This window comes from Aspergillus luchuensis, chromosome 6 (genome assembly GCF_016861625.1).
Source record: "Aspergillus luchuensis IFO 4308 DNA, chromosome 6, nearly complete sequence".
Classification (NCBI taxonomy): Eukaryota; Fungi; Ascomycota; class Eurotiomycetes; order Eurotiales; family Aspergillaceae; genus Aspergillus; species Aspergillus luchuensis.
The window spans coordinates 1,649,623-1,914,996 of NC_054854.1; the positions used below are offsets into that span (position 1 = coordinate 1,649,623).

The 265,374-nt window shown below is 50.9% G+C and overlaps 97 protein-coding genes across 97 annotated transcripts in view; 48 read left to right on the forward strand and 49 right to left on the reverse strand.

Annotated features, from left to right (window-relative positions):
- Positions 1-1,262: 1,262 nt before the first annotated feature.
- AKAW2_60584S (uncharacterized protein) lies at positions 1,263-2,174 on the forward strand (the record flags this gene model as incomplete). Its single annotated transcript, XM_041692726.1, has 1 exon — positions 1,263-2,174. The coding sequence occupies one exon, from the start codon at positions 1,263-1,265 to the stop codon at positions 2,172-2,174; it is 912 nt and encodes a 303-aa protein (XP_041546082.1).
- Positions 2,175-3,199: 1,025 nt separating this feature from the next.
- Positions 3,200-4,756, forward strand: AKAW2_60585S (cardiolipin synthase; the record flags this gene model as incomplete). The annotated part of the gene is made up of 5 exons (XM_041692727.1): positions 3,200-3,375; positions 3,444-3,554; positions 3,659-3,963; positions 4,029-4,293; positions 4,627-4,756. 5 exons carry the CDS (start codon positions 3,200-3,202, stop codon positions 4,754-4,756), a joined length of 987 nt encoding a protein of 328 aa, XP_041546083.1.
- Positions 4,757-5,698: 942 nt separating this feature from the next.
- On the reverse strand, positions 5,699-7,872 carry MTO1 (tRNA modification protein MTO1; the record flags this gene model as incomplete). Its single annotated transcript, XM_041692728.1, has 2 exons — positions 5,699-7,667; positions 7,757-7,872. 2 exons carry the CDS (start codon positions 7,870-7,872, stop codon positions 5,699-5,701), a joined length of 2,085 nt encoding a protein of 694 aa, XP_041546084.1.
- A 1,399-nt stretch (positions 7,873-9,271) lies between these two features.
- mmm1 (ERMES complex subunit MMM1) lies at positions 9,272-10,849 on the reverse strand (the record flags this gene model as incomplete). The annotated part of the gene is made up of 3 exons (XM_041692729.1): positions 9,272-10,679; positions 10,743-10,773; positions 10,834-10,849. 3 exons carry the CDS (start codon positions 10,847-10,849, stop codon positions 9,272-9,274), a joined length of 1,455 nt encoding a protein of 484 aa, XP_041546085.1.
- A 423-nt stretch (positions 10,850-11,272) lies between these two features.
- On the forward strand, positions 11,273-12,199 carry AKAW2_60588S (DUF1183 domain protein; the record flags this gene model as incomplete). Its single annotated transcript, XM_041692730.1, has 1 exon — positions 11,273-12,199. One exon carries the CDS (start codon positions 11,273-11,275, stop codon positions 12,197-12,199), a length of 927 nt encoding a protein of 308 aa, XP_041546086.1.
- Positions 12,200-12,553: 354 nt separating this feature from the next.
- BDP1 (transcription factor TFIIIB subunit BDP1) lies at positions 12,554-14,371 on the reverse strand (the record flags this gene model as incomplete). The annotated part of the gene is made up of 2 exons (XM_041692731.1): positions 12,554-14,265; positions 14,344-14,371. 2 exons carry the CDS (start codon positions 14,369-14,371, stop codon positions 12,554-12,556), a joined length of 1,740 nt encoding a protein of 579 aa, XP_041546087.1.
- A 495-nt stretch (positions 14,372-14,866) lies between these two features.
- Positions 14,867-17,412, forward strand: BRE1 (E3 ubiquitin-protein ligase BRE1; the record flags this gene model as incomplete). Its single annotated transcript, XM_041692732.1, has 6 exons — positions 14,867-15,055; positions 15,181-15,324; positions 15,381-15,432; positions 15,490-16,037; positions 16,094-17,167; positions 17,239-17,412. 6 exons carry the CDS (start codon positions 14,867-14,869, stop codon positions 17,410-17,412), a joined length of 2,181 nt encoding a protein of 726 aa, XP_041546088.1.
- A 604-nt stretch (positions 17,413-18,016) lies between these two features.
- Positions 18,017-19,026, reverse strand: AKAW2_60591A (urease accessory protein UreF; the record flags this gene model as incomplete). Its single annotated transcript, XM_041692733.1, has 2 exons — positions 18,017-18,783; positions 18,888-19,026. The coding sequence occupies 2 exons, from the start codon at positions 19,024-19,026 to the stop codon at positions 18,017-18,019; spliced, it is 906 nt and encodes a 301-aa protein (XP_041546089.1).
- Positions 19,027-19,329: 303 nt separating this feature from the next.
- Positions 19,330-21,593, forward strand: AKAW2_60592S (protein kinase COQ8; the record flags this gene model as incomplete). The annotated part of the gene is made up of 3 exons (XM_041692735.1): positions 19,330-20,097; positions 20,154-20,436; positions 20,488-21,593. The coding sequence occupies 3 exons, from the start codon at positions 19,330-19,332 to the stop codon at positions 21,591-21,593; spliced, it is 2,157 nt and encodes a 718-aa protein (XP_041546090.1).
- A 569-nt stretch (positions 21,594-22,162) lies between these two features.
- On the reverse strand, positions 22,163-23,638 carry AKAW2_60593A (alpha-mannosyltransferase; the record flags this gene model as incomplete). The annotated part of the gene is made up of 1 exon (XM_041692736.1): positions 22,163-23,638. One exon carries the CDS (start codon positions 23,636-23,638, stop codon positions 22,163-22,165), a length of 1,476 nt encoding a protein of 491 aa, XP_041546091.1.
- Positions 23,639-24,873: 1,235 nt separating this feature from the next.
- AKAW2_60594A (uncharacterized protein) lies at positions 24,874-25,354 on the reverse strand (the record flags this gene model as incomplete). Its single annotated transcript, XM_041692737.1, has 2 exons — positions 24,874-25,101; positions 25,181-25,354. The coding sequence occupies 2 exons, from the start codon at positions 25,352-25,354 to the stop codon at positions 24,874-24,876; spliced, it is 402 nt and encodes a 133-aa protein (XP_041546092.1).
- Positions 25,355-26,254: 900 nt separating this feature from the next.
- On the forward strand, positions 26,255-27,781 carry AKAW2_60595S (putative Snf1 kinase complex beta-subunit Gal83; the record flags this gene model as incomplete). Its single annotated transcript, XM_041692738.1, has 3 exons — positions 26,255-26,997; positions 27,099-27,684; positions 27,734-27,781. 3 exons carry the CDS (start codon positions 26,255-26,257, stop codon positions 27,779-27,781), a joined length of 1,377 nt encoding a protein of 458 aa, XP_041546093.1.
- An 800-nt stretch (positions 27,782-28,581) lies between these two features.
- On the reverse strand, positions 28,582-29,824 carry kae1 (O-sialoglycoprotein endopeptidase; the record flags this gene model as incomplete). The annotated part of the gene is made up of 2 exons (XM_041692739.1): positions 28,582-29,315; positions 29,473-29,824. The coding sequence occupies 2 exons, from the start codon at positions 29,822-29,824 to the stop codon at positions 28,582-28,584; spliced, it is 1,086 nt and encodes a 361-aa protein (XP_041546094.1).
- Positions 29,825-30,386: 562 nt separating this feature from the next.
- Positions 30,387-32,084, forward strand: AKAW2_60597S (ribosomal lysine N-methyltransferase; the record flags this gene model as incomplete). Its single annotated transcript, XM_041692740.1, has 4 exons — positions 30,387-30,537; positions 30,646-31,241; positions 31,303-31,530; positions 31,590-32,084. The coding sequence occupies 4 exons, from the start codon at positions 30,387-30,389 to the stop codon at positions 32,082-32,084; spliced, it is 1,470 nt and encodes a 489-aa protein (XP_041546095.1).
- Positions 32,085-32,556: 472 nt separating this feature from the next.
- Positions 32,557-34,564, reverse strand: EPL1 (enhancer of polycomb-like protein 1; the record flags this gene model as incomplete). Its single annotated transcript, XM_041692741.1, has 4 exons — positions 32,557-33,360; positions 33,418-33,714; positions 33,782-34,264; positions 34,406-34,564. The coding sequence occupies 4 exons, from the start codon at positions 34,562-34,564 to the stop codon at positions 32,557-32,559; spliced, it is 1,743 nt and encodes a 580-aa protein (XP_041546096.1).
- A 523-nt stretch (positions 34,565-35,087) lies between these two features.
- Positions 35,088-35,983, forward strand: cnaB (calcineurin regulatory subunit B; the record flags this gene model as incomplete). The annotated part of the gene is made up of 5 exons (XM_041692742.1): positions 35,088-35,196; positions 35,275-35,327; positions 35,410-35,483; positions 35,580-35,914; positions 35,973-35,983. 5 exons carry the CDS (start codon positions 35,088-35,090, stop codon positions 35,981-35,983), a joined length of 582 nt encoding a protein of 193 aa, XP_041546097.1.
- A 1,197-nt stretch (positions 35,984-37,180) lies between these two features.
- On the reverse strand, positions 37,181-38,970 carry AKAW2_60600A (uncharacterized protein; the record flags this gene model as incomplete). The annotated part of the gene is made up of 5 exons (XM_041692743.1): positions 37,181-37,356; positions 37,435-37,675; positions 37,743-38,092; positions 38,148-38,488; positions 38,561-38,970. 5 exons carry the CDS (start codon positions 38,968-38,970, stop codon positions 37,181-37,183), a joined length of 1,518 nt encoding a protein of 505 aa, XP_041546098.1.
- Positions 38,971-39,519: 549 nt separating this feature from the next.
- Positions 39,520-41,503, reverse strand: AKAW2_60601A (SGNH/GDSL hydrolase family protein; the record flags this gene model as incomplete). Its single annotated transcript, XM_041692744.1, has 2 exons — positions 39,520-41,064; positions 41,123-41,503. 2 exons carry the CDS (start codon positions 41,501-41,503, stop codon positions 39,520-39,522), a joined length of 1,926 nt encoding a protein of 641 aa, XP_041546099.1.
- A 433-nt stretch (positions 41,504-41,936) lies between these two features.
- AKAW2_60602S (uncharacterized protein) lies at positions 41,937-43,830 on the forward strand (the record flags this gene model as incomplete). The annotated part of the gene is made up of 6 exons (XM_041692746.1): positions 41,937-42,145; positions 42,206-42,372; positions 42,424-42,543; positions 42,597-43,042; positions 43,090-43,177; positions 43,229-43,830. The coding sequence occupies 6 exons, from the start codon at positions 41,937-41,939 to the stop codon at positions 43,828-43,830; spliced, it is 1,632 nt and encodes a 543-aa protein (XP_041546100.1).
- A 726-nt stretch (positions 43,831-44,556) lies between these two features.
- Positions 44,557-45,543, forward strand: AKAW2_60603S (uncharacterized protein; the record flags this gene model as incomplete). The annotated part of the gene is made up of 1 exon (XM_041692747.1): positions 44,557-45,543. The coding sequence occupies one exon, from the start codon at positions 44,557-44,559 to the stop codon at positions 45,541-45,543; it is 987 nt and encodes a 328-aa protein (XP_041546101.1).
- Positions 45,544-45,904: 361 nt separating this feature from the next.
- AKAW2_60604S (uncharacterized protein) lies at positions 45,905-47,577 on the forward strand (the record flags this gene model as incomplete). Its single annotated transcript, XM_041692748.1, has 4 exons — positions 45,905-46,851; positions 46,905-47,081; positions 47,131-47,248; positions 47,371-47,577. 4 exons carry the CDS (start codon positions 45,905-45,907, stop codon positions 47,575-47,577), a joined length of 1,449 nt encoding a protein of 482 aa, XP_041546102.1.
- A 34-nt stretch (positions 47,578-47,611) lies between these two features.
- Positions 47,612-49,082, forward strand: AKAW2_60605S (LysM peptidoglycan-binding domain-containing protein; the record flags this gene model as incomplete). Its single annotated transcript, XM_041692749.1, has 5 exons — positions 47,612-47,817; positions 47,873-48,110; positions 48,173-48,508; positions 48,614-48,759; positions 48,848-49,082. 5 exons carry the CDS (start codon positions 47,612-47,614, stop codon positions 49,080-49,082), a joined length of 1,161 nt encoding a protein of 386 aa, XP_041546103.1.
- A 288-nt stretch (positions 49,083-49,370) lies between these two features.
- Positions 49,371-51,142, reverse strand: AKAW2_60606A (Zn(II)2Cys6 transcription factor; the record flags this gene model as incomplete). The annotated part of the gene is made up of 3 exons (XM_041692750.1): positions 49,371-50,832; positions 50,906-50,941; positions 50,991-51,142. The coding sequence occupies 3 exons, from the start codon at positions 51,140-51,142 to the stop codon at positions 49,371-49,373; spliced, it is 1,650 nt and encodes a 549-aa protein (XP_041546104.1).
- A 3,737-nt stretch (positions 51,143-54,879) lies between these two features.
- On the reverse strand, positions 54,880-56,320 carry AKAW2_60607A (uncharacterized protein; the record flags this gene model as incomplete). Its single annotated transcript, XM_041692751.1, has 3 exons — positions 54,880-54,950; positions 55,016-55,282; positions 55,489-56,320. 3 exons carry the CDS (start codon positions 56,318-56,320, stop codon positions 54,880-54,882), a joined length of 1,170 nt encoding a protein of 389 aa, XP_041546105.1.
- A 6,335-nt stretch (positions 56,321-62,655) lies between these two features.
- MRPS9 (mitochondrial 37S ribosomal protein uS9m) lies at positions 62,656-63,860 on the reverse strand (the record flags this gene model as incomplete). The annotated part of the gene is made up of 2 exons (XM_041692752.1): positions 62,656-62,747; positions 62,819-63,860. 2 exons carry the CDS (start codon positions 63,858-63,860, stop codon positions 62,656-62,658), a joined length of 1,134 nt encoding a protein of 377 aa, XP_041546106.1.
- Positions 63,861-64,031: 171 nt separating this feature from the next.
- AKAW2_60609S (putative translation elongation factor eEF-1 subunit gamma) lies at positions 64,032-65,597 on the forward strand (the record flags this gene model as incomplete). Its single annotated transcript, XM_041692753.1, has 3 exons — positions 64,032-64,061; positions 64,165-64,366; positions 64,600-65,597. The coding sequence occupies 3 exons, from the start codon at positions 64,032-64,034 to the stop codon at positions 65,595-65,597; spliced, it is 1,230 nt and encodes a 409-aa protein (XP_041546107.1).
- Positions 65,598-66,343: 746 nt separating this feature from the next.
- On the reverse strand, positions 66,344-68,622 carry AKAW2_60610A (NIF domain protein; the record flags this gene model as incomplete). Its single annotated transcript, XM_041692754.1, has 2 exons — positions 66,344-68,446; positions 68,503-68,622. 2 exons carry the CDS (start codon positions 68,620-68,622, stop codon positions 66,344-66,346), a joined length of 2,223 nt encoding a protein of 740 aa, XP_041546108.1.
- A 312-nt stretch (positions 68,623-68,934) lies between these two features.
- On the forward strand, positions 68,935-70,063 carry rrp36 (putative pre-rRNA processing protein; the record flags this gene model as incomplete). The annotated part of the gene is made up of 2 exons (XM_041692755.1): positions 68,935-69,108; positions 69,161-70,063. The coding sequence occupies 2 exons, from the start codon at positions 68,935-68,937 to the stop codon at positions 70,061-70,063; spliced, it is 1,077 nt and encodes a 358-aa protein (XP_041546109.1).
- Positions 70,064-71,029: 966 nt separating this feature from the next.
- AKAW2_60612A (uncharacterized protein) lies at positions 71,030-72,512 on the reverse strand (the record flags this gene model as incomplete). Its single annotated transcript, XM_041692757.1, has 2 exons — positions 71,030-72,242; positions 72,307-72,512. The coding sequence occupies 2 exons, from the start codon at positions 72,510-72,512 to the stop codon at positions 71,030-71,032; spliced, it is 1,419 nt and encodes a 472-aa protein (XP_041546110.1).
- Positions 72,513-79,885: 7,373 nt separating this feature from the next.
- Positions 79,886-80,194, reverse strand: AKAW2_60613A (uncharacterized protein; the record flags this gene model as incomplete). Its single annotated transcript, XM_041692758.1, has 1 exon — positions 79,886-80,194. One exon carries the CDS (start codon positions 80,192-80,194, stop codon positions 79,886-79,888), a length of 309 nt encoding a protein of 102 aa, XP_041546111.1.
- A 674-nt stretch (positions 80,195-80,868) lies between these two features.
- RPC19 (DNA-directed RNA polymerase core subunit RPC19) lies at positions 80,869-81,513 on the forward strand (the record flags this gene model as incomplete). The annotated part of the gene is made up of 4 exons (XM_041692759.1): positions 80,869-80,979; positions 81,048-81,139; positions 81,234-81,310; positions 81,380-81,513. The coding sequence occupies 4 exons, from the start codon at positions 80,869-80,871 to the stop codon at positions 81,511-81,513; spliced, it is 414 nt and encodes a 137-aa protein (XP_041546112.1).
- Positions 81,514-82,150: 637 nt separating this feature from the next.
- On the reverse strand, positions 82,151-82,960 carry AKAW2_60615A (putative NADH-ubiquinone oxidoreductase B14 subunit; the record flags this gene model as incomplete). Its single annotated transcript, XM_041692760.1, has 4 exons — positions 82,151-82,270; positions 82,388-82,534; positions 82,741-82,802; positions 82,918-82,960. The coding sequence occupies 4 exons, from the start codon at positions 82,958-82,960 to the stop codon at positions 82,151-82,153; spliced, it is 372 nt and encodes a 123-aa protein (XP_041546113.1).
- A 467-nt stretch (positions 82,961-83,427) lies between these two features.
- loc1 lies at positions 83,428-84,146 on the forward strand (the record flags this gene model as incomplete). The annotated part of the gene is made up of 3 exons (XM_041692761.1): positions 83,428-83,715; positions 83,782-83,931; positions 84,018-84,146. 3 exons carry the CDS (start codon positions 83,428-83,430, stop codon positions 84,144-84,146), a joined length of 567 nt encoding a protein of 188 aa, XP_041546114.1.
- A 178-nt stretch (positions 84,147-84,324) lies between these two features.
- On the reverse strand, positions 84,325-86,049 carry AKAW2_60617A (putative hydrolase, alpha/beta fold family; the record flags this gene model as incomplete). Its single annotated transcript, XM_041692762.1, has 6 exons — positions 84,325-84,510; positions 84,560-84,688; positions 84,738-84,861; positions 84,920-85,000; positions 85,055-85,215; positions 85,267-86,049. The coding sequence occupies 6 exons, from the start codon at positions 86,047-86,049 to the stop codon at positions 84,325-84,327; spliced, it is 1,464 nt and encodes a 487-aa protein (XP_041546115.1).
- Positions 86,050-87,058: 1,009 nt separating this feature from the next.
- AKAW2_60618S (uncharacterized protein) lies at positions 87,059-88,270 on the forward strand (the record flags this gene model as incomplete). The annotated part of the gene is made up of 1 exon (XM_041692763.1): positions 87,059-88,270. The coding sequence occupies one exon, from the start codon at positions 87,059-87,061 to the stop codon at positions 88,268-88,270; it is 1,212 nt and encodes a 403-aa protein (XP_041546116.1).
- A 584-nt stretch (positions 88,271-88,854) lies between these two features.
- AKAW2_60619S (uncharacterized protein) lies at positions 88,855-91,863 on the forward strand (the record flags this gene model as incomplete). The annotated part of the gene is made up of 6 exons (XM_041692764.1): positions 88,855-89,820; positions 89,887-89,997; positions 90,052-90,069; positions 90,133-90,248; positions 90,299-90,951; positions 91,022-91,863. The coding sequence occupies 6 exons, from the start codon at positions 88,855-88,857 to the stop codon at positions 91,861-91,863; spliced, it is 2,706 nt and encodes a 901-aa protein (XP_041546117.1).
- A 1,090-nt stretch (positions 91,864-92,953) lies between these two features.
- CSE4 (histone H3 family protein) lies at positions 92,954-93,598 on the reverse strand (the record flags this gene model as incomplete). Its single annotated transcript, XM_041692765.1, has 2 exons — positions 92,954-93,300; positions 93,388-93,598. The coding sequence occupies 2 exons, from the start codon at positions 93,596-93,598 to the stop codon at positions 92,954-92,956; spliced, it is 558 nt and encodes a 185-aa protein (XP_041546118.1).
- A 672-nt stretch (positions 93,599-94,270) lies between these two features.
- Positions 94,271-95,082, forward strand: derA (putative ER-associated proteolytic system protein Der1; the record flags this gene model as incomplete). Its single annotated transcript, XM_041692766.1, has 2 exons — positions 94,271-94,459; positions 94,531-95,082. 2 exons carry the CDS (start codon positions 94,271-94,273, stop codon positions 95,080-95,082), a joined length of 741 nt encoding a protein of 246 aa, XP_041546119.1.
- Positions 95,083-101,738: 6,656 nt separating this feature from the next.
- AKAW2_60622S (glycosyltransferase family 32 protein) lies at positions 101,739-102,938 on the forward strand (the record flags this gene model as incomplete). The annotated part of the gene is made up of 3 exons (XM_041692769.1): positions 101,739-102,017; positions 102,086-102,241; positions 102,294-102,938. The coding sequence occupies 3 exons, from the start codon at positions 101,739-101,741 to the stop codon at positions 102,936-102,938; spliced, it is 1,080 nt and encodes a 359-aa protein (XP_041546120.1).
- A 1,110-nt stretch (positions 102,939-104,048) lies between these two features.
- Positions 104,049-104,543, forward strand: AKAW2_60623S (uncharacterized protein; the record flags this gene model as incomplete). Its single annotated transcript, XM_041692770.1, has 1 exon — positions 104,049-104,543. The coding sequence occupies one exon, from the start codon at positions 104,049-104,051 to the stop codon at positions 104,541-104,543; it is 495 nt and encodes a 164-aa protein (XP_041546121.1).
- Positions 104,544-104,899: 356 nt separating this feature from the next.
- Positions 104,900-105,752, reverse strand: his3 (imidazoleglycerol-phosphate dehydratase HIS3; the record flags this gene model as incomplete). Its single annotated transcript, XM_041692771.1, has 2 exons — positions 104,900-105,315; positions 105,431-105,752. The coding sequence occupies 2 exons, from the start codon at positions 105,750-105,752 to the stop codon at positions 104,900-104,902; spliced, it is 738 nt and encodes a 245-aa protein (XP_041546122.1).
- A 457-nt stretch (positions 105,753-106,209) lies between these two features.
- On the forward strand, positions 106,210-106,779 carry AKAW2_60625S (uncharacterized protein; the record flags this gene model as incomplete). Its single annotated transcript, XM_041692772.1, has 2 exons — positions 106,210-106,302; positions 106,402-106,779. 2 exons carry the CDS (start codon positions 106,210-106,212, stop codon positions 106,777-106,779), a joined length of 471 nt encoding a protein of 156 aa, XP_041546123.1.
- A 3,572-nt stretch (positions 106,780-110,351) lies between these two features.
- On the forward strand, positions 110,352-114,284 carry AKAW2_60626S (uncharacterized protein; the record flags this gene model as incomplete). Its single annotated transcript, XM_041692773.1, has 1 exon — positions 110,352-114,284. The coding sequence occupies one exon, from the start codon at positions 110,352-110,354 to the stop codon at positions 114,282-114,284; it is 3,933 nt and encodes a 1,310-aa protein (XP_041546124.1).
- A 1,321-nt stretch (positions 114,285-115,605) lies between these two features.
- On the reverse strand, positions 115,606-118,098 carry AKAW2_60627A (uncharacterized protein; the record flags this gene model as incomplete). Its single annotated transcript, XM_041692774.1, has 5 exons — positions 115,606-117,202; positions 117,272-117,335; positions 117,394-117,484; positions 117,540-117,818; positions 117,910-118,098. The coding sequence occupies 5 exons, from the start codon at positions 118,096-118,098 to the stop codon at positions 115,606-115,608; spliced, it is 2,220 nt and encodes a 739-aa protein (XP_041546125.1).
- A 971-nt stretch (positions 118,099-119,069) lies between these two features.
- On the forward strand, positions 119,070-121,627 carry ade1 (bifunctional aminoimidazole ribotide synthase/glycinamide ribotide synthase; the record flags this gene model as incomplete). Its single annotated transcript, XM_041692775.1, has 3 exons — positions 119,070-119,349; positions 119,419-119,946; positions 120,009-121,627. The coding sequence occupies 3 exons, from the start codon at positions 119,070-119,072 to the stop codon at positions 121,625-121,627; spliced, it is 2,427 nt and encodes an 808-aa protein (XP_041546126.1).
- A 1,372-nt stretch (positions 121,628-122,999) lies between these two features.
- act1 (actin) lies at positions 123,000-124,839 on the reverse strand (the record flags this gene model as incomplete). Its single annotated transcript, XM_041692776.1, has 6 exons — positions 123,000-123,230; positions 123,293-124,064; positions 124,139-124,169; positions 124,356-124,411; positions 124,672-124,702; positions 124,833-124,839. 6 exons carry the CDS (start codon positions 124,837-124,839, stop codon positions 123,000-123,002), a joined length of 1,128 nt encoding a protein of 375 aa, XP_041546127.1.
- Positions 124,840-127,421: 2,582 nt separating this feature from the next.
- On the forward strand, positions 127,422-128,157 carry fes1 (Hsp70 nucleotide exchange factor FES1; the record flags this gene model as incomplete). Its single annotated transcript, XM_041692777.1, has 2 exons — positions 127,422-127,838; positions 127,912-128,157. The coding sequence occupies 2 exons, from the start codon at positions 127,422-127,424 to the stop codon at positions 128,155-128,157; spliced, it is 663 nt and encodes a 220-aa protein (XP_041546128.1).
- A 1,062-nt stretch (positions 128,158-129,219) lies between these two features.
- Positions 129,220-129,997, reverse strand: AKAW2_60631A (UPF0220 family protein; the record flags this gene model as incomplete). The annotated part of the gene is made up of 4 exons (XM_041692778.1): positions 129,220-129,283; positions 129,361-129,458; positions 129,576-129,836; positions 129,899-129,997. 4 exons carry the CDS (start codon positions 129,995-129,997, stop codon positions 129,220-129,222), a joined length of 522 nt encoding a protein of 173 aa, XP_041546129.1.
- Positions 129,998-130,418: 421 nt separating this feature from the next.
- Positions 130,419-131,842, reverse strand: AKAW2_60632A (uncharacterized protein; the record flags this gene model as incomplete). The annotated part of the gene is made up of 2 exons (XM_041692780.1): positions 130,419-131,737; positions 131,791-131,842. The coding sequence occupies 2 exons, from the start codon at positions 131,840-131,842 to the stop codon at positions 130,419-130,421; spliced, it is 1,371 nt and encodes a 456-aa protein (XP_041546130.1).
- Positions 131,843-132,355: 513 nt separating this feature from the next.
- Positions 132,356-132,973, reverse strand: VPS55 (Vps55 family protein; the record flags this gene model as incomplete). Its single annotated transcript, XM_041692781.1, has 3 exons — positions 132,356-132,489; positions 132,642-132,855; positions 132,935-132,973. 3 exons carry the CDS (start codon positions 132,971-132,973, stop codon positions 132,356-132,358), a joined length of 387 nt encoding a protein of 128 aa, XP_041546131.1.
- Positions 132,974-133,479: 506 nt separating this feature from the next.
- pre5 (proteasome core particle subunit alpha 6) lies at positions 133,480-134,424 on the forward strand (the record flags this gene model as incomplete). Its single annotated transcript, XM_041692782.1, has 3 exons — positions 133,480-133,517; positions 133,605-133,716; positions 133,786-134,424. The coding sequence occupies 3 exons, from the start codon at positions 133,480-133,482 to the stop codon at positions 134,422-134,424; spliced, it is 789 nt and encodes a 262-aa protein (XP_041546132.1).
- Positions 134,425-134,582: 158 nt separating this feature from the next.
- Positions 134,583-135,526, reverse strand: AKAW2_60635A (LOG family protein; the record flags this gene model as incomplete). The annotated part of the gene is made up of 2 exons (XM_041692783.1): positions 134,583-135,333; positions 135,483-135,526. 2 exons carry the CDS (start codon positions 135,524-135,526, stop codon positions 134,583-134,585), a joined length of 795 nt encoding a protein of 264 aa, XP_041546133.1.
- Positions 135,527-136,075: 549 nt separating this feature from the next.
- med6 (mediator complex subunit MED6) lies at positions 136,076-137,187 on the reverse strand (the record flags this gene model as incomplete). Its single annotated transcript, XM_041692784.1, has 2 exons — positions 136,076-136,591; positions 136,669-137,187. 2 exons carry the CDS (start codon positions 137,185-137,187, stop codon positions 136,076-136,078), a joined length of 1,035 nt encoding a protein of 344 aa, XP_041546134.1.
- Positions 137,188-137,519: 332 nt separating this feature from the next.
- On the reverse strand, positions 137,520-142,881 carry AKAW2_60637A (histidine kinase-like ATPase domain-containing protein; the record flags this gene model as incomplete). The annotated part of the gene is made up of 3 exons (XM_041692785.1): positions 137,520-137,604; positions 137,675-142,693; positions 142,754-142,881. The coding sequence occupies 3 exons, from the start codon at positions 142,879-142,881 to the stop codon at positions 137,520-137,522; spliced, it is 5,232 nt and encodes a 1,743-aa protein (XP_041546135.1).
- Positions 142,882-143,645: 764 nt separating this feature from the next.
- AKAW2_60638S (TRAPPII-specific subunit TRS120) lies at positions 143,646-148,223 on the forward strand (the record flags this gene model as incomplete). Its single annotated transcript, XM_041692786.1, has 3 exons — positions 143,646-143,811; positions 143,901-144,886; positions 144,939-148,223. The coding sequence occupies 3 exons, from the start codon at positions 143,646-143,648 to the stop codon at positions 148,221-148,223; spliced, it is 4,437 nt and encodes a 1,478-aa protein (XP_041546136.1).
- Positions 148,224-148,872: 649 nt separating this feature from the next.
- On the reverse strand, positions 148,873-150,797 carry AKAW2_60639A (Sec1 family protein; the record flags this gene model as incomplete). The annotated part of the gene is made up of 3 exons (XM_041692787.1): positions 148,873-149,511; positions 149,584-150,609; positions 150,672-150,797. 3 exons carry the CDS (start codon positions 150,795-150,797, stop codon positions 148,873-148,875), a joined length of 1,791 nt encoding a protein of 596 aa, XP_041546137.1.
- A 426-nt stretch (positions 150,798-151,223) lies between these two features.
- Positions 151,224-153,100, forward strand: ALE1 (lysophospholipid acyltransferase; the record flags this gene model as incomplete). The annotated part of the gene is made up of 4 exons (XM_041692788.1): positions 151,224-151,245; positions 151,333-151,377; positions 151,443-152,561; positions 152,619-153,100. The coding sequence occupies 4 exons, from the start codon at positions 151,224-151,226 to the stop codon at positions 153,098-153,100; spliced, it is 1,668 nt and encodes a 555-aa protein (XP_041546138.1).
- Positions 153,101-154,382: 1,282 nt separating this feature from the next.
- AKAW2_60641A (putative serine-rich protein) lies at positions 154,383-156,600 on the reverse strand (the record flags this gene model as incomplete). The annotated part of the gene is made up of 3 exons (XM_041692789.1): positions 154,383-154,421; positions 154,475-154,671; positions 154,734-156,600. 3 exons carry the CDS (start codon positions 156,598-156,600, stop codon positions 154,383-154,385), a joined length of 2,103 nt encoding a protein of 700 aa, XP_041546139.1.
- Positions 156,601-160,945: 4,345 nt separating this feature from the next.
- NAM2 (leucine--tRNA ligase NAM2) lies at positions 160,946-164,046 on the forward strand (the record flags this gene model as incomplete). The annotated part of the gene is made up of 3 exons (XM_041692791.1): positions 160,946-161,470; positions 161,540-161,680; positions 161,737-164,046. The coding sequence occupies 3 exons, from the start codon at positions 160,946-160,948 to the stop codon at positions 164,044-164,046; spliced, it is 2,976 nt and encodes a 991-aa protein (XP_041546140.1).
- Positions 164,047-166,645: 2,599 nt separating this feature from the next.
- On the forward strand, positions 166,646-168,060 carry fdh (formate dehydrogenase (NAD+) FDH1; the record flags this gene model as incomplete). Its single annotated transcript, XM_041692792.1, has 3 exons — positions 166,646-166,834; positions 166,903-167,078; positions 167,169-168,060. The coding sequence occupies 3 exons, from the start codon at positions 166,646-166,648 to the stop codon at positions 168,058-168,060; spliced, it is 1,257 nt and encodes a 418-aa protein (XP_041546141.1).
- A 1,057-nt stretch (positions 168,061-169,117) lies between these two features.
- AKAW2_60644A (uncharacterized protein) lies at positions 169,118-169,622 on the reverse strand (the record flags this gene model as incomplete). Its single annotated transcript, XM_041692793.1, has 2 exons — positions 169,118-169,531; positions 169,596-169,622. 2 exons carry the CDS (start codon positions 169,620-169,622, stop codon positions 169,118-169,120), a joined length of 441 nt encoding a protein of 146 aa, XP_041546142.1.
- Positions 169,623-170,480: 858 nt separating this feature from the next.
- AKAW2_60645S (formin sepA) lies at positions 170,481-175,972 on the forward strand (the record flags this gene model as incomplete). Its single annotated transcript, XM_041692794.1, has 2 exons — positions 170,481-175,085; positions 175,142-175,972. The coding sequence occupies 2 exons, from the start codon at positions 170,481-170,483 to the stop codon at positions 175,970-175,972; spliced, it is 5,436 nt and encodes a 1,811-aa protein (XP_041546143.1).
- An 826-nt stretch (positions 175,973-176,798) lies between these two features.
- On the forward strand, positions 176,799-178,725 carry MSS1 (tRNA modification GTPase; the record flags this gene model as incomplete). Its single annotated transcript, XM_041692795.1, has 2 exons — positions 176,799-177,065; positions 177,145-178,725. The coding sequence occupies 2 exons, from the start codon at positions 176,799-176,801 to the stop codon at positions 178,723-178,725; spliced, it is 1,848 nt and encodes a 615-aa protein (XP_041546144.1).
- Positions 178,726-178,895: 170 nt separating this feature from the next.
- Positions 178,896-179,072, reverse strand: AKAW2_60647A (uncharacterized protein; the record flags this gene model as incomplete). Its single annotated transcript, XM_041692796.1, has 1 exon — positions 178,896-179,072. One exon carries the CDS (start codon positions 179,070-179,072, stop codon positions 178,896-178,898), a length of 177 nt encoding a protein of 58 aa, XP_041546145.1.
- A 1,326-nt stretch (positions 179,073-180,398) lies between these two features.
- AKAW2_60648A (ankyrin repeat protein) lies at positions 180,399-183,675 on the reverse strand (the record flags this gene model as incomplete). Its single annotated transcript, XM_041692797.1, has 2 exons — positions 180,399-183,168; positions 183,230-183,675. 2 exons carry the CDS (start codon positions 183,673-183,675, stop codon positions 180,399-180,401), a joined length of 3,216 nt encoding a protein of 1,071 aa, XP_041546146.1.
- Positions 183,676-183,772: 97 nt separating this feature from the next.
- AKAW2_60649A (uncharacterized protein) lies at positions 183,773-184,183 on the reverse strand (the record flags this gene model as incomplete). Its single annotated transcript, XM_041692798.1, has 1 exon — positions 183,773-184,183. The coding sequence occupies one exon, from the start codon at positions 184,181-184,183 to the stop codon at positions 183,773-183,775; it is 411 nt and encodes a 136-aa protein (XP_041546147.1).
- Positions 184,184-184,483: 300 nt separating this feature from the next.
- On the reverse strand, positions 184,484-186,793 carry lysF (homoaconitase LysF; the record flags this gene model as incomplete). Its single annotated transcript, XM_041692799.1, has 1 exon — positions 184,484-186,793. The coding sequence occupies one exon, from the start codon at positions 186,791-186,793 to the stop codon at positions 184,484-184,486; it is 2,310 nt and encodes a 769-aa protein (XP_041546148.1).
- Positions 186,794-187,052: 259 nt separating this feature from the next.
- On the reverse strand, positions 187,053-188,234 carry CYC2 (cytochrome b5 reductase family protein; the record flags this gene model as incomplete). The annotated part of the gene is made up of 1 exon (XM_041692800.1): positions 187,053-188,234. The coding sequence occupies one exon, from the start codon at positions 188,232-188,234 to the stop codon at positions 187,053-187,055; it is 1,182 nt and encodes a 393-aa protein (XP_041546149.1).
- A 387-nt stretch (positions 188,235-188,621) lies between these two features.
- Positions 188,622-190,500, forward strand: AKAW2_60652S (putative amino acid transporter; the record flags this gene model as incomplete). Its single annotated transcript, XM_041692802.1, has 2 exons — positions 188,622-189,653; positions 189,709-190,500. 2 exons carry the CDS (start codon positions 188,622-188,624, stop codon positions 190,498-190,500), a joined length of 1,824 nt encoding a protein of 607 aa, XP_041546150.1.
- Positions 190,501-191,154: 654 nt separating this feature from the next.
- On the reverse strand, positions 191,155-193,077 carry AKAW2_60653A (glycoside hydrolase family 32 protein; the record flags this gene model as incomplete). The annotated part of the gene is made up of 2 exons (XM_041692803.1): positions 191,155-191,606; positions 191,676-193,077. 2 exons carry the CDS (start codon positions 193,075-193,077, stop codon positions 191,155-191,157), a joined length of 1,854 nt encoding a protein of 617 aa, XP_041546151.1.
- A 949-nt stretch (positions 193,078-194,026) lies between these two features.
- Positions 194,027-195,742, forward strand: AKAW2_60654S (uncharacterized protein; the record flags this gene model as incomplete). Its single annotated transcript, XM_041692804.1, has 3 exons — positions 194,027-194,254; positions 194,325-194,621; positions 194,675-195,742. 3 exons carry the CDS (start codon positions 194,027-194,029, stop codon positions 195,740-195,742), a joined length of 1,593 nt encoding a protein of 530 aa, XP_041546152.1.
- Positions 195,743-196,065: 323 nt separating this feature from the next.
- On the reverse strand, positions 196,066-198,556 carry AKAW2_60655A (CeGAL family transcription factor; the record flags this gene model as incomplete). The annotated part of the gene is made up of 5 exons (XM_041692805.1): positions 196,066-196,341; positions 196,391-196,988; positions 197,046-198,074; positions 198,160-198,251; positions 198,425-198,556. 5 exons carry the CDS (start codon positions 198,554-198,556, stop codon positions 196,066-196,068), a joined length of 2,127 nt encoding a protein of 708 aa, XP_041546153.1.
- An 899-nt stretch (positions 198,557-199,455) lies between these two features.
- AKAW2_60656S (amidase) lies at positions 199,456-201,328 on the forward strand (the record flags this gene model as incomplete). Its single annotated transcript, XM_041692806.1, has 5 exons — positions 199,456-199,709; positions 199,769-199,790; positions 199,852-200,124; positions 200,179-200,373; positions 200,441-201,328. The coding sequence occupies 5 exons, from the start codon at positions 199,456-199,458 to the stop codon at positions 201,326-201,328; spliced, it is 1,632 nt and encodes a 543-aa protein (XP_041546154.1).
- A 619-nt stretch (positions 201,329-201,947) lies between these two features.
- AKAW2_60657S (polysaccharide deacetylase family protein) lies at positions 201,948-203,095 on the forward strand (the record flags this gene model as incomplete). Its single annotated transcript, XM_041692807.1, has 4 exons — positions 201,948-202,053; positions 202,137-202,714; positions 202,795-202,898; positions 202,960-203,095. 4 exons carry the CDS (start codon positions 201,948-201,950, stop codon positions 203,093-203,095), a joined length of 924 nt encoding a protein of 307 aa, XP_041546155.1.
- Positions 203,096-203,321: 226 nt separating this feature from the next.
- On the reverse strand, positions 203,322-204,628 carry RFC4 (replication factor C subunit 4; the record flags this gene model as incomplete). The annotated part of the gene is made up of 5 exons (XM_041692808.1): positions 203,322-203,547; positions 203,608-204,030; positions 204,087-204,186; positions 204,248-204,468; positions 204,540-204,628. 5 exons carry the CDS (start codon positions 204,626-204,628, stop codon positions 203,322-203,324), a joined length of 1,059 nt encoding a protein of 352 aa, XP_041546156.1.
- Positions 204,629-205,330: 702 nt separating this feature from the next.
- Positions 205,331-205,974, forward strand: AKAW2_60659S (uncharacterized protein; the record flags this gene model as incomplete). The annotated part of the gene is made up of 3 exons (XM_041692809.1): positions 205,331-205,685; positions 205,748-205,816; positions 205,877-205,974. The coding sequence occupies 3 exons, from the start codon at positions 205,331-205,333 to the stop codon at positions 205,972-205,974; spliced, it is 522 nt and encodes a 173-aa protein (XP_041546157.1).
- A 102-nt stretch (positions 205,975-206,076) lies between these two features.
- Positions 206,077-207,016, reverse strand: AKAW2_60660A (protein GET4; the record flags this gene model as incomplete). Its single annotated transcript, XM_041692810.1, has 2 exons — positions 206,077-206,666; positions 206,725-207,016. The coding sequence occupies 2 exons, from the start codon at positions 207,014-207,016 to the stop codon at positions 206,077-206,079; spliced, it is 882 nt and encodes a 293-aa protein (XP_041546158.1).
- Positions 207,017-207,937: 921 nt separating this feature from the next.
- On the forward strand, positions 207,938-209,542 carry RAI1 (DXO/RAI1 family decapping nuclease; the record flags this gene model as incomplete). The annotated part of the gene is made up of 9 exons (XM_041692811.1): positions 207,938-208,012; positions 208,074-208,316; positions 208,386-208,417; positions 208,471-208,498; positions 208,548-208,555; positions 208,612-208,715; positions 208,762-208,932; positions 209,016-209,315; positions 209,397-209,542. The coding sequence occupies 9 exons, from the start codon at positions 207,938-207,940 to the stop codon at positions 209,540-209,542; spliced, it is 1,107 nt and encodes a 368-aa protein (XP_041546159.1).
- Positions 209,543-210,076: 534 nt separating this feature from the next.
- On the reverse strand, positions 210,077-211,657 carry AKAW2_60662A (tRNA dimethylallyltransferase; the record flags this gene model as incomplete). The annotated part of the gene is made up of 2 exons (XM_041692813.1): positions 210,077-211,477; positions 211,559-211,657. 2 exons carry the CDS (start codon positions 211,655-211,657, stop codon positions 210,077-210,079), a joined length of 1,500 nt encoding a protein of 499 aa, XP_041546160.1.
- A 425-nt stretch (positions 211,658-212,082) lies between these two features.
- On the forward strand, positions 212,083-212,995 carry CAF16 (putative ABC transporter; the record flags this gene model as incomplete). The annotated part of the gene is made up of 2 exons (XM_041692814.1): positions 212,083-212,215; positions 212,283-212,995. The coding sequence occupies 2 exons, from the start codon at positions 212,083-212,085 to the stop codon at positions 212,993-212,995; spliced, it is 846 nt and encodes a 281-aa protein (XP_041546161.1).
- A 296-nt stretch (positions 212,996-213,291) lies between these two features.
- Positions 213,292-215,799, reverse strand: AKAW2_60664A (Elongator subunit ELP2; the record flags this gene model as incomplete). The annotated part of the gene is made up of 2 exons (XM_041692815.1): positions 213,292-215,583; positions 215,671-215,799. The coding sequence occupies 2 exons, from the start codon at positions 215,797-215,799 to the stop codon at positions 213,292-213,294; spliced, it is 2,421 nt and encodes an 806-aa protein (XP_041546162.1).
- A 368-nt stretch (positions 215,800-216,167) lies between these two features.
- On the forward strand, positions 216,168-216,663 carry URM1 (ubiquitin-related modifier 1; the record flags this gene model as incomplete). The annotated part of the gene is made up of 3 exons (XM_041692816.1): positions 216,168-216,241; positions 216,318-216,482; positions 216,546-216,663. 3 exons carry the CDS (start codon positions 216,168-216,170, stop codon positions 216,661-216,663), a joined length of 357 nt encoding a protein of 118 aa, XP_041546163.1.
- Positions 216,664-216,753: 90 nt separating this feature from the next.
- On the reverse strand, positions 216,754-219,078 carry AKAW2_60666A (bifunctional fructose-2,6-bisphosphate 2-phosphatase/6-phosphofructo-2-kinase; the record flags this gene model as incomplete). Its single annotated transcript, XM_041692817.1, has 11 exons — positions 216,754-216,993; positions 217,053-217,229; positions 217,291-217,665; positions 217,736-217,855; positions 217,909-218,016; positions 218,072-218,152; positions 218,218-218,387; positions 218,488-218,585; positions 218,647-218,682; positions 218,742-218,930; positions 219,065-219,078. 11 exons carry the CDS (start codon positions 219,076-219,078, stop codon positions 216,754-216,756), a joined length of 1,608 nt encoding a protein of 535 aa, XP_041546164.1.
- Positions 219,079-220,175: 1,097 nt separating this feature from the next.
- Positions 220,176-221,394, forward strand: tom40 (TOM complex pore protein TOM40; the record flags this gene model as incomplete). The annotated part of the gene is made up of 3 exons (XM_041692818.1): positions 220,176-220,487; positions 220,568-221,212; positions 221,287-221,394. 3 exons carry the CDS (start codon positions 220,176-220,178, stop codon positions 221,392-221,394), a joined length of 1,065 nt encoding a protein of 354 aa, XP_041546165.1.
- Positions 221,395-231,419: 10,025 nt separating this feature from the next.
- On the forward strand, positions 231,420-233,056 carry RIM11 (GSK family serine/threonine-protein kinase; the record flags this gene model as incomplete). The annotated part of the gene is made up of 7 exons (XM_041692819.1): positions 231,420-231,465; positions 231,558-231,730; positions 231,796-231,879; positions 232,003-232,351; positions 232,406-232,599; positions 232,653-232,857; positions 232,923-233,056. The coding sequence occupies 7 exons, from the start codon at positions 231,420-231,422 to the stop codon at positions 233,054-233,056; spliced, it is 1,185 nt and encodes a 394-aa protein (XP_041546166.1).
- A 1,562-nt stretch (positions 233,057-234,618) lies between these two features.
- Positions 234,619-237,705, forward strand: AKAW2_60669S (NCBP1 family protein; the record flags this gene model as incomplete). The annotated part of the gene is made up of 7 exons (XM_041692820.1): positions 234,619-234,682; positions 234,834-234,925; positions 234,997-235,103; positions 235,192-235,459; positions 235,524-236,470; positions 236,524-236,705; positions 236,816-237,705. The coding sequence occupies 7 exons, from the start codon at positions 234,619-234,621 to the stop codon at positions 237,703-237,705; spliced, it is 2,550 nt and encodes an 849-aa protein (XP_041546167.1).
- Positions 237,706-238,475: 770 nt separating this feature from the next.
- ERG3 (sterol desaturase family protein) lies at positions 238,476-239,634 on the reverse strand (the record flags this gene model as incomplete). The annotated part of the gene is made up of 2 exons (XM_041692821.1): positions 238,476-239,265; positions 239,366-239,634. 2 exons carry the CDS (start codon positions 239,632-239,634, stop codon positions 238,476-238,478), a joined length of 1,059 nt encoding a protein of 352 aa, XP_041546168.1.
- A 1,661-nt stretch (positions 239,635-241,295) lies between these two features.
- On the forward strand, positions 241,296-243,795 carry rcoA (putative transcriptional repressor TupA/RocA; the record flags this gene model as incomplete). The annotated part of the gene is made up of 8 exons (XM_041692822.1): positions 241,296-241,416; positions 241,656-241,737; positions 241,807-242,135; positions 242,208-242,743; positions 242,852-243,322; positions 243,390-243,522; positions 243,594-243,669; positions 243,771-243,795. 8 exons carry the CDS (start codon positions 241,296-241,298, stop codon positions 243,793-243,795), a joined length of 1,773 nt encoding a protein of 590 aa, XP_041546169.1.
- Positions 243,796-246,474: 2,679 nt separating this feature from the next.
- On the reverse strand, positions 246,475-246,960 carry AKAW2_60672A (uncharacterized protein; the record flags this gene model as incomplete). The annotated part of the gene is made up of 2 exons (XM_041692824.1): positions 246,475-246,845; positions 246,903-246,960. The coding sequence occupies 2 exons, from the start codon at positions 246,958-246,960 to the stop codon at positions 246,475-246,477; spliced, it is 429 nt and encodes a 142-aa protein (XP_041546170.1).
- Positions 246,961-253,034: 6,074 nt separating this feature from the next.
- On the forward strand, positions 253,035-254,600 carry AKAW2_60673S (uncharacterized protein; the record flags this gene model as incomplete). The annotated part of the gene is made up of 4 exons (XM_041692825.1): positions 253,035-253,799; positions 253,857-253,910; positions 254,010-254,183; positions 254,250-254,600. 4 exons carry the CDS (start codon positions 253,035-253,037, stop codon positions 254,598-254,600), a joined length of 1,344 nt encoding a protein of 447 aa, XP_041546171.1.
- Positions 254,601-255,148: 548 nt separating this feature from the next.
- AKAW2_60674A (putative mitochondrial folate carrier protein Flx1) lies at positions 255,149-256,622 on the reverse strand (the record flags this gene model as incomplete). Its single annotated transcript, XM_041692826.1, has 3 exons — positions 255,149-255,768; positions 255,888-256,133; positions 256,259-256,622. The coding sequence occupies 3 exons, from the start codon at positions 256,620-256,622 to the stop codon at positions 255,149-255,151; spliced, it is 1,230 nt and encodes a 409-aa protein (XP_041546172.1).
- A 382-nt stretch (positions 256,623-257,004) lies between these two features.
- Positions 257,005-257,462, reverse strand: AKAW2_60675A (mitochondrial import receptor subunit TOM7; the record flags this gene model as incomplete). The annotated part of the gene is made up of 5 exons (XM_041692827.1): positions 257,005-257,026; positions 257,090-257,126; positions 257,209-257,237; positions 257,305-257,351; positions 257,436-257,462. 5 exons carry the CDS (start codon positions 257,460-257,462, stop codon positions 257,005-257,007), a joined length of 162 nt encoding a protein of 53 aa, XP_041546173.1.
- A 417-nt stretch (positions 257,463-257,879) lies between these two features.
- AKAW2_60676S (U2 snRNP complex subunit HSH49) lies at positions 257,880-259,091 on the forward strand (the record flags this gene model as incomplete). The annotated part of the gene is made up of 3 exons (XM_041692828.1): positions 257,880-257,899; positions 257,970-258,345; positions 258,429-259,091. The coding sequence occupies 3 exons, from the start codon at positions 257,880-257,882 to the stop codon at positions 259,089-259,091; spliced, it is 1,059 nt and encodes a 352-aa protein (XP_041546174.1).
- Positions 259,092-259,762: 671 nt separating this feature from the next.
- Positions 259,763-260,204, reverse strand: AKAW2_60677A (DUF2015 domain-containing protein; the record flags this gene model as incomplete). Its single annotated transcript, XM_041692829.1, has 2 exons — positions 259,763-260,082; positions 260,150-260,204. 2 exons carry the CDS (start codon positions 260,202-260,204, stop codon positions 259,763-259,765), a joined length of 375 nt encoding a protein of 124 aa, XP_041546175.1.
- Positions 260,205-260,749: 545 nt separating this feature from the next.
- Positions 260,750-261,528, forward strand: AKAW2_60678S (60S ribosomal protein L28; the record flags this gene model as incomplete). The annotated part of the gene is made up of 5 exons (XM_041692830.1): positions 260,750-260,792; positions 260,896-260,990; positions 261,054-261,077; positions 261,150-261,274; positions 261,354-261,528. The coding sequence occupies 5 exons, from the start codon at positions 260,750-260,752 to the stop codon at positions 261,526-261,528; spliced, it is 462 nt and encodes a 153-aa protein (XP_041546176.1).
- Positions 261,529-263,204: 1,676 nt separating this feature from the next.
- Positions 263,205-264,682, forward strand: AKAW2_60679S (malate dehydrogenase; the record flags this gene model as incomplete). Its single annotated transcript, XM_041692831.1, has 8 exons — positions 263,205-263,217; positions 263,298-263,329; positions 263,432-263,542; positions 263,618-263,705; positions 263,766-264,143; positions 264,199-264,283; positions 264,337-264,481; positions 264,542-264,682. The coding sequence occupies 8 exons, from the start codon at positions 263,205-263,207 to the stop codon at positions 264,680-264,682; spliced, it is 993 nt and encodes a 330-aa protein (XP_041546177.1).
- A 452-nt stretch (positions 264,683-265,134) lies between these two features.
- Positions 265,135-265,374, reverse strand: part of TRS33 (trafficking protein particle complex subunit) — a gene marked incomplete at both ends in the record, with an annotated part of 898 nt that continues 658 nt past the window's right edge. The window contains 2 exons of the mRNA XM_041692832.1: positions 265,135-265,266; positions 265,342-265,374. The exon at positions 265,342-265,374 is cut by the window's right edge and continues 57 nt beyond it. Of these exons, the coding sequence (XP_041546178.1) occupies positions 265,135-265,266; positions 265,342-265,374 (165 nt within the window). The remainder of the gene's footprint in view (positions 265,267-265,341) is intronic.

Sequence of the window (265,374 nt, forward strand, 5' to 3'; positions counted from 1 at the left end):
TTAGGTTAGCTAATAGGCTCAGATAGTTGCAAGACTGCCTGTAGTTGCAGGGTACATAGTTCTCAGGATATAGGAATTAACCTCACTTCACTAAGCAGACCCCAGTTATAGATAGCCCCAAGCAAATGACAAATAGTACTGAGCAAGCGAAGCCATCGACAGGTTTTATTGCCCAGTTGGATCCATCTTTTTCACTTTGTATAGGCCTCTTCCGTTATCTGAGGCTTGCTTTTGTAGAATGGGTATCGGCTCGCGGACTTCGATCGATTCATTTGTCGTCGGCATGGTGACCCACCAGAGATTCTCCGCATAGACAAATCATGGATGCTTCTCGAGGCAGACTGAGAGAAGTGTGACACAGACTCCTATCGACCCGACTCGCGTGAGACAAGGTGCCATCATGAAAATCGAACGCTCCAGTCAGTGGCACCAGGGGTAACTCGTCCGATATAGACACTGGCATCTGGCAATAATCTCGGGGAGAATGAGCTCCAGGATAAAGGCCTCTAGTAAAGAGTCCTGTGTTTGCAAGATACATGCTGCTCGGTGAAAAGGGTGAGGTGTGAGGGTAACAACGAAGGAGTTCGACTAGTTAGCGGGTGACATCCCGATCCCGCTCGTCTCCCCTTCTCGTCTTCGCATACGTCCAACAGCCTGGCCTTGGTCCTGAAAGGTCTGAACTAGCAACATCTGAACCCTACTATTCTATTAATGGCTCTAAATAACATAAATTCTATAGTCTGGCCCACCAGACTTGGTTTATACGAGCTCCGCTTACTACAACAGGGACCAGCCATTTACCGTCTATTCCGGTCCTGGCCGAGTAGATCGATGCTAACCCTGGGTCTTTCACTCTACGAAATCCTGCAATCAATGCAGACTTTAAGCTATCATTGCGCATCATGAGCTCTCGTCAGGTAGTCAAGGTGACAAAGATGAACTTCAAGTGGGGAACTCAGCGGTAGAAGCACCATCAGGGGCAGTTCGTGAAACCTCGTCCATCAGCCCCCGTCGCCTCCTCACAGTTTGTCTCTTCCCCTCTTTCTCTTTGATTCACTCCATTCATTTACACATTGGCGTGAATAGCACATCATCAGCTATCTAATCATTGACGGGCGCCTCGTTTCTGGTCCAGGGGATTTTCATAGGAGCTGCACCACGCTTGTGTGATCTATGAGCATCTGTCGTTTACGAGTTGCATATTCTGGCTCTCTTCAAACATCTAACTGTATACAAGCCATTGTCTGAACTTGAAGGGAGCCATGCTTTCAGCATTCGCCGTCCTCGTGGTCGCCTTTCCTATACTGGCAATGTCAGACACAGTGTACACGTCCACAACGATGAAAACGGAGGTCACAACAGTCACAGATACATATGTTCAAGTTATTGAGGGGCATGGGATGTATTACAACAAATTTCTCGGGTACCTTGCCGGAAGCATCGTGGATGTGAATACCGTGGAGGGCCAGACTACCATCGTGCTGAACTGTACTCAGGGCATATTTGCTAGATGCGACATGGAGGCCAACAGAATCCCCCCTACGATAACCGTAGGTCCTTCAACATACATACACAGCTCAAGCGGCACCACACAAGACCCCCAGAAGTCCACTATCGGTATCGACTCAAGGGCCTGCAGGATTATTTCTTCAACCCAAAGAGCATCATGCGAGACCTATGTGAGCTCCTGGTGGTCTGACCCTACAACGATTATGTCCATGGAAAGAACGAGTACTACAACTTTGGGACCTGCAGATATCACTTACCACCACTTAACAATTACGGCGGGTGCTGAGAAGCTTTCATCACCGGTGACTGCAACGCAGGCCCAGAATAAGACTGCTGTCGCCACTTCCACTGCCTTGACCTCTACAACAACCGCTGCCCCTTCACCTAGCCCAACTCCAGAGACACATTCCTCAAGAGCGTGGATTGCTGGGCCGGTTGCTGGAGCCGTGGCCGGCTGCGGCCTGGTAGTAGCTGTGTTGTACTGGTGTCTGAGGCGGAAAATCCAAGGAGAGCCATCGGCTGATGCTGGACCAATAATCCAGGATCCTTCAGGGGAAATCAAGAGACCCGGCAGCCCTGTTAAGTATATGGCAGCAGAAACTCAAGGAACCCCTGTATCCGAGCTTCCAGCGGATGAGCCTTCATGCGTTCAACATACTACCTAGACTTTCTCGGGGTCTTTCAGGACAGCAATGGACAAAGCGTGAATATTGCATTGGCCGAGATTCGTGCTCGAGCAGTTCTGTTGAACCAAAGTTATGTCGAGCCTGTTAGTGTGGTCCCGGTATCAGTAAGAACTGTGGGGAATATGCATTATCACTGACGATGGTGTGGGTCTTTTCCAATATCTAATCACCTCAAATTGATACAACTTAGGTGCCAAATCCTACTCGGAAATATTCCTCGTATGATTTTGTACAATATAATAGCTGAGCGAGTTGAGCAACTCATACACAACAAGCACTTACACACTTTACCTCCCTGTATTTGTCTCTATATGAGTACTGCCATTCAACCTTGCTATCATGAACTGTTTCTCTCATAGCAACTCTAGTCTGCCATGTCTATATTCAGTCACATGACCTCGGAGGAACCAAAACTCCGTCGGCATTTTCTCCCATCGCGAGCCTCGACCGAGGTCTATACTCTCCTTCTCGTCCCCCTTTCGCTTTCTGTCGAACGTCCGGTGCTTCTCGCGCTTCTTCGTCTCGAGTCATCATCATCCGGCGTCGTGGATGGCAATTACTCCGTCAGTTGGATTGATCGCCGCCTGACCCGAGACTCACGTGCCCAGGAGTCTCGCGGAAGCCGGATAATCTCGCTGTTCAGACAGTAGTATACTTCATTCATTCCAGTCTTGAACAGCCTCTGATCCTTGGTTCCAAGCGACGCCATTGAGTGTTGGTTTCAGGGCTTGTTCTTTCGTTTTCACGATCTCGCCTTCTTTCCTTCCGGCTACTTTTCTCCTGCGTCACGTGGTCATATGGTCAGATTGTTCTATGACATGACTACTTTTGTTGTTTGCTAGTACTCTGCCACCAATTGAATTACATCGGCTGGCTCTATTCTATCTACTGGGCTTCTGGAAAGCATTGTCTGTTGGGAACCATTCTATATTCGCTATATCTGGGCGATACCGCGCGAGCATCATCCGGATCTTTCCATCATCTACCGACTCACCGGCTTTATCATGACAGCGATTGCAATGTTGCCAATGCCTCTACGTGCATCCAAACAATGCGCTCGGCTATTTACATCCCCGCTGGTGAACACTCCCCTCTCCCAGCGAGGATGGCAGATGTCGGTAACAGAAGCACGCAGCTTCTCAGCGATTACTCTGAGCAGTCGCTCAAGGATTCAGGCAAAGTATGATATGATTTGACTAAGTTTGACCAAGCATGGCCATGAGAATAAGTCGCTAAATCAAGATCCAGCACATTACGAAAGAAGGTCGGCCTTTGCGCTATAGAGTCGCAGTTGGTACGAAGTGTTGGCCAACAGAAGCGATACTCCGCACAAAAGCCAACAGATCCAGACTCTTCAAGGTGAGCACTCAACATTACGCCTGTCAGACGTGTAGGGTTATCGAGGGCTGCGCTCTGTTATCAGCCCCTCCCGAGTCCTAACCGTGTCATATCTCTCAAAACAGCCTCAAGAAGTCGCCAATTCTCTCCAAGCTGCCTCGGACTCATGAGAATATCTACACCGTCCCCAACATTCTCACGTTCACCCGTCTACTTGCGGCGCCTATGGTAGGATACTTCCTCGTTCACGACCACCACGTAGCCGCACTGAGTCTGTTCGCATACGCCGGTATCACAGATCTTGTGGACGGCTACATCGCACGGCGGTGGAACTTGCAGACCGTTGTCGGAACGATCATCGACCCGATGGCTGACAAGCTGCTCATGACCATTGGAGTCACCTGCCTGGCCGTGAACGGGTCCATCCCAGGTACGTTGTGTCCCCGAGGCATAAACCAACGACGAACCTTCGGCTCAATTGGCTAACAAACCCAGTCTGGCTCGCTGTAATCATCCTGGGACGGGATGTCGGACTAGCCATTTCTGCAATCTACTACCGATGGATATCCCTGCCACCGCCCAAGACCATGGCCCGGTACTGGGATTTCTCACTCCCCTCGGCCGAAGTGAAGCCCACTACGGTGTCCAAGATCAATACGGCCCTGCAGCTGCTCCTAGTGGGTAGTGCGATTGCGCTTCCTGTACTTCCCGAGACGGTCATCGACGCTTGGAGCCTGAGGGAAGCAATGACCGGATTCCAGTGAGTGGCCCATTTTATTCCCCAGTTATCATTGTTACCCTTGCCCCGTCACTGTTGTAAAAATGTGTGCGCGTAAAGCGGGAAGAGGCCTATGTAAACCCGTTCTGGTGTATGTCTGGTACATACGACCATAGGGTGTGGAAAACAGGGCTTCCCGTCCGCTCAGCCGTACTTAAGCCACACGCCGGGAGGTTAGTAGTTGGGTGGGTGACCACCAGCGAATCCCTTCTGTTGTATGTTTTTCTTTTTTTTTGTCCTTTTTTTTTTTTTTTCATTCGATCGAAACAATTACAGGAAAAACCTCATGATGAGGTTTACTAACAGTAATTGAAGGTACCTCGTCGCCGCAACCACCCTCTGGTCCGGCCTGAGCTATGTCTTCTCCAGGGACGCTGTCAAAATCCTCTCCAAGGAAGAAGTCCAGAAGCGCATTGCCCGCGCCGCGGCGGGTAAGAAGCCTTGATCAAACCCACTCCCCAGCCCATAGTTGTCGCATCATAGATGAAGTCTGTGTGTAGGTGTATGTATGCATGTATGTATATATAAATAGAGCATTGTTGTTTTCGGGTTATTTCGCATTGTATAGTTAGTTGTGGGTTTCGATACTACATCATTCAGTTAAACTTCATCGGTCGCTGGGGTGTGTAGCTGATGTAAATATATATCCGATGATGGTAGTAGTAATACGTATCTGACCTGGACCACCCTCTCCACTACTACTGTACGTCACAATCACGTCGGTACTTATCAATGAGAAAAAGTCACCCACCGAGCAGTTCACATATATCATAAAGATCCAAGTGGTGTGTGTGTGGAGAGTGTAGTACCAAAATTGGATATATTTTATAAAAGTTATCCACGGTTGTGATTAAATAGTTGCCAACAGATATAGATAAGTAAAATATAGTTAAGAAAGAGTCTAGACTAGTTACCAAGCCCATATAAGCCAGCTATTGGTTAATGATTGATATCTGTATATCAGTTTCTTCATAAATATACATTGTACAAAATATTCCTTGATTTAAGCTCCACAGGTCTGAATCCAAGTCTAGAATGTCCAATCTCACCACCAGCCATGCTATTCCATCGGTCGCCTATTCCACAATAGATAGGACAAGAAGAGAGATGAATTGGTATACGCAGTATCCGAGATCCACAAGGCAAAAATTATAATACAAAAAGGCCTCGAAAAGAAAAAGATGAAAGGTATAATAATGATGATAATATACATAAGAGGCCTCTAAACCAAACCATCTTTCAATTTTTTTTTCACAACCCTCGAAATGACACCGATACGCCTAGTCCAGTCGACTCAATTCGCCTGTCGCTGTGATATGCAATAATGTAGTATAGTCGTCGTCCAACACCAGATTCCAATAACCACGTGATCAATGATGGCACCAGTTCACGGCGCCTGGCTGATAACATCATCAGGGGTCTCCTCAAGCCCTTCCGATGCGGGAGCAGTCCTATCCCGACTGGTCCTATGCACGTGCATAAGCACCCTCAGGACACCGGATGGAGTAACGCCCTCAATGCGTCTCGCCATGCCGATACTGACGGGACGGACGCGCTCCAGGGCCTGCTTTTCCTCGATGCTGATGCCTTTCACTGTCGCATAGTCCAGATCAGCGGGGATAGACAAGTTCTCGTCGCGGAGGGATTTCTTGGCTGCGTTTTCCTGGCGGATCACGAAGGGGGCGTAACGGCCTTCGATGGAGACGCGGTTGCGGATCTCCGGAGGGAAAGAAGAGGCGGAGTAGACGGTGCCGGTGGGGGATTCGATGTGCGGGATGAGAGAGTCGATGTCGCTTTCGCGGAGACAGAGGAGGTCGAGGGCGGAGCGTTGAGAGGGGTCGATGCGGGCTTTGAAGCCCTTGCGGGCCCAGGCGTAGGAGGACATCTTGGTGTTCTCGAGGAGGGTTTGAAGCTCGTTGATTTGCGCTTCTGTTTCCGTGAAGTGGCGCCAGCGCTTGTCGGAGACGATTCCGGCCTCGCGGGCCATCCGGGTGAGACGGAGGTCGGCGTTGTCGGAGCGAGTGGTGATGCGGTATTCGCTTCGTGTCGTGAACATGCGGTAGGGCTCGGACACGCCCTTCGTGATCAGGTCGTCGATCATGATGCCGATGAATGCGTCGGACCGGCGGAGAGTGAGCGGTTCCCGACCTTGGGCGGATAATCCTGCGTTGGTACCGGCAATGATGCCCTGTCCGGCGGCTTCTTCGTAGCCGGTGGTGCCATTAATCTGACCGGCGAGGTAGAGACCGCTGATGAGTTTCGTTTCGAGCGTGGGGCGGAGATTGCGTGGGTCAATGTAGTCGTACTCGACTCCGTACCCGGGTTGAAGCATGGTTACGTTCTCGAGACCGTGAACCTTTCGCAACATGGCGTACTGGGCGTCGGCAGGGATAGTCATGGAGATACCGTTGGGGTAGATGACGTCGTTTGGCGCGAATCCCTCTGGCTCAAGCCAGATCAGATGGCGCTTCTTATCGGTGAAGCGGATGATCTTGGACTCGAGCGAAGGACAATATCTGGGACCCCTAACGGTCTCGCGAATGTGAATAGTCTTGTCCAGATTCGCCCGGACAATATCGTGAACGTCGTCATTAGTGTAGGTCATCCAGCAAGTAAGTTGGGCCTCGTCGTCTACCTGAACCCTGCCATTGAGATAAGAGAATGGACTCGGAGGGTGATCACCCTCCTGGACTTCCAACGGCGCAAAGTTGATCGTCTTCCTATCCAACCGCGGGGGTGTCCCCGTCTTCAAACGACCCAGCGTGAACCCGGCATCCCGCAAGGACTTGCTAAGTCCGAACGTAGCAGCCTCACCCATCCGACCAGACGGGTACGCTTCAAGCCCAATATGAATCTCTCCACCCAAGAACGTACCCGTCGTAATGACCACCTTGCCAGTCGGTATAACCTCGCCAGACTCCAGCCTAACACCAACAATCTTGCCCTGCGCTCCGGGAGTATGCTCGACCCCTTCCTTCGACACCACAATATCGGCCACCTTACCCTCGACGATACTCAATCCTTCCGTCCCTTGCAACTCCTCCTGCATGTACTTCTTATACAAATCGCGATCGATCTGAGCACGGGGACCCCAAACCGCCGGGCCCTTGGATCGGTTCAGCGTGCGAAACATAATACCGGCCTTATCGATGATTCGTCCCGCGACACCATCCATCGCATCAACTTCCCGGATCATAGTACCCTTTCCGATTCCACCGAAACTCGGATTACAAGAACAGACACCGATGTTGGATAGCGAAGGCGTGATTAATGCGGTTCGGGCGCCTGAACGAGCAGCCGCGGCACAGGCTTCGGAGCCTGCATGACCTCCTCCAATGACCACCACATCGTAGGCTCTATACACAAGCTAGGGTTAGCACCAAGCCACTGCATACACCCCCCGTATAGGATAGAGAAAAAAAAAAAAAAAAAAAAAAAAACATACCGCGTCCCATCCGACACCGTCGCCAACCCACGTCTCCTACCCAGCACATTCAACTGGGATGATCTCGGCTCCAATCCCCAACGAAGAAGGGCAACGGAGCGAGCCCGAAAAGCCATTTGTGAACGGGATGGCCTAGAGCGTCAAGGAGGGAGGGGGATGTGGAAAGGGGAGAAGCTAGGAAATTCGATGCTTCCGCAACCGGAATCTCACTCACTGCTAAACTAATCCCATAGATTTAATTAACCTTTTTTTGCCCCGGAAAAAAGAACTCATATCCGCATCACGTGCGCGACAAGCCAAGGACCAAAAAGCTTAAATCCGAGTCAAACTCCGAAAGGCGGTGAGATGATGTGCTTTGCTGACGTAATGACGAAATGAGCCGAAGTTTTGCATTGCAGCCAATCACACGTGGGGCTTATTTCACGGCGGCCCCGCGGCGGCTTTATTGGCTTTGGGGTGGACTTATATTCGCCGTTGATCCTCGTTCCTGGTTGTTCGTTCTTGTATTTTGTCGAACTTGTGGATTTTGTGTGCATTTGTATCTATTAGAATTCGTTGAAAATGAAGGCTTACTGGTACGATAACAAGCCGGTGAGTTCGTCCTGTCTATATATCCCGCCTTGCACCCCTCCCCCACCTCGCATGGGTTTCGTCACTTACCCCTCCATTGGTTACCACTATGGCACCGACTGACATTTCATGATTATCAGGGCGACCAGCGCGAACCCCACGACGACGGTCGTCCCGTCGACGAAGCCTACCTCGCGTCCCTGGGTGTTTTTTACAAGTACTGCCCGAAAATCGAGGACGTCGATGCCCTGGCCGCCGAGCGCGGATACAAGAACCGCGATGAGGTCACCGTGTCCCCCAAGACCATGGGCGATGTGTACGAGGAGAAGGTGAAGATGTTCTTCCACGAGCATCTCCACGAGGACGAGGAAATCCGCTACATCCGGGACGGTGAGGGATACTTTGATGTCCGTGGCAAGGAGGACGAGTGGGTGCGCATCAAGTTGGTGAAGGATGATTTGATCATTCTCCCCGCGGGTATCTATCATCGCTTTACGACGGATGAGAAGAACGTAAGTTTGCCATTGGTGTAGCTGTGGAATGGTGTGGTGCTAATGGGTCTGTCTGGGCTTTAGTACGTCAAGGCTATGCGTCTCTTCCAGGAGGAACCCAAGTGGACTCCCTTGAACCGCAGCAACGATCTCGATGAGAACCCGCACCGTGTGTCGTACCTCGGTAGTCTGGGTAAGGCTGCTGTTGCTGCTGTTTAAAATGGGTTGGGGATGGCAATGTAGAGCTTGATGTGACGACTATGTTATATACCATGGCAATGAAATTTTTATCACATTTATTACCTGTTCGTGGATAAACTTTGTGTTTGTATTGTGCACACGGTGATGTTCAATTCCCCTATTTACCTAACTCCGTTCGTTATGTAGGTCGGATACTTTTCTTCAAAACTCGTAGTCATCTATGGTACACGTAACCAAGGAAAGGTAGCTTTGCTCAGCGAGCAGCCGCGCCGGACAAAGAGCCAGGCATCTGAAATTGTTCGCTAAGCGCTCCTGAACTCTCCTCTCGGACCAAGCTGGGACTGCGCAGGTCCCCTGTCTCGACGTTGTAGCTGCTCGTTCGCGAGACGCTATCGAACTGGGGCCGTGAAGCAAGTCCACCCCGGAACCGTAGGCCCTCGGGTTCTCGATCCCCCAAATGATGATCTCCAAGATCAGCCGACATGGCACTCCGAGATGCTGCGTTCGAGCCGGTTTCCGAGTCGTCACCGGTACGGACACCGGTCCGCCCCATGCGGGGCCATAGATCAGGCAGCCCGACTACTTGCACTCGGGGCTCGACCACTCGCTCCTCGAACCACGCGTGCACACGAGCTTCCACTAGCTGAGCCACCTTAGGCACGTCCTGGAGCCTGCTCCGGGAGCCGATGAGGGATCGAACGGAGAGATCCAGCCGGTAATCCGGAAGGAAAGAGAATGCAACATTGCTCTTCGGGCTGGACTTTGGTGGAAGTCCATCAGCTTCCTCGTCGGCCGCTTGTGCGTTGGCGGCTCCGGTTGCCTTGCCGCGCGAGTTCCCATCATCAGCGGTGGGAGGGGATGGGGATGGGGAGGGAGTATGGAGGGGAGGGGTGGACGCGGGAACAAGAGAGATACATAAAGTGCCCGAAAACCGGACAACAGAAACAGAAAGTGCCACAGGGAGAATCGCGGAGCACGGCTTAGGATAATTAAGCAGCAAGGAAGTTTCGATGGCGATTGACAAGTTGTCGTCGCTCAAGTCGACGTCCATCAGGGCTTGGAGTCTCCCGCCATCGGAATTGGGGTCATCGACAGCAATGATACGGCAGTTGCTGAAGATGGGAAATTCTTCACCAAGCGAGATATCTGTGACGTTGATATTGTCTATGAAAGACGGCTTTTTCTCGGGATTGTTGAGGGAGGCATTGAGCGAGCTGAGGATGGACGAGGTCGGAGAGTCCTTCAACGAGTACGCTGTTTGTCTGTATTGAGCAATAGTCTGGGCGATCAACACATTGAACCAGTCCAGAGACTCTGGCTGATGCGACGAATGATGAATCTTATGCCTGCCATGTTTCGAGGGATTTGTAGGAATGGCGCTGTAGTAGGTTTTGCGGAGGATAGAGCGGGTATTCGTCGAGGAGGAAGGCACCGGACGGAGAACGTTCGAATTCGACGGCTTCTCCCTCAATGACCGGTTATTGGCCTCGTTAGGGTTAATTGTATAGATGGAATTGGAACGCCGATGGGTAGAGGCTCGATGTGAAAGGCCGCGGGAGGGCGGCGGAGGAGCTTCGCCGAAAATGAAGAACTTGATGAAGGCTCCGATCAACAGCACCACGGACAGCTGCCCAAGCAAAAACCCCTGCGTGAAAGATAGGCTAGACTAGTTCGTTAGCCCTCTGTTGGAACAACCAAAGGGGATCAGGCCATTAGTGACATACGAGGATTGAGCCGGAACGGGCACCGTTTCACCTGGTTCGTCAGTTAGCTTCAGGCAGTCCTTAGCAGAGGGGGAAATGAGTCCGATCGCACTTTGTTGGAAAGACATTGTCCGCCACTGTAGACCTCAACTTCTGCCCATCGCCCATGACCACCACAGCCGGCGGGATTATATAGAAGGGGCTGAATGAGGGTGTCTTGGAGAAATGACGAAAGAACCGGAAAATGGCGAAAGGTCGAGGTTTCCGCTGCGGTGACGCTAAGCGGTGATCGATCCCTCCTCCACCGCGGGTCCAACACAATCCAGATCGGATGCAAGAACCGCCCCTCAAGCTGGTTGTCTGGGGAGGACACGTTTGAATACTTGCACGTTCCAGAATCCCATATCTACATACTGTACTGATACCACATCGCCTTACCACTGCTTGTGTGCCATCTATCTAGACGCCGCATCCATCGTCGGCAGCATGCTTATGCTCACTCTCCACTGACACACACACCAAAGCTACCCATTCACAAGACACCTCCCACAATGTACTATCTACTCTTCCAACAGCTCCTCCTCTCCCTCCTCCTCCTCTTCCCACACACCGCTCTCTCCGACCGACCGCCAGGGAAAGACGCCATCCTCCTCTCGCGCGTCCGGTCACTCACCCTCCGCGGAAACCGTCTCACCACCTCCAGACGAGTATCTCCAATCCCGCAGCTAAAATGCACCGGCCCATCCAAGCGCATCTGCAATATGTACGAGATCGATACAATGCGATGCACAAACGAAGGCTACGACTACGATGAAGAAGACGTCCAATGGACCTGCACTGCGTCGCTCCCACAGGAATTCAAGCTCGGAGCTACAGACGTAATATGTGAAGGATACCGGAATGCCGACGACAAGTGGATATTGAAAGGGAGCTGTGGAGTCGAATATCGCCTACTGCTGACGGAAGCGGGAGAGGAGAAGTTCGGACACTTGCGCAATGAGAGATCGAGCTCTTCGAGTGATGAGCTTGGTCCCGTAGGCAAAGTGATCTTCTTTGGGTTTATGATCGCCGTTTTTGTGTTTATTCTGGCAGCATTCTTCAACGAGTGTTGTGGGTCGGGAGCGAATCGGCCACAGCGACGACGCCGTGGTGGTGGGGGAGGAGGAGGTGGTGGTGGTTATGGGGATGATGGGCCTCCGCCGCCGTACTCAGCCTCGCCGCCTCCTTATACTCCTTCCTCGGACCCTAGCGAGCGTTGGAGACCTGGGTTTTGGACGGGTGCCATGAGTGGCGGGGCGGCTGGTTATGCGCTGGGAAGAAGAAGCGCTGGGAATCGGTCTAGTTCGTCATCTACTTGGACCCGGCCTTCCTCGTCCAGAAGATATGATGACCCTGGGGAGGGTAGCTCAGGATCGCGCACTCCGCAATTCTCCAGCAGCACCTCAAGTACCGGGTTTGGCTCAACACGCCGCAGGTAATAGCTTACGAGGAGCAGAGACGTGAAACGACAGTCGATACTTTGGGAAGTATGCGCTCGCTATAAGCCTTTGATTCTTTTGATATTCTCGTTGTAATGGCCGACCACTAAGATACACGTAGGACCAAATCGTCGGATAATTACCACTACTCCAGCCGACCACGGTGTAGTAAGCAAATAGAGTAAACAAACAGACATTCATCATCACCGGGGGGCAAAAGAAAAGACGAACAGGAACCCAAGTAAACTCCTGCACCAGGCAGTATAACTGGTCTGGTCTGCAACGCCAAAAACACCTGTATCCCCGCATGGAATTGAAATCGGCCGTAAAAATAAATTTATCGATCCTGTGTACTCAAGGTATATCATCAATGGTGCCCAAAACTTCTTCAGTGCCACCAGCCATGGCTTTCATGGCTTGTTTTCTGTTGTTCCGCTTCGCTTTGACAGGCACGTCGTTGGCTGCAGTGCCGTCGGCACCACCAGCCGCACCGTCAGGATTACGAAGCATCTCTTCCTGCGCTTCCTTCTCTTTAGCGTGCTGTGCCTCAATCCGCTTCCGCTCCTCGTCCAACTCTTGTTGGATCAGCCTGGGGTCGTCATAGACAGTGTTGGTCATCTCCGAGTAGGTACTAATGTCAATGGTCTCCCGCGGGCCCAACAATGTTTCTTTGATCCGCTGTGGGTCACGACGTTCTTCGTTGTTGAACTTGAGCTTGATCTGGCGCCGGGAACGGCCCGGGAACAACTTGCTGATCATCATGAAATCCGTACCAAACATGCGCAAGCCCCGATAGAAAAGGTCGGTCATCTCCTCGTCCCAGGACTCGGTCTTGGAGCGTTTTCCATATGTCGCCTGGTTGATTTTGCGAGTAAACGAGTTTTCGATAACATCCTCGAGGTCCCCAGCATTCCTCGCGGCGTCGGCATGGCGATCCACCTGCAATGAAGCAGTGTCGAGCACAATCTCTCCGTTAACGATCCTCATCACTGGTCCAGCCTGGGCCTTATTGTCTGGGTTCTCATCCTGGTCTCCGGCGGGAGACGCGTCGTTCCCGTTTTCTTTTACCGGTGCCTCGGTATCGCCTTCCTGCTGCGCTTTTTGCTTACGCTCCTGCTCCGCCTGTTCCATGTTGCGCAGCTCAGTCTCACGCTTGGACATTTTACCCGTGCGCAAATCCTTGCACAGCTCCGACATCTTGACCATTGCGGGGGCGATCTCGACAGATTCGGCGCCTTCGGGGGTTGGCTCGCGCTTCTTGCGTGTTCGAGGCTTCCTTTCCTTCTTCTTTGTCGCATTTTCCCCATTGACATCCTTCACTGATTTCCGTCTAGTCCTCGTTGGCTTCCGACCTTGTTCGGCAATAGTAACCTGCGAGTCAGTTCTAGGGCGCGCATCTGTAGTCCCTTCGCTATCTGTGAGTGCCGCCTGCGTTGCTGGAGGAGTAACGAGTTGGGGATTGGCGTCTATCGCAATTGATTCGGTGGTGCGCGTAGTCGTAGCAGGATGAGGAGCAGCAGCAGAAGGGGCGGAAACGCTGGGGACAGCATCGGTGGTAATGGCGGTGGATTCTCCGGTGGTCTTGGGACGTTTGGATGGACGAATCACTGTCGCGTCATTATCGGGGCGGGATATCTGTGTCTCGGGGACAGCAGTCGCAGTATCGCTCACAGTAGCCTGTGTCTGCTCGACTTGGGGTTCTGGCGCGGTAGGTGTAGGCGGGGTAGGTTGAGGAGGGGTTGAGATCTGTTCTAGGGTTCCCGGGGAGACTGCAGACACCGAAGCCTTGCGCTTGGGACGGGGAATTGGAATGGCCGTCGCAGACTGAGTTACGGCGACATTCTCCTTAGGAGAGACTGCTGGCTCCTCTGGGATTGAAGGTGCAGTAGGAATGGAGGGCTGAACAGCGGGGGCCGGTGGGCCGGGTTCGGGAGTTGCTGTCTCTGTTGGAGGTTGGGGAGTCTGAGAGGCAGATGGCTGGGAGGCTACACTAGGTCTTCTGGGGGGAGCGGAGGCTGGAGGACGGCGAGCGGGCGCCTTCGGGGCAAACTTCTTGCCCGACTTATCTGTAGAGGAGGCATGATTAGCAGTTGAACGTATAGAAGGCGGGACGGGACACGGGAAGAGGGGACAAAGGAACGTACTAATGGCCGAACTGGAAAAGGACTTCATTCTGCATGCTGGTCATCGCTGAGGCGAAAGGTAAGGAAGGGATAAAATGAGCAAGGGGAGATAGTAGGGGGCGAACAATGATGATGAACTGATGGTGGTGTAGTTGGTGGTGGTGGTAGTAGGCAGAAGAAGGGACCGAGAGAGTAATAAACCAGCAAAAAGTCTAGATTGGCGGGCGGAAAGAGCTGAACCTGAACCTGAACTCCTGGGGAAAGTGGGCGCGGTCACGTGGGAGGCGCGAAGGGACGCTAAACTGGCAGGCCGAAAATCCTCCTGGCTTCTTCCTGCCTGGGAGTCTTTGCTTATCTCAACTCATTCCCTCTCCATCCCCCTCTTCCACCTCTTCCTCGCTTCCCCCCTTCCACCCGCCTTTTCTTCCACAACAACCACCCCCCGTCACGTCTTTCACGGTCGGAGATTGTTACGGTCCCTGCTTTCGGCCCGTTGCTGCTCAGTGGTGACGGCCTCTTCTGACGTATGCCTCTTTAGCCACTGATGCCGGCCGCCGAAGCATCCCCCGTCGCATCTTCCGATTCCGGTTTTGTCATGATGGAAGACCGGAAGAGAGCCGCTGCCTACGACCATAATGATTCTGCTCCACCGTTGAAAAAGCAAGCGACTTCGGTCAATGGTGGTAGTAAACCCCATCCCGACGCTGATATGCCCTGGAAAGATGACCTGGAGGTAAGTCCCCGATCTGCCCACGTGGGTGCCAACTTATCCCAAGGGTTCCCCTAGACAGGATTGGAACGCCATAGTCGACTTTACCGCTACCCTCCAGGTGACATACTGACGTCTTTTCGTCGCAGCGTTTCCAAAAGGACGCAATATGGCGCCAGATGCAGGAGTACAAACGTGAGAAGGTGTCGCTCGAGGCCAAGCTGAAGGAGATGTCCAAAGCTACCGCCTACCACAATGACCATCTCCGTATCATAGATACCTGGTATAAGCAAGTGAGTAGATCGTTGTATTTTGCTCATCCGGTGCAGATTGTCTGACGAGTCGACAGTTGGTCGACGAGGTCAAATTGCTCATGGGCGCTGCCGAAGAGGATGCCAAGGGTGGGTCCCACTCATGCCGGCCGTTGGTTTACATGGAAACGCTAAACAAAATCCCAGAACGCCCGGCTTTCCAAAGCAGCCTGCTGTTCGATGATGTCGACAAATTCGAGAAGCACTTAAAGTCTCGTTCGGAGGATATCCGCCAGGTCATCTCTAGCTTACTGTCCAAATCCCCCAGGACCACACCCGAGGCTTCAGAGTTACAGACTCAACTCGCCAAAAAACTTGCTGAGGAGAAAGCCACCATCGCAGAATTAGAGAAAGCCTTATCTGAAAAGCAGCAACTCGAAGAAAGTCTCGAAGAAGCCTCTTTACGGTACATGGTAGCCGAGAAAAAGCTCGATCGTGCACGGAGCTTGACGGTTGCCAAATTAGAGAAGCAGTACATTCTAGGAGCCCAACGCCCCGGCGGCGATAGTGCGTCTGCACCCAAGGAAGAGCCTTCCGCGTCCAACGGCGCGACCCCTAGCGGCGAGCGGAGTCCTGCCCTGGAAGAAGCCCACAGCAAACTTGTCGCCGTGTCTGAAAAGCAGAAAGAACAGCTTCAGAAATTGGAGAGTGAAAATGCCAAATTACTGACTCAAATAACGGATCTTAACATCAAGGTACGCCCACCCGGTTGGGTCAGCTAGACTCGCACAGTGCTAACGTGAGACGGCAGCATTCACGACTTACTGACGATGACTACGCGCACACGGACTTGTTCAAGCAATTGAAATCCCAGTACGATGACGTTGTTACTCGGATCAACCACTTAGAAGCGACCAACGTGCAACTGCGAGAAGAAGCGGCAAAATTCCGATCGGAGCGAACCGCCTACCGCAATCAGGTTGATGAAGAGGCACAAAATGCGATCGCTGAGAAGGAGATGCAATTAATGCGGGCAGAAACAGATCTGGCACGGATACGCAACGCGCGCGACGAACTTTTGGCGGACCAGCAAATGCGGAAGGCTGCGCAAGAGCAGGAGAAAACTGCGGCTACAAAGGTGCAAGAACTTGCAGATGCTGGACAGGCTCGGATTACGGCGCTAGAGTCCGAGGTTCAAAGGTTGCGTATGGAACTAGATAAGGAGAAGAGCACATCAAAAGGCGTCGATGAGATTCCGATCGAAGAACTGCGTGCTAAGTTCAGCAACCTGGAACGTCAGTTTTCGATGCTTAATACCGAACTATCCTCGATGCAAGTCGCCTGCAAGAAGTACTCTTCATTGGCATCACAGAAAGTCACCGATTTCAGTGCCTTGGAGGAGAAGGTCGCCCGACTCATCGCGGAGAAGTCCAAGGCCGATCAGAAATATTTCGCTGCAATGAAGAGCAAAGAGGCCAGGGATGTGGAGGTCCGCACCCTGCGCATGCAAAATGCGAAAACTTCGGACATTGTGTCGCAGCTGAAGGAATCCGAGGCAGCTACCCGTTCTCTGCTGGCCAACATGGAAAAGCAAGTTAGCGAGACTAAGGAAGCACTGAATTCGATGATGAATAAGAATTATGCAGCCCAGCAGCAAGTCACAGAGAAAAACATCACAATTGAGGGCTTGAACCGGCAGGTGGCCGAACTCAAGGCGTTGTCAGCTTCCAAGGACTCGACATTGGCTAGCACCTCGAGTGCTTGTCGCCAAGCGGAAACGGAGGTGGAAGGTCTGAAGGTGACCCTGGCGGATACCAAGAAGAGCCTGGAGAACTGGAAGAACAAGAGTTTGGGGAACTCCTCGTCCGAATATGAAATGCTGAGGGTATGGTTATATCCCATCTCTACTACCGTTTTTACGCCATATTGGATCATCCTCACTAACTTGCCCTACAGACTCTGGCACTCTGCACTGTGTGTCGTCGCAACTTCAAGAACACGGCTATCAAGACATGTGGTCACGTGTTCTGCAAAGAATGCGTAGAGGAGCGCCTCACATCTCGGTCCCGAAAGTGTCCCAACTGCAACAAGTCCTTCGGTAACAACGATTACATGCATATCACACTGTGATTTGCTCAGAACCCTCCATCCTGGGTTCATACCCTCAACTTCGTGTACTATAGTCTCTTCCTTCTCTTCTTGCCTTTCTCGCCTTCACCTTTTCACTCACCTACGTCACTTTATTACGGCTTGATTTTTCTTTTACCCATTGCGCTCCATAATCATGGAAAAAGGCTCATGGTGCGGTGTTTTACTGTGGTTTAGCAGGACAGGATATCAGAGGGCCGGCGTTCGATCTAAATCTGTTCCTATTGATCGGATATCTTATTTGCATAGTGGCCGGGTTGTTTGGTCTTCGGGTTACCGGTTTTTCCATATTTGTTTTCCTTTTAATTTTCTTTCTCTCTTCGTTTCTCTTTGCCGCCTTTTATTCCTTTTCTTTTCTTTTCTTTTCCCTTCTCTTTTTATTACCCTCCGGTCCAGAGGAGTTGTTTTTTGGATACCCACGTCAGTGTTCGAGCGGCACCTGGGTGGGACAATACGGTGCATGTTGTAGGATTAACTAGGACGTCACGGCAGAGAGAAAGATGATGAATGCAGCTATATTCATACAGGAATGTCACCTTGGACCAAAAAGAAAAGAATCGAGAGAGCTATCGTGGTGATCTATGTATTATGAGTTGAAGATTCTGCTATATAGAAGTTCATGTCGTCCCACCCAGAGATCAAGAGGTGGGACGATTTGTCCTGCATCTTCGACGGGAGTATCCCACTCCCGCTCTATACGTTGAGTGATCATGCTTTGCAGGCCTTTGCTGGCCAGGATGTTCTGCGCCTGATAAGGGCCCATGACGGACGCACGGACAGCAGCGCTAAGGACTGCCTTGGCATGGTTCAACATAAAGACATAAGCAGTCTGGTGGGCGTCCATGCCCATGGCCAGACATACCACCCCCCACAAAGGCGCAAAGTGACCTTTGGGGCCTAGTTCGTCAGTACCCAGCGAGGTCTTCAGTATGTCGGAGAATTCCTCTACCACCTTCACTGCCTCAGCAGCGTTGGGGTTAGCGTGGAATGGGTTGAACGCATACGTTTTCCGGAAAGCGCGTTCCCAGACCCCGAGCAATGCCCGCCCTTGGGCGAGACTCGCCCGCTGGGCAACTATGCAGGGGGTAGACGCATCAAGGTCATTGTCCAGGGTTTCCAAGTCTTCTGGGCGTCTGTATCCTGCCAGAACGTATGGAAGTGATGTACTTGCCATAGAAGCGATCGAGAGCTTCAGGAAGCGTTGGAAGGATGCAATTGGGGTCACCGAGCGAGGAAGGGGCTTGTTGTGCGCCAGATAGGACTCGAGACCGCTGGAGTAGGCGAACGAGCCCAACGGAAGGGCTGAATCCGAGAGGAGGAGCAGTGCATGACTAGGCACTATTCCCGTAGTATCTGGAGCGGAGGAATGGACGGTTAGTATCTTGTAGATAGGTGGTGGAAGATGCAGTTGCAAAAGAAGAAGTATACGGGGAAGACATCCGCGGGGGCAAACACACCCTCCGGTACCGGTAGATATGAACCCCCGCCCTTGTGCGACGCTGAGGCCGACGCTAGACGAGCACGTGCATTGCGCAGACGGTCCTCGAGATCCACGATCTCTTGCTCGATATCCTGCACGTTGGTCTTCACTGTCATTTGCCCTCACCAAACAAGTTAAGGCGGCCGGTACATGGCGGTGATGAAGAAAGGGAGACCCGCGGGAGGAACATTCGCCTTTAAATACTATTCTTAGTTTTATCCGGTCGGCTGTCTTCCTTATCAGTTGCCTCCGGACCTCTCCGGGGCGCGGTACCGCCCGGCAGAAAACCACCGCGGCTTTTCGAGGTTCAAGATGCTATCCGGTTTGCTCTCGCGCTCCCCCAATTGCTTCAGTTTCCATCATTATGCGAAGACGGTAGTTTGGAGACCAGCCCGGGCTTCTCTGCTACATTATTAATCATGTCGGGCAAGCGTCTGTTGGACGCGATCCAACTTTGCAATGTCGCCAGGTCCGTGGCCGTGAAGCACCTCGAGGTGCGGCAGCGCCAGCTAGACTTATTTACCAGGACTTCGTCCCTCACCAAAGGCATCAAGAGCCAGGTGGATGGCCTCTGCATGACCGCACAAGCTGCGGCAGCCTTAGCAAAGCGGTTCAATGATGATCCTTCTCCCTCCCAACCGGCACCCGCACCGTCACCCCGGGCCCCGAGCTCGTCCCCCATGCACACGAATCTCTCGCCGGATGAGGCCAGGAAAGCACAACGACAGGCAGAGTCGCAGATACCTTCAACGACGGCGGAACATACCGGTTACGGAGCTAGTCAATTGGATGTTAGCCAGCAGCAAGATGTCTTCTATAAACCCTCCAAACAGACGACCCCCGGCTCGTCTGGACTTCCTAGGGTTAAACTACCCAAGACCTCCAGCGACACGCAAACAGGCATCAACACTGAGATAAATGCGGACGTATTCCACTCACCCGTCGGTGCCGAGAAACCTGCGTCGTCAACTCAGCCTACGGAACAACAGGAGGAGATTTCGGAGGATATGATGAAGGAATTATTCCACAGCCCTAAGGTGGCTAAGATGCTGTCTCGGCAAGCTGCTGCGGATCTAAAATACAAAGGAAAGACTCCAATGCCACCACCTGACGCCAAACCCATTGGGAAGGAGGGATTGTCGAAAGAAGAGGCTCAGGCCGTGGAGGACATCGTGTCAACAACAACAGTGAGTGCAAGCAGTCGCAGCCAATCGGACGTTTATATCTAATAAAGTGCCCACAGGTAGAACCTGAGACTGCCGCAGCCATGAAGCAGCAGGCAACATACCAGATGATCGAGTCTCGGGTTCCAGCTTCCCGACTAGGCAGGCTATGGCAATACGGTGGCCTAGCCACATCCATGGCCTTTGGCGCCGTCAGTGAAAGCCTACGACGAGCCACTGGAAGCCAGTCCGAAAGCACCGGATCCCTCATGTTCAGCGCCGGAAACATGGAACGTCTCGTCGCCAAACTCTCCAAGATGCGCGGAGCGGCCCTCAAGTTGGGGCAGATGCTGAGCATCCAAGGTACACACACCATCTACCCCATTAACCAACTCCTCTCTAACACCACACCAGACACCAAAATGCTCCCCGACTCCATCCACGAGGTCCTGCAACGAGTCCAAGACCGCGCAGACTACATGCCCGCCTCACAACGCGACAAAGTCCTAACCGACAACCTCGGCCCCAACTGGCGCGACCTATTCTCCTCCTTCGACGAAATCCCCATGGCAGCCGCCTCCATCGGCCAAGTGCACGGCGCCGTCCTCGCCTCCACGGGCCAACCCGTCGCCGTCAAAATCCAATACCCAGGCGTCGCCGACTCGATCGACTCCGACCTCAACAACCTCTCCATCCTCCTAACCGCCTCCCGCCTCCTCCCACGCGGCCTCTACCTCGACAAAACCATCGCCAACGCCCGCACCGAACTCGCCTGGGAATGCGACTACCACCGCGAAGCCACCTGCGGCGAGCACTTCCGCTCGCTCCTGGCCGACGACCCCGTCTTCCACATCCCCGCCATCATCCCCGAAGCCTCCGGCAAACAAGTCCTTACAATGGAACGCCTCAACGGCATCGCCGTCACCAAAATCCAAAATTTCACCCAATCCCAACGCGACTGGATCGGCACCCAGATCCTCCGTCTCTGTCTTCGCGAAATCACCGAGTTCAAGTACATGCAGACGGACCCCAACTGGACGAACTTCCTCTACAACGCCCAGACCAACAAGCTCGAATTACTCGATTTCGGCGCCTCCCGCGAATACCCCGATGAATTCATCACCAAGTATGTACATACGCTGATCGCGGCAGCGAAGAACGATCGTCAGCGCTGTGCGGAGTTGTCCCGCGAATTAGGGTATCTCACGGGCCATGAGAGTCAAGAGATGGTCGATGCGCACGTTACTTCTGTTACTACTATCGCGGAGCCGTTCATGGAGTCGTCGCCGGATGTGTATGATTTTAGGAACCAGACTATTACGGATCGCGTGAGGGGGTTGATTCCCCTTATGATTCGGGAGAGGTTAACGCCTCCGCCGGAGGAGACGTATAGTCTACACCGGAAGTTGAGTGGTGCGTTTTTGTTGTGCGCGAGGTTGGGATCTAGAGTGCCGTGTAAGGAGATGTTTAGGGAGGCGGTTAGGAAGGCGCAGGTTGCGGGGACAATTGAGAGGGAGTGAGTGTATCCTTTCAGGGACTGTGTGGAGGGGAGGGGGTGTATTATTCTCTTCTCTGGATTTGTATCATTAGCTTAGATTGTATGTATAGAGATTTACATCAATGGGTTTGTATTTATAGTAGTGTATGGGTATTGGTATATGGTACATGAAATAAGTAGCCAAAAGCTGATGGCATGGCATGACATGGCGTGAAGGGAGGTATTTGTGAATATGTGTATGTTATCCAGGATGAGACCCTGAAATTGCCAGTCGTTTGTATTTATAGAAGGTATCCAAGGCTGGTCCAAAGTGTCTTGCAGTGTGGGTCGTGTCTCCTTGATGAGACATGGGGCGTAGATGTGTCGCTCCTATTGCTGTAATATGAGCTGAAGCGTCTTCGTCACTGCGTGTCTCGTTGTGCTGTTGCTCCATTCTGATAGTAACCCGGACACCCACTCAGATATACCCCGAAGATATTGTCTCGTGGGGATCGTTGCACCTCGGTAGGTGATGATACATACTCCCTACACATCTCACGGAGCGACCAGCACCAAGTTAAGGCTGAAATCGGGAAACCGACCGACCCTAACTCAACGAGAATGCCCGATACCGAACATAGCATTCCAATAGTTCTTCACCCCCTTGCAGATGCCCTTCTTATCCTTCCAAGTACTGAACTTATCCTCAAGTTCGCACGCCGTCCAAAGAATCTCATCCCAGAAGCGTTTCTCGATATCAGTGCCAAAGGCCTTGATCACCTCATCGGGAATTGTCCATGCGCGCGTGTAGCTCCCGTCATCCGCGAAAGCTGGGTTCACGGCCTGTTTGTCGAACACCGTGGCCGGGTTGAACTTGGGGAAGTTGGCGTGGATGAAGAATGCTCGGGGGGCGGGCGCCTTCGATCCATGGACTCGCCACTCGCCCTTCTGCGTCAGAGCGTAGTCTTCAATGGGATCGAACTGCACCATCGCGGAGCCGGCCAGACCGCCCTGTGTGCCGTGGCCGATGGCGCAAATTGGCTCCGAGACCTGGTAGTATGGTTCCTGGAGGGTCATGGCGGCTGCGACGAAGGTTTCTTTATCGCCCTCTCCGGCTGCGCCTTGCGAAAGCAATGGGTAATAGAAATCGGGACCCCACATGTTATAGTAGGTGCTGAGAAGAAGGGTTTTGATGTGCGTCTTCTTCGAGATAAGGACCTCTCCGGATTCGCTGGACTGTCGGACTGAGTTCTGGGGAATCGGCTGAGAGGCAATTTCGTAGTAGTAGGACGAGACGGTGGATGCCCAGAAATCGGGCCAAGTGACCATGTTCTTCGAGGGAAAAGGGCCATTGACGAATAGCATTTCCGGTGGGTGAATCGGGAACGCATCGGCGTCTAAGAAGAGGATTTCTTCGAATGACGAGAACAGCATTGCGAGAAGCTTGAACTGGTATTTCTCGACTTTCATATCGCCTGGGACGGCGTCGAGGATTTCCGACAAGAGCACACATTGCGCATTCAGCGATGGCAGGACCACTTCGCAGATGTGCTCTTCATATTCTTCTTCATTTGCGAGGAAAACTTCGACGGGTAACTTTGAGCCCGTTCTGCGAAGCATTCGAAGCGAGATCACCAGCACGGGTAAGTAGGAGCCCCCCGCGGTGGAAACCAAGCCTCGCGTATTCTGTGTATAGTTCAGTTGGGGCGGGTTGGTATTGATCGCATCGACAAATCCGCTGTGCGCATTTTTCATCGTATCCACGTCGAATGGGAGCATGTCCAGCAGCTCCGGGCGGTCTTCCGGGTTCGATTGTTCGAACCTAATTGACGGCGCCGATCCTAATCTCAGAGGTGGCTCGCATTTCGGCTCATGAGCGGTCAGAAGTGGCTGGAATTGACGCCAGAATTGGATGTGGCCTTCGGTATGTCTGTGGTTCAAGGGAGTCGCTTGGTGTGTTTGTATGGATGGGGCTTTCTCGGTCAGAGGATAGCTGCGCCATCGTGAATAGGACCAAGCGAATGTCAATAGGATAAATATCGCAAGTAATAGGGAGCGCACTCGTAAGAACGCTCTGGAGGGGAACATTGTGTTTGGAATGTTGCGACAGGAATGTCAACGGCTGTCAATGGTTTCGTGGTCTCGTTAGGATCGCAAAGTATAGCACGGAGAGTCTGACGTAGTCGTTATATCGGAGAAGACACCGCTAGCGCAGGGGAAAAGGCATTGGGAGGCGTCCGGGGGGGCGTCAGCAAGGCTCGAGAGGAAATGTAACGAGGCTGATAAATGGAGAAGACATGCGTGTCGAGGAAGAAGAAGAAGAAGCTGCAGAGTACCTTTGGAAATAGAATCAAAGGATAGGAAAGAAGAGTGTCGGGGGAATTTGCGAGGGGAGGAATAAAGGACGGAGATGAACAAGCGAAGCGAACCCTGGACAGATTGCAGGATGGTCCGTTCGAGACCGAGGGGTTGTTCTTGTTGATTGATGGTTCGAGAGACCCACAGCACGATGTTCGGTGATAAGCAATCCACTTGCAAAGGTAGTTTGTCCGGAGTTATCGAGTGATAGTATAGTCGCAGGGGTATGATTCATGTCAAGTTGAAACAAACAATCAGGAGTGATGACATCGGTGTTACTGAGTGGACCATGGTTAGAATGGACTGCGGTGTAATGCTTAAGTTGATATTTATACTTTATTTTTTCCCTTCAGTAATTCGTATTGCGGTGAGAAGAGACGGGGAAAAATTAAAAAATAAAATAAAAAAAAAAGAAAAGCAAAATACTTGAATAGATGATAAATGTCTAGGGTAAAAAATAACAAGCAACTGTCCATAGTAGGAATACTACTACTACTAAAATAGTGGGAATTGGGGGCTATCCTAATAGTTTATTAAGATAAGATGAGGGAGAGTCTTCTTTGAGTCTCATGAAAGTATAATTGCAGTGGGGAATTGGATGAGCGGCAGGGTCCATCCAGACTGTCGCGGATTGATTGCGTCAATAAACCCGGAGATTACCAGCCCCGTCCGCCAGCGAGGATCCGTCTGCCTCCGCTAGTATCTGTCATGCATTCGGTCGAACCGCTCAGAGGCGTAATAGTCTACTGCGAAATAAGCTAACACATGCTAATGTCAAAAATATATAGTACAGACGTAATCACTACACTTTCCGCTGACATGCCCACTGTATGCTCATGATTTAGTTTAAAGCGTCCCGTCATTCCTCGGCCCGGCTGCTGTTTTTTCTTCCCCTTCGAGGATCAGGATCGTGTAGACGATGCCCAGGTTCTCATCGGTTTGAGCCTATCCCTCGCGTCGGTCTATCACTCCGGCATATTCTCGTCGGTCGCGTTGGAATCGCTTGGAGAAGTCCCTCTTTTGACTTTATCAAGTAGACGTCCATGGAAACTATTCCGCCTAGGGCGAGCTGGGTCATTCAGTGAACCAAACCATTGATGAATCGCCTCCACAGTAACCGACGACGCATAATGAATTGATATTCCCAGGATTACCCCCATCAATGCGGCTACTGTGAAGTAGCTAAGAATGGCCTAGGTGAACCATAAGTGTTTATTCCTTGGGTTGCGACCAGTACCTGCTAGAAAGGATGGAGAATCTATCCATTCGTACCTCGAATTTGATTAGAAGCCTTAGTGGAGAAAGGAGCACATAGAGGATGGCATGGGCTAGGATCCACATTGGCGAGGCTAGTACACTGAACAGCCCATAGCACCAGGAAGCCAAGTAAGCCAGAGCATAGAGCACGGCACCGAAGCTCGCTGTCAAGGCGGTAACCCAAGCCATTCGCGTGGCTAAAAGTATTCCAGAAGCAGCTGGTTGGTTACTTGGTTACATAAAGCATTCCTTGTGCGTCAGCTGAGGCAATTTATGACACGGCCTTGCTGGGCAATGGGAAGGGATACAGTAGTAGATAGTAAATATAGAGTAAATAATGCTTGGATGGATGATGGCGCTGCCTGTCCGGTAAGCGGTCTGTGATGGCAGAAATGGTAATGGTTGAATGCCTTGTTTTGGTTCATCGATTGTTATTGTTATAAGTATGTACTCCTAGTATTTATTTTATGGGGTGATCAATATTCCTCTTTCATCCATCGGCTTGCCTGAATCTTTCAAATGTGCTTAAATTATTAGCAAAAACGGTGAATATATCTCGCTTATTCCCTCGAAGATGATGCAGTATACTACAGTTGACATACCAAGTCCCCATCGGAGATGACAGCCGACCGACCGTCGGGGAAAACCCAAGGAGGGAAGCCCTAAACCCTAAGGGGAACTTCTCCATGGGACTAGCCCGTCCGGGGTCGACGACATCGACATCATCAACTCTTACTTGATTGCCCATCCGCATTCTTTCTCTTCGATCCTCGCCCGCTGCTCTGTTTATATACTTTTTTCTCACCCCATCCTTGAGCCGGCGCCTTTCCTATTTCCGTCAGCATATTTCCTAGACCCCATCTGCATCCGAAGGCCTTTGTTCACCCGAGATTTTCCCTTCGCCCCGATTCCCTCTTTATTTTCCGTTACCCCTCCGCCTTCCAAACCCCGACACCATCTGATGCTGGCATCCCAACCTTGATCACGGAACCCACAACTCGTCTCTCTTGTCTTCAACACGGCATCGAACCTGCCTGACTCAGTTCCCTTTCCTTCCTACAAGCGCCTCCCACCGGCTCCCTGTTCCAGATGGGCAACAATCCTTCCAAACCCCCTGCCGGAGATGCCCAATCGCCGTCGGCTCCCCCGGCCGCGGCGGGGGACAAGAAAGTAGCTCGTCGGTCATCGATTCATACACCATCGGGCACCACCAAGGCCTCCGCAGCCGACCCCTCCGCCACCAGAGAAACTGCAACCGGCCTTCCGACCTCCCAAGTTCAACCATCCGTCCAGCAGCGTTTACAATCCCGCAATGTCACAGACCTGCCGACGCGGAACCTAGATCGGCCAGACCGCCAGGTTCCAAAGAAGCCAGATGCTCGCTCTAGAGACATTCCTGCGCCTGATCCGTCCAACCCCGTCCAAGTTCCGGGATCCCGGGCGGCTGCAAAACGTGACCCTGTGGCACCCTCTGGCCCCCCTCCCCATGCCTATTACAGTGCCTCTGTTCATCTTCAGCGCCCACCGCGGATGCCCCTGCCCATTGGGGATGCCACGGCCACCCCCGGTTCGCCCATCATTGGTCCGGAGGACTCGTATATGGGATCGGTTGCACCCGACCATCTGCTGGATGAAAACCGCGATTCGAAACAATCTGCCGTAGCTGGCGCCACGGTTGATGACGATGAGGCATTGGATGAACTTCAACCCTATACTCCGAGCGGCGTGGGAAGGGCTGTGCCGACCCTCATAGAGTGGACTGCTCCTGGTGATAAGGTCTACGTTACAGGAACGTTTGTGAACTGGGAGAAGAAATTCCGTTTACATCGGAGGTATGTCATGGTTGTCGCGTCCACTGTCCCATATGTCCGGTCGCATTGCTCGTCATCTGGGCTGTACGTTACCAGAACTAACTGGAACTCCGCATAAACAGTGAGAACAACCCCGGCGTCTTGTCCACGAGATTGAACCTCCGGCCGGGCACGCATCATTTGAAATTTATTGTCGATGGTGAAATGCGCGCTTCAGACAATCTTCCCACGGCAGTCGATTTCACAAATCACCTCGTCAACTACATTGAAATTAGTGCTGATGACGTCAACCGGTCACGGAGAGAGAGCGATAAGGTCCCTGATGGCGTTCGACCTCCGCAGGTCATTCCTGGACCGGTCGGGAATGATCAAGTGGGGTCCACCGTGGAAGAACAGTCAGACAGAGAAGAGCCCGAGGAAATTCCGTTGGGTGACTTCCGTGGTGTTATCCCACAATTTCTGCTTGATCTAGATCGTGAGGAAGAAACACCCGAGTACCAACAAGCTGTGAATATCGTTGGGGATGCGCCTACACCGCCGAGCCTTCCGCTGTTCCTTGGCAAATCAATCCTGAACGGCACCACACCCATGAAGGACGATAGCAGTGTTCTTAACTACCCTAACCACACCGTCCTAAACCATCTCGCCACTAGCAGTATAAAAAATGGTGTGCTTGCCACCAGTGTAACGACCAGATACAAACGGAAGGTAAGATGGCACCTCTTTGTCACGAAACCACGGAATTAACGGTATGCAGTACGTCACAACGATATTGTATAAGCCAACAGATGATATTACAGGTTAGCCTGTCAATGAGATAAGGTGCTCTGCGCGTCCCTCGTGCCTTTTCTCTAGCCACAAGGGGACTGTATTACTTTGGCTGCCTGAGCGGGGCCGAGCATCCCGCATGTCGACCGTATGCTATCTGCGCATCGAACTGGAGGATAAGGCATTGAATGGAGGATAAGACACCGAAGGCCCTTGCAGAACCAGGAGAAATAACAACAGATATCTCCTTTGGGTATATCTTTCGACCTTGCAGAGTTGCACATAGCCGCAACCCAAGCTCAAGTCACTTTGTATGATTCACGTCCCTATGGTTGCTCGATGTCCGACTATTTGCGGCGCAGAAAGCGCGCCACTATTAGACCATTGTTGTTTTTGGTGTTCGGAACGATGCATGGCTAGCGACAATTCTTCGATAGCTAAGCCCTTGTTGTTAACCTTGCTTGCAGCTGAAATGCGCGGCTGTTTTACATAGGCGTTGCTGCTTTCAGTCAGCCAGGAGTGTTGTTGTACGCCCTTAACGCTTGCTTCCACCCGTTGGAGGGACAACTAGTCATGACCGACTTGATATTCTTAATCCCAACCTGTCATCTGTGTCCGTGGCAACTGAGTCAAACTGCGCCAATCGTTTACTCGGTAGAAATAATGCGATCAAGCGGGCTTCAATCAATACCAGCCCTTGCTCCAGTTCGTCTGGATGCACGGATGCACTCCGGGTGCCGAATCCCGTACTATCGGAGACCTTTGCTCATGACTCTATAGATTATATTCATCTCATTCATCTAAATCATCATCATCCAATGGAACAGAGAATAGAAATCAATCCCTCCATTTGACAAAGACATCGTCTGTCCGGAAGCGCTGAGTACAAGTGGAATCCTTCAAGGCCGTTGTGCTACCGGACTTATATGCCAGTAATCCGGCCTGCGCGATCATGATACCGTTATCAATACAGAACCTCTCGTCGGTCGCATGAATGGTACCACCGCGGTCGCGAGCCATGATGCCCATCATTTCCTGCAGGCGCTCATTACAGCCCACTCCACCGACGATCAGGACATCCTTGGAACCGACATGTGCCATGGCGCGCTCTGTGATCTCAACCAACATGGAGTAAACCGTTTCTTGGAGCGAGAAGCATAGATCTGCGCGCGTCGGTTTCGCGTTCTCCAGATCGTCCGATGTAGACGCATTGTTAGCGACATCCTCATCGTCATTCCAATCTCCGTCCAAGCCATACTGCACGGCCAGTCCATCAATGGCTGCCAAAATACCGGACATGGAAATGTCCATTCCCTTGACCGTGTACGGTAGATCGACCAGTTTCCTACCCTTCTTGGCTAATTGTTCGATGTTATATCCGGGGGCGGGGTCGTTGGATATGCGCAGCGTGCGCGCAAAGCGGTCTAAGCAGTTTCCTACTGCAATATCCAAGGTTTCACCAAAGATGCGGTACCGTTGGGAGCTGTATGCGATAACTTGGGTGTTTCCTCCAGAGACATAGAGGACGACGGGGTTTGTAGCACCGGTAATCAATCGACCCATTTCGATATCTATATATACAAGCGAGGCATGGTTAGCGATGGTTTACAATAGGAAGGCTAAGCTAAGCAAGGGATGACACGGGCCAAAGGGTTTCCCCGCACGGTGCAGATAGGATCGGGGACTGATAGATAGATAGAGCAGTGAGGTACTAGGCATAACACATACGTCCAACACAGTGATTCACGCCCACCAATTCCTTGCCCCATAGTAGACTCAACATGCGGGCCGCAATGGCGGCGCTTTGAAGAGGGGCACCCATGCCGGGGCCCTTAGTGAAGCAAATGCAATCCACATCCTTGGGGGAGATCTGAGCTTCGCGAAGAGCCTTCTTGACCAGCTTCACAACCCAGGCGCGGTGATGACGGGCGGTGTCCTTGGGGAGAAATCCTTCACCGGGAGGGGTGACATAGGTGTGCCGAACATTGGCCAGCACCTGCGGGGGCTTGCCATCGTCGGGATGCACCATGATGCCCACGCCCAATTTGTTGGCGGAGCTCTCCAGACCGATGGAGATCATGATGGGCAGGGGGTATCTGGGGGGTATCTGGCTCAATGACGAAAAAAAGGAGGGACCAATATCTCAGAAGGGGTGGTTACAGGCTGGTCAAAATTTCGAGACTGCGGACCTGAGCCAGTCGCGGAGGGGCAAATTCGGTGCTGGTTCGGAAGGTTATCAGGCGTGTTATCGATTGGCCCGATTTGGTCCGCCGCAGCGTTTATCCGACTGTCATTTTGCTGGAACACCAGTTACTGTACCATACTTTCCATACGCCCGTTTGCCTGCCAACTAATTACTACTAATTAGTTACTTTACTTACTACCGGAGGAGCACCGCCTGATCCCCTCAACTTCCCCCCCGTCAATCTCTCACCCTCCCACACCCTCCCCTTTTCTTTCACGACCTGGCTAGCTGTCCCAGCAGCTGCATCTTCTTCTCTTTGTTCGGCTGTCAAACTGCTATCCTTCCCGCTCCTTTCACTCCTGAGCCGTCCTTAACACAGTAGTGGGTGTGGGGTGCCGAATTTCCTTTTTCTTAGGTCGACACTATTCACACAATCTCTCCTCCATCAACCCCCCAAATGTCTTCCACCACCCATTTTCCCGACCCGGGAAACTTCCAGCACCAGTCAAATGAGTTTCTCACTTGGCTGGCTGGCAAGCCCGGTGTCAAAATCAACCCCAAGATCCAAATTGCAGATCTGCGCTCCCACGCTGCTGGCCGAGGTGTCGGTAGGTTCCCATCCCAGACGAGGTTTTATCCCGCTCGTGCTTGTCTCATGAAACCCATTTTTTCTTGGAAGTGACTCCCTCTCTGATGTCCTCGTGTCACTCTACCAGTGGCTCAGTCCGATCTCGACGAAGGTGAAGAGCTTTTTACCATCCCCCGCGCACATGTTCTCTCGGTTCAGAATTCCAATTTGAAGAACCTGCTCTCCCAGAACCTCGAAGATCTTGGCCCTTGGTTGTCTCTCATGGTTGTCATGATCTATGAGTATCTTCAAGGCGATCAGTCTGCTTGGGCTTCATACTTCCGGGTTCTTCCTCGCAATTTTGACACCCTCATGTTCTGGTCCGCTTCCGAGCTCGAGGAGCTTCAGGGCAGCGCTATTGTCGAGAAGATCGGGAAGCAGGGAGCCGAAGGATCCATTATCGAGTCCATTGCTCCTATCGTGCGAGCAAATCCTGCCCTTTTCCCTCCCATCGACGGAGTTGCCTCTTACGATGGAGACGCTGGGACCCAGGCCCTCCTTCACCTCGCACATACTATGGGATCGCTTATCATGGCCTACGCTTTTGACATCGAGAAACCGGAAGATGAAGAGGGTGACCGTGATGGTGAAGACGGTTATTTGACCGATGAAGAAGAAGAACAGTCGTCCAAGGGCATGGTTCCTCTGGCCGATCTGCTCAATGCGGATGCCGATCGCAACAATGTGAGTTCTATTTGTTCTTCGATTCTTGCTACATGATCGCTGACTAAGGTTTTTCATTTAGGCTCGTCTTTTCCAAGAAGAAGAAGTCTTGGTTATGAAGGCTATCAAGCCTATCAAATCGGGCGAGGAGATCTTCAACGACTATGGGGAGATCCCACGTTCTGACCTCCTGAGACGGTACGGTTACGTGACTGACAACTATGCCCAATACGACGTTGTCGAGCTCTCATTGGACCAAATATGCCAGGCTGCTGGCCTTGGAAGTGCCGATATTGAGACCCAACCTCCGGTAAATAACTGACATAAGACCCACCTGGCGCCGGAAACCATATGCTGACTTAACGTTAGCTTCAGTTCCTCGAAGACTTGGAACTTCTTGACGACGGTTATACCATTCCAAGGCCCTCTTCCCCTGAGGATCCGTTGACTGATATTCTTCCGGATGAGCTCTTGCTATTGTTGAAGACTCTAGCGCTCCCGTCCGACCAGTTGGAGAAGCAGCGCTCGAAGAACAAGCCCCCCAAGCCATCCTTCGGTGATGCGGAGGCCGCCATCTTTGCCAAGGCTCTGCAGTTGAACCAGGCTCAGTATGCGACGACCATTCCCCAGGATCAGGAACTCCTCGCCCAGTTGTCGCAGCTTGAAGCATCCGGCCCGGTGGAAGGATCTGTTCGTCGTAAGAAGATGGCGATCCAGGTCCGCCTCGGCGAAAAGGAGATTTTGTACAACCTGTCCTTCATGCTCGACAAGCAGTTCGGGGCCACACTCACGAGCAATCCTCTCAAGCGGGCAGCAAATGGCGACAGCGACGAACCGCAGAGAAATAAAGCTCTGAGGACTTGACGCTTAATCGCGAAACCGAAAAACTGTTTTATTATGATGGATAAGACCAAAAGTTTGATTTTTTTTTTCTCTCCTTTTTCATCTAATTAATATTGATTTTTGTTATCTTCTTCGTCGCTGACCTCATAGCCTCACTATCCGTACACGAGTCTATCGACTGCTCGGCTGAAAGAAAAGAAAAAAGAGGACAAAAACTGGCTATGTACACTAACTTTCGCATAATACCAGGGTCATGTCATAAACAAAGCATCATCCGGCAACATCATCCTGAGGGTCGAACGCTTTGCAGCGCTCCGGAAAGAAAAGAAATTCGGGGTATGGGGTAAAGAATCAGGACGTCCAGGGGGTAAAAGTACAGGTGAGGGTAAGAGAATATGTCGAAAGAACAACGCCGGCCAGATGCGAAACATGGGGTGAAAGATTAAAAACATAATCAGAAGGGAAGAGAGGGGGGAGAAGAACAAAGGCCAGCTTAGGTCTCTGAAGTGGAGGCAATGGCGCCAGGCCCGGGATTAGATCCCATGGTTTGCCCTCCACTTGGTGGATTGGTCGCCGATGTCTGCTCGGCCTGCAATCGCCGTTGAGCCTGAGCTTGAGCCTGAGCTTGTTGAGCCTGCGCCTGCGCATGGGCTTGAGCTGCCGCCGCTGCTTGGTCTCGGGCTTTGGCTGCCATGATGGCCCGATGCTGCATGATCTGGATATCGTACTGGTCTCCTTCAAATTCGAGATCCTCGTCCGAGTCCTCCTGATCATACTTGAACCGATCGGCCTTCCATGGGTCCAGTTCGACTCTACAACGGGACACCAGATTTCGACGATCGATCCACAAACGACCGCCGCGCCCGATACGTCGTCTGAACGAGGGCATCTTGCTGGTGTCCACACTCAATTCCATGGCATGTGGAGCTAATTTATCTCGGAGAGCAATGGCACTCGTGGTATCTAAGGGCGAATCCAGCATATTATCGGACGATTCCGATGATGGCGGCGTGGGCAGTTGAGTGGTGATTGCAGGGCGGAAAGAAGCAGCATCGAAAGTTCGCTCTGGCGACGGGGAGAGTGGTGCTCTTGTAAAGTCCACATAGCCCTCGTTCCACTTGACGTGCTTGGCGATATTCTGCTTGATGTCGCGCTGAATCTCGTTCTCCTTCTCTGCCTGAACATCCTCCAACAGCTGTAGGTCTTCTGCAGCTTGTGTACCAGCCTTGGGGGGCATGCGCAGTTGAGGCGCAGCCGGGCGTTGCACAGCTGGTGCTTCTACAGGCTTCTTCTTCGGCTGTTGCAGATTTATCAGCATGTGAAGCAGACGGTCGCGGGACTGCATAGGGCTCACCTTCTGGTTGATGAGGTCCTCATCATCATCCTTGATGTTGAGCTTCCTCTTCATCTCCTTGACCTCCGATCTCTGCAAGAACACTTGGCGTTCGATGGCCAGCATCTCCTTCCTCGCTAGCTCGCGTTGGCGCACCAAAGCGACCATCTGTCGAGCATCTTCCAGCTCCTTCCTGAGTCTCCTCAGCTTATCGGCACTCTGCGCATCCCTACCACGGGTCTTGCGCGTCTGCCGCACCTCACGCCTACGGAAGCAGACATACGGGTCCGTATCATCGGTGTCTCGACCAGCCTCAACCTGCGATAATCGGTTAGCACTCTGGTGTTGCCAAACCTCATGACTGCCGTTAGCGAGGGAGACTCACCTTCGGTGTAGGTAGTAGGGGCTCGTTGCCGTTGCTGGTCCTCCTGGACTTCCAGTATTCATAGATGTCCTTGGCGAACCGCTTTACACTCTCCTCTACAGCTGGGTCCATCGCTTGTTGGAATTCTTCGAAGCTCATGAGGGGCGAGTTATCTACAAAGGCATATGGTTGCTCCTTTCGCGACGTGAGCTCGAAGAAGCTCATGACCTCTTCGAACTGGTCTTCGGTGCACCGACTACCCGCATCGCGTTTTTGGTTGAAGATCTTGAGGAAGACATCATCTTCCTCGTCCATGCAATACGGGGCTCCGCAACAGTCCTCTACCGTAGCAGAGAAGCGAATGTAGGTCGCAGGTTGCGAGAAGATAGGCGGGTAGAGCTCATCATAGCGCAGGTTACTGAGGACCGTCTCCGGCGTCGGGATATGGGCATCTTTTACTTTCCCCTGCGCAGCCGCATTTATGGCGACCTGGAGATGGAATTCCTATACAAGAACAGGCGTTAGCAGGCGCTGTTGCGGTGTTTCTGCCGAGGTGCGAAATTTTCACGATGGGGTGAGGTCGGGATGATGTCACGTGATATGCACAGGGATGCTCGCAACGGTCGGGGATGAGGCATCACTTACCGATTCCTCGGCCTTTTCCACGCCGGTCTCGATCTGTTGTAGGGCATTTTGGATTTCATCGTCGATAAGATCTATGTCGTGCTCCCGGACTATGGGGATGGAGGCCTTGGAGGTGAGCTTTTTCGGGCGCGTCCTCCCCATTCCCCCGTACCTAGTCATACGAACTTTGGGGCGCGGAAAAGGGCAACGACCATGGGCGAGGGGGGCTAAAATTGGTATCAGGCGATAGGGCCGATCATGCGAAAGCGCGTAGACGTAGTTCCGTGATGAATGTCGATGGTGATGGGATGATATCGACGCGGGAAATCTCGTAGTATTGGCACTGGCGGATGAGTTGACGTTGCAATGTCACCCGGCGGTGGCCTGTTTTGGCCCGGCGCACGGCCTCAGGGGTTCGCTTGCCTGTCCGTTTCCGGTTAGTGCGGGGCTGCCCGATATCAAATTGCCGGCTGGGGGAACCTCGTTGCTTGCAGTGATTGATATCAATCTATCTATTGTTTTCCCTCGTGATTATTCATTCCACCCACCCCCAGAGTTTCACTGTGTATTGAATTGGTGTGGGAAGCTTCCCTTTCCTCTCTCTCTTTCTAAACGATTATTTTCTCCACCTTAGTCTCTGGTTCTTGCCGTTGCCGCTTCTGCTTCTCTCCTTCCCTGTGATCGCCACATTCCGGTCCCCATCATGGATCATTCCAGCGAACCCAACAACGCGGCCCTTTACGATGCCCGGAGACGCAGGGGCTCCGTCGGAACTTCTCAGCTCTTCGAAAACATTGTGTCCGCCTCCAACTGTGGGTAGCGGTCGCGTCTGTAAACAATTATCAATCGGGGTGTCCGGGCTTGCTGACTACATCATCGGAATCTGGCAGTCGATCGCGATGAAGTGGACCGTCTCCGCAAGCGCTTCATGAAGCTTGATAAGGTACTCCCTCCCCCCTTTCTCCACGTTGTACCTCATTTTACCCTACCTGTTCTAAAGCTAATCATTATGCCGATGTATACAGGACAGCTCCGGCACCATCGACCGCGATGAATTCCTCTCCCTTCCTCAAGTCTCCTCCAACCCGCTCGCCACGAGGTACTCCCCCTCTCTTCCCACCCTATACCACCTTTCCAACAATACCACACCGAAAACATGGTTTATGGGAAACATGATAATAACCAAATGAAATAGAATGATCGCCATCTTCGACGAAGACGGCGGCGGCGATGTCGACTTCCAAGAGTTCGTGTCCGGGTTATCAGCCTTTAGCTCCAAGGGCAACAAAGAAGAAAAGCTGCGCTTCGCATTCAAAGTATACGACATCGATCGCGACGGGTACATCTCCAATGGCGAATTGTTCATCGTGCTGAAGATGATGGTCGGAAACAATCTTAAGGATGTGCAGTTGCAGCAGATTGTTGATAAGACCATCATGGAGGCGGATAAGGATGGTGATGGCAAGATTAGCTTCGAGGAGTTCACGGATATGGTTGAGAATACGGATGTTAGTTTGAGTATGACGTTGAGTATGTTCCCTGATATTCTTAGGTTTGGGGTGATGTGGATGCTGACTTTTGTTTGTAGACCAGATCTGAGGGGGGTTTGGAAGTGTGGATGAGGGTATCTACTTGCTGGGTATGGTAGACAGGTTGGATGGATGGATTGGGGGATGAGGAGGGTTTATAATTTCTTACTTATTATCTTATGATTATGATGACAGCCATGACGAAACTGTAGTTTACTTTCCTTTTTCTTTTGCTTCAGGGTCGGATTCGCTACTAGTCTATATTGTTTTAGGTACATAGTGTACGGATTACCATACGTGCTGTGCAGTAATTGTAGTTGAGAGTTGCGAAGCATGTGAAGATCATGGAACATCTATTTCATCATCATCAGCGGAAGCAGCAGTAGTAAACATTCGCAGATATGAGGATACTCACTAAATTATATCGAGTCCTACAGATGTTAAGATAAAGTTCAGCCTCGCGAACCTACAGCCTTGCGGCTGACAACATCATTATGATGATTGTTTACATGATAATATCAAGTTAATAAAGTACTATTCAGATCACATGTAAACTAGTACATCACCAATAATAGCATGACAACTCCAGCAATACTTCATGTTCATGTTACTTGGGGGAAACTAAGTACGTAATAACTACTTGGACAATACCTTGCTATCAGGACTCTCCTTTGAAGCGTGTGACTGATTGATCTGATTGGCTCGTATATTTAGCACGTCACTACTACTACTCCGTACTCCGCTTCGCTAATCTACATTTTATATCATTGATTCTTTCGCGTCATATCAGAGAATATCTAGCTGATTAGCAGGCATATAGATAGCATGAACTAGTTATATGTCTCGATACCAAGACCAAAAGCAGATCATGCGCATCCGCCTTTCTAGAAGAAGATGGATAACATGTTCATGAACTTGAAATGCCAACATTAAATGGCCACAAGTATTACCAAGACACGCATACAACGCGTAGCGAGCCTCACAACTCCACGCAATAATCATGCTGCACATCTTAGTCGCATCCGGTTGATTCTCCAAATTGAGACGAAATCATAGAGAGAATTGTTTGTTATAGTTACCCTTCTGGGATATCTTACCCTGATCGGTCGATAATTGATGGATGCGTGCTTGCTTTACCGTGAGTGCATTTCCCAACCCAACCAACAAGTCGAGGCGATTATATGGAGTTGCTCTTAGAGTTATGCCCTAGTGAGTAACAGACATCTTGTCTGGATTGTAATACTAAGACAGCTCACCCATTCCCCCCTCAATCATTGAGGAAAGGGTGCTCCATCAACTGCCGAGCCGTCTTTCGTTCCTCAGGCAACCAAGTGAGCATCTGTTTGATGAAAGATAGGAAAGCTTCCTTGTCGCTCGCTTCTAGAGATGGGACTGCATCTTCAAGTTTTCGCGCGGGTATCAAATCGTTGTAGAAGAAGTTGCCTACCGTAATATGGATTAGGGTCAGAGATACACGCATATATGCTGTGGAAAAAAAAATAAGGGAAAGGGTATTAATACCTTCTTCATCAAAGAAAGGCCCACCAAAGTATTCCCTATTGTTCTTGAATATCTTACCCCTTTCATCAGTGATAGCTGGTGACCACTCAACCTGTGCCATGGACTCTGACATCACAAGCAATTTCTTAGGCGGGGGCCCAAGCAGGGCTATCATCTGTGCTAGATGTGCTTCTGGGAGGTAAGTTCCCTCCGCATCCTGTACCTGGGTGAACAACTCTGTGCCTTCGAGTATATTCCATATCTGTTGTTGTAGAACGTGAGTACTTTATGATCACCACATACTTTTTTGAATGCATGTATGTTCTTACCATAACACCCAGATTCCATATATCAGCACTATAGCTCCACCCACATCCCAGAATGACCTCAGGTGCGCGATAATAGTCAGGTTGTATAGGACGAGTACCCAGTTGAACGGCGCCATCATCTCCACCAGTGCCGAGTAGAGTCGCGGCGCCAAAATCGGTTATTTGAGGGTAGATGTTGCCTAGTCCACTCGGGTCAAGAGGTCCGAAGTTGTTGTGACAGCGGTAAATGACGCGACCGGTTTCCGAATCCGTCTTGCATTGCATCGACTGAGCCTCTTCTTGTTCTTTGACAAATCTCGGGAGGATGTTCTCATTTTCGAAGGTTATGAGGATATTGTCGAGTTTCAGGTCTGACAATAGTGTATTAGATAATCGAATTTTTTGGTGCCAGGTGGATATACTTGCCAGTATGGACTACCTTGCACACAGAATGTAAGTAATCGAGACCAGCCAGAATGATAAGAATATAGGCTTTAACCATCGGCAGGGTGAACCTGTCGCTTTCGAACCGTCTTTGGTATAACCAGAGAGGCTCCCGCGATGGCTCGTAGGCTAGACAGATATGTTTGCCGATGGGTCCTGCCAATTCAAAGTTTTCAAGGTAACTGCGGATAACCGGACGACCGCGGTGTGAAGGAGTTTGCTTAGCGATGTGTTCTTCAATACGACGCTCATGGTCGGCACCCTTGGGATTGTTGTTGTTGAGGATTTTGAGGGCTACAATGCGTTCAGCCTGCCATCGATATCTACCGAGTGGTTCGAACAGAGGTTAGAAATGCGAACCGTGGCCGCAGTTACGTATGAAAGTCAATACATGCCTTGCGACATCTCGGGCGAGCCACACTGTTGAACCGCTTCCCCATCCAATCTTGACCAGCAATCGATAGTGATCGGCGAGAACCTCCCCGGGCTTTGCAGGATAGTAGTGTTTGGGATCGTAGCCAGGACTGAACTCCTCGTCCACAGGTTCGTATTGGGGAATGGAAGTTGTAGTAGATAGTGAACGCGAGAGCTGGTGAGGTTTGGCGCGAAGAAAGCGTATGCGCTTTAGTGCACGGATTATTGATTGCATTTCGCTTAAGGTAAGGTACTTTGCTTCTAGGTGAAGCTGTAGGGTGAGTAGCAAGCCTTGGCCTGCTATTGATGAGGATGTTAATGAGAACAATATTGCGCGGTTGGCACGAACTGGCACACTTGGCAGTCTTAGACAGTGGTGATGGATGTGCATATACTATTAGACACAACAAATGGGCTTATACAATGGTATTATAATAAGATAAATTGATTAAACTCATGCGATTATAATGTATGAGGTTGCCAGATGTAAAGGAGCGGGAGCGGTTCGCTCAGCTATGTAGATCAGATCACGTGCCAAAGAATGAGGATGACTCCTCCAGTGGTTGGATAGATACAACGTGATATACCTTTAAAAGCTTAGATTTGCATTGCAGCCAGAATGTGCTCACGATAGTCATGAGCTAATCTGCAGAGTTGCTACCATCATCCAATCCTGCACTTTCGGACACCATACCGAGGTTCACTCCACCCCACCTTTAAACATATATTAGCCACTTTACTACTTACTACCTGATGGCATCTCAATAGCTATGATGTACCGATTTCTATGTTGTGGCTTGTGATAGAAGATAGAAGGAAGTACCTCAATAGCAATATCATTAAATAGCTGACAATACTTCAATTAACTAGTTCGCACATACCCACTCACATAAGCAAATCCACATCTCACCCGTAACCCTAATTCATCCCCTCATTGACCTCAAGGATCACGTCGTAACACCCCATGACAACCCCGCGTGAAACCCCCAGCGTTGAACTGCACTCTATTATTATCAAAGCATCTGGGTCCCGTCAGAATTGGCGTATTGAATTTAACCACCCATTCATTTCCATCAGAGTCCGGTTGATCCAAATACTGAAAATCCCATCCCGTAAGTCCGTGTCCCACGCAGCTTATAATAGCCGGCTTCAGCGTATCCTGACCCGCATCCCAAGTTGCCCATCCTCTGCCTCTCATATCATATCTCTGGTACCAAAACTTATAACTGCTATCGCAAAAACCCCCAACTTCTCTCGTCGGCGGCCAAGGTCTCTTGAACGAGTTCGCAATGTTAACTTCATACGTATAGCTCCCGCGAGTCCAGCGACCCCCGAATTTCCAGTTCATCGGATTTTTCGGATCATTGCCGTCGCAGGAGTTGATGATACGTTCGAAGGACTCCATGCAGTGGCCTTGGTCGAAGTGAGTGGCGCCGTCGCTGAGTTGGATGCTGAAGCTGTGCGTTTCCGGGGTGAGTTGGTGGAACCAGCGCTCGTCTTTCCAATTTGCTGTATTCTTCGGGGGTTTTACTTCCTTGCAGTAGGTCTTGTAGTTCTTGTTTAGGAGGTCTGCGCTTGCGTAATCCCTTCGGCCGTCATTTTGCCAGCATCGGAACTCCTCGAAACCGCGCGAGCAGATGGGGTTCCTCTTGCCTAGGAAATCAGCCCGTGCGGCATATATGCCATCTAGCACGAAGGAGGCAATGGTCTTGTGGCCGAGCTCGTTTGGGTGGAAGTATTTGCCCCAGCGGTCGGGGAGCCCGAACCCTATACCTTTGTCATCACCCGGGCAGCCTGGGGGTAAGGTTACGCCGGTGGGATTCAGCTCGTAAAGGGCAGCTGCAGCCGGGTTGGGAGAGCGGTAGAGGATAGAGTCGTAAAAAGATGAAAGGGTGTCATTAGTATCGGCGGAGGAGGAGAAGGAGGTGTCAGTGATGTTGTCACGCTTCGCTTTCAGTTCCGTGTGGCGTTCATAGGTGGTGTCTGGCTTGAAGAAATGCAAGTTCGGCTGCATGGGATCGGGATATTTGCCTGTTGATCCGGGCACGCAGTACTGTCCTTTGAGGCCGTCTTTCATGAAGTCATTCCAATCTGCAGTACGGATATGCACTCTTGGGAAATACTTTCCCTTATCCATGACATAATCCTCGATGGTTTTCTTAATGACCTTGTTTGTGTCAGTAACCAATTGATTGAGTTTCTCGCGACGCTCGCGAGTCAAAGGCAGAGCATCGAATGGAGCAAGACCAGGGAAGGCCCAGTCCTGATTCTTCTCGCAGTCATCGGTTTCCGTGTTGAAGAACTGGCCGTAGAGAGCCCAGACAATGATGCCAAAAGCATTCACCTTGCTCACAGCAACTTCGAGGATCCTGCGAACGTTGTACCCCAGGATAAACTTGATGTTCTCTTGAGCCAACTCAATGACCTTCTGACACTTCTCTTCGCTATTGAAAGGGAGAAAGATGCAGGTGGTGATGATATCGGACTGGCCAGGTAGTCAGTTAGAGGCTCACTATAGTGAGATGAAGGAGAGGCTAGCATACCAAGCACAAGTCGTTTCCTCCACCGGTCAGGACTATGAGGTCGTGTAGTTTATCAAGGTCCTGGGCCTGGGTGTAGATGTCGCTAGTACGAGCGCCACTGCATGCCGTGTATGTGAAATTGGTCACTTGTGGACCCAACACATGCTTCAGAAGTGCTACATACGACTTGTCGTAGCGGGAGCATTTGGTGTCTTCTTTTTTGTCGCTCCACACATCACCGGCACCAATGCCTGCTGTGTAGCTGTCGCCAATGGCTGCCCATTTGCGAACGAAGGTGAGGTCTGTGATGGGGAGATCGGATGAGGGAGGATCATGTGGGGGAGTATTGATGTCAGGGCTGCCAGTGACAAGAATCACCAGCAGGAATATGAGCCAAATCATCCTGGAACGGAGTGCGCGAAGATGAGCCGGGGGATGGGATGGAAGAGAACAGAAAGATGGAGGAGAAGCTGTGGATGAGGAGATTTCCGATTTATATCGAGGGAGCATGCGCCAGGAACTAGACCTAACATCTCAAATCATTCAGGCATATTCACGAGCACACAAGCACACAAGCACGATTCACGAGCACGATCCACCTTGGCAAATATCCATAACAATCCTCCATGACAAATATCTATAAAAATTTCTTCTCTGTTACTGTGAAGTTCAATGAGAAGTGAAAGACATGCAGAATATGAAGTTCCCGTGAACACACGTTGGCCTGAACTCAGGTCAATCACTGTTCCTTTCCTTCATAAAAAGATGGACACGAATCGATATCCCATCTTCAGAGAAACTCTGCTACCAACCTTGTCGAACCACCATTGCTAACATGTCAGTGTTTTCGGCAATTCTGCTCTGCCTGTTCGGTTGGCAACTGACTTCTAGCGCTGTCTTCGCGCACAATCTCGCCTGGGGAGCTCTTCCGTCGAATCTTGACCCTGTCTATCCTTTCCAACTCCTTCCCACTTCCTCTACCAGTGATGATGGGTACAAGTGTGCCAAGGATGAAGGATGTAAAATAGGATGCTGTGGACCCATGTGAGGCACCTACCATATAAACTTTGCATTCGATCTAAACATTACTGACTACTGGAATAGTGACTCCACTGGTTCGGGTTTTTGTGGTTTTGGTCCCGAGTTCTGCGGCAAAAATTGCACCTCGAACTGTGATCGCAAGAGCGAATGCGATCCCGGCTGGGGGAAAGAATGGTCTCAAGCGTCCACTTGTCCGCTAAATGTTTGTTGTAGCAAGTTCGGTTTCTGCGGTGGGTTCCTACTCATCTCTCATCTCAACCTCACCTAATTATCTGCTACAGGAACCACCAAGGACTTCTGTGGCGATGCCACCGTCGTGTCTCCCCAATGCGGTGGCACGAGTGCCAAAAAGCGTACAGTCGGGTATTACGAGGGGTGGAACTTGGAACGCCCATGTGGAAGTGAGTTACTCGAGACTACTCCTTCAACTCATCACTAACACAGCTTCTTACAGAAATGGGACCAGCCGATATCCCTCTCGGCTTCTACACACACATCAACTACGCATTCGCTTCAATTGACCCTCAGTCATTCCGCATCACTGCCATGGACAATCTCACTGCGTCATTGTACCAGGGCGTGACGGCACTCAAGCGCCAACAGAGTGATCTCGAGGTGTGGATTGCCATTGGGGGATGGGCATTCAATGACCCGGGTCCGACTCGAACCACTTTCTCTGATCTGGCCGCTTCCGAGGCCGCTCAGGATACGTTCTTCGGATCCCTGATTAGCTTTATGCAGAATAATCGGTTTGATGGCATTGATATTGACTGGGAATACCCTGTGACTGACGAACGGGGCGGGAAACCCGAGGATTATGTCAATTTTGTGACTTTGGTGAAGAGACTGAGGGAACGGTTGAACCAGACAGGAAGGAAGTATGGCATTTCCATCACTCTGGTAAGTCTGTCTCTCCTTATGATAAGCATGATGTTAACGTCCTGCAGCCGACGTCCTACTGGTATCTGAGGGGATTCGATATTGTCAATCTCGAGCCGCATGTGGATTTCCTTAACGTCATGTCTTATGACATTCGTAAGTGGGCTGCAATTCTGGATCAAATTAGCCTCACTGACCGATTTACAGACGGCACATGGGACTCCACGAATAAGCAGCTTGGACCGTACGCCTTCGCACACACCAATCTAACGGAGATTAACAGCGCCCTAGAGCTTCTCTGGCGCAACAACATCAATCCGGAGAGAGTTAACCTTGGGCTAGGCTTCTATGGCCGCAGCTTCACGATGAAGGATCCCAAGTGCAAGAAGCCTGGCTGTGAGTTCTCTGGAGGGGCGCGGGCAGGCGAATGTACCGGCACACCGGGAGTGCTGGCCACGTATGAGGTCAACAAGATCATTCAAAAGGGCGGGACCGACGTTGTACTCGACAAAGACGCGGCGGTTACCATCGTAACCTGGGAAAATGATCAATGGGTTTCCATAGATAACCAAGAGACACTACGGATGAAAATGGATTATGCTAATAAGCGGTGTCTTGGAGGGACCATGGTCTGGGCAATTGATCTGGATGATGGAACTATGATCGACGCTCTAGGGGGTGCTATGGGAAAGAACAAATCAAGGATTCTCCCTGCTCGGCGCATTCCTGTCCCTGAAGCTGGGAGCAGAGATGTTGATGATGTTCTGGGGTGGAAGAAGTGGTGGAAGGAGCATAGAAATGAACTGTGAAGGACGGCTAGGATCTGAGGGGTGTATGCATGTTATGGGTGGATTTTCAAGATAACTAATGGATAACTGAGACTGTTTAGCTTATGGATGTCATTATCAAATTTGAAACAGCTGTTTAATCCGCTTCATACCCTAGAGAGCGCAAGACCGAACTGTAAATGAAGGCTGGGATATGATGGACCGGGCAAGTTATGCGTGGATGTCCAGACTGTTGGAGAATAATTGTGACTGTGTAGTCTGAATATGTCATTGGCAAGCTTCTGCGAGCTCAAAATGACTAATAACAAGATATTATCTCCAATAAGACCGTGAAGCTGTAGAAGTGATGGAAGGAGCACAGGAATGAACCGTGAATTAGGGTTGGAATACTATGAAAATTTGCATGTTCAATGTGACTTTCCAGACTTCTAAAAGTGATTCACACTGTTTGCTCTACAGATATGATTGACAAATTTGAGAAAGCTCACGTTAATCAACACTTCCAAATATTTATCGAACTATGAGCGATATTAGAAAATAACCAGGCACGTGCATGTCTTGTGAATTGCTTGTAGTGAACCAAGAACCAGTTTTCCAGTATATTGGAGAGACCGAAAGCGGTTTCACATTCTCTATTTATTATGGTTGTCTTCTTCTATACCTTCCGTCTTGCCATTACGCCCCAATATCTCTCTCCTTCTCAAGTTCACCATTTCGAGCCATTCGAACACCATGCCACTTCCAAAAATGTGGGCAATTTTCCTTCCAATCCTCCTTCTTCAACTACTCATTTTCCCCACGGTCAATGCTGGCCATCCTGAGTGGGAGCATGCTCGGTTCATGCTTCCCGAATGGTTGTCAGTCAAGCCAGTAGAGCCCTGGGGCCGCCTCTGGCCCGACAAGACCATCAAGCTGTGCTACGAAAGCGAGGCAACCTGGAGAAAATATCATAAATACTTCCGGAGTGCAATGAGATTATGGTATGCGGCAGGGCTGCCTGAGGATTTCAAAGTGAGGGAGATTGGCGCAGATGGATGCCAGAATATGCCACATGAAAAGTTGCTGGTCATCGATACCCCCGAGTTGTTTGCCACAGATGTTGGCTTGCCCACTCTGTCCTACCTGAACACGAACAATAATCCGAACCCTCAGAGGCCTGCAATGTGGGTATCCTTGTACTACAGGGACTCAGAGGCGTTCCGAGTCGCTACCTTTGCTCACGAGCTCGCACACTCATTTGGGGTCTATCACGAGCACCAAAACCCTTATTACTGGATACCAGGGCGCCAAGTGTTCGCCTTCAACTGTGACCAATTGAAGGGTTTCACAGAATTGACCCAGGGAATGTCACAGGAGCGGATCTGGGGAGAAAATGGTCTCTGCAGAAGTTATACCGCGGCCCGAGCCGTTGGGTTTCCAAGTATGGATTACCTTCCTATGCCGTTTGATGAAGTCATGTCTCCCCATGGAATATGGTCAAACAGAGCCACCGTTGATTTTGACTCTATCATGCTTTACGGTTCTCACCTGGGCGGGCAGTTTGATGTTTCAGTGGTCATATCCTTGGCGGACGGGACAATTTTCCAGGAGACAACAGAACCCAGTGTTGAAGATGTAGATGGCTTGAAGCTTCTCTATACTACTGTGTATGGGATTCCACTAAGGACTCTGTACAACGATCCCAGGAGCCCTTACTTCTCGACATTCAGAATGTACGCCGGCTGTTCGACCTAGAAGCCATTCTTCGCCAATTGGGTGTGGTAGGAGACGGAAAGTGTGGCTTTACATGTTCTTTCACTGTTGAGGGGAAAGGAATTTGGAAGTATGTAGTTTGAGTTAATGTGGGGACTGGCACAAAGAGGTTGTAGTTAAGCAATTTATTACCTGCTAAGCCTGTGATTCTGGCTCAATTTCACCGCTTCACATCATCTATTCACTCTTTCTCACAACTTTCTCTCTGTAAAACTGCCATAAATTCTACTGCTTTTACTCCTCCCTCCCTCTCTTTTGCTTTCCCTCACCACCTTCCTTTCTTCTCTCCTACAGTCCCTACAGATTCTCTCACTACAACACCGACCAGGAACTATCCACCAAAATGGGTACTCTTCCTACATGGCTGTCTGCCCTGCTGCTACTGCTATGGACTGCAGCTGCTCAATCCCCAGCTATCGATGTCGCTGGCATTACAGCAGATTCCACCCCTCATGGCCCAACCATGTCAGGAACCCCAGCTGATTGCAACCGATGGTTCACTATCCAAAAGGGTGATACCTGCTATGAGTTGGAAAAGGCGTTTGGACTCACTCCTCAGCAATTCCAGCAATGGAATCCTGCAGTGTCCCGTGATTGTCTGGTCAACTTCTGGCCGGGCTACGCATACTGTGTGGGCGTTGGACCAGTAGCGATTCCAACATCTGCAGACACTGCTCCTTCTGCTCCGACCATGACTGGTACCGCGGCAAATTGCAACCGTTGGTACACTGCTCAGAAAGGAGACAATTGCTACGCAGTGGAGAAAGCATTCGGGCTCACTCCGCAGCAATTCCAGCAGTGGAATCCCGCCGTCTCCCATGATTGCCTGGTCAACTTTTGGCCGGGTTACGCATACTGCGTGGGAGTTGGACCGGTAGCAATTCCGACATCTGCAGACACTGCTCCTCATGCCCCAACCATGACTGGCATTGCAGCAAATTGTAACCGGTGGTACACTGCCCAAAAAGGAGATTACTGTTATGCAGTAGAGAAAGCATTCGGGCTTACTCCGCAGCAGTTTCAGCAGTGGAATCCCGCTGTCTCTTCGGACTGTCTGGTCAACTTCTGGCCCGGGTATGCTTATTGCGTGGGTGTTGGGCCGGCCGAAAATGGTCCTCATGGCCCTACTATGCCAGGAATTGCCCCAAACTGCATTCAGTTTTATACTGCCAAGAAGGGTGATACTTGCTATGCAGTCGAGAAGGCTTTTGGTATCAGTCCCCAGCAATTTCAACAGTGGAATCCGGCTGTCTCTCTGGACTGCTTGGTCAATTTTTGGGCAGATTATGCGTACTGCGTGGGTGTTGGGCCGGTTGCCCCGACTTCGACTTCGACTGTGACAGCGACAGCGACAGCGACTTCGGCTTCGACGTCAACGAGTTCAACCACTTTGACTACGTCGACCACTTCGACAACTGCCCTTACCACCTCCACCACGTCTACTGCTTGGACTACTGGCACGTCGACCACTTCGACGACCGTCCTTCCTACGTCTACTATTTCAACTACTTGGCCTACTGGTACGTCAACCACTTCGTCGACTGTCCTTCCCACATCTACTACCTCGAGTACGTGGACTACCGGCACGTCGACCACTTCGACTAGTTTGTCACCTACGACTGTTTTCACCACATTCACCACCACGCTCACTTTGACCACAACCTTGACTTCGAATGGTCAGACTACGGTAATAGTTACTACTACTGTGACTACGACTGTTAGCCCGTCTACAACTCTGGGTACTTCAACTACATTGACAACGGCCCTGCCCCCATCGAGCACGTCTAGTCCCACCACTTCTACTTCTAGTGCTTCGACCACGTTGACCACTTCAACCACCTTGGCCACTTCCAAATCTTCTACCACTTCCAGCCCACCCACGTCAACTCCAAGTACTTCCAGAAGTTTGACTACTTTGACCAGTCCAAGTACTCCAAGTACTCATACCACTCCCACCACTCCCAGAACTTCGACCTCAACAACCCCCCGTTCGCCCTCTATCACACCTACTCCTAGCTCACGCCCACCAATTAGCCCCTTCCCCAGCACAATGGTCACGACCAACGCGACCTACTCAACCCGCAACCCCATCACCTCATACAACCAGACCATAACTCCCATTGACACCGCATGGCCTCCGACCAAGACCCATCCCGGCCAGCCCAAAGACTGTGACAAATGGTATTTAGTTGCGCCAGGAGACACCTGCAGGTCAATTTACCAGCGCCACGGCAACAGCATAACCATGGACGAGCTGTAATTATCCCTCCTTCCTGCCCGAGTCAGCCCTAACTAACATGCACAACCACAGACTGGAATGGAACCCCGACCTTAAAGCAGACTGCGACTACCCCATCGCCGGCTACTGGGTGTGCGTGGGTATCAAACGTCCCGCTCTAACCATAATCTATCCCACCACCAACGACACAGTCCCCGATCCCACTCCCTGGACGCCGCGTCCCACTCCAACGGAGACATCCGTCTACCCACCGACCAAAACCCAACCCGGTCTCGCCCCAAGCTGCTCTGCCTTTTACGAAGCTCAGCCTGTAAGTCCTATTCTCCCCACACAAACATACATACACACTAATACTAACCAACAAAACACCAGTCCGACACCTGCGACCAAATCCTCGCCAGCAACCCCATGCTGAAATTTCCTCTCCTGTTGGAATGGAACCCAGCCCTGAAATCAGACTGCTCCGGTATCCTTCCAGGCTACTTCTACTGCATCGCAGCCTACAACGACACCAACCGCCCCGCCCCGCCCACCGTCACTAACCAACCCTATCCGCTAAAGCCAGGCACAGCCAAGAACTGCACGGCCTGGTACAAGAGTGATGATGGTGATACGTGCGACTTGATCGTGGAGATGTTTGGCACGTTCGATAAAGCACAGTTTGTGGCGTGGAATCCCGATATCGGTGTTGAATGCTATGGTTTGGAGGTACGTAATTCATTTCTTTTTTTCCTTCCCTTCTTCCTTTACATTCTACAACCCCCAAATCTATTACTTTGGTACGAACACATGAGCTAAACACAAAATAAATAGAGCGGCTACTACTACTGCGTCGCCGACCCCAGCACTCCCAAGACTCGAACAAGGCCCGTAATTACTGCCATGAGCTTCCCCACGGCCCATCCGCGTCGTCAACCGGGCGTTACTAAGGACTGTAATAAATGGTGGCTTGTGTCGATGTGAGTTACCCTTCTCTCCAAATTCCCACCCTCTCATCCCTATCCCTTGATCCGTATCATGACTAACTAATATAATTTGTATGAACAGTCACGACGACTGCTACGACATCATGCACTTTAACGGCATCACCATGGCAGATCTGTATACCTGGAATCCGGCTCTCTCGGGAAAGAGAAACTGTCTGGAGGGGTTGGTTCCTGATACGGAGGTTTGTGTGGGTGTTATGTCGTCGTCGTCTTCTACTACTGCTGCTCCTTCGAGTACTGTTCCAGATGCTTCTTTTAGGACTGGATTGGTTACAGTTATTGGGGGAAGGGATTGATGGTAGTAGATTTTGGGTATGAAAGAGGATAGAGCATTTATGTGGAGGATGGATAATTTTGTTGATACATTGGTAACATGTAATATTGATTATGTTGCTATGAGATAATACAATTTTTGTATTTTCGTCTCTATTGGTCATTCAGTCATTTCGTGATATGTAGTTACTGCTCAGTAGCATAGTAGGTCTGAATTTGTGCTTACATCCATGCCATCTTCCTCGTCACTCATAGCAGTAGCCTGTGCAGTATGGCGTCTATCTATATTCAGATTCATGAATCAAGAACAATCACCAGTACGTCGTCACAATCTCTCTTCCAGGCTGGCCGTGCAGCAGATCCTCCCGAGTGTGCACCACAGTCCGCGCCTGCCGATCATGAACCAGGAAGAATTGTAGCCAAGTTACTCGGTGGTTCTCACAAATCCAATTCCCACGAGCGCAAGCATTTTCAGGGCTACTCAAACATTCCTCTTCAATTTCCATTACTCTTTCCGCAATCTTCAGGGCTGCCATGCCTTCACAGATGCCTTCACGCCTTGGGTATTGTCTGAGAAGACGGATCGCCTGCCGCCTGATTGTGGGTTCGCGACAGCGGAGTGCAATCAAAAATAATGGCTCCGTCGTGATTGTCTCCAGGTGGAAGCTCATGTTTTGTGACTGGTCTATATCTGCAGGCTGGCTGTCTAAGGGATCCATGGGGTCTCCTAGAATGTCGCCCATCAATCTGAGCATGTATGCATAGTCCTCGACGAAGTCGTCGTGAGCTAGTTCGCCTTCCGTCAGGTCCATGGATAGAGCCACTTGTGCGAGTCTGCGCCGGACATAGAGGAGTTTTAAAGCCTTCCCATTTTCTGGCTGTGGTGTTCTTCCAAGATATTTGTCGAGCCTGGCATCCCATTCAGTAAGACCAAGAAGACACTGTTGTCTCTTGATCTGCATCCCAGCATCTAAACCATCAATATATATGGAATTGTTGGTATATATTTGCATCATTTTGTTGAAATGCACCTCCAAGGCAACACACGCCTCTAGCAGAGACTTGAAGGGGTTGGTAGACGACGACAAAATGATCTGCTTGTCCGTCCATTGAAGGTTATTCGAAAGACTAGGAAGGTAGGGGCGCGCTTGTGAGTCGAGTTGGGTAAACAAGACCAGCAACACATCCAGATCTGAATCCTCATCTCTTTGGTCTTCACCTTTGTCCGCCAATTTCCATTGATGAATCAGCTTCAGTCCGCTATTGATGTGCACGAAAGCCTGCCACAGACGGCCCTGCAGACTTGACATGGTGATGAATAAGATGCAAACACTCAGGATGACCAGTCTGTCGAATTTGGTCAGAACCTGTCCTGACAACAGTTCTTGCAGACTTTGGATGGATTTGTTCCACTGTTGCAACGCCAGCCTCACCTGGGAGCTATCCTGCATCCTTGACATGGTAATCGGCGTGCTGTTGGCTATGAAGTCTCGGTGAATGCAGGCCACCGCCGTCATGGCATGCCACAGGGCCGGGTATCGGTGCGACATTTGGAGCAATCTGCGAGCCCAGCGGCCCTGGTCGAAGAAGCCAGCCAGAGTGGGGATAGTGACTGAGTGAAAGAACCGAAAACTCTCGGTTTCTACAGGGTTACTTGATACTACCTCCCAATAGGAAGGCATCTGTACCACGCTGAGGACCGTAGTGGGCGGCCCTGGGGGGACTGAATTGTAGCCATCGCACTTTCTTCCGGTAGAAGAGCATCGCTGGCAACTGCAGAGTCATAACTGTCAGCGAGATCTGACTATAACATCTTTAATATGATCGGCCAGAGAATCTTACTGACACGGGCTTTGTCTCGTCACATTTCACTCTCCGGATCCTGCCTGTGTCAACAACTCATGTTCCAGCGGCAGAAATATAAGTCTTACCGGCAAGTCATACAACCGGTCTTCACTTTTGGAGCCCAGTGTCTTATGCGAGCCTTTCCTGACCGGTTCAGACGCGAATTGCTCTCTTTGAGTCCACCAATCAGGGAATTAGTAAGGTGTGTATTGTTCTTCGGGGATTGAGGATTCCGCATCTCGACATGGTCAGGATGAAGGGTTCAAAAAGACCTATTTCAGCAGCAGAGCAAATCGCTTAGTGCATCAGATACCACAACAGGTGTCAGAACATTCGAAAGTTATCTAAATGCCTAGGCCACATGTGCGCATGTCGCTGAGTGAGCAAGGATGGGATTATTTAGACCGAAGGATCCCCGCTAACCGGATGTGGTAAAGTGTTTACTACTGCTGGATTGGGAAATCGCAGCCCTCGAAGATGCAGTTTAGGTGCGCCTCTCTATTCGATTAAATGGAGTACCGCGTTCAAATGAGTAAGATACACTTAAAACTTTTTCTAATTCATGTCTTCTAGGTATGTTGGATGTATGTAAGTATGCACTCACGAAAAGCCTAAAGGGACAACCCTATACTGTATCTTCTGAGAACCAACAGTCTTCAATGACCCTATTAGGCCCCGTTCTCAAATAGGAAGATCTCCTGGCCCCGCTGATGTAATCTAAGATGCGGGGATGCTCTTCGTCCTTTGCCAAAGTCATTGTAGTATACAACTTACTATATCACTCCTCTCGGCCTTGCCGAAGCGCCTATACTCTTCCTCGCTTCTCGAAACAGTCATTATGACTCCATCAAGATCCGTTTCTCTTTCTATTTGCACCCTGCCACCTGAGCTGTTGCTACTTGTAGGCGCTTGCCTGGACTGCCCAGCCTTGTGTTCTTTCCGTCTCACCTGCAAAGCCATATATGACTGCACCTTTCCTCTATTTTGCAAATACCTCGAAAACATAACAACAGACCTGTCTCTTACATCACTTCAAAAACTTGACTCGTTATCGCGGAATCAAGAACTGAGTTCCCTTGTCCAAACATTAAGTATCGATGGCACAGAGGAGGATATCATAGGATCGGGACTTACGTGGGAACATCACCGCTCTGGACTCCTTGTTATTCCACAAGAATCTATTCAAAGGTGGCAAGGAGTCTTACTGCGCCTAGTAAATTGCCAGTCTTTTCGTCTGCACAAATGGAATACGCCTGATGGCCCCGACCCATTCGACAAAACAACCCCTGATGATACTATCACAGTCCTGCTCAGCATTCTAATTGCAATAGAGCGTCCAATACGAGAGCTTAGTATACTATTCAAACGGCCAGGTTTCTATTCGCTCGACCATCTCGACTTGTCCCGCGTTCACAACGGCCTCCTCCACGACCCAAAGTTCATCACTACGTGCTGTTCTACTCTGGAAGCCCTCACGTTCAAGTTTGAAGTGGAAGATGAAGGAGGGATTAACTTTGTGGAACATTTCATACACCATGCAAAGAATCGCTTAGAACGACTGACATTTGATTTTTCCTTTGGCGAATGCGTGGCGCCTCTTATGTTTCAATTATCTTTGATGACACGGCCTCCCCTGAGACTACAAGAGCTGCATCTGGTGTGTGGCAATGTAGACTCAGACCAGGATTTGATCAGATTTTTATTCTCTTCCAAGCGGACCTTGGTCAAAATACACCTCGGCTCTTTCACAATTGGTTCTGGGGCGTGGGCAGCCATTTTCAGGACTCTTTCCGAATTCTCATCACTCACCGAAATCTCCGTGAGTTATCTGATGGCACGTAAGCCGCAGAGGCATTATGGAATTATACATTTTCCTGCGTTCCTGCGGGACCCTATCGTTGATCCTGTGCCGGGGACAAAGTTCTCTTATACTGTTAAAGGGCGCCCAGAAAATCCGACGACAGTGGTTGGGGTCCAGTATTCCGGGCGTAGTATGGATATTGCACTACAGAAGTTGGCTGAATATGCAACCTTTTAACGGGGTTGGGACAGCAACTAATCCAGTCCCCCATTGCTGCTGCTCTGGAATTACTACTCCTGCGACGCCACCTACTTCCTCTATGTTTTCTTATCCATGCCCAAGATGACACAAACAACAGAAATAGTAACTAGGTAGAAAACCCTGTCGTCGCCTTATCCTCCTCTTACTATAACCCAGTCCCGACCCCTGCCCAAAACTACGATAATCGGGATGAATTGTAGTAGTACCTGTCAACTCAGCCATACTAGTAAATCCTGGTATCAGATACCTTGTCTACCTCGTACTTCATAAATATATAATTATCCCATAGACTACTAAATACACATAATAATTCAATTCATAACCACCTACTCGTATTCCTAATACCCCCAAAGCACAAGTACCCGTGACCACCTCCTATCCTACCGAACTAAGCACCCCCAAAATCTCACTTCCTGCCCAACCGACAACTACCACCCATCCATCCATACCCATCTCCCCTAATCATCCGTACCCACCAATCCAGCCCCATAGTACCTTTCGATCCCCACCTACCCACCCACCCCAGCTGAACACAACACAAAAGTACATGTAAGTAAATGTACTACATGTATGCATATACCCAGCCCTTAAAGTTTCCCACTACTGCAACTATTCCCTGATTCCCGGGTCCAAATCCTTGCGAATATATGACGAGTATTAATTCTTGACGTTTCCATGAGCGGAAGGGCTGAAGAAGTACCGTGCATGAATAACTACGTAGTATTTGTTACTTTGTTAATTAGATGATGATCTCATGCTGCATATGTATGTATGTTGCCTTGCTTGCTTGCTTGCTTGCTTGCTGGGTGCGTCTGCAGGATCTAATCTTGCGTACTTTTTTTTTCCCTTCTATTATTTCTCTAATCCTTGTCGTTATATTTGATCTCTAGTTTTGGTGTTTTGATGGGATGGTTGGGCTGTGAACTAGACTGGATCACTAATACTAGAGGTTTATTATAACTACTAAGTTGGGTATCTCGAAGACTAAACTAATACAAAGGAAATCAAACAAATGAAAAAGGGACACTATTGTACAAGGAATTGGATCCCATCCGCCTGAACAGTTGAGGTGATTCCGGGCTCTCAATGAAACAGTAGAACAATCGGGAACATCAGCCTGTTTGTCCATCGTCGTCGGGCACCAATTCATCACTCCTCGGGGTTTGACCGAAGATGGAAAGAAGGATGAATCTCTGGTCGCAGGATCCGGTCCGGTTCAGCCGCACTTAAGCCATCACATAGCGTCACACACAGCCACCAACGACCTTTATCCCAACCAAGTAAAGCAGTTCACACCCCCCCGTCCAGGTCTATGTCCTGAAACCCCATTGCGCCCGACCTGATCTTTGCCCCCCTAAATGCGAAACAAAGATGTGGAGTGTTCATAACTCTTCAAACGCCATCTAGGCAGCAAGTAGTGCCCTGTTGGTTTTTCAGCAATTTTTTTTAATTTTGTTTTTCGCCCAGCTCTTTTCCCCATTAGCTGTCATACTCATAATCTCTCCTGCCAATAGGGCGGAATCCTGGCCCGGGATATGATCTGACACGAGGGACGAGCATGAAGTGGGGGCGGTGCCTGAACACGCCCGACGTATCCAAAACTGTGGATAAGACTTTGGGGGTTACCGACGGCCTGGTCAAGGAAACGAAAGAGGAAATAGAAGACCAAGGAAAAGTCGTGAGCCACGAGTCGTGTCGAGGCTTACTCGGACGCCGCGATCTATCAATCGATAGTCCGCGCTGGGCGTCGGGTTGGCTTTGCTCCCATCCACTAGACTAAACTAGTCCCTGCGTTAGGGCCCTAAGCCCGCCACCATCACAAAAGTACGATCCAGCCGAGTCTGCGCTAGGCGTCCGTCCAGCATCCAACCCGGTTATGCGCATCCCCCCAAGGTTAGGATTTTCAATGCCCGTCATCGCGAAGCGGTTTGGGAGCGAAAGACGTCCGGTCGGCCTTCGATAATATCCAGACATTGGCCCATGACTATCAAGCGCGTTAGAAACCGTCCACGGTATGATGGGAAGAAATAGTTCTAGAGAGTCACTAACTGGAAAGAATCTCCTCCTCCCAAATCCCCATTTGGTAATCAACTAGCCCATGGGGCTCCATCCGATCGCAGAGCTGGATCAGCTCCTTACCCATATTGTCCATCGCGTCGCCACTAAGAAGACTAGTTTGGGGCGGCTGACGACCGGTTTGCAGCAGTTCCTGAGCCAAATCTTTCTGCTTCTGGCATACCGCTAGCCAACAAATATTGAAATCATTCCAAAGTTGTAGTCGATCCGCATGTAGCATTTGATCATCCCGAAGGATACCTATTGATAGACTCGAATTAGCCTCAAGGTTCACAATATAGTCGCTCAAACCCCGGTCTCGCCGTGTGCGTCAAGCAGAGTGCGAATCAAGAACCATGCTTTTTTAGGTGCATGCAGGTAGTGTCCGGGCCAGAAGCTAAAGAGGGGGGAGGGTGGGTAAGAAACCCATTGGCGTGGGAATTGGTGAAAACGCTAAGGGGACATACCGAGTTCCCGCGCATTAGTCACAAGCCACTCGGAGATTTCCAAGAGTGATCTACTAGCTTCTACCAATCGGCCGGCGCGCGTACTATCGAATGTCTCTCGTAATGCTCGTTGGAATTGAGCATACGCTTCCTTCAGGCCAGTCGACTCGGACCCCACCCGGGACGGTGTTTGTAGGTGTTGTTGTTGCTGCTGCTGCTGTTGCTGCGACGGCGACGGAGGCTGCTCCAAACGTCCAGACGCTCCCACTGGAGTCAGTTCGGCCATAGCTGCGGGAAAGACGTGCGGAGCGCTCGAGCGTCCAATGGCGCTGGCTTGGTTATAAGCGGACAAAGGGAGCTGCGATGACAGGTAGGGCGGACCCATGGCCGGAACCCCTGTGGCCGTCGGTTCATTTGCTGGGAAATATTGTGGAACACCAAACTGACTAGACAGTGCTTCCATCGCTGCAGATTGCCGTGCCGGGTATGGTGGGACGAGCTCGTACGGGGCTTGTCCCGGGTCCTGCTGGCTGAGGTTGTATACCATCTCGGAGTCGTAAGGAGCTAACGGCTGGTGTACCGGCTGATGCTGGCGCTGTTGGTCGCGCAACGTCGGTGTGTATGATTGCAACTCATCCCCCTGCAGCGAACCGCCCTGAAAGGAAGTGTCGGTGTATCCATAGTCTATGTACGTTGGCACTCGAGGACGCCCGGCAGTCTGAGAGGGATCTCCTCGTGCGGATGGCACCCCAGTCTGTCTGAAGCGATCCGCCGCGCGGCGGGACATGCCAGCTCTGGTCGCAAAGCGGGTTTGAAGATCATGCTGCTTCATGCGCCGGATCTCGCCATCCATACCCCCACGCACTGGATCGAGGTCGAGAGACCAATGCGCGAGTGGGGAGAGTGGCGGGCTCACGTAGGATTCCAGCTTGGCGGGAGGGCGCGATCGGCTGTTTCTAAGGTAGGAGGTGGGATGCCCTAGCTTATTCGCTCGGTGGCTTTTCTTGCTAGCAGGGAATTGAGATCCAAGCCAACAAGAATCGCAGGTAAGCGCGCGGAGGGTCTCACGGTTTCACTTCAGCGCAGGGACGCGGGTACAACCAGCGCACGCGATCTAGATAGTCACCCACCGATCAGTCGTCGCAAACCCACATGAATGCAGAGGTATATCTGCAGGGGGTATTTGTCTACTATGGAGGTTTGCGCACCTTGTAGAAAAGCCAGGAATGTGTCCTAGACGATGGTTTGACCCTGATTTGGGGATGAATCGCACAACCCGGGTTCGATCTATGTGGAAGACTGGGATGGCCGGGGGGGAGGACAAGCGAAAGGAGGGGTATTTCTAACCCACTCAAAGAGAGGAAAGAAAGCCCGATATAGGATGGTCCACAAGGCGAAAATGAAGACTGATAGGGTGATGCCAGGAACTAGGAACCTAGTGGGGTCGACAAGAGAGGGACTTGGGATATGCTTATGCTGCAGATCTCAGTTGAAGACCAGTACTGGCTGAGAACAACTTCGGATCTTTTGATCCTGAATACTTAGGAGATAGATGAGGAGGGTGAAGAAGAAGAAGAAGTAGGAGTAGTAGACGAAGAAGTAGAAGAAGACAACGCCGACAACGACGATGACGACGAAAGAAGAAGAAGATGGATGAGGGCAGGCGAGGAGGGGAGAAGTGGGGGATTAGCGGACCGGGAGAGGATTGGGATGCACGGATTACTTATAGCATCGAGCAACCAGACTGATGGGACAATAACAGGCCGGAAGATCCGCAGGGAATTATTGGAAAGCCTCTGGGGCCGGTCGATCAGGTTAGTCGGGATGGACAGCAGGAAACCATTAAACAGAAGAAAAAGGGTGCCAGTATCAAGTCGGGTCAGCTCAAATCAGATCAGGCCGAATCAGGTTCAGTCCGAGTCAGTAGTCAGTCAGTCCCTCACTCACTCATTCAGTCAGTCATGCCTCTTGTCGCTTCTCACCCACCCCAAGTGGGCACCGGAAAGCCCAAGAGACAGGCTGAGAGACCCTCCTTCACGCGCGCATAATGGACCCATCCGAGAGACTTGCAGACCCGAGAAAAAAGTAAGAAACGAATAAGACATCAGCGATGACTAGAACGCGCGAGAAACGAGGGCGAAAAAAACAAAGCCCACCGAGATGGAAAAAATCCCTGGGATGAAGGAAAAAGAAACGAGGGAACGCAGAGACTAAACCAGCAATCAAACCAGATGCAGGAGGGCTTTTTTTTTTCTTTTTCTTTTTCTTCCTTTTCTCCTCCTGCCATTTTCCCTGCAGTGGCTTGTCTTTTTTTTTTCTTCTAATTCCATTTTTTTCTTCCTAATAATTTTGAAATTATTTTATTATTTTTATTTCTCCGAATTTGAGTGGAGAATGGATAATATTTGAATTTCATGAACGAATAAATTTTAATCCTCTGTTTTAATTCTGGGGGGTTTTTTTGGGGGTTTTCTTAATTTGTATCATGTCATATTTGGATCGATTATTTAGGTTAAAATCTAAGGGGATGTTTGTGTGTTTTGGTCACAAATAGATTGGCAGGCTGAGCCTAATTCAATACCTGACAACCACAGCAGCAGCAACAAGAACAGCAACGAAAAGAAAGCGGAAAGAGCAAATCATTGTTTGTATGGTTTAATAATTATTCCACTCTCTTTCGTTCATTGTTTATCATCATCATCTTCCTTGGATTCCCCCCTCCTTCTCTTCTTCCTCCTTAAAAAAATCCCCCACTGCGGCAAAGTGGAAAACTGATTGATCCATCCAAATGGGACGCACTATGTCCCGAAACGGTATCAGTCACTGATGCGAACCCAGAATGGCTCCTTCTGCTGAACTAATTGATCAGCTCATATTCCTTTTGCGGACCAATCCACCGGGACGATGACCAAAGGATGCGAGAGAAGGTTACGGAAGATGGATGGTGCTGAGGCAGAAAAGTGAGTGTGTGAGAGAGAGCATGTGGAGCTAGAGTGGGCGACAGACAGGAGGATCACTAGGATCACTTCATAGTTACGATGGTGGCCCCCACAGGAGCCGCCTCAGATCCATCGCATTCCTGCGAAAAGAAAAAAAAAATTAAAAAAATATAAAAAATAAAAAGTAAAAAAACAAAATTCTGGAGCCAAGGAACTTTGCAATCGTGCTGAAGATCAGACACGAGGCGCGCGGGGCTATTCGGGGCTGAAAAGTACCTGCTCGAACCCGACTCTCCAGCATCTAGTCTACATCTCCATATCACACTATCCGTTCATGCACCCAGCCAGCACTTCCTCGTCTTACTGTCCGCTCTTCCTCTGATTGCTTCCTGGAGGATTCGATTAAGGTTAATTGTCCCAAGAGGGGACGGCCCATAACTAGTTAACTACATATGTACTGACCCAGGTATGGATCCTCTAAGTCCTCTCTAGTATCAACTAGTCAGGGACTAAAGCCGTCCGAGCTAACCTCGGCTTTTCGATTTCTACTACTACCTGAGAATCCCTGGTCCTCATTCCAAATTCGGGGATCCGTCCACTCGCTCTATAAGCAATGGATCGATTGATCAATCGATTGATTCCCACCTACTGGGCCGAGTTCCCCGAACAGCCTTTAAAGTCAACTTTAAGCCCTTCCGAAACGCTATTTGGGTGATCATCTTCTGGTCCATGCACCGAACCGTGTACCAGTCTTCTGGATCGGGTTTGCAAGCCGGGGAGATCTACGCCCATCTGTATTGAAAGGAGTAGAAAGAAAAAAGTAAATTGGATGCAGCCGAAGGAACACCCAGAACAAGGCAAGAAGCAGTACTACTTTTGCGGTCCGGTTCCACGGAAACCCACCGCCATGGCCACTGAACTTTACGAAGATCGGCTTAGGACCACGGGAAGAACCGCTTTCTGGGATTAGACGACACCGGGGAGCTGGATGGTGGATCGATCAGTGCATTATTGTGTCCCAAAATGCTTAAATACAGCGAATTGTGATGTCCCAGCAGCATAGACCAAGTATGGAGAGCCGGATCGGGAAAATAATGGTCTTTGCATTATGCAGCCATCCAGCTACCACCGCCCAGCACGGTCCAGGTTTCGCAGGAACTTCTGTCGGTTGTTGCAGACTTCCGCTTGATCCTATCCCGATCAAGGATCACCCTACAGCCACTGAAGTCGCTCAAATCGATGGTTAAAGTCAATGATCGTGCCGTGCCTGGCTAAGCTGCCGGGTCGCACACCTTCCGGCCTGCTGGGAAGGTCGTGCACCTTCAGCGACCAATCGAGGCCACGCTTGTCGGGGCAACAGGGGGGATCTGCAGCACTGCAATTGGAGCAAGCTAACTTTAGTCTGCAGCGCAAGCTGACCGGGCTGTCTGATCTTATTCCTTTTTCTTGTCTTATTTTGAGTAAGATGTGTTCTACTTACTTTCAGATTGTTAATTGTTTTCTGTCATGGTTTTTGGGGAATATTCGCACTACCAGCATCAGCGGAGCGCTAAGTGGTAGGGCGTGACAGGGGGGAAGCCCGGCGTGCACTAGAACGGCGTCCGAAGAGCCGGCGCCGCTTTTAGGGCCTGTCAGAAACTAAAGCCAGACCTGGGGGCCGTGATCCCACGCACGCGCAGAAAGTACGGCGTCTCCACGTAAAGAGATTCCAAATCATGGGTCCGAGTCTCCTTGAGGGATATACGGAGCTCATAGGACGTGTTTTCCAAGGTTCAAGGGAATGAAAGTGAGGCGGGTCCAGCCTCACCACTTTCACACTAGATTTCAGGATCGCAGTCATCAGTCGACCATCGCCTCCTTTAGTGGCTATTCAATGACGATGATCTTCAAATCCAAGTCCAAGACAATGGAACAGGCGACATACGATGACCTTGCCTCGTGCTTATTCTGACAGCTGCTCCTCGTGCCAGCCGTGGATCCGAGTGTTCTGTCATTATCCTAATGAAGCCGCTGACTCAGGGAGCTACGACCAAGCAGGCGTGCAGCAGTATAGTAAGGCGCTCTAGACGACGCTAATCTCGGCGATATCTGGCGATACAATCTCTTCGGTATCAATCGGAAGCTTGTCTACACAAATGCATGCGCCTGATTATTAAACACGCCCACTGACAGAGCTAGAGTGGTCTGGTGAATAATGAAAACAATGTACCCACCAAACGTACTGCATGGATTCCAATTATCAACTTATCCGCGGAGAGGTCATAATGCGATTATGCGCGGGACTATCATTTCCACCTGGTTCGCACATTGGCGGTGGGCTCAACTCCACACACAAGACCACCTCCCTTATTTTCTCTACCCTATTCCTCCGGTATAGTCATCAGTATTAACGTAACCGGCAAGCGAGTCGGCCAGGCAAGCTAGTCGGCCACCTGTGTATCCCATACTAATCTAACATTTATCTAACTCTAATATCTCACCCACCGTAAGTTCAATTATAATAGAATATTAACTGAAGCTATATATATACTTTAAGAAACCAAATATCAAGAATATATAATATAATAGGATTCATGTTATATATAATACAAGTTTAAAATAAATTACCAAAAAAATACAGCGTAATACATTTTACTTGATCAAATATTGATATTTATCTTATGATATTTGTATACTAATCTTAGATATATTCTAGTATGCCAATTTCATTAGATAAATTTGAATCTATAAAGTTTGGCTGTAGTATTACAGCTCAAAAATCGCTGGATTAGTATGGGATATACAGGTGGCCGACTGGCTTGCCTGGCCGACTCGCTTGCCGGTTACGTTATCAATGACCATCAGCATCGCCAAGGCAGCTCTTTTACTCTTCCACCCCATAGGTCCGCGCAGACCGATGCTGCTTCCACCTGGTCCAATTGGTTGACCAACTCCCTGGCTGCTCCCCCTCCTCCGCCACACCCTGACGAACACTCTAGTTTTAGATCTCGATCGCATCGTCCAATAGAGTCACTTCCAGGATCCCATGACTTCTCGAGACACAAGGATGTAAGATGACGCTGGCCATGACCGCAACAGCAGCAGGCAGATAAATGCTCGCCCCAATCATGATGGAGAGTATTCCCAATCGAACGGATGACGACACAACCAACCTCACCCATTTGATGAATGACCCGGTCGTATATACCTTCCTATCGCGTCGTCCGGGCCCCGGGAGAAGTAAAAAAAAGTCTCATCTCGTTCATCTGGAGCCTCGCTTCGCCCTCTGTGTTACCACCATGAGGTTCCAGCCCGTCTCCTTCAATTCTATAGGGGAAAAAAGAGGAAAGGCAGTGGAAAGCAGAGAGTGTCTTCCGGTTCATCGTCTTTCTCTCTTTCCAGTCCCCGATCAATGGGGCGCCACGTTATGGATAGTCGCGTCCTGGGGTTCGACACTACCGACCGCTTGGGGCTCCCTGTGTAACGAGAGATTCTGGTCGCTACTATTATCAGGCTGGATTCAATTCCGCAACCTATCTAGGCGATCATCAGACTGGCTAGCTACCTAGGAGGGTCTACTAACTCGCCTGGGGCGTTCAATCTGGTAAAATGATCTTCGGCGCCTTTTCTCTAGAGGCTAACGGTGTTTGCGCCTACTATACAGTAGATTGTGTACATCTGGATCGCGTTATGTCCCCCCTTTTACATTTCCCCTATATCGACCACGGGTCTGGCCGTCCTCCTGGCCAACAACTGACCTCCCTTCCTTCCCACAGAACCCCCCTTTGTCTTAAGGAGGTGTGGTGACAAGACAGTCTGGTCGGAGGAAAGAGACCATTCTCATTGACCACAAACCCCAAGTACTGTTGAACAAACAAGTCACCCTCGGATAATCCTCTTAGTCAACGGGGCATTTCTACCACGTCCAATCATGCTCAACACCCCCGTCGCACAGATGGTCTACACTTATAGTTTCGGTTCAATTGTTCAACGCCAATAGTTACATGCTTGTCGCCGAGAACATGCAGTGTCGTGTCCTGAAACGAATCCTCGTGACACCGGGTTGAGATGCTTGCAATACAGGATATACTTTCGTCGAGAATCACAAGGCCAAGTGGAATAATACAACCAAGGAAATTAAAGGGGGAAATGGTGGGAAAAAAGAGAACAGGTAGAGAAACAATCCCTCCAAAAGGCCAGAGAGGGGGACATGAGTAATGAAACAGAGGGAGGGAAGAAGAAGTTGGGCGTAAGGTAGGCAGGTATGCTTTCACCGCTTGACCCAGGTGGGCATCTTGCGGGCCTTGACATGACCGGGCTTCTTTCTCTCCACACGACGGGCATCCACGGTAACCACACCAGCTGTAAGAAAATAAATCGGTCAGCAATTCGCCTTACCACGACCCAATTCGTCGGGAGTCGGAGATACGTACCCTTCCGCAGGATAGGCTTAAGAGCCGGTTCGTGAACCAACAGAGCCCGTGCAACAGCCAGTGTAATAGCCTCCGCCTGACCGGTCACTCCTCCACCGCGAACAGTAGCCCACACGTTATACTTGTCCAGCCGTGACGTACACCGAAGAGGCCAGACAGCACTCTCACGGTCATGTAGACGAGGGAACACCTCATTCAGCGTCTTTCCGTTCACCAACACTTCACCCTCACCCTCAACGAGGTGCACCACCGCCGAGGACGCCTTGCGCTTGCCCTTACCACGGGCCTTGCCCTGTTCATCCACCGTTCTGGGGGCGGGCTTGTTTCCATACGGATTACCCGGACGGAGGAAGAAGTTGAGAGCCGTTCGCACTTCCTCCGGGGCAACATTGGGGTCAATGCGGTTGAGACGCTGCAGGAGCTTGATGAGGCCCTTGTACTTCTTGGTCGGGACGGGCTCGCCCACGGCATCACGGAACTGGAGCAGTTTGAACCAGGCCATTCTGGGGGCTTCACTGGGGGACACCGTGGGTAATGCGGCATACTTGGCCAGAAGAGCTTCCAGCTTAAGCATATGGTCGAAAAACTTGGGGCTGCCGGAGAAGTAGGCCGGCGACACGGGGATGATGCGGGCAGGCCTGGTGATGAAACTGTCGAGGTCAATGGGGGGAGCAGCAACTGGTTCTACTTCTGTCGCATAGCTGCGGGCATTCTTGCATTGCTGGAGGAGAGCCGGCGTGGAGGGAGAGGAGACCGGGGATGATGCGGAGATCACGGAGCGCTGGATAAAAGGCCGCAATTGAGCAGCTCGACGGATGGAGTGCATGGCGTGCACAAGGCCATTGGGGCTTTGCCAGGCCATGATGCTGCAGACCGGCTGGCACAGGGGAGCCTGGAGGAATGTGAGGCGAAGAAGAAGACGGGCGATGGGGGAAGGGAGGCAAGAGGACGAAGAACACCAACGGACCCAACCGACAAGATTCGCCGGAACCTTCAACTTTCTTGCTATCCTGAGGTTTTTCGCCGAAGAGATCACGTGCATCCGGCAGCAAAGGTTGCTCCGGGGCCGAAGCGGTCTGATTCGCACAAATTTGTTTCGAGCCCCTCGACAAGCTGCCGCCGCCTTTTTTCTCCCTCTTTTTCCCCTCCTCTCTCCCTTTTTTTCTCTTCTTCTTCTTCTTCCTCCTCATTATCCTCCCACACATCCTTCACAATGGCCTTCGGAAAGCTCTACGGTTCCCCTGTATGTGTTTCTGCCTGATTCAGGAAGTTGTTCTTCCCATCCCAGGGTTTAGAATAGCTTCCTTTCTGCTATGCTGAGAACACCTTGCTAATTGACTCCATAGGAGAACGGTCGCACCATTGCCTGCCTCGTCGCGGCTAAGGCCAACGACGTTGAGGTTGAGCTGGTCAAGACTGAGGCTAACTCTGCTGCCTCTTTCAACCAGTCCGCTGAGTACACCAAGCTCAGCCCCCTCGGCAAGATCCCCGCCTTCGAGGGTGCCAACGGCTACACTCTGTCTGAGGTCGTTGCCATCGCTGTCTACCGTACGTTCTACCCTGAATACGCCTTGCGCGTTGCCATTCCCTTTGTTTTATGATGAGCATTTTATTTCAAGTTATCCCTGTCAGAACTGGTAAATAAATAAATAATGTTGATAACGTTTGACTCTGAAAATCATCTCTTACCCCACTTTGGGGTAGTGAAGAGATTTCGTTTTGATTATATGATGATCACGCAATTGTTTCTTGGTTGGACCTCATGCTGACTCAAATAAAAGTGACCTCCCAGAACGAGAAGACCACCCTCTTGGGCAAGACCAAGCAGGACTATGCTTCCATCCTCCGTTGGTTGTCTTTCGCCAACACCGAGCTCGTCCCCCGCTTCGGTGCCTGGTGCCGCCCTCTCTTGGGTCTTGACCCCTACAACAAGAAGAACGTCGAGGATGCTGCCAAGGCTGCTGTGAAGAACGCTGGCGTTCTTAACACCCACCTCACTGCCAACACCTTCCTTGTTGGCGAGCGCATCTCCCTGGCTGATTACTTCACTGCCGCTCTCCTCACCCGTGCCTTCGCTACCGTCCTGGACAAGAAGTACCGTGACGAGAATGTTGCCATCACCCGCTGGTACAAGACCATCGTCAACCAGCCCGCCTTCAAGGCTGTCGTCGAGAACCCCGTCTTCGTTGAGGAGTGCATCAAGTACACTCCCCCCAAGAAGGAGGAGAAGCCCAAGAAGGAGGCTGCCCCCGCTGCCGCCGCTGAGCCCAAGCCCGCTGAGGAGAAGAAGCCCAAGCACCCCCTTGAGGCTCTTGGTCGCTCCGAGTTCGTCCTTGACGAGTGGAAGCGCCAGTACTCCAACGAGGACACCCGCCCCGTTGCTCTGCCCTGGTTCTGGCAGAACTACAAGCCCGAGGAGTACTCCCTCTGGTCCGTTAACTATAAGTACAACAACGAGCTGAAGCTTACCTTCATGGCCAACAACCTGATCGGTGGTTTCCACGCCCGTCTTGAGGCTTCCCGCAAGTACCTCTTCGGTGCCCAGGCCGTCTACGGTGCCAACTACGACTGCGTCATCCAGGGTGTCTTCCTGGTCCGCGGCCAGGACTTCAAGCCCGCTTTCGAGGTCGGCCCCGACTGGGAGAGCTACGAGTTCCGCAAGCTCGACCACACCAACGCTGAGGACCGCAAGCTCATTGAGGACCAGTGGGCTTGGGACACCCCCGTTGTCGTTGAGGGCAAGGAGTACCCCTTCGCTGACGGCCACGTCTTCAAATAAGCTGGTGCGTTAGACGTAGCCAATTCATGATGATGATATCCCACTTTTTCCCCTTCTTCTCTCGTTGGGTAGTCGTCTGAGATGAAACTCGACCTTTAAAATAACCTCCGTCTCTTTCTCCTCAAACCGAGGTGTGGGAAAGTTTTCGTGGGGATAGTTTGTTCAGGGCGCTATTTCCCGTCCGGTCAAGATCTATTCCATCTGATTGCTTTTTTCCCCACCTTGGTGTCATTTACCCCCGCCCTTTTTTTTACATATCCACGCTACCCATGATGGAACGGTTTACGTGTTTTCATTCTTCGTCGACACCTTCCAAAAGAAAACTTTTTCCTCTATTTATTTCACGCGTAATGCCACGCTTACGATTGATATGGACCATAGCAGTAGCTAGTCAAAAACAAACTCACTAGCACTTTGTGCTTTCCATGATCATGACTTCCTCTTCTTCCTTAGTAACTCAGTATTGTAATCATTGCTTTGGTATATGATGCTCTATATGCCATATCAACATTCCGTATGTACTTCATTCATAGTAACCCCTTCGTGATACAAAACTATGTGCATACCCGTACAGCAACCTAGCTGGTCCCAGCCCAGCCATCCTTTCTCTTAGATTATCCCCCCAACTCCTGCCATGAGTGGATGCACCATTACCATATCATGTGGAACACCCCACCTTCCACAATACAAGAATATGATATCAAATGCAGACAGATAGGGAAGAATAACAACATGAAAAAGAAACCTCAAGTCTTCAACGACTCCTCCAACCGATCCAAAAGATAATTCTCAGACTGAGTAGAAGCAGCAGGTGACGGTGAACGATCACTTGCATCACCGTTACCTAAAGTATTACTGACGTTTTCATTTAGATCAAGTCCGGATGGTATGGCAGTGCCACCCGGTGTTGAGTCCGAAGAAGGCGATGATGGGGAGGGAGGAGGAAATGAGGAAGGGTCTGTATGTGGTGTGCCGGTATTCGATTCATCGACAGTGGAAGAGACGGCGGCGGCTACTGGGATAGATGTAGGAGGTGGTGGTTGTTGTTGTTGCTTTTTCGCTTTAGCGGCAAGACGATCTTCTTGCTTCTGAATCTGGCGGGCCCTGGCTTTCTCGGCGGTCTTTTCGCGTTTGCGGGCTTTGCGGCGTTGTTTGCGTGCTTCGGCTATTTCAGCTGGTGTGAGGGGGACGTCGTTGGGTTTGGGTTGGGGTTGTTGTTGGGTGGTTTCGGTTTGTTGTTGTTGGGCTTCGGCGTCGTCTTGGAGCTTGATATCGAGACACAGGTTGCCAGTTTTGGGGATCGAGTTGTACCATTTGTGGAGGACTTGGCTGACGTCTTCGTGTAAGGAAAGCTCCTCGAGCATTTGCAGAACCTTTGTTAATGTGGCCGCATCTTCTGCGCCGGAGTGTCCGTCGAAGGTGGGGATTTCGAGGAGATTGCTTGGTTCGCTGCTTGCTTTGAGGCGGGTGTCGTCGATTAAGATGGTGTTGGTTTGGTCCCAGCGGGTCTTTTGGAAGGTTCCAGGTACGGATGAGCCCAGGCTTTCGGGGCTGGGGTATGATGCTTGGACCTTTTCGTCAGCCCAGACGGTACTGAGGGTTTTGTAGACCTGGATTTTGGCATCGTATTGCTGGGGTGTGAGGTTGAAGTGTTCGCGGTGCCATTCGGCGACGATTTGCGTCCGGCTGTCATTGATGAAGAGTTGGCGGCAGATGCCATCGACGGTGGGGGGACGGGCACTCGACCATATCATGACCTTGTATTTCTGCATCAGTGTCTGTATAAAGATGTCTAGTCCCGCTCTTCGCTTGAATCGAGGCGGCATGTACCGGTCAGGCCGATGAACGAGCGTGCCGTTCAAGTCCAAGATGACTAGTAGAGGTTGTTTCCAGGAATTCCGTTTGGCTGGTTTTGATGACTGCTCAAGGTAGGCCGGTGTTGGAAGAGCTCTTTTAGGTGGTGTCGGAGACTCGAAGTTCTTGGAACGAGGGCGAGGACTAGCGCGTGCCTTGGATGAAGACCCCGGGCGTGGCGATGGAACCTGACTGGACATGTTGCGGGTATTGACTCCAGCAGAGCCAGCTGCTTGGAAGGTCATGGGCCCGAATGGCGGCATTGTCATCAATGGATTCGTTGGCGCAAAGTTCATGAAGGCAGGCGGAAACATGGGAGGCGATCCACCGGGGAACGCACTCATGTCATTCAACGGAGGGAAGCCGAAAGAAGGATTAGTGGGCTCACCCAAAGGAGCTTGAAGAGGCTGTTGCTGTTGCTCCAGTGGGAGCTGCCAGAAAGGCTGCTGAAACCCTGGGAAGGTCTCGTTTGGCGCAGCCATGCCATTCTGGAAGGGGAGAAACATGGGTGCCAAATTGAAGTTGTCAAATGTCCCAAAGCTGTTCTGGGATGGATGACCTGGTGCATAGGACGCTGTATTGACAGACTGTGATGCCTGTGATTGCATCTCTTCCCGAATGTTCTTTTCGGCTAATTGTTTGCTCCGTCGTGGTAGCTTTTGCCGCGTGCGAGCAGATGGGGGAGCATTTCCCGGAGCCGTCGTGCCGGAATCTGTGCCGTTGCGCTTGGTATTCCTCGTTTTCTGACGAGCCCAGCGGTCTTTATACGGTCTCCAGGCAGGCTTATCATCTCCCACCACGGAAGAATTGGAACCATCATGACAAACGCGACTGTCCATACTGGAGGCGTCGAACGCCGATGCGTTTGTTGACTCCATGTCGGGCTCAACGGGCTGGTTGTTGCGGACAGAGAACTGGGGTGGATTCGAGGAATTATGATAGCATATGTAGAAGGTGACAGGAGTATGATGAGCGCTGATTGTTCCCAGAGCAATCTATCCAATGGTGTTAGCAATACACATATTCAAATGTTCGGACCAAAAGTGCACACCTTGGAGGACACCCCACTATGAAACTTGCGATCAGGAGAGGGGGCTATCGGGGCGGGGCGGGGCTTTATAGCAATCGGAGGCAAACGAGGGAATAGGCAGCATTGGCGTACTCGCAACATGAATGGAAGATTCCTGGAAGATGAGCGACCGAATTAGGAATCCGCCGCGACACAGGAGGGAGAGTGAAGAGGATGAGAGCAGCCAACGATAAAAAGAAAGATAGAAGATATGCGGAGGCAGAAAAAGTGACTTACTTATCGGGGGATCTGGCCAATCAAGGTGGAGACGCCCTGATCGCCGCCTTCCAGGAACGGCAGAACGGCCTCATCTTTTTTTTCGGCCGCCGATCTCACCGCCCGGCCAGCTTGGGTTTTCATCTCACCTTGCATGAACTAAATACGGTTATACATCTCCCATCCAAGAACTGCGAAATGGCTATTTCAGACCTATTGAATCGCCGCGTGCGAGCTGTCGCTCAGGATGACGAGGAGCTCTATTCTGACCAGTCTGGATCGGAGCAGGCTAGCGACGATCTCCGCTCTGACGAGTCGGGCTCAGAGAGTGGCAGTGATGGTTCCCTAGACGAGGACGACGAAGACGATATGGTTGGCTCCCTATTCTTTGGATAGACGTCGCAGCATGCTGACTATTTCGCAGTCTCAGGGCGGCCCGGAAGATATGGATGATGACGAGGACGACGACGAAGATGACGAAGACGACAGCGACGATCCCCAAGACGACGTCCAAGCCTCACTAAGCAGCATCTCATTCGGCGCATTGGCGAAAGCACAAGCATCCATAGGCCCCAAATCGAAGCGGTCATCCAAGGCCTCCAAGACAGAAGAGGACCCTGCCGCTCCTTCCCCCTTAGATGACATTCGGGCGCGGATTCAAGAGGCGCGCGAACAGAAACGTCAAGCGCTGTCGAAAATAAAGGACTCTGAAAAGCATTCCCGTTCCTCCAAACATGCGCCGGCCGTACAATCCTCCAAACATGCCGTCTCCCGCAAACGGACAATCATTGAGCCGCCGAGTGTGCCCAAGTCGCGAGACCCCCGTTTTGATCCGACTGTATTGAGCCAGGGTGGTCGCGGAAACCCTCAGGCAGCGAGTAACGCATACGCATTCTTGGACGAGTATCGCCGGGATGAGCTGAGGCAGTTGAAGGAACAATATGCCAAGACAAAGAACCAGGAACAGAAAGAAGCGCTGAAGCGTACGATTCGGTCGACTCAAGACCGTCTTCGAGCGATAGAGAACAGGAAACGCGAGAAGGAGGTCTTAGCGGAGCATAAGAAGAAGGAGAAGCAGCTCATCCGTGAAGGAAAGAAGAGCAACCCGTACTTCTTGAAGAAGTCGGACCTGAAGAAGCAGGTGTTGCTCAAGAAGTACGAGAATATGAACTCCAAGGACCGCACCAAGGCACTCGAAAGGAAGCGCAAGAAGACTGCAGCCAAGGAGAGAAAGGAGATGCCCATGGAGCGGAGAGCATTGGCTGGCGACGATGCGCCGAGTGGCGGTGGAGGTGGTGGTGGCTGGAAACGCCGCCGAGTTGCATAGATGCTGGAGCTTGTCTGATTCTGATGTCTGGCTCATCATATTGTATATAGTTCATAACTGCATAGGCATATATTCTCTACAAAATTTTTTTCAGGATAAGACTTCCACGCCGACAGTCTGGGAGTGTTTATATAGACACCCTATTACTTATCATTATCCAAAACCGACCCATTCCTTCCAGGCGTAGTTGCAGCTTAGTCAGAGTAAAAAAAAAATGAAAATGAAAATGAAGAACATATTATCACTGCCAGATGGCGAACAACCAACATCCAATAACTATTGCTGTACCAAGATAATCAGACGCGCAAGCACAAACAAACAATCAAATGGTATCGCAACAAGCCATAAGTCAATGACGCAAGGATCACCGAAATCTGAGGTCCTCGAAACAATATAGACATGATTCTTCGAAGAACATGATCTTTAAACCCATAACAAAATAACGCCTCATGTCCAGAACAAAGCAAGTTCCCCCGGAGGAAGACTTCGGAGAAAAAGAGCAATAAAAGAGAAGAGATTGAATAATGATCGAATAGAAATAGACACTGGAATCAATGGCAAACAATGAAGGCGTCTGGCCTAACATGGTATAAGATGCAAAAAGGGTAAAAGGGATGAGATTGAAGGGACGGGATCCACCCTTCCGTTCTTTTCAAAGAGCGACTGTTCATGCGGTTCATATAGGTAGTCGTGTAGTTTGGCATATGCATCATGTCTAGAATAAATACTATTCTTCAGACACACTCCCTCCACACGTAAAATCTGCTGTTTTTGTGGGCCCGCAGTTCAGCCGTGAATAATTGTTCCCAAATAAGCAACTTCTGCTGGGTCGTGCCTATCCATAATTTCTCAGGTACTGACCACACCGAATAGCGCATGAGGGAAGATTGGCGATATTTGAGAGTGCATTCATAGCGACGGGCCAAATCAGATCGCGTAGGGAGACCCTAAGCAATTGGTCATGGATTAAGAATGGAATAGGTCCCAGGCACGTGCGCAGAGACTAAGGAATTCTTCCTTCTTTCTGCGCTGGGTCTCGGGCGAGTCTCTCCCAGCCCCAAATGGGCCATAGGTGGCACTTGCATCAGAGGCCAAGGCTGGGTTAGGGCGATAATGTGGGTCAGGGCCGTGGCCCAAGGGCGGGCTGCCGTGCTCATGTTCGTACTCGTTTCTCGAGCGGCGCCGAGCAGTGCCCTCGGACGGGTACAATGACGGCTGCGGGGGGTGCGCGTTCGCCATGGGCGTAGCATCCGAATGAGGCACTCCAGACTTTGGTGGTCCGTTAGCCACCCGGGGAGATGGTGGAGTCGGGGGTTGGTGGCCGCCGTAATGTACAATGCGCGGCAGAAGCTCCTCGCGCCCACCTGACAGTTCCTGGACAGCTTCCTCGGCGGAACGGTACTCCCTGGGACGCTTGGGTGGTTGAGCGGCATCCCGGGAGATGCGAGGAGAGGGAATTGGGGGAAGATTGTTCGATTGAGGCGGGTTTGCAGCTGTCGCGCTGGGGTAATATAGCCCCCGGTTTGCCTCGCGATCGCGGCCCAACGCCTCATTTCCAAAGACGTCAGAGAGCGGGGGCAAGCGGTTGGTTGTTTGCGTAGCAGGGAGGTGATGGATGTGAGATGTGGACCCCAAAGTCGGGCTTTGGTTAACAACATGACGGGTTAAGGGCTGCGCTTCGTTACGGCCCGTGAAGGTCTGATTCAATGGCGCAGATTGGATGACACGTTCACTGGCAAATTGGGCTGCGGAAGGAGGCACGATGGATAGGCCAGGCGGGGGTCTTCTCTTCGAGGCACCGACCCGGGGGAGGCCGAATGATTCAGATGGCTTGATTCCATCGGGTCCGTCATCCTTGGCGGACTTCTGTAAACGCGATTCGATTATTGAGCGCTGCTGATCCCGAACCGATAAGCTCCGCTGCAGCTGCTCCCTCATCACAGGGTCATGTGTTTGAAATCCCGGGGACAGGCAAGCGATCCCGACCTCTTGCATGTTGACACCCTCTCTCGCAGTCATAGGGCCGCCAGGAGGCCGCGCGGACAAGCCCCCCGAGGTCGGAAGGCTACTGGAAAGGTCTAATCTGCGAGGGCGAGGTCTAGTATGAGACTGCATTGCCGGGGAGGACGGAGGTTCCTTTTTCACGATAACTCGACTCGCAGTGGATCCGGCCTGTGATCTGCTGGAAAGGTCAACAATCTGCATCGGCGATTCAGCCAGCGACTGTCGGGTAAGATACTTACGAAGGCGAGGTCGGTTTCTTTCCTGCAGGCGAGCTTTTGGCCGACGACACATCCCGAGAGACACCGGATGGGCGCGGCGGCGTGGTACTCGTCTGGTTACCTGAAGATGCAGGCGCCAGTGTTGGGCAATTTTTCGGACTGATATCGCGGGTCATACGCGGAGACGTGAGCGGAGCAGCCTGGGCAGGCGCAACCGCGGTCGACATAATGACAACGAAGGGTGACGAATTCGACAGGACACAAAGGAGCGGCAAACTCCTTGGCGAAAGCACACAGCTGACCAGGGGAAGCAGTCGAATCAAAGGGACGGTGCAGCCGTCAAACCGATATAGGCTGGCGAAAGAGAAAAAGAAAAGAGAAAAATTCCCCCTCGGGAGCTGTCTCACACAGCCACCGACTATATAACGTGTTCCTGTACGGTGCTAAGAACTGTGCCACCCAACGTCTCACAGCCTGGAGCAGGTGGAGTATCAAGCTTTCTCTAACAAGCGCTGGAATTATGGGGTGGTAGGGCGAGATCGGATGAAAGCGCGCGCGGATTTGAGAGCTCGGTAGCGGAGGCGGCTAATATTGGTCTTCGGGGGGAGGCGAGGTCGAGGTTGAGCTCTGGAATGGGGGCGGAAGCAGCTTTCGAAAGGCCGACGGATCCAGCCCGAACAATGGGAAAGGCACGGAGGACGGAGGGGGAGAAGGAGGAAGAGATCAACGTTCAATGTGGCACCCCAGGCAAAAGTCGTCAAACAGGTGGTGGGAGGTGACAACGACGGGGAGTGGTCAGATACTTGAGGGAGGCGGTTAGCTAAGGCTGGCCGGCGGCAGTGTGACAACGGTTAGAGGTCGGTCAGGCCGGGGGGGTGTGGTGATCCAGAGCGACAAAGCGATAGTGTGTGGTGGAAGCGGATCTCGACAGGTCTGGCCCCCATGCGAGGTAGGTAAATGGCCCGAGAAGAAGGAGGGGAAGGATGGAAGGAGGGGGGATATCACGATGATGCTGATATAATAACGAATTTCAAGGAAGAAATGAGGAAGAAAAATAAATGGGAAGCTAACAAGAAGTAGAGAGAAGGAAGAACAGGTAGAGAGAGAGGGAAAAGTAGAAAAAGCAAAAATAACAGTAAAAGGCAAAAATGAGGAAGAGGGGAAGAGGAAGAGGAAGGAAGAAGAAAGGAAGAAAAGAAGGCTGAGAAGACCAGACCCGAGCGAGGGAGGATAAATTGTATGGATGATGGAGAAGAAGAAGCAGAAGGTGGACTAACTAGTAAGTAAGGTAGGTATTAGTTGGGAGGGCGGTATGGGGCAAAGTTGTCTGGTATGGAAGCGGGATGGATGGATCGGGGAGGGCGAAGGGAAATCCAACAGGTCGATTCAATCTCGATGAGACGGTGGCAGAAGAGGGTTGGCACTAGTAGCCAGAACGATGAAAGGGCTATCAGTTGGACCGTGCCATTCAATCCGAACACGCGGCAGGGTTGGAGCCAGGAAATTATGATTGATAATAAGCGAAATAAAATAAAGGGAAAAAGGGAAAAAAAAGAAATGAGAAACACGGAAAAATAGAAGAGAGAAAGAGAGAAACCTAAAACCCAGGACCGAGAACAGGCGAGAAACGAGCAGGAGAAATAATCATCATCAAACGGGGGAGTGGGAATTAATTGGGCTGCAATGGAGGCGACCAAGACCTTGAATGAATGGATGTGGGGAAGAAGACGAGACTTGGACTTACTTTACTAGAATTATCATGATAATAATAATAAAAGTAAAAAAGAAATTAGAAAAAGAAAAATATGGGAAAGTATTAATTAAATAAAATAAAAAAAAAAAAAGAAGAAGAAGAAAATAATGGATACGATATCAAGAACCAGAAGAGATCCTGGTCGCTAGGAGCATTAGGGACTCTTAGTTCGAAACCACTGAAGGAGAAAGAAAGAAAGAGCATGCAACAAGCAGGTTAAAAGAATACCTACTAATCTACGGAGTACCTGAAAAAGGAAGGTGAACACCTAAATGATCTCTCCTAATGCGAATATAATATAACAATGGAAAAAAAAAAATAAGAAGAAGAATAATAATGAAGAATTATCTTGTGTACAAGAAACATAAGACAAGACAGACAGACAAGAAGAGAAAAATAGAAAACCGGACTGGGATCCATCCCAATAATCTCCTGAAAATGCTCAGACCAAGTGGAGCAGGATTCCCACTTGATTGGCACCAGCTGAGACATGGTTTGTTTCCGCCCAGGGCTTGTCCGCCGATGATGTGACACTTTTGTGACAATTGGCGGTTGCTGCTGATCGCCTCGGGTTCACATCGGTTGGACTGTAGTACCACACACCTCTTTCTTTTTCTCCTACCTACTCTCTTGTGTCTTGTCATCGGGCGGGCATGATAAGATGACACCTGAGAGTTTTTATCTCATTTTTTCTGGTGTAATAAATGTATCTATAGTCTTCACCCTTGGTGTTTCTAAAACCATACCCTGGCCTACTCTCCCTTATCTCTTTTTTTTCCCTTATCTTTTTTCCCTTCCCTGTCTATTCGTATTCAGGCAATATACTATCATGTGTTAGGAGGATAGTAGAGGAGGGAGGGGAGAGAGGGGGAGGAAAACAAGAAAGAACAGAAGATTACTTTGAAGAGTCCAGACACGCACCAGACAAAGGTACAACTTAACCAGTTTTAGTTCGTCTCTTGGCCCGACCATCGTGTTCCATCCAACTGAAGACAAGGTAGGGGCTCTTCCCTGCGACCCATCCGGGATCCGGCCTATGGAGATCCAGGAACTGCCGCTGGCCTGTGAGACAGCTGGAACATTTGGGGATTCCCGAGCCAGTCACCTGCTAGGAATTTTGCACTCGTTTTGAGAGTGTAGCAGATGGCTGGCACAAGATGATTCTTCCATGTTAATTCTCGTCGCTACTTTCTTATGTCTCCTTCTAAATATTATATTCTTGCTCGAGTGAAAGTGGTGAATATGACAGCCTTGTTCTGTAAGTGGAGGGTACAGTAGTGGATGACTGACACACAGCCATCCATCCATCCATCCCGTGCCAACAAACTATCGTGTCGGCGTCCGACGCAGGGTGGATAAAATTGGGGGAAAGGAAAAGAGAGCCTGGTTTGGTTCCTTCCCCCCCTGGTGGCGACGCACCTGCGACACCAGCGTCCCTCACCATCCCCGAATCCACCGGCGCCAAACTGGTGGAAACAATAGTCCCTGCCCCGATCCATGAATCCACTCTTCTGTCAGACATAATACTAGTAATCCTGTTAACTCAAACTCACTAACCACAGTTTCGCTTCTCGTTTCCACCCTTCCGACTTGCCCACTTTCTCCCCCTCTCCTCTCCTCTTAGACTAGTCTGCAGTCAGCAACAGCCTCTCTCTCTATTGGGGGCTTGACAAATTAATCCGAAAAGTTGACATCTCACATTTCCCCACGTTCCTCTCTCTCTCTCTGTCTCAGTCTCAGTCTCTGCTCGCTAGTGTGGAAAGAAGTAGATGAATTCTTGGTAAGGCTTCCCTTGCTAACCTTGGTAACTAATGATATGTTAAGCAAAAAGAAGAAACAAGGTAGGCAACCAGGTCTTCTACAGATGCCTCGATCGATCATCCCGCGGCACAGTCCGACGACGACGACGATGACGATCGGCCCTCGTTCTCTTGAGAGTGTCGCGTTGTGACATGCCCGAGACGAGCCAACAGTCGCATGAATGGATGAATAATCTCGTCAAATGCTCCAGACCGGGAAGACCAACTGTTCGGGTTGGAGAAATAAGAAAAGGTATAATAATAACGATGATTATTATCATATTACTCTAACAACAGCAGCAGCAGCAGCAACAATAAAACATAACACATAACACATTACATGATAATCAGATCGTCATGTCTGACTATATTATGAACTGCACTCAGTCATTTCTGCCCCCAATAAAGAGTAACTAACTTTCTACAATATGAGTAAGACTAAAATGATCCGACACGGGCTTCTTTCTACTATCAACGCAGCCTCTTTCATCAGGGCCGGGATTTCCGCGCCCAGCCGGAGCAATCCACCGGAAATCATTTGACCTTTCCTCGGTCGCTACTCCCAGATAAGTAGGAGTAACAGCACCCAAATGTAGATACATACTAAGAAGCGTAATAAGGTATGTAGATACTGCATGTAGGGTAGAGAGAGAGAAATGGATAGAAAAAACACCTGCCTACTACTTCCTACCTTGCTCACCCGCACACATCCGCCTCGAAAGGTAAAATTCTAGACATGATCGCCCGGCACTGCTTACCTTGCGACATCCTAGGGGCCCGAGCCACCGAACTACTGTAAGGCAGAATTTTCCCATGCCTTCCATTCGACTTTGCGTGGTCAATTCCGCAGGCCCATTTCGAGCACAGCACATGAACCTGCGAGCGAACTATTGGGAACAATGAAGATCGACTTCTTTCCTAACCTAGCCCGCGCCCCTTCGATCACGGGCTGGGGCGGAAATGAGAATCTCTGTGTCTCTCTCAAAGACGATTAGCTCGCTTCCTGCGACAACACTATTGTCTCAATCAGATTTGCAGTGCAGGATGGACAGACAGGGCCCGCGGAGTAATTCTGAACAGTTAAATCATTAGTGAATTAGCTAGCTAGTTAACCGTACCTTGATAGCCGAGATGCCGTACCGGTGTAACAGTAGCAGCAGCAGCAGCTGTTGGGGATGGTTTTGATCCCAGCCCTCGTGCAACCAAACCCAAGCCTTCGGCCCTTTTTTTGCTCGAGTCAGACAAGCAGCTTGACTCAAACAAGGCCTCAATGCAAAACATGGGACCTGTCAAACTTTTTTTTCTGCTGAGTCAAACTTAATTAACTTGCTGTCTTCAAAACAAACCTACTAATCAAGCCAATCAATCAATCAATCATCAACCAGTAGCAGAAACAAGCCACATCCATTCTTCTAGGTAGTGATCTAGCCCAATGCGTATACACCGTCCTTCTTAATATCGATTCCCAATACATTCACAAGAGTCAAAACTAACGCGCGGAACCACTTCCCGACAGCCTGGTGGGTTAGGAAAACAGAGTTCGGTCACTCCTCATGAAGGTTTATTAAAAGTCAAAGCATGCAGAGGGCTCCATCTTGTATCGACTCCTCCTGGGATATTAGCATTTCAATCGCTGCTACAGTTGCAGTGCTGATACTTTGCAGGTACTACTACTACACACTACACAGTACTCCGATCCAATGCGTGGCCTGCTTACACGGCTGGGTGGGATGTGGATCTGACAAATTTATTTGCAGCAGTACTCGCTGATAGCAGATAATATGTATGCATCTATCCTCAACAACTCGTTCCAAGGTACCGATGATGGGAGGGAGTTAACATTATGGATTACTTCCATGGGATTGAACCTACTTACAGACCTTCCTATTTAAGGCCCCGAAATCATCTGCGGATAAGCCCGTTTGCGAGAACCAATCATTAGGGCCGATCTCTTCTCCCCTCATTTCCCACTCCACGAGGTAAAGTCATATTTTAATATTAAACGGGACCGCCTCATTAACCCGGGGATCAAGACTAGTGAGATCCGGCTTACTACTAGATACTTAGTAGATACTACTAATAAATCACTGGGGAAAAGTGAGTAGTTGGTTTACCAGCTAACTACATAGCTGACAAGCAATGTCTACACTCTTCCGATGAAAGTACATTAAATCTTCATTGTTGCAATGTATTGAAAAACAATACCAGTCTGCACCCTCGCATAACCTCCTCCTCCCCCTCCTCTCTTATTTTTACTTTTAACTCGTTAGTCTACTTTGGTATAAGTTCCAAGTTCCAACCTCGGCCTGGCGGGCCCACGTGTGCTCCTTGCAAATAAGATTAAGGAACGGCCTTGCCATCCAGTCTTGATGAACCACTAGTTTATGGGTCCGGCCTTGCCGTCTCCAGAAATTATTGACCTGCTGAAAGTGGTACCATGGATTGTCATATCACCAAGGGTCTACCAACTTAACATGATGTTCATGTTCAACCTGTTGAAATATTTTATTTATTTCCAGGAGGGTCGGTGTATTTGATCGTTGTGGCTTCCTCGGCAAGCTGAGATCCCGAGTATATCTATCATGGACACGGTGTGGATACTACTCTGTATGTATATTGTTTCTCTCCCACCGGAAGAGTACGAGATAGATTATCGCGTGTGGTCACACGAAACGAGAACCACCCATTGTCTTTCCGTAGTAGTACTACACACGGGAGTTCCTCTATGTTCCCTGCCCTGCCCTGCCCTGCCCTGCATATGCGAAATGAGCGTTTACTATTGAACACTACTCCATGTGCAAGGAAGGGATTGTTCGAGGATTAACCGACCCTGTAGGTAAATAGTATACTCCATCTTCAATATACACAGTACAACATCCCGCCCGATAGATATCTCCAAACTATGGAGTAGTACGGAGTAGACCTACTATTAGCGATGGAGTAAATGGACACTCGGCAAACAAAAATATTTCAATCTCCTAATCAGCATTAAATCAAGAACTTCCCGTACGCGCCATCCATGTCGTCACTCATCTATCACGACATCATCCACAACAACCAAGTAGTAACAACCGACTCCGAGTCCGAATCCGAACATAGTACTTACTATGCTATACACTATCAACATCCCAATCTATCTACGCACTACCTAAACAACCGAAGCTCCATACCTGCAGTAGCGAACCCAGCTATCTACTCTGCCAAGGCAATAGTTTAATATCCAAGTATGATTACTCCCCGAAATCTGAACGGGTTGCATCGTCACGTCATCAAACTGTGTGTCATAAACACACGGTCGGTGTTGACAGATTGACAGATTGATTGATTGATTTTAAATTGCCAGATGGCAGTATTAACAATAATAATAATAGTATTATTATTAGCACCCCGTGTTAAGCCTTCCTCAAGCCCGGGTCTAGTCTCAACGGCGTTGCCTCTGCACGGCCCCCCTGTTGCTAATATTGGTTCTTCCATGTGGGAAGAAGAAAAGAGTGGGCGTGCACCATCCCCTTCCCTTCCCCCCCTCTCAGTCTCCCCCAAAGGCAAGCGATATAGCATCTGGTCGATCGCAATAAGCCATTGTCAATAATAGTAGCAATTAAAACTAGGAAGTGGTTTATCAGTGTGTGTTTTGCAGGTATGTAACCTGGGTCCCGGTCGCGTAGATTATTTAGTATTCTTTTTTTTTTTTTTTTTTACTTGGCCACTACGGAGGATTAACGTATTACTCCTATGTACTAAACGAACTGAACTATTGATTGGAGAATATTAGGAGCAATTACACCGTATCCCCGATAGTACTACTACTACTACTACTTTAGTAGTTGGGTTTCTGTATGTAACAGCGTTGCACTAACATATTCCCTGGTGCGGACATTAATTGCACTCAACTGCCCCATGACATACATATTTATAGAATTCAACGATAGCCAGTTGAACCCAGCTCTCCGGAGCATTTTATCTCCTCCGTACCAACACGAACCAAGTCAATAAGACCGAGGTAACAATACTACTACTCATCTCCAGTAAGGATTAGTCAAATAGTCGCCTACTCGGTCGGTAACCTGCAGTATCCATCCATCCATCCATCATCCATCCATCCATCCATCCGGAAAAAAACCACAGTAGCACCGCACCGGCACCACTCTGTAGCTGCCATGCAAGCAAAGCTCAATTCTGCAAAGAAAAAAAAGGAGACAAGCGACGGAGAGAAGAAGAAGAAGAAGAACGGGGGGAAATAAAATCCAGCCACAGTTGCACAAGGGTATGCATAGTGGTAGATCATACCGTGTGCCCGAGGTTTTGACACAATCCGGATTGCTATATTCATGCCGATGATTTGAAGTAACCTGGACATTGACTACTACTACTTCGTACCCAGTGTCGCACACGGCCGAGAAGAGCGTTCGTTCATGCAGTGTACGGCGTATATGTATGTACGTATCATGCCGTTGAGATATAAGTCATGCAGAGTGCTTGAATAGGATATGCTGTGCGTTAGCTTCTGCTACAGACTAGTTAGCTTGCAACTCTATAACAAAAGACAGGTCATTTATGAGTAGCACTCGTCGTGAAGATGTAGTTTTCAAATAGATCCAATCAAAGGCAAACATACATCGCAGCAACAGCAGCAGCAGCAGCAGCATACTTTCAAATAATGGCAGGCGGTAAGGATATGCCCTCCTCCTCCTCCGAAGGCGGTGAGATATCGATAAACCGTTTTTCGCATTTTTCTCCTCATGAGTAATTGAGCATCTGGTGATTTGCGAAACTTGACGCATACGACTCATTTGATTTCCTATTCACTTTTAGCCGGGAATATACTATTCTCTGGACTCTGTTCCTCTAAGATATCCCGCATTCGTGACTTGCGTGTCCCGCGCCACTAAGTACATCTCTCCTCCGCTCTACCCTCAAGAATCACCACTACCCCCTCAGTATACACCTCGAACGAACGACAACATATCAGACAATGCGCTAACCAGATCTCGCAGGACCAGTACCTAAAATCCTGAATTAACTACGATCAAAATGCCCGCCTCCGTCCACTCCGAAGAACAAGACCAGTCCATGCTGGACGCCTCCGCGCCCCAGGAAGAGCAGACCGACATCCTCGAGCTAGACGAGAAGCGCATTGTTGTCGTACGTATACACATTATACACTACTATCATGAATAATTCCGCATGCTAATATCTGCCGAACGAGATAGTTGCCCGGCTCGTCCGACACCGCAGCTTCGTTCCAATTCGAGGGAGAGGGTCACACTCTGGGTAATGCGCTGCGATATGCGATCATGAAGAAGTGCGTTACACACACATTGCATCTACATTTACTGCTGCACCGCTATGTTGGATCTTGCTAACGGGGGTTGGTGTGGTTTCCTTGGGTACAACAGCCCCGAAGTCGAATTCTGCGGTTACACTATCCCCCATCCTTCTGAGACGAAGATGAATCTTCGCATTCAGACTTATGGTTAGTTTCCTCCCCCCTCCCATAAGGTTGAGATAGAATGAATGAATGAAGCTGACTGCGATTCGACAGAAACAACCACCGCCGTCGAAGCCCTCGAAAAAGGTCTCGACACTCTAATGGACCTCTGTGATGTCGTTACGGATAAGTTCACCACTGCTCGGGATGACTTTAATGCTGCACAGGCGGATCGCATGGAGGCTTAGACATATATTCTTTTTCTTTATACATATTATAGACTTCTGGGTGGTTTTTGGCTTGTGATTTGTATGTGTGTGTGTGTATGTTTCATGTCTTGCTATTTGATGGGATTGATGGCGTTGTGTGTGTGTGTGTAGAAAAGTTATACCTTTCCCTTCTTTCTTTATTTAACTTTACTTTTCTTTATTCCTTGGGATGTAATTATTGGGTGGGTGGGTAAGATGCAGGGGGTTTTGAGGTGGTGGATGGAGTGAGGGATACATACTATGGCATCTGCTACTATATGCCCATAGATATGTGGGTTGATTATGTGGTCTGGGCTCTGTTGACACTTGCTGGCTGTTAGCCCTATATGTATGTATTTATCGGCAGTTCGTATCAAACAGTCTACAAGCCTACAGTAGTATCCTTCTCTTACGGACCGCAAGCCATTCAAATACAGTCTACATGCTTACTACACGAGCAACCTCTTAATAAATCAACAACCGAAAAACATCATGTAGTCAGACAATATTTACATAACACTCACTCACACACTCTATCAGCGTTCGCAGCCGTCAGAGAACTTTCAATGCTAAGGGATACCAGGAGTATAAAGGAGATAAGTAAGAGATGATGGTGGGTGATAATAATTTCACAATATCAATTGCGGCCTTCCAAGAAGCCCGAGATGAAGTTGGGAGGTAGCCGAGCACCGGGGTCCTCCTCGGGGCGGAAGTACTTCATCACATGCGACAGCTGCTTCCAGTAGTTGAGAGTTTCCTATTGATATTGGTCAGTAACACATTATCCATACCATACGAGACTCAATTTATTGATGTAAATTGTATCAATGCAGCAATTGAGCATCGCTAGGCTGCCCAATCCTCATAAACTCACCTGGAACTCAGCGTGGCTCTGGTACAACAGCACATCAACAACGTTCAGCTGGTTAACGTAGCGGTGCTTCTCGAATTCCTGGCGGATCTTCGTACGGATAGCGGAGACGGGGAGGTTCAGAGAGTACATAGTCTGAATCTCGGGGGACTATATTATCGCAATTGAACGGAGCCATGTTAGTCTGGATATTTCTCGTAGAATAATGATTATCGAATTGGGGGTCTTGAGCCCGTCGCAGGGTCTGTTTGGTAGACGCGGAGGGTCGACGGATGACCACACCGGGAACGCCAGGCCATTGATGAACGGGAATAGGTGATGGAGCATAGGTATTATCGAGTATAAGGATCACTGACCGCTCTAAGCCATTCTCTGTAAGACTTGAGGACACGGTGCTTCGCATCACCCCAGTTGGCAGCTACACAAGGCGAGAAAAGGTCAGCTCGGGATTCCGGCCATTGACGTCGCGGCAATTTCTAAAGGGTCGGACTTGGTCGGGACAACCGAGTCCTGGGAGGTAGGGGAAAACGTACAGGAGCGCGTGCGCTGAGCAAGGAAGGTCGGGTTGATGGTCATCTTGAATAGTGGCCTATTGGTGAGGCTCGACAATGGCACACTTAGGATGAGAGGGGAGAGGAAGACGACGGTGGGGGGGGAGGGAGAGCGAATGGGGAAAAGGAAGGGAAGTTCGACGGACCAACCTTAAGGTGACGATGCGAGGAGATCGAAGTGGTGGAGGTCCTGCACTTCCCGGGTTGCGGCTCACCGCCTGCCTGTTTCAAAAAATTTCTCTTTCGGAGGCCGTGATCTTGGAGGGTCCGGGGCTTCGTTCGTTCGAATTCTTTTCTTCGGCTTGGATTCGATTTATTTACTTGGTTTTGGGTATATCTGAGGTCCGTGATCTTTGTGCTATTTAGGCGACTGGATTTTTGTGGCTGGTTCTCCCGCTCCCCCACCATCGCAGGCGACAATCCAGATTTTCTTGTCTCTCTTTCGATACTCTCCATATCATCAATCCCGACACACAGACTTGAACCGAAGCAATGGCGCCGACTAAGGGCCCCGCCGCTGGCAAGGCCTCGAACAAGAGCGACGGAAAGAAGAGCAAGCCCCTCTCGTCCGCATCGAAAGTGAACAAGAAAGGCGCCAAGCGCCCGCCGCCCAAGGAAGTCAAGGCGAAGGCGCGCACGGAGTCTAGTCTGTTGAAGAAGACGAAGAAGAGAGAATATACCGAGGAGGAACTGGGACTGCCTAAGCTGAATGCGATCACCCCCGTTGGCGTGGTGAAGCCCAAGGGCAAGAAGAAGGGCAAGACTTTCGTTGACGATGCGGTACGTATTCCATCTCATTTCTAGGCCGTTGTATGATTGTCGCATTGACTAACGATGTTGCGACAGGAGGGAATGATGACCATCCTCGCCATGGTCAACGCCGAGAAGGAAGGACAGATCGAATCCAAGATGATGAAGGCTCGTCAGTTGGAGGAGATCCGTGAGGCTAAGAGAAAGGAGGCAGAGGCTAGACAGGCGCAGAAGAAGTCTAAGCTGGTGCGTATATTTGCCTATGATTTCCCAGTTGTCCTGTTGAAGGACTATTATGATCCAAGGGTTGCTAACTGGTTTGATCCGAACAGGAGGAAGCGAAGCAGTCCATTCGCCAAAAACGCAAGCACAAGGGTGGCTCCAGCGAGACAAATGAAGCGCCCAGCAGGGAGTCGTCTTCAAAGTCAAAAGGAAAGAAGAAGAGTGTTGCATTTGCTTGAAATTCTATGTACAAAAGTAATTCTGTCTATACCGGGTCTATGTAGTTAGATGGGTCTCTGGCGTTATACTGGTCTATGTCTTCCGAAACAACGGCGTGCATGACACATGATGAGCATCTCTCCAATTGAAGCACTGATCCTATCAATGGGAGCAGTTCGGTTATGCAATATTTGTTGACTAGGGCCTGATTTGCAGGTCGAGCTTGCGTTGCGCAGGAATGAATTTCGGCTTTGGTGCCGTATCTGCGTCCTTTTCGGGACCCGTATGGTGGGCAAGATGACCGGGAATCTTCTCGGGATCCTCAACCTTGAACGGCACGGTAAGGTCGACCTCCTTCGCCATGAGGTTCAGGAAATTCGCCACCTGAAACAGTTAGATGTAGATAGACAACTGGCAGGTAGCATTCACATACCGGTTTCACAAACCACCTCCCACCTCCAAGCTCAAACCAGCCAAGATGTCCACCCCAAGAGGTAGTCATCATCACGCCGTACGGGGTTTGCGTCATCTCCTGGAATGGCAGTGCGGCAGCACAGGCAATCTGCTATCGGTTAGTATACGGAAGTTCACGTCTGAGAACCTGGACTCACCGGGTCGTCTTCGGCTTGTATAACAAAGAATGGAATACGAATACCCAGCATAGCATCGGTAGAAGAAGCATCGCGATAGTATGCTCCTTCAGTAGGGTAGCCCCACGAGGCACATTGCAAAGCCCTATTCGTGTCTAACGTTAGAACCATGCAGACGCAAATATGCTTGTAGTGATTCTTACCGGTCGAACTCATGCAAATAAGTGATATTCCTCACCTCGTCAACGTCGATTCGCGGGTTCTTGGAGACCTGCTCCACGTGTCTGACAGTCTCGAGTCAGATGCAGAAAAACCATGATTAGATGGATTTCACCTACCGTTCAAACAGATCCTTCATGCTCGTACCCATTACTTTACTATAGACCTCGCGACCAATCAAGGTGCTTTGCAGATTTAGGGAGCCAATTTCGAGGTTCCAAGGGCTAGCACAGAGTACCGCGGCCTTCAACTCGCAGGCATCGCCCTCCTCACCCAAGTACTGCGATCACATCAGTCAATCCTAGTTTACTTGTGCCTGACATAGACTTACATTAGCAAGAATGTTCGCGCCGAGCGAGAAACCAATTCCAAACAAGGGGCGATTCGGAAAAGTCTTCCGTAGCCATTTGACAGCCTGACGAATGTCCCAGGTAGCGCGAGCATTGTAAAGCACACCAGTCGTAATCTTGGTTTGCGAGCAGCCTCTGGAGTTGACGACACAAGCTTCCCAGGTCTGATCCTTGATAAGAGGTGCAATCACATGGCGCAGATAAAGTTCATGTGATCCGCCGCTTAGGCCATGGAGAACCACGAGCATAGGCTTGGTGTCGTCCGAGGGAAGCGCAGCAAATTCATCTTCCGAGAAGAATGACGTCCGTTCGGGTAGCCCTGACGGCTGAGTATATTTCCTCTCGCTATCAGTCGCATGAGCGTCGCTGGGCGGCTCATACGGATCTACCACGAAGTCTATCGCAAAGTGCCCAGACAACATCGGGTTCTCAGCCTCGAACATCCAGCGCTTGTAGTGTACCGGAACATTATCAAACTTCGCGGTCGTCCAGGCAGTCTGAAGATGACCATTGAAAAGGAAGGGGTTCAGCTGGCACGTCTTGGGAGTGGCAGTGCGACACAGGTCTGCCAGAGTCACTTGCGCCTGGGATCTGGACTTTCCCGCCTTTGTGGCCAGTAAGAGGTTATTATCTTTCGCATGATAGTATGTGATCCGGCCATTAGGGCGGATCCATGAGAGCAGGCCCATTCCCAGCAGGCCCGCCACAAGAAGCGGTATGGAGAATGTGCTTAGTAGGCTGAGGGGGGTGTCAACAAATGACATGGAGAACCGGATCTGGAAGAAGTGCAACGCCAAAAAAAGAAGATTCTAAAGAACATGCACTAGATAGCACGCTATAATCACCTGCAGGTCTAAAAAGGGGAAACGGGAACCACAGGCGACACCGAACACTTGAAAGTTGAGATGGAAAAAGACCCATCGATCTTGATTAATGCCTCGGCTTGATTGCCTCATCCAGTAAGGCTCATCTGATGTGCTTATCGGGACAGGACCTTATCGTTATCGCGCCGATCAGTCAGCAGTACTGAATGACTCAGCGGGGAGGATCATGAGGCACCCTCCACAAGATGAACACCCTCCCAGATCTCGACGTCACTTGATGTTGCATCTTTAATCCCCCCATCTCGTCGTGCTGTCCCGGAAAACGGTGCCGCAACAGACTGCTGAAATTTTTAGAAGCATGAACATTCTTCAAGGGTGGGTTTGCGGGTCGCTGCAAGATCGATGCGGTAAACACAGGCCCGGATGCGGAAGCTCAGTGTAGGCCTTGATCCGATAGCATCATAGACTTCCTTAGCCGTTCCCCAGTCGGGCGAAACCCTTCCTACGGACTGATACGATAGCAGTCTAGATCCGTAGACTGCTTGGATACCGTCGCCAATAAGAAGCTTGATCAAACAATCGGCCTTTTGCTCTTTGGTCCAACGGAAAGACCCATTTTGTTGTATGTAATCCTGACGGCCTCTACTACGCTGTGACCCCGGCGCGTGCTCCGTTTGCGTGCGAATCTACAACCTTTGCGAAGGTTACTTTATGAAGGTCAAAAGGCCCTCTCTCCCGTCTTTCTCTTGACAACTTATTTTTGTCATGTGGCTCGCTGTCCTTTATATTGTCTAGGACACCATGATGCCCCAAACCCAGCAGAAAACGGGCTGGTACTCTCTCATCTTCTGAGTCCTTGTTGTATTCTTGACTATAGATCCACAGCACATATACCTTAATTTCTTGTTACTTACACACAGACGAAGAAAAGTCTGCCACAACCGACGAAATGAGGTCCGATCTGCCGGTTGATATGGGATCTAGTTTCCGCCGTGCTGGGGAACGATTAAGGTCCATCGCAAAGATGAATCGCTGGGCGAAAACCCAGTATGAAGGAAAAGCCGGCGATACAGACACCATTACCAACTGCTATCTCCTTGCGCTACCGACCGAGCTGCTCCTGGAAATCATTTCTCACCTGTCGGTGCTGCCCGAGGCATGTCTGGCGCTGACCTGTAAACGTCTCTACTCGATATGCGGTGCTACCCTGGGCGCCAAACCCCTCCATTTCAGTCGAGACTTTGCACCGCTTTTCCACCACTACCGAAATGGACACAATTTCGTCACACCACGTTGGCAATTTATAAATTTGCTAGAAGATAATCGGTGGCGGGCATGTTCTCGATGCTTGAAACTCCACCCACGGAGCTTCTTTCCCGCGCGAGAGCTGAAACGAAAGTCCGAGGATAGATCATGCAACCTAGGGAGTTCGGCAGGCATAGTAGACCTGTGTCCTTGCAAGAAGTTGACCTTCCAGGATAAAGTGGAGCTTGTCGAACTCTTGAGGGTACGGCGAAAAACGATCACAGATTTGGCGATCCAGTTTGGTTCCGGGATGAAGCAGCAGCGTTTCTGCTGGCATAGTTGCACCGAGGACTACGGATCGACCCAGCTAGATATTGAGATATATCCTGAGCTGGACGACGAAGACCAATTGAAGATCAAGACAGAATACCGCTTGCGCACGGGTTCCGGCCAGCTCGGCAAAGAGGAGCATATGACGCCGCGGTTTGGATGTGCTCACCGGTCCGTTGACTTATGGCTTTCGAGTGTCTGCCAAACGACTCTCTGTCGCCTTTATGACAACCAGTGCGCGTCCTGCAAGCGAATATCCGTATGTAATACATGCAATGCCTCACTCAGGTGTCCTCGCAAACAGCCATGTCGAGTGGACGATGAAACGGGACAAGCAACATACCATTTCTATACTGAACGGTGCTTGGGAGGATCGGGGCCTGTACCAGATCAGACATGGGCAGCGCAGCGAATCCATCCCGCGGAGAATCTGATCGACGTCGCAAACTGCAGTGAGCTATGCCCGTGGACGATCCGAGAACATCCACCTTTGGAAGAAGCCCCGTCTCTGGAGATGAATATCCTCAATCCCGCTATACAGGATCAGTCGATGAATCAGCTGTATACCTCGATCAGTATGATTTAGGGTTGGTTGCTGTAGTCACGAATCTCATAATGTGTGATGCGTTCTGGATGGACCTGGTTTCGGCGTTATGCAAGGACTCCTGGGGGTTGAATAGCTTGGGTAGTAAGGGTGTATAAGGGCTCGATTATTGATTCAGGGTGGTGTTAGTGTTGGGCTTGTTTGTTAGAGGGAAAGGGTTCGGGATATAATTAGTATAGTATAGTTAAGCTAGAGAGGGGTGTCAACGGAAAGACCCATACAATCAATGCACATGATATAACGCTCTGTATGCATTTACGAAAGAATGGATAGTCCAGATATTCCGCTAACACGGGTTGTTCCGTCTACTGAGTAAAGTACTTGGGAGTAATGTCATGGAGCAATCAAGCCATGGATGGTAGAACTCACCTGATCGCGCCTCACCTGACCGCCCGGGGGTTTCTCCGACCCGACGCGGAAACGGAAAAGGCGGCGCGATCCAGAAGAACAAGAAAGATAGAGAATCATTCCCAAAAATTAGAAGCATCTTCGTCGTCTCGCTATATATACTTCCCGGGAATAGCAGAGCGCAGTGGATTGATGAGCATTGTCTGCGTCCTGGGGCGATGAGCTACCCACCACCCCATAACGGCCCATATCCTTCGCAGTATATGCAGCAACCCCCCAATCTGCCGCATCACCAGCAGACCATCCACCCGCAGCAGCTACTGTACAACAACAATGTCAACACGAGCGCTTCGCCATATCAATATGGGAAGCCGGTGGTCTATCCCCAGGTCATGATCCCGGCGTATCCTGCTTACGCGCAGACTTATAACCCGCAGCCGCCGCAACAACAGCAACCTCCTCCTCCTCCACCTCAACAGCCTCCACCCCAGCAGCAGCCGCAACAGCAATATGTGAATCCGTCGGATCTGTTCAACCCACCACCGCTTGCTTCTACCTCGCCTCCCCAGTTCACCAATAGTCCGTCTCAATATGCCGCACAACCAGCGGTGTCTGTTGCAGGCAACAGCCGCTCCCCAGTCCTCCCTACTTCTACCCCCGCCCCATCCACGTACTATGCCGCCCCAGATCTAAACCAAGCGAATCAAACTCCCAACAATTACCCTCAACCTACATCTACGACGCCCTCAGTTCAAGTCCCGACCCCCGCTGCTGCTGCTGCCCCTGCGGCTGCGTCTCCTGCCCCTCCTCCTACTGCTAAACCTGTTGCTGCCAAACCCGTCCCTGTTAAGCCCGCGGCCAAACCTGTCGCTCAAACTCCCCCAGCACCATCTCCTAAGCCTGTCCAGGTGTTAATTCCAGCTCCTACCCCAGAAGTGCAGCAGAAGATCCAGCGCCCTCCCCCTAAGAAGCAAGTGCAGCGACAAACTGGCCAAAAACCTACCCAAAAATCAGCAGGCGCACCGATCGACTATCAAGTGCTGCTGTTGGCCATGGCTGATGAGTATCTGAATGCTGCTCACAGTCATGGCACGTTGGTAGCCTTGTTAAGACGGGAAATGGAGATGGACGAGTATTACAAATTAGTTGCTACAGGTCTTGGTTGCTTGGAAGCCGTTCTCAAGGTACGCTGGGACTCTTGATCCTTGACGCGAACGCAAGTTGCCGTGGTGCTGATTAATGTGGCGCAGAACTGGCGGCTTCAGCCCCGGGTTGAAGCTCTAGTCCGATTACGCTATGCCCGTATATTGTTCGAGGAAACAGACAACGACCTTGAAGCGGAGACAGCATTAAGCAAAGGTGTACGTTTAATTCCTGATCTGCATCTTGCTGCTATTGCTAACTTTATTGTATAGATTGACCTTTGCGAAAGGGTGAGTTCTTTCATCTTCTCCATCTGTGGAGCCATTACGAGAATAACGTACTAATGAATGTAGAATCGGATGCTTGATTTGAAGTATAGCATGCAGCATTTGTTGGCGCGAATGCTGTACAAGACAAATCCAAAGGCCTCGCTGAAAGCTGTTGATGGGATGATTCAAGATGTCGAAGCGTATGTACCGTTGACGCCATTATATCAGTTTTTTTTACTGAACTCATTAGGTATCGCCACTCCGCCTGGGAATACGCTTTTCGTTTTCTTCGAGTGTCTCTTTCACTTTCCTCGTCGGCCCATCAAGATTCAGTGTCGGCACTGCAACACCTTCACAAGATTTCCACCATGGCCAGCCGCAATGGCGATAGGGCTGTCTCAGCCATGTCTGCGATAATTGAAGCTCTAGCGCACCTTCAGCAAGGATCCGGGTTTGACTCGGTCGAGCAAGCCCAGCGTGCAGTAGCAGTAGCGCGGAGTCACCAACTCAACGACGAGCTCCGACATATTCCACAGCTAACGACTCTAGTCCAAATTGTCGATATTTGCTGCAGTCTACTTGAATACGACATCAATCAATCATCGCAAAAGCTGAAGATGCTGCAAGATTTGATGGACGAACGCTTAAACGACTCGAATTGGCGCAGCGATGGATCATTCTCAATCCCATTGAATGGCAAGTCGGCCGGACCGTCTTCCATTGACACCGGGGACATCCTCCAGGTCCAGAGTGGCACGCTGCTGTTAAGCTTCAATTGGCTACCTCAGCACGATCTCTACGCGCTTTGCTACTTCCTCAGTTCGATCACACTGAGTTGCAAAAACTCGTATGATGGACGTAAGGCAGAGAAGTTCCTGCAGGAGGGCACTCGTATGTTAAAGGGTTAGTACACCTGATTTGGCGAAGGTCATCTCAATTCTTCTCAAATGTGTTATTGACGGTATTGTCACAGGAAGTTTCAAGGCGCCACAAGAGATCACAGAATCGGTGGTAAGTGCGAACAGACGCGTTCAGTGGCGCAGGGTTCTCTACTGCAACCTGCTCGTTCAGCAGGTTTTCCTTGCTTGCGGTCGCACAGATTGGGAGCTAGCCAGCAAAACATTGAAGGAACTTCAAGAAGAAGGTCAGGAGCTTGGCGACCAGCTCCCAGATACCGTTGAGTGCCTAATGGAGTATGCTACTGGTGCTATTGCGCAAGCAACCGGCGACCTCACCGCAGCTCTGAACGCCTTTCAATCCCCTCTTCTCTCATTATCCACCAACTTCAGCAAGACGGCGCGCAATGAGCCACGCCGCGACATCGCCATTCTCGCCGCTCTCAACACCGTTCTCATCCTCCGCGATCCCACCCATCCCTCTCACTCCCACCTACCCGCCGTCTTATCTACTGTGGAATCATTCTGCACTGGCAGTCCCAACAAGTACATCCAAGCAGCATACTACCTGGTCTGCGCCACCGTCCAGACCGAGTCCACGATCCAAACGAAGCAATACCTACAACAAGCCCTCCAATCCGCCACGGCAATCAGCAACAGTCAAATCACCTGCATGACCCTAACCTTCATGAGCTGGAAATACTTCCGTGGCGTCGTCGGCGAACAAGCCGAGAAAAGTGCCCGAGCGGGCCGCGCCATGGCTAAGAAAGCCAACGACCGGCTCTGGGTCAGCGTCACCGACGAAATGCTAGCCGAAACGCTAGAGCGTCAAGGAAAGAACGAGGAGGCCAAGGGTGTACGGGAAGAAGGTCATCGCGTAATGATGGGATTGCCGTCTGCTTTGAAGAGGCCCGTATGATGAATGCAGGCTTTACCTTGTGCCTTTTCTTCCTTTCTTCCTTTCTACCACTTGTTGTTGGTAGTGGCGGTTGCTTGACTTGCTATTTAGCCCACCTCTTTTGTAATTTCTACCATACCTCTTTGCTACATTCCCATCCTCCTTTCCTTATTACCTCTGCCCCCCCTTCCATATCCTTTCTTTCTTTTCTTGCTTTCTATATCTCTGTAGTGTGGTGTTTAACGGCTGAAGTTCAGTTCATGATACCATGTTAGGGCTGTTCTATCCATGTGTCTTATCTGCTGCTCTATCTGTCTGGGGCTGTAGGGGGGTTTGGTTGTTGCTACTTATTTAGGGGTGTTTGGCGTCATGTGATGACATTGATAAATGGGAGTGCGCGCGTGTGGGTTGTTCCATTTGTGTGGAAATAAATAGTTTATACAATAAGATCCCGGTTTCAGGTGACAATTGGATATTGATCTATAAGATCAGACATCCAGGCACATTCATTGATGATGGCTTGACATATACAGGATGATCGATCCAATTCTGTCTGACTGGCTATATATGAGAAGGATGGAATAGATATTACACCTTTCATGTTCGATTCGACGGACATAATAAAGTAGGTTGTTGAGTTGTTATACACGCACACGTGACAGAGCCGGTAGTCAAACGGCGTTGAGTCAACAGTTAATCAATCAAGAGGTAGGTAGGTTAGGTAGGTGAGATCAAAAATGGTAGAAAGTTTGTAACAGCATCAAACAACGGCTTCAAAAAACAAGAAAGAAAAGACCCCGCGGTTCGCCTCAAGACCCCGTAACCTTTCCATACGCCTGCGACCATATACAACACCAAGTGGCAGCAAAAATAAAAAGATGATGAACGAGATTTCCCCACTGTTAGATTATAACAAAGTTGGAAAGAAGAGAAGATAGAGAGAGAGAGAGAGAGATGAAATCAGACAGGTGGTGGGGAGAGTAGGTAGATGGTGAAAGTAGACAAGAAGGTGGGCTTTTGTTCATGAGCGTTTTGTCTGAATCTCGATCTTTTCTTTGGACTTCTTCTTCTCCTTTTTGAATGATAGAAGGGGTAATTATTGGTGTGACGTTTAGCCCAAACCACCCCAGACACCACGGATGCGTCGAGCAAGTTGGATATCTTTCTGCATGATGGTCACGCGCTTGGCGTGAATCGCGCAGAGGTTGGTGTCCTCGAAGAGATGTACAAGGAAAGCTTCGGCTGCTTCCTGGAGCGCTTGGATCGCATGCGACTGCCACCGCAGCTCGGCGCCAACTTCTGAAGGGAGGAGGTCAAGCGCGACCTCGCGGACCAGCCGAGCGAAAGGAAGCTTTTGGATAAGCAGATCGTACGAGCGTTGGTACTTGCGGATCTCCTTGAGAGCCACGGTTCCGGGCTTGTAGCGGCGTACACGTCCTTGTGGTGTAGGGTCACCAGCTGTGAGGATGTCAATTTCTCATTCTTCAAGAGAGGGCGGAGCAGAGAGAGGGGTCTGAATTGAAGGTCGTGGGAGGGGGTACGCACGCTGAACATCGGACTCCCTGGGTGCCTTTCCAGCAGGCCTTTTCCCTCCCCTAGTCGCTCCAGTGGATTTGCGCACTTTCTTGGCCGCCGGCGAGGCCGTTATAGCTGCTGTTGAGGAGCTTGCGGCAGCACGGTCGCCAGCTGTTGATTGTCGCGGCGCCGCCGTAACGCTCTTGCGACCGCGACCGCGACCGCCTGTCTTGGGGGGCATGTTGACTTCCCTAGCGCTTGGCGAGCAATTGACCGGTTCGGTGTTCAAGACGAGAGGGGCGAAAGAGGGGTAGCTTTCTGGAGCTTCTTCGCACTGGGCGAGTCAATGACACTTGGAGTTCGGTGGTGTAGAGTGGTGCGCGAGATCGTCCTCCGGCGGCCTGAGGCTTTGTATAATGAACTCTAGGTGCGATTGAGTGCCACGCTTGAGAAATAAGCTGCAAGGCGATAACCGCGGAGGAGGGATTGTCAGGGATGAATTTGCATGCGAGAGGGACCCATCCGGGAGGCCGAACGGACTATGAAGTGATGGGATCCCCAGCCATCCGAATTCCTGTCCGAACGCGTGCGAGGCGCGTCTTGGAGGCGTCGAAGCGCGCGGGAGCGACACGTGACATATGCGCCGGGGCGAGTGACAGGTGACACCTGAGGCCAAAAGGCCAGCTGGAGCTCGGCGATTACGGCGGAAGTAAACTGGCAATTATTTAGTTGGTAAATTGGACATCATCCCCTTATCGATCATACTTGCCCCGTCTTCTCGAGTTCATAACCGCCAAAAGACAACTGTCTGCATCTTCGCTATTTCGCTTATCGCATCGTATCAGCCAACCGAATAGCCTCACCTCGCCGAGTCTAATCCCAACGTTTGCAACTCTATCTATCCATCTCGATCATGGCCGCCATCTGGGGTAACGGCGGGCAGGCTGGCCAGTTCCCGCTGGAGCAATGGTTCTATGAGATGCCCCCTGTAACTCGATGGTGGACAGCAGCCACCGTTGCCACTTCAGTCTTGGTTCAATGTCACGTCCTCACCCCATTTCAGCTGTTTTATAGCTTCCGCGCAGTCTATGTCAAGTCTCAGGTGCGTCGCAGCTGGTCCTTCCGTCCACATATGTATGAAGTAGATGAACCATGCGGCTAACCATCGCATAGTATTGGCGTCTATTAACGACCTTCCTATACTTCGGACCACTCAATCTCGACTTACTATTCCATGTGTTCTTCTTGCAGCGATACTCGCGCCTCTTGGAGGAATCATCGGGACGATCGCCGGCCCACTTCTCGTGGCTTCTGTTCTACGCCATGGCCTCTCTTCTCGTCCTCTCGCCATTTCTCTCCCTTCCTTTCTTGGGCACGGCCCTCTCTTCCAGTCTGGTCTACATCTGGAGTCGTCGCAACCCGGAAACTCGCCTGAGCTTCCTGGGAATGCTGGTCTTCACCGCCCCATACCTCCCCTGGGTCCTGATGGCATTCAGCCTGGTCGTCCACGGCATCGTGCCGAAGGACGAGATCTGCGGCGTTGTCGTCGGCCACGTCTGGTACTTCTTCAATGACGTCTACCCTTCGCTTCACGGTGGCCACCGTCCTTTCGATCCCCCTATGTGGTGGGTGCGTCTGTTTGAGTCCGGGCCTGCAGAACGAGGCACCGACGCGGCCAACGTCAACGGGGACTTCGCGGCTGCTGCTGCACCCGAAGTTCGGTGAGCTATTTGTGCACCCGTTAGGTGTTGTTGCATGGCGATTTAAGATAAGAATCGTCCGCGCAATCGCCCTGGAAACGTCAGCATATACGCATGTACTGCCGACAGCTCGCTCCGACACGCGCAGAGCATGAGAACACAATACTGTCGGGATATAAGCAAGGGCCACGGCGGCAAATCTGGCGAACTTCTTATCGTGTGGCTTGTCTTGTCTTGACCAGGGAGAGTCATTTGATCTACCCCCCACGCTGCCGTGGCTAGTTGCGCTCTGGCCTCCTACCAGAAATGTCGCAAAGGCCCTCAGAATATCGACACCCGAGAGACAGAACAACAAACATATTCCGCCAACCATTGAAGGAGTTGGAATCACTTGTGGGGAAGATGTGGAAGAAAGGAAGAAAGAAGTATCACGAAGGTCATAGCGGGCCCTCAGTCTGTGAGATTCAGTCATAGGCGTCTCCGTAAGAGAAACAGACCAACTATAATGGCGATCAATCAGCTAGTAGTTCAATGAACATACCCAAACCATGTTTTTAAAAGTCTGATAACTATTTACAGGAGGGGCAAGGGAGGTGGTTCGTGTGAACGCATGGACGCATGAGGCTGCCTCCTCCTATATGCAGTAGGAATACCGCGGTATCTAGTAGCATTCCAATTACCTGAAAGGGAGGGAGGGAGGGAGGGAGGGAGCGAGGGGGAAGAGCGGCCCACGTGTCGATCCAGGGTGTGCAAGCAAGCTCGAAGTTTGGGGTAAATTCTCCGCAATAATGTCTATCCTAATGTCGCTTCTTTTACTTTCTTAATCGCTGCTGCCTCTTCCCACTTTTTAATCAATGCCATACAGACTTGTCGTTTGCTAGGATCTTGGACCCTGAACCATCCATCGGGTAGAGCGTTGTATCAAATGATTTGATCCATTCAGTTGATCTGGACTTTCCTCTATCTATCTATTACCCGGTGTTATGTAGCACAGACGACATAGCCACCATGGATCCAGGACTACGTACTACTCCGCTCTGGCGTTGATCAATAAGTGATGGAGATAAACGCTTTGGGTCGATCAAAGACAAGACGGTCTCAATTCTCTCTCATCATGAAGACTTGCTGTCTATCTATCGTTCTGTGCGGGATTAAAACATGCTCTGACCTCATCCCACTTACAGATCATCGGGTGAGAGTGGGGGGTGATTGACATGAACAAATCAACCACGGGGCAGGGGTCCCTGAGAGTGCATATCCCCCTACACAGTAGGCTGGGGTTATATGCTTGTGTGTTTATTGGATGAAAAGTCCGAAACGGTTCTGATTAGCAAGATAAGTAGGTAAGTAGCCCGGTAGGTAGGTAGGTAGGTAGGTAGGTAGGTCATTTACTAATTTTGGAGATGGTGGACGTTAGTAGATGAGGGCTGGGTGAGGTTAGGCCCCTCGTCTGCCTGCGTGTAAGCAGATTGGTGAGATGAAATGGGTTTGTTTCTTTTGATAGTTCCATGATTTGTTCTTTGTCTTTGTGAAACGTTAGTACTATTACTTAGGTATTCTATTCTTAAAACGAATCAGTCAATATTTTGATGGGGTTATGAGAGAGAAGAGGAAGATAGGAAGCCGAGATACGAGTACGCGGAAACCCAAACAGGGGACAAACAGGGAACCACCGGGGCTCGTTTCTGGTCGGTTGAAACACACCACAAGAAACAGATAAAAGTAGCACATAACTAACTCCTGCTGCCATCGACAAACCAGGATCTGGCACAAAGGAACATGCGACTCGACAACCGCGGGTCGTTGCCATGCATTCCATTCCCTACCTAGTTATTTTCTCCTCTTCCAGTGGACCTGAGCATGGAAAGCCAGCCACTCAGTCAGATCGGTTCCTTCTTGCGCCAATCTGGGTATGTTGAAAAGGTCTGATTGGATGTGTCTCCTGCTTGCATGGATTAAGGGCCCCCCTCTCTCCATGTGTGGATGTGGGTCCGTGGGTTGTTTTCTCTAACCGTCGAATTTTCCTTTTCATTTTTTCTTTTTTCCCTCTTTATCTTTGGTTTAGAAAAGACTTGGCATTTCTCTGGGGAAAAAATCCAGATTGGTGGGTGTGCTTTGCTGGTCGGATAAAGTGTGAAACGGCCCCCAGTTTGGACGGATAGTGGCAAAGCATGGCTGCATGAGACTTATCTTAGTCGCAGACCACTTTGTATGTACTATCTTGGAGGATTCTGTGTCTGGCCCTTTCTTTCTCCCCGGGCCCTGTTTGAGCCATTTACCCTTTCACATGGGAAGGTTACGACGACCCCACGCCAAAAATACTTGTGCAGTATCCACCACTAACCCACTCCATAGCCCGCCTAATCTGTCAAATCTGATATCAGTGGAGCTCGGATGAATTTGCCAGCGAAGTGCCCACCAAGAAAAAAAATCAGTGAGGATACACGGTGGTGCCTGTGGTGGTCGGCGGGTTAACCACCGATCGCCGATTCTTCGTCTCTCAGCAAACTCACTCGTACTCGTAAATCCGGCTCCAACTTGGAAGTGGAAATCCCGACCAGGGTCCAGGGGGTGCAATCAATGGCTGTAACAAGCTCAGCGGGTAAAACGTTCTCCATCCATCCCAGTTGTTTCCAAACTACGCCTGTGTCCCAGCCACGAACCTCCGACACCAGATTGTGGCTGGACAGACACCCTAGGCAACTGAATTAATTCCATTAATTCAGGTGGCGAGAGGTCTCTCTTGTCCGTCTTACTCCTCTTCTAAATATGGATCCTCGAATGAATAAACAAGCCTTTCTGGATGGATAAAGCGCTTCCCACTTCTGCCTGATCGCCTCGTTTCGATGTGAAGGAAGGAAGGAAGGATGGATGAATGGAAGCAATAGTGGGCGGTGCTGGGCCCCGCTGTGATTACTCGCTCATTGCCGGGCACATCAGATATGATGTTATACATCGGCAAATGCCAGTCAATCACAATCAATCGTGTTGCTCTGTTAGACGCCGAAGTTTGGGCTGGGCTGTGTGTTCCACCGAGCCTTGTCTGCAATCTACTGTGTGCTGTGTATTGGACCTGCCTTAATTGGTAATTGCCTGAGACACTGAGCAGTTACTGGCTAACAGTGTGGTAGGGCAAACTACCAAGAGGACAACTCGACTACTGTAAGTAGGTACGGACAGATCACATACTGTTAGCCACTTAATCCTGCGTAAGTGCACATGGTTTATCTACAAATCACTACTTTGTAGATTACTGCTTGCATCATGTCCAATCACCGTTGCAATTGACGGCTGCCGCCGGCGTCACCACTAAACACACAGTGGATGGACTACATCTGGGAAGTAGCCAAACACTGGCGACAGGCTTACTTATGGAACCATTACCAATGAACTGATCTGTCCCTGTCACTTCAATGCAGTCGATGCTGCAGCTGCCGTGTCACACAAGGACAATTGTTTTTCTCGAGATGCAACCTGGAACTTTATGCACGGGCGGCTTCGACAGCAGAGCTCCGCGGTATCAGCAAAAGGTGAGCTTCGAAAGTACGAAAGCAGACAGAAGTCAATGAAAAGCACACAGTAGTACAGAGATGTCGGGACGGCAGTGGTTGAGTCGTTGACACTTTGACTGCAGTACTGGGAACTACGGGTCAAGGGAGATATGGAGCATGGCCTAAAATTCTACGACGGAACTAGTATCTGTCTAGTTTGATGAATCCATGCGATCCAAGCCGACTATCACACTCTCCTGTAGTCCCTAGAATTGAACTTTTGGACGTAGCGTGCAGCGCTATGGATTTAGTCCAGCTAGTTAGTCGCGAACAGAGGGTTTGTTTGGTCGTTCAACTTGCCCTTGTTCCCCAACAATCCTCAACAATCTTTTCCACAATACTTCCATACTATTACTGTTGTTGCTTTTTTGTCGGGAAATTTGCTTTTCCTTCTGCGTAGCCCGCATTGGCACAGTAATAGTCGCGACCGTTATTAGCTAGCTAGTTAGCTGGACGTGCAAAAACCATAAATTAGGCCAACTCCGTCATCATGGTGGAAGGCCGCGTCTTCTACCCTAAGTAATTGGCTCGCCGGTGCGAAAAGAGCGCATCACCGACTGAGCGATACCGAGGAACTGAATTAGGCAACAAAGATTCTCACGATGCGGCAATGATGAGGGGACTGGGGAGGGAGGATCGAGTGGTGGCGTCTTCGATTCATGTTCCGAACCAACTAAAACGAATTTAACTTACTCTTTTCTGCCTGTGTACCAGATGCCACAGATCCATGGGAAAGAATGCCAGAAGCATATTGGGGGTGAAACCACCGAGGCCTGCGTAATCGCCCCTCAATGGTTTGGCGGAGGAGCCACTTTTTTACTATCGGCTAGTGACTTTGTGGTTAGTCTTCTTCTTATCTGTGAGGATATCCGTTTTTTTACTTTTTGATTATTGCTTTTTTTGCTCTCCTCAATTTTACCTTCTTTTTTTTTTCTTTTTCTGCTTTCCCCCTCGCTTTCCTCGCCTAATTGGATTAGCGTGGATGGCTGTCGGCCAGTCATCGTCGGTTACATAAGCGGGTTTACCTTTCCCCGTGGCCCCGTGGGATTGCCAATGATGGCCCCACAGTCCGACTGGTTGCCAACCACTGATTTATTTTGCAGTAATTAGTGGCCCGTCTTTAACGAAGCTACTAACCTAGAATGAACTGGAGAGCTATTGATCTGGGAGAGAGAAGTTACTGTTTAACCGCCGGCCGAGTAGTGGCTCAGCCATTATCTTCAGACTGGGACTCCCTTTCCAATCTCTCATTATTTCCCTTCCGGAAGACTAGTGAGTTTATCTATCAGCTGGAAGGATGGACCACGAGGTCCTAGGCGTCATCGATGAACATGGCTCAGAGGGAAGATAATGGCAGTGCGAGATGATGATGAGATCACCAGGTGCTGATTCCGGAGTGAAAATAGAAACCACGTACTACTACTAGCTGGTAGCTGGATATACTTTGATGGCGGTGCAGTGTGTCATTGGCACTGCAGCGAGGAGGACCTAAGTATCTCTCTCTCTCCTCATTCACAGTATTGTTCTGGATTTAACGAGGTCTTCTATAGCTATTTAATTTGATTACTATTTATTATGCAAATTGATTATAATATTAAAAAGTAGTAAACTCCTCAACAAGTTACGAGTCTCCCCGACATGGCTAGTCCCAGTCGGCAAATGGGACTAACCAAACCAGGCATCGAGACGACTGAAAGAGTCTTAGTGGCGGAGGCTTAGCAGCTGGCGCCAACCTAAAGCATCCACACACCAGCATCTCCACTTTTCTTTGGCTTGGTGTCTCCCCACTGTTTTGCTCTCTCTCTCTCCAATCTCTCTGTTTGTGTCTGTCTCGCGGTCTCGCTTTCTTTCCCCCAGAGAGGAGGCGCCTTTCCTTAGTTTCTGCCCCCCCTTTAACCCGAAGCTGTGTCCCCTGGCGCTGATGACGGTCCATTCAGCGCAATTCCGACCATTCAGGGCTCTCCGTAACCATGGGCCGTTGTTGACACTCGCCGCCCGCCTCCTCCCCTCTCCCTAACTCTCTCTCTCTTTCGCTCGCTCGCTGGCTTTCTCCGTTCTCTTTTCCAGTTCCCCAGGTACCCTCGCAAAGGGATTACTTTCTCGACGGCTACACTGCCCTCTTCCTCGTTCCCTACTCCTGCTAGTAGTACTTACTTACTAGTTGATGCCACGGCTTTGTTGCTAAGGCGTCGTTCGTTCCTTCCACACACGCACCCCTCAAGTACCTGGCTCTCTGCCTATCAACTTCCATTCCTTCATTCATTATTTTATAATTCTTTTTTTCCCCTTCCCTTTTTTTGTTTCCCACCCTTGCGACCCAAGTAAAATTACGCACTCCCTCTACTTAATTGTTTTTCAATCTTCTTGTCTGCTTTGGGTTACAATTACTTAAACAACGCCTCTGTGGCTTCCTCTTTTCGTCACTTTTCCCAATAAATTCCCTCCCCGCCCGTCCAGTCCAGCGCCATTGGGGCTTCCGATCAACCTCCCCTACTAGTATTACTACTACTAGGCCATTCCACCACCACCACCACCACTACTGCTTAGTTCTATACTACTACTAAGTGGTCGTCTCTTGGTCCAAACTTTCTCTTTCACCCTTGCGCCGGTCCTTTCCTGGTTCAGTTACCTCGTTCGCGCTTTATACTCTTAGACTCAACAATCCGTCTGCAGAGTAAACTAAAAGCAGAAAAGGGGAAAAAAGAGCCAACCAGCCAGTTCCACGGCCGTTCATTCCTTCAGTCAACCTTGTCGACCCCAGGTCATTATCCCCCCGCGGACTCTCGCGTTGCAATTGCCTAAACGTTGCCGGTGCACCCACTCCTGTCCTACGAGTCTATGTTGGTAGTACCGTGTTGAGCCTCGCATCTATTTTCCGCCGGTGTACTCTTATCGCACCCATCACCCCCAGGCCCTTCCCGTGGAAAAAGAGCAGATACCGTTCGATTAGGTCTCAGTCCCTCACGGCCGTCTGCACCTTTCCTTTCTCCGTCACACGAATTTACGAATTGCGATAAATCGATCAGAGGATTAGTCCTTACATCGGGATACGCATCCGCCTCACGTCTGTACACTTGCGCACTCCCCTATTGAGCAGGTGTCGTTCAGGGCCCCTGCACCCTCTTTCAATATGCGACGTGGACTTCTCATTTTCCTCATCGCAAACCTCGTCATCGTCACATTCCTCGTGCGCAGCGTCTTCACACTACTCTCCCTGCTAGTGGAAGATGCATCCGCCGACGCTATCCACCGCGCCGAGCTCCCCTCACCAAACTCCAGTTTGATCGAGCAACGCCCTCAGATCATCCCCAAGATCATTCACCAGACATACAAGAACGAAACGATCCCGGAGGTGTGGAGGGAGGCTCAACAGAGCTGCATTGATTTGCACCCGGACTACGAATACATTGTATGTTCAGCCTTGTTGATGTACGACTCGTTCACATGAGTATTCTTACTAATGCGCATTCAATTTAGCTCTGGACCAACGAAAAGTCGCGCGAATTCATCGCCAACGAGTACCCTTGGTTCCTCGAGACCTTCGATGGTTACAAGTATCCTATCCAGCGTGCTGATTCGATCCGCTACTTCGTCCTCGCACACTACGGTGGCACCTACATTGACCTTGACGATGTGTGTATAGCCTATGTTCCATCAATTGTAACCTTTTCTGACCGTATCTCAGGGATGCAACCGCCGGCTAGATCCTCTCCTCGCCTACCCTGCCTGGGTCCGTCGCACTGTTCCTACCGGTATCTCCAACGACGCCATGGGATCTGTTCCCCAGCATCCCTTCTTCCTGCGTACGATTGAGCTACTGCAGTCGTACGACCGCCATTGGCTCCTCCCGTACATCACGGTTATGTACTCGACTGGTCCCCTGTTTTTGTCGGTGATCTGGAAGGAGTACATGCAGACCAACCCCAGCGAGTCTGGCCGTGTCCGCATCTTGATGCGCGATGAGTACAACCGGTACTCGTGGAGCTTCTTCACGCACCACGTAGGCAACAGCTGGCACGGCAAGGATGCTCGCTTGATCTTCTGGATGGGCCAGCACTGGGTGTTCCTCACCGTGTGCGGCTTCTTCCTGGCTGCCGTTGTTGGATTTGCCCTCTGGTGGCTGTATGCGCGCATCATGCTGTTGGGATCGAAGTACCGTTACCGCTACTCGAAGATTCCTTCCTTTGTTTCGAGTTCCCGTCTGTCTTCGCCGACAAGGATGGGGCGGCGCATGATGCCTACCCTTCTTCGTCGCGTCAGCTTCAAGGAGGACGAAGAGGCCGCCGGCGTTACCGAAACGTCGTACGAACTCTACAGCAGACGCGACTAAGCGTCGCCCTTTGTATCATGTTTTGTGTGCCTTTCAGCCTTCCAGCGCCCTGACACTTTCCACCTGGCCGTTGTTCATCGTGCCCGTGGAGTAGCCGCTCAGGTGTGTTTTATATCATCCGCTCAGGGAGTTGTATTTGATTTCTGGGGTGCATGTACGGAGTTTCGGGTATGGATTAACAGCAGTGCTTCTCTTGAAGCACATGACGGCTTGTACATGTTTTGGCAAGATTCTTTGATCTGTGCGAGGCAACCTGCTAGGCAGCGCGCTCGCCTTGTATCTGTCTTTCTTGGATGTCCGGATTTACCTTTCTTTTCTTTTTCTTTGACCTTCTCTTCTTGAACCCACAGTTGTTCCTTTCGCACCTGTCTGTTTACACCTTACATCTTTTACTGTTACTACATAGACTTGCTTTCGATTTTGGGTAGACGGAACCGAACTATCAGCTCAGACGCCTGGGGCTAGCTGGACGGCAAAATAAAACTAATATGTGATTATCTCGACACTACTGTGTTAACTCCTTGATTATGTAATATTATGTTTCATGCTTCGTGAGGCTACCTCCAATCATTAACACGTCCAACGACCAATGCAGGCCCTGAAGAACGAGGCTTGAAAGTCAGTCTGCAGATCATACATACGACACGACCAATCAAGGTATCTGGTGGTCAGATAAGCACAACTGGTCATGGAGAAGATTTAAGACGGGCGTTTCACATTTGCCGGAGGTTCGCCAGGATCCAATCGCCGTCAATATCAGCACAAGGAGGCATGATACTTGATACATTTGGGCAGAGGTATCTCTGGCAATTTCCGGACATGCCAACGCAGTGTCGCCAGATGCAACAAAAGTCCAACCAACATGTGGCGACAGGCCAGGCTATGTGAGATGCCTCTGGCTGATGAAGGACCCTCCAGACCCTGATCCACCCTCAGGAATGCGGAGTCGATCAGGCATGCTGGGTCCCAACAGTGACATGCTCTGAAAGACATATAAAGGGGCTGTTCCGATCGATGATCCTTGTTCTTATGGTACTTGTGCAGGCTCACGGTGTCTTTTGTTCTTAACAGTCTTGTCCTTGGTCTTACTTCACTAGGGGTCTCAGCAACATGAAGTCAACATCAATCTTGAGCAGCATGTGCATCATGCCCTTGTTGGCATATGCATCTCCGGCCGGCCGGATCCTTGCCCGAGAGAATTCCTCCCTCACCGTGGCGCAGCTCGAGGCTATTGCTCCTACGTCCAATACATGCGATAATCCACCTGCAGCCGGGGAATGCGCTACTGCGGAGCAAGCAGTCCCGCATATCACCAAGTCTTTTGACACTTATGGCGTGACGTCTCGCGCTGAGCAAGCAGCCGTGATTGCACTCATGGCATTTGAAAGCGGCGATTTCAAGTACAACAAGAATCACTTCCCGGGTGTTCCTGGGCAGGGCAGTACGTATTTCCAGCTTCATCCTCTGCCTGCCATGCCAGATAGAGAGGTAGATGCTAACGATGGTATACAGCACGAAACATGCAATCGCCCTCTTACAATGCCAAATACGCGGCTTCTATCCCCGCGCTCGCGGACCAACTCCCCAGCGTATCCGGGGACGTGACGGGGGTGCTGAACCTCTTGCTCTCCAACGAAGACTACGATTTTGGCTCCGGAGCATGGTTCCTGACCACGCAGTGCTCGGCTAGTGTGCGGTCCCAGTTGCAGTCGGGGTCCGAGGCAGGCTGGGCAGCATACATCACCAACTGCGTAGGGACCAATGCCAACGACGATAGGAAAGCATACTGGACACGGGCAACACAAGCCATGGGTATATCTACCTGAACCCTCCACCTACTCATACAACATCACACATAGTGTATAGATAGTATATACTATATGCATACCATTCAAACCGACTGTAGTCAAACCAACCAACATAATCATCATAACATGCCATCCATACAAAAAAAAACATATTTAAAGCACTCCCTTCGTACTAACCACATCCCCCGCCCCAACCTCCCCCTCGACCCGTCTCGTACAAGCCGTCCGAATCGCCACCGCCAACGCCTTGAACGCACTCTCCGCCCGATGATGATCATTATCACCATACGTGCACCCCACATGCAGCGTCACTCCCGCGGCCTGCGCAAAACTCTGCAATCCATGCGTAATCATCTCCGTACTCAAATCCCCAATCTTCTCCCTCCGGAACCCAATGTTAATCACCGCCCACGGCCGACTCGACAGATCAATCACCGCCCACGACAACGCCTCATCCAGCGGCGCATCGCCCCGTCCGAATCGCGCAAGCGATTGTCTTGCCCCGAGTGCTTCGGTAAATGCGCTGCCTAGGGCTAGGAATGTATCTTCCGTTGTGTGGTGGTCGTCGACTATATACACCAAACCCCCCCGTAATTAGCATATCAATCAACCCTTTTTAGAAATAAAGGGAAAATAAACCCTAAAAGGGGAGGGAGGAGGGAGAATGGGTATAAATGAACGTACTGAAGAGATCCCCCTTCGCCCTCACAGCCAAACTCCACCCTCCATGCTTCGCCAACGCATGCAACATATGATCCAGGAATCCGATGCCCGTGTTAATGGTGATTTGCTGCGTCGGGGTGAATTGCGTGGCGTGCGGTGAGGCTTTGTTTGGGATGATTCCCTTCTTGCTGGCCTCGGCTTCGGCGGGGTCTGAGGGCGCCGGGAAGTGAGTGCATGGTTCGTAGGGGGGTAGGATGCCCCCGTCCAGTGAGAGGGAGATTTGGATCTTGGTTTCGTTGGTTATCCGGGTGATGGATGCGGTGCGGGGGGGGAGGGGGGGCATTTTTGATGTTGTGTCTTTTGTTTTGTTTTGTTGTGTGGGTGTCTGGTGGGTATAATGTGGTGTGGTGGGTGTGGTGGTGAGTGTGATGCTGGATTCAATTGAGTAAAGTAGGTAGTAGAGTTGTAGAGAGTGGAGGATAGTTCGTTGGTAATCTCTTCCGCTGATTGATCAAGATCTTTTTTTTGCGGAACTGCGGTTTCGGACCCGTGGAGAGGGTAGGTACGTATTCGGTATTTGGTTTACTAATTTACAGTACGGTGTTGGTTTCTCGGCATTTCGTTGACCCGAGTCGTATGGGTAGAATGGGTTGTGCGTCATTGGTTTGCAGCAACTGCCATGCGCATGTCTGTCTTTTTGTCCGCTGTGCATGCATTAGGTATTTTCTCTTTTTCTTCTCTTCTTTTCTTTTATTCTATATCGACAGAGTAGCTTCGCTTAGCTACTGCATATATATATCATGCCTCCTCCCTCGGATCAACGTCATAATGTCGACCCCCCGGAGGAGATCACCTCCGAGGCCGTCCGCGGCTTCTTGACCGGTGCTTTTCGGGTATGTCTGTTCTTTGATTTCCTAAAGGGTTGCTCTGCACTTTAATTTTTGAGTGGGAGCCGTCTGTTGTATCTGGGAGGCATGGTATTGACAGAATAGTTCGGCTCCGTCTCCATCCTGGCGCATATGATTATGATCCTCCCTCATCCTTTCAAGTTCTCGTCGCCCTCGTCGGCCCCCGTCCCATCGCAGTCCCCGTCGCAACCTCCGCCCAAGCAATCGCCCTTTTCGAAGGAGTTCATTCGCTCGCGACTCTTCTATCGCCCGTTAGAGGGCTTCTCTGAGTGGCTGTCCCCCGCTTCGAAGATCTACCGCGGCTTGACGCCTCAATTCAAAGTGTTTCTCCATATCGGGGCCATGACGCTGGGTGGATGTATCTGGGCGGAGCGCCGAGTCGATGAATACATTAAGTATATTCGCAAGGTCAAACGGCTCGAAAAACTACAAGCAGAGAGAGCCGCGCGGGGACTGGAGTAAGCAAAAGTGGTAGTCTAGGCATAGATGGGATGCCGACAAGGTTGATTGATTTCCGGGTTGAGGATTTATAGTTCCAACATCAAACAACGGACCCAGTTGTCTCAAGTCATTCTTAATGTCAGTGGTTGCGAGAGGCAAAAATACCGGGAAGCTGTCGGTCGGGGCTTTGTCTCGCTTTGCTAAAAGTATGTCCTGTCCGGAGAGGCTGAGTCCACATCTTCTTTCTTCTCCCTCAGGATTTTCCCCGGCTAGCTCGGGCGTCTGAGGTTCTCCACTGATCTCAACCCCCGTGTTTGAAGGGTTCAGGCGAAACACGACGATGGCCCAGTCTGGAACGTACTGGATACCCTTCGGGCCAGGTTCGGGTTGTGGACAAGCCCGTTGGAGGGGGGTAGAGGGGGGAGGGTTTGGCTAAGAGTAGTGCTAGCTAGCTAGCTAGTTAGTAGTAGTCTAGCAAAGTCCAGAAGCGATGCTGCAGCAATCCCCGAACGGCCGCGGTGGGGATACGGGATGATCTCCAGATTGGTGAATCGGCCGCTTGTGTACACCAGTAGATCTCTAATTAAAATGACGACCGATTTCAGGGGCAGTTGATCCAGTTGACAGGGTGGTATCTGTTTCTGAAGAACTAGAACATTGCGCCCTTTATTTCTTTTACCATTCTGTCTTCTTCACCCCTCCCCCCCCACCTCATATTGTTCTAGGGTCGGGTCGGTCCTAGAGTACTAGGGAGGAACAAGGGGGTCTAGATCATGTGGTGGGAAGAGGGGAATAGATGCAAACAGACAGACAGGTTGGGAGGAATGTGCACACCACACCGTAAAATGAAGAACGAACAAGAAAAAGAAAATATGAACCCAAATGCAGGCGACCTCCCAATCGGTTGATCACCCCGAAGTTCATTTTACCCAGCTGTCAGTCATGGTGGCAGCGCTCCAGACCGTGGCCAACTGGAGCTACTCCGTAGTTACTAAGTCATCTCGCAGCATTCTAGCTAGCTAGCTGGTTTAGCCAGGGCGAGAGAAGGATACAAGTGGAGCTCGAGCTCTGAAGCAGGAGAGAGAAAGCGAACAGGTGTGAGCGAGAGAGAAAGGCGGCCAGTCCTGCATGGGTTTACGCGGCTGGAGATCGGCTTCTCGAACGCGTTTCAATCCACCGGCGATCGGCTTCATAAGGGCTCCATCTGGAGGGGGGGCACAAAATGGTGGGACAGGGAAATGAGTATCAAAGACAGTTTAGTGAGTGGATAAGTTAGTCATTAAGTAGTTTAGTGATGGAGTCGAAGGGAGGAGAGAGGGCTGATTAGTGTCGTTGTGAAGTAATCAGGATGAGTATTTGCCATTCGCTCTCTCATGGAGTAGTGAGATGCAAGAACAAGCAATCCCAGAGAGGCGGACGGGAGAGGCGGCGGTTTTAGTTGGCGGCTGCTTCTATAATAAACCAGCCAGTGGGATGAAGTGGAAGGAGAAGTAAAGTTATTACATACGCTCTCTTCATCCTGCGCATCCTTGTGCATCCTGGTAGTTCATTCATCCTCGTTAGATATCTTAGGAAGTAGCCAGGTCGATACTCTGTAGTGGTTGTGTAGGTAGAGAGAGACAAAGAGAAATCACGTCCAAGAAAAAGCATCAACTGCATTCGGCGAACCTTGGGATGATCGGCTTTCCGGAGAGAGTAACTGGAGGGTGAGAAGTAACTAAACTCTCTTTCCTCCCTCGCCTCGTCATGTCAATCCATCCACATTGAGCTCATCATTTATTATTTTATTCTATTTTATTTTATTTTCATGATGTTGTGTTTCGTTGTGCTGTTGCATTGCCACCATCATCTGTCTGCTCCCTTCTGTCATTCTTCTCTTTTGTCTCCATATTGCCTCTCCATCCATCTCCATCTGCCCCCCTGATCCGTCATTTCCCTCGTCCCTTTAGTCTCTATTCCCCACTCTTTCCTCTCTTCTTCTTCCTCATCCCATCTTCCCTCCCCGGCCATCTTCCTTCCCTCCCTCCCTCCCTCTCCCTCTTTTTCAGGGAATTGTAAATTGGATCTTCCTCTCCTCCTAATTAGTCAACTAGTTCGTACTCATTCAGTCTCTACATTGCTTTCTTTTTTTGTCATCAGTGACACAGTCATCGGAATTCCCGATTTTATTATTATTCTTATTTTCAGCGAGATCCGAAGAAGCTCCGGGCGCTGACATCATAAACCCAAAAAGACGCGCTGCAAGTTAGTCTACTTAGTTCACTATTAAGTTCCTGAGCTCATTTTTCTCCGGATTGCCTGCCGTTCAGGAACTGGTTCGATCCAATCTTTTCACCTCACTGGGTCCGCTTAAACAATCGCTTTCTTTGGGTCGCTGAGACGTTGACGTTGTAAACACGACAGGAAAAGAATAGAAGGGACAGAAAGAAAGAAAGGCAAAGATAAGCAGCCAATATCCATCTTGTGCGCCTCGTCCGTTTTCGTCTACTTTTACACACTCTCTCCCTCTCGTGTCTTCCCCTTTCCGGTGTTCTGGTGGTGAGGTTGTTGCGTTGTCTCGCCCATTGACACGGCCTAGACTGTAACCTTTTCTTACGTCCCTGGTTGCCCCGGAGTGTGCTTGGACGTTCTTTCTTCCTTCCTTCCCCCCCATTTCTCCTCTTCCGTGCATCTCAATCGCCATCGCATTGGTGTTGCTGCAATTTCGTACTTTTTTATTGACGTCCTCCGCTCACTCGCTCGCTACTATCGGTCTCAAAGTCTCAACCCACCCCATTCTTTTCCTTCCTCTCTCTCTCTCCTCCCTCCCCCAGTATTCTTTAAGCTCTTCTTCTTGTCCATTGTATATCTGGTTATACTCTCTCTCTCTCTCTTCTTCTTCTTCTTCTTCTTTTCTACTTTAGTTACGAATTATCCTAAGATTGTCTCTTGTCGCCTTATATCTCATCGATTGTCTCATCTGGTATCGAGACTTTTCCTTGGTTCTCTTTTGCTTCCCTTTCCACCTCTCTCTCTCTTTTTCTCTCTCTTTCCAAGCGCCCAATCTCCAATCGCGCCATTTTCTCTCTTCTCTCCCCCGCCGCCGTCTCTGTTGACTTCTTTCCCCTTCTTTTCCACCTTCCATTGCCACGTCAAATCGTGCCGTCTTCCTGCGCGTCCATCTTGATTCTTCACCTCCTATCGATGGCAGCTGGCCCGACTGCTGTATGTTCCACCTGCCTTCCCTCCCCCTCTTCCCTTCCACAGCTCCTCATTTGTGCTCCTTCGCCCTGCTCCACCCCTCTAGTTCACTAGTCACCACCGGGGTCTCAATCTCCTAGGCTAGGCCTGCAGCCATGTCTATCCATCCTTATCGTCCCATCATGCTCCTCCTCGTCCCCCCCCAGTGTTCGGTGACCTTGTTTTTTTTTTTTTTTTTTTTTTTTTTTTTCTTACGGGTTTTCTTCCTTTTAGTGACCTACCCCCCCGCGACCTCGGCCTCCTCGATGTGGCACTTCGTCCTCGACTTCCAATTTGCTCCTGCTCCTCTCGCCCTCTAGCGTTCTCGACTCTTCCCTGTCTTGTCTTCTCCGCCCTCCTGCTTCCCCCCCGTCATGGCCGAGAGTCTGGGGAAGAAAGAGCGGAGAAAGAGCCTGAGCGTCTTCAGCCCATCAATGACTACCTCTTCCCTTCCCGCCCCCGCCGCTCATGAACGGTCGCCCTCCGATGATGCCCAGGTTCTGAAGAAGAAATCGCGACGCAACTCGGGTTTCTTTGGGGTCCGGCACCCCAGTCCCCCGAGAGCCACGCCCACCCGTGGCTTACGTCGTCCCGGCACCGCCGATTCGGAGTCGGCCACCTACGTGACCGCGCTGCCTACCGTGGCGCTCGAGGGCCCTCGCAGCCGCCGGAAATCCCTACAGAAACGACGAACCTCCGTGTTTGGTTCCCTTCGGTCGCTACACTCCCAAGAAGATGACGACCGGTCGCTGGGCCGCTCCAAAGGCTCGTCCCTGGACGAGGACCCTCCCGAGCTGCGACAAGGCATTGGCTCCATCATCCTGCACCATGGAGAGATCTCCATCACCGGAGGCATGTGGCGGAAGAAGAGCCATTACCTGGTCCTGACCGACACGCATCTTGTCCGGTTCAAGAACCAGAGCAAAGCCGCCGATATGTTTCCCTCGATCCCGGCTTCCTTCACCTCCCGCTCAGTGGCGGCCAACCGCCAGTCCGTCGCCTCCATCAGTTCCCTGCAGGACCCCCAGCTGGCCGCGGCGAGCGAGTCCATTTCCGGCATTGCCTTGAACAGCATCATTGCGGTCTACATGTTGGACGATGGCCGACCGTCGTCAACGGTGGAGGTGGCCTATGTGGATGAACGGGCTCAAAAAGCCACCTTCATCCAGATGCAGACGCCCGACTTCCAGGAACTGAATCTGTGGATGGTAGGCATACGCTCCGCGGCGGAATTGATCCGCGGAGCCGACCCGCTGGTCTTCGATCAGAAGACGGCAGATTGCGTGGTCCGCATGCTCGAGTATGAGCGGGACTATGATCCAGAGACCTTTCGAATGTTCCGGGTCATCCAGATGGCGTCCAGCAAGTCTCCTGCACGGGCATCCTCTGAAGATCTCACCAAGCTGTCACCGACGGGCTGTTATCTCGCCCTTGGGTCGCACAAGCTCCACCTGATCCCGTTGCACAAGATCTCCAGCCGCAGCTCCGTGGTATCCTTGAGTGACCTGGATGCGGCAACCTCTTTCGGACTGATGAACCTGACCTGTCTCTCCATGGAATGGGGCGACGATAGCCTGCATCTAACGTTCCGTGTGCCAACGCGGAAACCGTTCTCGGTCTTCCTCGCATCCGTGCATTCCGTGGAGATTGCCTTTTGGATTCGACAACAGACCGAGTTCCTACGTCCCTTGTGGATCAAACAACCGTATGACTTCATCGTCCCTCGGGACCTCGACAACGAGAGCAACTTCCCGCCGGTGAGCTTGGACGAGGATTACGGGTGCTTTGACCGGACATTGGTCGCCTACTCGGCTAGCTATGACATCGACACTTCCAACATCCGATATACCATTGATGTGCAATGCGATGACGCCCCGTGTTTCAGGCTCCTGCCGCCCGCCTCCGCTCGGCAGAAGAAGTATACCGCTTTAGAGCTGATCGCCGTCCTGCGAGCACTGCGATACAACGAGTCCTTCCGGTCTATATCGTTTAGTGGTGTCAGCCTGGATGTTCTGCAAGGCCTACGCGATATCTATGGCCCGGATAAAGACGCCCTGCTGAGTCGTGCCGGGGCGCCGATCCAGATCCCCGGTCAGGAGAACCTATCGGTGTTGTCCCAGGAAGTGCGTGCGTTGACTCTGAAGAGCAAGTGGCTCCGACGTCTGGACTTCTCCTATACCCTGAGCCGCATTCCGAAGTCGGATAGTGAAAGTCACGATCCAGGATGTGGAATCCCGGAAGCCATTTTCCCCATTTGCCGACGAGAGCTGACGAGTGTTGACTGGGTGGTGTTGAACGGTATCAAGCTGGGCGATTCGGATCTCGACTACCTTGTGGATGCCTCGTCTCAACGGTCCAGTCACATGCGAGCATTGGAAGTGGGCAACTGTGGCTTGTCAGTTCACGATCTTGACCTTCTCCTGTCCACGGTCGTCGCCCAGTCCTCAACGCTGGAGGCGATGAACATCTCGGGTGTTCAAGGTCGCCTCAGCCCCGACATACTCCAGCAATACCTCGGCTATTTCACCCAGATCAAGACGCTCGACTTGTCTCGTATCTCTCGCACCTCGGGCACAGAGCCTCTCATCACCCCCGAGACATTGTTCAACTGGCGCCTGGAGGAACTGTCGTTGAGCCGGACCCTCGTGAACCGCGAGACCGTCGATGCCATAGCCACATACCTGGCCAGTGATCGATCTCGGGGTCTGCGCGTGCTTCGCCTGGACCAGTGTGGACTCAGCGGTCAAGACGTCGCCATCTTCTTGCATTCCATGACAGCCAACGGGTTTCCTCGCGATTTGCATCTTCACGTCAATGAGAACCGACTTGACCAAGGCTGCTCGTACCTTTTCAAAGCCATTGCACAAAACAAGACGCCAACTCATATGTCAATGAGGATGATTGACTTCAAGAAGGAGGAACAATTCCAGGAGCTGGTGGAGGCCTTGCGAAAGAACCGGACCCTAAAATGTTTAGACATCTCCAAGGCTTCTCTTCCGTATGATGCTGGCCCTGAGACGTGCAAGGCGCTCCAGCTAATGTTCGAGGAGAACGAGACGCTTGAAGATTTGGATATCAGTGGCGAAAGCGCTCATTTGGATGTCGCTCGGTTTGGAATTGGTCTGAATTTGGCCCTGACAGGTCTGAAAAAGAACAAGTCCTTGCGAGTCCTAAGGATCGAGCATCAGAAACTGGGTCTGCAGGGTGCAAACACCCTGGCTTCGGTGCTGGAAGACAATGAATGTCTACGTGAAGTATACTGTGAGAACAATGACATCAACTTACAGTCGTTCACGGTCCTGGTAAATGGACTGCAGCGGAACAGATCCCTACTGAGTCTGTCATTTATGGATCGTGACCGCGTCCAGTCGCTCGAGCGGGTCCGGCGTGAGATCCGGAACGTGAAGCGGGATGTAAGCCTGGCGCAGAGCTCGGCAACCAGCTCTATTCGCCGTTCGTTACATGCCGCCATGAATGGAAAGACGAGCAGCAAGTCATCAAAACAGCAGCATACGTCTGGTCACCGCTCCGGTGCCTCAGTAGCCTCGAGCCTGAGTGCTACTGCCGAGACCTCACCCCTCTTGCAGCAAGACGTGGAGGTTATTCTTCAGTCGTTGAGCCGGAAATGGGATGGTGAGGTGGCTCGTCTTCGTCGATATCTGTACCGAAACTACAACTTGGCCCACGGTATCGAAGATGATATGGCCGGGTTGGACGATGACACTTCGAGCGACGGACGCCCCACGACAGCCGGCAGCCTTGGATTGATGCTGGACCATTTGAAACTAGACGTGTCAGTGTCAGAAGCTGAAATCCAGCCACCACCGGAGCTTCCCGTGCAGTTGCCGCCGGAAATCGAGCCCACGAGCCCGAAAGACCATTTGGATATGTTCAAGGGACTTGATGCGGAGAGTAGCCTGGTCGCTGAGCTCCGGCAACGCCCGCAGACGGCTCCTTTCTCAGTCCCAGGCTATGCTCCTCACATCCTACCACCAGAGTATGCTGGCTCCAGCACCTCGTCTTCCCGCCTGGCAGTGCCTGTGCCTCCTATACCATCTACGGTCAGCAAGTCCAGCAGCGTCCGCAGTGCCCGCAGTTCCAGTACGGTCTCCACCAGTACTCGGGCTAGTGCGCGGAGTACGTACGGAACAGCCTCATCGACGCTGCGCGGCTTTCTCAGTGGCAGCGCCTCGAAAGAGCGCAAGAAGCTGGAGAAGATGAGATCGGGCGCTGTGTGTGTTTCAACAGACCGACCTCCTAAGCTGGAGTGGGCGCCTCCTCCCCTTGACCTGGGGAAGTTCGAGTGAAGCCCCGCTAAGGAGCCGTTCGTTCTTCGCTCAAACATGATTAATGAATCAAATCACGATACCTCGCAAGCCCATTTTCGCTAGTCGAAAATATGCCTCGTGTTTTAGGCCGTCACCGTTCGGCTCTCCATCTACCATCTACATCCATCCCTTTCCTCTTTTCGTTTCCCTCCATCTCCTTACCGAAGCACCGATTCCCCACGCAGTGGACGACGCCGGTATTCATTCCTCTCCTGCCTCTCAGAAAGGGCATCGATCCTTGACCATCCGTTGTTTCCTTTACCTCTTCTCTTACCTCTCCTCTTTCTCTCTCGGTTCTGTGTCCTGTCTCGCCAGCTGGTACTCGGAATCCTGGCGTGTCCACCGGACACTTACCACCCCTTTCATGTCCCTCTCTCATCTCCGATTTTCCTTCTATCATGTGTTAGCCTCAAGGGGCAGTTGCCCCAGGAAAAGCAAGAGCACTTGGTTTCGCATCTTGCTGTTTGGCGCAAGGGCTAGGTGGCGTTCCTTTAAGTTTCCTTTTCGAGAACCCTGGGTTTTGATGGTGCTTTGCAGATCTATCGCCTTTTTATTTTCTTTTCGTTGAAGCCCATTGATGCCCTAATTGTTAATGTCATAGAGAATATTCTCCGTCATGGAGAGGATTGACCCGCAGGGGGGACAAAGACCATGTGACCCATGAATGAGTGGCCTGTAATTGATTGTTTCTTTTCTTTGGTCGGGTCAGCACAGTCGGTGTATTGTTGATATGATGTGTAGAGAGCAACCATCTGTGAATACATGTGTATACTACTTACTACAATGGGATGATATCTCGGTTGTTTTTACACTTGATGTCCTTTCTATTTTTCGTATCGTATGCCTAATTTTTACTACATCTATATTCTACGATTCACTAAGAACCACTATCGACTAGCTACCGACAGACTTACAATATCACCGACGTCTACGATAATAAATCGAAGAAGAGAGCACAGACAATTCAGAAGAAACAACACCCAGCAGGCTACAATGACATTGGTTGCAGCCGAGGTGTGAAAGGAGAATATTTGAGATCATTATAGTATACATACATATAAGGTGTAAGGGAGCATGAGGTATCTATAGAGAGTATTGATGAGGTGAAGAGTAGGTATCAAAAAGAGAGGCGGAGCAGCAGATTAGATCGATTGACTGATTGATTTAGATAAATAAAAATGCCTTCTCGCGCCGCGAGTGGATCATATCCATCAATGAATCAATCCATCAGTCCATCAATCCACCGTTCCGCCTAGCCGAAAACAGCAGGAGACAGAGGAAAGAGGGTAGTAGACAAAGCTTAATCGCGCAAAACGACCAGCTTCTCCTGCTCATCCAACTTATTCTGCTCCTTGCGGTACTTGCGACCTTTCTTGGCGTATTCGCGGAGACGGCGAATGTACGTATTGGCCGCAACATCAGTTTCGTCCTCGCCGCGGCCGGAGAGAGCCTTCCGGCGACGTTCCTGGCACGCGTTGTAGAGTTTCCAGCACTTGTTACTGTCGAGGTGGTTCAATTCGTAGTCCACGGACCACTTGTTAGGGGATTGGAACTGGATCGGGCGGTCCACGTATTCGCCATCCACGATGTTGCGGACGGTGAGGGCAAAGCCCATGATTTCTTTGCTTGGGGTCGTCTCGGCTTCGTCTTGGGAGGTCTCGGACTTGGTCGTGGCGGTGTCTTCGGCCAGGTCATCTGCGGGGCTGGAGGACTCGAAGTAGGCGGGGATGTCTTCGGTGTCGTTGGTGGTGGTGGTTGTGTCGTCGTCTTCATCGGCGCGACCGGGGAGATCGAGTACGCGGCGCTGGTAGGCGTCGATTTCGGCTTGGTTCTTCGTTTGGATTGCGTGGATTTCCTCGTCGGTGACGGGCTCGGCGAAGATGTACATGTACGGGGGTCCGGCCGTGGAGTCACGGGTTTCGAAGTGGAAGCGGAGAGATTGTTTGGGGAATCGGGCCGTGACCTTGTTGAGGACCTTGTTCCAGAGCTGTAGACTCAGGAGGAACTCCCGGTCTCCCAGAGTGGTGTCGTATTGGCCGTGCAATGCCATGTCTAGTTCGGGCAAGCTGAGATACTGGAAACCGAAGATGCGCTCGATGTTGTGGAAGGCCACGAAGATGCCGTCCATGCGGCCGATGCGCACCTGGAGAGAGTACTTGAGGAGCGCGGCCCGGATCATGTCGTAGTACTCGCGCTCATATGACTCGTATGTGCCGTGGGCTTTCCGGATCTCGTAGCCTAGGCCATGCTCGAAGTTCTTGGCGTCCATGCGGATGGAGGCCACCGCCCGGGTCTTCAGATCGAACATGCCGGTGCCGGGGAGCCGCGGGTCGTAGGCATCCAGCTGTGAACGCATCAGGAAATCACCGTAGGTCGAGTAGTGGTAGGCTTCGGGCACTGCCTGCTCCTCTTCGGCGGAGATCTTGTTGGAGCTGGATCGTCGATAGCGCTCGAATTCCTCCTTTGGCATAGTCAAGAGCTTCTCCATCGATTTACCCAGGTTCATGAGAATGTTGGCCGTATCATGCTCCTTATCGGCATCGATGGCATAGACGCCGTTCTGGTAGCGCAGGAACATGGCCGAGGGAGCTCGCAAGAGTCGCGTGAAGGTCCGCAGCCTTTCCTGAAAGCCCCGGGACACTTGTTGGATGTTGACCTCTCTCCAGTAGGACAGAAGGTAGTGGAAGTGCGACAATACGGATGTCATACTGGAAGAGGAGCCAATATACTTCTTCTTTTCCTTCTGCGCCAGGCCCCGTAACTGCTCGTCCTTGGAGGAGGTGATGTATTCCTTCAACGCTTCGAAGTCGAATTCGGTGACAGGCATAATGGACCCAAGGTATGGATCGAAATTGTAGACGCGCGATCGCGGATCCCGAAGATGGTAGACTCCCGGGCTGTGTGGGACAGTAGCTGTCAGCTCCGCTTGTTCTCGATTGTTTCTTGGGTATGAGGAAGCAACTTACTTGAACAGCACTCTGTCCAGGCCATAGGCCAGTTGCGGGACTTCGGGGGTCTCGACATCCAGGGCTTTGCGCTAGTTAGTGATCTAGTAGGAGATTTCACAAGTCGCTTGAGAAAGACGCACCTTTCACGGAGTCGCGGTCTGCATTGATCTTTCCGGTGTCCTTTCCGGTGATCGGAACAGGAAGCTGTAGTTTGGTAGACTGTTTGTTGGCCTAGCATGGGAGTTAGACTCTGGCTAGACCAAGTGGGAAGGTAAATTTGACTGACCGATACCTGCGGTTTGGGAGATGTCGAGGAGTCAGGAGCAGTCTTCTGCTGCGCGCGAGCTTTTTGGTCCTTCTTGTCCTTCGGCTCCGGTTGCTTCTTCTCCTCCTTCGCAGTCTCGGTGTCGGCTGCTTGGTTTGCAGGGTCCATCTTGCGCATTTTCATCGCTTCTTGCTTGGCGGCCTTTCGGACCGCTTTCTTGTCCGCATTCTGTGGTGACTTGGGATTTTGCGTCCGAAGGGACTTTTTCACATGGGCGGGTGTCCTTCTATCCGGGAGGTTCTGTCCGCAGCAGCAGGCGGTTAGCATTCACATGTTTACAAGCTTCCGCTTAGTGGCTCTTCATGGGAGCATCTCAATGTCGCAAACGTACCTTCTCTAGTGCCTTCAGCTGCTCTTCAATGGCGACAGTGGAAGAAGTCTCGGTGGCCTGGGAGCGCAACCTGGGCGCGGTGTGGAAGCGGCGAGCCCAGGGCTGGGCTTCGAGGCCGCGAGCTAAGCATGAGAGACAGACATGCTCGCGCAAAGGGTCTGAGACAGACCGCAGGGTGGCCCGATACATTCGGGCCAAATCAACGAGCGACAATGGAAGAAGAATGCAGAAGCAGCCAAAGAAGGATCTGAGGGATGGAAGGGACGCTGACAAGGACTGAATTGAGGAATTGATCGAAAAGCTACATTTTTTTTGCCTTCGAAGCTTCGCCGCGCTTCGGCTTTTCTGCCCGTCGGAGTGTGTTTCACCGCCCGGGGAGTTCATCTACAATACGCTGTTTGTAATTGGTATGATCAATACGGAAATAAGATACGGGTCTGGATACGGCGTGGTATTTGTCTGTCCATACAAACGGGTATCGATAACAGGCAATGTACCCAGGAAGTACCAGCCAGTAATCTCCAAAGTACCCGCGGAGTATAGCTGAGATAGTGCGACTCGACACTTGAGAGAGATCTTCTTGGATGTGAGATATGAGAGAAGAAAAAGACTCTAATCTCTATTACTCCCTTAAACTCTTTCTTGCACATTTTAATGTTCAAACCATCCAACTAAGTAGCTATTCATTTTACTCTGTACTATGCCTACTGCTGTACTCCGAATCCGGGGTCGGAGGTGCAATTGATTGGCCCCGCCGTGCCGCCAATCGATAAAAAAAGTCAAAAAAAATTCCCAGCGACAAAGTTGAGTTTGGTTTTCTTGTTTGCTCCCATTGCTTCTTTCGCTCCTCATTCTCGCTCTTCTAGCTCTGTGTGCAGTTTGGTCTCGAGGTAAGTAAAGAATCATTTTACTCTTTGCATGGGACTCTCCACAATTGGACTTGTTCTGGGGCATTTGACCGAAAGAAACCATGAGTCAAAGTATCCCAATGGGGGGTTTCACTTGCCCCTCCATCCACTCCATCTTCTCCTCCACACTCTCTCTTCCTTTCCCTCTCTCTCTCCTCCTCTCCTCTCACCACCCTCTAACCGCACATTTGTGCTTCTTCTCTGACCTTATTCTTGTCAATCAGGTCCTCAGAGAACCCTGCACCTTTCACTATGACTACGGAACGGTTGCGCGTTCTCATCGTCGGCAATGGCGGCCGTGAACATGCGCTGGCTTGGAAACTGACCCAGTCTCCCCGCGTCGACATTGTCTACGTCGCTCCCGGCAATGGAGGCACCGCTCAGGGTCCCGACAGCAAGATCCAGAGCGTCAACGTCAAGGGCAATGACTACCCCGGTCTCGTTGCTTTTGCCCAGCAGAACGGCGTCAACCTTGTTGTCCCCGGTCCTGAGGCTCCCCTCGTCGACGGTATCCAGGGTTACTTCCAGGCCGGTGAGTCTCTCCTTTGACATGGAACAATCGCAGTCCGTGTGTAATTGACCGTGAATCCTTCGAATATAGTTGGCATCCGCTGCTTCGGTCCTTCCAAGGCTGCTGCCCGCATGGAGGGCTCCAAGACCTTCTCCAAGGACTTCATGAAGCGTCACAACATCCCCACCGCCGCCTACGAGAACTTCTACGAATATGAGCCTGCTCGCCAGTACCTCGACTCCGTCTCTCACCAGGTCGTCATCAAGGCCGATGGTCTGGCCGGTGGAAAGGGTGTCATCATCCCCACTACCAAGGAGGAGGCCCACCAGGCCCTCCGTGAAATGATGGTCGAGAACCAGTTCGGTGAGGCCGGTAGCGAGGTCGTCATCGAGGAGTACCTCGAGGGTGACGAGCTCAGTGTCCTGACCTTCAGTGATGGTTACACTATCCGCTCCCTTCCCGCCGCTCAGGACCACAAGCGTATCTTCGATGGCGACCAGGGCCCCAACACCGGTGGCATGGGTTGCTACGCCCCGACCCCCATCTCCTCCCCGGAGGTTCTCGCTCAGATTGACCGCTCCATCATTCAGCCCTCCGTCGATGGCATGCGCAGAGATGGTCCGTCTTTCCCTATATCCGGTTTAATTTACTTTCCTTCGCTGACCACAATTACTTTATAGGATTCCCCTTCGTTGGTATCCTTTTCACCGGTCTCATGATGACCAAGAATGGCCCCAAGGTTCTCGAGTACAATGTCCGCGGTGGTGACCCCGAGACTCAGACTCTCCTCCCTCTGCTCACCGACGACACCGACTTGGCCGAGATCATGGTCGCCTGCACCGAGCACTGGCTCGACGGTGTCTCTATCAATGTCAAGCCCGACTTCTCCACCACTGTTATCGCCGTGGCCGGTGGCTACCCCAACTCCTACGCCAAGGGCAAGAAGATCACCCTGGACCCTACCCCCGAAGGCACCTTGATCTTCCACGCTGGTACCAACCTCGTCGGTGACGAGCTCCAGACCGCTGGCGGCCGTGTCATTGCTTCCACGGCCACCGCATCCAGCCTCGAGGAGGCCGTCCGCAAGAGTTACGAGGGCGTCGCCACCATCCACTTCGAGGACATGTTCTACCGCAAGGATATCGCCCACCGGGCCTTCCGCCAGCGCGATGCTGCCGCTGCTCAGCAGGAGTCTCTCACCTACGCCGCCGCCGGTGTTTCTATCGATGCAGGCAATGACCTCGTCCAGAAGATCAAGAGCTCCGTCGCTCAGACCAAGCGCCCCGGTACCGACGCCGTCATCGGTGGCTTCGGTGGTCTCTTCTCTTTGGCCGCCGCCAACTCCGCCTACCACCCCGAATCCCCTACCCTCATCGGTGCCATTGACGGTGTCGGCACCAAGCTCAAGATTGCCCACGCTGCTGGTGTGCACAACACCGTTGGTATCGATTTGGTCGCCATGAACGTCAACGACCTGGTCGTCCAGGGTGCGGAGCCTCTCTTCTTCCTGGACTGCTACTCCTGCGGCAAGCTCGACGTCCCCACCGCCTCTGCCTTCGTTTCCGGTGTCGCTGAGGGCTGTGTCCAGGCTGGCTGCGCCCTGATCGGTGGTGAGACCGCAGAGATGCCTGGTCTCTTCATCGATGAGTCCTACGATGCCGTCGGTGCCGCCGTCGGTGCCATCAACACCACCGGCCCCAACGCCCGCACTATCCTGCCCGACACCACCGCCATGAAGGCTGGTGACGTCCTGCTGGCCCTGGCTTCGTCCGGCCCCCACTCGAACGGTTACTCTCTCGTCCGCAAGATTGTTGAGCGCTCGGGTCTGTCGTACCAGGACCCCGCTCCCTTCACCATGCCCTCGGCCACGGGTCCCCAGACCCTGGGCCAGGCCCTGCTCACCCCTACCCGCATCTACGTCAAGCCCCTCCTGAAGGCTCTGGCCACCTCTTCCGCCGCTATCAAGGGTCTCGCTCACATCACCGGTGGTGGTCTGCTCGACAACGTGCCCCGTATGCTGCCCGCCACGCTGGCCGCGCACATCAACGTCTCCACCTGGGAGCTGCCCCCTGTCTTCCGCTGGCTGAAGCAGAACGGTAACGTCACCGCCATGGAGATGTCCCGCGCCTTCAACTGCGGTGTGGGTATGATCCTGGCTGTGGAGAAGGGCTCCGAGGGTGCCATCACGGAACTCCTCCAGAAGGAGGGCCAGACGGTCTACCAGATCGGTGAGCTGCAGGTCAAGCAGGAAGGCGAGGAGGGCTGTGTCCTGACTGGTCTGGAGACCTGGGATGCGTAAATATGATAATTTCGAGAGACTTCGGACAAAGATAGTTATGTTATGATATGATGTCAAACTTAGATAAAATCACGGAGGGGGGCGGGCTGGGTTGGGAGATGAAATTTCATAGAAAAGCAGGAGGGAACAAACATCCCTCCCCTTTTATTGTTTTATTTTTCCTTTACACTTTTGCATTATTTTGATATCATCAAGTTACGTTTTGAATGAATGAATACAAGATTTTCCACTGTTCCACATACTCCGTTTGTTCACACTGTGTATACATACCATAGATGTGCCTCCCAATTAACAGTTCGAACCAAAACATACCAAACACACACACCACATTGCAACTTACTGAATACTACTAACTACCAACAGATATAGCAACTTCTAGCAATGGTGGTGTATTCAATATATTCGTATATAATGGTAGCAATCATAATCATAATAAATAGACAGAACGTGGCCTGCTGCGATACCTTCGCCCGCAGGGTTGTATCCAGCTTCTCACGAAGCGTTATGGACCGAACTACCCATGTGGCTTAGTAGCTACTACTACTACTACAGTACTAGTTAGTTGGGCCTGGGCTGAAACGGTCGCCAGATCGGACACCTCCAGTTTCATTCCCCCGCGGTCTAGAAGGCCTGGCATGACATCATGGTCGACGGTCTCTTCAGGTCTGGGTGGCTGGCCTCTCTTACCCTGTGACAGATTGACATTGCGTCCGGGGGATGGCTGGATGGTGATCTAGGTCATCCCCATTACCTGTGGGGTTGTATACAGTAGGCATTACTGGGAGAAGTCCTACGGAGAGTCCAAGTTGAGGCCGTGAAAAGACACCAGGTCATAGATAGTCATACGAGCTCAATGGGCAGGCAGGAATCAAGAAAGGGAATACAAAAAGATAAAAAGCAGACCGGCTCATCCACAGAAGATCGACAGTCGCAGCAGCATTTTTAAGCTATAACCAGCCCGAAGGCGAGAATGGCAAAGAAACGGGCCCAACAGGAGAGAACAGGAGCCAAACACGAGGTCGAACATTTGAAGGAAAAGAAGAGCTTCCCATGTACATTCCCTCGCCTACACCGCTTCTCGTGCCCCTCCGGTTTTCTTACTCGTTGCCGCCACAAAAGTGGCCTGCTGCCGTAGTGACACGCGTTTGCAAAAAAAAAATAAACCTTCTCTATTCCACAGCTAAAATAAAAGTTCCTTTTTCAGGCGATCTTCCTCCTAGTGCGAGTCAGAGAGGCCCGCAAGTCACCAGTGTCTCCGGGCTTTTTAATACATGGGGGAATACGAGAGTACGAAACGGATCACGCGCAGGAGCTAAGATAGACACCCCGTTAGGAAGATCTGACATGAATCCCTGGAAGACCAGCACATACCTTAGAAGCACTTGCGGTGGACGATCGAAGGACCGCTCTCGTCGTACTCCTGCTTGGAGATCCACATCTGCTGGAAGGTGGACAGGGAGGCCAGGATGGAACCACCGATCCAGACGGAGTACTTGCGCTCGGGAGGAGCAATGATCTTGACCTTCATGGAAGAAGGAGCAAGGGCAGTGATCTCCTTCTGCATACGGTCGGAGATACCGGGGTACATGGTAGTACCACCAGACTAAGAGGGGGGTGTTAGTGATCAGGACAACTTCATACGCATCAAGGAGGCTGAAAACATACCATGACAATGTTGCCGTACAGATCCTTACGGACATCAACATCACACTTCATGATGGAGTTGAAGGTGGTCTCGTGGATACCACCGCTCTCCAGACCCAGGACGCTAGGAGCGAACAGAGCCTCAGGAGCACGGAAACGCTCGTTGCCGATGGTGATGACCTGACCGTCGGGAAGCTCGTAGGACTTCTCGAGGCTGGAGCTCTGGGAAGCGGTCTGGATCTCCTGCTCGAAGTCGAGGGCGACGTAGCAGAGCTTCTCCTTGATGTCACGGACAATTTCACGCTCAGCGGTAGTGGAGAAAGTGTAACCACGCTCGGCAAGGATCTTCATGAGGTAATCCGTCAGGTCACGACCAGCCATGTCGACACGGGAGATGGCGTGGGGAAGGGCGAAACCCTCGTAGATGGGGACGACGTGAGTAACACCGTCACCAGAGTCCAGAACGATACCGGTGGTACGACCGGAGGCGTACAGGGACAGAACGGCTTGGATGGAGACGTAGAAGGCGGGGGCGTTGAAAGTCTCGAAGACGATCTGGGTCATCTTCTCACGGTTGGACTTGGGGTTGATGGGGGCTTCGGTCAAGAGGACGGGGTGCTCCTCAGGAGCGACACGGAGTTCATTGTAGAAGGTGTGGTGCCAGATCTTCTCCATGTCATCCCAGTTCGTGACGACACCGTGCTCAATGGGGTATCTGAGGGTAAGGATACCACGCTTGGACTGTGCCTCATCACCGACGTAGGAGTCCTTCTGACCCATACCAATCATGATACTGTGGGCGGCATTAGACAAAACTGATCACCCAGCCTAGCAGGCCAATTAGGGGAGAACAAAGGGGAGCTTTACCCATGGTGACGGGGACGACCGACAATGGAGGCTGTACCGCAAGTTAGTTCACTATTCGAACTGGTGCTGACATGGCGGGTAATTCACCGCCCCCACATGAGCTAGCAGCCCGGCGCGAAGACGCAATGGGTGGCAATTGCCATTAAAGAGCGGGAAGAATCCATCAAGCCAGTAGGTAGGACGTCCAGCACAGTGGACAGGGAGGGGGTTGACTTACGGAAGACGGCACGGGGAGCATCGTCACCGGCGAAACCGGCCTTGCACATACCCGAACTGGGAACACAGAAGTCAGTATAATCGAGCAAACCACAGCCTCGTGGGCCAGTCAATCGAACTGTCCCAGTTTCTTGCCATAAGCGCCGGGAGGGGGAGTGGGCAAGTACTGCCAGCGAGAATCCCAGTCAAGTTCATCTTCGCGACCAAGCCCCAAAAGGGGACATATGTTTTGCACCATCTCCCCTGGACTTGGCGAGAAACCACAACAAGCAGGACAAATCCATCGCCAGAATCATCGAAAACCCAGAGTAACATACCCATTGTCAATGACGAGAGCAGCAACTTCCTCTAGATGGTGGAAGAAATAAGATGTTAGCCAGGTTGTAAAGGTGGGCGTTGAGGGGGGTTAACGGAGGGGGGAGGGGGAGCGAGCAAGCTTGGGAAGCGAGCAAGACGCAAGGTGGCAGGAAGCCCTTACCTTCCATGGTGACTGTGTGGGATTAAGAATCGGACTACGGGAAATAAAAAAGAGACGAAGAGAAGAAAGAGAAGAGTGGGATGGAGATGGAGATGGAAGGGAGGAGTGACGGGAAAGAGAAGAGGGAAGTAGTAAGTTCAAGAGAGATGGAATGGGTTGAGGTAAGTAGGTTGGAGAGGGAGGAAACGGGGGGAGGAGTGGAAAGTGATGGAGGCCGTCGGGTTAGTAGGGAGTCGGCGGTGGTGGAAAGCAAGAGTGGGTGCGGGTTGGCCTGGTTGGGTTTGGTTCAGGTTGGGTTTGGTCTGGTTTGGTTTGGTTTGGTTTGGTTTGGTTTTGTCTGGTCTGGTTTGGTTCTGGTCAGATTGACTGGTTGGTACGTACTCAAGTAGGGGGAGGGGGGTGGGTGAAAGCGATAGTCAGTCAGCACATACTAACTTCGCTGCTCAAGTATCTTAGATAGTAACTATATATGATCGGTCAATTAGGGGCGAAAAAAAAGAAAGCCCAATTTTAATTAATATGAAGTCTCCAGTAGGCACCACTTCTACGAATACGGAGTCACGGATGGAGGAAGACGAAGACAGGAAACCTGAAAGGGGAGAGGCAATACACACCAGTCAACGTTCTTCCAACCAGTCTGGAAGGTCCCTTTTTTACGCCAGATACACACCAACTTAAGGGGGAGGGGGAATGACTGCGAAAAAGGGAGAGGTTGGACTGGATCAGGCGGGGTGAAGTGGGTCCCACTCTAGGCTTTTCCGAGTTTAGTCCGGGTGTTTCGGCAACGTTGATTGCACCGCCGGGAGCACTAGTGCCGTTTAGTCCCAGTGCTGTCACCGCCACACTTTCACGCCGAGTACCGCTCGTCAGGTAAGCGGGTAATTTAATACACCCAGGGCGCTAAAGGGGGACCAGAACGTGTACTTGTTGCTAACGCTGAGCAGTACTATCTGGCTGGAGAGAGATAGAGGGATCCGATGTATGTATATCAAGACAATTTAGAGAATGAGGGAAGAGATAGACAATGGTGGTTATGGAAGTACGCATTTCCGTGGATGTACTCTTCCACCCTTATTTATATACAACCTAACCTGATGTCCAAAACCATCCCACCATGGTTGCCTCCAGGCAGAATGATTGTGGCCTTCCTACAATGATCAACTTGTCTTCCCTTACTGTTCCTCTCACCCGGACATTCCGTTGAGGAGGCCCTTCCGAAGGGCTGAGAAAGAGCAGGCAGGAGGAAAGCCAGAAGGAGGGGGAAATAATCACGATGGCAAAAACAATTGCGCACCCTCGTGGGGCTGAACCCGACCCAGGGTTGCCGCCGTCAATGGCTCAGCCCGAATGTGTACCACTGAACAAGGTTGGAACAATAATAATCATGGCCCGATGATGATGATTATGATAGTGATGATGATAGCCTACAGCGTTAGCTTACCCACGACTGGATAATAATAGCACTGCCCGCCTTGGAGCCGACGGGCCAGGGAACAACCAAGAGCTGAGAATGGGCGATGACCATAGTCCGACCGGTCCAAACTTCAGGCTTCTGGATCCTTCCCCCCCGTTCACTAAATCTGAACCACTTGGTCTGTCCGGCTTGTTTAAGGGGTTCGTACTCTTTTGCCCCTCGTTCGTGTCTCCTTAGCCTCTAGCGTGGCCGTTTCTTATCCCTGAATTTGTATCCTCTTTAGTTTAATAATGCAATTGCCTGATCGTCTCCGTGTCCGCTGTTCTCTCCGGTACTCCGTCATGTCTGTAGTATCTCTAATTCCACGTCAGGTAGAAATGATCGACTGATGCCCTTCGATTCCGGTCAATTCCTATGCGCTGTCAGATTTCTTTACCGCCGTTTTCCCACCGGGCCCCCGAAAATGGGGGCTTCGAAGAAGAAAGCCTAGCCAGAAGTGATGCCCGCCCCATGGAATGTCAATCGCATAAGGGCCGCGTTGATTCTTCGTAAGCCGATCTTCATTGGCGGTGCAGACCAGTGAAGAATGCATGGTCATCCAACGGTATCCTCGTGCCACGCGCAGAAATGTCTCGGTCGGTGAACAGCAGCCAGAAGTCACTGCATATCGGGCATGTATGACCGCATCGCGGGGTTATCCGAGCATGGCGGGGTACAATGCAGCGCCGCTGGCTGGTCGTGATTTGATCAAGATAGCCAGCTATACAGAGAAGGTGCTATCAGTATGAGGATCCATGCAGACACGGCATATGGCTCTATCAAGTAAAAGTAAAGAGGACTGCAATTGTTGTTCCTTTCTCTCGCAGACTTGAGTGTCAGCGTTGCGGTGGAAGGAGGTGGAAGGCCGTCGGAGCCGCATGAACCCTCTCGATTCGTCCAGAACATCACGCTTTTTCTTTGCCTTCATAGAACACCGGCGCATCTTTTTGCACAATCACATCCACCACCATATCCCTGCTATAGAGATCATTTCATAGTGGTTGATACAATCCACCTAATCTTACTTTCTGCCTATTGTCCTTTTTTCAACAACCCCCAAACCGCAATCTAGACACCTCACCAACTCCAACACAAATTTTACTCTCCACCACCGAACCATCCCCCACATCAACACCATGGACTCCAACATGAACAGTCTCCTTAAATGGAGTATCAAGGCCGCTACCGAGCAGCAATCCTCCGGTGAAAACAACAACAACAACGACTCTGGCAACAATGCCCCCGCCGATCCCTCCCGCGGCCTCACGCCGCAGATGCTCTCGACGCTATTCGGCGGTCCCTCCGAAGCCGACCTGATGAAAGCCGCCATGGAAGCCCTCCGCTCCGATGAAGTCGACCTAGAGAACAAGCTGATTGCGTTTGACAACTTTGAACAGCTCATTGAGTCGATCGATAACGCAAACAACCTGGAGCCTCTGGGTCTGTGGACCCCTCTAGTCGAGCTGCTTGACCACAACGAACCGGACATGCGTCGCATGGCGGCGTGGTGCATTGGTACGGCTGTGCAGAACAACGAAAAGTCGCAGGATAAGGTATGTTATTGATGTCTTGATTGTCCCCTTTCTGTTGAAATTCTAAACAAAACTAACACATACCCCACAATAGCTTATCGTCTTGAACGCCCTTCCGAAGCTCGTCACCATTGCCACCACGGACACCACTCCCGTCGTTCGCAAGAAGGCCGTCTACGCTATCTCTTCGGCAGTCCGCAACTACCAGCCCTCCATGGACGAGGTGACTAAGAGTCTCCCCGAGGGTTACTCTCGTGACAAGATCGACGCCGGAGACATGGATGCCGTCGATGCGCTTATGGACAAGCTGCGCGCTCACAAGGTCGAGGCTTCTGCTTGAAGATAAGTCAAATCGACATATGTGACACGTACTGTTGATAGGATGCTGTAGCCTAGCGAGCCTACTTCGTCGTCATCTGGCTAGCACGTGGCCGATGTCAAGAGCAGAGCCCTCGAGGCATACGTGCGTTGCGCGTATACGTAGGCATGATCTTCCCCGGTATGATGAGGCTGGGCTAGGCAGTCGACTTGGACAAAGTTGAGCGACGATTCTGGCACAATGGTGGCATGCTGCGATAGGCACCCACCACCATGTTGAGGCTCACGGTTCAGAAGCTATGGGAGGGTTTCCACCCCACTTGATCCGAAACAGATCAGATGGAACATGGTGCATAGCTAGATGCGATTTACCGTCCTTGGCAGTCCACATGGCTGCCTGGAATTAGATACCCTGCGCTACTTTGATATGACATGCGCCCTATGCCTATGCCAAGAAATATATAAACATTGAACATGATACCACATAAACATTGGATGCCTGTAAATTATTCTTTATTTCCATAAGATAGGATACTAAAGTAGTTTACTTTGTTGCTTGAGATCCCCAGCCATAGCTAACCTTATCTTGGCAACGCGTGTACTTATTTGCTAGGCTCCTGCCGTAGTACATTATAACCAACACCGGAAGTTATTATATGGATGCCTATTCCGCAAAGGAACGTCATTTTACCTTCAGTGAAGTACAAGAAAACTCCAATTTTCAAAGATATCCATAATCATGATTTGTAACAAGCATGCTAAAAAGAGAAGGAAGAACTACCTAATAACCAAACAAAAACAGATGCAGACCACTCAATGCGGACATTGCTTTATACAACAACACGATAACCCTCATAAAGAGTAACTGAACTCCATGATTCCATCAAGGAACGAGAAGTGATAGTAAAGACCGACCACAAAAAATGAAGCGCACATTCATAATACAATAATACGTCGCAGAGTAGTAGTAAGTATTGCTTTCGTCTCATACCAGCCAATCAATCAATCAGTCGATAGAATAGGCACCATGACTGAACACCTGATAACCATAGGCCATCTCATTTTCAAATGGTATATTCATCCATCACAGAGCAAGGTTGTAGGTGTAATCGTCTTCTATATTTTGGGAGATCCATAGGACGATGGTGCTGCAATCGCAGAATTCATTAGCAAATCCGTTTCTGCACTGCCTTTTTCCAACAAAGACATATGACGAAATACACACCTCAGCATAACTAGTCCATTCGCAATAACGTTCGCAATACCAAAGTAAAGTGTCGGAAGGGGATATCCCTGGATCAGGTACTTAAGTACCATGACCGTCTATATTCCCATCAGTTAGCCTGGCCACTTCAATCCACTCCACTCCAGCGACCCCAATACCCCAAACAACATATATCAGAGCAACAAGGTAGAGTAGGTATGCAGGTAAATACTAACCACACTGCCTGCCAGACCACCCGCGAGCAACGCAAATCCCAAGAACAGCACAAACCTCGCCTTCCACGCAACCCCACTTCCACTATTACTGAAGCTATCGGCATGAAGACGCGACTTCTCAATCGAATTGATAACGAGCATTCCGAGCGCGGAGCAGATACCGGGAATCCAGTCGACGAACTTGACGTGCACGAAGGAGCCGTTGCGGGCGCTGTGGGAGAAAGCGGCGGCGTCGATGAGGAAGAAGAAACCCAGGGAGAACTACTGCCATGTGAGTGGGTTGTGTTGCTTGATGGTGGTGGTGACGATGGGAGCTTGCTTACCAGTGCGCCGGAGGTGTAGACGCCTGCGTTGCGCACGGCGGAGTTGTTAAGCCATTCTGGCTTAGACCAGCGGAAAAGACGGTTGTTGGAGACGTCCATTGTGATATGGGTATATTATGAGTATGTGTGAGATGTGATTCCGGGAGATGGAGTGTGTGCCAGCACTGAAGATGGTATCACCGTATGGCTGGATCGGCGGGTTGGTTGGAGCTGTTCGGGGAAGCCGGCGATGATGCAGTGCCGGGGCCGGAAAATCACCTGCCCGATCTATGCTATCTACCATCTACAGCTCATTGTCAGAGGGAATCTGTCATGCTGTGCTTTTAGTTGTATATTCTACATGTTTAATTTTAAATTTACATAGAATAGTATGGTATGGTTATTCCCTTGATCGTGGCATGTATAACATGCTGCGACGAGGCGGTATACACCTTAGGTAAACATTGATAATTTGGCTTCAAAGAATATCGCTATGCTATATACTTCGTAACTCATCACTCGTTATCTGTGCCAGACAGACTCAATTCTCCTCACAAAACAGTTTCAAAAACTCATCAATGTACGTCATTGCCTTCCCCTTCTCCAAGAGTGGTGGCTTATTCGGCGAGCCGTCTTCGCCTGGAGACGGCTCTTTCAGATACTTCCGAAGTGCAAAGGTTGATGCGCGATAGGTCGCATGGTACATAGCCTTGAATTCATCTTCATCGGTGTTGGAAATATCCTCCCCATTTGCAGGGGCCATATCGTGGCTACCGGTCCCGGTTTGCGGCCTGCTCGAGCTCGCGGAGCGCGCTGTAGCACGGTTGAAGCCATAAAGCCGCATGCAGGTCAGGATCGTCCGCGTTATCGTGTTTTTGTTCTCGGAAATGATGGTTTCTGCATCCTTGGGCGCAGCTGGAGACTCAAGTTTCCCTTCAGCTGGTAATTCCGGGGACAGTTCTCTTTCCTTTCTTAATGACGACTCCACAAAGGGGTTTGGCGTGCCTCGCCGTGAGTTCAGTTCGCGCACGTAGCCCCGTCTGCTGCTAGGCCGTGACTGCTCCGACCGAGCTTCCAGAAGTTTGGAGTTGAGATTCGCACCGATAGATACAGACCGGGACCGTTGTGAGGCGATCCGGTCCAACTGAGGAAGAGAAGGCTCCTCTGACTCTCGTTTGACCCGAAGACCTTGCAATTGCTGGGACGACTGGGAAAGTGATCGCGCCATTAATTGCGATACAGCCTCACCTCCCTTCTGCCGTACCCTTTTATGATGCTGCGCCACTGATTCGAAGAGCGTTGCTACACGTCTGCGCTTGGGGCTTGGCGAGCGAATTTCCGGGAGGAACTGAGGGGATCGGCCGTGGCCATCGGTATCTTGTGGAGATGGGAGAGACCGAGTTTTGGCAATGAGATGTGCAGAGATCGGAGTGGCGTATATTCTCAGTTCTTGTCTAACAACATGGGACGGCTGGTGGTCTAGCTCCGGTGAAGAGACAGGCGGGGTGGGCGGTCGTTCATAGGAAGTCGTCATGGACAACATCCCATGTATCAAGAGATCGGTCGTGTTGGTTTCAGAGGGCTTTGTCCGCCCATCATTGTCAATCCCCACGAGCAGCCCAATTGGGCATTGTAGGGTCTGGATCCGATCCAAATCATCATCTTCCAACCAGATAGTGCCCGTCAGCTTGTCCTTCAGCCATTGCGAGGTCTGCGGGCTATTGGTGTGGAGTTCGAGGTTGGGACCACATCGCGCATAGAGTGGTATGAGGGACGGGTTAACGAAACAGCGAAGACTGAGCGCGGAGTCTCTGCCAATGTCGGATTGCCAGTTTGACGACCGGTCAATTAATTGTAGGCCTAGCTTTGGTGATGAATAGGGCGAATGTAGCCAGGTGGTTGGCGGGGCTCACCTTGGAGTTGTGTGCCTCCATCCAGCGATATTGTGCCGGACCATACATTCATATTAGAAGGACGAGGGATCACTCGTTCACATATTACTCGTACTTGTGATGATGTTATCAGATCATTGTTGGATGTTCACTCGCCAGTCGGCGCGGGTAATTTTACACGACGCGCCCAAGGCGGCGCGCCCCCACGTGACCGGTATCTAGGCACAATTACAGAGCGGAAGACATCGGCATCTCCAAAGATAAAGTGAGGGAGATGGAGGTATGGGTTTATGCATCTGGATAAAGGAACGTATCACACTGCACTGGCAGAGTTTCTATATAACCTCGTACTGGCTATAGTACATCAATCGTATCATTGAACAACGAGAGTAAAATCAACAGCGACTCCCGGGGCATCAAAAAGCACATCAGTACGCCTAGCATACGTCAAATCAAAACGGATGTCTCATAAAGGTGCATTGGTCAAGAACATGGAAGGCGGCTTGCTTCAAAAGGTCGATCAACAATCTGCGAGCGGGTATCCAATGCGAAATCTGGTCTTGCAGATATCGGTGCGCATGGCAATTTAAAAGTCTTCCTGTTCCCTGAAGAACATGGAGAAACTGATGATGGTTCCGTAGATCAACAGACCGCCAATGATGGACATGATCATGGCGGGGATCTCGATAGCGCCGCTGTGCGCAAGAACGGCGGGGAGGGCTAGTGAAGCGATTATGGTCAGCAGTGGATCGAAAGAGTCAGGAAGAAACAATGGCATATATCTCCGGTTGCAGCACAGTCTGCAGTCTCTTTCAATGGTAGGGATAAATGCGACTGCCGACCTAGCCCGCCTATCCGAGAAATCCACTCACCAATACCCATCAGCACCAGGAAGCCCGTCAGGAAACGACCAAAATCAGCAGCAGCATTGCCAGAGCTGTCCATAAAGTCATCGGGGTTTGCGCATCGCGAGCAGATCCAGTTGGGCAGGGGAGCAACCACGTAAGTCGCAACGACGACCAGTGGGAGGAAGTTGTGCCAGAGCGCCGATGACAGGATAACAAGCAGGAAGCCAATGGCGAGAACCTATGCCGGGATAACAATTAGTAAGAGTCCAAAGCAGCGGAAGTAAAGAAGCTTCATTCTAGCTCCCAAGGAGACATACAAAGGAGAGGGCGATAATCGTCTTGAGTCCGGCGGTCATGATTGCGGAGTGGGACTGTTCAGGTCCAGGACAACAGGCAGAAGTGAGAGCTTCGCACCAACGAAGCTTGACTGGTAAAGCTTGTGGGAAAGATAGCAGAGTCAAAATAGCATAGGTATTAAGACGGAATGGCGACGAGAGGAGCACCACAAACCGAGGACGGCCAGAGCCTGGATGAAGCAGGAGATTGGAATGGAATGAATGGATGGAAGGCAGTGACGTGCAGCGGAAGTGGATGATGGGGCAGGCGGCCTGAGGCAGCGGGACAGCCAAGCAGTGAGAGCTTAGCCTTAAGCATGAGTTACTCTCAGTACTACCGCGTCAGTGCTTCTCTGCCTGCCCTCCAGCTCCATATCTCTCTCCCATCCACTCCTGCTCCCTACTTCATCGCCTTGATCCCTCTATTTCCCCCGTTGAGATTCAAAATACTTCCTGGTCTCTTCCATTGAACTGACTGAGACCCCTATTCATCCCCCTTCCGAGTCTCTCCTACCCAAGCTTCCGCCATGTTCAGAAACAACTACGACAACGATGCGGTCACCTTGTATGGACCTCCCCAAGCTCCCTCATCCACCAGAAGAAAGCTTTGTCTTCCCTAGTGTTCTAAGATTACTAACGAAGCTCTTTACAGCTCCCCGCAAGGCCGTATCTTCCAAGTCGAATATGCACAAGAAGCCGTGAAGCAAGGTTCCGTCGTGGTGGGACTCGTCAACAAGACACATGCTGTGCTGGTCGGCCTCAAGGTTCGACATCCCACTTATCTCCTGGTTCTTTTCTCTCGGGGCACATCCAGCTGACCGGGAAATCTCCAGCGTAATGCCGAAGAGCTCTCCTCGTACCAGAAGAAGATCATCGAAGTCGACTCCCACATGGGCATCGCCATCGCCGGTCTGGCATCGGACGCTCGGGTGCTCTCCAACTTCATGAAGCAGCAGTCTCTCAGCTCCCGCATGACCTACGGCCGCCCGCTCCCCGTCGACCGCATTGTCAGTCAGATCGGCGACCGCGCCCAAACGAACACTCAACATTACGGCAAGCGCCCCTACGGTGTCGGTCTGCTTGTCGCCGGTGTCGACGACTCCGGCCCGCACCTCTTCGAATTCCAACCCTCCGGTATGACCCATGAGATGGTGGCATGCGCCATCGGAGCCCGCTCCCAAATGGCTCGGACCTACCTGGAGCGGAACCTGGACAAGCTGGAGTCCACGTCGCGCGATGAGCTTATCACGCACGGCCTGCGGGCACTTAAGGAATCCCTGTCTCAGGACAAGGAGCTGACGGTGGACAACACATCTGTGGGTGTGGTGGGACTTGCGGGCGATGGTGCCTCGGGGAAGATCGAGAGCTTCAAGCTGTACGAGGGGCAGCAGCTGGTGCCCCTGCTGGAGGCACTGGAGCAGGCGGATGCGGGCGAGACGAGAGAAGAGGAGACAATGGAGGTTGATTCATAGGAGCAGCAAGACGCAACAGATACATCATTGATTTGATAGTCACGATTCCGGAATAATATCACGTTTCCCACACCTGATACCATCTATATATATATAACCTAACTCGGCTCGACCGCATCTACAACTAACCTTACTACTAACTACTAATTAGACATCACCTATTCCTCCCCCCAATTCAACCTCATCCTCCCATTACTAACCCTATACCCCTTCAACCTTGGCCAAACATCCTTAACATCATTCACCTCGACGAGAATCCTCCCATTCTCCTCCCCAATATACCCCTCCTGCACGGCCTTCCTCACCCACGCCAATACCCCATCCCAATACCCATCCACATTTACCACCACCACCCCAGCCCCATGAATCCCCAACTGATTCCACGTCGTCATCTCCATCACCTCCTCAATCGTCCCGAACCCCCCCGCCAACGCCACAAACCCACTCCCAGGCCCTCCCTCCTGCACCTTCGTCGCCATAAGCCGCTTTCGCGCATGCATATCCGCCACGATCGTGGTCGTCCCGTACTCGGATTCCTTGAACATAGACTCCTTTGTCTTCGCAGTAGTGCCATTGGTAGTGGTAGTAGTAGTAGTAGTACTAGCGGCTGGGATGATTCTTTCCGCGTCCTTGCCGGACCGCGCTTGCTGGACTCCTGCATTTGGATCTGTGTCTGCGGGATGCTCCGTTGCATTGTCGTACCCCGGTTCTACCTTTACTAATGCGCGCGGGATCACGCCGTGCACGGCTTGCGGGCCGGAGAGTTTGACCAGCTCGCGGGCTATCGTGCCCATTAGACCTGCTGTGCCGCCGCCGTACACCAGGTGGATGTTGTTCTTGTGGAATTCGTGCGCGAGTTGGCGTGCCGCTTCCATGTGGCGTGGGTTGGTGCCGGAGACGGAGCCGCAGCTGTTATTGGGTTGGTTAGTTTGATAGATCAATATGTTGGTGTGTGGTGGTGGTGATGGTGTGGATTTTTAAGTATAAGTATGAATGCGGGGTGAGGGGGGGTGAGATACTACTACTATATAGAATGATATGATATGTTGATGACTTACAATACGCAGACCACTGCGGGCTTAGTCCCATTCACGGAGCTCATGATGCCGTTGAACCTGTTAAAATTACTTGCTACTGATGAGGAAGACACAAACTCGCTCTTGTATCGCTTTTTCAGAATGAAGAGGAGAAGTTCAATGGGGGTTTTGCCCCGAGCTCAACGGTTTAAGATGTCGGTGCAGTGATGTAACCGATTTCTTGAAGCTGCGGTTCTGGATCCGAATGCGGACAGACTGCACAAAACATTGGGGAATAAAGTGGCGGTAGTAGTCATGATGGGGATGGAACTCTCAGCTGGATTTTAATAGCATGCGAGTGAAAGGATGGTTTGCAATGAGGATGTGATATGAGTCAGAGATACTTGACTGGCACTGGGATTGGATTGGGTGGCCGTGCGGGGTTGCTTTGCTGTCCTTGCTTGGTTACAGGAAAAGGTCTATAGAGATAAGCTGGAAAAAAAGGAGTTGATGTTAATAGCCAGCTGCACTTGTAGATTGGTTAAGAGATCTAGCTATCCAAGACTAGATTGGAATCGGGATGAGAGAATCCTGCTCTCATGATCATTAGGGTATCATTATTCTGTCCTTCCACTTCAATTGCCAACCTTAGTTTTCTTCTTCCGCATCTTATTCTCTTCGGATCCTGATGGCGTCGCCCCCTTCTCTGATACCTTCCCTGGCGTATCAACCCGGACCTGCGGCGTTCCAACCTTCGCGGCAGGGGCTGGTGGTTTCGCTGCTGAGGTTCGGTCTGTGTCATTGACACGGGATAGGATGAACGATCCCGGCTCTCCCACCAACGGATGCTCGTCCATAAACTCCTCCCCATATCTTCGGAGCAGGTTGAATGACTCCGCAAGTGTCCGTGTGTCTTGCAGGTTGGAACCAGTGCCGACCACTTGTGAAGAGCCAACGAGCGAGGCCTTGCCAGCTGCATCGGCGTCCGGTAATGGGGTGTTCTCCTTGCTCTGCTGCGACTGCGTGCCAGGTTGACTTGCGTCGGCTTGTTTGAGCGCAGGTGGCATATAGGTATGGCCGTGGGACGGGGTGAAGGTAGGTAGTGTAGATGCTGTCTTTAGCAAGCTGGTGAGAGACGTAACTGCGGACAGCTGCGCAAGAAGTCGGAGTTAGCATCAGCACTAGAGAAATGTCTAGGAAGCAAAGTCACAGGAAAGGATTGACGTACGATGCGGTTCCCCACAACACTCGCAACCGAGGGGGCCATGTAGATGCAGTCTCCGACGATAAAGTACGTCGATAAAACTACCACCTCATCTTCCAGGCCGGTCCTCTTGCGCCGGTTCTGCTTGCGAATCACCCAAATGTTTGACGGCTCGTGCGCGAATCGACCATCAGGTTGTGCTGCTGCCTGGATGGGATCATATGAAACCACGAATTCCAAGCCCTGCATAGTCTTTAACCGGCCCTCGAAGGCCTCGCGCGTCTCGACAAAGTGCCGGAAAGCTTCATTGTAGTTTGCTTGGATGGCAAGTGAGGCGTTGTTGGATGTTGGGTCAAAGAATGGCGACTCTGCAAAGTAGAAAAGAACTGCGCACGCATTAAGAGTATTAGTAGGCCACTGTTGTCGTTGATGGGAGCTGAATCTCGTACTGTTGTTGGAGTGGAGGTATCCTCCCATCATCTGGACGTGGGGCGGAGACCGCCAGAGGATTTCCTCCATGGAGGCATCGGGTGTGCCCGCCATGAGATCGCCGTCCGAAAAGTGTTTCTCGCTTTGAAATTCGTCAGAGATTGCTACAGTAGAGACGACGCAGCTGAATTAGGAGCTCTGGAGAGATCAAGAAGATCAAAGGCCCGCGCATCTCTCCGCGGAGGTAATGCCGGTGTTTGTCCGGTTTGCATCACTGGCTATAGCCTGAATGAAACGGTTGGGACACTACAGAGTACACACTGAGAGGAATTTGATGAAAGATTAGAGCGAGTAGCTGTCTCGTAATATGTACATGTCGGCGCCTGGCCGTCTGTAATTAGATTGATTTACAATAAATCCTATCCAAATCCGAACACGTTGCTGGACTAGCCACTCGGTTCTGGAGCAGCTCTACCTGCGCTCGCGAGCTTGGCTGTTATCTTGGGGAAATATTGCGCAACAAAGCTTTCGCTAGAAACATTGTAAGCCATGTTATCAAGAGCATCTAAAAGAAACGAGGCTATTGCGGGAGCAAACTTACGTATAGTAACTGTGGGCAGAGCTATGGTCTCCCACCAGGTTATGGGCCAGTTCGTGGCATAGGATCACCCACCAGTATACAAGTGCATCCGCTCGGTCGGCAGTCGGGTTTGCAAGCAGTTGCTTCTCGTGAAGCTGTTGGAAGTAGAAGTAATTGCAGAATACACTGCCCGCCCGGTTAAAGGCGATCGTTTTGCCCCCAGGATCATAGAAGATACTGAGGATGTCTGACCGGAGCGAGAATACCCCAGCACAATCCATTAACATCGAAGCAAAGACATTAATGCCGACACTATTCTTGGCTAAGAATTGACTGCGATCCGGGAGGTTCTTCACAAACAATACGTGAATTCCACAGGCAAGTGTCGCGACAAACTCTAGATCATGACTGGGCTTTTCGTCACAGTAGGACTTCTTCTCGGTGATCTGGTTCGTCTCAGGCCGGCTATAAACATCAGAAGATCCATGGGGCCGACACGCCTGGATGGCGGAGAGCAGCTCCGACTGAAGTCGATGGGGTGAATTGACAGTGACAGGAGCTTCCGAGCGAGTCTTCTGAGGATCTTCAGCAGAGTAAGGCGGGGGAGGGGTGGCAGTCTCTGAGGATTCAGAACGGGAGGGCTGAGATGACTCTCCGTTGACAGCATTGAAGGGCGATCGATTGCCCTCGAGCCCAAATCGCTTAGAGAGGTTGGCGAAGAACCCGCGTGGTCGGCGATCTTGGGTTTGGTCAGGTGTGTCCGGCTGGATGTCACGGGTGCTGTTCTTGCCCGACGGCGAGTCAGGGAAGTCTCCCGGCATTAACTGCTCCCGCTCGTCTTGAACTTGATGAGGTTGTGCTTGTATCTGAGCTTGTTCCTTGGCCCACGCAGCTTCCCTCTCTTGCAGACGTTGACGCTCTTCTTCCAACTGCTTCTGCCGCCTGTCCTCTGCCATCCTGGCTTCGTGTGCTTTTTGTTTAAGGATACGCTCCACGTTGTATCCGCGAGCCTTGAGTTCCAGCAGATCAGTCTTTAGCAACATCTCCAAGGTAAGGGTTGAATGGAGCTTCGGCCGAACAAGGATTAGGTGGACCAGAGCCTGGCTAATCTCGTAAAGATCATACTTGCCCGGGCAGATCCACAAGAGCCAGTCTCTTCCCTGTTGAGTGATGATCGCGCTTCGTTTTTGCGTGTGGGATATCCGACGACCCTTGAGAGAGCGAGTTAGGGAGATGGAATGCACCACACGCACTTGCAAATGCTTCTCTAGCCACCGCACATCATGCCGGATCAGATCAGGAGACTGATCATGTAAGAACAGCCGCGAGCGTTCACTGATCAGCTTTTGCAACTTGGCGGCTGGACGTTGGTCGGCAGCTACAGCGCCCCAGTGAGCACGCTCTTCGACAAGGCCGCTCAGCGGTTGAGCCCCCAAAGACTGATAGAAGTTCTCTAGCATTTCTTCCTGAGGCGCTGCGAGTATATGCTCCTTGAAAAGATTGAAGCTCTGGAAATCATCCACCACGACTGCGTCCTTCGCAACAGTCAAAGTCCATTCCTTAATGCTTTGATCTTCCTCCTCATCGTCAGACAGGTGATCATCCTTGGCAGCTTGCTCCTGCGCCAGGGAAGTGATATCCCTGCTTGCGAGCAGGAAGGCCGACCTCTTCATTTCCTGATACAGTTCGCGGTCCTTCTTCAAGGTTGAGACATGCTCGGCAAGTGTCCTCAGCAGTTTAAGATATTTGTCAGCACTTTGGAAAGAGGCTGATATCCTTGCTGGTTCTTTTACAAGCATGCGTGCAATCTCCACCTTAGTGGGCTCACGTTTGGATCCGACGGCCATGAGGAAAAGGTTCGCCTCTTGACCAAAGTCGACGAAATCGAAGATGTCTTTGTAATCCTCACCGTCCCCAAGATAACAAAGTCTGGGTGCTACACGACGCACAACTTTCTTTTCCATCTCATCCTGCGTAGTCGTGACGGGGACTACCTGCGCACTGCCAACACGATCTATATCCCGCCCACTCAGTTCTGACACCCGCCCGGCTAGATACTTGAATACGACCCTTGCGTCACGCTTCGTGGACGGTGGCTGACGCATGAGGCAATCGATGCATTCGCTCAGTGCGGGATGTTGTTTAACCCCAAACTTGGAAGCATGAGGATGCAGATCCGTGCGAAGGATTGCGAACCCAAACAAGGTGGCACCATCATCCGTGAAGCACTTACTCGGAACAGTCAAACCTTGCGATCCTTCGACGGGCAAGAACGGAACAGCCACTGTACCGCAGTCGAACATCGCATAGCCACTTGTATGAAACTCGGCGATGTAGTATGACATCGCTTTTGTATGGAGAACCCAATTACCATCCGCGGCTGCCTTAGCCATGATTTGGATAAGCTCAGACGCTGACGGGAAACTCCTGAGTCCCAACATTGACAGAAACCTTCCTTCGTTGCTACTGGGCTGATACCGACCTGGCCATTCAATGATAGGCAAACCCAGTGCCCTGAGCGAGTCCTTCGGTTCGAACAACTCAAATATCTTATAGCGCTTGCGATTCGCTGCTTTAAGATCACTATTTCCACTGCCGTCACTCTGTTCGGCAGTGCATAAGCTGGTGTTTTTGAGTCGTTTGATATCATTCGCAGGAATGTCATCGCGCACGGAAGCTAGATATCGTATCAAGTCGACGTGACTCCATTTCCTCTGGTTATTGTTAGGGCCATCGGGTGCTTCCGTGGTATCGAGAAGACGCTCAAAGATGACACCGAGTTCGACAGTCTTACGAACGCCAAGCGCTGCCAGGAATTTCTCTTTAACTCCATTTAGGCCATGTATGACGGGAAGGTCATCAAACAAGCGGACAGAAGAGAAATAGGTCTCAGGAGGCATCTTCATCCCTAGTTTAGTCGGTATCACAGTATGTGCTTGTAACTGAGTGATCACTGATTGTTTCGCTGTCTGGCTTAGATACTCCCATTGCTTCGAAAGAACCGGCAAGACCTGAGCAGAGAACGAGGGACTCTTTGTGATATCCTGATCCAAGGGCAGGATATTTCGGTTAGCAGAATTGCAGACTAGCCAACGCACCCACGGAACTATCTGAAGCTCCGTCCATCCTAAAGCCTCCAACTCCTGCTTCCCTAGAGACTTAGTAAATTTGAAAGGCGCCACAGTGGGGGGAACAGGCAAATTGACGGGTATCTTCTGAGGGCTTAGATAACTGTCGATGCTTCCGAAAACAATCAATCTATTCTGGGGGCTGCTCTCGTCCTCTTCATTTGCCACTGCTACACTCAGCAAGCTTTGGATGGAGTATAGATCAAGCTGGCCCGAGGCAGCCCTTTGACCTAACCAAGGAAGGAATTCAGCAGCCTGGCTGGACCGTAGTGTGGTGGTTTCAAGTTCCTGTTTGATGTCGGAGACCGTAATATCGGTAACCAAACCGAAATCCGTCAATTTCTTGACGAACTCCCTCGCACCCGAATAGAACTCATCAGGCAGGACTGGTATCGAATCCATGAAGCTGAGATCCTTCGGGGCAAGGCGTATCTGATGGCTCTGGATAACACCGCATGTTGAAAGAACCTCAATGGATGCGCTCTTGTTACACGTCCAGAATGCGTCTTCGATGGTTTGCCCAAGAAGTGATGATGGCGTTGATTCACGGAATACGAACTGCTTTGCAGTGTGGATGGCTTCCGGAAGAACACCTGCTATATCATCCTTCCGTACCTTCATGGATTTCGAGGACTCCTTCCCAGAGGATATCCTAGCTTTGATGGACGCCATTTCGGCTGTCCAGGCGATCCGGCAAACAATTCCGGCGGCCCTCAACATCTCCAAATTCCACTTGCTAATGTAGCGAGTATTGAGATCAATACTTTCGCGCTCCACTGTAGGAATGACGGAAGGTGCAGATATATGGGCATTGAGACCCGTTGTTTGATGGGTTGGAAAACCTATGAAGACTCTGCCACCCTTAGAAGGTAGAATGGAGGAGAGGACCTCTGACTGTAGGCCAGAAGCACCAGAGGCTAAGGTAGTATCATATGAGGGGGTCAGAATGGCAATGGTGGATCGCTTAGGGGGAGGTTTTCGCGTAGCTCGTTCAAGTTCGCTACTTAAAGACTGACTGACGGAAGCTTGGAGGCTGGCGGTGTTAATATGCAGGAAGACCGAGGCGGTTAAGGTCTGGGTCATCTCTCCGGAGTCAGTGGATTTATCCTGTAGTTCGGGTCTCGCTGGCTTTTCGGGGGCACTCTGGCCTGTGAGCTTGGAGAAGAAGGTACGCAAAGAACCCGTGGTATCTCTGAGTCCCTCCCGAAAGATGCTGGCATTAGGGTTCCACTCGATGACACGCATCCACGAAGCATCAACCTGAGCAACCTCTCGAGTGACATTCTGAATTTTCATCAGGCCTTGCGGCGTTTTAGTTTCAATATCCCTCGGAATGCTTAGATTGACGCTTGGGGCAGTCTTCTTCGTGAGTCGCAAAAGATTCCAGTCGTCCAACCATAGTTCTATACCCTCCAGACTTACGAACGTAAGGCTGCTGGACAGAAACTGACATAATTGCATCAATGAGGGGATCGGTGACGTATCATTGCGGTAATCTAGAACGAATGTAGTCTCGGGATTGGCGTCTTCATCCAGCTGTAACCGACGAGTAAAGAGAGCGTTCCCTTTCCAATAGAAGGCCATGGCCTCCTTCCCAGATGATACGAAGGGCTCTTCGCAGTCATCGAATACACTGTAGAAGCCGACTCCAAATGCGCCGATTTTGGTCTCATCCGGGTTGCCATCAGCAATGCGCTTTAGCCTTGCCCAATCCTTCTCACTAAAGGGTAGGCCATTGTTCGATATCAGAAGACGCTTGAGAGTATGATTAGATATAGTGTGCTTGATTAAAGTGCTCTCGTCGGCAGCTGGAGGCAGCGGGACCGTCGTAGACGGTAGCGTTTCGAACTTGATCGTTACTTTCGTGGCGTTAGCATCAGCTGCATTCTGTATCATCTCTCGTAAAACGGTCCTATGTATCCCGCTTTAGTAAACGCCGCTATAGAGTCAGATGCAACGGATACAGACGTACCATTTCCCAGAGTAGCGCGCAAGGACTTTGGAAATCAGACCCCGTGTGTCAACTGTGACCGCTTCCTCATCGTTCCCTGATCCCATAGTACGCGCCCTGAGGGCGTTAAAATCGATCTTCTGTGCCATGATTATAGTTGAGGAAATTCTTCTAAACCCTCGCTCCCCAAGTACTCCGTGACAAGCAAACTAGCAGTTGTGAAATCTAAGACATGGGTCTTTCAAGGATGCGGTCGGTCAACGGGCGGCGGTGTTCGATAACACTGTAACCTAGACAACAGAAAGTGGTCTATAGATAGATTTTATCGCTCACAAACCAAAAGACCAAAAGATCAAGCATGCAGTAATATGAAAGAGCGCAGGAAAGGTAGGCCGGCTTAGGGAGATAAAGACCGCAAATACTCGAGAGAAGAGACCGAGAGCAAGTGCAAGAGAATAACGGTGGCAGAGGCGATGGTAAGTGACTGGCCGGAGACAGCGCGGAGTTAAAGTTATCGGGCTTATCAGATATGCAACGCTTATGTCATCAGGGCCCCCCCGTGACATCGGGGGGTTTCCTTGGGTTTACTTTGGGGTTACGGCGGTCGACAGGCACGCCCGATGCCGCGATCTATCCACTCCGCGCTGCTACTTTCTGTCATTCTTTGTTTCTAGATCTTCTTGTGGGAGTTGTCTTTTTCTGCGTGGTCCAGGTGACCAGAGGTCACGGCTCTGCTTAGCGGACTCAAACGAAATCGCGAGCGGAATCGTTGCATTGCTCATTCTCCCGCGTCTACTCCGTCTGTTGGTTGTGCTAGCGCTTCGTATGACTTCCGGAAGCTTGCCCGCCCTTTTGGAAGCAGTTCTGAGCAACTCGCCGACTGCTCACCCTCCATTCGGTCGCAGATGATACGATGGGTGTCGACCCTCTCTCCCCTATTGCGCCCGTGCGCTTACGGGCGTTGCTACTACCCATTGGCAAGATAAAGCGCTCGAGGTTCTTGAGCTTCGCCGCAAGGCTTCAAGCCGAAAATGTTGTCCGCTTGAGTGATATCAGTCCTGATGCGCGACCCAATCGAAGTATGCTAGCACTCAGTATCCCATCTCTGCAGCAGGATAGACTTGTTATCGACATAATGGGTCCAGTGGTTGACTGATTCTCGACATAGACATGTTCTCCCCGCTCGCCTTCCCTACCGGCATGATACTTTACGACTTGTCCTACTCCGTGCCCCCAACATCTCACCTAGACCTCTTCCCTTTCGAGATATACCGAGAACCCCTGGTCATCATCGCAATCGCAGACGGTGCAGAACTTGGCGAGAATGTGAAGCAGAGTGAGACGGCATCTGCGGCAGATCAGCCGCCCACTCCGGGCGAGCTGGAGCAACTTCGACAGGAACTCGAAACACTCAAGGAGAGCAATCCGAGAGCACTAGTACATCAGCTCCTTATCTTCGACTATGAAGGGGTGAACAAGCTCACGAATGGCCCTGGGGACGTTTCCTGGATCCCACGACCTCAGGCGTCGAAGGCCACTACAATGAAGACAGTCCTGTGTGATATTACGTCTCTCCTGCTTTCGGAGCTAGACGAGTTCGCGAAGACTATTCAAAGCATACCTTCCATCGAGTCACCGAAGGCGTCATCCTGGGGGCCCCATCGCGGCCCTGACATTCGCCCGCGACCGACAGACAGGCTCTTTCACCGGATGACCCTGCCTACACATCTCCCGTCCAACCCCAATGGCGCACCTGAATCTCCCTTGAGCTCCAAACAAGGATCGCCTGCGCCTAGCGACCATGAGACTCCTACAACTTTCGATGAGATCACTCGATCGATACAATTGGCCAACCGATCCAACTCACTGGGCAAAATACATTCGCTGCCATCGTCCAAGGAGCATAGCCGGGACCGTCTGTCTGTGAGCGGTATGAGCGCGACTGATCGGACCAAGAACCGGATCAAGGGACGCTCAGGTGTTGTTGTTGGGAACCTGTTCCTTCTCGCCGGAAGATGGCCAGATGCTTTGAAAGAGCTGGTTGAAGCTGCGTCTAGTGCTAGAGCAAGCAGTGACTACGTGTGGCATGCGAAAGCACTCGAGTCCATCCTTCTTTGTCTATTGATGGTCGCTTGGGCTGGAATGGACTTTCAGGTACGCATCACCTGATGCTCAAGGTCGGTATTATATGACTAACTGGTGGCAGATCCCTCCTGTATGCTACCCTGTCGCGGACAAGTCCTCAAAGCTATCATACAGCAGTAGCCTTGACACGAGTCTGTCTTCTCCTGGAAACCGTATTATTTCGCTTCAGAACCTTTCCAACCTATTGCCTGACCTGGCGAACAATATCCTGAATCTCTATAACCGTGCCGCCAACATCACGGATGAACCTCTGCCTCAACTTGTTTACTCCGAAACAGTAATCCGTTTGGCAAGATTATTAGCGGCAGCTCGTATTCGCGACGGTGCCTTGGACGACGTTGCTCTGAAGCATATAGTCATGAACGAGTCCCTTCCACCTTTGCACCGGCCAGAACGGCCTCGTGGTCTCAACATACTTCGGAAATCCGACATTGGTAATTTTCTTTTCCGCGCCCTGCCTCTTTCTCCTAGCTCAGACTTGCCTGCCACGGACGCCATACCTATTATTGTTGGCGTAGTCTCCGTTCTGAACGTGCTTGATTTACCGCGGAAGAAAGCCTTTATCCTAAGAGAACTTTTGTCCATCATGGTCCCAACGCTTGTCCAAGCCCGGAAGATTGGCGCAGCAGAAGTGGGCGTTCATCCTGCTGCTGGCTTGGCATCTCTCAGTGACACGGCTTTTGATATCAATGCCCTTGATCTGGGGCCGGGGAACATGGAGGAGAGCATGCGCTCGCTTCTTGCCACTATAGGTGACATCTATGGTGTCCAGCCATCTTCGTTCTACGAATGGGAGAAGAGACGATCTTCCACTGCGAGTGGGCAAGATGCCTTGCCCGACTATGATTCGATCACTGCTATTGTCGAACGGGCTTTTCGGCACGCCGTTCTGGATGGCTACGGTGATCTCAACCTGAAAATTGATGTTCTCAAAGCGTGCATTAGTTCTTGCGAAGCGCTCCCAGATTTTACCGGCGTCCTTCGTTTCACAGTAGAACTCCTGCAGACCATCAAAGGAGACTTGATGCTTGGATCTAACTACCAGCCACCGTACCTACCTCGCGACGAACAGATCCGACTTCTGAATAATATTAAGCGGACTGTCGGCGCAGCCAACAAATTGGGCGCTTCTGGGCTTGAGGCAGAGTACTGGGATGATTTTCTCATCCGTGGCGTTCAATTGCTTTCTCTTCCAGATCCCAGACGACCCGTTCGCCGCTCAAAGCCTGACTTGGATGCCGTTACAGCTGATCGCGAAAAGCCCACAAAAGATCCTTTTCTGTACAATCCTTTCTCCAAAGCAAGTAATAAGGCTGCTGAATCACTAATGGTTGCCGGGGAATACGCAGCATTCCAAGTCACACTTCAGAACCCTTACGAGTTCGATTTGGAGATCGAAAAACTCACCCTCGACAGCGAAGGTGTACCTCTAGAAGCCGTGGCAGAGTGGATCCTAATTCCTCCGCTATGCTTGCAAGACATCACAGTCTATGGCAAAGCTACTGGAGAGGGTGCACTCAAGGTTACCGGCTGCATAGTGAAAGTCCGACACTGCAGAGAGCGCAGGTTCCCGATATTCCAAAATCCCTGGAAGCCGGAAGCCGAATGGAAATTCAAACGCACTGGGCTTGCGGCCAAGAGGCCTTCTGTGGAGCGCCCACTATCGTGGAGCTCAACAACCTCAAGAAATGGCAAACAACTTCCCAAGAAAGGCCCAGACACATCAGTTTGCGAGGTCAAGGTCATTGGCCAACAACCATCATTGGTGATTGAGTCCCTGTCCCTGTCCCAATCCGCGCTGATGGTGCTGGAGGGTGAGTTGAGCTCATTCAACATTACACTGCGGAACACATCGCCTTGTCCTCTTGATTTCATCCTTTTCACCTTCCAGGATTCGACAACAAGACAAGTGCAGTCAGCCCTGAGCAATAAAGACTTACTGCCCGTCGAAATCTACGAGCTGGAGCTAAACTTAACCAGACCAGCGTTGCGGTGGCGCCGAGAAGGTTTAAATCCCGAGGACCACTCTATTCCAGCAGGCCAAAGTGCCACGTTCACCATCGATGTTGTCGGAAAACCAGGTCTACAGGACACCACCGTGCAGATCGACTACTCGTGTATTGGATCCTCGCAGGAAGGCTTGCCTGATGTGTTCTATACCCGCCAGTTGTTCGTCCCATTGACTGCCACCGTCAATGCCAGCATAGAGGTCGCTCGCTGTGACATTCTGCCACTCAGCAGCGACTTTGCATGGTGGAACAATCCTGAGGCGGAAGCAGAACCTGACCAAATCAGCACCAATATGCTACCCCCATCCGCGACTGGTGATCCGTTCTCACCTGTGCTTTCCCACCTCGCCAGGGGTGGATACGGCCCTGATCACTGTATTCTTCTTCTTGATCTTCGCAATGCTTGGCCTAACGCCTTGTCGGTCACCTTACATGTGGGCGAAAAGGCAGTGGAATCCGACATGAAATGGCCTCCAGAACCGCCCCAGAATAGGGAGGGCCAATACACTGTTCACGGGGAGCTCCAGCCGGGTCAGATGTCACGATTCGTTCTTGTCCTCCCTCGAGCCTATCTCGACAATCCTCATGCATCTATCCCTATACTTAACACCGGTGTCAAGCGGCAGTTTGTCGTGAGTGCCAACAAGCTTACCTTCGAAGCCGAGGCTGCGACACGCGAAGCATTCTGGTACCGGGAAGAGATTCTCCAGCGAGTCTGCGGGTTCTGGAAAGAGAAAGCAGGCGTCCGTGAAGGAATAGTCGACCTGCGCAACCTTCGCTTGAACGCGCGCATGGTTGACTTCTTCCGGTTAGAAGACGTCGGCGTGACATACTCTCTGGAGCCCGCTTTTCCCAGTGACACAAAGAGCGTGGTACAGACAGGACGCTCAAAATACGACGTCCAAACCGACGACATGCTCAACCTAACCGTCACCGTCCTCAATCGTTCCTCTCGGCCCGTCCACCCTCTACTCCGCCTCCAGCCCAGCCTCCGCCACCAACCCAGCAACATCGCATTAGATCTGTCGCGACGCCTGGCATGGACCGGGATGCTCCAACAAGTCCTCCCCATCCTGCATAGCGGCGAAAGCACTACGGCCACCGTTGGCGTCACCGTTCTCTGCCGAGGAGAGTACGAATTCGGCGCAACCGTCGAGGAACTACGGTTGTTGAAGCCGGTAACGGAGACCGAGGACGAGTCTTCCAATCCCGCACAGGCGCAGGCAGCTTTCCATGATGACGAAGGAATCATCACGGATACTTTTGGGGCAGATGTGGCCAAGAAACGACGAATATGGCACGCCAAGGAGACTTGCGTTATGAATGCTCATGACTGAAACGCTTCTCATACAACTTTAGTGGTGAGAGTAGAGGAAGTGGGGAGGATCTGTTCATTTCAGCAAGCAATTTTTCTTTCCTGTCCATATTCGTTGCATTCTTTGCCACGGGAAACACTATCTTAATCACGACGTAAATGCAGACATAGAGAGAGAGAGCGCGCCCTTTGTGTATATGTATAGTTCAAATGTTGTTTTTCATTTTCTGTATTCTCTTTCTTTACTATTCCGACAATCATCCTTTCTATGGGAATGCATATACGACAACGGACGAATCATGTATAATGTAGGGAGTTAGTTGTGCGTCTCATTGTTTTTCGTCCCTCTTTTTTGCATTGTTATCTACGTGAAGAATTCCCTGTTCGATAGCCCTGGTGTGTACTTACAGGATAGAGCGTCGTTATTGTCGTGTATTGTGTCGCTCAATAGAAGGAATCATTAACTATGCACGCATCTTGGCTATGTTGACTTGAGGTACCATTTACGAAGCATACTCTAAGTAGCTTCATTCCTTGTATTTGCAAAGTCATAATGATGATCTGCGGAGCGAAATCTTGTAGAAAGACATAATATTGGCTAACAGCTAAAATTTCAGGATATATTATAATGATAAGGGAGAGCTACAGATACACAGAAGCAAAAGCAGAAGCTAATGTCCGACTGCCCTCTGAAGCCGACCAGCGGCGGACGAGGGGGCGGGCTCAGGCCAGCCGCTCACTGCATCATCGACTTCCTCGAGGAAGCTTGTGCTATTGTGGATGGAGGTACCTCCCAAAACCACTCTTACTCCAGGTGAGCTGGCATTGACTTGGGCAACCATTTTCGCTTCCTCGTACGTCGCTCCGCCCACCATGAAGATGATGATATCTTGGGGCTTGTCTCGTGTGTGGCCCCCGCCTTCGAGGAACGGGTATTGCAGCTCCTTCAGGCGACCCTTGATCAGGTTTTGGAGAGTGGCTTCCAGGCGAGGCGAGTGCTGGGTGTAGACGTTTTCGACACCCTTCAGACCCTTGAACCGGTCTCGGGCCCCGGAGAAGAGGGAGGTGGATTCGAAGAGGTCGGAAAAGCCGCCCGCGACCGGCGGGGCTTGCAAGGAGTGGTGATAGGCGAGTAGTTTGGGGATGATGTTAACTTTGTATGATGGGACGTTGCCAGCAGTGACGAGGAGATCGAGCAGGATCGGGAGTGCATTGTTTGGTTGCTTCTCGTAGCGGATGGCGTACAGAGCAACCAAGCGCAGCTTATTCTCTGCGGGAACGCTAGGTAGTTGGATGATCCGTTGTAGATTCTGCACAAGAGACAGTGTCAATAGCGAGTCTGCTGCAAGCTCCATTCCCGGAGAGAGAAGAAGGTCACATACCTTGAGGTCATTGGCGTGGTTGTCATTGCAAGCCAAGCTCTGCTCCAACTCACTGACGTCGAGCAGGTCATCCTCACCCACGCGCCGACTCAGCTCCCCAACCAGTGTGACGTGTTTACTCACATTGCCCGATAGTTTACGAAATTCGGGGTAGTCCTCTACGAAGCGCTTCATGTCTGCGATGGACTCGATGTTCATCGTGTTCTGCGTCTTGACCTGATACTGCTCGACATACTCCTTGATGTTCTGACCCAGATCACCAAAGTTCTGGTACATGTTCTTCTTGAAGAACGGATCCTGGTCCTGAGAAAGGACGATTTCACGCAATTCCGGCCGAATCTCCGGCACGTCCCGGAGGTCCACGCGCCCATTGTGAATGCCCATCAACTCATGCACCATCGCTTGGTAGGTCCACTGGGTCAGTAGCGGAGTGATCGGGTCGTCTCTGCGGTCCAGAATCAGTAGGATCGGGGGCGTATCGGTCTTGCGGAAATTGAAGAGCTGCTCTTCCTGCGTCACTTGATAGCGGACCTCTGTGGCCAGCTTCTTCGCCAGCAGACTGTTCTTTTCGTAACGGATCAACGGGTTCTTCTTCAGCGCCAACAGCATGGCAATGACCCCCTCAGTGGCTCTCTGTAAGGCATCCGCATTCCACAGATCCGGCGACTGACTCCACAAGCGCTGCTGAGGGAAGCCCAGGTTCAGGGAGCAGAGATCGGGATTGATCACGAGAAAGTCGGCAAAGTGTTCCTGCACCACGCGAACGACCTCGTGCGAATCGGCTTCCGCGAGTCGTTCGAGGGATGATTTGCGAATGATGTTGGTGAGGTAGATGTAGTATTCTCCGTATTTGGGCTCGCGGAGCTCGTCGATAAGGAATTGGATGGAGGTGGGGGAAGGGCGCACGAAACAAAGGCAGCGGAGGTGTCGCATACGTTCGCGAGCGGCGTTGTCAAGCCGATCGATGAGGTAGACTTCATGGTTCAACAGAGCGGACTGGGTGATGGCGGTGGACACAATGGGTACCTGGAATGGGTGGATTAGCGCACAGCTTCCACGGGGATCAATGAGAGAAGCGCAAGTCCCACTGTCTCACTGTCGAGAAGTAATATCTTCATCTTAGCCGATGAGGAGCTGGAAGAGCCCGGCGCCGAAGGGTCCCCCGCGGTGACCATCTTGGAGATGTATCCCGACACCGCCGCGACGACATCCATATTGAATGAGGGGGGTGTGGAGAGAGGGGTAAGAGGAAAAGAAAATGGTGTGGTCTAGCAGAGCTGTGGAGATGAGTCTAGACTTTCAAGATCGGCCAATGGAGATGATACGTCAGCATCAAAAATGTGGTTGATCAGAGGAACGTGAGTTGAATTGGGAAGGCGGATGGAATGGTTGAGGCGAGACACGCAGATGATCGGGGAGCTGCCATGTGATATCAGACCGTTGAGATACCCGTCCTTAACCTTTCCTTCTTCATCTTCCCGCCCGCCCTATTTTTTGTTTTTCCCCTTTGCTTCTCTCCAGCTCTTCAACCACTTCATCTCTGGGCTCGATGTCGTGCCGACACAGCTAATAATTGGCCTTGGTGTTTAAGCTTTTCTTTGCTTTTTATTGACCGTCCTTTGCGGCGATTTGCGTCCACGATGTTACCATTCATTAATCAAAGTATGTTGGAAACCTTCCGTCGCAGCACTGGAAAATGCGCGCCACTCCTCCCCGCGTGAAGATCATGCTAACGGCCTCTCTTTTTAGTCTTCGAGTATCCAGCCAATGCGACTGGAGCTTCGGTTGATGAGCGTATGCCTCTCCCTCCCCGTCCTGACCCTCGTTCGTCCCCAAATCAGTCCCTCACCGCTGAACAGTGAAGCTCATTGCGTCATTCCTCCTCTCGTATCCCCTCGCCGGTCTGTTGAAGAGAATTCCCGACGCTCAACCCTGGAAGAAGAATGCCTTCATTATTTCGGTCTCCTTGTTCTATCTCGTCGGCCTCTTTGACCTATGGGATGGCCTTCGCACCTTATTCTATAGCGCCGCTGGTACCTATTTGATCGCCTACTACATTGATGGATCGTTGATGCCCTGGATTGGCTTCATCTTCTTGATGGGCCACATGTCCATCAGCCACATCTACCGTCAAATTGTCAACGACCCTCAGGCGATTGATATCTCCGGGGCCCAGATGGTCCTTGTCATGAAGCTTACGTCTTTCTGTTGGAACGTGCATGATGGTCGACTTCCCCAAACGCAGCTCTCGGATCCTCAAAAGTACGCCGCGATTACGCAGTTCCCGACTATCCTGGACTACACCGGCTACGTACTATTCTTCCCAGCTCTTTTCGGTGGTCCATCCTTCGAATACGTCGACTACCGTCGCTGGCTCGACACTACTCTTTTCGAGGTGCCCCCAGGTACCGACCCGTCGAAGGTGCCCCCGACCCGGAAGAAGCGCAAGATTCCTCGCAGTGGAACTCCTGCCACGAAGAAGGCCTTGGTTGGACTGGGATGGATTCTGGCATTCCTGCAGCTGGGATCTTACTACAATCAGGAAGCCCTCCTGAGTCCTAGATACATGGGCTACTCTTTCCCTCGACGAGTCTGGATCATGCACATGGTCGGGCTAACCGCACGCCTCAAGTACTACGGCGTCTGGTCCCTGACGGAAGGTGCTTGTATCCTGTCTGGCATGGGGTACAATGGGTTCGATCCCAAGTCCGGCAAGGTCTTCTGGAACCGATTGGAGAATATCGATCCTTGGGCTCTTGAGACAGCGCAAAACTCCCACGGATATCTAGGCAGCTGGAACAAGAACACCAACCATTGGCTGCGAAACTACGTCTACTTACGCGTCACCCCCAGAGGGAAGAAGCCGGGCTTCCGTGCCAGTCTGGCCACGTTTACGACTAGCGCTTTCTGGCATGGTTTCTATCCGGGATACTATCTGACCTTCATTCTTGGGTCGTTCATCCAGACCGGAGCCAAGAGTGAGTTCACCCTGTCAACCCACCCTTTCACTGAGCTCTCACACTGACAATGCGCAGATTTCCGTCGTTATGTGCGTCCGTTCTTCCTCACTCCGGACGGAAGCAAGCCCACACCCTACAAGCGCTACTATGACATCATGAGCTGGTTCGCGACTCAGGTCACCCTGTCCTTCACAGTAATGCCCTTCATCTTCCTCGGATTCAGCGCCTCCATCAGCGTCTGGCGGAGCGTCTACTTCTACGGCATCGTCGGCAACATCCTCAGCATTGCCTTCTTTGCCAGCCCCGCCAAGGGCATCCTCATCCAGAAACTTAAAGCCCGCAACCGGCCTCATGTCACACGCTCAACCAGCTCCGACAACCTGCAACAGCCGACACTGGGTCTTCCAAGTGACGCTGTCCAGGCCTTTGACGAAGCCGTGCAGGAGATTCGGGGTGAGATCGAAGCCAGGCGCAGACGCGGCAGTGCCGTTACCATGCCGAGTGGAGAGGAACTGAAAGCAGTTGTGGAAAACAAGATCGGCCGCAAGCTCACATGATTATCTTGATCCTGTGACTGCCCATGTGACCCCCTAAGGGAAAAAGGGTCTTACGACCTCGGGTCTCAGGACCTGCTACCGGTCTGGCCTAGAGCCAACTAATTCGACACGTGTGAACGAGGATGACTGACGGGGTTGACGATAGAATGTATATTAGACTGTTTGGCTGCTCCAAAGCGGCTGCGTGTTTCTTTTTTCACTCGTTGTTTATGCTCCTTTGGATGAGTGACATCCTTATGATTCATTCTTATACTATTGTTATGTATGCTTCTTTGGCGCTGATGCACCTTTTCGTTCCGTTCGTGCTTATATGCTAATGAAGCCTCCGACAACAAGCGTAACCAGCAAGATTTACTTTCTTTTGCATAGTTGAAGCCAGGAAAATATTTCAACAATAGCGTGTTTTCTTAGCTCTGTCGGTTTGACCAGGATGCTGGTACCTGTCTCAAAGGGATGATAATCATCTGTTTCGAGTTGAATAAGAATTCGATCATGAACAATCATAACAAACTAAATAAAGTGGGAACGGATTGATGCTCAGCTTTGTAGGATGGTCAGGCTGATTTACAATGGGTGCAGAGAGAAAACTATATGAGTATAATATCATATATTGTCTATTTTTGGTCAAGAGCAGCCACGCAGAGCGCGACAACCACTTGTATATATACTGTGATAATGTTGGTCACGGTGTCATAAGTAAAACATGTATCCATAAGTAGTACATGGGGAAGAAGGGAAGATATAGGAGAATAAGGAGAAAAAAAAAAAAAAAGAAAAAGGAAAATGACATATATCCATGCAATGTCGTGAACCCTTGATTAAATCCGTCGCCTCACGCTCCCAGATTGAACCACCCCATTGTTCACCAAATAATGGTCCAAGGGCGGGCTAAAATAGAGTCCAGAACACCAGGTGGAATATAAGGCACAAAAGAAAAGAACATTAGAAGCATTACGTCGTCCAATCGTGTCGAGTGTTTTGAGAAAGGTAAACAAACCAAGCAGCCGCAGGGGGAATAGAGATGCGGCGGTATCAAGCGCGCAAGGGTATGTGGGGGAGGTAGCATGCAAAAGAAGAAGGGGGGTATAAATGGAGGAATCGACTCCGAACGGTGAAAGCAAAGATCGATCCAATCGAGAATAGGCGCCGGCATAGCCGGCGAGAGAGGGCGTGAATAAGGGGAGGGGGAATGATAGTACAAGCAATAATCGTGGAGGTCATGGACAGAAGAGCACAGCTAGACGGGGACATGCTGACGCTATAGAAGCCAGATGTAACCGGTCTAGAAGCCGACTGTGGTACCCACAACAGCCAAGGTGACCTGCGAAAGCATGAGCATCGAATAGTCAACGGAAAGGAAGAGAGGGAACATACAACAATGGTGATAATCACCAACCCCAAAGGGTTCATCCAACGGTTGAGGTTTCTCCACCACCGAGCGTTTTCGTGTCGCCGTGTCTCCAGATCGAACAATCGCATTCGAAGCGTCATTTCGAGCTGTGACTCGACGTCGTCTTCCGGAATAGCGTCCGGTTTCGCCGGTAAGGGGAGGAATGACGCAATTAACCAGGCTAGTGTACACAAGTCAGTTGACATGTCAGGCGACTATCACGGGGCACAATGGGGAGCATACCGAGAGGAAACACAAATCCAACACAGAACGACCACACTTGGATATTTCTTCGTCCAAGGAGTGGTTCCGTTCTTGAATCCAACGACGGTGCACCCCAGGTACCTCTCCTCGGATTAACCGCGCGCCGGTCGGGAAATAGATGAGGGGACCAGCTATGTCGAAGTCGATTGCGAGATGGTTCCCGGGTCTGTGATTCGGGATCCCTTACCCAGTGGTTCCGTGGATCGCGCGGGTCAGGTTTCCACCTCAGAGTTTCTCGCATTTCGCTGCCAAACGTCCTCGTCCTCGTCCGGCTTGTGGCGGTCGGTAACCGGTTCAGAGCGTTTGTGTGGGAGGTTGAGGCGCGCGCAGATGGTGGCCGACTGGGTTCCGCGCCAGATAAGACAGAATCCTCAGCTTGCTCGCCAGCGCCATAGTACATCTTGGCCCAGTTTGGCAGAAAGTGGAAGGAAAAGCTTCCACTGGTGGGAGGCCGCATGTTGCTCCGCATGCTGCTCTGTCTTGACTCCGACGAAACACTGCAGGGAACTGCCGGGTTTGTGGGACGCGCTGGCAAGCTCGAAAGATTGTCCATCCGCTCATCACCGTCCGAATCACTCACTAACCACATCGAAGACGACGTGGGTCTTTGACGGACTAGCGCCGCAGAAGGCCGTTTAGGATCCATCTGGCTGTTGACAGAGTCAGCGGCCGGAGAAATGCTTCTAGAGTCACATTCAGCGGACCACATGGAAGGAACTGTTGACAGGTGAGTTCTGAAACGCTCCGAAGAAAAATCCGTGGTGGGTTCTTGTGGGTTCTGATCCGATGCATCTTCTTCCGAATGTGACACGTCAACTCTAGAGCTTGACGAAGATGGCGCCTGGATGGTCGGGTACTGGATGAATACGCCGCTGTCAACGATGGCTTGAATGTCTGATGGCGGCCCGCTACGCGACGACGAGGTGATAGAGCGAGAGTGACTCCGTTCGCGAGCTTGTGTTGAATTGGATCGCACGGAAGGCACCCGATATGGAGGGTTAGAGCGGACCGATTGCGAACGCGAGCGCGAGCTGGAGTGTTCTGACGACGAGCCATGCGTCCACTGAGCGGCTCCAATGTACCGGATCACTGTTCCCAGGGAGTTTAGCGAGGACAGGGAATTCGAGCGGGTGATCGAGGCCGAGTTCGAGGATGCACCCAGAGGAACGAAGTTCAGACTTGAGCTGTCGAGCGCGACGAAATTCGGACTGGAAGGCGGCCCAATTGGCACTACATTGGGGCTGGAGTTGCTCGAAGCCAGAGTCTCGGGGCCCGAGGGAACGCGTGACGGCGTCTGCGATACGACGGTTTTGATCGTTGGGACGGCTCTGGGCAGGCTGTTGGGCTCCTCATCTGAGTACGCGGCGACGGAACCTTGATCCGATTTCTGATCGGTCGGCTTGGATTCGTGAAGGACGGGCTCCGGAAAGGAAGACTTGCTGGAGGACGGATCGTCTTCCCAGACCTGCGACGGGGTGTTGGCGGCATCGAACGTTGAAGACAAGTCCCAGGGATCGCTAACCGACTGCTCGATCAAACTGCTATCACCGAGGTGGCTGAGTTCCGTGGAGGTATTCCCGTGATAGTGATCTGGCGCTTCATCGACATGGAAGCGGGAGTCCGGAATGAAATCTTGGCCTTTCCCAGGACGCGGTAAAAGGATCTGCTCCGGCTTTGTCGGGTAAGGCGTGGAGGTGTACACATCGGGTTCTTGCTGATCGTTGTTGTACTTTTCACTGACGGCTCGCAAGGATGAAGGCGGGGAGTTCTCATTCGTATGGGAAGGGGTGCGCTCATGAAGAGCTCTCCGTTTGGGAGAGTTCGTGGTAGGTGCAGCTGAGCGCATGTTGGGGGTATTAGTTCATTATCAGTCAGTAGACACCAAGATTAAGGAGCTTGTAGAAAGATGGGGTTCCCCAGAAAGGACCTGAGGGAACAAAACAAAAAGAGATCTCGAAAAGCGGCTAAGCAAAGGAGCCACCCCGCTCTATAAGGCACTTCGGAGGGGAAGAAGTGGAGGGGAGAGGAGAGGGGGGGAAGAGATCTAGAAGAACACAAGATTCAAGGCGATGAGAATGATCATCGACGACTGCTCGGTTTGGGGAAATGAGAGTAAAAAGCAACAGCGGCAACAACAACAACAATGACCACCACCGAGGGGGGCACGTCTCAGGGCGAGAGAGCAATGGCCGCCGAGGGTGAACCGGGGAAGAGTAACAGTGCCCAGTCGATGTTTGTTGTGGTGATAAGTGTTTGTTTGCTGTCTAGAATTTTATGATGCAATAAAGAATGTCTCGACACAAAAACGACGGGAAGAGAGCGGATAACGCTGTCCAACGGGCACACGAAGCCAAAGAGAGTGAGTGGATCCGACCGAGAAAAAAAATGCCAGTAGGTTAAGATTAGCGAGTCATGTCGACCGGCGGGACAGGTTCGCAACCAAAGAACGGATTACTACGGAGTCGTAGTAGTAGTAGTAGTAGCAAAGAAGAAAAAGAGCGTCTAACCCGAGACCAGAAAAGCACCGCAAACCAGTTCCAAAAGAGCGACGAAAAGACACAAACGAGTGGAAGCAAAGGGATCCTCCACCTGAAACGACGAGCCCGGGCGTAGTAATATGTAAAGGAACTCTCCCCGGACATCGGCCCTCTCCCACTTTAGACCAGCCAGTTGTGCAGCGGCGGTGTGAACGGCCAGTCAATGGTTCCCAATGGACAATGGACGATCCAGGGGCGCTGCAGGCTGCATGCTTTAGAGCACCACTTTGAAACCGCACGATTGGCGGATAAGGAATGGTCCTGCAGCTCGTCGCTTGTCCACCTGCATTGGGGAAAGACGCCCGCCTCCCAATTCGCCTGGTTAAGTTAAACGGGGATCGCGGGATGGCCGCCAGGAGGGTCTGGAACTAGTCTTGTAAGCTCTGCTAAACTGTCTTGGGAACTCCAGAACGCTTTCCTCGTCATCCTCCTCCAAGACATCGTAGAGTCATAGGGCCCCCCGATCGCCAATCAGCTCTAATAATATAATATGTCTCTTCATAATTGAATGATGTCCACGGAATACGAAAATTGTGCTGATTCAATGCCCTTCCCCTTCCCCATGGTATCATTATCCGTCGTGCTTTGTCTCCGGTGGCAGTGGTGGTGTTGCTCTAATAATATCCTCGGGCAGAGAAATTAGGACCAACTCAAGACTAAAAAGATTTCAGTGATTGTTCCGGAGAGCAAGCAGGCAGGCTCTTTTCAATCCTCAGCCCACAAGGAGACACAAACATCATCCTCCCCTAACCTACACACATGCAGGAACAAGGAAGATGAGCACGTAGTAGGCTGGTTGGGACGCAATTCCCCACGGCTGAAATGCAAGGTCTCGCCGTCGTACATACTAGGTGCAGCGCATGTGCCGCAGGCACGATTACTTTCCCACCCACCTGTATGTACCTACAAGAATTCAGGTACCAGTTAGTCTAGTACTCGTCACATTTGGGGTATCCTTTCCATCGGTCCCACGAGGCACCCATTCCGATTGTGACCAGTCCAACCAGTGGAGTGCGAGGCCTCGAGGAGAAGACGACAGAAACCGGCGATCGAGATCCACTGAGATGATGTGGCTGAGGGGTCATTGTAGGCCGGCCATTCCAGAAGGTCTTATTGGCAGTGGAGAGGGGAATTTTGGTCCTTTTGTCACGGTCAAAGCCCAATGATAGGGGCCAATTGGGAGAAAACCTGAAAGGCAGAGAGAGCTAAGGATCAACCCAGTTCCTAAGCTTGCCAACTCATCCCAAGTGGAGTCTCTGTCAAGCCGGTTTGGATTAGCGAGATGAGCTACCATACTTGCTTAATATTAAATCACTTCGCCCAAGGGGTGACGGTGGGTGGTGGGGGGAACAAGAATTGCCCGTTTTATGGCCTCAAGACATGGCTGACACGGGTGGAATATTCCAAAGTACTAATAGAAACCCTGAACCCATGGTTCGTGAAGGGGGAGAAATGGGGATTTCATCTCCGCTCCGCCCACCGGATCCAAAGATCGAAGCGGGAACGGCCAGCAGAAGCTCTGGGACCTGGGTTCAAATCAATTAATCCATCCTCGAACCGGGCGGGAGCTTCGGTGGAGGGAAAAAAATAATAAAAGGGGAGAAATCCGTCCGATCCCGAGATTCCCACTTGCCGCCCGTGACCCCTTAATTCTTGCCTGGGGATTCAGGCACCGTTGACTCTTCCGCTCCCTATCCACGCCTGCTGCAATCAAATTCAGTGACGACGGAGGTGCAATTCCGACAGGACGGTCAAAAAATAGACTGCTGTGCCGATCGATCTACGTACATATTTCGAGGCGATGCAGGCTCCCCTATATCTATCTTTGCATCGGCACGCTTCGTGGTTTACTCCGGCTCGTGTTTACTTACCCCCACTGTTGGCCGTAGATGTATCGTACAGCAGCTCTGCACAGCACGAGCGTCATCAACGCGTCGGGAATTAATCCCACGGCTTCTATGTTACCACCATGTCTGGAATAAGTTACCGGCTTGCTGTGGCTTGCTGTTCATCTACATGAATACGCACACGAGAGCGATGATGCAAAGGTTCTAGAGCGCTATCCGTCCTTCAGCCGCAATATGGAACCCTAAGGATAGAAACATTTCCCCTACAATGGCTCTCCTTTTTCCATTTACCCCTAAACGGACGGACTAGTTAGAGGAGCTGCCATCCGAACAAGCGATGATTCACACTGGAAAAAGGAGGCCAGTTTCCTCATAGAGGTCCTTCCGTGCCGAGGGTGGCTGATCCAGAAACCGAGCCTTCAAAAACTGAGTCAGAAAATAGAATCTGCTCGTGATTCTCTTGATCAATCTGGAAAGTCACACGGAGTAACTACTCCGTGAGTGGAGCCCCGTAGGTACTTACTCAGTTGGAATGTCTAGGCCGCCTTGTTAAATTCTTCAGGGCGTGATTCCGTGGAACAGGTGTTCATGAATACGTGGGCCATGAGATTCACGATCCCGCGTCTAAAGAAAGGGTCTGGTCCAGTAAAAGCAGATGGGATCGAGACGGGAAGCTCTATCTAGATCCAATCTTGGCGATGCGGACGGGAATTCCAGTACATGCGGTGGGTGGATGGCGAGTCGGAGCTCGAGAATCAACGAGACTACGGCAAGTCTCCGAGCCCGACGGATGGGTGCGAGATTCTAGATACTAGTACTAAAGTCTCTAGGCACAACGGGTACCTGCCGACCCTGCAATCCCTTGAACTTAAGACGATAGAGACCTCATCGTTATTGGTCGCATTTCTTCTTCTCTCGTCATGAACTTCCGCAAGGTGATCTGATATCATAGCTAGAACTGGTGTTGTTAGAGTACATAGCCAGCAAATTGGCTCTGATGATGGTGCCCTAGTCCAACCAGCTACTTACGAATTCTTTTCCAAGCCGAGCTTCTCAAGTCCGCCAATGTGTACACTTTTGTTACTTTGTAGGTGATTATTTTCCGACTCGATGATTCTAGTTTTGTCAATAGATGTGATCTCAAATGTCATAGGCACTCTGCGGCCATGGCCGTACAAGAAGATCATCACGACTTCATAGGGAAGCACAAGAAATTCACCCAGAAGCATCTCTTTGAAAGTGTCCCCGATCGGACTGCGGTTTGATTATTGCTTTCTCCCTGGAGTTGGTCATGTGTGCAATACTGGGATGCTTAGTACTCATACCTAGAATGCATGTTCATGATATTGGTAGTAGTTGAGTAATATCATTGGTGAGTCCCAATGATTCAGTCTCTTCAGTGTCACTACAGACTAAGTAGCTGTGGATATATATTCCCGCAGGAAACTTACCTCTAACTACAGTACCAGTAGTAGATTCGCCTCTAGTAGTAGCCGTGCGATGATCGAACAATTCTACAGATTATTACTACTAACTAGTACTAATCTTACGTGACGCTCATGGAAAAACGACAACAGGGTTGTATAATCTATACTGTAACTTCCTGACAGTCTCATGTGTCTACCAATGTTGCTTGTTTGCTGACACTATTCCCTATCGGGCGATGCCGATCCGCCGATATGACTTCAGCCATCCGATCAAGAAATCTTGACGGAAATTCCACCACTGCCAGCTCTCCAGCCCACCAATCCGCGCCAGTCAATGGCGCAATACTCCTCTCCCACGGCATAATGATTATACGACCAACATGCAATCCCTACTACGATTTCGATTGAGCCCGACACGGTCGGCGCTCTCACCCCCAGCCCGATGGAACTGCGCATCTCGTCCGATTTCACGACCGACCGGTATTCCTTCTCGTTATGCGACAACCTCCGCAGCTGCGACATCAATTTCCAAGAAACTCGACCTCTTAGCCCTGGATAGAAAGTGGCAGGAAAAATGGCACACAGATTCATTGAAGCCGCCCTCCAAGGCATCGGCCGACGGAGACGCAAAACCCAAATCATACATCCTGTCGATGTTCCCCTACCCGTCGGGGACGTTGCATATGGGGCATCTGCGCGTATACACTATTTCCGATGTGCTGGCTAGGTTTTACCGGATGCGCGGACATGAGGTCCTCCATCCAATGGGTTGGGATGCGTTTGGCCTGCCGGCGGAGAATGCGGCGATCGAACGGGGGATAGACCCTGCGGAATGGACGGAGTCGAATATAACGAAGATGAAAGAGCAATTACGAAGTATTTCAACCTCTTTCGATTGGGACCGGGTATGTGTATTGGATGTGCGGCCTACATGACTACCAGCTTTGCTGACATGTTGGTTGTCTAAAACGCAGGAACTAGCAACGTGCGCACCCGAGTTCTACGAACATACCCAGCGGATATTTCTTATGCTATACGAGAAGGGCCTTGCATACCAAGCTGAGGCGTTGGTCAATTACGATCCGGTTGATAAGACGGTGCTGGCTAATGAGCAGGTGGGTGTTATGGCTTGGATTACACACGGGTTTCAAATGGCTCACTCTTGGTGCAGGTCGATGCCAATGGCTTCTCTTGGCGCTCGGGAGCAAAGGTCGAGAAGCTGAAGCTGAAGCAATGGTTCTTCCGTATCACGGATTTCAAGGAAATGCTTTTAGAGGATCTTGACTCTTTGGCGGGCGGCTGGCCGGAGCGTGTCCTTTCCATGCAGCGGAACTGGCTTGGAAAATCGCAGGGTGCCAAGATCAAGTTCCCTGTGGCTGTCAATGGCAATAATGGCACAGACATCGATATCGATGTTTTCACCACGCGACCAGATACTCTTTACGGAGTTGAGTACCTCGCCCTTTCTCTGGATCATCCTATTGTCCTGGAGGCAGCGGAGAAGGATCCGGAACTGCGCAAATTCCTGGATACTGCCGCGTCGCTTCCGCCTGACTCCAAGGCTGGCTACAAACTTTCCAGCGTCACTGCTTCTCACCCTCTGCATGTTATTGACAAGGAGAGCCCCCATGTCGCCCGTCAGCTGCCTGTATTCGCAGCACCATACGTCCTTAGTGACTACGGCGAGGGCGCAGTGATGGGTGTCCCAGGCCACGACGCCAGAGACCTTGCCTTCTTCAGAGATAATGTGAACCCCGATTCCATACCCGTTGTCGTTGGACCCAAAGGGGAAGCCGGGGCAGACAGTGGTGATGCGAGCATTGTTTCCTCTGCGGATGCAAAGGCCTTTACGCAAGAGGGGTATCTTAACTCCTTGTGCTGGAAGTACGAGGGTCTCCACTCTAGCGAGGCCAAAAAGCAGATTGTCACCGATCTGAAACAGGTCGGACGTGGTGACTTTGTCGAACAATGGAGGCTTAGAGACTGGTTGATCAGCCGACAGCGCTACTGGGGGGCTCCCATCCCTATCATCCACTGCGGCGATTGCGGCCCTGTACCTGTGCCAGATGACCAGCTCCCTGTCAAGTTGCCCAAGATTGAAGGGGACTGGCTGAAGGGCAAGAGAGGCAACCCTCTCGAGTCATCCCATGAGTGGGTGAACACGAAATGTCCGAGCTGTGGCGGGCCTGCTAAGCGGGATACCGACACCATGGACACCTTCGTCGACTCTTCATGGTACTTCCTCCGGTTCTTGGACCCGAAGAACAAGGTACAGCCGTTTTCGCCGTCAGCGGCACGCCCGGTCGATGTCTACATTGGCGGTGTTGAGCATGCGATCTTGCACCTGCTATACGCCCGATTCATCTACAAATTCCTTTCCCAATCCGAATTGTTCCCGGAAATCGCCCGAGCTGGAAATGTCGCGGCGCCGTTTGAACCATTCAAGACTCTCCTCTCCCAAGGTATGGTCCACGGCAAGACGTATTCGGAGCCGTCTACGGGGAGATTCCTGCTCCCCTCCGAAGTGGATCTTTCCAGCCCCGACAAGCCACTGATCAAAGGCACCCAGATTACGCCCAATGTGTCCTTTGAGAAGATGTCCAAGAGCAAGCACAACGGAGTCGATCCGACCGGCTGTGCATTGAGATACGGCGCCGATACCACTCGCGCCCATGTCCTTTTCTCGGCTCCGGTCAGTGAGGTACTCGAATGGGACGAAACGAAGATCGTGGGCATTGAGCGCTGGTTTGGTCGACTCTGGAAGTTGGTGAACGATGCGCAGCAGAGCCTGGCTTCGTCCTCGTTTACATTGCAGCCAGCCGACTTGGAGGCCTCCTCCGGCCACGCGACCGGCTTGCCCAGCTCTCTACAGGATCTGAGCGACAGCGATGCGGATGCTGTGCTTGCCACCCACCGCACCATTTCCTCCGTCACCAGCTGTATTGAGAAAAATCCATACGGGCTGAACACTGTCATCTCCGACCTGACCAAGTTGACCAACTCGTTGTCGTCGTCGACGCCCACTTCGCCGCAGGTCCTCTACCTATCTATTTCTTCCCTGCTCCGGCTGCTTTCGCCGATCGCGCCCGCGCTGGCGTCCGAGTGTTGGGAGATCCTCAATGGTCCCGTGACTGCGGGGAAGCCATCCACCACCACCAATGTCCCCGCCATCCTTGACTGTCCATGGCCAACTCCTCTGCTGAAGCCCGAGGAGGCCGACATTCTGTCTGCCCGCGGTGGCCAAGTGGTCGCCGTCCAGATCAATGGCAAGTTGCGATTTACAATCACGATCCCTCGGCGTCTTTCCCCCACGACCGCGCCCGAAGCTAGCGGTACGGTCACGGAGGAACAAGACTGGATTATCAACCGGATCTTGGAGACGGACGAAGGACAATTCTGGCTGCGAAAGAAGAACGATTGGGAGAAGCGTAGACGGGTGATTGTCGTCAAGGGCGGCAAGTTGGTCAATGTGGTGTTTTAGCGCTCAGGGCCGCCCTACAGTGTCTGGAATCTCGGGCTGTTGTAAAGAAAATTAATCCTCCCCTGGTGGAGCGCGCATGTAACTATAGACCCATGCATGTATATTAGACGAAAGGCAACAAGGCCAAAACAAATAAAGTAACCATCTCCTCTGAGACACTGACGAGCGCGACAATATTTGACAGGCCTAACCCGCGAAGCCATTCAACCAGTCAGTGTGTATATGCGCATAGTTGGTACCTTGGCCAACAAAAAAAACTTTTTGGAAATTGGGAGGCCGTTCGCCCGCCCGACGATAGGCGCGCATTTCCTATTTTTTGATCAGTCGAGCTCCGTGAGGCCGGAAGCCGTGGCTAAACTACCCAACAACTGGTAGTATTTTCCTACCCCTCAAAAGTTGGGGCCAACGAGGGTTCCATCGCGTGATGTGGCCGGAAAGGCGATGCACCGTTCCAAAGTGAGGAGGTGGTGGAGCCGGGCTTCCCCTCATAGGCGCGCCTCCCCCAAGGTAGTGGTGGTGGTGATGTATTCCTGACACTTGACAACACTTGACAGGTGGATCTGGCTCTGCCTTGTCTTCCTTCCATCTTGTTGTGATGGCATTGTTCACGGTCGCACAGGGGCACCCATGGTCCGGCTGAAACACGGGAATCGCTCGGTGCTTGGATTCCAAGTTGTTCCAAGATGGAAGCAACTTTTTGGGGGTTGTGGACGGACGGGCGGGTTTATCTGCGGAGAGACGAGCTTTTGAGAGGAAGTCGCATGAACCGATTCTTGGTCTCCTCATGTCATTTTTTTTCCTCTCAATTTGGACAGGTAAGAGAGACCTGGCTAGACCGAAATAGATACATCACGCTATCAACGGCACCTGGGATTCCGAGACTCGGGTGGATTGAGTAGTCGTAGCAGCAGCAAGCAGCAATTCGACTTAGTCTCCCAGTCGGTGGGATGGATGGCCATGCCGGTTCCTATTAGTTTGTCTGTTTGGCTGTTCCCAATTGAGGTGAGGGGTTACCCCTCATGCAGCATTGCCACTAGTCTAGATATGGGATAGTGGCGATACGGAGACAACCCCTCGTGAGGGGGAGTAACAGCTATCCCAATCGGGAACAGAAGTCAGCAGAAGCAGTAATTCTGTCCGCAGACATCGGTGGATACACTAAATGGCAAGAGTGGATAGCAAGAGAATTGACTGAATTGAGCTAAAAGATCCTCCCTCAACGATACCCGTAGGAAAGGAAGGCCCATTTGGCCATTGTCACTTGCGGATGACAGACAGGCTGGCAGGTTTTCCGTTTCCCCATGGAAACTCTACGCCCGACATACCTCCGGCCCTGCAGGCACTCTCGGCCCAGGCTCGGGTTCCCCTCACGAGTCTCATTAAGCATGCCATGCCTTTTCTTTTCCCAATGGTTTCTAGATTTCTGAGACCCCGCATGGCCGTGGGCAAACCCCTGCAGTAGGACATATGTTGGGATGGCAATTAATCTGTGACTGAGATTGGAGTTATACAATCAATTATATTGTTGTATTGGTTTTCAGTTGCTTTACCGCTATGATACCACTGCTTGCATTTTCCAATCAAGGCTCATCTACTAAATAGTTTAGTAGTTCAATACATACTAGTATACTCCGTAATGTGTCAACTGCCCGAGGTGTGGATTTCAAGCTTTCGACGGTATCGATCTATACAAACCTAACCTAGAGCCAGCCGACCATCCGCGGCTGTCTATGTGCTACTAGACTAGTTTACAGTAGTACTTGTCCCGCGTGCGGAGACAACAACTGGACCGAAACGTCGTCCGTGCCGATGCGAAACTGCCGCCAACCCGGACGATCGCCCAACTTCAATTGCTGGCTGGTGGGGTTCCAGTTCCTTGCTCCAACTCTCGGGGCTGATTTGAGGGTCCCAAACTATTCCCCCCTCTCCTGCCACTTGCTGGGTCAGACCCAGATGATGGCCTTGTGCTCCTACTGCCTGCTTGGTGCCCTCCTATCCGGATTTGGCGCCATCCTATCGCAGATGTGGATGGAGCACCCTTTCTGAATATGGGCCAAGAGGGGATGGAGGGGGGGCAATTGTGGTGCTCACTTACATAGTACAGTAAAAAAAAAAGAGGACCCAGTGAAGTCTATATATTTGGCGAAATTCCCCGTCCTTGTCAGTCTCATTCCATCCTCATCTCTCTGCATCTGCATCTCATCGCATCACAACTTGTCTCATCATACTTTGCTCATCCCTCTCCAAGGTTTCTTGAAACTCCACCGCCGCTTTCGGTAAGCCACCCCTGCATCATCATCCTCCATCTGGCATCGGCTCTGCCCTGTGGCATGCTTGCCTGCCATCCATAGTTGCTTCTCCACACATGCTTTCCTGTCTCCCCGCTTCCCCTTGTTCGCTGTTGCTACTGTTGTTGCTTGCCGCTCATTCGGCTTCCCCGACTTTGCAATCCGATGCATCTACTACTACTTCCCACGTTCTCCAAATCCGGGATGTATTTAAACCTCAAGCTGACCCTCCTGCCATAGGTATCTTACCAGCATCCCAACAATCCCATCTCTACATCATCTCATCTCATTTTACTTAACTCATCTTCACAATGGTATTTATGCGCTCTTTCTCCCGCCAACTTCGGCGACCTGCCACCTCTCTTCTCTCCAAGGGAGCCTTCGCGCCCGCGGCCAGCAGCCCATTCCGGGCTGCTCCTCTGGCTAACTCGATCGCTGGTGCACGTACGCTAACCGCCTCCGCGAATCTGCAGGGCAAGGTTCTTATGGTCCTCTATGACGTAAGTACCCGGATAGCATCACTTTCTTCTGCCTCGTAAACCACCAGATGCTAACCATCTCCAAATAGGGCGGTGAGCACGCCAAGCAGCAGCCCGGTCTTCTGGGTACCACCGAGAACGAGCTCGGCTTGAGGAAGTGGCTCGAGGAGCAGGGTCACACTCTGGTCACCACCTCCGACAAGGAGGGCGAGAACTCGACCTTCGACAAGGAGCTCGTCGACGCTGAAGTCATCATCACCACTCCGTATGTGACCCACTTCACTACCCACAGTTATCCGCCCCAGGGAACTTGGCAACTACGGGAACTAAATAGCTGACTGGTTGCCCGCAATAGCTTCCACCCCGGTTACCTCACTGCTGAGCGTCTGGCCAAGGCCAAGAACCTCAAGATCGCCGTCACTGCTGGTGTCGGTTCCGACCACGTTGACCTGAACGCTGCCAACAAGACCAATGGCGGTATCACCGTCGCCGAGGTCACCGGCTGCAACGTCGTCTCCGTCGCTGAGCACGTTGTCATGACCATCCTGACCCTGGTCCGCAACTTCGTTCCCGCCCACGAGCAGATCCGCCGCGGCGAGTGGGACGTTGCCGCTGTCGCTAAGAACGAGTTCGACCTCGAGGGTAAGGTCGTCGGTACCGTTGCCGTTGGCCGTATCGGAGAGCGTGTCCTCCGCCGTCTCAAGCCCTTCGACTGCAAGGAGCTCCTCTACTACGACTACCAGCCCCTTTCCCCCGAGGTTGAGAAGGAGATCGGCTGCCGCCGCGTCGACGACCTCGAGGAGATGCTCGCTCAGTGCGATGTTGTCACCATCAACTGCCCCCTGCACGAGAAGACCCGCGGTCTGTTCAACAAGGAGCTCATCTCCAAGATGAAGAAGGGCTCTTGGCTCGTCAACACCGCTCGTGGTGCCATCGTTGTCAAGGAGGATGTCGCCGAGGCCGTCAAGTCTGGCCACCTCCGCGGATACGGTGGTGACGTCTGGTTCCCCCAGCCCGCCCCCGCCGACCACCCTCTGCGCACCGTCCAGGGCCCCTGGGGCGGCGGCAACGCCATGGTTCCTCACATGTCCGGTACCTCCATCGATGCCCAGATCCGTTACGCCAACGGTACCAAGGCCATCCTCGAGAGCTACTTCTCCGGCCGCCACGACTACCGCCCCCAGGACCTCATTGTCCACGGCGGTGACTACGTTACCAAGGCCTACGGCCAGCGCAACAAGGCCTAAATGGAAGACGATGATGATGAGATGCATGGATCGATCTGTATTCGGCCTATTTCCTCCCGTTATGATTAGCTTATGATACCTGAAATCAAAACTTTTTCTTACTGTTCAAACTGTTAGTCTTCGAATTTGTTCTCACTAACGTAGACTCGTAATTCCTCGGACTCTCCCCGCGATCATCCCAGCACCAACACAGCACTCCAGCCAGACCAACAATCAATAACGCCCCTCTCTCCCCAAATCCAAACCAATCCAGTCCACAAACTCAAAAACAATGGACTCGACTCGAACACCAGCTCGTCATTTTAGTCCAACTTTCTTCATCATTACCATATTCAAACCCACAATTTACTCCCCACCAAGCAGAAAGATAAAAGCAGATAGTGGGGCGCCGATCACCCCCCAAAAGCACAAAGCTTGACCACAGCAAACTTCCCCGGCAGGCCAGAACCACGGACCAGCCTCTGATTTAGTGGGAGACTAGTATACACATTACGATTTTTTAGGTCTTATGATTATTGCTTTGCTCTGGTAGTGGTATTTGAGTTTGTATAGTTTCGGATGATATACTTTTGTTGGTTTAGTGATCTGCTCTTTTCTTTCTATTTCCCTTGTGTTATGGATTTGTTTAGGTCGGGTTGGGGTTCGGCTGGGGGACCTAGGTAGTTTAGTAGTAGTTGCTTGTGAAGGGAATTAGGGTATGTACAGTAGTACCTTCTTCTTTGGGTTGTTTGTTTGGGGTTAATTTGATTGATGGGGGTTTGGAGAATTGAGTTACGACGTGGGGTTGGAGACGAAGTAAGGGGTTGTTTGTTGGTAGTCCGGACGGACGGAGTTGATATTTCATGGTGGTGATTATCAGTGCATGCATTGGTCTAGATATGTACGCATGCAGGTAGTTTAATAGTGCCCATTGAGTTTATCTAGACAGATATGCATTGAGCTCTATCTGTACTACCGCAAAGGTTCAGCAAGAATAGATGTCTATTATATCTATTACCCATCCCAAACGCCAATGGTTCCTTACATGGTGGTGTAATATGTACAGAAGGAACAGAAATCAGCGACGTGACTGAGCATGGGCATGTCCCTCGTCATCATCACTATCATCCATGAACCCCGCTTCAAGTTCACGACTCAAGCGACTCTCCGCATCCCCGGCGGTGCTCCGTCGACGCTCGAGCGCTTCTCGCCGTGAAGGGTCCATGTCCATCCCTACCATGATCTCTCCCTCTTCATCGTATATACTGATGTTGTCGTGCTGGTCGAATTGTGATTGTCGCCAGACCGACGGAAGGAATCGTCGCATTAAAGCATCCGCGATACGATCCCGGAGTGTCGTAGTATGTGCGGAGATAGTATGGAGCGGAAGGTACTGGGAGTATCGTTGATGATAGCGACGGAAGAAGGGGATGATCACGAAGGAGAACAAGAGGTAGAGCGTCAGGGAGATCACGGCGGGGATGATGATGGTCTGAGTAGAAAGTGTCAGCTAGAAGGATTTCGGAAGAATTAGGAGAGTTCGAGAGAGGGAATACTTTGGCAAAGTTAGTTGCGGAACCCATTGTGGCGTGTGTGTGTGGTGCTCAGCTCCCTTCGCCTGCAACGATCTTGATCTCGAGAATGCGCGGCCAAGGCAGCAGCGGGAAGGAAGTAGATAGACAGGCGCCAAACACACGGCGCCAAATCAAGCCAATAATCCCCGATTAATAGCGGAAACTTGTCATGTCCTGCGACGGCGCTTAGAGTAGTTCGATGTGACTGGCAGGCTGACCATCCCCCGACGCTGAGTTACCAGTTGGTCTTCTGCAGCAACGGCAGCAATCCGGGGTCTGCCCTGAATCTGACACTGACAGCATCTCCGAGAGTCTCCGGCATGAGACAGCTCCACGTGATCGGAGGTGAAGGGCCAGTTTCCTGAGGCATGAATGGTGTAATTCACGTGATACCTCCGGCCCCTACCGCGTTCTAGAGCCGCCTCAAGTGGTGCTGCCCCCCCTGATGCCCGTGCTTCCACGACCTGACGTGCAAAAAGACTCCAGCCACTAAAGCCCGATCCTGGGATTTGCCAGAGTAGGATAGCCCTACTGGGAGCCGTCATTACAGACCGCTCCTTTGACTCTCATTTCTTCAAGTCACCTTCTTCATCTGTCTGTTGGGAGAAGCGTCCGTCTTTGGTGGCATCCTTTCCCCCCCCCCTCGTGCCAACGCTGCTCCGCAGCGGCTATTAATTAGTGTTAGTCAGGAGTGTCTGGAATAAGTTGTCGCCTTGAGCTGGATGTGATCCTGGCCTTCGCAGAGATTGAGAGCGACCTATTCTTCTCAATCTACAGCCTCCGACGACTGTCTGCCACCTCAACGCTCTTGCCCCAGCGGATTACGCTCATGCTGCGCCCTGCATCTCCCCAGCGACGTCCGTCAAGATGCCAACCACCACGTCCGCGCCTGACAAATCGAGACAGACTTCCGCTGGGAAATCGTTCTTCGGGAGGAAGCTGCACAAGGAGAAACCGGTAGACGATCGCCACGATGCCCATACAGGCTTCGAGACCCTCGCGCCTCCTGGAAGCGCCCCGGGTTCTCGTTCCTCTCGCCATTCCAAGCGATCCTCCGTCCAGTCCATGGATTTTTCCAACGAAATCGATCCTGCAGCGCTGTCAATGACGGCTGGTGTGATTACCTCTATCCCCTATGAAAGTCTCCCCGCCGACACCAAGTCGCCGATTCCCATCGACTATCTCTCTAAAGCCGAAACCTCGCCACGCAAAGAACCATCCCCGAATCATCTTGCCAAGGGAGGCAGTGATTTCCATCAGTATCCCGCTTGGAACCCGGCCACTATCCGGGACAATAATGTTTATTCTCACCCCACCGGCCCTCGTCCGCCGCCACATGCGTCTAATGTAACAATGGCGGGAAGCTCTTCGGGGGACAAAGGTGCTCGGTATCAACAATGGGGACGACCGGGTAGCTCGGCTGCCAACACAGGATTCAGTCACAACTCTTCATCTACAGTAGATTCCTCGTCGCATTCCCGAATATCGTTCGACCAGGCCAGTGTCCACTCGTCACTTTCCTCCAACACCCGGGACACTAGAGGTTCGAGCTATTTTTCGTCGGACGGATCTTCTCGAACACTGACAACCTCGCACTCTGCCGACCGCAATACCTACTCATCTAATGGAACCTCTAGCCGACTCTCTAATGCGCAGGCTGCGTGGCAGTCGGCCCAGCCCGCGCAACCCGCGAAGTTACCAGCCAACCCCGAGCAATACCTGACCCGTCCAAGGGACGATCGGATTGTGGACCAGTTGTTTCTGGAATTGATGCAGAAGCGAGGTTGGCAGAACTTGCCTGAGCAGGCCAAACGGCAGATGCTTGCGTATCCAGCCTCGAAAAAGTGGACGCTGGTTCATCAAGATCGGTTGACGGAAATTCAGGGCGAACAGAAGCGCAGGCAGAATGCCCGGCAGACCCATGGTCACGATGGGCCGTCGGGGATTCTGGAGCGGGCCGATGAAGAGGGAAGCCCGGAGTGGTACGTGAAGAAGGTCATGGATGATTCAATCACGTCGAAACAATTAGCTAGTTTGAGCGTCAGTCTGCGCACACAACCAATCAGTTGGGTGAAAGCCTTTGTCGAAGCACAAGGCCAAATCGCCCTGACCAACGTTCTTGCTAAGATCAACCGGAGGAAAGCTTCAGGTCCTGTTCCTGCACCCCCGACTGGTGACAAGGACTTGGATCGTGAATACGATATTGTCAAGTGCCTGAAGGCTTTGATGAACAACAAATATGGCGCAGATGATGCCCTCGCTCATCAGCAAGTTATTGTTGCTCTCGTCAGCTCGCTGCTGTCTCCCCGATTAAATACAAGGAAGCTGGTCAGTGAAGTCTTGACCTTCCTTTGCCATTGGGCAGAAGGCCAGGGCCATCAAAAAGTCCTCCAGGCTATGGACCATGTGAAGAACCACCATGGAGAGACTGGTCGCTTTGATGCCTGGATGCGTATCGTCGAAGTGACGATCGATGGCCGTGGAAAGATGGGTAGCTTGGTGGGCGCGAGTGAGGAGTACCGCAGCGGTGGTATAGGCATGGAGAACCTTCTCATGGAGTATGCCGTCTCAACCATGCTCCTCATCAACATGTTGGTGGACGCCCCGGAGAACGACCTACAGCTGCGCTGTCATATTCGTGCGCAGTTCACCTCTTGCGGCATCAAGCGTCTCATGACTAAAATGGAAGGTTTCCAATATGAGGTCATTGACAAGCAGATTGAGCGCTTCCGCGAGAATGAGGCCATCGACTACGAGGATCTTCTGCAGCGTGAGAGTAGCAGCGTGAAGGATAGCATCGAGGGCGAGGTCAAAGACATGAACGATCCTCTACAAATTACAGATGCTATTGCTTCAAGGATTACAGGTACTCGAGCTCACGACTACTTCCTCTCTGCTATGCAGCACATGCTTCTTATCCGGGAGAACTCTGGCGAAGATGGTCTCCGGATGTACCAGCTCGTCGATGCCATGCTTAGCTACGTGGCCATGGATCGCAGGCTACCCGATCTGGACCTCCGCCAAGGTCTAACATTCACCGTGCAGAGCCTCTTGGACAAATTACATACAGATTCAGAGGCAAGACAGGCGTACGATGAATCTTTGGAAGCGCGCCAGATTGCGGAGGCTGCCTTGGCAGAGCGGGATGAGATGAAGGCACAGATTGAGCTGGGTGCAGACGGCCTAGTAAAGAAGTTGCAGAAGCAAATTGAAGAGCAGACTGGTATCATTGAACTTCAACGGAGACGTGAGGAGTCAATACGGGCTGAGCTCGCCGATGTTCAACGCTTGCGTGCTCAGGAGTTGCAACGGAACGAACTGGAAACCAGAGAGCTCTACCTGATGCTTCGGGATGCCCAGGACATCGCTGCTTCAAATGCCAAGAAGAACAACCTCGCAGAAGTCGATCCGTCCCATATGAGGGGCATCATGGATCGTGAAAAGCTCCTTGAGCGGTTGGAGATGCAACTCGAGCGCACCAAGACCCAGTTCAAGTTGGAGGGCAAGGTATGGGGTCAACATGTGACCTCAGACCGGCTGCGCGAACTTCGTGAGCAAATGGACGGCGATGTTGAGCCGCAAGATGGGTTCCAGGACCAGGCTCATCACGTTGCGGGCTTGGGATCTGTTCAGCGCAAGCGCAGCCATCTGCCCGGCATGGAGAAGGATACTGTCGAGGGTCAGCAGCAGGAGGGCCAGGTGGATGAGAACGGAGAGATCATCTATGAAAGGGCGCGTCTGGTCGACCTCCATCGGCCACGACTTAACCCTAAGCAGGCGAACGGCCTCCTGGGAGAAATTGCCTCGAGGGTACCTAAGATCGACGCAGACGATAACGAAGCTACGCCTGTTGTTCCCGAAGCCACGGCGCCTGTCACCGACGAACCCAAGGTTGAGAGTGAAATTGAGAAGCCCGAGGCCAAGGGGGCGCCCGCTCCACCCCCGCCGCCGCCGCCACCACCACCACCTCCTCCGGGAGCTGTTGGAATTCCTCCTCCGCCCCCTCCCCCTCCTCCGCCACCGCCTGGTGGTGCCGTTGGAATTCCCCCTCCCCCTCCTCCCCCCCCTCCGCCGCCGCCGGGAGGAAAGGTTGGAATCCCCCCTCCACCTCCTCCGCCCCCTCCTCCAGGCGGTGCAGGATTCCCGCCGCCGCCTCCCCCTCCACCAGGTGCTTCATTTGGTGCCCCTCCTCCCCCACCTCCTCCTGGCGCAGGCTTTGGAGGATGGCGAGCCAACTACATGGCCTCCCAAGCCCTTCCTCAACACAAGACAGCTCTTATGCCTTCTATCCGGCCAAAGAAGAAGCTCAAGGCTCTTCACTGGGAGAAGGTTGATGCTCCACAGGTAACGGTGTGGGCAGCTCACGCTCCCACTGCGCAGGAGAAAGAAGAGAAATATGTAGAGTTGGCTAAGAAGGGTGTCTTGGATGAGGTTGAAAGACTCTTCATGGCGAAGGAGACCAAGATCTTCGGAGGCAATGCAGCAGCGAAGCAGCGCAAGGACAAAAAACAGCTTATCTCCAACGAGCTGTCCAAGAACTTCCAGATCGCAATGGCCAAGTTTTCGCAGTTCCCTGCCGACGATGTGGTACGCATGATCATTCATTGCGATACAGACATTCTGGACAACCAGGTCGTCATGGAGTTCCTGCAGCGGGACGAGATGTGCACAATCCCGGAGAATATTTCCAAGTCTATGGCGCCCTACAGCAGGGACTGGACCGGCCCCGATGCTGCTAGTGCGGAGCGAGAGCAAGACCCCAACGAGCTCACAAGGGAAGATCAGATTTACCTATACACCGCGTACGAGCTCAACCACTACTGGAAGGCGAGAATGCGCGCTCTCGCGTTAACTCGGTCCTTCGAAGTTGATTATGAACATATCTCCGCCAAGCTGCAACAAGTGGTGAAGGTCAGCGAATCTCTGAGAGACTCTGTTTCTCTGATGAATGTCCTGGGTCTAATCCTGGACATTGGTAACTTCATGAACGATGCCAACAAGCAGGCTCAAGGATTCAAGCTGAGCTCTCTTGCCCGGCTGGGCATGGTCAAGGATGACAAGAACGAAACCACTTTTGCTGATTTAGTGGAGCGCATTGTCCGTAACCAGTATCCCGAATGGGAGGGCTTCGTGGACGAGATCAATGGTGTCGTCGCTATCCAGAAGCTCAACGTCGACCAGCTGCGGACGGATGCGAAGAAGTACATTGACAACATCAAGAATGTACAGGCCAGCTTAGACGCCGGAAACCTCAGTGACCCGAAGAAGTTCCACCCCCAGGATCGCGTTAGCCAGATCGTTCAGCGGAGTATGAAGGATGCTAGACGGAAGGCCGAGCAGATGCAGCTCTACTTGGATGAGATGATCAAATCCTATGATGACATCATGGTCTTCTATGGAGAAGACAATTCCGATGAGGGTGCCCGCCGAGACTTCTTCGCGAAGCTGGCTTCCTTCTTGCTAGAGTGGAAGGTGAGTTTGATTGTCCAGTATCATCTAAGAATGTTTGCTAACCAATGGTCGTGCAGAAATCCAAGGAGAAGAACATTTCGCTGGAAGAAAGCCGGAGACGCACCGAGGCGTCCTTGGCTCGCAAGCGGAATATCAATGCCGGGCTTGCCAATGGCGCCGCCTCTGCAAGTGACGCTCCACCGTCGCCAGCTACAAGCGGGGCCATGGATTCGCTCCTGGAGAAGCTCCGCGCCGCAGCGCCGCAAGCCAGAGACCAGCGTGACCGCCGCCGTCGTGCTAGGCTGAAGGAGCGACACCAAGTTCGTGTCGCTTCCGGCCAAAAGATGCCGGATGTTGCTGGAGCTGAGGCACCAGAAGGAGGGAACGAAGCCGAAAACGATGGTAGCAACAGCAAGGCGGGCAACGACAATGATAGCGAAGCAAATGCCGCCGCGTCAGGGCTGCTGAGTCCTCCCCTCCTTGAAGCAGAAACCTCTGAGAGCAAGAAGGACCCGCAACATGTATCGGAAAGCGAAGACGTGGCGGATCGTGCCGCGAGCATGCTGCAGGGCCTTCGTGATAACATGGACGGCGACCGAATGAGAAGACGCCGAGAAACAGCGGAAGAAGAGCGTCGGAAACGCAGGTTACGGAGACGAAACGGAGGCAGCACCAGCAATAACAGCGCCGAGGGCTCTGCGGCCACCTCCGTGCCCGAACCCATTTCGCCTCCCAGGACAGATTTGGAGCCGGATGATGCTACAAGTCCTCGATCTGGAGACGATCCCCTTCCACAACCGCCCCTGACACCGGCAATCGTGGTATCACCAACAGCAGACCAACAGCTTCGGTCGCCTGGTGACGATGAACTGATGGAAGGCTCACCGTCGAGCAGATCCATTGAGTAGTTGGGCAACCATTGCCTTTCTACTACCATCCTTCTTTTATTGATTTCATTTCATTTGCCCATTTTTTCTTTCATCTTGCATCCTTTCCTCCTTGTCCGCAAGGAGTGTCTTTCCTCCCCTCTTTCCTAATCTAATGTTTGATAGACTAACTCATGTCGTCTCGGAAAGATCTCATTATGCTGTTTGAGTGTATACTATGCCAGGATGAACTTACCCCCTTTTTCTCTGGCTTGCCTGGCTTTCTGAATTTCTTTCTTTCTCCGGGCATTCCTCCGCATTTTCTTCGAAGGTACATTGTTCCCCCCCCTTTTTTTTTCCAGCGATTCCCAATCACCCTTCATACTCCTACTTTATCCATTGCTTCTCACTGTTGCTCCGGTCATTTCTTTGTGTACATACTTCCTTTCGCTCTGCTCTTTTCTTCATTCTCCGTTTATATCTGCATGTCGTTCGAGCCGTTGTTGCATTTGGGCTACGGGGAAGGAATCCGTGGCGCATGGCCGAGGTTTTGTGTCTTTTCGGCGCGCAGGCGTGGCGAAGGGGCGCAGGGCCCTTGTGATCTGGCTTTCATACATCTACTGGATTCCTGGATCTGTCTACATGAATACCTTGTCTTGCATAGGCTGCTACCGTAGTTCTTGAACCCTACCTGCCATACACTACAGCATTCTTTCGTAACCTAAACTCCACTTCTTCCTCCGCGGATATATCACGTGACCCCGGCGATGCGGCGAATCTCCTCAATGAACCTCTCCTTCTCTCATGCCTCGAAAACCAGCGATTGCTCTTCGCTTGTTCATTGCGCCTATCCGGGTTCATCTCGCGTATGCGATCATCGGCCGTCCGGACCCTACGGTGGGCGACACCCCTCCGCCCATCATGGAGTAGGTGCTTCACCGTGGCCCGGCAGGGCGCTGGTCCAGCTCTCCATGCCCGGAGCCCATCTCCGCGTGTACCTCCACAACGATACTTCTCAGGATCCTCACCGGCTCAATCTATCTTCGATGCCGATTCCACTATCTATGCGCTTTCAACAGCATCTGGACGGGCTGCCATTGCCGTTGTGCGGGCATCGGGACCTGCATGTGTGCAAGTATGAGAGCTAACTTCCGCCATTAAATGATACCCAGCCCAGCATCAGCAGCAACAGCTAACCTGCCTCGTTCACACAGATCTACAAATCTCTCTGTCCAGAAGCACCACTCCCCCGACCCCGCTTCGCAGTCGTCCGCACCCTGTACGATCCCTTTCAAAAACCCTCCCCGAATACCGTCCTCGACGCCGGCGCCCTAGTCCTATACTTCCCCGGCCCGAAGACCGTAACTGGCGAAGATGTCCTCGAGCTGCACCTCCACGGCGGCCCAGCCATTGTCAAGTCCGTCCTGACAGCCATCTCGCGTACAAACAACTCCGACTACACAGTCCGCTACGCCGAACCAGGTGAATTCACCCGTCGAGCCTTCATGAACAACCGCCTGGACCTCCCGCAGATCGAAGCCCTGGGTGATACCTTGTCCGCTGACACGGAGCAGCAGCGCCGACTTGCAGTCCGTGGTGCCAGCGATGCCCTATCGAAGCGGTACGAACAATGGCGGCATCAATTGCTCTATGCGCGCGGCGAACTGGAGGCCTTGATTGACTTCTCGGAGGATCAGCACTTCGACGAGTCCACCGAGGACCTGGTGTCCTCGGTTGCGGCTCAGGTGCGGGCTCTGCGGGTCCAAATCGCCCTTCATATCCAGAACGCGTCGAAGGGTGAGCTCCTTCGTAACGGTATAAAGGTCGCTCTTTTGGGGGCTCCGAATGCGGGGAAGAGCTCGCTTCTGAATCGAATCGTGGGCAGAGAGGCCGCCATCGTTAGCACCGAGGAAGGCACCACGCGGGATATCGTGGATGTCGGAGTCGATATTGGCGGCTGGTACTGCAAGCTCGGCGATATGGCGGGGATTCGCTCGGAGCCTAACGATCCCACCGGCCAGAAGAAGACAGTCGTGATTGGCGCCGTGGAACAAGAGGGCATCAGACGGGCCAAGGCTCGTGCCTTGGAATCGGACGTGGTTATTGTGGTCGTCTCAGTGGAAGAAGCCACCGATGGTGCAGCAACGTACCGCCTCGCCGTCGAGCAGGAGGTCGTCGATGCTGCCAACGACTGCGCCCGCGCAGGCAAATGCGTCGTCGTAACCATCAACAAATGTGACCGACTACCGGAGGGTAAACTTCCCCCGCAGCTCATCGAGACAGTCAGCCAGCTTTTCGAAGCGGTCCCGGACTTGCGCCAGCGCATCTTCGGCATCTCCTGTCTAGACGCCACCAACGGCCTGAACCTAACCAGCCCCGGTCCCAGCCAGTCCTCCGATCCCGGTTACATCCAGCAATTCCTACAAGGTCTGATGGCTACATTCGAGGAAATAGCCTCCCCGACAGGGATCGACGGAGATGAGAACGGACAATACGATCATGCATATTGGGAAGATTCACTGGGCGTGACGCATCGCCAAAGTTCTAATTTACAACGCTGTCTCGAACACCTAGATGATTTCCTGACCCAAACTCAACCGCAATCCCAGATGCCTCTACCCTCTTCATCTCGCCAAATCGCTCATGAGTACCCGGAAACAGACATGGACATGGACATTGATATCGTCACCGCCGCTGAACATCTGCGCTCTGCCGCTGATACCATGGCGAAGATCACGGGCCGTGGGGAAAGCGGAGACGTGGAAGATGTTCTGGGCGTTGTCTTCGAAAAGTAAGTTTTATGCTGTAAAGTGTAGTAGTGTGCGTGTGTTGTTGTTGTCATTCTTGTTGCTAACTCATCGGAATAGGTTCTGTGTGGGCAAGTGAGAGAAGTATGTATGATATCGGAAATCATAAGCGCATATTCTCTCCCATCCGGACGATGTCCTCTATAACGCGTCGTATGCTACAACGCCCCTGCGACGGGTTGCTGCTCGTTGTACCCGCCACGGCCCTGCAGCAGCAGCGGGTCAGAAGAAAGAGGTGACAGCGACAGCGAGAGAGATAGGGAACGAGAGGATGAAGTCGGCTGCGCGGGCTTCGGCGCTGTAGTCTCGGGGGTGTTGTATCCTCCTCGGCCCATGGTGATGATCTTGTCTGATCTGAGTTGTATAATCGATGGCGGTGATAATGTATGTATATGATGCAGAGAGCGATGTATATACAGTAGTATATGTTCCGCACGATGGATCGAAAGAATGAAGCAATCACAATCCGAAAGGGTTGTTGTATGTCAGTTGACTGATCAAGAAACAGTAGTAGCGAGTGATAGTAAGTGTATTATAAATATTTAGCAAGTAGTGGTAGTTAATAATAATATCAAGCTTCATCTTCATCCATCAGGACACAAGAACCCTCTATATATACACCTCCAAGTAGTACTACCTCTTGATCTAAGCCCCAGCAACATCCACCAAGAATGGCATACTACCACCACAACCAAATCGAGTGATTCAAAGTCCCCTCGAGTAATACTACATACAACATATCAGGCCCGCATCATCCCAATGATTGATGATAGCTGAATCCCCAATCCCCAATGCTACCGTCGTAGCTAAACTAATGAGATAACTACTAACAAAATGTGCTAAATATAATCGAAGCCTCAGGACCAATACCTCCCTTCCGTATGAGAAAGATTCACAATTGCTTGATAAGACGGGAATCCGAGCCTGGATTCGGCTTGGTATTGTTTCTCTTTGCTTTTTTCTCTCTCTCTGTTTTTATGCTTGAATGCATGACTCAGGTTATAGTATGACCTTTTGGCTTATTTACTACTAGCGTTGGGTTGGTTTTTTTCTGTCTTGCCTGGTTTAATTGTTGGGTTTCATTCTATCATCTGATATTGGATATTATCTTGTCGAGATGGTTCGTCAATAAGGTCAGGTCAGCTGATTATACTTCGTCACGGCATCATACGCACGGCCTGAGGTTTTAAGGTGGCAGTTAAGAGAGGGAGGGATTCACGTCAGCATATCCGTTGCGCCAATGAGGCTGTTCCGTCCCTAAGAGACTTTCTACAGAGTACATAGGTGTTGGTGCTCGCGCAGTGGCTGATTGGATGCGGAAAGGTATGAACCATCGTCATCCTCAGCCACGTTTCATCCTGGCGGTTGACTAGAGCAATCAGCCTGAGGCTTGCGGTAGATAATAAACGAGTCTGAGACATGTCTTTCATTTTGACTTTGATGGGTCAAGGCTTGCTCCCGGCCACATGGCGATGAGATGCCATGCGATGCCATATGCTTATATTGCTGCTATTTTTGGGTCAAGTGCGGGAGTGACTCAATCTGATCCATATTAAGGAAGCTCTCGTATAGAGGTGGCCGTAAGGCAGATCTCTCTCTTCCCCCTCCTCTCTCTCTCTGTTATATGAACTAGCTACATTGTGATGTTATACGATGTGAATCTAGGCGGCAAGCTCCGCCACATCCTCCTCCGGTGCAGTGTATACTGATGATATAGAAGACTCCGTGTCCCATTCTCTCTCTTTATTCTGAGCCTCCCCGTCTGCATGACTCAGAGGTACTGTCCAGGATGCGCGCGCAGGGTTCAGCCCATGCATATCTGTCAAAGAGACAGGAGAATCTGTGGCGCGGACACCAGCCCTCTCGCCTGCATGCGAAAACACACTTTCCAGGCACGGGCTGCTTGGACTAGGATTTCCTCTGGGCACTTCAAAGTAATGTCGCGCCTGAGGCATCGCAATCTGTTCATTGGTTGGGGCAAAGGCCCGCTCATTAGCCTCGAGAATTTGCGGGACGTCGCGAAATCCAGAGTCTATGCGTTGATAAACGCTACTTCCTCGCCGCATATGTTCTGGCGTTTGAGACCGGCTTGCCGGGAGCCCCTGTTCTAAGGTTCCGGGCAGCTCCTGAGGACTCGTTTCTGCTGTAGGAGACGGCTGGATATGGTTTACGACGGCATCGGAGATGAATCCAGAAGGTACCGGGTGCTGCTGGTTGGGCTTTAGCGGAGAGGACCAGACCGGGGAGCCTTCGGCTCCTGGCTGTGACGGGTGCTGCATCTGATATAATAAGCTTTGTACTTCCCGCTTCCTTTCATTCGAAATATCCGCAGACGGCGCAAATCCGATTCGCTCTGCCGTGAGGCCCAGATCCGCGTCGTCTTTGGCAACCATGGGACTACAGGACATGAGCAGGCGGAGCGCACTTGGATGGCCATAGTAAGCGGCATAGCGGTAGGGCTGCCACCCTCGTTCGTCCCGCTTGATGGCTGACGCCCCTCGCTGGAGAAGAAGCGTGACCACGGGCACATGCCCTCCCATGGCGGCCAGACACAAGGGCGAATCCTCTTCCGATCGGACGCCATAAGACAGGCACACAGGGGACCCACGATCGAGCAGGTTCTGAACGGCAGCTGCATGTCCGTACCGGGATGCCACACAGAGCGCTCGATCTCCCGCGGCGTCGCGAGCGTCCAGAGAAGCTCCTTTGTCACATAGTAGATTAAGAAGTGCCATCGACCCACGAACAGCTGCGAGGTGGACCGGTCGACGTTGATCCGAGTCAGCCTGGGCCTCGATGTTGGCGCCTGAGATAAGCAAGAGTTTTGTAACCTCACAATTATCAGCCATGCACGCGTAATGAAGCGGCGTGAGGCCCGAAAGGCAGCGATTTTCTAGTGGCATATTCTTTCGAAGGAGCAACTCCACCACCGCGAACTGTGACTTCATTGCAGCCAGATGTAGGGCCGTTCGTCCTGCAATGTTAGATTTGGCCAGCAACCCTTTCTTCTGGCTAAGAAGATCAACGATCTCGGTGTGTCCATTATAGGCAGCCCAGTGCAACGCCGTCATAGCGGCATCGTCCACCGATCGAGTGGACGCCTTCTTTTTGAGCAGGAGCTGCGTCGCCAGCAGCTGGCCCAGGGCAGCTGCACATATGAGCGGTGTCCTGCGGTCGCTCCCAGCTGCGTTAACGTTCGCTTTCTCATTGAGGAGCAGCTCAATAACGTCAAGATGTCCCCCTTCACAGGCGTAGTGCAGCGGCGCCATCATAGTTCCGTCCTTGGCTTCCAAATCGGCGCCGTTTTGTATCAGAATCCTGGCTATTACTATATCGCCCAGTTTGGCGGCTAAATGTAGCGGGGTCGCTTGATCATTAGCTCGCGCATTGACTTTGGCGTGGCAAGCAAGTAAGAGGTTTGTAGCTTCAGCTTGGCCATGATATGCTGCTACCCAGAGAGCAGTCTGGCCGTTGGCATTCCGTGCTTCGATATCCAAGGACTCAGGAAGAAGCAGTTCTAGCACCCTGCAATGACCGCGCGACGCCGCCAAGTGCAACGCGGTGGAACCCGACTTGTCGGTAGCATCCACTCTAGCGTTTCTTTGCAGCAGTAGATCCAGCACGTCTTCATTCCCGCAATGTGAAGCTACTAGGAGGGCGGTCCTGCGGGTTGAGATATGACGGGCTTCAATGTCATGGCCACTTTCCAGGAGCCTTTCGACATCGGATCGACTGCCCGACTGGGCTGCCTTGATAATTGGCGGCGCAGTCGCTCCATCCGACGATGCCAAATTGATGCTAGTATTCAGATCTCTTTCGTACAGCCGACGCTCCGACGGACTTCGCCCAGGAAGTCGTACGGAAGCTTGCGTTGCTGACCAGCTTGGACGCCTAAGTTGCCGAATGATGGCCCGAATTTTTTCACGCCGTGACCCTGAGGAGCGACTACCCCAGGAAGCGCCACTCGCATCCGACTGCCACCTGCGGACTTGGGTAGGACTCTGCGGTAAAGGAGTTGGTGCGAACGACACGCTCTTACTGTGGCCATGGCTAGAGTCAAACGACGCAGATGGATGTATTGGAAGAACTCCATTTGTTCCGGGTGGGCTTGCACTGCTCACAGTACCACTGCCATACCCTTCATCTATAGGTGGGCTGTAATTGCTGCGGTTGACCGCAGGTTGCGTCGGAGGATGGGTCCGTGGTTGACCGATTGCGCGTCTATAGGGAAGGGAAGTCACCACTGCCCTATCGAAGTCAAAAATCGTGTCCCCCACGGATGATGAGCGACGAGTCAGGCTCGGACTCTCCGCCCGTGAGGGTACGTAGCTGTAAGCGGACCGTAATGTTGCTGTATCGCTGGCGACTTTGGCAATTATCTGGCGATTTTCTGCTCTCCGTAACAGTTCGACTTGTTCGGTTGATGTTCGACTAATGCACGATGTTTAGCATGCAGTAAATTATTGCTGCTTCGGTACCTTTCAAGACTCACCATTGGCAGGCTTGAAGCAGGAGCTGCAGTGCCTGAACCTGCGCACGCAGTCGTTCCTGATGAACCTTCATACTGTCCTCGCTCCAGACGACCTTTACCCGAGTACGAAATCCGACCCCGGTGTCACTTAGCATTGCACCCCTTGTCAGAGCTGAAACCTCGTCCGAGAGAACCTCCATGACAGCGCGACAGCCGTCCAATGCGACTTCAAGTCCCTCGACATATTCGTCTGGTTCGGTTGAGTCACGAACATTATAGCTAGCCCACTCATGTAGCTGCGTGATGGCCGATCGGATGGTCTTCAGCTCGCTGATTAGCGATAGGATGGTGAGGTCGGCATCCTTGAATTTGCCAAATAGATGGTTCAGTGCCCCCACGGTGTCTTTGATGTACTGAGCGATCTGAAACGCACCGGAAAGCAGACCGATTGCGGTGACAGGATCCATCGGCAGTGTAGTGGCCACAGCTCATTGGAAGGGCATCGGCAGCGTAGCGGGGCTGAGCATACGATCATATACAACTCAGAAGTCTTGGGTGCTCGGATCATACATGAGATAGGAGGAAGGACCGTGAAGAGACCATCGATAGTGAAGGAAGAGAGCAGAATGAAAAGAAGAAAACGAAGTCAGCTGAAGGAAGGAAGCCAGCAGAGGATTGACAGCTGAAGGCATCTGAGCTGGAGCGAATCATGGCAGGCTCTAGTGAGCCGTGCAACTGCAGGCCACCACGCCAGTGCCCGTGTTCTAAACCTTCTAAGGCGATCGTCCAAAAACACCGCCCCCAAATCTCGTTCGATTCCCCGCAGCAAACAAGGCAATCCTTGTTTCCCTGGACCTGACATAGCCACATCCGTGGTGGGAATGGCGGATGCAGAGAGATAGGGAAGAAAGTGGATGAAATGGATGAAAGATGGGTGCAAACAAGGGTGCGGCTGTGACCAAGTAGGACAGACATGACCACCCATCCTGGTGTACAACATCACGTTCTCCCTAGGCACCTTGCAAGAACTGGAAGGAAGAAACAAAAATATTAGAAATAGAAATACATTGTCATGAATTGGAGTACATCTAATAAAGAAAATCTCTTTTTTCTATACATGCAGAGTCATCTTTTGTCTGTTTTTCTCCATGCGTATCGTCTCTGTCCAAGAAACATCCACGCCGCAACCCCATAACGAAGACTGGAAGGCTTGGGTATCATAAGAATCACTTTGTCGACAGTCATGCGAGTTTCATTTCTGCTGAACCACTTGCTCTACGCCTCAATGGCGTTCTTGACCCATTTCTCCAGACCACCCTTCGCAATGATCTCCTGCACGTTCGGCGGCAGCTCGCCAACCTTGTGAGTCCACTTAGGTCCATTCTGGCCTTCCTGGATCTCAATCTGACTGCGCCGGACATCCCAGGTCAGAGTCCAACCGGTCCGGCGGGTAAGCTGCTTGTCGCCGAACTCCTCGCGCAGACGGCTAACCAAGCGAGGAACCTCCAGACCCATGAGAGCATTGTTGATGCTGTTACGGGAGAAGATGTTGCCAAAGCTACCCGACACAACCAGGGGAATCTGCTTCGCCAGGAGAGCAGTGGCCGCCTGTTCACGAGAGCTACCACAACCGAAGTTGTATCCGACAACCAGGATGTCACCCTCCTTGGCAATGGAGTGGAACTCCTTATCATAGTTGGACATGCATACTTCTGCCATCTTCTCCACGGGAACATTGTCCTGGTAGGTCCAGTAACCGGGATAGATGGCGTCCGTGTTCAAATTGTCAGCGTCACAGAACACAATCTCGCCAGAGACACGTTCAGGGAATCCAGGATACACCTCAGTCAGGCCACCCTCTTCCTCAACCTTCTCCTCGGGAGCGAAGCGCTTCTCGCCGTCGGCGACAAGGTCATCCAACTGGCCAAGGAGCTTCTCAAGAGCTTGCTCGGTATTGAGCATGCGGTCCTCCTCGCGGATACCATCGCCCTCACCGCGGACAACTTCAGTCCACCCTTCAGGGGGCTGGTACCAGCCAGGACCGCTCAGCTTGCCGCTGAGAGCACTGGCGGCAACAACTTCGGGGCTACCCAAGTAGGCCTTAGCTTCAGTGCTACCCATACGACCCTTGAAGTTACGGTTCGACGCACTGATACCGACCTCACCGGGCTCCAGCAATCCCGTTCCCAGACCGATGCAAGGTCCGCATCCAGCGGGGAGGGCCGTTGCTCCAGCATCCAGGAGAGTCTGCCAGTCACCGGCTCCTTCCGCAGCGAGCTGTTCGGGAATAGACGCGGCAGCAATGTAAAACTTGACGCCATCAGCGATCTTCGGGACCTTCCCACCATTCTTCTCTGCGGCATCCTTGAACACCTTGGCAGCAGCGGCAATGTCCGAAGCCCGAGAGTTGGTGCAGGAAACCAGGTAGGCTTTGTCGACCTTGATATCCTGGGCTTCCAGCTCCTTCAGGGGTGTGGCGATCTTGACCGAGTTGGGGCCGGAAACGTAGGGAGAAAGAGTCGAGAGGTCTAGGAAGAGCTCCTTCGCATACTTGGCACCCTTATCGGCAGTGAGAGGGTTCACAAACAGCTGCTCGATGGCAGGGTGGGTGAAGTTGCGAGCAGCCAGGGTCTTGAACGGCCCATCAGCCAATCCCATGGCCGCAGTGGTAGCCTTGCCCTTCATCCAGCCTTTCAGAACACTGTCCATGGGGAAAATTCCTGACAGGGCACCCCACTCAGTCGTCATGTTGGCAATTGTCAACCGGCTATCCATGGGCAAGCTTCTCATGGTTTCCTCAGAGCCGGTGAACTCAATTGCATGGTTCAGAACATCATCCTTGTCAAACAGACCGCACAGAGCAACGATGACGTCCTTGCCAGTCACGCCGGGAGGCAGGATACCGGTAAAAGTAACCTTGGCCACTGGAGGGATCTGCCACCACGTCTTACCGGTAGCCCAGATACTGGCCGCATCGGTTCTCACGATGGGCGTTCCGACGGAGGCCACCGCACCGTAGGTGTTGCTGTGACTGTCCGAAGCGACCACCAGTGTGCCGGGCCAGGCAAAACCTTCTTCAACCATAATTTGGTGACCAATTCCTCGACCGGCGGGATAGAACTCGACACCGTGTTGCTTAGCAAACTCCTCGATTTGGCGGTACTTTTGCAGGTTCTTATCCGTTTTGTTCTGGACATCGTGGTCGAGTGTCATCACGACCTGATCGGGATCGTGCATCTTGGAGGCACCGATCGACATGAACTTCAATGCGACGGGCCAAGAGTTATCATGGGTCATGATCCGGTGGGGAGCGATGGTCACATAGTCGCCGGACTTGACGAACTTGCCTTCGGGCAGTCCTACGGCATATTTCTGAACGATCTTTTCCGTCAAGGTCTGGGGCACGACCCGGGAGGTCTGCAGGGAGGAGAAGAGGGCGGCGGAGGAAGGGTCATCCAGCTGGGACTGGAAGACATCCTGGAAAAGGAAGCGGGTGGAGGCGAATGCTCGTCGTTGAGGCGTGCTCGGCACGCGGAGGGAGATCCAGCGCCTGCCAGGGCCGGAGGGCAACAAACGCGACTGCATCTTCAAACAGAGGCGTCAAGGATGGGGAGAGGACAGAAGAAAGAAAAGGAAGAAAGTTGAGTGACTCAAAAGTTCACACTTGAAGGCAAACTAAAGGGAAGCCCCGACGCGGACCCAGACCCGATGATCGACCAATCACACGGCACGCATTATTTCTTGCTCCGCGATCGGAGGATTCTGGGGTAAAAGACGGAAGGTAAGGTCTATTGTGTCTTGTCTATATACTCTTTTCTATCGTACATGAATTTTATATTTATGTTTACAATTTCCACACGGCCCAATCCTTTAGATCCAATTCTTTGAGGATTCCCCGGAGTGGCCCTTGCAATTCCATTCCTTGAGCCCAGAGCTTTGGTCCTGCCATATAGCTAATGAAGCCCTCCGGTCCGGAGACCAGAATTAGGTTATTTGTGTTCTTGGTTTCTTCCGATTCCTGGGTAGACGACGGGCCACTGCGGGTGGAGTCCAGGATAAGCTGCTTCCCGATGCTGGTGCCTTCCTCATCGACGAAGTAATCCACGGTCACCTGTCCAGGGTATTGTGACCGAAGAGCCTCCAACTCACGGACTATCAGTGAAGTGCCCGTACTGCGGGGTGCTTCAACAGGGCCGCCTTGGTTGTCCTTCGAAGACGTGAAGAGTCCAGAGAACCACGACCTCGAGGGTGCTGTTGTAGTTGTATTTGTGTCACTCACGCCACCAACGCAGTCCTCCCGCCTTCTGTTGGCCCAGAGGATATGTATTCTAGGCTTATGTGTTTCGTTGGTGCGACGAAGAAGCGTGTGTCCAGCTTGCAGGGCAGGGGCAATTCCCGTGCCTCCGGCGATGAACAAGATCTGCTGCGTATCCGGAGGGATTTCACATTCGATTCGCGGGCCACGTACTTCAATGGGTGCTCCGATCTCTAGACTGTGCAAATAGCGGGAGACCTCGCCGAACGGGTCCTTCCGAATGAAGAAGCGCAGACACTCGTCTTCTTCATCTTCCGAGCAAGTGGCTGGCAGTGGTGTGTAGTCTCTCCCAATCTGCAATTGTGGCTGTTTAAACATCACACTCCAGACACCAGTCTTCCATGCTTCCTCGTAGACGGCATGATTGCTACCATCGGCTGCGGGCGGTTGAAGAACGAAGTAGCTCCCGGTCGACGAGACCGGTTCGCGGGATACTAAATAGTATGGTGTGAACTTCATCTGATTTAGGGTTGTCGAATCTGGACCCTGTTGCGACCGGACCAGGGCACCAATACCCGCCGCAGCGGCAGTTAAAAAGGCGAACCGCAGCCATCGTTGCTGCTTCGGCGGCGGAGTAGACGACGGAGAGGAAGTAGAAGACGCCGGCGAGGTAGACGCATGGCGTCTGGAGGGTCGGATCACGAGCCTCCCAACAGTGGGCGACTCATTAAACTGGCGCAACAAGCCCTGAGGGAAAGCGCGGGGCTTCATGGGTGTAGGGGAAAAATTGGGGCAATGGATGGGGAAGTGGAACATGACGCTATAAAAAGCAGACCGGAGATCTCATGGCGCTAAGCCTCATTGGGCCGCGGACGCAGGGAGTCGCATTTCCCTTCATCTTTCCTTCTTTGTCCCTCAATAGATCTTCTTCAATACTTCATGCTTCTTCCTCCCCAAGCCGCTAATTCTTGTCTTGTCTTTTTATTATCTGCTAATCCCCATTGCTTTTATAGGGGAGGAGGAATTGCCCGTCCACTCGTTGCTCCCGGAAAGTCTCCCCCCCGTGGAATGGAACACCGCCCTGTGCCCCATCCTTAACTGCCCGCTCTTGTTCTTCCACCTCCCAACCAGCATTTGTTTCGATCTTCCTTGAGCGGCATGTCCCATATAGCCTTTTCGAATTCTGAGTCCAGGTCGGGCAATTACCATGCTCCCAGGGATTCCCTCGAACTGGCGTCCTTAGCCTCTTCGCCCGACTCCGGCCCCAGATCCTCCCGCTCCTCGTCTCCCTCCGGCATTTCGTCGTCGCGCAAGCTCTCCCTCGAAGATGAAGACCCTCTTTCCAGCTCCCATCCACAGTCGCAGGGCCCGTCAGGGCGTCCCCGCTCGGCTCGCTCATACTCGATATCTTCAGCCTTTGACTTCGGGGCGACCTTATTTCCCTTGTCGCAGACGACCGGTGGTTATGCTCCGTTGGGGGTCTCGTCCGCAGACCGAGAGGCTGGAATTGCTGATGGGTCCTTGGAGAGGAACAAGACATTGACTTATATGAACGGTCTATCTCTCGTGATTGGGCTGGTGATCGGCTCGGGTATTTTCTCATCTCCCAGCCAGGTCAATGTCAATGCGGGGTCGCCTGGTGCATCGCTGATTGCATGGGTTGTTGCTGGCTTACTCGCTTGGACGGGGGCAGCCAGCTATGCAGAGCTCGGTGGAGCTATTCCCTTGAATGGAGGCTCCCAGGTGTATCTCTCCAAGATTTTCGGGGAGCTAGCGGGCTTCCTGTTCACGTGGTGCTCAGTCTTGGTCTTGAAGCCGGGAAGTGCGGCCATCATCGCAATTATCTTCGGAGAATACGTCGTAAGAGCCTTTGTCGGCGCAGATGTGGAAACGGTTAATCCCTGGATAAACAAGGCTGTTGCGTTTGGCGGAATTTTCGTGGTGACATTGTTGAACTGTATTTCAACGAGGGTGGCTGCGCGCATTGGTGACCTCTTCATGTTTTTCAAGTTTGTCGCATTGCTGGGCGTCACCATAATCGGTATCATCGTGGCTATAACAGGTCACTCATCGACTGGCAGTGCCAACAAGGAGTGGAAGACTGGCTGGTTCGAGGGCACGAACCTCGACATATCCGCCTGGGCTGTAGCTCTGTACGCAGGTCTTTGGGCCTTTGACGGTTGGGACAACGTACGTCTTTTACATCCCCAATATCCCATGATATTTTCTTACTGACTCCACTTAGACGAATTACGTGACTGGTGAATTCAAGAATCCCAACAAGGATCTTCCACGTGTGATTCACACGGCCATGCCACTAGTCATCCTCTCCTATCTCCTTGCTAATATCTCCTACATTCTCGTTCTCCCTCATTCCACTATTGAGGCGACTAATACCATCGCCATTCAGTTCGGCGACAAGGTATTTGGTCACGTGGGTGCCCTTATATTCGCGCTTATCGTATCCGCGAGTTGCATTGGCGCCTTGAATGCCACGGCTTTCACCAGCGGCCGTTTAGTTTATGCAGCCGGAAAAGAGGGCTATATCCCCTCTATATTCGGTAAACTTTGGACTCGAGATACCTCGACCAACCGACTCCAGCGCCGCTCCTGGGCCACCAAGGTCTTTTCGCGTCTCTGTGGAGACGGCACGCGAATTGGTTTCACCCCCATTTACGCCATGGCGCTGAACAGTACACTCACCCTCATTTACGTCATTGTTGGCGAGTTCAAGACCCTTGTCACCTTCTACGGTGTAGCCGGATACACCTTCTACTTCGTGACGGTGCTAGGCCTGATTATTCTCCGCGTGCGGGAACCCTACCTGCATCGCCCCTACAAGACCTGGATATCCACTCCCATCATCTTCTGCTGCGTTAGTCTCTTCCTCCTCAGCAGGGCTGTCATTGCAGAACCGCTCCAGACATTAATCGTCGTCGCGTTCATCATTGCCGGTATTCCAGTCTACTACTGGCGCATCTACAAACGCGATGGACGTAAAGCGTTTCCGAACTGGAAATTCTGGCAGCGCCAGTGAGATCCATCCTATAATTCCTTCATGACCCCTCAACAACAACAACGAGAAACAGCCGGTGAATTATTTATGATATGACCACTACTATTTATGTTTTTCTTATAATACTTTTCCCTTTATTTCTTCTTCTCGGGATGTTTGTCTTCTTATAATGTTATTATACATTTTTTATATCATTTTTCTTGCTTTCTAATTTCCTTTCCCCTTGTTTCTTTCATTCATAGCAAACTATGCTATATATCGGTTGGGCTTGGTTGGATGGACGGTTCTCCCATGATAATCATTTGCTATGATACCCATTCGCATATTATCCGGGATTATTTTGCATGACGGAAAGGCCGGTTTAAGTGGGAAATGCTTCAAGGCATTTGCTTTCAGCTTTGCATATCGTCATCGAAGTTATGGCGATGGGTGGAGTCTCATCTTCCTTTTCTTTTGGGGTTTTTTTTTTCTGGGGAACGGGGTCATATGCCATATATACAATTGTATTTAATAGAGATTGAAACGAAACAATGAACCGAGGCTTCTGCAAAGCTAGGGCTAGTACCATAGATATCAGAGCTCGGTGTCATGATGGTTCTATAGTTCTATAATTCTCCAAAATCTAGCTTAACTACTCTGTCATGTGTCAGTTACCATGAATTACAACATGGTATCTCACTCGCGCGTCGAATTGTTCCTCATTCTCAATTGGTCGATCAACGAGACACGATCAGGTTTATCGAGGCCCAACCCATCCCAACTGTCTGCCTGCAGAAGCATAGCCGGAGGATCATCATGATTAGCCTCTCCCTCAGCGAAGAAACGCAGTTCACACTGAGAGGCTTGGTCAGGTTGCAGATAGATGCGGGTAGAGATGACGGTGCGCTCGTTCACAAACACTTCAAGCACGCTTTTGTCCCAAAACGCATGGATTTGTAGCGTCTCTTCTTTTTGTTCGCCGGATGGGGTTTCAAGCATGAATAGCGTATGGGGAGCGGTCTCTGGTTCATGGTTAATGCGGGAGTCATGCGGAATTGGTCGTTGGATGCAGAAGGTTTCGCTGGCTGGTTCCCAGTATAGAGTAGTACGGCGTGGGGGTTCTGCACCGGCTGGTTTGTGTTGGTGTACTGTTAGTAGGAGTAAGAATTGAGAAGCCTATGATGTATGCCGGTGTGAGGGGAAGGGAAAAAACATACCGAGGCCATGGCGAATTTCTATGCCTACTCTGCCGCATCGGTCGCTGACAGAGAATTCGGTGTCGATCTCCCATTTCGATGTTTTCAGAGAAAAGTGGGCTTTTGGTGGAGAGATACAACTGTCGAGTGTGCTTAGGGGCAGATGCTCAATATGCATGCTGCTGGTCTTACTGCGAAGAGCTTTAAGTCGTGGGTCTGGGACAACACCCAGCGTCCGGATAGTAAATGTTTCCTGGCTCTCCTCTTGTGCTTCGATCGAGGTGATAGCACTCAACTCCGAGCGCCGAGCTTGTTTGACATGGCGCAGGGTGATCAGTTTCACTACCCGTGGAATAGACAACATGCTGCTCCATGCTTGTTGGTGCCGTAAATCATCTGGCAGGTCATCTTCTGTAATCCAGCAATAGACTATCTGTTGGCCTGTGACTGGGTCCCAGAAGCTATTTGCCGCATAGGCGCAACCGTGATCAAAGACCCCAGAAAATGCATAGGAAGCGAGAGCGTCGGTTGTGCTACGCGGTTGGGTGCTGGAGCAAGGCTTGATGGACATCCAAAGCTGTGCTCGAGGTGTCTTTTTCCGGCTTCTGTCGGGTAAAAGACCACCCTCAGCCCCCATGAGGATAAACAGTCGAGTAACATCCTCGTCGTCCGTCATGGGAATCCAGTTGACGACTTCCCAGTTGACACCCAGATCGCCGGACCAACGGGAAGGTTGGAAATTGAGCCCAACGTCAACTAGCGGTCCCATGTACTTCCACTGTCGTAAGTCGTGAGGATGGATGGAATACACAAAGGCTGTTGGGGTCTGTCCGGCGATCCCTCCGGAGATAAGACCGCAGAGGTCGGAGGATGGAAATGCCTCGGGCTGTTCCTGCATGAACTGCCAGACGCCAACGAAAGGATCCCGCCAGCCTGTTACTTTGACATCCGGGGGAGAGCGTGGTATAACTGGGTTGCAGTCAAGACGCTGCCATGTCAAACCCTGGTCATGCGAAGTGGCTAAACTGACTGACTCGGAGCCAGGCACATACGGCAACGTGTAATGAATGGGAAGGCGTTTCACTGATGTATATATAACAGTAAGGGCATTCGGGACCCCATCGACGGCATTGGGCCGGAAACAGCCTGTAAAGACACCGCACTGGTCATATTCGGTGGTGGGCTGCAGACATGGCTCGGGGTAGACATCCCAATGGAGCAGATCATTAGAAACCGCGTGCCCCCAAGACATATTCCCCCAGTCATTGCCTTTCGGGTTCCACTGGAATGATAGGTGATAGAGCCCGGTTGCAGGATCATGGCCCAGACCGCACGGATCATTCATCCACCCGTGGGGGGCAGTGAAATGGTAGGATGGCTGCCATCGCTGGGCGTCATCTGAGAGGCTAATTTGCCGCTCCATGCGATTTGATCTCGAGTGGAAACTGGAAAAGCGATAGCGTTGTGGTGGGTTGCAGAGACGCTTGAGAGTGTCTCGAGGTTGAATCGCTTGTAAATTTCAGTAGTAGTCCTCTCTCCATCGGCAAGCAATGACGGGAATTCTCCTATCAGGGCAAGAAGAATCAGTCGTCGCTTTAGTGACGCCTTATCGAAATCTCCCGATAAAGCTCAAAAGGTCCGGGAGCTAACGGCGGCTGTTGCTTGCAAAAATTCGGTCCAGCCGAGCTTGTCTGCCTGTAGTGAGTGGACGATGATTCTTGCTCGAATTGTCGCGTCGTGGGGCAGGCATGATTCATTCAATCAATCAATCAATCCCCGGAGGATCTTCGGCGAAATGAACCCCAGACTCAAGTCAACTCCCACTCTATTTCAAACAGGGATATCCAGCATATTGTGGGGAATGAATAGGTATCGCTACACCAATTTGTAATAATCCCCGTGAAGAGTCTGTCCTCAGAGCTGGCAAAATTGAATCCAAGCCTATCGCAATCCTCCATAGGTATCATTTCAACAATTTCCATCACGGCCCGATACCAAACACATTCTTCCCCGTAAAAGATCGATCCAATGATAGAGTTTAAGCCAAGGGACGATGGCTGGAGATAGGATCCACTAGCGTGGCAAGTGGAGTCACCAGAAGAGAAACCTTGCCAGTGTCTGCATCCCATCTTTGCTAAGAGGATTGCTTGGTAGGGCAATAAATAGAATCCCCATGGGCCTGCGACAACAATTTTTCTGGGGACGGGCTGGATGACGCGTCTTCTCCCCCCCTTGACATTCTAGTGGGCTTGTTTCTTGCAGATATTTCTCTTACCAGCCTGATGGGGTTTTCAACGTTAAGGAGATTAATGAATTTTAATGATTGATTGATTGGCGTCTGCGATGCCATTCAATTTCTGGCGTTTACATGCATGGGGACAACCACAATGTCCAATGAATTGGAAACCCATGCCCCTGACACCATAAAAGATGTCAGTCATGTTCAGCATGTCGATTTCGCCTCAGACAGCAGAACCTTCTCCAAGGAGCGTACAGTCAATTTCTTTCTGCTTCTGACCTGCGCTGCTTTCGGCTCGGCTTCATTGGTTTTTGGTTTCGATGACAAGATAATTTCACCTGTAGCTGCATTGGCGCCATTCGTAAGTGTCAATGAACCCATTGTGAAACAACGTCACAGGAATGGTTCCATTGGGCTAACAGCATGATTAGGTCGACAAATATCAAGGGCCTGAGCCACTAACAGGAAAACTGGTCTTGACGGCTCGCAATCAAAGCATTTTATTCTCCATCCCTCTAATCGGTTCCATTCTGGGAGGCTTAGCTGCCTCTCCGCTGAATTCGAGGTTGGGCCGGAAGTGCCCCTTGTTGATTGCCTATATAATTTCCATCGGCGGCAGCTTGCTCCAGGTCCTGGCCCCCAACCTGGGGGCATTTGTTTCTGGCCGATTTATCAACGGGATCGCTACAGGGATTGCCAATAGCACGGCTCCCTTGTATCTAGCAGAGGTGTGCACGCCGGTGCTCTAGGCTTTCTGGGAGTCTCACTCACCGTATTACAGGTCGTTCCTGCCTCTATGAGAGGCAGAAGTGTATCGCTGATTAATATTCTCACCCTGGTAGCTGGTGTCCTGGGCACCATCGTGGTGTTGTGCACTCACGACTTGAGGGGCTCGAGTTCGTACCGGATTCCTTTAACAGTCCAATGTGTCCTTCCTGCGTTGCTATTCATCTGGACCTTGCCTCTGCCCGAGAGCCCGCAATGGCTTGTTTCTAAAGGCAGGCTGGAAGCGGCTCGCAGCAACTTGCGAAAACTGCGCTGCTGCAGTGAACAACGGGTCGATGAAGAGCTTCGAGATATGGAACTTTCCGAAGGACACGCTTCTGATGTGAACGTGTCTTTCATGAAAATCTTCTCGAAAAAGCACCTTCAGCGCACTTTGACTGCCGGTTCTTTCTATTCTCTGAACCAGGTTTCAGGCATCATTCTTTCAACAACATATAGCACGGTCTTCCTGTCCGGGATTGGCATCGGAGACCCATTCACATTAACTGTGATAGCTTCTTGTTGCACTCTTGCGGGTACGATCGCTGCGCCGTTCATGTTGGACCGGGCTGGCCGCCGCCCTACCGCATTAGCGGGCATGAGCATCCTCTTCGTCATCGACCTTGCGGCTGGTGGTCTGGCGTTCAACAAGGGGAACCGCCATTCAGCCATCGCAATTGCGGCCTTATCCTTTGCATTCAACTTCTTCTGGGCCTCCTCCTTCTCCCCAATATCGACGCTGCTGCCTTCGGAGATGGCAACTCCTAAGCTTCGTCACCATACCATGGCATATACAATCGCCTGCGCCCAGACCACCGCAGTGATCACGACTCTGGTGGTGCCCCAGCTGACAGCACGCGATGCAGCAAATCTGGGGCCAAAAACCTATCTGGTATTTGCCGGCTGCATGGCGTGTATCCTGATCTTTGCCTATCTTTTCATCCTAGAGACCAAAGGCCGCACATTCGTGGAAATTGACGCAATGTATAATGCCAATATCCCTGCACGGAAATGGAGGCAATATTGGTCTTCGCTCGAGAAGGCCAGTGGCTCTGATCCCCAAGGCTCCACAAAGCCTCCATAGCGGCAGCTTGAAGAGAAAGCCGACTTAACCAGCGGATGCTGTCATCGGTGTAGGAAATACGAAGCTGTAACACTTATTTCTATGGCGCTGTATTTTATAGTACACTATAGTCTGGCTGTTTTCAGTATCATGGCGTGGTGTGGTGACCTTCAATTGTACCAAAGAGTGCGCTTAGAATAAACCAAAAAGATAGGGTAACAGTTTCCTGAACCACTTTGTGATATAACCTAGAACGCCAAATATAAAGTAAGAACACAGAAGAAGAAAAGAAATGTCAGGGTAAGCTACGGAAAGCATGGATGCCGGCAGTATGCAAGCTCTTATTATTGTGAGCCCCAGGCATGACCGGTGCCGTCCAATGAGCTCAGTAATGTTCGATACCTTTCCATGAAAGGATGGTTTCCACCCCGCAGACTGTTCAACAGTAAGAGAAAATCTTCCGTTAGAGTTTTGGAGACCAATTGACTACCAGCCATTGGTATCTGAGGGCTGGGCATGGTTCTCGCTGGTGATGCCAATGTGGTGCCCTTCGCAAGAGGCATCTGGACATTGAACAAGACGCTAATGGCGCCGACTGCAATGTCGTACAACTTCTCAGCCTACTTTGGTTAGCAAATCTGATGGAAGGATATTCAAGGTTGTACATACAAGCCCAATTCCGTGAGCTTCCATAGAGCTCAGCCGCAAGGATCGACAGATGTCAAGCGTCTCTTTCGCAACAGATACGGCGTAGTGGAGCCCCAGTTCATGGTGCTCAGATGCAGGCCGCAGTAGCCCATGAGTGGAACAGAGCACCCAGATACGATTCTGAAGCCATTTTTTCGTGATAAAGACGTCTGCACATTGAGTTTCTCGTAGACCTATTGCCGGCCGGTTTCCCTGGTTATCGCCCAGGGTTGACTTAGAGCGCTCAAACCAGTCGTAGCCTTTATATCGTTCCGACTCGCTAACGCGGCTAAGATTCTGATGGATCGTTAAGGCCTTGGCTTCCGTAAGCTTCTCGCAGTATCCAGCGCTGATGTTGCATCTTTGGTTCCAGCAATCGACAACATCCTCGTCAATAGCATCAAACAATTCCATCAGACGAGCGAGGCCCATCATCCCCTCGGCATCTTTTTCGTTATGGACGATGATGCCAGACACCACACTATGGGTGGCAGTATGAATGAAGTCATGAACAGGTCGCATGCTGAAGCCTGGTCGACCCCAGAAAGTGATGGGATGCCTTCGCTGTAATGCATAAGCTCTGTGAGAATTGTTAGTTAGTGACAACTCCAAGAAGCCCGATCCAAATGTACAGTACCTCTCCGTGATTGACAGAACTAGATACGTCCGTAAGCGTTGTCCCTTCTCGTCGCTGGGTAAATCTCGATACGAATCCGGGTTGTTCAAGCCCATTGTAGCAGCAAGGTCGAGAGCCTCCCTTAGGCGGAGCCATGCGGCGTTATGCTGGTTGCTGCCAAACAGGCACCCGAACAGGAAGAAACTTGTAAGGACCGCTTCAACTGTTGGGTGTTCCCCAAAATCAGAGCAGCTTCGCATCTTGGTCGCTTCGTTCATCATGGACCGAGCTTGGTTGGCACGAGAAGAAGACGTCGGTCGCTCGGCGATTTCAATTGGTTGGGTAAGGGAAAATGCGCACAATGCGAGAAGCATTGCACCAAATTGCGGGTTTCTGCGATGCTCCTGGGACAACATTCGGATGAATAGTGATGAACGGTTTAGCACCGGTAATGTTGGATGCAAACGATCAAAATAGACGTCAATCCAGGGTATCATGTTTGCTTCCACAATGGATGAGGGCCAGAGCGTGTTTGTTTCATTGGGGGGTGGATGGAGGACACTGGGCCCGGACATGGGTACACTTGCTGCCTCTACTGGGTGTGGCTGTAGACCTGCAGAAGCAGCCTCTGGTTGTATGATAGATGGAAGCGAGGCTTTCAGGTAGATGTTACTGCCCGGAAAATCGAACACGGGTACCTGAGCATCCAGTGTATCTGGAAGCCAGTATTCGACATCAGTGCGCTCATTCCAATTGACGCCGCTATTACTATGAGTTTCAATTTGAGAGGCCCCGGAATTCCAATTAGGGGCAATTGGGGCGGGTGGTTGAGGATGAGAAAGCTCCACGGGTACCGAGGAGGCCTCACTATGCATGGGCCAGTGTGCGGCATCCTGAATTGGCTGGACGGCATTGGAGCTCCCATCTCCCCGGGATGGTGACTCCGTTTGATAAGCGAAAGCACCTGGGAGGGGGTTGGAAGCTACTTGGCTCTGTGAGCTATTCAAGCCCGGTAAGTTGGTTTGTTGCTGCCGGATCTGAGACACACGGCTTTCCATACGCAACGGATAAAAATGGTTAGATTGATAAACATGAAAGCAAGCAAGTCAGGAGCCAGGCAAGCATTCAGACTCACTGTCCAGTGGGACCACGTTTCTTCTGCGGTTGAAAAAAGGTGCATTCAAAGCCCATGGAAATACATGCCCGGCATGGTTGGGATAGACTACACTGCAGTTACTGAGGCGATTAGCTCGGCCGGCCAGACTCGGAAAGACAGTCAAGTCAAAGTACACGGGTGGACCTCGGAGGTTTTCTCCTGGGAAAGAACTAAGGAAAAGAAAAACAGACAGGGGGACCCCAGATCGGAAGGAGGTCCGTAGGAATCTAAGTATATTACTTGCCTTGATCTTGCGGAACTTGCATTGGTCGCACGCACGTTTCGCAATTGCGCCGGAGGACTTCTTTCGGGACTCGGTGCGGATGGCACCGGTCATCGCTGATGTTGCAGCGGCACCAGAGTCGGGGGGATTCATGGTGGCATGTCCTCAAAGTTATTGAGGCTGAATGGTTGAAAAAAGGAACTTAGTAATCGAGAGACAAGTAGTAGAAAGACAACATTGAACAATGCATCTCACGAGTCATGAGCATTGTTGTGAACAGGTCAAAATTGTTTTCCAACACGCCTCGGAGCTCACAGCCAGTGATGGAAGGCGTCGGCAGCTGAGTGAGGAGAAACGGGGAAATTCGAAGGGGAAAAGCTGGCCGGCGTGTGGCCGGTGTTTCCAGTTGTGGATTTGATCCTGGTGGGGATTCATTCCCCCACTCCAATTCTAATCCAATCCTTTTTTCTCTCTCCCTCTTAAGGTAACCTGACTTTATTTTCGAAGGCAGTATTGAATACAATTACCGTTTCCCCAGATTCTCTTTGAGCATTGTCTTTTTCAAATACGTCTTAAGCATTATCTTCCGCTTGGGCAGTCTCCCCCAGAAAAAATATTTGCCGGTTGATCAGCGATCCCCCGGAATTACTTCGGCGTGCCTGACTAGCCAAGGTTCAATCAATCCAAATGCAGTCTAAATCCGTTCTGTTAGAATCTAATCTACCGATGGGGGTCGATTTTTCTTATCAAGACTGAATTCCGATTACTCCGCACGAATGCCTGGCTTCGCTATCAAATGACCCTTGTATCCCGTAGTTAACCCCACCTTCAACAAGTTGTACTGCTTGACTTTTCCGTATCTGCTCCGAGAATTGCCAGGTTACTACTAACTACTAGTTGATGACTCCGATTTATATTTAAGGCCCGCACTAGCACATTGACATTAATCTGTTAGTACTATCATATATACTACTATTAAAGGAGGAAGTGACGACTACGGGCATAAGACCTTTTGATCCCATTTGTTCTTCGATACTAATATCTTTACCATAATGGGAAGCCTTCAGTCGTGGGAGCAAATTGTTTCCCGGAAGCGTTCTCTACGGAATCAGCTCCTAAAGCCGTTTCAAGTCAATGATATCGACCGGCGTCTCCCCAAGCTGCTCTCTGTCCAGGAGCGCACGTGTATCCATGAAGATCCTGCAATCCAGGAGATCACAGACATCGACAGCGTGCCTAGGCTTTTCGAATGCCTGAAATCGGGCAAATACACAGCTGAGCAGACGACATTAGCTTTTATCAGAAGGTGACCTGCATTGCCCTGTCTAGCTTTATCCCCACTCTGACTGACTCTCTTGACACCAGAGCTGTGGTAGCCCATCAATTGGTAGGTGGAACTGGCATAGACAAGCTTCTATAGATCACCACTAATACCCATGATCCGACAGACCAACTGCCTCACGGAAATTGTGTTCGAAGATGCCTTAGAACAAGCCCGGCAACTTGACCATGCCTTCACACAAACTGGTCAAATCAAGGGACCACTCCACGGCATTCCGGTTACAGTAAAAGATCAGTTCAATGTCAAGGGTGTTGACACCACACTTGGCTATGTGGGACGTTCTTTTGCTCCCGCTACAGAAGATGCAGTCCTAGTGCAAATGCTCAAGGATATGGGCGCTATTGTGCTGGCGAAAACCAATCTACCACAGAGTATAATGGTTTGTATCGACCTATCTCGTCAATGAAAGCCACAGTTCTGACCTGTAACTTAGTGGGCTGAAACAGACAATCCGCTTTGGGGACTGACCGTCAACCCACGGAATCCTGAATTTACACCAGGCGGTTCTACCGGAGGGGAAGCTGTTTTATTGGCATTGCACGGCTCTATCCTGGGATACGGAACAGACATCGGTGGCAGTGTGAGGATTCCTCAGAGTCACATGGGTCTGTATAGCCTGAAGCCTAGTGTAAGTCCAACCACCTTCCCAGATCTGCTAAGGTAAAGTGAACTGACCTGACCGACAAACGCTATAGAGCAGTAGGCTTCCGTATCATGGCGTACCGGTGTCTACCGAGGGGCAGGAGCATGTTCCCTCTTCAGTAGGCCCCATGGCACGAGATCTATCATCTCTCTGCTATGTAAGCCGACTGATTGCTAATGCACATCCGTGGCAGTTAGACCCCAAATGTACCCCGTTACCCTGGAACGACAGCGCACACGAAGAAGTCCAAAACCGGCCTATGGTGATCGGACTCATTTTAGACGATGGAGTGGTGAAGGTTCATCCTCCCATCGAGAGAGCGCTCCGGGATCTTGCCGCAAAACTTGAAGCGCACGGCCACGAGCTAGTCCTCTGGGATGCTTCCGATCATCTAGAATATATCCAACTCATGGACACTTTTTACACTGTGGATGGGGGTGAAGACATCCGCCGCGATGTGGAAGCTGCCGGGGAGCCTTATATCCCCCACGTGGAAGCATTGGTGAATCGTGGAAAGGCCATTTCCGTCTACGAGTACTGGCAGCTCAACAAGAAGAAGATTGCGCTGCAGAAGAAATATTTGGATAAATGGAACGCAACCCGCTCTCCCTCTGGGAACCCCATTGATGTACTCTTGGCCCCGACAACGCCCCATCCTGCTATTCCCCATCGAACGCTGCGGTGGGTTGGATATACGAAAATCTGGAATTTCCTTGATTACTCCGCTGTTACATTCCCAGTGGATCAGGTGCGGGCTGAGGTGGACGAACTGCCAGCAGGATATCAACCGAGGAATGAACTGGACGCATGGAATTGGGGGCTTTACAATGCGGAGGCTATGGATGGTCATCCGATTAATGTTCAAATCATCGGCAAGAAACTAGAAGAGGAGAAGGTCCTAGGAGCAGCGACTGCCATTGAGAAGATTTGGCGCAGCTAGTTTGAGACATCTATAGCATAGTCCAATAGTCCAATCTCGGGGTGTCTCTAAGGTTTACTCTAGATAATCATCTAGATATCTCCATCGCTCCGAGCGCAACCCCCACTTTCCCGCGAGACTTACTCCAACCGGGCCGTTGGAGTCACTGCCAGAAGTGGAGGCGTCACTGTTGGAGTAAGCCAATATACTGTGTTTCAATCCTGAGCAGGTACTAACTAGTTAGTATCTAGATAGCTAGCAGACTAATCAGACTAGATCGAATCATGACAGTTATCGACTAAATAATACGGAGTACTAATGGCTACAGTAGCATCTGTATACTGATAAGGCTCTCTATTGCTGTAGTACCGACTCTCTCCATGCCCGGTTATCGCGCCTTATCTTCTCCCCCTCCGATCAGTTATCGCATATGACCAAATTAGTCGGTACCCCCTCACTGATCGACTATATAAAAGAATAGCCAATGGCCAAGGTTGGGGGTAGTGTGTTACCCCTCGGTTAAACGTGTAGACTTGACTGCCTGCTTCTCACTCAATCCACCTACATTTCCGACACATAGGTCTGCCACATCATCTGAGATTAAACCCAATCTCCCTAACACAGGAAAAAGAACACCAACATGGGCAAGAAGCGCGTTCTCGTCAGTTATGGCGTCGACATTGATGCCGTCGCCGGTTGGCTGGGATCCTACGGCGGCGAGGACAGTTCCAACGATATCAGTAGAGGTAAGTAAAAAGCCCAAACAATAAGCAGAAACAAACACCCAATCGATAGTAGTAGTGGTAGTACACTCACTCACAACCTGCAGGACTCTGGGCCGGCCACATCGGCACCACACGTCTCCTCAAACTCTTCTCCAAATACAACATCAAAGCCACTTTCTTCATCCCCGGCCACTCACTCGAAACCTTCCCCGAAGAATGCGCCATGGTACGAGATGCCGGCCACGAAATCGGCCTGCACGGCTACACACACGAAAACCCCTCCGACATGACCCTCGAGCAGCAACGCGACATCCTCGATAAGACCTATCACCTACTGTACGATTTCACTGGCAAGCCGCCGCGGGGCATCGTTGCGCCATGGTGGGAAACCAGTAAAGAGATGGCCGATCTGTTGCTCTCCTATGGAATTGAATATGATCATTCCATGTCTCATCATGATTGTCAGATGTATTGGTTGAGAACGGGCGATACTTGGACTAAGATTGATTATTCCCAAAAGGCGGAGACTTGGATGAAGCCGCTGGTTAGGGGCCAGGATACGGGGCTCGTGGAGATCCCGGGCAATTGGTATATTGATGATTTGCCGCCTATGATGTTTATCAAGTCCGCGCCGAATAGTCATGGTTGGGTGAATCCCAAGGATGTTGAGGAGCTTTGGAAGGTGAGTTTGCTTCTTTTCCGTCCTAGGGGGTTTAATTCGTTGGAACTTGGGGCCTTTTGATGTAACTGATGTTCTGGCAGGATCATTTTGACTACTTCTATCGCGAGTACGATGAGTTTGTCTTTCCCATGACTATTCATCCTGATGTGTCGGGTCGTCCGCATGTTCTTCTTATGCATGAGAGGTAAGTTGGGTGATTGTCTGGTTCGAATTCTCATGTGGGATGCCTTGCTGATCGGATCTAGGATCATTGAATATATCAACAAGCACGAGGGCGTGGAATGGGTCACTTTCGAACAGATGTGCGATGATTTCAAGAGCAAGAACAAGCCGCCGGAGGGCGCTAGGATGCCTTCTGCTCCCATGCCTGCAAGGAAGTGAACCCGGACTGTTGAGCTGGCCACGAGTTGCATAGTCTCCAACATGCAAGTTCTATGATGTATGAACTGAGCCTAATGAATGATACCGGGAGTCTATATCAATGATAACTTGAAAATCAAAAGTGTTCGACATATGCTAAATACCCCAGGGCTTGATATAGCCTTGCTTTGTAAACGCCCCAAACTCCAAGTTATGCCTGCATCTAATTTACACTTTCATTTTCATCTCAGTTCTTCGGTGGCTCAAAGAGCTGCGGCTTCATGTTGATCTTGCAAAGCTTCGCAACGCAGCCGCTGAGTTGGAGCAGTGACTGCACGCCGTCTAGGATGCGCATGTGCGTGAAACCAATTTCCCGGATGAATTCCAGCTTGGAATGTTCTGACAGAGTGGGAATTGTCTTGGTGACACGGAACATGGTGCTGATGATATCATGGGAGGAGTACCCCAAATCCCTATAGATACAGTCAAAATAAATCCACGAACGTATAGTTAGACTGCAATGGGATACATACCATAATTCATTGAGTGTCTCCAACGCCGCATCAATCTTGCCTTCCCAGCAAGCCTTGATCATTGCCTGGACCTTGATCGGGTGCGGGCTGTCGACTACCCTGAAAACGTTGTCCCCACTGACGAAACCAAAACCCGACCATGTACTCTGCAGGTTGTTGATAGCCTGACGCATATCTCCCTCAGCACTGAATACCAGGGCGGCAATGCCCTCTTCGTTATGTTCCACTTTCTCGGCGTCGCATACTTGCTTCAGACGCTTGACGATTTGCGCATCGGTCAACCGAGCATAACGTAGGATAGCGCATCGCGACTGAATCGGCTCGATGATCTTGTTTGACTGGTTACAGGCGAACGCAAATCGTGTCGTCGATGAGTAAATTTCCATTGTACGCCGCAAAGCTTGCTGGGCACCTGATGTCATGCTGTACCATGCGTGAGCATCCAAGACAGACGTTATAGCTCATTGTCCAGTACGTACCTATCGGCTTCATCAAGGATAACAAGCTTATGGCGACCAGGCGGCAAGGTGACTTTCTTCTGGGCAAAGCCCTTAATCCGGTTTCGTACCACGTCGATACCTGTAGAGCAGATCAGATCAAAGCCGCCTCTCGTCTCCCTCTCATAGTGCGGTAGATGTACCTCTTTCATCACTAGCATTGAGCTCCAGAACCGCCTCCTTATATGCGTCCCCCAATAGCTGTCTCGCCAAACACAAGATCGAAGTTGTCTTTCCGATACCAGGCATGCCCGAGATGATAACGTGCGGCATGTTTCCATCCTTAGCGATAATCTTCAAGCGCTCGACTGTTTCTGTGTTTCCAACGATGTCATCGAGGAATACTGGGCGATATTTCTCTACCCTGTTTTCAAAGATTGGCAATTAAACTCGGCATTCTAAGCTGGCCTTGGTGCTGGGACCTGATGTACGTACCAGGGCAATTCATAGTCAGGAGGGGCGCCAGCCGTATGCGCCTTGAGGCCATTGCGAGAGGCACTGGCTGAGGATTCGGCTTGAACCATAGCGAATAATAACTTGATGTAAATTTTATGCAACCTCAGACTGAATGGTTTCGTTGTGTGCTAGACCGAGAGCAGGAGCAAAAGTGCTGATGATGGGTTAGAATTGAAGAAGCGGGAGACGCGAAAGTCGAGGCGGAGACGCGTCGGCATAGATTTGGCCCAAAAGGGTAGTTATTGTTCGCCGGTGCTGAAGCCAAAAGCGACTGGACTCCTGCACGATCCCAAAGAATTTCATTCGTTACGATGGGATAATGCAAATAATACCCGTTTATACTATTACCGAGCCAGGTATAGAAATACCGGTTTTGATTTGCTCAAGCACACATTTGTTCTCAGAGGCAGCCAGTTGACTGATGGGTTTTGCTGGTGATGCCTTTCGGAATCCCGCCTTGCAACTTCAACCTCAATACGTATCTAGGGTCTTCTGTATTCACGCCCCATAACCATAAGATATTGCTCCAGGCCAGCAATTATTATGCTCACTCGAACTCCTACGTCGGATATTCTTAATCTCACCATCCATTTCTAAATTCATTTACTCAGTCCTTTCGGTTGCTACAACATCGACCTCACGACTACCGAAACCAGTTTTGCCTGGACCCAAAACACATTGCTAATCAGCTTAGAGGCATCCTTACACATTATACCTACTTGTGTACACATTCAGTATTCCTCTACACCTACTACCCCTACGCCCCCACAATGGGAACAACCTCCGTCCGCCGCAATCTCTTCCACCACCACATTAGCAAACGCGCTGGCTCGACTGGCCCCGCAGGTTCATCTGCGCAGGGCAAGCCCAGCAACGGAACCTCTGGCCTATCATCGCAGCTGCTGCAATCAAATTCGGCTGAAGCACCTACATCTTTGAGCGCCGGATCCGTTGACAACGGGGAAATCGTGGTTAAGGACAAGAACGGTAGCTACAAGCTTGATGTCCCTGTACTACCCCCCTTGATTGGTGAAGATGGCGAGGAATTGGAGGATATAGAAGGTGTGGGTGCCGGCGATGGTTCCGGCGCAGCAGGGAGCAATTTGAGTGCGCAGGAGAAAGAGAGTAGGTGGAGATTCAGCTCCGCGCCCCGAGGGCCCAAGTCAGGCGAGCTAATAATGAGTTAGAGATGGAGGCAAACCTTGTTGAGATGATGTATCGGAATCGAAACAGACAAATGAGTATCGAGCCTGCCGGTGAGCCTCGATTACATTCCCAGGGTCTATGTTGCGATGCGATTCGGCTGATGTCTATAGAAATACTCAACCGTATACACCAGAGCCTTCGCAATAAGGTTGCCGCCTTGGAGGAAGATAACTGGATGTACGAGGCTGAAGTCGACTCGAGGGCCTAATCGATTCGTTTGCGATATGATGGTCTATACTAATTACTATGCGTGATGAATGATGCGATCAGACTGCAGTCTACTACAACATCAAATTCCCTTGACTCCCCTCTAATCGAGCTCCATACTCGTCGGAGGCGCTTCCACCCTCTTCGACCCTCCTCTGCCCTGAGGTGCCATCCGGGCACCAGCACCATCCTGACCGCCACCAAAGAACATGCTTCCCATCATATCCAGCAGCGGGTTGCTCTGCCTTGGGATCTTGATTGCGAAATATTGCTCGCCTATCTGAGACAGGGCGTCATCCCAGATTCCGACGTCTCTGATATGAGATGCATAATGCGCCGTCAACTGCTTATACAAATCCGAACTACCGCGCTGAATCGTAAGGAGCAGCATGCTGATGAAATTCAACAATGGCAGCGCGGGGAAGACGCGTACGTCAGAGCTAGCGCTGCTGACATCTTGCACGCCGAGTGAGGGGTTTGTGGAGGAAAGCTTTGACGTGAAAATGAGGAAGGCTTTGTTGGCGCTGCGGAGGTTTCCGATCAAGAGATATGGGAATACCGCGCGAGAGGCATAAAGTGCGGCAGTGTGCGGTTCGTCATGGGTGTACCACTCGAATTCCAGTTTGGCCAGAGTCTCAGCTGATTCCGAAGTACCAAAGATGAGATGCTTTTCCGCGTCATAGGGTTCGTGGTCTAGAGATAGCTGTTATGAAGTCGCCCTCAAAATCAGAATTAATATGGGTCTGCATACCTTCCGCGTATACCGATCCAGCGGCATGATGCAACTCAGGGTCGCCGCGTTCTAAGGGTCCAAACCTGCCACTCCAACCGATCATCTCCTGGATAAACCTTTTCCGGGTAGGCTCTTCGGGCGGGAATTCGTGCAGAAGTTCGATTAAGCGCTCTGTAGATTGAGGGAGCCCTCGGTCAGTCTGCATATACTTCAAAAAGGCATCGTAATACATCGGCAACCTGGCGCGGCGATGTGTAACAGGGCATAGACAAGCACTCACTCTTCCGAGCCCGCCCCTCCGCATCGTCATTTCCTCCAGTGATCTCCCACCCCGCCTTTGTGTAGACTTCAACCACCAACATGATCGCCAAATCGCCGCCACTGGCAGAAGCACCCTGTTGAGATCCAGCTTTCAGTAGTGCGGCGGCGCCGCCAGCAAGAATCTCTGCCGCCGCATCGTAGTTCGCTTGCTTGATATACCGCGCAGCGATGACCCGCAGTTGCTGGTGAGCTTCATAGTAAGCACCAGAAGCGATCCTTCAGGAAGACAAGATGCGTCAGTTATCATATTCCATTTGGCAAAACATGTAGACATCAAGAAACTACTCTGTGGGGGGAAGCAAGGTGGGGTTGGCTCACTTCTCTCGTTGTCGAGCAATTGTCTTGTCGATACGTGAGGTCATCTTGTACGGATGAATCACCAGGGGCGACTATGCAAGAGGTCGGAGATGCAGTGAAAATGATGGCTTGATATAGCGATACAACCACACAAAATAGTATAAGAGGGTAGAAGCGAAGATAAAGCGGCCACAACAAGTTCGACAGGCCTGGACGGGGGATGGTTGACGATGTCAAGCCAACTTGCGGCCGGGAAAGTTGATGGCCGGGCGACTTTTGGTGGGGACGCGCTTCGGTTCTTCCAGAATGACGGGAGCAGCTGGACTGAACTACTGCAACGACGATCTAACTTATTTCTTCCACTCCACATTCGCGAGCTGCAGGGTTCTTACCTAGCTATATTTGAAGTGGATGAGTTCGCTCTTATTACTACAAATTGTTTTCTACCGAAGCAACATCAGTACACCTTTGACACTTGAGTTCATGCGGTCTTAATCCCTGGTATAATCTCGTGAAAGGCGCACGCGCACGGCAGAAAGAGTACATAGAGTAGTAACCCTTTCGGCGCATTCACATCCAGTCACCAACCAGACCCGGGCAATATCTCAAAAACATGGACCGCAAGGCCTTTGACATTCAGCCCATTGGTCGCTTCTACGAAGCTAGCGCTGCCATTCGACGTCCGAAGGTAAGCTTCACTAGTATATCCAATTCCGAATGCCCAAAGCCGGCCCTTAACCGTTGTCCAGGAGATTGCATGTTTCTCTTACGATGATGAGCATAAGTTCCATCTCGGAGATTCATCAATGAAATACTACTATCCGCCATGCCTCCCCGCGGACCTGAACCGCGGTTTCGAGTCATTTCAAAAGCTAGATGATTCAGCTGATGAGCATCTAGACGCTCTGCTCGAAACAATCATGGCTCTGGAACAAGAAACCCAGAAGAAATGTGAAGCTGATATCATCACATGGAGAGGCATGATGACCAAGGTAGATATCGCTTATAATGTGTACCAATTGGATGGGACCGAGAAATATGCTCATGTTCGGTAAATCTAGATCCTTGCAGCTCCATTTGATAACTTGAATGGGTGTGTATTCACAAATCGTCGCTTTCCTGCTTCAGCCATTGATTTGCGTACAGATTTGAAATGAACGCGACCTGCTTCCAGGTATGTTATGGGCCATTAAATCGGGGACTCATTGCTAATGTACTTCTAGGGCACAATGTTGGTTCATGCTAGCCTGCTATATCTACTGGCTCTCGACTCTAATAACCGTCTAGATTTATCGAAGAGAACAACAGCTACAAAAATGAGCAGAAACGAGTTCAGAAGAACCAACGAATGCCTCCGGGAATGGCATCTCAGGATCTGATGGCCTACTGGGGTGAGACCTCACTCCTTATTGCAAGAAATGTTATTGACCAAGTCAGGCTATAAATTCGAGACTCTTTCAGTGCTCGATCAGCCATGGGACCCGACTCCTCGCAGAGAGATTGAAAACCGAGAGGAGCTCATTGTAAACAACAATGCCCAGTATTGTTCAGTGGTGCGCACTGCCATCGGCCGCGCACGCCTAGTTATTGGTGGGGAGGTAGATGCAAGTATGTCATAAGGCCACCTACCGCTCCATCGCCACCACTTGCAGCAAAGCATATGAATATGTTCTAACGCATCCTATTCACAGTCTGGGATTGCAAACCTGAGCGAAAAGAAGATCCTATCCATTGGGTAGAACTGAAAACTTCCGCCGAAATAAGGAATGACCGGGACATGGTCAAATACGAAAGAAAGCTTTTGAAATTCTGGGCCCAGTCATTCTTGCTCGGTGTACCCAAAATCATTGTCGGCTTTCGGGACCAACAAGGTATCGTCCATCGTCTTGAGGAGCTCGAGACTGCCGCCATACCTGGAAAAGTCAAGAAGCTTGGCCGTGGGACTTGGGACGGAAATATTTGCATAAACTTTGCGGCCACCTTTCTTGAATGTGCGTATACCTTCGATTTCGCCTGCCCGAATTATAATTCTCGAAGAAAGAAAGAAACGGGATCTAAACTGACTGTTGCAGGGCTTAAAACTACTATCCAAGAGGAAGGCACATGGAGAATACGCAAACGTGAGAAATCGTCACTAATCGAAGTCTTTAAGGTGGAAGAGAGTGGAACTGGCGATATCATCTCACCAGCATTTTCAGCCTGGAGATCCAAATCTTGAGCCATACAAACACTGAATCATTGACGTTTTTTCTTATTTCCAATGGTTCTGCGTCTGTGGACTACTCCAATAAGAGAGACTCTCCGCGGCCCCAAGTTGCGCAAAAGTGATGGGGCTGCTAACAAAACCGCACATATGGATATGCATGCCTCTTGGCTTGATGCATATGATCTCGCTTGCGACATCGTCTGAACCGACCCGGTCGCTGGACGGATCTAACCAGTGCAGTGACTAGTATGTGCCGTGCAATCACTGCATATAATGCTTTCTATCTGACATCTATTTTGCTGCCCCAAACGCCAGGCCCTATACCAAACTCGGCCAGATGTTATGGGCTCTTCAAATGATGTCTTGACTGCACCCGCTATCTGCAAACATTTACGGTGTGAAAGCAAGAATGCAGATGGGTCTGCTAGCATGCACTGCGCTGAAGTATCTCTCTACATAGTTACCCAAGGGTCTCACAAATACATTTGCATCGTAATGCAAGGCACCTCGGTGCTGTTGGAATTCTCTGAGACATTCATTGTTTGTCTATCTGTTTTGAGGGGACGGAGGGGCTTGTACATCTGGCTCCGCAGGAGAATCAGGGCCCTTTTCCTGGCCCTCGTGTAGCAGCTTTTGTCGCTTTCGTAGATATTCATCACGCGCGGCCCGTTTGGCGGCGCTCTTAAGAGCTCTCCTATGGACTGAGCCGTTGATGTGTATTTGCCATTGCTCATCACCCATCATGGTCTTGTCGCAGATGTCACAAGTCCTGCACTTGGTGACGGATCCCGACTCTTTCTGCGGCTGCGACTCCTTGGCGCCTAAAACGGTCCTTGCGAGTTCTGACAGTGATTTCGGGTCGGGAGTGGGTTCGTCTTCCAGCAGAGCGCGGACAAGACGTTCGGACGGCTCGGTAATATTCTGTTCCCATGCGTCGACATTGGTGCTGTCAAGGAGGTAGAGGCGATTGGTCGAGCTTGCGTCTGCAAGGGCCTGCCATAACTTGTTTCTGATCCATTTGATTTGAGACATGGCATACTGCCGCGTTGCAGTCTTGATCGACTCAACGCCAGATTTCTTGAGGTTCTCTAGCTCGGCCTCATCCACCGAGCCTGCATGTAGTGCTTCGAGATAGGGTGCTAGCTCTTTGTATCCGATAGACACCCATACACCGCGGCTCTGGTCAACGGAGACGCCCTGGGCTTTCTTTTCCTGGAGGTAATCCGACATCTGCCTGGCTTCTGTCATTAGTCCTTGCTCTAGCATTGCATCCACCCGCTTGTCCAGCCGCGTGTTGAGCGTCTCCTTCTCCGAGTGCACCCAAAATATCATCGTCGGGAATCGCAAGTGGCCGGCACCCGTAAGGGAGTCATCCCGAGTCAGGGCTGCCTGCTTCGTCCGCTGTTGCTCCGCGTAGATCTCCGACGCGGGCCTGCCGGTCTGGAAATAGATCTCTAAGGAGCGGCGGATTTTGCGTGCTTCATTCGGATGCCATCGATCCGCCATGACCGGATCGACTTCTCTCAGCTTCTGCAGAACCACCTCAGTAGGAGCGTCAAGAATGGGCCATTTAGTCGAAGACTTCGGGTCGTTATCTTCCGTCAATCGATTTTCCGCTTCCTCCGGCACATCGTCTGCGGTGGCATCCTCGCCAAGTAGCTGATCCTTAAACAGGACGGCTTGTGTATAGTAATGGGTACCGCCGACCAGGACGGGAGTTTTCCCTCTGGCGTGAATATCGTCAATGAGTCGGAGACTTTCGCTTCTGAATCTGCCCACGAACCATGGCTGTTCATCCAGCTCAACACAGCTTATCAGGTGGTGCGGGACACCGTTTCGCTCCTCGACGGGGATCTGGTTGGTGATGATAGGGAGACCGCGATACATTTGCATGGCATCGCCATTGATGATCTCCCCGTTAAATCGCGAGGCTAGGTCCACTGCAAGCTAACTACAACCTTCAGTAAAGCAATGCCTCAAAAGAAAAAAAAGACAATCCCAAGATCCTGGCGGAGTAAACGCTCTCACCTTTGATTTGCCCGTGCCCGTGGCACCGACGACAGCGATGAGCGGCTTCATAACGGAGGGGCGTTTGAGAGACATAAAGCGTCGGAGGAATGGTTGCATGAGAGGAACTTGAAATAGGGCCGAATTAGCATCTTTACCTCGACAAATGCATCTGGCAAAGAAGACCGCGAGCTGATGGGCTCGAAGGGAGGTTATTCTGGCGGTGCGGCTCTGGAAAAATTCCCGGCGCAAATTCCCCCGCCATCGCAATCCATTATTACCTCATCGGGTCTTATCGCTCCTCCTCCAATTCCTCCTCTTCTTCTTCCTTTTTTCTTCTCTCCCTGAATCTTATTACACTTTTCGCACAGACTTTATTCCCTTCCTTTCAATAATAGATTTTCGTTTGGACCGTCAATAAATATCTACGACGACATACATAGACCGGAGTGACCCACACTACTAGTTAGATAAGAGCAGTCTGCTATCCTACTATCAACTGGACTTACCCCTCATCTTTTTTTGCCCTCTTTGCATCTCTCGCCATGACAGACAATAACGCCCCTTCCCCCTCAATTGAGGTCAAGAACCTATCCTTCCAGTTCCCCGATGGTTCTCCGGGCTTGACCGATGTCAATCTTCAGGCCCCCGCCGGCAGTCGAACCCTACTTATCGGAGGTATGTCCAATATCACTGCTGCTGCTGCACATATCAGCCAAACTAACTTCTAAACCACTGTCAACAGCCAATGGCGCAGGGAAAACAACCCTCCTCCGCCTCCTAGCAGGCAAACGTCTAGCTCCCACAGACACCATCACCGTAGCAGGCAAAGACCCTTTCAAGGACGGCCTCGAAGGCGTAACCTACCTCGGCATGGAATGGGTTCTCAACAACATCGTCCGCACCGACATTGACGTCCCTACCCTCCTCGCCTCCGTCGGCGGCAATGCATACCCTGACCGTCGGGATGAACTCGTCGACATCCTCGACATCGATCTCAGCTGGCGCATGCACGCCGTCTCGGACGGCGAACGTCGTCGCGTCCAGCTAGCTATGGGCCTCCTCCGACCCTGGCAAGTCCTCCTACTGGATGAGATCACCGTCGATCTGGACCTCCTCTCTCGCGCCAACTTCCTGGCCTTCCTTAAGCGTGAGACCGAGATCAGACCCTGCACTATCGTTTATGCGACCCATATCCTGGATAACTTGTCGCTGTGGCCTACTCACCTTGTCCATATGCATTTGGGAAGCGTGCGTCAGTGGGGTCCCATTGAGAAGTTCCGCGAGGAGGTTAAGGAGACTTCCGAGAATAGTCAGCTCGGTGTGCTCGTACTGAAGTGGCTTAAGGAGGACTTGCAATCTAGGGGTCCGAGAAATGGGTCTACTAGTCAGGCTAAGACTTACCCGACACTGGAAGGTTTGGGCGGGTATGGCTTGGAAAAGCGACCTGCTGCGTGATGACATGCAAGTGCGCCTTTTCATTTGTTTCATCTGCTCTTCTTATATACTTTCTTTGGCATCGTTCAACATGATTGGTTCAACAGCCACTATCACTGGATATGCATAGCAGGGGTTCGGAGCATCATTCAACTATTTGTGTCTCTAGATGGATTTCTAGACTCGGGAGGGAAATATTCAACATTTCAGGAGTCTGGGCTTTCAACATTACGCATAATTTCAACCCATGGTATTATAATTTCTTTTCTTTCCTGCTCGTTTAGTTTTTGGTTCTGTACATATACGGCCTTTTTTGGTTATGAGACCATGTCCGAAAAACTATATATCCGAGTTGAAGTGTCCTCGCTTGCTACCGCCAATGCAAAATTCCGTGTGTCTGCATCAGGAACCGGCCGCCAGGATAGCTGCGTGATCGCCTTCGATGGTGATGAAAGCTTGTCGATACTCGACAAATGGCTGGCTTCCAAACTGTCGACTGCAACCTGGTAGACAGACACTGCCCCGCTTTCCTCGCCCGTGGCCACAAAGAAGGAGTTGTTGAATATCTGCGGGAGGAACGCCAGTGCAGTGACAGGCGTTGTCAACGGGATGGTAGATTTACACTCAAAAGAGCCTTCGGTCATTTGCCACAGCTTCACTGACTTGTCCCGGCCAGCGGTTGCGAAGATGGGCTTGCCCGACGCAGGTGCCCATGCGGCATCGAGGATCATTCGGGAGTGGCCCTTGGGGTTCGAAGTTAGAAGGGAGAATGTAGAGGGGTCCTGTTCGCTGCGTTGATAAACAGCCCATTGCCGGTCACGCCCGACACTCAGAAGGTACTGGTCGTCACTGGAGAAAGCGAGACTAGTAATGGTCAAGGTGTGCGCGGCAAGAGATGGACGAATCTCGTGCCAGTCCGACGTGTCGTACAGACGCACCACGGCATGATCAATCGAACTCGCCTTGCAAGCGGTGGCAATTAGTGTGCGGTCGTGGCTGACGGCCACGGCTGAGATCTCGTATCCGTGGCCATACAACTTCTCATGCTCTGGCCATAATGTGTAGCGGGCCAGCTGATCTTCCAATGGCGGTTGGTTTGATTCCGCCAAAAGCGCCTGATTAGCCTGAGCTTTTCCAACTTCCTCACCCTCCACTCCGTCTTCACCTGTAGGCGCATCATCGGCCGGGGCCTGATTGGACAATCCCAGGACGGGGATCTGTGCTGTGTCTGGCAGTGCTCCTTCGGTCGTCTGTTTGAAGCCAGAAAGCTTCTCTAGGAGCTGTGCGATAGGCCCAGGCTCATTGAACACTCGCAATAGCTTCTCTTCGGCACCGGACACGAACCGAGCCGGGCCCAGAGTGTCCACGCAATTCAAATCGTAGCCATGGATCTGAGGTCGTGAGAATTCATGCCATGACTTCAGTCCATCCCGCAGCCACTGGGCATGCAGACGTGTCGTTTGATCCGCACTTGTCGACAGGAGATATCCTCCAGTAGGCTCCCATTGGACCCCGTTGGCGGATCGCACATGCCCTGAGATACCCAGGGATTGCGCCCACATATCGGTTTCCGCATCATATTTCCACGAGCGCCAGCTTCCAGTGCGGCCCAGACTTACAACTTGCTTGCCGTCTGGGGCCCAAAGACCAATCCAGAACCCACCAGTACTACCAGTAGCTGTAGTGGAACCTTTCTGAACACTGATCTCTCCCATTCTTTCGGCAGAAAGCCACACTCCCGAGACCGGATCTTGTTCCCAAATGGTCAATGTGTTGTCTGCCGAAGCAGTGAGAAGTTGCTGGCGCTCTGGGTCAGGGTTCCACGCAGTCGTGTAAATCCAGTCCTCGTTTCCGAACAACAGAGCTTCGAATGTAACAGAGTATTTGGTTCCCGCCGCGGTGAACTGATGCGCCTTGTTCGATAGCGTCGGCTCGAAGCCACCCAGCATAGGATCGTCATCACACGCCGGCGTGGCCTGAGTAACCTCTCCACGTTGGAATCGCCAGAGTCGAACATACTTGTCTTGACTGGCTGAGGCCAATAGCAGATCGCCCGTCTTGCTCTGCTTATCCGGCGTGAAAGACAAGGAGCGCACCCACGCCTCGTGTCCGGACAGCACAGCCGCAAGCTTGAAATCGGGATCGACAAGAGTGTTCTCCGCTACATATACCTGCACGATGTTTGTTGTCCCTGCCACCGCCAGAGCCACAGGTCTGTCATTCGACTCCGTTCGAAGGGGTGTCAACGCCAAAGCCAACGGAAAGAAGCGTGGCTTCATGGGAATAGATCTCAAGAGCTCGCCCTTCGGCTCCCCCTGCGTGCTGATCTTCCATATCTTCACAGTAGCATCAGCTGCGCCCGATGCGACGATGTCTAATCCTTCAGCTATGGCGATGGTATTGACTGAGCCGGTATGTCCTTCCAAAGTATGCGCGTGGACGAATTGGCGGGAGTCTTCAGAATCGGGGCGCCATAACCGGACCGTATGATCAACAGAGCCAGTCAAGAGAAGTCTCGCTCCGGTGGAAGGGCATGTGTAGAACCGAACGACACTGACCTTGTCGGTGTGGCCGACAAGAAGCGAATAGACCCCGCGCTGGGAGCTCTCCTACATCATCACCCAAGGCCCCACCATCAGTATCACAAACTAACACTATCTCGGAAGCAAACAAGCGGATCTTGAGGAGTAACTTACTCGAGGATCCCAGAGAGCTACATTGTTATCTGCGCCAAAGGCAAGCACGCCTGACTGGACGTCCCAATCAGCGGCGGCGGGATGCCTATTGCCCCCGACGCTGATGTACTCGGTCGTGATGGAGACCATGAAGAGCTCGTCTAAGTCGGAAGTTCGAGCAATTGGTTTTTAATTAATCTTGAAGGGGTCAGGCAGGCCAACGGAGCCACAGACAGGGAAGGAAGTAAGAGTGAGGGGGTGGGCTTGTTCGTCACCAACCAACCATGTATGTTCGAATGGATCGCACAGCCAGCCGACTTTTTGTGCCGGCAAACTGGGCGGCTTATCGATAAGCTGCGAGAAATCCGGACCCCGTCTTTTGTCAACCCCTCCATCTCCAATCCTCGCCGCAATAAGTACGCCTTGTCCACGAGCCCTGACGAGCCCGCGCAACCCCCCAATTCATTACCTTGCCTTACTAGGGCATTAGTTATACATCTCAACAAATAATAAATAAGATGGCCACGAACCCTGAAGCCCCTGAGCTGGGCAAAGATGGCGCCGGTTCCATTGCTATTACCGTTGAGTTCACGTTCGGCTCTCACCCTTATCATGCAATCACCTCAGGCTTCTCCTCATGACTGACTTGGCTTGGTTTGCACAAACAGAGGAGGTCTAGAGATTCTGTTTGCCAACGAGCGCAAACACCACGTCACCCTACCTTCGCACCTTGACGACGGCAGCCGGCCAACTATCAGCTACCTCCTGGGTCATCTGGTGAAGAACTACATGAAGGATCAGAGGCAGGAATTGTTCATTTTGGAAGGCAACGTGTACGTTCCATCTCATCCCATGGGAATACAGTGCAACGCGATCAGGCTGACCTTGTGCGCCAGACGACCGGGAATCTTGGTCCTCATCAACGACGCTGATTGGGAGCTCGAAGGCGAGGAGAATTACGAGCTTCAGCAGAAGGATAACATTGTCTTCGTTTCTACGCTTCATGGGGGCTAGCGCTAATGACTATCTACGTTCACAATCGTACCGACGATACTCCTACGGGCAAGCGGTCGCGGGGTCCTATATACAAGATGGAATGCGAATCTAGACAACATCTTCCACATGCTGCTGTGAGATCCTCTCGGGCTCCCGAGGAGTTCGAAGGCCGCTCTGCGGCGTTGCGAGGCCTTCCTTTGGGCTGCCAAGTCCCCCAGCCAGCGGGGTCATCATCCCACTCGGCGGGACGGGAATCTTGATGTCTTCGGGTGAGCCAGGGATGATCTCTTTGGGTAGACCAGGGATGTGGATTCGGCGCGCCTCGTTCTGATAGCTTTCGGGTATTATCTGAAGAAGTCAGTTAGCTGAGGTGTTCAACGCCGTTAAACCTGTAACAATCGCCTCACTTCAATTATCTCGTCCCGTGGGAACTCCAGGAATGGAATGTCGGCTGCATTGCATGCCATCAGGTATCCATAAAGCACTCTTAATACGCTCTCGTGCGCGATAATCAAGAGATCATTCTGCTCGCGCTCAAGCTCCAGGATAATCGGCTCCAGCCGTACCGCAAGGTCATGATAGGACTACCAATAAAGTCAGTTTCGGGACCCTCCATGACTAAACGCAAACAAGAACACGGCCTACCTCTGCTCGAGGGTAACGATGGTGATAGGGGTCAAGATCATGCTTCGCCACCTCGTCCGGATACTCCTGGCGGATTTTCTGTTCCGACATCATCTCGCATACCCCAGGGTTCAACTGGCTCATTTGTGATCGCTGCCGTACTTTGTAACCTTTCTCATGGAGATACTTGGCGGTTTCGACTGTCCTCCGTCGCGTAGACGTCCAAACTGTCAGCGGCTTTAGCTCGTAGTCTTTCTCCCCTTGATCGGCCATAGCTTGTCTTTCAGCCTCCCTGTGCTGCAGCAAGCACTCTGTCATCTTTTTGGCGTACTCCTCTCCTTGCTCGGATAGTGAGGCATCCGCTTTGTATGAGCCTGCTTCCAGTGAAACGCCGGCCTAGTCACACACATTTTCGTCAGTAACTTAAAGATCTCCCTTCAATATGCGTCGCAACAGGCAGACTGACTCTGGCAAAATACGTGTGTCTTGATTTGATATGGAGGTTCAAGAGGTAGAACACAATCCGATTAGAGAGATAGCCAAAGCTTTTGTTGTTTACAATCAAACGTTCACCTGCGTTGATCATCTGGTGAGATATTAGCGAAAGGGAAGCCGCATCATGCAGGATATAGCAGATACCTTGATGTAATTGAGGTCCGTCTCCTCCATAGTCTGGAATTGGGGGATACGGGCAGCTATCCTGGTCAAATAATGTTTGACCGCGTCTTCTGAAGACCACCCTACGTACTGCCAAGGGTGAGTATGCGCGATAGAATCGGGGTTCCATGGTAGGTATACGTACGTCAGGTGAGGATATCTTGACCCGTCGGACATTCTCCTCGATTATGCGTTCATCGTCACACCACGATTCAATGAACAGAGTCTGGATTTCCATGGCGGGCAGAATTAGCAAGTGTATAATATTAAGGGTAGGCCGATTTCGAGTACCTCTATATCATGCTTGGAGAATTCCTTGGCGAGTGACCGTCGTCCCGAAGCGATGGGATTGACTGCATCGTATATCGCTATCTGCCCATTCTCATGATTCAAGAAGTGGTATATATCTTCGCGACATCGCTTCACAATCTTCTGCCTTAGGAGCACAGACGAAGCCGACGCTACATGTTCAGTTAGCAAGCGAGGTTGTTAAGATTAAAGTGGTCAGCCACTGAGGCCGGCCAAGGTACGTCTGGGTAGATATAAGAGGCCATCGCGTACCGTTGACAAAGAAGTAGTCATCAGGGATATCTTGGCCGTAGGGGATGGTAGCACGTCGATAATCGCCGAGGTGGAATATTCTTGTCTTGACGCCTAACCTGCGATGATGTCAATTCGGACCTGCCAGCGATACAGCCATGAGCCGGATGGTGTACTTACCAGCGAAGGTAACGTGCCAGAGCGACCGACATATGCCTAACCAAAGGTTAATGAGTCGGTGTGGACCAATGACAAATGGGTTTGGTCAAACGAACGTCTTGCCTCTTGCCGGTAATCCTACCGTGATGATGACAATGCGGCCGGAATGGAAGAGTCGGCCGGATTCGGTGCTGTAGAGCTGCGCGGGAGCCAAATCGGCCTTTTCAGGCAGGTCGTGAATTGCATCGACGAAAGTCGACGACTTGCGCCGGAATCGCGGGGAGTTGGCGACGATATCCGCGGTTCTAAGAGTACGTTAGAGCAAGTGGGATCGATAATCGGGAAAGGTTCAGCAGTATCGCAAGTACTCCGGACCCAGCACGACGATTCGGAGAAGAAGCGAAACATATTGAGGATGGAAGGACTGAATCGAGCTTACAGTAACGTATCCATGGCGGTAATGATAATAATGGCGAGATGGGATGGGATGGGGTAGTTCGGGGAGAAGGAAGAATAGTAGAGTCAAGCTTGGGCTGGGCTAACGAGGGGTATCGGTAGAGAGCAATAGAGACGAAGGAAGGCGCTCAACACATCCCCGCACAAAAGCAAGTCCCAGTAATGACGGAAGATTAGGTAGTAGAAGTAATAAGTACTGCTTTCTGCAAAGAGACACTCTCAGGGAAAACAAAGTAAGACAGCCCAATCGGGCGGCAGCAAAGACTAATCAAGTTGTTGTAACTGTCAGTAAGTTAGTGACTACCTGACTACCAAGTAGTGAGTAGTAGTTAGTTAGTAGTGTACTGGAGCTGTACACCGTCGGTGGTATAAACTATAGACCGATCCACACCCGATTGGTTGCTCGTCTCCGAGAAAAGAAAAGAGAGAGAGAGAGAGAGAGACAGAGATAGGAAGGGTTTGTGACAAAGTCGAGACAATTTGAGCACAAGAAATTTCCGAAAGATATGATATAGGATCCGTGAGACCTCTGCTTTTTTCTTCTTCTTCTTCTCTTCTTCACGAATTGAGAGAGATGAACTAGTTAACTAGATAGCTTCGAGGATTATATCATCGTCGGCCAAACTAAAGATCCCAATCCCGGCGCAGCCCGAAGCGGGCTAAACTACATTGAGGGAGTCAGTGACTACGGCGCAGCACAGCGACGGCCCAGCGCAGCCGGGGCGGAAAGGCGCCAGTCACTTTTTTCAAAGCCGAAAGCTCTGGCAGTCGAAAGAACGCCTGGAAACTGAACTTCCCCATCACCATCTCATCCATCTCCCTCCCCCAATCCATCTGCCCTGGTGTTCAACCTTCCCCCTCTCAATCCCCCAGAGCAGGTCGGACACAACCTTCACTCCTCAATTAGCAAGAGCGTCGTGTTATCCCTCACGTTGCTCTTCGCCTTTCCAGGTTCAATTTCCGGGCTGGTCTCAACGAGGTCTCTTCTCTTTTCCTCTTTCCTCCTCCCAACAAGGACGAACCGCGTATAACGATCATCTTCCGTTCCTCTCCCGTCCTGTATAACGACCTTTAATACCTCATCAGACTTCATAATGTCCGACTCTCTAGCTTTGCCTTCCTTCCTCACGGACAATTCCGTGGCCGCGGCCTTCAAGGATGCATACACCTCGTTCTCCGAGCGCAGGGCCGCCCTCGGCCTTCCCAACCCTGGCACCCTGGATAACATCTCCCGGGAGGTGCAGAAGGATGTCCTGCTGTCCAACTTCATGTTCACCGGTCTCCGGGCGGACCTGACCAAGGTTTTCGGCATGTCTCCTCTGTTCCGTGTGTCGCATGCTTTCTCCATGGGCGGATCCGGCAACATGCCCCCATACAACTTCTCCGCCATGTACGGAAGTCCTAAGGTAAGGTGCAATGATTATATGTTACTTCTGAATATATATCATGTGTAGATGGCTAACATTTTCTCTCATTGGGACTTTAGGTCTTCATGCAAGGCAACCTCGGAAGCGATGGAGGTCTCGCTGCTGTCGGCAACTACCGTTGGACCCCCAAGTTTGTCACCAAGACCAACACTCAGATCATGCCCGGTGGCCAGGGTTTGATGCAGCTTGATAATGACTACACCGGCGACGATTTCTCCGCGTCTCTCAAGGCTTTCAACCCCTCTTACTTGGAGGGCGGTCTTACCGGTATCTTCGTCGGAAGCTATCTCCAGTCTGTTACTCCCAACCTGGCTCTTGGTTTCGAGGCTATCTGGCAGCGCCAGGCCATGAACGCTCGTCCTGAATCTGCTCTCTCCTACGGTGCCCGCTACAAGACCGCCGACTGGATTGCCAGTGCTCAGCTGCAGGCTCAGGGTGTCATCACCGCCTCCTACTGGAAGAAGCTCTCCGAGCGTGTTGAGGCTGGTGTTGACATGAACCTCCAGTTCGCTCCTAACGCTGCTGCTGCTCTCATGGGTGGTCCCAGCCGTGACGGCACCACTGCCATTGGCGCCAAGTACGACTTCCGTGCTTCCACTTTCCGTGCTCAGGTCGACAGCACCGGAAAGGTCAGCTGCCTTCTGGAGAAGCGGATAGCTATGCCCATCGCTCTTACTTTTGCCGGTGAGATCGATCAGGCCAAGGTGAGCTTCACTTCCTGCAGTGTCCCTTCATTCCAGGTGGATAATTAGTCACTAACATGTTGTTCTCTTTGTAGCAAACGGCCAAGCTCGGTCTTGCTGTTTCCCTTGAGATCGCGGGCGAGGAACTGATGGAGCAGCAAGAGAAGATGAGCCCTGAGGACATGGTCCCTCCTCCCTTCTAAGCACGCACTGACGTGCAGCTGGGGCTAATGGGGCCCACCTGAAAGTGGGAGGACAGAAGCTATTGCTCTGCATCCGCCCTCGGCTTATACCTTTTTCACTATTTGTTTTAGTAGCTCTTCTCTCTCCATGTGCATGTTTGGACGATGGTGTATCACATCGGTTATCCCCACGAATGCGGTTTGCTGGTCCAGGGAGGCAGTCGTTTGGCGCCACGGAACCAAGTTTTGTATAGATCCATCTTCGGTCCAGTCGAGATATCATTTCGATTTTGTCTATGCCTTCATCTATGAATGTACCCCTGTCTCTTTTTTTTTCTTTCCCCCGCTGTTCTACTTTTTCTTATCATTTTTATCTCGACGGCAACCTTTGGCCGATGGACATGACTGCTAGGCATGCATGGAAGCATCATCTGCGGAAAGCTGTTGCGGTGTTTTGTTTTTATCCTTAACGCATCATAGATGGGGCAATGTAAAACACGTTCTGCTTCTTATGACATGGAAAATCGAAGTGAGAGTGACGGACCTTGTGATGAGATGGACTCCTTGCGTCGCTGAGGGACCCGGGTCATTCATCAGGGTCACCTGCGTTAGCCAGACTTTTTGCAGCGAATGGAGTAAGAGCAAGATTTATCGATTTCACGGGACATAGCCGACGCTGCATCGGGAGCACCTTCCCTCATCTCGTATGTCATTCCCGAACGAGGGTTCTCGAGATGTCTCCTCGCAATACCTGTATTCTGCGCCAACATATCTCCCCCAACAATAATAGCGGCCACTTTTGCGCTATGAACATGTAGCGAAAATATCTCCACGAGCATGACCTTTGCACGCTCTGATCATCCCTAACCACTTGACACCTCGTGACTGCTACACGAAGGTTATTGCCAATAGTTGTAGCTCGATGAAGTGACTGCCAGATCAGACGATCAAAATAGTACCCGGACGACAGAGAAACAAAGAAGTGATTTAGCAGTCAGACAGGAAAAGTGGGAAAGGAAGGGCAGCGGAGGACTAAAGAGTCCAGAACCATGATCACGATGAATAAACAGATAGTTGGCTGTCAATCAGAGCCACAACTAAAGAAGGAAAGCTGATAAATAAATATGAACTGTCAAGTAAATATACCTCTTGCGGGTTGAGCAACGACCATTCATGTAACAAAACTACCATATTTAGATAATGCTACGCAGATACAAGGATAAAGGATCCATTCACTTCTCCAGCCCATTACCAAAAACAGTATACTCAACTCAACTCAGTCTCTCTCACTCTCTGGCCCGCTACAGCAAAGACGCCGTCTTGGACGCTAAAAAGATAGCGTGGTCGTCTGTTTGACCCAAACACACCATTCCCTTTTTTACCCTTCCTTTTTCCTACGGAGCAGCAGGGGCCAAACTGGGATGATAGTGTCACGCTTAAGTGGGAATCTGGTGGGTTCTCTATAATTATGATCTGGCTGTAATTAGGCAATATTCTGGACTAGTGGATTAGTTGGGAATTGGAGGCACGCAGGTTAGTATTCTCCACCTTTACTCCGTAGTTAGTGTGAGGGGACTCCATTTTCTCTTACTCCATCGTTATAAGCTGTGTTGGGCAGGTGACTTCGAGGGATACTAAACACTGTTAGATACGTAGTAGGGCAACCTTGGCTTTTGGTGGATGATACAGTATTTTAGTTACTGTTGTGCCTGGTGATGGCATTGTGCCCCGAGTAGACTAAATCCTCAATGAGTGTCTAGACTCTAGAGGGACTTCGTGGGTAGTAAGTACTAGGTATGGAGCCTTCGTTGTCCATCAAGAGTGGAATATTACACGACCTAATGCAAGCATCTCTTTACTGTATAGAATAATAGAAAACGGGAATATACCTACAGGGTCAACTGCCTTGCAGATTCTTTTTTTTTTTTTTCCGCGAGTCTAAGGCCCATTAAAGATGATACTACATGGAATATATCAAGATAATCTAGACGATTTACATTCGTCACGGAGAGTCGGAAAGGAAGTAGAGCCGTCGTGCCCGGTCATTAGCCCATGTAATTTCAATCCCGCCCGATGGCACACACGTCTTGCACTACTGCGCTTTTTCCCCCCGGTCTCTCCTCACTCTGGAGACTCCAGTGCTGCCTACTCCCCCAATGTAGCAGCTATTTTAGCCTCCATGCTATCTACTTTTACCTACAAGTGTCCTATCCTTCCACCTTTTCCTAGCTCGAGATCTGGAAAGGATTAAATGACGGAATCAGACCCGGTTACATGGTCCTACTACCCACCAAGGTCCGATTCGCTCATCAGGCCTCACAAAATCCCCCAACTGGTTGGGCCTCGTGCTGGTGGCAATCCTTGGGTCTAAATGCGAGGAGAAACCCATGGTTGAAGGTTCACGATGACCCTTTGCTGGCGGAAAGAAGGCCAACAGTTGCCCCACGGTGACATCATTCCCTATCTCTTCGGTTGGACATGAAATTATCTCGCTCGCTCGCACTCTCTTTCCCCCCATCCCTCCCTTTCGCTCTTCGTCCTTAGTGCTGGACCTACTTGTGTGGTGGGTTTCTTGGGGGTTCTTCATTGTTGATTTCAATAACAGTGGTGGTCATTGGGTCATGTTCCCTTGTTTCCACTTTTCCTGCTCCTGTGATTGTCCTTCAATGGCCGCCCAAGTAACTCTCACGCTCAAAGAGAGACTAGGGAGAGAGACACCTAACTTACTCCCCTGGTCTTATTGGACGCTTGATCTGGCTGACACAGAGGCATCTCGGGACACAAGGAACAGGTTTCCGCGGCTGAATTCATCCCAAAGTCTACCGTGAAGGGCAATAGCCAAGATGACACAAAATACGGAAGCAATCTTGACTCTTGAGAGACACAAATGCGGTGTTGCTATAGGGCCAGGTTTCATGGACAAGATGGCCAAGGCAGGGTTTGACTTCTGTGATAAGATCAGGTACATCCGTCCTTTGGTTCACAGTAGAGCTGGGTTCATGCCCTGGACGATACTAGTAAACGAAGTGCCGAGCTACCGCTATTGGCTCAGCCTTGGAGATGGCCGAAAACGCACCTCGGATACTTTTGGGGGGAGGGGGGGCTGGGCTGGTTATGATGTTGATCTCGGTTAAGGCAGGCACATTTCTTTGATCCTCCTGCCGAACATCTACAGGGTTGTCTTTTCCGAGAAACAAGCCTTGATGGTATTGAGAAATGTACTAGTCGTAGTGGTGGACACCAAATGCTCACATATATCAACGCTGTGAGTGATATAGTCCTGCCAATTTGTACCTTAGTAGTAGGGTTTCAACGTTGCGGACATAACAGGCTCTCAGCCTACATAGTACGACCGAGGAAGTAAAGCATAAATTGCAGCAGGCCTTTCCGAAACAACAATGATGAAAACAAAGCCATCGATGTCATCCATTTTACTGGTCTACCGTTCTACCCCTGCTTGTTGGCCTACAGCAGTCCTCATCATTATCAAATAGTAAACTATCATTGAGTCTGAACTAATTAAGAGCTCGGTAACTATCACTTGTGTCCCAGCACGGCCCCTAGTCTGTTTCACGAAAATCACATCATGAACTATGGAGGGATATCTGAAGCAGTGGTAGAATTGACCATTTGGTGGCCAATGGTTGTTACATGAGCTGCCTCACCGAGACAGCAAAGCTGCAGTCACCTGAGAGTAACTCGGGGTTTAAAAAAAAAGAAAAGAAAAGAAAGAAAGTCACCAACAACTTGAGCCAGTTGAATGTGATCTGCTGACGCTGTGTGGCCCCCCGGCGATCCGCAGTAACCAAGCAGCATGCCTTTGAGCTGCCTGCCGACCGGGCCAAACTCTGAAAGCGAGAGCCAAGGATCAGTGAATGAGGTAACCCACCTCATGATTGCAATGGCCCTAAAAGAAGAGCCCTACATATTAATAATGTTTCATGATTCGTAGGAACTGTTAGCCATGGTCTTATTGCCTGTCTCCTCTTGTTGATGGGTATGGTATGTCGGATGGTATGCACAGTGGCAGGGTGAGGCTGTATCTAGTGGAGCCTAATCCAAAGCATATGAACAAAATTGCCTGCACCTGAATTTCACAAAGTCATGGTTTGGTAGATCTTTTTGTCGTATCGTTTCTTAACAATCACCTGACCCCTCGACTGTAAACAACTTATTTAGCTAGTCACGTTGGATTCAACTAGGCCTCATTATAGACAATTATCGATATCTTTTCGAGGCCTACGCAGCACTCCCAGACTCTCAACCTGCCAGTTTCTGTGGTGGCTCCAAGCGCACAAATACGCACAGGAGGATTTCTTATGTGCATCAATCAGTTTGGTCCTTTTTGAGGTACCATTGAGTCGATGTGGGGCAATTCTTATATGATACTTGTTAGTGTGAATGCCAGGTATTGTATCTGTATTTCGTAAACTTGAGGTACGTCAAGCATCAGCAGAGAGATAATCACATGTGGTATGTATGTTGTTGGGTACCTACTCCCAAGTACGTGCATGCTCAGCTTATATTTACACTCACTCACACACACACCTTCCAGCAAAGTTCAATGAGATGTATAGACTGTCTGCAGTGTCACCGGAGCTATAGACCGCATATAAACGACTTATGTATGTTTGATGCTAGATACGTAAAGAAAAAGAAAAATTGAATAAGGAAGAATGATGAACCCAACGGATGTGCGTGGTCTCGAATTCGGTTTGCAGGACAGCTACCGATTGCTCGACTAGTCTATTATCCTTCCTCTACATCCATTCTTCTCTTACAGCTCATGAACGCAAGAGCCTAATGTCATTATGATTGACATTTTCTACTCTTTGTCAATATGCAACATACACTCTGACCTCGTCTTTAATTCGACGACACGCCTGGATGAGTTCCGAGTGGCTTACCCCGACGCCTCCGAACATTAGATTTTTCAAGCCCTTCCCTGTCTCAGCTTGGTATGTGGCTGCAATTAGTCCCTCATGTAAATCCAGTTGATGTAGATAAGGTGGCAAATGAGAAGGTTGTGGTTCAAGAATGGCATGCTCTCAATCTTAAGTAGGAGCTTTTCAAGTCGTGTTATCTGGGATCATGGTCTGCTGAGACCTACTGACTGTGGTAGCTGATACGCTTGCAAGTCTGCGCAGCAAGGGGTTTGCATAATCTCCCGTGCCGGTTCTCTCTGTAAGTGCTCATGCTATTCTTACGCCCCAAAGTTCAGTGACGGTTAAGCTGCTATTGAAACAAGTCAGAAAACAAATGCGAGAGATGTCCAATCGTATCCAATTCCCAATCCCGACATGCCTCTGTGAGTCTCATAAGCAACCTACTTATGTTCATGTTTCTGAAGAAGCAAGCTGCAAGGATAGAGGAGGTAAGGGAGCTAGGACACGGCACAGAGCGTTTCTAGATAGTCCGACAACTGTTGTGTTGAGCCGATGGGTGAAAATCCATGCATGTCGGGCGGTCGTATACGATCGAGATGCATACATGCCAAGCCTTATAAAGCGGAATACTAAAAAGGAGAAGTATGGAATATGGTATTGAGGAAAAAGCCAAATTCCAAAAGGCGGAGGATTTTGTCTCTTTGAGCTACCGGTGACAGCTAAACGTGTGAAACATGAGCTTCACATGATCGCCTTTACTATCAGAACTACAATGACCCTTGCTACTATATTAAGAAGCCCAACATTAGCTGCTCCTAGTAGTACTAAGTGGATAAATCATTAGTACCATATGCGCTTGCCCTAGTCATTGTGGGGTTGGCTGTAGAAGCGTCGTTTCTGATAGTTACTTAGTAGTGTAAGTCTGTTCTCATCCCGTGACTCTTCTTTTTTTCTATGTGATGTAAATTTGTGATATGTCATTCGCTTTCAATACGATAGATTTGTAACCCGACGAGAGTTTATTGCCGCTAAGCAACATGCCCATGCAAAGCGATAGCTGAGCTTACAAGAGACCGTTCGGATAAATGCAGAGTGGCAATTGCATCATGCGGTACGAATATATACAGTTAAGTACTTCTCGACGGAGTACTTCATTTTCGGTTGAGGCGCTGCAGGAAGTACGAATCTCAACGATGTAGTAAATAGACTACTAAGAATACTCAACGGCTACAAGTATTGGTCTATTACTCAAGCGTGGACACGATGAGCATGGACCGCGAAAATGCACGTGGGCAAGGCATCGCCCACTGCATCCAGATCGTTTGCAGTATACTTTTCCTACTCCGTAGAGCTTGAGCCAAGACTCTGAAACTCTACACATGCGTTATGCATTGGCCTATTTTTGACACTGGTCAGACATGATGCCCTTATGATCCCGTATTGAGATGGTGATTATTGCTACGCCATTGCAGTATTGACATAGGCTCAAGCATCCTTTGTTGCTGTACCTGTGGCGTCGGACATAAACAGTCGCATGGTGACATGTTTATGGCCAGTCTACCCGAGACGATTCCAAGCCGACCTCGAATCCGACCGCAGTAAGAGTAAAGAGTACAGCAGGAGTACATATGCAGCCGGCCCTGGTGAGCAGCCCACCCGCCCTCCAAATACGTTGAAGTCTAGATCCTGGTCAAATATGCGGCGACCGAATACACACCCGCCTTCCTCCGCACTACTATCCTACCTTTTAGCACCTTAGCACTTAACCCTAGTTTTCCGTCATTTTTCTTGGGTTGGGTGGCTTGATCTGTATTTACCATACGTATGCAATAGTACGGGTAGCCAATGAACGGGCTTCCAGTGAAAATCGCGGCTGGTCACTTGACACCCAGGGGCCAATGGCAGCACATGATGGCAGAACTACCCTGCCTGTCACCGGAACCGCCCAGTGGACCTTCTACCTCACGACCTACTTACTTTACTGTCCATGTCTGAAATCTTCATCGGGCTATGACATGGATGGGGAGGTACTAGTGATCCAGGCACCTCTTCTGTGGCTCGCCTTTGGCTTTCCCGATCGGCATTCTACGGGCCGCGGGAAGAAGTTCTGAGATGGTTTGAAAGGCCTGGATCCCTCCAAAGCCTAGAGCTAGTTGTAGCTAGCTATTGAGCTCAACGGATATGACTTTTCAAGATACACTAGATACGCCCCTAAGGTCGATATAGGTTATTTCGTCCCCAGATAGGGGGGGAAAGATTGTTGAGGCGCGCGACTCACCGAGCACTAGAAGAGCGTTGGTTTCTCTTCCATCACTTACGTACAAACTCAGAAGTACCGCCGTGGTTGCTAGTTAGTTAGTTACGGAAATCTCCTGACCAACCCCTCCTTTCTCTACTGCAGGGACAAGGAAGATTTGGTCTTGCTGGTCTTGTTCTAGCCCACCCCCTGTAAAATGCGATGCCAGGAATGGTAGGAATCAAGGCCATTGATCCCGAGCGTGGTCTGCTTGCATTGGTGGGGGAGTTAACTACCCAACATAACTAACGAGAAACATTACTATTGCGATCCAAGGGTGTTCGGGAATGGAGATGCACCACTCGCCCGTTTTAAGCACCACTAGATAGTCAGATATTGAACGACAATATTAGTGCTAAATCTCGAACCCAAGCGCTCGGAGCCAAGGTCATATGCCCATTAGGAATGGGCCCTCATTCTCTCAATCCCAGCAGCAGCTGTCTTCCTCCCGCCCAATCTGGATGGTTCCACCTCAGGTCCGTCATCATTATTTTCGACCTACTGATCTGCTCATGTTGCAACTCTACCATCAGATGTAACTTAGTTTGATGATATTCGTGTTTTATCTACTGTATACTTCTGGGCCTACCGTTCCGTTTCATATTCGGCCTAGGAATGACGCCAGCCGCGGACCCAAAAATGCCTCCTTTTCTAATCTTGAAGTGGGACATATACCAATCAATTATTTCTCGATTGACAGGCAGGGGTGTGTCACTTGGTGGGGAGCGGAGCAAGAACAATTTCACTGTACAGGATATAGAATCCAGACAGTGACCATCATACGTAGAAAACCTCATCAAATGTGTATATAGTGACATATCTTAGCGGCATCATCTAGGATGGGCAGAAGTAGCATCGCACCGCCTATCTACTAGCGGTACCCAGGTACCTTGCTTCCGGTAAGGGCAATAGCGTCATAGCCAGACGCAAAGACCTGGGGCAGAGAGCGGCCGATCCGGTATTGTATTGTATCAATACTTAGGTATACAGACTCGTTATTTCCATTCATTACGCCGCTCTCTCAGTCTCTCATCTTTTTCCCTTTTCTACAATAGTTCCCTTAATTTTTGATTTTCCATTTTCTTTTATTCTGGCTATTTAATTTTCTTGCCCCTCCGGGGCCGAGCCCACAATATACCCTCATGCCTATGGAGTTTCATCATTAGCTACCAGTTGCCGTAATGGAATGGGATAATGAAAACAAGATAATTAAAAATAAAATCAGATTAAAAATTGAAGGAAATGGAGTAGAGTGCTAAGATACCTATAGCTTTATATGGGGTACTCTTGACTAGGCTGGTGGGTTATAGGTATAAGTGCTCTCCTTATTATTAGTCCAACTGGGGCATTATTGTTCGAACGGGAATACTACTATCTCTACTCGAGGACGAACGCTACTGTGTAAAGAATGGTTATTCTTATGCCGGCGGCCATAAACAGCAATCCCTCTGGTTCTCTGTACCAATAATCCCAACCGTCATCATCCACATCTCTGTTGCCTCTCCACACAACTGCCATAGCTCCGTGCCCATCGGTTGTTACCCAGGCTTTCTTTCTTTCGGGAAAGGTAAAGTTACTAAATGCTGTAAGTTGAACCACTCCCGCCCCCCTCCTCCTCCTCCCCTCCTCCACCCCAAGCCAAACCCAAACGTTGCCTTCTGGGGCCTAACGGACTAGTAACAGACAGGGAGAGAACAGTAACAACTTAACCACATATTGAGACAGGCTGGTTTTTGATCGGATGCTAGTAATCTTCTCCCTCCTTTTGGTATTGATTGGTATCTTCCTCCAAGAGTCAGAAAAGCGCCCGTGTGCTCCTGATTCATTGATTTCATTATTAGCATTATTACTTCTCTGAAAGAGAGGTCCCTCTCTCTTTTTCCCTCCTCCCCCCTTTAACCTTTTTTATTTTTTTATTTTTTATTCTACTTACTGACCTCCCTGGTCAACTACGTCTATTACTATTCTTACTGATATCTCTTATTTGCCCGGAGTTGGCTCTCGTGTTCCTTGCCTTCTTCCTCTCCTCCCGGTGCTTTATTCCCGCGTTCCTGCAGCCCTCGCGTGTTCGGGCTTCGTCGTTCCATCAACGTCACCTGCTCAAGTCTCTCTCTTACTATCCTCTCTTCCCACTTCCTTCTCCTCCGACCGACCATCCCTCCCTTTTGAGAGCCTGAGCTTTCTCTTACCTACACTTACTTATTTTACCCGCCTTTCCTTGAAATTCCACTGCCACACTTCTGCTGAGGCGTGAATTTCAATACCTACACTTTACACTCCTCCCTCCTCGAATCAGCTGCGGTTCGGTACTCTTTACTACTAAACTGCTACTTGCTACTGCTGCTGGTTCTTTCACACATAACTTCACTTTTTTCTCTTTTCTCTTTTCCTTTCTATTTTATTTTTTTCTCCTTCTCTTCGAGAAACATTTGTTCCTTCTATCCAAACCCTCCTCCCCTCCACCACCCACCGCTGCCCACACCAACCCCCCCCTCCCTCATCTAAAGAAACCCGCTTCACAATCTTTGGGGCGTTCATTGCTCAGGTCTTGTGTCTGCAACTCTTGGCACGCTCCCCAAGTCCATTGGTCCCCTTGGTCTGAGCCTTCCCTTCTACGATTCGCCCGCCTGCTTCTCAACCTTTCATCTCACGCGCACCTCCACTCAACATCCACCGTTCGGATATTCCGCCCATCCAGAGCACCCCTCCCAACTAGTGCTCCACCGAGTACAGTCTGCCCAAAACGGACCTCACGCCTTACTTTTGCGTCCCTTCCCGACATCCGCTGTTGAAGTCCAGCCCTCCTTATTCTCGATAGCATCGCCCACGTTGCCGCCCGGTGTTGTCCCCACTAGCCGTCCGTGATGTCACAGAATAGACCTGGGGTCTTCTCGAGTCTGCGCATGGGTGGTAAGAGACGTGCCGTTCTTTACGCAATTGTTGCTGAGCCCATCTGCTGGACTCGATTGCTAACCTTTTCCTTCTTGTTTGCGATCATATAGAAGTCGTCCGCGAGAAAGTCCAGGATGGACTTACGGGAGAAACCAAGGAGATCTCCTATTCACAATGTAAAATCGTTGGCAATGGATCCTTTGGCGTCGTCTTCCAAACGAAGATGATGCCCAGCGGCGAAGATGCTGCAATCAAAAGGGTTCTCCAGGACAAACGGTTCAAGGTATGCTAGGCCACCAATGCTCGTCATCGCCTACCCGGTCGCTAACAGTACCCCCTCCCCCTCAGAATCGTGAACTTCAGATCATGCGGATCGTGCGCCACCCGAATATCGTAGAACTCAAGGCATTTTACTACTCTAACGGAGAAAGGGTATGTCGCTCTCTTTTTCAACACCGCTTGCCTTCCTCTTGCTTCCCCTCAGTTCATGCTGCAACCCGTCTTACTCGTCCTTTTCCCTACTTGTCTGCTGACCATGCCATGGAAACATCATAGAAAGACGAAGTGTACTTGAACCTCGTCCTCGAATATGTACCAGAGACAGTGTATCGGGCCTCGCGTTATTTCAACAAGTTGAAGACAACCATGCCGATGCTGGAAGTCAAGCTCTACATCTACCAACTTTTCCGTTCTCTGGCCTACATTCACTCGCAGGGAATCTGCCATCGTGACATAAAACCTCAAAACCTGCTGCTCGACCCAAACACCGGTATTCTGAAGCTGTGTGACTTTGGATCCGCCAAGATTCTTGTCGAGAATGAGCCTAATGTTTCATACATTTGCTCCCGCTACTACCGCGCACCTGAGTTGATTTTCGGCGCAACAAACTACACCACGAAAATTGGTATTTCTCTCAAATTCAACCCAGGGGCTCTGCGTATGTACTAATATACATCAGACGTATGGTCTACTGGTTGCGTGATGGCCGAGTTGATGCTAGGACAACCACTCTTCCCAGGAGAATCCGGAATCGACCAGCTCGTGGAGATCATCAAGGTCCTGGGCACCCCGACGCGGGAGCAGATTCGCACCATGAACCCGAACTACATGGAACACAAGTTCCCGCAGATCAAGCCACACCCCTTCAATAAGGTGGGATCCCTTAGCGGAAACAATTTCGAGCGAAAAATGCTGATGTCCATCAGGTCTTCCGGAGGGCCCCCCATGAGGCCATCGATTTAATCTCCGCCCTGCTGGAATACACACCGACGCAACGTCTGTCAGCAATTGAAGCGATGTGCCATCCATTCTTCGACGAACTTCGGGATCCTAACACCCGGTTGCCCGACTCGCGGCACCCGAACGGCTCCACGAGGGAGCTCCCTAATCTGTTCGACTTCTCCAGGCATGGTCGGTCTCCCTGAAAACCACTTGTTTTGGTTGCCCCCCACACTGACGACTTGACACTGTCATAGAACTTTCTATCGCGCCCGCAATGAACAGCCGGCTGATTCCCCCTCATGCACGTCCTGCACTTGAGGCTCGCGGGTTAGATATCACCAACTTCAAGCCTCTTACGAAGGAAGAAATGATAGCGCGTCTTGACTGAGTCAACCCGTGCAAATCTGACGAACTACACGCCCTTACGTGTGCAAACATGTTTGCACCTGATTGCGGAAATTTGATGTCATGCCCTACGAGCTTATCTTCATGCATCAGGCGGTTCTTGAACTGGGAAAGGTTTATTCGAATCTGTAGACCTAATCCATAGGCTGGGGCATCCGGGAGCTGGCTTCTGTATGGCAGAATACTGAAAGACAGGATGAAACGTGAGCATGAGGAGCAGGAGAAAGGAAGTTAATGGAAGAAAACAAAACAAAATATTACCAAAAAAAAAAAGGGAAAGGGAAAAAGAAAAGCAACGAAAAGAATAAGGTTTCCATGGAGAGGGAGAGGGAGATAGGTATGCCGGGATCTCTGGGAAACTAGATGGAGCAGAGGGAATTGTGACTCTTGACGACCACAAAAAGTTCTTAAGAGTGGGAGGTTTTAGTGGATCATGACCGTTTCACGCAAAGGGGTTGACGGGATGGTATAGCCTGGAGTTACTGAGGTGTCTGAGACAGCTCTTGGGAGGTAAAAAAGTGATACCCTTATTGCGTGAGTCTGCCTTCCGGGATCAAGTCTGCATAGCTTCATATCTCGATCGAACGGGCTCTGTTCACAAATTGCCGCAAGTTTTATCCACAAGGGCGGAAAGATGAATATCCTACAAATGCGTCAGATATCTTTGAGGATTTCTTTGTTTGGATGCGCCATACCGCGTGCCTGTCAGTGTGCTTGAATATAGGTATTGGAGGTCTTCTTTCCCGACTTGCCGCGCTAGAAGCCCCGTTCATGCTGTTTTGCTGTGAATTTATATCTCTTTGTCTCCGTTCTCATATTCTCGTGGTTCCTTCCTCTTACCTCTACCCTCACCTCTCTAGTCCGCCCCCTTTCCTCTCTTCTAAGCCTTATACACTTGGCGTCGACGGCTATGAAGCTATCCAGACGATTCACCTATTTACCTGCTTGCTGCTCTTCTTAGTCGTTTATCCTAGAGGCCCCAAAGAACATTGCCTGGATACTCTCGTTCTCGTACTGTGTATAACCACAGCATTCTGTATCTTCTCTTCGTTTGACCTCTTCTGGCTTGCATGCTTGCAGTTTTCTATGGGTTACAAGTATGCTCCTTGTGTTTTACTGGGGTAGCATATACGCGTATGGGTATTACTTGATTTCAACTGTTCTTCAGCCACCGTAGCTGTGACATAGATGACACAGCTTGAACCTTCTTATCAAGTAGTATGTACCAAATAGTAGTAATTGAGTCCTCGCTGAACGCAGCACAATTTCCACGGCTCCACTGGAGCTCTGGTTGTGAAGACAGAAGGAACATGGTTAGATAATCAGCGGGACGGAGGATCCCGAGTCCCGACCAGCAGCTGAGCACTATTGATGTTTTGCTTCTCAGACCCATGCCCTTCCTATCGCGACGGCATTACCGATATAGAGCTCCTCGCTGCTGCCGCCCTTAGAAGCTGTGCTGTCTACAGCTTAGTTTGGCTCTTTATTCTACCCAGAAGCAGTCGTTGCGCGAGACATTTCGTGTGGACATAAGGCCCGCTAGCGATGGCCGACTACGAACGCCGACCTCATGGCCCCAGGGGTGGTGGGCGTAAGAGGCGCTACAGAGGTCAGTAAAACATGCGATTCCGCTGTGATCGAGTCCTTGGCTGCAATTGCTTGCTTGCCAATTGCTACCATGCCCCCAGACTCCGCCTTTGATTTCTAGCTGGAGCTTCACTCGTGGCCACTCTCCATTAACAATTTCTTGGGATATGCAGAAGATGATGACTATGACCGCCGCCAGAGGCGTCGATACGAGGAACCGCTTATTGTCAAGGTCCGGAGGCAATTGCTTACGATCGCTGAATCTGTACGAATACCCTCCTCCAAAGACTCGATCAAGTGTGGCAAGTGCCGGCACTCACTGCGAACGTTCTTTAGGCTGCCAGACGAGCAGAAGACGACGCTGTGAGCATCGCAAAAAGTGTGGCGGATAACTACGAAGATCAGGAGTTTAGGAACTCCTTTGTCGACATTGCGCTTGACCTGTATGGCTTGACTGACTTGGCTGCCCCCCCTTTTGGCCTGTTTGAAACCCCGCCGAGCTTGGAGCTGACGGTGTTGCTATTATACTAGTGTTTTGGAGCAGCCGCTAAAGATCCCCTTCGTCGCCGCGACCGTTCTCATCGCAAATTTCCAGAAATCCGAGCTCGTGTCCGACGTTCTCAGTAGGTCAGGCGTGTGCTTGCAGAAGTACATTGACGCTGGCGCGTGGCGCGAGGTTAAGCTTCTTCTGCGGTTCCTGGGGTGTCTCCAATGTGTCTTCGAAGGGGATGGCATCTTCCCGGTACTGGAGGAGCTCTTTGCGCGCGCTGTCGACCTTCAAACAGCATCCTCGGAAGATGTAAGCGACGCCGATAAACCGACAGTCCCAAAGGGTCGCAGGTTCGCTAACGATGCGCATACAGTTGATCGGTCTGGAGCTGGTGAAAATTATCCTTTTCACCATTCCCTACATAATGGCCTCCCCAGCAGCCGGTTTCGAGTCCCAGGCCACCGCACTTCTGGAGAAGACCGATATCATTGCTTCCACCCCTCATACTCTTGTGGACCTGGTTAATCCATTCGGCCTTGAGAACGGCAAGCCAATTGCTACACCAAGCGTTATCAGCCTACTCCAGAATCAATTACAAAAAGAGTCCGGCCGGGGCTGGGAGCTCGCGTGTCTTCCTAGGCCATGGAGAGGAGCGCTAGAGGCATTGAATGCACAAGAGCCCGAGGAAGCACAAGAAGGGCAAGAATCGCAAGAAAATGGCGCCGAGCCGAAGACTTATGAAAACGAGCCAAAGCATGCATTCCCTCAGATCACCGTTCCGAGTCCGGTGAAGAATGGAACAAGGGCAATTTTCCCTGAGGCGTACCTTTCCGTGTACGCTAATCAAGACATGGAAACAGTCCCTCCTACTTCAGATATCGCATCTTCCTTGATGCGTGATGCCCTTGTCGACACCATCAACATTCTTGATTTCAACCGCATTGCGACGGCGAAGTTCTTGATTGATGTCGACTGCTATTTTACTCCACACACCTTCGTGAAGCGGGCGACTCCTTTTGATAGGCTGCGCGATCTACCGGGAGACATCAATCTCTGGAAACCCGAGGATGTTGCTGTGGACGCCGTGTTTTCTCAATTATTCCAGCTGCCGTCTCCCGAGCACAAACTGGTTTACTACCACTCGGTTCTCACGGAGTGCTGTAAGATAGCCCCGGCCGCTATCGCACCGAGCTTAGGACGTGCAATCCGTTTCTTGTATCGCAGCCTAGAGACAATGGATTTGGATCTAAGCCATCGATTCTTGGATTGGTTCTCTCATCACCTGAGCAACTTTGGGTTCACTTGGAAATGGAGTGAATGGTAAGGCTCATGAGCAGGCAGAATGCATTGCAAATCGGCTAACAATGGCGCAGGATTGATGACTTGGAGCTGCCTCTCGTTCACCCCCGGATGGCCTTTATTAACGGCGCCCTTGACAAGGAGATCCGGCTGAGCTTTGCACAGCGTATCAGGGGCACTCTCCCTGACCCATACCAAGACTTGATCACGGAAGGAAAAGAGAAAGACACTCCCGATTTCAAGTACTCGTCTGATAGTAAGTTTTTCCCTTCCTTCGCTTCAGGCCCACTCTTCTCAGTCACTCCTATTTACAAACTCGACTTTGGCTGGGATTCAAAACGATTGGCTAATTCATGTTTCATTCAGCTACTCCGTATGCGAATGAAGGCAGAGAAATCATGCAACTGGTCCGTAAGAAGGCTAGCGACGAGGAGATCCAGCCTTTTATCAACGCAATTGAAGAGCAAGCCAGATCTCTCGGTGTCGAAGACCCGCTGCTGCCTTCAACTGATGCCTTCGTTACGGCCATCTGCTTTGTTGGCTCCAAGTCTCTGTCTCATGTACTGTCCTGCATTGAACGGAACAAGGAACGACTCCTGGCCATCGGACCCCAGTCTGCACAGGCGAGGCGCCAGATTATAACCTCCGTCATGGAGTATTGGGTCGACCAGCCCGGCGTCGGAATCAACATCATTGACAAGCTTCTCAACTACACCATCTTGACCCCACTGTCAGTCATTGAATGGGCGTTGGTGGACAAGCTAGAGGCAGGAACCGTTCTTGCCAAGTCCCACATCTTCGAGATGATCTCCGCCACTGTTGGAAAGGTCACCAACCGCTTGCGCCAAATTGTTGCCGCACGTACTCAGCCGGGTCTTTACGAGCCGCAGCTCAGTGTCCTCGATGAGACGCTCAGTCGCGAGAAGGTTGATATGCAATCTCTTTTCAAGGTCATTGAAGACTCCATCGTATCAGTGGCCGGCGGAAGCAACGACGAGCAGATGGAAAGAGGAGACGGAAGTGGAAACTTGCCCGAGGATGAAATCATCCGGCAATGGGGCCAGCGCTGGCTCAGAGTGTTCCGCAGGAAGGCCGGCGTCGAGGAATCTTTCATTGCGGACGCCATGGCCACAGCTACTCCTGTCGGCACGGTCGCTCCCCCTCCGGCCCCGGAAGAGACTGGCGCTTCGGAAAGTATCCCCGCAGATGGGGAAATGGATATCGCTGAAGCCGATGCGAGCGTGGACATCGAATGAGCGTGGAAGCTTTGATTAGGCTGTAATCGGATCAGATATACTTGGAGGAGACCTTCAATCTTCAACTCCAGGATTTCTTTCCATTTTCCTCTTCGCTCTTCTGTATACATACATAAGTTAGGTTGTGGCACTTGTTTTATCTCGACCAATTTCAGCGGGTGAGGGCGTTCAAACTAAAAATCAAAAAGAGTCTAATATAACCACTAAAGAGGAGAAAAGAAAAATCAAGGAATTGTTTTAGTTCACTGAATCTTCTTATGATGTTCTGCTAACACGAGTTTCTTGGGAGTATTTCCCTGCTGTCTTCGTCAAAACTAAGAGGTGTTGTATCTACACCTATACATACATACAAGGATATATATTAATAACGTAATGCAGTGAGTTTTTAGATTAAAATGTAATGTTGAAATCTCCGCTCCCCTTTCCGTTGATCGATCATATATATGTACAAAGCAAAAAGAAAACAAGAAATAAACGAACCAAACAGACAACTGGCCGGTACGGTTCCGGTGTTCCTTCACAAGCAGGGGCATAACCAGTGACTCGAGGTTGAATTAATATACACGTCTATAAAGGGGGCTGGAACAATTAATATACTAGGATCCGTGTTATACAAGACGTAGTCAGGGCGGCGTAGCGTGAGAAGGTTGAAAAATAGGGAGAAGCCATGAACTCATTATGTGAAGTCTGGGCCCGGGAAACAGAGATGATCTCCATGGACCTGTGAGGTTGAGAACAGATCCCTTAGTGACTGGTCATGATTCCCACATTCACAGGTTCTTCTTGGTCTGAGAATCAGCCAGGTATGCCCGGTCATCGTCGCCTTCGACATCCTTGAGAATGGTTTCCATCTCCTTGGTCTGTCGCTTCCACTCCTCCTCGCCATTCTTTGTGTCGCGGCGGAAGAGCTCCTCGTTGGGCTTGCGATAGCTACCGCCCAGACGATCCCAGAGGGTTGTGAACTGGCCATAATTGTAGTTGAAGTACAGGTGGTGCATGGTGTGGCAGGCCGCTCCGTTGATCACTGGGCTGTTGGCAACGTACTCGCCGTCGTGAATCAGCACGGTCCAGAGGTTGATGAACCCGAAGAGGAAGACGTAGGCCAGCTTCTGAAGTGGGAAGATGAACGGGAATACGTGGTAGGGGACACTCTGCGACCAGCCGTCAAGCGGGTGAAAGGCGTGGGAGGCGAAGGGACTAGGCATAATCCACTTGTGGTGAGGCTTGTGCAAGGTCTTATAAATAAGCGGGTGGTGCAGGCCGCGGTGAATCCAGTAGATGCAGAGGTCGGTGAACATGATGAAGAGTGGGAATTGCAAGATACTGTAGTAGGGGAATGGCTCTTCGGAGAAGGTATCATAGAGCTTGGCGTAGCCACGGACTTCGGCAACCAGAAAAGGGGCAGTCAACAAGGACATAACCGGCATCGAGCGCATAGTCTGGGCGATTTCCATAGGAATTTGGTTCTTGAGGTACTTAGGGTGGTGAACGGTGGTCTTATCCCAGATGAAGATGTAGGAAAGGCTTGCGGAAATGAAGTAGACGATGATACCGAAAATCCTGATCAAGGCGCACATAATGCGCCCACACAGTTAGCCAAAGGGAAGATTGGGAGGTGGGGGGGAACGAAGACCCGAGAAAAGAAGGCAAGTGCACATACCAGACGATCAAGAAGAAAGAAAGGAACTGACGATAAATATTGTTCCTTGGCCAGGCGCTCAAGTAGGCAAACTTGGAAGGCTCCAAGTAAATCAATTGAGTAGCCGGTTCGTAGACAAAGGGCTGGGTTGCGCCAAAGAACGACAGGGTGCTGTTGGTGACGGTAGTGAAGCCAGGGAGCGAGGCGGATGAGGCGAGAGATAGAGGGAGAAGAGAGGCGTAGAGGCGATCACCAATGAAGGTGTCCCAGATTTCGAGGGCGATATCCATGATGCCCGGATTTGAGCGTGTGAGAATACAATATTATAAGGGTGGTAGGCGGAACAAGGTGTTGAGAAATCGGGGGAGAGTTCGGATGGTTCGCGGAGGAGGAAAGGGGGAAGGAGGTTAAAAAATGATTGAAGTGCCAGCCAGTAGTGGTTGTTGGTAAGTACTACTTTTTAGGGTTGGGCAATTTGGGCGGGGGTTTAAGGGGGGGGAAAGGAAAGAATGTAAAATTGGCGAGGAGAAGAAGAATAGTTGGAAGAAAGGAAGGGGTAAAGAAGATGAGAAGAAGAAGATGAAGAAGTTAAGTAATATAATTTGCAGAATGGCACTCATCTGCGATTTGGTGGAGGAGGAGCCTATCAGATGGCCGTGAGGATCACACCAGGCGGAACGAGGCCTGCCGTTCCGTCTGATTTGTTGTGAAGGTGGAGATGGTCTACTACTGAATAATGTATAGTTGTCTACATCTAACTAATTAAAGTGATTAGATCTATAATATAAGTAAACTGTAGAGCGTTCTATCAGCGACTTAAGTGGGATTCTTGAATAGTACTAGGTAGTAGTTTTTTGTGTTCCTTATCCCCTTCCCAAGGTAAATACAACCGCAGAAGGGAAAAAGGAAAAAAAATAAGGGTTCCAACGTGTATTTCCAGTTGGGGAGTCAAACTACATCCGCAATTCCGGCCGATCTGATAAGGTCACGGGATGATATGGTTTAGTAACGTATGTGCAAGTTGCACACTTTCTGTATTGTTGCAGTATTGCGGCGGCTATGGCTGCATTTAGGTGAGAAGTCTATGTTCAATACGGTCACACTTAAGCGCCGTACCTTCTTTCCAGTCTCGCCATTGAGTCAGTTAGCTTTATTCCGAGGAAATAGTGGGAACTAGAGTGTCAATTGTGAGTATTTCCAGACCTATAACTACGAAACAAATAGGAGTATAGATTTATACCTCAAAATGTTACTTTTAATGTGATATATAGTATGTACGAAGTAGACTATACTTCAATGTCTGGCCTACTTGGGACTCGCTTCGGGCGGCAAAGCGGGCACGTCCATTGGGTGGTGGTGGTTCTCCGGACCCGGAACAGCCGAGCGTGACCCGGAGGAACCTTACCTAAGAAAGACTAACGAACTCGAACCTGAACTGAACGGACCTTCAACTGTCACTTCATCTCGCTCTCCTCCTCCTTCAGCCTCAGCTTTTGCTCCTCCACCCCCCTCTTCCCTTGTCGTCCCTTTATCGTCTCGCCTTTCATCCATCGTCCGCCCCGGATCGTCGTCCACGCGCAATTCTCCCCATTCAACATACTTCCCCCCATTTCCTTCTACTGTTTTCCCCTTTCCGACCACGTTGCCGCGCCGAGTCCTCAGGGGCGCGCTGTGATGCGGCTGCGGTGATCGATTTCCTCACACCAGTCTCTGTCGCCTAACAGCGACTCCCGTCGCCCATATCTTCTTCTTTTTTCCCGGAGTCGCGGATTACTCTTGCCGTTGAACTACTTATCCCTTCGGTCGACCACCAACCATTCCCCCCCCCCACCACAACCACTGACTATCCGCCTAAGCGACTTTCGTTCCTACGTCTCGTTGTTCGGATTGTCCACCCCTCTATTGTTGCCCAAGCGAACACGGGATAATAACAACACAAACATTTCGCGCTATGTATAATACTCATCGCGGAATGGTTCCGGCTCCCAACTCCCGTCTGACGGAGTTGTTGGACCAACTGCGCCAGGAATTCGAGAATCAGTCTCGAAGCACTGGCGAGTTTGAACATCAGCGTATGTTTGTTATTTCCTTGGTCCTCTGTGCTATTTGGATTGGCTTTGCGACGAGAATTTTGCTTGTCACGGCGCGTTTCCGTCGGGTTTCACCTTGTGGCGCAGGTCAGCGGCGTACGGGTGAACTCCGGAGTTTTAATGCAATGGAGAGCATCTTGTGTCGCCCAGAGTTATTATTGTTATTGTCATCTTCCCCCCTTTGGTGTATTCTGCTGACGCTTGGTTTCTACCACCCCTAGTAACCGGGCAGCTTCAAGAGATGGAGATGATCCGCCAGAAGGTCTATCAACTGGAACAGGCACAACTTAAGATGAAACAAGAGTACGTTACTTGGCCTGCGGCGGCTCATCCTACCCCATCGCCGTACTAACGCCTTATCCATCATTGTAGTTACGAAGCAGAGATTCGGGTGCTGCGACACGAGCTTGAATCGCGTGGTGTTCAGCCCGTGTCATCTCACATTACCGGCCCGGCCCAGCACGCTGGACCTTCTCAGGCCCCGCCACCGGCCCTGGGTCACGGCCCTAGCAATCTGTTTGGTGGCATCATGACCAACCAAGGAGGTAGTGGCCCCGGTCTTCCAGTTGCCCCTCCCCCTCCCCAGGATCAGCAGCCTCCCCAGCATACCCTTCAACAGCCTGCTGCCGCGGCCCAGCAAGGAGCGCCGCAACCACCGCAGAGCTCTTTTGGAGGATATCAGCCTGGTGCTGCTGTGAACGGTATGTTATGACTATGTTTGAAAGACAGATTGCCTGACCTCTGACATTGTGATCGCCTCGATCTCTAAACAGGCTATGGACCTCCCCCTCCTCCTGCTGCCTCCCCCGGCCCTGGCAAGCGGCCCCGTGCTCCTCCCGGTCCGGCCACTCCTCAACAGACCCACCAGCTGGCCTACACATCTGATCCCCGTGTCTCCTCGCCGCAATTGGCCCGCCCAACGCCTCCTAGCCAGGCTCTCGTGCGAGATCGCCCGGGAAACATGCTGGCCAACTGGAATCCTGACGATCTGCCGGCGTCACAGAAGCGAGAGGGTGCCGATTGGTACGCCGTGTTCAATCCCGAGGTGCAGCGCGTGCTGGATGTGGAACTTGTTCATCACCTTGTCCACGACAGCGTTGTGTGCTGTGTTCGTTTCAGCCGTGACGGCAAGTACCTTGCGACCGGCTGCAATCGCTCTGCGCAGATCTTCGATGTGACCACGGGTCAGAACGTTGCGACGCTGCAGGATGAGAATGTGGACAAGAACGGCGACCTTTACATCCGCAGCGTCTGCTTCAGCCCTGACGGCAAGTATCTTGCGACTGGCGCAGAAGACAAGCAGATTCGGGTACGTGGTCCTGCTTTAACATCACTAGTATTATTGATGGCCGCTTTGGTGCGCTGTTATTCGAATGATTTCGCAGCTAACCCTTTTTCCTTCTTTTCTTACCGTTAGGTTTGGGACATCAATGCCCGGACGATCAAGCATATCTTTACCGGTCACGAGCAGGATATCTACTCTCTTGACTTCGCTGGCAATGGTCGGTACATTGCGTCCGGTAGTGGCGACAAGACTGTTCGCCTTTGGGATATCCTGGATGGCAAGTTGGTCTACACCCTGAGCATCGAAGACGGTGTGACCACCGTGGCTATGTCCCCAGATGGTCACTACGTCGCCGCAGGCTCTCTCGATAAGAGCGTGCGTGTTTGGGATACCACTACCGGCTACCTTGTGGAACGGTTGGAGAGCCCCGATGGACACAAGGACAGCGTGTACTCGGTTGCCTTCGCCCCCAACGGCCGGGACCTCGTCAGTGGTAGTCTGGACAAGACCATCAAACTTTGGGAGCTCAACGTGCCCCGTGGCGCCTACCCCGGAAGCGGAGTTAAGGGTGGTAAATGCGTCCGCACTTTTGAAGGTCACAAGGTAAATGCATACTCTCCGTTAGCAAAAGGCCAATACTCGTTTCGTGGTTGCTGACCTCATGGATTAGGACTTTGTGCTCAGCGTCTGCCTGACTCCCGACGGACATTGGGTCATGAGTGGTTCTAAAGACCGGGGCGTTCAATTCTGGGACCCCATCACCGGAAATGCGCAGATGATGCTCCAGGGACACAAGAACTCAGGTGCGTACCTAAACCCTCCGAGCACTATGTCTCTTGCCAGGTGATCTTGGCTTTTGCTAACTCAGTAACAGTCATCTCCGTGGCGCCCAGCCCTACTAATAACCTGTTTGCCACTGGTAGTGGTGACATGCGGGCAAGAATCTGGAGGTACGTTCCTACTGGCCTACAAGGCGTTCATCATCGTCCTGGTGGCTTTCTGTTTTCTTCTTCTCTATCATGAACATTGTTGACAAGGTCGCTCCGAACAGATACTCTACCTACACTGGACGGTGATGAGAATGATTTGGGAAAGCTCTGGCGCAATTATGGAATCATGTTTCTTCTTTTCGAATCTCCCGTTTCCGATTTTGTCTGCGTGCCGCGTCTTGTTCGACGTCACTACCGGGATTTGCGTTGCAAAAGGCCAATCGCTTTTCACAACTCCATGCACGGGGAAGTGACCCTGGGGTTGTTTTTTTCTTTTCCAAAGGAGACGAAATGCTACAAGCGAAGCGAAACAAAAAAAAGAGGAAGAAAACGAAGCACGATAAAAAGGCTGTACTGGTAGTAATTTTGCGCTGATTACGTGGTTGTGAATTTATTCTGAGGAAGCTGAATGCAATTGTCACGAGAGCAGTGTGATGATCGGTAGGGGTGCAGTCGCTTCCTTAGCGGTTGCCATCGCGCAGAGATGTGCTCCGTCGGTTACCTATCCCCGTAAGATCACCCTTCAATCGAGATATCTGCAGTCCCCGTGACGGGCACCTGCACGTTGCCGGGGGGGAGTGAGTTCAGTAGGCGGCACCACTATTCGGTCACCGTGCGTATGAATGCATACCCATAGATCTATACTTGTATTGGGCATCCAGAAAAGAAGGACCGGCAGCGCCGTCACTAAGGGGCATAGGCTGCCATGCAGTTTCTCGGGGTTGAACTAGCATCAGTAGTAGATGCAGGTTGTTGAGTTGGTCACGGACCTATGTCCTCACATTATGAATGACTGCAGTAGCGGCGTACATCGCATTGGACATACATAACTAGAATATATAAACTCCGTGGTCCGTAGGGAATCCACTCGGTGATCTATGGGTCTAAAGCGAGATCGATACCTGCCTAGTTGGCTAGGTCCACGGACTTTTCCGGGAAGGCTAAACACAGCAGGTGCACCGGACTTTAAGGCATTGGCGTAGCCGCCGCCACTAAAGGGAAATCACAGGCTTCCGTCATGAGCTAAATGGAGTTCAGTTTTGAGATGTGGCAAGGATCTCTGGGTCTGTGTCAACCACAAAGACATATGGAATTCAATTGGCAAACATCAAGACGATCAGATCAGCACAGAAAAACTCTTGTACATACTATACTGCATTGTGAATAGTAACAGCTTGTAACTGTTCCGATCAAAATGGTGCATCGCCATGGTCATGCTCTGCCTGTGTATCTCATTGTCTTGCGCACATACGGCACAATCCCCTTAGAGGCAGTGAGTGCGAGGTGTGGATTCGGCATGACTTCAGTGGTTTAAGGGCAAGCAAGACATCCCGGACAGTATTCGGTTAAAGTCACGATCAACCAGGGCTGTACTCCATCGTCCTCAGTGTAGGAGTAGTAGAGTACGTAGTTGGTTGGAGAACAAGTGGGGGGAGGAGCTCTGGATGGTCTGCCTGCGGATGACGATCCTCCAACTATATGGATCCTCCCTGTGGGCTTTTTTGAGACTGCTCCCACTCGCAGTGTTCGTCGAAATCGAAATAAACGAGGCTCGGTAAGGGCCCCCGGAGAAAGGCCACTCATTGCCTAGGCTATGCCCGCGGTGTGATGGGAACTGGCATGCTGCATTGGCATGAGACAACCCAGCAGGTGAGATTAGTTATAGGAGTAATTGCGAGGGCACAGACATAACTAGCTACTACTAGTCGGTTAGTAGTGATACCTACTGTGGATTAGTTAGTAGATTAGTTAATAGTCATTTAACAAGTGACTAAAAGTAGAGAATTAATGTGTCGATTCCGGGGATCCATCGCACCTGCTCCACTGCCCCGTTAGGTGCTCCGTTCCTGATTTTCCAGTCCATGCGGTGTGGCCGATGGTTCCTTCCTTCCTCGGGGATAATGTCACGTAACCTTAGTGGTAAAGTAAGTAAGCCCGTATTTACCAACAGACCAAGTTGTGATTTTCTTTTTTTTTTTCCCCCAAAGTCGGTAGTAGTAACTATCTAGTCAATTGCCTCTCAACACAACAGACTGAAGTACGTGAACAAAAAAGCACCCACCCCCTTGCAATTGAATAAGTCTATATTGAAATAAGGCCTTCAAATATATATATTTCTCTCTCTCTCTCTCTTTTTTCTACTCAACCATTCACTCTTTTGATCTAAAACATAGTAATGAAAAAGAAAAGCCGAAGCATTTTTGAACAAGTAATTTTAAAAAGAGCACCCTCCATAAGTCATGTCAAATCAAAGCCATGGTCACAAATGTGACATTATCAGGTACCGTCGCGATACGAGTCGAACCGACTCTCAATCGGCTTTTGTTCGTCACAGACCCGGGCAGTGCTAGCCGGCACTATTGATCGGACGCGATTTTCTCTCCTGCATCTTCTGACAAGCAGCCTCCCTGCGATCACGAGGTGGTGAAGAGGGTGGTGCATTGGGCAGTCGCCCTACATCATGCCTTACGTGCTGCGAGCAGGCACCAGCCGGCGCCTATATCGCCGTGGGGTGTCAAATCTGACTTTTGCTCCCAGGCTCTCCTTTCCCTCATTTCTTTTTCCCGAGCAGGAGCCGTGATGATCGACTGGCGGATCTCGCTCGGGAAGAAGGGGAGGAAAAGAAGGTGGAACAGGGTTGGTGTGGCTTGGCGAGATTTCAACCTGTACGAGCTCCTTGTGCATCCTTGATAAGAAGTACAGATTGGGCTTTTGAAAATCAAGTAATAAATCATTTAATGATATTGTTTATCGTGAAATCGGCGGTCATGCAGTATAGTTAGCACCAATGTCTTCTCCTGACTTTCTCTTGGAACCGAAAATGATTAACAGTTGGGCACTCAGCATCTCCTCAATGATATGGGCGTTGCTAGAATAGATCTGATCATTACGGAATAGCAATCCTGCAATATAGAAACCTCCTTGCTGTGCATGATGGGGGAAATGGATCAAGCAGACAGACACTGAGGCCGTCTTTAGAAGCTGCTGAATCCCATGAGAGGATTGAATGCCGATGTAACAGGGTGGATCATCTCGACTAAACTTACTTGTGCATGCCTGCCTAGTATCTAGGTAACTAAAGTAGTCCTCACGAATCCGGAGAAGGTCAGGTTCGGCTAGCTCTAGACTGGCCTGAGCTAAGCTGCTGTGTTTAGTGTTGACACATAATTAATCTGTATCATCATAGTACATACATGCAGACTGTGCATGAACCATACTTGATGATTTCGGGTCTCCACGAAAAATGGACATCTAGAGAGTAGAGAGTAATATGAGTAAGTGCCTAGTATCTTTATGATTACTGCCTGCGTGCAACGGAAAAACAAACCCCGAACATATGCTGATTACCAGGAAAAAGACCATGAATAAGTAAATCTTCAACATGCAAAGACACATACAGTCAAAACCGACTAATGGTTGTTCCTATGATGTCACCGATCATCTCACTTTCTTCTCCTGACACTGCGTGAAACCGCAAATGTGATACATCTCACGACTGTCAGCTTTCGCATCTCCTTAGATCCCATGTTTGAGATTCGATCGTTGTGGATCAGCTGCCGTCGCCTATGGATGTGCGAGTCACCACTCCCTTCACCCGATCCAAACACGCGAGAGATAGTATTTTTTCTTTTTCTTTCGTTTGTAATATTTTATAGTGTTGAATTTTTAGTTCTTAGTTACCACTCATATTTATAGACATTTTTTATTTCTTTTTCCTTTTTCCTCTGGGGTAGAAAACAAAATTTGTAGGTCTGATATCCACAAATTATGTCTGCTTATGTAGGTATGTCTGTCTGGCTGGCTGGTACCTACAGCCCGTGCAGTAAGGTTACTGTATGTAAGAGTAGGTTTGAACTTTGCCGCAGTCTAATCCAATAGATCCTCACTAGGGGAATCCTTGGCCCTCGGGCCCACAATGTCGGGAACGCAGTGGTCGCTGTCCACGATCGATGAGGCCGGGAATAGGAGTTTTACTTACATGGTATGGAGTAGTTAGTTTGTATGGCTCTTTGGCCCCAGCATCCCCTCGATGTGGAGGAGCACGGTTCAGCTGGAGCACGGAGTGATTTCTCAGAGGCCTCACCTATCTCAAAACCCTATTGTGTTGGGATCAGTAACCAAGTCAAAAATTTTGCCTCATAGAATTAGCGTGACCTAAAGAGGTTGGGCGATGGGATGGAACTGTCCGTCACCTGTAAGATCCACGGGTCATGGCTGAGTTTGAGCGGTTCCGAGATGAAGGCCCGGCCCGTCACAGCAACGGACAGGTAAGAATAAGGGAAAAAAGTCTCGCCTTCAGAGTACATTCAGTCATCGTCATATGTATCTTAACCGACAATTCTGCCTTTACCCCTTTGTTTGAACTTGAATTCATAATCTAATTCAGCTAATTCATCTTCATCCCTTTCATCCCGCGTATAGTTATACATAAAGTCAGTGTAATCCTTCCGTAAGGGAAGAAAAAAAAAAATCCTTGTTCAGCAGCTCTAGACGTGATTGATTGATCGTTCAATGACAGCAGGGCGTGCTCCATCAGACCTGAGCAGTGAAACTTCAGTGTCCAGTCATGCGAGAGGATTCAATGTTACACAGAATCAAGGAAAAAGGCAGAGAGTGCAATGAGTGACCGGACACAGTCTGTCGACCTCGGACTTTTGGGACGACAATTGCATTTTGAAATTGTTAGAAGACATCTCGTAATAAATACAGAAAGCACTGGCCAAGTTAATTGATACGTCAGGCTCTACACAGTCTGCACTACCTTAGTGTAGTTAGTTACCTGCCTAGTACCCACATTAGCATGTTCCCTATTTTTCTAACCTTACTCGCCCCTATACTACTAGGTTTGCCTGAACCGAAAGGAGGAAAGCGAGGTAGATCTGAGAGAGAAAGGAAGATACCAACAGAAAGAAAAGGCTAGAGCTATAGCCAAAATTTCTGTTGTCAGCGACTGTGTGAGTCTAATACAATATTGGTACCAAAGTTACTGTTCTTGTCAGCCATCATCCATCCATCAGCACCAACGCGCAACAGAATTTTGCATGTTTCGACCTGGAGGTGAACCCACTTTTTCAGGGGTAAAAGCATACAGAAGTACATGGTATTTCATAAAGAAATTCAGAGCATGCAGCATTCGGTGCTAAGAAAAGAGTCAGAGTGGGGTGGGTCATGGATGGGGGGGAAGACAACTGGACCTCATTGGTGTCTACGTTTTTGATAAGCCAGGAAGAGGTCCTGCTGGACTGGCCAAGATGTGTTTTGAGCCCATCAACCATTGAGATCCTTTACGTTCCCGATGATGTTTTACTCCGGATAATACCCATCAGTTGAAAATTTTGTAAGGTTCTTAGCCTTCATCCTGACCAACTAAGAACCAGTAAGACTAGGTTACCGGGCCAATCTATCAGCACGAGAGGACGAGCGGGGGATGTGTTGGGATTTCCAAGTCGCCAGACGCGGCTGTTGCAAGAGTGAGGCACATCCACGCCAAGGAGAGGAGGGCGACAGTGGGGAGCTTGACAGCAAATGAGCGGCTGGCGATTGCTACACTATTGATCGCCCGCGAGCGGTCCGTTGTGTAGCTCTGCCGGGCGAACCCTGTCATGCTTTCCCTCGCCTGACCAGAAGTACTGAGGTATTATCATGTCACGTCTCCCTTCCCGCAGATATAGCCCTTTTGAAATTTAGATTACTATTTTTATTTTTATTTTTTTTATTTTTCTTATTTCAATGCTTTTGTCTTGTCTCTTTTAAAGACCAGTGTAGTAAATAGTCGAATAATTTCATTCATGTCCACCATCACATTGAATCTCACACCTTATTAACGGAAAGGTTTATTGAAGACAATGTGATCAAGTAGGTAAGATCAATGGCATAAGGTACAACTAGTTGTTATTTACTTGCCGCTGAGGCAGGTAGATGTGTGTGTGTGTGTGTGTGTGCCACATTCTACTGTCAATAAGGATGAATGGAGGACGATTCAGCTCAGCCAGTTCCTCCGATACATAATGATAGTACGTACTTACTAGTACCTACTTACTCTCTCTCTCCTACCTAAGCCCGTCATCGGAGTTCTCGGGCGCCCCGGCAGCGAACCAGCATCCAGGATAAAAAATTACCGCCCGCTCCTGCAACCAAAAAGCGATATCAGTGGGATGGGTTTTTCCATGCCTCGCAGCCGCGGAAATCCCACGGCGCGTATAACCAAACGACCGACAGCCGTAGTATCATCCCCTTGAGTACCCCTTAGTTTTGGTGCAGGGTACTGGGATCATGTAGTTCGTACATAGGCAACCCCAAATCCTTTGCTCTATTAAGCTTGGATGCCGGGAATGAGTTTTGAGGGAGCCTTAGGGCCAATTAGTGGCTCTCTTTGCTCACGGATCCATGGGCGAACCTCCATGGGCAACGAGGGCCAGTCGTAAAGATCTACATCCATCCAGGTGACGATGAAGATCCTTCGACCGGCAAGGTTGTCCGGTATGAAACCGCCTCCTATTTGCTGAAATGAATCCCAACAGCTCAGGTGCCTGCGTGGATGACGAGGGTATCCTGGTTGTTTCACTAGCAGCTAGTAAGTAGCTGGCTGACAACCATAAATGATACGAGAATGGTAATGGAGCTGTGTCGAGCAGCATTAGTTCCCCGAGTAAGAACGATGTACGGCACTATTTCCCCCCCTCCCTTTCCTACTATAATCAGCCAGAGACGACATCTAGTAGCTGATCATCGAGTTCGGACATGGGGAATACTAGTCAGGTACTACATCAGCTCTATCTAACAGGTGTCAGGAAGAAAAGCGCCTACTCCACTCGCTCTTTGAATTAGTCGAGGTCAATGCCCTTGGCCCAACCTCCTGGGTCAGATGATATAACTACTCGTGGTTTGTGGGATGTCAATTACGAGTTCGCATTCCATGCTTATGGTAGCCTGGGCTTCTGCCGTTCTTCTCTCCTATCTAGAAGATGGTGGCGGCATTGCCAGCTCTACTTATGGTTGCCTCGTCATGCTTATCCGCTCTGATGCTGATTACTACTAATTAGGGATACCGAAACTCTCAATCATACCAGTTGAATCTGATGTCTTAGTAGTGTGTAAATATGGGAGTTTACCCCCGGTAGACTAGTTATATGCGTACTGTGACAGGGGAGCTGGATAGTAGTAAGGAGGCGCCACTCGTTTCTATTATACGTGTATAGGATAATAGATATATGAAGGGTTTCATCATACCTTAGGTGGACTGAGTCGGCAGCACAAAGTGCATTAGTCCTGATTACTACGGGCGATCAATACCTAGTACACAGTATGTATTTTCTTCGTACCATCCATGTGGTGCGTGACTGTCAGCCCGATCGGAAGGTCTTCAAGCCTTCCGCGATTGGACTGAAGGGCCACCCCAAAAACCGAGTGGACCCCGATCCCCCCGGGAGAGCATCCATGGATCCCCATCTAAATCGGTACTCTCGCGGGAAAACAAAAATAAATAAAATATAATAAAGAATGAGTATCATTTTTTATGGACCTCCTCGTATTATGGGAAGAGGAGGAGTATGATTGTCGACGGAACTAGTAATTTACTACGTATCGCCCCATTCTCCGCTTAGAAGAAAAGGGACCAGATGGAACTTCGTGGGACTCGAGTAAGATGTGTCAGCCTTTTCTGGTGGCTTGGGTGTTCGGGACTGCAATGTACATGGATGGGGCAACCGCGATTCAGAATAATTGCATTCAGCTCCGTCAATCAATCACAAATGCTTGACGAGACGAGTGGAAAATAACCTATTGTGACCTATACGGCTTGCACCTAAATTTCGGTGACTGGCTGGGGGTTTTGTTTTGGAAACTAGACATACTACTGATGGGAGCGGTCTTACCGTGAGCATTTTGCAAAAGAGAGAGAGAGAGAATAATTCCCGATGACTATTATTCTAACTCCGATGTATTTCTCATATCCAAATGGTATCGTCATTAGCCTGTCATTCATTCAGTCATTCATCATTTGCCTCCCCCTTTTTTTTTCCCCGAGAGGCTTCGTATTGAGATCCAATACATCCATGACAAGTGCTGTCGTACATCCATACATCCAATACGTAATTGTTTAAATACAACTCCATACATTCATACAATGATACATAGTCATACATGCCTATCCACACCCACACCCACCCCCCAATTCAAGAAAAGAAACCACCCCCATACCTCAGCTGCCTGTTACTTTTCCTATTCTGGTGCGTACAAGCCTTCAGCTTGCTTAGCACCAACTAAACTAGCAGGCCAGATCCCTGTCACTGGCCACCCCGCTGCTTCCACTGCTCTGGGACACCGAGAAAGGGAGGGTGGATGAATGGCTAGCGATGTATATCTAGTAGTAGTTTAGTTCTAGATCACCGACCTCAATCTTTCCGGAGGGTCCAAGGAAACTAACCAATGCAAATTAGTATATTTATTATTTTTGTTATTCGTGTTGTTCTCTTCCCTACTCTTCTTCTTCTTTCTTATTTCATATTTCTTTTCTCTTCTCCCGATTCAACAAATAAACTAAAGAGCAATTAATTAGAAGGGAATCAAGACGGCCCGAACAAAATAAGGGAAATACACACAGAGAGAGGAAAAGCGAAGTCGAAAAAAGAAAGGAAATTAATAAAAAAAAAAAAAAAAAAGCCGAATAAACCTTACCCAAGAAGACAGGCTGAAGAATCAAGCCATATATTTGCTTATTGGTGATCCCCCATTGTCAAAATCAATGTCATAGCCCACCTCGTTGCGACTGCCGGCTACAATCCATTGTCCCTCTCTCCACTCTTCTTTCTTGCCCTACTCAAGAGCTTATATACATCTGGAGCCACTCTGGTCGGTTCTTCCTTCAGGGACACGCTCAGCTTGTGGGGAACTCAAATTCCATTGCTGATGCTGATGTTTGCTTTTTGAGATCTTGATCTTGATCTTGACTTGATACCCTATATATTTTATTTGCTTGTTCCCGACCTGTTTGCTTCTTCACTTCATCATAACCTTCCCTTGTTTTGTGTCATTATCAACAAGCAGTCTAGGCTCTGTCTTTCGAAGAAAGTGGGTGAGTGACAAGTCTTCCAACTCAATACGACTTACCCCGCGAAGATAGCTTCACATATTGTAGATGGGTTACTGAGACGTGATAGCAGGCAGTATCCTGTTCTTCTCATCGGTCCATCTTGCTGTCTCTGTTTCCTCGCTCATCTTGCTCTCCAACCGCTTGCAATCAGCTCAGCAGGAGATAAAGGCGCTTTGAGGCCTTGTGGTGGAGAGAACGCAAAGTCCAGCAACCCTATTATCGCCATTTCGTCGAGATGGAAACTGCAGAACCAGTGTCATACGAATTTCCTGGTCATGCCGTTGGGGCGGTTGCGCCTCGTCGAATGATGGGCTCGAATGTCGGCCACAACTTTCCATTTTATACCAATCCGACTGGTGGCTATACGCTTCCATTCCATCAATCTTCGTCCCCTGCGTATAGCTTCGGACACACACTCAACCACCACCACCATCATCACCACCATCATCCGGGCTACCAGCATTATTTCGTCGCCGGCCAGCAACCGATCAACCCCCAGCCGGTCCGTCTATCCTCTGAGCCACCATCCATCCAGCAAATTCCCGATATTCGGCCGGCCAAAAATGCCGTTAACCGGGTAGCCAGGGATCCTTTAATGAAGGTCGAGCACAACGGGGGCTCACAACAACCTCCCGGAGCCCAGTCCTCGAGTAACGAAGGAGGTGCACAGGGGAAGAGCTCCAGCTCCAACGAGGTTGAGTTCTCCACGGAGGTGGATATCTTGATGAAGGCAATTCAGGCCAAAGCCAGTGCTCAGTCACCAGCAGTGCAGTCTCTGCCACCACTGCAACAGTTGACACACGGGGGAAGCACCGGATACCCTCAGAGTTATACGATGCCAGTGACGACCCCAAGGTGCACTGTTATGGTCGAAGAGGCTCCATCGAGATCAGGCAAAAAGCGCAAGTATGCTTGCACTTTACCACAGTGCGGCAAGAGCTTCGCGCAGAAGACGCACCTGGATATTCATATGCGGGCTCACACGGGGGACAAGCCCTTTGTAGGTGGCATGAGAATCGAGAATTTCTGAGATATGACACTAATATTTTACGAAAAGGTGTGCAAAGAGCCATCATGTGGACAGCGCTTCTCTCAGTTGGGTAATCTGAAGGTAAGTCATGGGATGTTCCCCAAGATAGTTTTCTATAAAGAGAGCTTCAACGCCATCGAAGATGTTGCAGATTTTCTAACGGAGACAATTGGTGATTAGACTCATCAACGACGCCATACTGGGGAAAAGCCATTCTCCTGTGATATATGTCAGAAACGATTCGCTCAACGAGGCAACGTTCGTGCTCATAAGATTACACATCAACATGCCAAACCTTTCACCTGTCTCCTGGATGACTGCGGAAAGCAATTTACCCAGCTTGGAAACCTCAAGGTGCGGAGATCAATTATCTTCAACTCTGAAACCAACACCTTCAATAGTAGCTGACTAGTATAACAGTCACACCAGAACAAGTTCCATGCCACAACCCTACGAAATCTTACTTTAAAATTCTCACAAGTGACAGAGGGAGATCACATGAGCCCACAAGACAGGAAGCTCTGGGAATACTTTGCTACGTTGTACAAGAACAGCAACAAAGGAATCAAGGGGCGCGGGAAAGATCGCAGGATCTCGCCTACTTCACGGTCTGATCCCGGCTCCGGCTCCCGCAGAAGGATCCAGCCTCTCAGCAGCAATGATGACAAGATGCGCCGAGCAAGCTATGAAGATACATCTATGTATAACGGGGGTTCTAGCAGCGATGATGACGACGCAGAACCTTATTATATTGAGAGGCAGGCTCATTGACATACCATACCGGCTTTCTCCACAATTTTAGAATCTTGTCGCATCATTTACATTGCCCTCATTTGTTACTACGATACCAGTCTCGTTCGTGTTTAATCCGTTTTGCCTCATATAACCCGCATATCATGTTGAATATGATGTTCGCCTGGAATAGGGCTTTCCCAGATGTTTCGTTCGGCCTGAAGACTCTTCTTATGTACATCAGCGTGGTTTCCCCTTCTCTTTTCTTTCTTTTCTGGACATATATACCTGTGGCGGGTAAAGCCCGTTTAGTACGTTCTGGTTCTCAACATGTTGATATATATGATTATACTACAACCCCTACAACTTCAAATATAATACATACCAATTTCTGGCAAATAGACATTATTGATTGCAGGCGGCAGGAGCCTTAACGCATATATATACACAAAGATCATATAAGGTACAAGGGACAACCTAGACACGAGCCGGCGGATGCGAGATCTGAGCAGCTGTGACATATGTCCGATAGGTAGACGTAGTTGCCTCCGCTTTCCGCGCGGAAAAAGGCAACAAATTCCTCTCTATCAAAGGTTGGATAATAACCCTGGTAGGTACGCTCTGGTATTTTCATACACCAGGAAAGTGACCCACGTACTGGGCAACACGCGCAGCAAATTGGGGCCAAGGCCCTTGTAGAAGCCAGTGATACCTTCTCTGGCCCAAATCTGAGCAACGGCATCCCTGACGCCCGAATACACGAGGTGAGCATCGTATGTCTGCAAGCGAGACCGCAACACCTGATATGGATAGGTAACACACCCGGCGAACAGTTTCGACAAGCTGGAGATCACGAATAAGTCTACATTTCCCAGCTCCCGTATCCCCGACCGGACCGCGTCCGATGACAGCGACGACACATGACTCGAACCAGCATCTCGTTCAAGGTCAGTTGTTCCGGCCGGAGGAGCCATGCGGGAGCGATACAATTTCAATTGCTCGTACGCCATGAATTGAAGTGCACCATGGCTGACTCCAAACAGAGCTGGAACCAGGCCCCGATAGAAGCCCGCAATACCCTCCGAGCGAAGAATCTCCTTTGCTCCCGTTGTGAACGACGCGTATGCTCCGGGGCTCTGGGATCCTGTCGACAGCATGCGGGTTTTTATCACCCAGATCGGATTGGTTAGCGCGGACGTCAACATCCCTGTGAGAATCATAATTCCGCAAATTAGCCTCATCTGCCGTTTCAGAACTGCCTGATCGGTGCTTTCTTGGGGGGAAAAGACATCGCAGGTGTGTTTCCTTTTTGCTTCTGGAGCGTACCTGCAGATCCTGAGGCTAGGAAGTAGTCGGCCGAGGTGAGGGCCTGGTCTTCAGAACCACTGCGCCAGGTGCGCATTACATCCTTGATGTTGCCGTAGCACAAGAAGTACAGCGCCCAACTTGTGGAATTCCCCACTATGTTGGGTGTCAGACCTCTGTAGAAGGCTTTGATGCCGCCCTCATTCTGGAAGATCTCGCGGATTACTGGGACTGAACCGCCGACACGCGAAGAGGATAATCGGTCGACTAGAAGATATAGCAGATTGATACTACGTCAGCCATAGCTTCAATACTGATTTGACATTCGTGATTGATCCGCTTCACGTCTCGTCTTTTTTTTTTTTTTGTTCCCCGAGAGATGCAACACTAACCTTGAAGCCGGGTCTTGATCAGATCTAGCGGATGCAGGCAGAGCGTCGAAGCGATTCCGGCCGTGAATCCCGCTACGGTCTCCACAAAGGACGAGGACAAGCCATCCTTGCCAGTCATTAACCCTTCAAGTCCTCCTGGAATGTGCCGCTTGCAGGGGTTTGAGATTCTAGCCGGAAGTGTCGGGAGGATTGAAGAAGTCCGGATTCGGTCCGGAATTCTTTTGGCCAAAAGATTTGAGCTGGAGCTAAGAGTCGAGTTCATTGCGCTTGGCGGGCCGAAGCGCCCCAAATGTCCGAGGGAAACAACCGGATACTTCTGAAGAGACATTTTCCTACGACTATTCACTACAAGAAACAAGATCATATATCCTAGTCTTTGGATCTGGAGTCTGCTTCAAAGTGCATCAGTTGAGCTTACGCAAGTCTTTATTAATGTAGTCTTCCGGAAACCCTTTGCATGTATCCTCGGTCCTGCCCTGGACCTGTATATGAAATTAAAACATTCGCGTTAACCAATACAAAGCATGAAAACTGATCGTAGTTTAAAAGTACATGCGCATCGATGTAGACTTCCAGTTGTCAACATCGACCCGAGGGGTTGAGATGAAAGAGGTTTCTCAGAATCCGCTAGTATTCCGACAGGCAGTCTTATTTGTCTGTCTAAACTGCAGAGGGAGATTTCAGGCGTTGCATGTGTCTGGTGGATGGACATTCATCGTTTCCGTATTCTGAAGCAACTCATTCCTCTAGGCGAGCGGCGAGAACAGCCTATATGTAGCGTTAGTGGGTTGAAATCGTAGGGAAGCGTCGGCAGGGCGCAGTCGCTCATACTTGAACAGAGAAGGCTTGGGTTCACTGTAAGTGTATCCTATTCCATGTCCGTTAGCAACGAAACTTCCATCATAAAGGTCCCCGACGAATCCATCGAAAAATAGTTCCACCACACGTACCGAGATAAACAATCAACGGCAGGTATCCACTTATGCAAACATAACCGTCAGCTTTGGTCAGGACACATGGGTCGAAAGGATCAAGATGCGACGAACTAGTGAATGGCAACTCTGGAGACGTCAATGACCTTGGAGATACGCTCCTAGATAAAAGGCATATCCGTTAGCATACCGAGATCAAGCGTGACTAGTTATGTAGGACGTGCAACAGAGCACCGCAGACTAACCTTGGTTTCTTCGGAGAACTGGACCATATTGCCGGCTTAAACTTGCACGAAGGCTGTGATAATAAACACGAGAATTTCCCTGCTGTTGATGTCCGTGAACTTGAGAGTGGGAAAGGCGGAAGGGTTGACGGAGTGACGGAGTGACGGAGTGACGGGAAAGACGGGGGAGGTGAAGCTCAAAGTTTTCCGGGGCTAAAGTTGGGTCAGTAAAAGCTCCGCCGATAACCTGGAGTCCGAGTCTCCAGCGATCATCCTTCCAGCCCTTGTTCTCCCAGTACCTTCATTGACCTTTCAACATATCCTCACTACCCAATTCTTTCTTGTCAATTTGTAGTTAGTCTTCTTCTAGCTGATTCAAACGCCTCCCCCATCTTTCTGTTCCTGTTCATTCGCTTTCATCCAGTCGAGGGGGCTCTTCAAGAGCAAGAGTAATACCTAGGCGCTATGTCCGGCGCAAGGCATTGGTAAGTGCTTCTCTTCACTCCATCTGAATATACATTCCCATAATGCCGGTACTTACAATTGTTGGAATAGGGAGCAAGACAAAGAGGCCACCGTCTACATCGGAAACCTCGATGAACGGGTCACAGATAGCCTGGTATGGGAGCTGATGCTGCAGGCCGGGCGCATCGTTAACGTTCACCTACCGAAAGATCGAGTCACACAGTCGCATCAAGGCTACGGATTCGTGGAATTCATCAGCGAGGAAGATGCTGAATACGCGTCGCGAATCATGAACGGAATCCGCTTGTATGGAAAGCCCATCCGCGTCAACAAAGCATCGGCCGACAAGCAAAAGTCGGTGGAGATTGGAGCAGAGCTATTCGTCGGCAATCTTGATCCCATGGTTACGGAACAAGTTCTCTATGATACGTTCAGCCGCTTTGGAAACTTGGTCAATATTCCCAAGGTATGATCTCTTCGTCCCTGCTATAGGAGTGCCATGCGGCACCGTGGCTTTCGAGTAATTTACTAACAATTTCTGCTACATAGATTGCGCGAGATGATAACAATCTGTCAAAGGGCTATGGATTTGTGTCTTTCGCCGACTTCGAGTCTTCAGACGCGGCCATAACCAACATGAACGGCCAATATCTTATGAACAAGCAGGTCTCCGTGCAATACGCCTATAAGAAGGACGGGAAAGGTGAACGCCACGGTGATGAAGCAGAACGAATGCTGGCAGCACAGGCTCGCAAACATAACGTGCGCCCGCCGACCCAGCCGCTACCTCCTCAATTCTCCAACCCAGGGACACCTATGGTGCCTGCTGCGATGGCCAATGGTGACAGCTCTCGGCCAATGAGTACTAATCCACCGGACCTTAATATGGGCAGAGGCATGGCTCCTCCGAATGTACCGTTCCAAAACGTACCTCCTCCACAAGCAAGCCGACCTGTTCCACCTCCTGCTTCTCTGGCGAACCCACCCCCCGGTTTACCAGCACGGCCGCCGCCTTCTCAGGCCGGATATGGGGGGCCGCAGTCTTTCCTCCCACCGGGATTCAATGGTGCTGGTCAACAACCTCCCTTCCCTCAAGCAGCACCTCCGCCAGGCTTCGCTCCCCCAGGGTTCGGTTCACCGGCAGGAACTCCTGGTCCTCCACCTCCGTTGCCCCCGGGATTCCAGCAACCTGGCTATGGCCGCGGGCGCTGAGCATCCTAGGTCAACTACCTTGGCTTGAACCGAAGACAAGGTGGTACATAAAAAGAACAATTCCATCATTGTCAACCATTACTTGGATCGTCGGATGATAAATACTCGACTTGATGTAACGACCCACAACCGAGTAGCTGTTAATGCCCTACGGAAGAATGCAAACCGCGCCCGATAATGAACGGCTCAAGATGCCTCAACTCACGGGATAAAACTGACATATCCGCTTATTACACATGGCAAGATTGAAATGCCAATCAGCATTAACGTTCAACAAGAAGGAGGAATGTGTCTGAATAATCAAATCTGATGTCCACAGTTCTCGATATCTCATTTATGCTGAGTGGTAGCAATGAATACAAAAATTGAAACACTACAGCATTTCAGATGCCCATGTATGGTAACTGAGAGTTAGTTGCCAGCAGTGATCCACGAAGTCATGAATTAAAGTTGACACAAGATATCAAGTCAATTTTCAAGCAGGGAGGCCAACACTAAATTTTGACGGCAATAGTAAACATACTCTACACGCTGCAAAGGAGTCTTGAAATCATTCAGTAAAGGGAAGGGTATAAGTAGAGGAGAGTCTGCTGGTGAGAAGCATATGTCGAAGGGAAACAGGAAAAAGAACGAGGGCAAAGTGTAACCAAGCGACTGTGATGCAAATGTCATCAAGAAAACGACACGAACTTTGGGTCCCTAGGTCGGCCATCAGGACCGATATTGTTTTTGGAAAAGCGCTGCTCCATGTAGATCCGACGACCTTCGTTGAAATCCACTCTTCGCCGTTTCATGATCCGTAAGATTTCACGTTTGGCCTGATCATCCAAGCCCGCCCTGGTGTCACCCTCGGCAATATTGGCGGAGATATCAAACTCGGATGAGACCAGACCAGCTTCCACATCGCCAGCAAACGTCGAGGGGAGACGATCGTAAATGTAGTCGGGAACGGGCAGTAGATGTAGCCATCGGGACCGGGTGAGGTAGAGCGCTAAAGGCAGGTCAGGAAGGAAGGCTTGGATGACTTGCAAGATTGAGAGGCTGGAAGCTTCGCATACCTGTGCCACACACAACAACCGATATGGTGAGGAAGTAGAGAAGGTAGTAAGCCATGGTCAACGAGGGTTACCAGGCGCTGCTAAACCGCAGCGGGGATTAGGCTAGATAGGTAGATGAAATGAAAGCGTAGCGCAGCGGGGAGTCAGGCTTCAATTCCCCTAAAGCGACAGGAATAAGACCATTCACAGGGATAAGCGATATACAGTACTCGAGTCTGGCCGGCGTCTTGCCAGAGCCTGCTACTTAGGAGGCATTTAGACAACAATGATAGACAGTCGGGTCATACGTAAGTGTACGCATATGGAAGAGCGCGGAAGGTGTAAGTGGGTCGAGGGCGCCGACGCGGCTGGAACGACAGGCGGCGGCCCCCGTTCTCAGGCAGCACTCACGGGCATCTAACGAACCGCCTTGAAAATGGGTCTATTCCTAAAGCGGCCCGCTTAGCGAGGCTCTCAGCGTTGGAATTCTTGGCGCTGGCACACACAACTGAAACCTTCTAAGGGCTAGATATTAAGTCGTAGCTGGTATATACCGAACGGACTTGCGACGATTTGGAACTGTCCTCATCCCCCACCCAAGCTTCGAAAGAGACATTCAAAATGGCCGCCAACGTTTCCAGCGACCTCATCTGGCAGCTCACCCGTACGTCACTAGCACCTTCCTACGCATATTTTATCCCAATGGAAACCCTAGGAGCCGTTTCGCGCCTCGTCTTCTCCGGCTAATGTTACGACTACCTCAACAGGCACCCAGAATGCTTATCTGGTCAAGCGTAACAGCGGCGGTGGTTCTCAGTTCTCCCGTGACCCCCTGAACCTGCAGAACAAGCACTCTTTCAAGGTACGGACCCTGGACATAAGGTCTGGGTTATGTTCTCGTGCTAATGTCGAATCACCTGTTTAGTACGCCGGCTATGCCAACACCAAGGTACTTTACCCGCGCTTCATGTCATAGAGATTTTCACCGTTGGGGATTGGATGTTTAACGCTGCAATAACAGGCGGTCGGTGTCCAGGCCACTGAGAACGGCGGTGTTGCTGTCATCACCAAGAAGCCCAGCAACCCCCAGCAGCCTGCCAAGAACGTCGTTACCGTGACCTACGGCCCTAACGCCTCCACCCGCAAGTAAGTCGATATGAGCAGTTGGCGTGCTGTGATTTCTGTGAGGGAGGCGCGACAGTTTGCTGATACTGCTCTCGCGTAGGATCTACAAGGGTGTTGCCGACAAGACTGCCAAGAACGGCTACCGTGCTGATGTCCGTGAGGACGCCGTCGCCCGTGTCAGCGCCATCCGTCGCTCCCAGAAGGCCAAGAAGGAGACTCCCGCCCAGAAGCCCCGTGGTGCTAAGGCCAGAAAGGCCGAGGAGAAGTCGGAGTAAATGCCAACTATCTCTTTCCGGGAAGGGCCAGGAGGCATGATGTCATGAGAGTTGGTCGGGATGATCGACCAGAAAAGCGCCGTGCTGGCCAAGGGCGGTAACATCTATGTAATTTAGCAATACTGCTACCAAGGGGGGCATTGTTCTCCGGCCAGGCCATTCAGAATGGAAACCAAAAAAAATCTTGGGAAATTCATCAACAACATCAACAAAATGAATGGGGAAATGGAAGAATTGCCATCTTCAATTTTGAACACAAGTGGTAACAATCGGACTGACGGGAAAACAATCAGCCTTCCGCTTGCAACTGCCTGTGACGTCCCCTGGCCATATTTTGGTAGGCTGTTTATTGCCGCCTGTCGGGCCGAAGTAGAATGTAGAACCGATGTCGTAAGCACGTATCTAACCGCAAAGTTACCGTGAGACAAGTTTGATATCCGCCTTTTCCCGAAACCTTGATGGAATCCCCGGTCAAACCGGTATATTCCTTCGCTGTGGACTCTGGAACGAAGGAGTCGACGAGAATTGCCGGAATCTGGGGCGGCGTGTTATGGGGGAGGACTACATCCGAGGGATGAATCTGAACGACTCCAGAAGTGACTAAGCACCCGTGAACCGGAAGCAACAATCCGGCTCTCAAGGCAAAGATAGAATGTCCGGACTACGGAGGAAAGATTTGGCGTGTGCCTGATGACTTTGTTCCACATGGACCCGGGGAAGGTCTGTAATGGTAGTAATGAGGTGCTTTGGCCTTGATTAAGCACAAGTCAGCTTGCGGGAACTACATGCTTGATGGTGAAGTATATCATGTACTGGATGGAGCATAATTCGGGGGTGGGTTCCGCAGAAATGAGTAATAACTCCACTTCACTTGATGCCCGCTGGGTTTGTATGTAACTATGTCCATACATGCCTTCCTGGGTTGCCGAGTGTACGACTAAAGGCGACTGGATGTTTGGGGAACAATGGTATTGGGGAGGGGGGCCCGGGCACCCTTTGGGGGACACCCGCGGATGGGCTGGATCTCGGTCACTGGAGACATAGCCCAGTGGTCCAGTGGTCTAGTTAGCAAGACAGCTTCATGGTTAAACCCCACATGTGATCCTCCGTCCGGTTTCCGTACTATATAATGGTCCTGGAGCTTCTCCCTCTGTCGATGCGAATTGGAAAATAATTTGCCCATTAACATATTTCCTTATCTATCTATTCATTGTTTCTTGCCCATTATCATCTCTCTCTCTCTCTTTTTCCTCTTTGGAAGAAAATACTATTAGTAAGTATGATATGAGCCTAGGATTGAGCCAGTGCTCCCCCGATCCTTCCTAATCCCTGTGCTGCCACTTGCCCCGACCTGTTCACCGTGACCGTACCACCACCACCACCAGCTGCAGCAACACCACCCCGCCCCCTCCTCAAACTAAACCCCTCCCTTTCCAATTCCACCCCCCTCTTCCCCTCCCTCCCCCTGTTATTTCGTTTATTTTTCTTTTTTTTTATCATCTGGGTGTTCCCCCCCTCCTCCCTACTAGTTCCTTCCCAAACTTCTTCTCCTCTTTCACTCTCAAACATCTCTCTCTCCCTTTTGTTTGATACCCACACTAATCTTGCGTGCTCCTCTTCACCTTTGTGTATAGATTTTGTCACAGTTGCCATAAGAGAAGTTCTCAAAAATCACAATGGTTAAAGCGGGTGAGTAGTCTTCACGGCGCCTGCATTTTGACCCCGCTTTTTAAAACGAGAACGACCCCGGACTAAATCCATTTCGACAGCTGTTCTTGGAGCATCTGGTGGCATTGGCCAGGTACGTGCCCCTCATTTGCTCCTACCAGAACTGCAGCCCGCGATGCAGGCCTGTTACTTTCTTTAACTTTTACTGACTGCCCATGTGCTTATGATCGATTAGCCTCTGTCTCTCCTGCTTAAGACAAGCCCCCTGGTTGACGACCTCGCGCTCTACGATGTTGTGAACACCCCCGGTGTCGCTGCCGACCTTTCTCACATCTCCTCTGTTGCCGTATGTGTGACCGTGTCACAACCCGCTCCCTATCTCCACCAGACAATCTGGCTTTACCTCTGACATTGTCGATAGAAAATTTCCGGATTCCTGCCTAAGGATGATGGATTGAAGCACGCCTTGACCGGTGCTGACATTGTTGTCATCCCTGCTGGGATTCCCCGTGAGTGAACCACCTCTCATATTCCGAGGTGCTTCTGACTGACAAAGTTGCCGTTAATAGGCAAGCCTGGAATGACTCGTGATGATCTGTTCAAGATCAACGCCGGTATTGTGCGCGACCTGGTCAAGGGCATCGCCGAGTACTGCCCCAAGGCATTTGTTTTGATCATCTCCAACCCTGTCAATTCGACTGTTCCCATCGCCGCAGAGGTCCTCAAGGCCGCTGGCGTCTTTGACCCTAAGCGTCTCTTTGGTGTTACCACTCTGGATGTTGTCCGCGCGGAGACCTTCGTCCAGGAATACTCAGGCCACAAGGACCCATCTGCTGTGCGCATCCCAGTTGTCGGTGGCCACTCGGGAGAGACTATTGTTCCCCTCTTCAGCAAGGCAGCCCCCGCTTTCCAGATCCCCGCAGACAAGTACGATGCGCTTGTCAACCGTAAGTGAACTGCGCAGACTCTTAGCGATTGAAATGTTTACTGAACTATATGCAGGCGTTCAGTTCGGTGGAGATGAGGTTGTCAAGGCCAAGGATGGTGCCGGCTCCGCGACCCTGTCTATGGCCTACGCTGGCTTCAGGTTTGAGTCCCTCATTTACAAACATTTGGTGTCAGCGCTAACCTCATATTAAGATTTGCTCAGAGCGTTATCAAGGCTTCTCAAGGCCAGTCTGGTATCGTCGAGCCTACCTTTGTCTATCTGCCTGGTGTCACTGGCGGTGACGAGATTACCAAGGCCACCGGCCTGGAATTCTTCTCTACCCTTGTAGAACTTGGCGTAAGTCATTCATCACGTCATATTTGAATATCGGACATCACTCTGACTAGATAAAAACAGACCAACGGAGCTGAGAAGGCCATCAATGTTCTTGAGGGCGTGACCGAGCAGGAACAGAAGCTCATCAAGACCTGCACTGAGGGCTTGAAGGGCAACATCGAAAAGGGAATCGAATTCATCAAGAACCCTCCACCAAAGTAAACGCGCCCACCCCAGTCCCTGAGTCACAGGATTCCCAATCATCAATAAGTGATATGCCAATATCGCACCTCTTTACCACCGGGGAGATATCTTTCGGTGGTTGCATCACAAGTTCACGGACATGGAAGGAGCCCTGCTAATCATTGTTATCCTGGGGAGATAGGCTTTGAATTATGTGACTCTGCAGACGACGGGCGTTGGTCGATGGATTGCTCTGACTCAGGATTTATGACTTCGAGATACGAGTGACCTGTTTAAATGATAAAACCTTGTATTCTTCATGCCCGCACTTGAATGTAGGATTATCCGGCAATCCGTTGATGAGAATTGCAGCTCCAGCAGATATCCCTGGATTGCTGCATGTCATTGTCATCCAAGCCCTGCTGTGATGAATGCATATTGTACGGTTGGCTGCCTGGATAGGGCTCAAAGCCGCCTATGTATGAGCGGCTTCAGGGCTTGGGGTTGACGGTTTTGATTTGAAAGGTTGCACCTGGAAGCTCTGTAGATTCCGCCTGGACAGTGGTTGTAATACCGAGGTTTGATAGAGCACCGCGAATAACGCCGCATGGAAACCATAAATACTATGATATACCGCAAGTCGTTAGATCATGTAAGGCTGACCTTTAGGAAGAATGTATCCTTCAGGACAAACGTACCGCTTGAGCCATAGACACCGCCTCGCTTCGCAC